The following is a 288,358-nucleotide window of genomic DNA, read 5'->3' on the forward strand; positions in this document are numbered from 1 at the left end:
GGCGCGCTGAGGGAAAGCGGGTGCTTTCCCTGGCCTTAGTTCGCGCGCCGTCCGGGGGCGTGTCGGGGGGCGGGCCAGTGATGTCACAGAGCTGGTTCGCCCTCATTGGGCTCTCGTGACTGGTCCTGCGCTCCAGTGAGCGCCAAAACTAAAAAAAAATAAAGTGCTACGCCTCAGCACACCTGCGGAAGCGTCCGCGAGCCCCTGCTAAAGCCGCTCTCATTGCAGCTGCAGGGGCTCACTGACGAGAGTCAGCGCGCCTCAGCACGGGTCAGCGCCTAAGCGCGATGACCATGGACTCAGCCTAAGGAACCAACCTAATGACTGGAATGGTGTCAGACTCAACAGGACTATAACCCACAACCACTGCTTTTCTAGGCAGCTGGTCTAGCAGAGTGAGTTAATTCACTGATGTCTAGCAGTGCACCACTGTCTACTATGAAAATACGCAGGGATATCTATCTTCAAGCACAAAGTAATATGTTCTGACGGCTACGAAGTACCGAGGCCAGGTGAGATTAAATAAAACACAGGGTTTCTGACACACACAAGTAAAAATAAGGGGAAGCACAGCAAATAAAGCAGATGCAGAGATCGTAACATAATAAAGTGAGTTGAGTTAATAGTACATCTAATCTCATCTAGTCTCATAGCAGACGACTGCTTATTAGATATACTTCTCTATCCCAGAAGAAGGTAAAAGTGCTTTGTACAGGTATGAATACTCAATGAGAAGTGGAGCTCAAAACTAAGTATGCTGTGACAGTGGTGCTAGCCAGCAGATGGTTTAGCTCACACTGTTGTCATGTTGTCCTGAATAACAGAGATTGTGTGGGTTCAACTTCTGATCCTGTTGGGATGAAGATTAGTGTACAGGTGTTGGTTATACTAATGTATTAATTAAAGTGCATAATTATGTACATAAACGCAAAATGAAATAGCAATATAAATTGACCAATGACTTCAGTCCATATGCTGCCTAAAAAGTCTTGCTGGTTTTCTTGGCGCTTGGACAGTTAATATATAATTCAAATACTCCGTGAAATCAAACCGTCCTGTTGGATATCCTGTGGTGATCAGCTCTGCGGTTAGAAGCTCCTTGGTGTTTACTGCGGTGCCATCATACATATAGGAGGTTAGAGATAAGAAAATGGTTGAAGGTGCCATTTTTTTACACACTGACAGAAGAAAAACATTGAGCCAATGAGTTTTGATTTGGTTTTATCAATTGCATGGTCACATGTACCTGTTTTATACAGATGTTTATTCGACGATTCAATTAAATATTTTTGTGATCACACATTTGGTCCTTTATGAGGGCATTTTCCCTCTAAATCTGCAATGATAATCATTGATGAATAAGGGTAATGCACTATTGTGGCACCTTCTCCATGTTCTTGTCTCTAACCTCCTATATGTATGATGGCACCACAGTAAACACCAAGGAGTTCTAACTGCAGAGTTGATCTCCACAGGATATCCAACAGGACGGCTTGATTTCACGGAGTATTTGACTTATACTGTAGTGCCGACGAGTATTCTTAAACAAATCTGGGGCAATAACCAACAAGATCCAGGTACATGCTGGGTACAAGCTGCAACATTTCAGTGACATTTCTGCAGACAGACTAATGGCCCATCGGACTAACAGCGGGGGTCCCTGGCAGTCTCATTCAAACTGAATGGGACTGCCAGGGACCCCTGCTGTGTTAATCCGATGGGCCATTAGTCTCTGCAGAAATGTCACTGAAATGTTGCAGCTTGTACCCAGCATGTACCTGGATCTTGTTGGTGATAGCCCCAAATTTTCCAAGGCAAGTTTAAGGCAAGTTTTAGAATACTCGTCGGCGCACCTGTATATTAACTTTCCAAGCGCCATATAAGTTTTTTGTTCCCAAAACTTTCTATATCTGGTTTCCCAAGAAAACCAGCAAAACTTTTTAGGCAGCATATGGACTGAAGTCATTTGGTTAATTTATATTGCTGTTTAATTTTGCATATATGTGCACATAATAATCACAAGCACTTTAATTGATACATCAGTATAACTAACACTTGTACACTAATCTTCATCCCAACAGGATCAGAAGTTGAACCCACACAATCTCTGTTATTTAGGACAACATGACAACAGTGTGAGCTAAACCATCTGCTGGCTAGCACCACTGTCACAGCATACTTAGTTTTGAGCTCCACTTCTCATTGAGTGCTCATACCTGTACAAAGCACTTTTACCCTCTTCTGGGATAGAGAAGTATATCTTAAAAAACAGTCTTCTGCCATGAGAGTAGATGAGATTAGAAATACTATTAACTCAACTCACTTTATTATATTACGTTCTCTCTGCATCTGCTTTATTTGCTGTGCTTCACGTTATTTTTACTTGTGTGTGTCAGAAACCCTGTGTTTTATTTAATCTCACCTGCTCTCAATACCTCATAGCCCTCAGTACATATTACTTTGTGCTTGAAGTCCTTTCAAGGTTACAATTAACAAAATAGATATCCCTTAGTATTTTCGTAGTAGACAGTGGTGCACTGCTAGCCATCAGTGAGTTTAGCTCACTCTGCTGGACCTGCTGCCCAAAAGAAGTGGTTGTGGGTTATAGTCCTGTTGAGTCTGACACCATTCCAGTCATGAGGTTGGTGCCTTAGCCTTATCAACTCTATATAGTTGGTGTGGAAATCCTTTAAGGAATTATGAGATGGGATTCATTTACTGTAATTATACTTTGTACATCCATTAGTATATCTTGCAGCCAGGTACCTCAGGTGTGCTCCTTTTTCAGCACACGTATGTCTCCCTAATTTATTTGGAGGGATACATACACACACACACACCTAAACATAGACCTAAATTTAAGTCACTGTCTCAACGGATTTCGGATTGCAGGTTTTGACCAAATAAATAAATAAATAATAGTATGGTTGATTGGGCTTTTTGAGACTGATCCGTGGACCAAAGAAACCAGTCAAGGCGGATCCAAATCCCCATCTCAAGGTGATAGCAGTAAGTGCATTATACAGCACTGTGACAGCAATACATGTATTCAATACAGGACATTTGTACTGTATATATTTGTTCTTGTATCTTAGAGCAGGGGTGTGCAAACGTTTGCAGCTGCGCCCCTCTTGCCAAAGTTCCCGGCGTCAAATGATGCCGCGGGGTCATGTGACGTCATGTCACATGACCCCGCGGCATCATTTGACGCTGCATTGCCATGGCGATGGGTGTCAAATTACGCCTCGGGTCATGTCACGTCACATGACCCCGCGGCATCATTTGGTGCCGCATTGCCATGGCGATGCGTCAACAGCCGTCTGAATCTCGGTAAGTAATAGGTTTCAGAGGCCTCACGCGATCCCCCAGCATTTAATTTAAATGCCGTGGGGAAGAGCTCGGGGCCTCTGCAACCACCGAGCCCCCCTACAAAAATCTCCCGCGCCACCTGGGGGGCACGCCCCGCAGTGTGTGCACCTCTGTCTTAGAGCCTCACAACCTAATTATTGTTTAACTGAATCCACAAAAATGTGATTCCACCCCTACATTATCAAGCAGTGTTAAGTCAATAAGCTTATTAATAACCCATAAGCACTGCGAATGCCCTTTCCACATACAGCATGTGCCGGCAGCAAAGAGGTCAACAATCGGAGGCAAAACTGCTATACAGGCAGTCCTCGTTTTACAACGCTTCGCTTTACAACGAATGGCTTATCCAACGCTATGCAATGCATACCTATGTTCATTTTTACAACGCCAAAATGGCTTATCCAACGCTCTTACGACGCTTTGCAATGTTGTGTATGTGTGTATATATATATACATTCACATAAACAATGTTGCAAAGCGTCGTAAGAGCGTATATATATAATATTATACTATATAATATTATATTATACTATATAATATATTATTTATTATTTTATATATATAATACAATATATACACTATATAATTTATGTGTGTGCTGCATATCTTATTGCCTGCATAAAATATTTGGTGTATTTTAGTGTTAAAAATGCCTTCAGGAAGCTCTTCTTGATGTATTAGTTACTTACGAAGCTGTAAAGAACTGGAAAAGTGTGGAAAAGCTTGCACACAATTGCTTTTATTGTCTTTCAATAAATATTTAAACCGATAAAAAAAAAAAAAAAAAAAAAAAAAATGCCTTCAGGAACAGAACCTTTCATTTAAACAGTGTTCCTATGGGAAAACGTGTTTCGATTTACAACGCCATTTTGAGTAACGCATTGTGTCGGATAACTGAGGACTGCCTGTATATAGTATAAACTGGTAACATTATACAGTGAGCATTTCCATACAATGTGAAATAGCCGTAATACAAAAATTTACACTACTTGCTGATGATGCAACTTCCTAGTGTACAGAATTCTCTCTTCTTGTAGGCAAGGCCACGAGGAATTGGGCAGCACCAAGGTTACAGGCGCAGGTCTCTGGATGCAGAGTTTTCTAAAGAAACACTTCAACCAGGAAAATGTGTTATATTTTACATTAAAACTGAGCGGAAATATGCAAACCACGCAGGCCCTGCAGCTGAAAGGATTTAAGGAAATGTACAAGGGAGCTATGATATGCCAAGATGGTAATCTGCAGCCGCTCACACCGCCGCCTGCTTGGCAAGTCCTCAGCGAAAGTAAAATCTGGGAAATGAGGTTGAATTAGCAAATGACGACACACAGTTTAGGTGTATCTGCTGGTATTACCTCTGAAGTCTGTTTACAAAGAATGTTTAGCTCAAAGTAACCTCTTCTCTGGGTAGCGAAAGCTTTGCCTGTACATCTCGTATCCACAATAATTCTGGAAGCCTGTAGAAAAAGGCATTATCTGTCTAGTTAGCACATTCAGAGGGGTCTATGTATCAACATAATGTGTTTTAATGCACTGCGCCTTTTTTGGAGCAGAGCTGGGTCATATGTACAAACAGTTTCTTACATCTGCTGCAGAATTTTAGACTTTCGTCACTTCTGAAAGGTAGGATTTTCTGGGGCAGAATGGGATACATCTCATTATAATATGTGAACTATGCAACTTTACCCCCACTCAACTCCTCCTACTGAAACTCCCTAAATTGCAAGCTGGGGCTAAATACTTTGATACATATGTCCCAGTTTTGCCTCACAATAGCCTTACATTGAATGAGTCATTCTTCAGACAGAATGGATATAATCTTTGCCGATTGGTCCTTTTACCACTGCTCCTCCAGTGCCTGCTATAACTTTATTGTATGCAAATAATTATATATATATATTTATATGTTGCCCCTTTACCCCCACCCTAAGTGAGATTTGATCAGCTACTAGTGTCTTTGGTGTAGAATGGTGCATACCTGTGAGCTAACAGGAGGGCTGAGTTGCTCCGCGGTGGTGTGGGAGATCATCAGGTCATTTATTTATTTTATTTATAAAATATTTTACCAGGAAGTAATACATTGAGAGTTACCTCTCGTTTTCAAGTATGTCCTGGGCACAGAGTTAAGACAAATAATACATGGTTACAAATACAGTTCCATAAATGAACAGGGTATACATTATATACAAGACATTGTATGCACAGTTAAAGAAAATATATATTATGGGCGTATGAAACAGTTACAGACCAGATTAAAATGTGAGACAGCCATGATTTACAGGGTACCTTTGTTCATTGGTTGCAGCGCCTCCAGTCAGCGTGGATCATCTGGATAGTAGGATGGTCCAAACAGACACCTTTATTTAGCCCAAGACAGTGAATCACACTGGTATCTGCTTCCATGGTATGTATTGCAGTGTTCAAGATCTTACACAGCAGGTACATCTCTTGCTTCCCCTAAGAAGGTCACTTCAAGGCTTGAGGCCCATCCAAGTTTCCTCCTGCATGGTTGTGATGAGGACGCATTATCTTTGCCATCAATTAAAGGCAGGTTGCCCGGCAAAGTAACCCCTGAGTCATCAAATGTGTGTTTAAAGTGTCAGCTCTGCGGTCTAGGGCTGACTGCAGTTTTATAAAGGCTGCTAGCCTGTGTTTAAGGGGTTAACTGGAGAAGTACGCTTGGGATGGGGAAGATACCATTTAAAGCCCAGATCAAAAAGCGTATCCAATTAATGGTATAACTTTCGTTAGTAATGTCCTAATGTTCTAATTTTTTGTATGCAAACGATTAGGAGAGAGACATGTAGACTGTTATGATTTTATTAATAGTACCATGGGTGTAAATGATATAAACGGGCATGGCCATTGTGTAGGTATCTTTACAGTTATGTGAGGTGGGGGGATTTACATGACAGGCAGGGGACAGGATACATTAAAAGATTCACCCTGCTAGGTTATGACCCACCATACAAGGGGGTCAGGTATGCATAACCGAATGCCTGGCTTCTAAGGGACCCTGGGGAGATGCACTCCAGGATGTATACAAACAGTCAGAGCTTCAAAAAAATAAAAAAGAGGTTAACCAGCTGGCCAGCACCTGAGGGGATTCTCTGATAAGAGCCAGATATTCTGTCACTGAGAAAAGGGGGTTTGGCCAGGCATTATAAGCTGGTGCAGGCCATGGGGAAGGTGTTCTAGGCTGTAACATCAGGAAGAAGCGGGCGGGGGTGAAGATGAGTTTTATCACCATCACAGATTTGTACCCGCTCAAGATTTCGTTAGATCTAAGGACTTGGAAACTAATTATGCAAGGGCAGAATGAAATTATTTTATTTGGCCGAAATATAGGAGTGGCAAGGTGCGCCCCTAGCCAAAAGACTGTCCTGTTGCCTGAACTTTAAGTCCAGAAACCTGTTATTTCATTGGAATATGTGTTGATTTGTAATATTTTGGTAATTCAAGCTGTGTGTTTTTTATGTGAATAAACCCAATTTATTTTATTTCATGCTTTTATTCAATCATAGGATCCAGATGGTAAAAGGTGTTAAAAAGCTTGGTCTCCCGTGACAATGGTGCTCTCCTGAATCCCCTTGTATGACCAGGGAAGTTGTTGCTCACTCAACAGAGGGAGGAAAGAGACACACCCACTTTTGGGAGAGAAACAGTATTTATAACCTGGGCTTGTAACCCTGCCCCATAACAGAGCAGGTCATCACAATCCAGCATGACACCCAGCCAGTACCTCCACCAGGCTGACACTCTCTGGCTATTGCTAGGCCTGCCCTTAGATACAGCTACTGCATCTAAGGCTGCAATAGCAAACAAGGCCTTATGGAGGGAATAACCCATCCACTGCCTGTACCTAACAGGACTTACACTGGAAGGGCCCAGGGAAATGAGTAGAGGCCGGAGGCTAGGCTACATATATAAACACACTATATAAATATATGCATAGATAGATATACAAACCCACAGAATCAACATCAAGAACCTCAAAAATAATGGCAACACTTTTTAACTAGCGCTGAATAATTGCTTCAGCTTGGCCAAAATTAATGGGGACACATTAACAATTTGAACAGTTGAAAATGGAGAGAAAACTGAAAGAATCAACACCTTGATAAAGCGCCTAGTGACGCAAAACACATAGGTGGTTCTATTTTTGTACCCTTCCAATGACCAAATAAATATCTATTTTTATGGTAGTCACCTTTTCTTTGTCTGATTTATTGGTGGTGCGCCGCACCCTTTCTCAATTTTTATCGCTACTATCTATTGTGGATCCACACACTGGAGGATACACTTTCGGATGGACGAAATCTCCCACAAACCTCTCTACAGCAAGTGAGTGTTTAATTTTTCTTAATATATGCAAATTGGCTATGTGGATAACCAGATGGTTTGGAACAAATATTTGACACCACATTCTCCTGGATGCTGTGTCTTTCCAATATGAAGGAACCAGGTAGGCACTATCTTCTCTTTAAACTAGTCACCACTACACATTGATTAATGTATGATTATCCGATGGGAGACCTATTTTTGTCTTGATACTAAAAGAATATCTTCATGTTTTGTATACTCTGAGCACCATTTTCCTCTTTGGACTATCTTTACGTATAATTGAAGATGCAAGAAAATGGTATTGGATATGGTTATGGAGAAAAAAAGTTTAAGGAAGACAAAGCAGTGACATGATTGGGAAGAAGCAAATCCTCTCACTCAAACAAGACGATGGATCAACAATAAAACAATAAAAGTGCATGTATCATAAAGAGAGTTGAAGAGGCACCACTGTTCAGCTGATCCCAGTACTTGCGACCTACTTTCAATCTGGGAAACTTCCTGGTTCAGCCAGATGGGCCCCCTCAGCCACCAATACAGTTGCCCTGGCTCGCCCTCCCCCCGTTATGGCAGTCCTGATGACAGGGCATAATCCAGCAGAGTTAGAGCGAGAAGAAACCACCAATGATGTACAATGCGTCTTTCCAGAAGAAGTGGCAAAGACAGTAAAATTCAATTTTCAATGGGATTTCAATTTTAATCTTGACAGAAGATGGGGAAGAGGTAGAGAAAATCCTTCCAAAACATACTGCTTAAAGAACAGGAAAATTCCGGAACAAAGGAGAAATGCCATAGTTATCCTAGTTATAAAAAAAGCTCAAGAACTACAGACCATCATGTACAAGATTTTTATAAAGATACTAATCATTTGCAACAGACCTTGGACTTTGCCTGGAGAACAAGCGGGATTGGACCACATCCAAGTTGTGCAAGAAGTGATTTCCCAAACTAATGAATACCACTCATTTTAGGATTCATAGATTATGTCTAAAACTCTGCGATTTGAAATTCATCAAAAAGAAAGAGTTGAAGAAGCGTAAATGCATAGTACAAGGAAAATGTAAGAGAAGGCTACAACCATTGGATTACATGAAGTACAAGCAAGATAAGGATCAGCAAAGACGCGTGACAGGGATAAACCATGTCACCAAAGCATTATACAGTAACGTATGAAGAATGTTCATGCCACTGAATTGTGAAGAAAAAGTGATCAAATCAATGGTGAATACTTGAGTCACCTACGATTTGCAGATAACATTGTTATTTCTGCCACAAATTGAGAAGACCTCCAACAATAAATCAGGGAACTCGCCTAACAAAGTAAGACGGGCCTCCATATGAATCTCAAGACCAATGTGATGTTCCACAAATGTGTCAACTCTACAAAGATCAAAATAAATGGAATAGAACTAGAAGTTGAAGACTAAGTTTAACTTAGCTAGCAAGTATCAATCGATGGTAATCTTTCGATTTAAATTAATTTGAGACTGAAGATGGGACAGAGTGCATTTGGAAGAAACAAGGCAATCTTGCAAGGGAACCTTCCACTGAACCTCAATAAGAAAATGTTCAACCTGTGTATCCTGTCTGTGATCACATACCGTATGGATGTGAAACTTGGATGCTAAATGCGAAAAAAAAATCAAACACTTCAGACAACTCAAAGAAGTATGGAGAGATGTATGCTGGGTTTTACCAGAAGAGTGGAAGAAAAAAATTAAAACAGCGCTCTAAAGGAAGTGATTAAAGTGATAAGTGATGGTTACATAAAGTGATGATACAACGGAGTGAATTTACTGTATCTGAACACTCCACTCCGTGAACACTCAGTGACGTTGAAAGTGACAAAAATAGTACACAAAATATATATATGTAACACATATTCCCTCTCCTCCCCCCCCCCCCATCGCAGATAGGGACCATTTGTGGGAATCTACATGTATTACCAGGTGTGGTGAAATACCTGATAGGCTCACAGAAGACCTGAACCTCCGCCGCTGGGAGCCTGGGGTGTATCCCAGAACAATACTTACAGCGCCTCTACCTGTGCAGGATTCTAGAATGTAGAATAACCCCGGACACAGGAACCACATACAGTAACCACTTACACCAGGTTATGGATAAAACAGTTTACTATATGCAACAGAATAACATAGCACCATATATAACATCAACAGCGTGAGTGTCACCCTGTAACACTGGCTTGTAACCCCACACCATACACCCAAGTGTCCCGAATCCCACAACCCCACCCAAGTGTGAGACAGCGCTGCCCACTAGATGAGGTGTATAGTTGGTGCACTTGGTGTATACCTGCCCGGGGCTCCTGCACAACAGCCAGGGGATCCGTCTGCGTCCAGCGCTGAAACCTCAGCGATGGCATCATCCTCCTGGTGGGATAGTCTCCCTCTGATTGATCTCACCATACAGAGTCTTTATCTTTAGTGAGGTAGGTCTGGTCCCAGACCACACTTGTCAGGGTCTCGCTGCACTGCAGCTGTGTCCCTGAACTTACAAGAAATAAAAAGGGCAGGGTCCCAACCTAAGGGCCTGTCCCTGTAGCAACCACAATCTATGGTATGACTCACGGCCTATCTGGGGCCTAGGGGGGTGATCTGGCCTAGTGGTTGAGGAAGCCGAACTGGATAGTAGGCGAAATGCGTAGGGTTTTTGTCCCTCTGAAGACTCCGTAGCTGGCAAGGAAAAGCCCTGTCCCTTGTGAGCCACTGCACCTGCTGCGCACGCAGATGCGGAAGTGCTGACGGCCGCAACTTCACAACACTGATCAGAGGATCTAGGCGGATAGTGGGGACCCACATTGTCACCTTTCCTGTTCCAGAGCTGTTCGGAAGTCTCAGCGCAGCGAGTGTGCCCTTTAAAGCACTCATTGGGATTTACCTTTTGGGAGAATGTGAGTGTGCCTTTCCCCAATCTGAATCCATATGTTTATGCATTAAACTGTATTATGCTATGTACTCTCCATGTGTCTTTTAAGAGAGAGATTCATGTGATCAGACATCTTCCTGCAGATGTTTATGTGAGTGATTTGTTCACCTAATCACTAGCACATCACTTTCACTGGGTCATTCCTGGTTTTAGTGCAAGGCACTCTATTGTGCATTATGTATTTATTCTATTCACCACATACAGTACACTAGATACTGTTTATTCAATGCTGCACTGCGAAGCTTTATATTGTTGTTTTTGTATTTTGCGCTTCTTTTTCACCACATTGCTAGTGATTGGCTCCCTGGCGTCAGGTGTGCATGCCCCTATGCATCCTGGGGCTTGCAGTCCCTTGCGGAGCTCTTTAACATTGGAGCCGCGTGCGCAATTGCAACTGTGCATGTGCGAGTCTCTAATGGCTGCCGCTGCCTGCGCATGCGCGAACTGGGGGTGTCCCTGCGCTACGGAGCGCTATTCCTCTCTGTAATGGCCGCCGCAACTCTGCTGCGCATGCGTGAACATGGCCAAGATGGTGGCACCCTGCAAAGGGAGCCGCTGGCCAGCCCGTCGCCGCCCGCATCTCCTCGAAGCAGCGGAGGCAAGGGGGGGAGGGGGTCAAGCAGGAGACCGGGGCACCAGGGCTACATATATAAAATATGATGCTCAAAAACCCTTTAAGGAACGGTCCGCAGTGTTCCCTCTTGATGAAGCGTTTGTAGACTGAAGGGGAACGCAACTCGATCAGTGATATATAGAAAAGATAAAAATACAATATTGTGCAACAGCGTTTATAACTGTGGTGATATTTTTCTCTGTGTGGAGGTTTCTTTAGATTCAGAACTCACATTCTTTCAGATAATCAAAAGCATCTCCAAAACTGGGGCAACTAGATGAAGTAGGATGTCTTAAGGATCAGTCCCCTCTCCGTGATGAGATGTCACTCAGGGCAGTGTGTGGATAGTCGTGCGTTTGTCACGACTCGCGGTCCTTCGCGCGTCCACACTTACCTCCGCTCCGGCCCGATACCTACTGGCAACCTTCCACGCTGTCCTCCGTCACGCGCCTCTCCCCGCACACGCAGAGCGCTTCCCACTGACGCGCTGCGCAGACCCCGCGGGATTGGAGGGCAGACGCGAGACGCGTCACCGGCGTTTGACGCACGAGCGCGACGAACGCGCAACGCCCCCGAGCGACAAGTCAAGAGGAACTCATTAGTTCCAGTACTGCCAGCTGTCTCTTCCCTTCCGGCCTATCCCTGCTCCCCGCGAGGGTTACACCTCTGCTCCACCCCCTGGGGTGATTGGTCCTTGCCTGCTATTTATGCTCAGCTGTGCCACTGGCACTTTGGCTGAGCATAGACTCTCATTACCTGGTGTTTGCCTCTGCCTCCCTTACCTTGTCATAGTTCTGCTTACCCGTGTACCGACTCTGCCTGCCTTTGGAACCCTCGCTCTCTGGAACCCCGACCTTGGCTTCAACTTTGACCATCCGTATCTCTCCTGCCCTGACCCTTGGCTCTGGACTCCGACCATCCGCTCTTCTCCAGTTCTGACCTTGGCAATAGTACCTCACTCGCTCTGGACCTCCCCCGCATCGGACTCGGCAAGTATACGTTTACTCTCACTCCTCCTGTCCTAGACTCGGCCAGCAAGACTACTCTACATTCCGGACGGGGTCCCCGTGTCTGTGGCTGGTGGCTACTATCCCATCTCTGCACAGGGTTCTCGTCTAGTTTGTGGCGAGCACAGCGTAACAGCGTTAATGCAAAACGAGAAACCAAACATAGTGCAAAACTGATAATGGTGATAACTTTATCTAATAAAACATTGGGATGTACGTTTACATCATAAAAACATTTTCAAGGCACATAAACAAAGCGAATCCTGCTTTCCAGGCTCTCCCCCCTTCCTCATCTCAGATCTCTCGACCGTCGCGTCACTTCCGGTATCGTGGCGGTCTTCGCTATGGGAGGATCGTGGATGCGGGCAGGAAAGGTAGGTAATGTCAGCGGGATGCTTACGGTGACTACGCGTTTCGCAGAGATTGCTTCGGCAGGAGTCGTAGGTGTGGTTTCTTGTTCCCTAATCTAAATAACACGTACTCTGCCAATTGGTTCGTGCCCTGGTTTTATCAAAGTGCTGTGAAAGAAATCTGTTCTTGTGTACCAAGTCAGAGTGTACCTCAGTTGGGGATATCAGGAGAGATGTACCTCAGCAATAGGAAAGAAAGGTATCCAAAGCACAGATCAAAATAGCAAGATAGGTTTTATATTAAAGAGTAAAAATCGCACTTACAATTTAGCGAATATAAAAAGGCACAATACACAATGATAGGTGTTTGAGAACGTCGTTAGATACTGCCGCTCACCGCCTCTGCCTCCTTTGGAACTCCCAGTGGAGTGTGCAATTGATGCAATTGTAATATGTACCCCTTTGCATCAAGGTACAGTAAAGACAGAAAAACAATGCACATCCACACATCTCTGCAAACCTGACCCAGACTCATAAATGTCACACAGTGTGCAGATACCACAAATCAGACACACATACACAAAAGAGCACATTGATGACAGTTTTTGCGTTCTCTATTTCCGGGGATATCCATATAACTTCTGTGCACCCTGAATGTAAACAAAACTCTGCAATGATAGTTTTCCCTGCAGTACATTTAAATAATTCATGCTGTGCTGCTTTTAGGCACAGGACAAATGTGTAATGTGTTCTCAATTTCTTGCTGGGAAAAACATGTATTTTCCCCAAACTGTCTTACCCTGAAACTTTCTGACTGTATTGTGTGAACAATGAAACCTGCTGGTGTCTCTGTTCTCTGTAACGCAAATAGGGCACAAGCTGTCGAAGACAAAGCTTGTGGTGTTTAGGCTCCAGAAAAAAGATGTGCAGCCATCTGGACAAAATATTGTTGAGCCAAAACAAACAGAATTATACCTGCGTTGTTTGGGTTAACCCATGGCTGACAAACCTCTGAAGCTTCAGGGAGTTCCTGAAAACTCCCACTGTTGCAGGAAGGTGTAACACACAATATTAGCAGTGAATGTAATTGTAACACACAGGGCAATAGCAGTGAGTGTAAGTGCATTAGGTATAACACACCCAGGGTGATAGCAGGGTAACGCTTTTGGAATGTGTTGTAAAACACTTTGGCAGTGAAGAGGTTAGATCTTTTATTTTGTGGATTTGAATTCCCTTGGGATGGTTGAAACGTGTTTATTCAGTGTGCTGACAGGCGTATTAAACGTTTGTGAGGTGTGTTTGAGATGCGTGGAATGCATTTCATCTGACAAACTCTTTGCACTGCACTGTGATCAATGCTTTCAGGCCTCATTATTCCTGCTAACCTTCAGTTTGTACATAGAGCAGAAGCTGCTCTTCAAATCACACAGACTGCTAAGCTAGCTGCATGGCCATGCATATGTATACGAAGCTGGGCAGAATGGGTACAAAGCTCCCCTACACACAAAGCGTGCTATGTGGCTAGCAACAGGGCTTAACCCCTTTAGTGCCTAAGGGACAGATGCCCTGGATGAGTGCAGAGATGGTAGTTTAACCCCTTTACTGCTGGAGGGGGGGCAGGTGCACTGTATGGATGGAAGCTTATTCCCTGCTACAAAACAGACATGAAGGGTGTTTGGATGGATGAATAATTGAATGGATGCCAACACCTGAAAAAACAGACCAGATGGATATATAAATGGATCGATAAAATAAATAAATAATAATGTGTTAATGAATTACTGAAAAGATGGGTGGATGAATGGGGTAGATGGATGAGTAAGTAGGTGGGTGAAGGGATGGATGGACGCCAACCCATGGAATCACAGACAAGAGGGATAGATATATAAGTGGATAGATAAAATTAAAGAATGCATTTTAATAATGTGTGACTGATTGGATGATTGAAAGAACACATTAAAGAATGAGATAGGTGTATACCAACCCTTTCACTTCTGGAAAACAGATCAGAAAGACGGAGGGATGGACAGATACTGTACATTGATAAATTCAGAGACAGACACACTTATGGCAGACACACCAAATGCTGTTATTACTAGTAAAATAATCCCTTGCAGATAGTAGCTTCAGCAGCACAACAATCATAGTCTCCTGTGATACGACTCTACATTGATATACTGTAAAGTAACCATGCCAAATCACAATCAAGATATATTACATATATTACATAGCTGTAAATTTAGGCTCAAAAGTCTAATTTTGAACAGCAAGCCAACACATGTAATAGACTATACAACACTCACTGCTTTTCCTAGGGCCTGCTTGAACAAAACATACCAACCTGATGAAAGAATGCAGCAAGTGATTTCAAAGTTTCTGAGAAAATACACATCATTTTAAGAAAACAGACATTTGAAATCCATATTTATCTAACACCCAAAAAATGACTTGATGCTTTAAAAATGAAGTACAAGCTCATGGTGCAAAACACAACTACATAAAAGTTCATTATTCTTCTGCACTATCAAATTGACCGCAATGCCTTTTCGTACCGTTGTTGGGAAAAGTCAGTCACTTAACTTCATAACCAAGCAGCTGCTGTTAACCGCTTTGCTGCTGGAGGGGAGGGGAGGGGGAGGGGGGGGGGGGGAGGGAAGGGGAGGGGGAGGGGAGGGGGGGGAAGTGGAGGGGGAGGAGGAGGGGAGAGCCTGGACTTCCCAGCTGAAGAAAATGATTGCTCAGCAGAAGATCGCTCTGGCATTGCAAGGACATAGATAGAGTTATGATCCGAGTCGACCATCAATTCTAACAGCTCCACCTCCAACTCTCCCCTCTAAAGATTACATTACGTGCAGTGAATGTTGGAGGCTGTAGCTTTGCTGAGGGTTATGATGCCTTTTAGTGGCTCACCACTCGAGTTTTCACAGATGGAGTTTTAGTCCACAGAGCTTTTTAGAGCTCCAAAAGGTCTTTTCTCCCAGTGAACACTGAGAAGACACCTGGGAGGTATGGAGAGCTCTTTGCGCTATAATTACATCGATGGAAAACGCATGTAATTCCATCTACAGTATGAAGAACTAATGTCAATCTACTAAAAAGTATCACAACATGCAGAGATGCTACACTTTTCTGCGACAAATATATGTCCTAGTACTCTGGATTAGCAGCTGTAATAAACATATTTTTTTTCAAGTTGTCTGAAACATACTTATCCAGATACGTGGAATAGCCTCACAACAGAGGGGGGAGGGGCTAATACAGTAAGGGAATTCAAACATGCTTAGGATAGACTTAAAGCGATCCTAAATACGAAAGGAAGCCACAGATAAAATAGGGTCTGAGGTTTTACAGCAGATAGGAAGCTGGACAGACTAGGTGGGCCAAGCAGTCATCAAATGCCTTGTTTCTATGCTTCAGATGTAGCGAAGGTTATTGCTTCCCCTGGCGGGCTGTGGAGACCTATGTTGTGATATTCTGCGTTATCCCTGCCATTCCATCCTATGGAAACTCTGCGATATTCTGCGTTATCCCTGCCATTCCATCCTATGGAAACTCTGGGGATATTCTGCGTTATCCCTGCCATTCCATCCTATGGAAACTCTGGGGATATTCTGCGTTATCCCTGCCATTCCATCCTATGGAAACTCTGGGGATATTCTGCGTCATAACGCAATAGTCTGTGTTGTCAACAGGAGCAATGAAGTCTGCTATATCTTTAGATATTAGGTTATAGAAAATGACCCAGGACAGTTGTGATAACTTTCCATTTATGCTGCTCTGTAAATGTTGGAGATATTGGTGAATATTCAAGGTTTGGGTCTCCCACTGTTAAAAAAAACAGGACCAAAGTAAACTGGCAGTGATATGTTAATGGTTTAAATCTCGGCCTCCGACCCTTTTTCCCAAAACCAATAAATCAAACAAGTACAATATATATATATATTTTGAAAATTTTCATTTGTGTAGGAAGATGCAAGGTTAGTCATTTGCTTGTTTCTTTCACCCTAGAGAAAAATCAGGAGCGGGCATTTGACATGCAGTAAGACCAATGGAAAGGCTGAAATTGTGGGGAACTAAAACTCCCAAGTTTCAATTTCCAAGACAATATTCAAACACAATAGTCACACGCTTTTCTTATTAAACTCTTCCAGCAGACCACGGATATTCGTTACATTTCATAACGTCATTTTCTTTAATGTAGCAATCCCACCAGGGCACTTTTAAACATTTTCTTTTTTTAATGTCGCCGGAACCACGAGGTCCTTGGAACGGATCCCTGGCCTTCCGGACTCACCCTCAGCCCCCCCCTTAAAGAGATATTATTTGTAGTTTTTTTGTGCCGGTTTTGGCACAATAAAAACGTCAAATATGGTGACAGCTACAAACATGGCCGTTAGGGTCCCCAATAGGAAGCCACAACGTTATCTTTCGATGACATGTCTGCCCTGACACCGGCGGGCATATTGTTTCCACATTTTGCCCAGTGGACCCTGGATCAGGCAAGATTTAAAAAAAAAAATTGTAGGTGGGATTGCTATTTTAATAATCTGTGTTTAGCTTTCATATAGCTACAAATAAATAGCCGATTCTAAGAAAAAGTGACATCACACATGCTTTGTCTAAAAGTGGACTGTGTTTCTGTTAAAACCACGTCTCCCTTTGTTCTAAACATCCAGTCACATTCTTGGAGTAATCAGACCATGTAACCCTATTTTCAAGATATTTTCTTTTCTAAGGCTGTCTGCCTCGGTTTTTCTGCAATAACGTCACAGGCTCAGAGGTCTCCAGAAGAAATAAAGGTTAAAAAAAAAAATGATACCCCTGTTGATGTACAAAAAGTATATTTGGTTTCACGTTAAAGCTGCAGCATTGGCTAAACTGGAAAATACTAATCTGTTGGTGTGTTTTTGTTCCGCTCAGTATGCATCATTCATGTTGTAATCCTTCACTGAAAAGTTACTCCCTTTATGATAAGGCGATACTTTTGCCATCCCCTGACATTTTAAAAGGTCATGCAAGCTGTTCAGTTTCCCTGCACTTGAAAAGTTTAAGGCTAGTGTAAACAAATATTAAGAACAATTGTAAGTAGCTCGTGGACTGTAGCAGCAGAGGACCAGGCATAGCTTTTTAAAGTGTCTGTCCCAACACCAGTGATGTTTACTAGGTTAAATCTTGGTGATTTATGTTTTGAATTGTTATTATTTTTAGGCAAATAGGTATTCTTGAACTATTTCTGAAAGCCGAAAAAAATTTAATCTACAACTGGGACTCCACCCTAGAGACAAAGTAATCACTTGTTTCCTCGAACCAATTTGGAATGAGAATAGGATACGGAAGAGTAAAACCCACTGTAAACTTTCACAGTATAAACATTTCCAGGATAAACGTTCAAAAAAGGATTGAAAAATAAGATTGGGGGGGGGTTGGAGTTTAAACAAAAAAGAGAATTATGAAGATTTAACACATTAGCCATGTCACTGTCATTAGTGCACTTTACATTCTATGCACCTTTAACCCCTTCAACCCAGAGGTGCCAGCAACAAATTTGAAGTTTTCCAAAAGAACCAAATATTCTTTTCTTCGCCAAACACCTTTGATTCCCTGGTGGTATCATGCAGACATGTCCTGGCTGATATAGAACTTGTAGGCTCATAGAAGGTCATAGAAATAGTCCAAGCCTTGGCCCAGCTCCCAGATGGATATCCCAGTGCCCAGCTCCTCTGCAAGGTCCAGACGCACCTGCATGGACTGAATAAGGAAGGATGGAGATTTGTGGTTACATGGGATTCCAGATCTGTGTTTATGATGCAACTTAAAGCAGCAATATTATTTTGCTAGGTAAAATATATAGCTTTTGTATTTAAGGACATCACTTTAATCACCACACCACACACTCTTTCTATATTTTCATGTGATAGGGCTAAACTCTATATGTCAAAGGTCCCATCTGTGTGTACCCCAGTGATGGGAGGTCTAGACTTACTGTCTAGAAAACCTCTAAGCTATATTTGTTGAATGAAGTTTATAACTTCTTTAAAATGGAGAAGCAGCATCTTAGCTTATTAAATATAGGCCAATGGGTCAAATGTCAGTTCACTCTGCACAACCGTTTCAACTTGTAGTTGAATGAACCATAGTTTCCTTCTGTTAGGGATAAACTTATATGCATAAACTTTCTGTGTTACTGTGTCATCATACAGTGGGGTGGATATGCTGAACAGACTATTGGTCCCCTGTGTCTCCTTCACCCAGCATTATGACAGACTGCCATGAAGGCTGTGCTAGTCAGTATGACAGTGTGACAGTAAATAAGGAGAACAGGCATACGAGTCCTTCTATTCTGTCCACTACTCAATTTCTCACCTTCAGGGTTGGGTAGAAGACAGCATGCTTCCCTCCTTTATTCCTGTAAAACACAAGCACAGAGAAAACCTTTTAGAAGGGTGAACTGAACCCTGCACAGCCTGGGAGATCTGACACATATTCCAGCCAAGCCTTGTCCATCATTCATTTTTAGTCAAAATAAAAAAAGGTAGCACTCAATACTGAAAAACGCCTTTATTTTGCAACCAAGTCTGGTTAAACCTCACCAAAACAACTAGGCCTGAAGCACCTTTACATGCAAATATTTGCCCTCTCTAGGACTGTGGAAGCAGAAGGGCAGAATTGTTGGCCCATTGGTCTGTACTCTCTGCTTCTGTGTCATTCTGCAGATGGAGGGCAGGCTGGATGGGCCATAGACAACATTTACATGGGCACTCTGTAATAAAACTATCATTCTAATTCTGACATACAACAAGATGCTCTCTGCCTGCTGCATACCCAGGAGCTTCTACTCCCAATGTGGGACGGAGGGGAAGCACCATTGCAAGCCCGCACGCGTCAGCCCAGCTTCGCTCGCGTGCGCCAACCCAGCTTCCCGCGCGCCTCCTGCCCTGGGCAGCAGCCACGGAATTAGCTCACCAGTCTCGCCCCCCCCCAGCCACCTACCTCCGCCCCGCCCCCCCCAGGCTACCTTGCGTCTGGTGGGCAAGAAAGCAGCACCCACCTGGTCAAGGTCAGTCACCCACCCAGTCAGTCACCCACCCACCCATTCACTCACTCACCCAGTCACTCACTCACCTATCCACCCACTCAAGTGTCACTCAACCACCCACCCACTGAGTCACTCACCCACCCAGTCACTCAATCATCCAAGTGTCACTCACTCACTCACCCACCCAGTCACTCACTCACCCACCCAGGCAGGCAGTCACCCACCCACCCACCCAGGCAGGCAGTCAGTCACCCACTCAGGCAGTCAAGGCAGTCACCCACCCACCTAGTCACCCACCCAGTATTACAATAAGAAGAAAACAGTTAAGTAAAAGTTGCGCGCTAAAAAATATTTTTTTGTGGTAGGTGCGCTATCGGTTCGGAGGGCGGGGTTGTTCGGGGGGCTTCTTTCATTTGTCCTGGGCCCCATGATTTCTGTTGGCAGCCCGTCATACAGGTGTTTGGAAAGGCGCTCACTTTTTGTATTCCAAATAATGCTCTGCTATTTGCTGGTCCCACAAAAGCTTCGGCTTGTGCTCCTTCAGGATCTCGACGTACCTGCAGCATTAAGATGAGGTAAGGTTAGCTGGGGTAAAACTCAAGTGAATAACTGGCCCCTATTCAGTATGCTGTGAAGCGTTTTTTCTCTTGCTGGAGAAGAGTTCAGCTTCATTCAAATAAATAGGACTAAAATATTCACCAGCTCGGTGGAAAGCAGCTTCACAGCATATTAAATATGCAAGTAAAATAATGCTGCATCCGACAATGTCTAGTACAAAGCGTGTTTTGATAGCAACCAGGTGCTTAGATAAAGCGCCTATAAGTGCGAAACGTGTGGGAGGATCCTTTGTATCTCCGTTTTAATGATGGGCAAATACATTTTTCATTCTCTGGAGTCCACCTTCCTGTTCTTAGTGCACCGTTTTCTATCTTTTTCTTGTTCATGGGTCCAACAATGGCCTTGCAATGCAGTGCATCCCTATAAATACAGAGCAATGAATTTCAGAGCCGGTACTCTATATCTCAGGAGGGAAGTCACAATGAATGTACCATCTCACCGGGTTAAGAGACTATAAAGCTCCTCTGCCTGTATTGTAGTTTTGCATTCCACTAGCTCTCGTTTTCACAAACCTGATTATGACGGAGAGATTGCCTGCTTCAAGAGGCATTAAACCGATTCAAAGTGAAGGTCTTTTCACTCTTTTCTGTTCTACCCATTATCCCTGGGGTTAATTTCTGTCACCACAAGCTGACGTTACTTTGAAATGGAAGCAGTCAAGTAACCCTATCTCTACTACTTTTAGGAGAAGGTTATTTATTAAAGGTTTGTTTCGCAGGTCTGGAAATTTCGGCCCCAAATCTAAACAGTGAATTGCACAACAGCCATTTTATTAAGAGTTAAGTTTTCAATGCCAGCTCTGATAGCAAACCAGTTAAAGGGCGAAAATATACTTTTTTTTTAGTTCAACTTGTTACCCTAGAATGAAATTAACCCTTAAAGCTCACACCTGAGAAAAGAATGCAACAGTGATTACAAAGCTGGTGTGATCAGAGATTTTTAAATGACCTGTCCTGTCAGGTGCCAACTTTGAACACATACAAAAGAGCATCCAGTTGACAAGTACTAACACCACAATTTTGTCTGCAAAAAAATAAATGGTAAAAATTACAGACTTATAAGTCCGAGAGGGGGTCGGGCAGGGGCGTATCTATAGCCCGAGCAAAGCCCGGGGGCCCGCGCTCTTGTGGGGGCCCGCTCTCACATCCCGTGTCAGGGGCAAATTGCGGGAGATGCAGTAGGAAGAAAGGGAAATCCCTTCCTCTACAGGTGGGCGGGGCCTGGGTCAGGGGACGGGGCCCTGAGATGCAGTAGGAAGTACAGAGGGGAAATCCCTTCCTCTGCAGGTGGGCGGGGCCTGGGTCAGGGGGTGGGGCCCTGAGATGCAGTAGGAAGGACAGATAGGAAATCCCTTCCTCTGCAGAGCATCTGTAGGTGAGCGGGGCCTCAAGTAGAGCAGCGTGGGGCTGGAGCTGCAGCCTGAGAGACAGGCTGAGAAAGGAGAGAGGGAGGGGAAGGGTTAAATCATGGGGGTAAAAACAGACATGAAAAGGGAAGAAGACAGAAAAGAAGAGACACAAAGATAAAATGAAGTACTGTACAAAAGAGAAATACATAAGAGGGAAAAGAAAGACGAGAGAGAGAAAGCAGAGAGAGCAAAGAGAGAGACGAGAGAGCAGAGAGAGTGAGAGAGTGAGAGAGAGAGCAAAGAGAGAGAGAGAAGCAAAGAGAAAGAGACATGAGGAGAAGAGAGAGAAAGACACATAGTTACATAGTAGATGAGGTTGAAAAAAGACGTACGTCCATCAAGTTCAACCTATGCTAAATTTAGACAACAGATACTTTATTCTATATCTATACTTACTTATTGATCCAGAGGAAGGCAAACAAAAAACCCATTAAGGGGAAAAATTAATTCCTTCCTGACTCCAAGAATTGGCAATCGGATTAATCCCTGGATCAACATCTTTCCCATGTATACTTATTTGGTATATCCCTGTATACCTTTCCCATCTAAAAAGATGTCCAACCTTTTTTTGAACAAATCTATTGTATCTGCCATCACAGTCTCCATGGGTAATGAATTCCACATTTTAACTGCCCTTACTGTAAAGAACCCTTTCCTTTGTTGCTGGTGAAATTTCCTTTCCTCCAACCTTAAGGGATGGCCCGATTCCTTTGTACTGCCCGTGGGATGAATGGTTCTTTTGAAAGCTCCTTGTATTGTCCCTGAATATATTTGTATATAGTTATCATATCCCCTCTTGGACGCCTCTTTTCTAATGTAAATAAATCTTATTTAGCTAGCCTCTCCTCATATTGCTAAGCCTGCTGTCTACAAGCACTCCTAAATCCTTCTCCATCAAGGATTCCCCCAATATATCTCCATTTAATTTGTAAGTCGCCTTTTTATTCTTGCATCCCAAATGCATAACCTTACATTTATCTGTATTAAACCTCATTTGCTATTTACCTGCCCACGTTTCCAGTCTCTCCAAGTCCTTCTGAAGAGAAATTACATCCTGCTCTAATTCTATTACCTTACACAATTTAGTATCATCAGCAAAGATGGAGACTTTGCTCTCGATGCCAACTGCAAGGTCAATAATAAACAAGTTAAAAAGCAGGGGTCCCAGTACCGATCCTTGAGGTACTCCACTCACGACTTTAGCCCAACCTGAAAAAGTTCCATTTATGACAACCCTCTGTTGTCTGTCCTTTAACCAGTTTTCAATCCAGGTGCATATATTATTACTGAGTCCAATTTTCTTTATTTTGTACACCAACCTCTTGTGTGAAACCGTATCAAAAGCCTTTGCAAAATCTAAGTAGACCACATCAACTGCATTACCCTGGTCTAAATTCCTACTTACCTCCTCAAGGAAACAAATAAGGTTAGTTTGGCAAGATCTATCCTTCATAAATCCATGCTGACTATTACTAATAATTTTGTTTTCCATTAGGTATTCCTGAATATTATCCCGTATTAAACCTTCAAGTAGTTTCCCTACTATTGAAGTCAGGCTTACAGGTCTGTAATTCCCCAGGTGTGATCTAGCTCCCTTTTTAAATATAGGCACCACATCTGCTTTACGCCAATCTTGTGGTACTGAGCCTGTGGAAATGGAGTCCTTGAATATTAAATATAATGGTTTTGCTATTACTGAGCTTAACTCCTTGAGAACTCTTGGATGTATGCCATCGGGGCCAGGTGCCTTATTTACTTAAATTTTTTCAAGTCGCTTATGAACTTCTTCCTCAGTTAACCAATTGGTCATTAATATGGAGGTTGTGGCTTCCTCCTGTGGCGCTACTATTGAACTTGATTCTTCCCTGGTAAACACAGAGGCAAAGAATTTGTTTAATACCTCTGCTTTTTCCTTATCTCCAATAATCTGCCTACCCATCTCACACTGAAAGGGTCCTATATTTTCTTTTCTCATTTTTTTGTTATTAAGGTACTTAAAGAACTTTTTAGGGTTGACCTTACTTTCTATTGCAATCCTTTTTTCATTATCCATTTTTGCTCATTTAATTGCCCTTTTGCAATTTTTGTTACATTCCTTATAATTCTGATACGATGTCTCTGTCCCTTCTGACTTAAAGAATCTAAACGCCTTCCTCTTCTTGTCCATTTCCTCCCCTACCTGTTTATTTAGCCACATTGGTTTTGACTTATTTCTTTTATATTTATTACCCAAGGGTATACACTGATAAGTGTGCTTTTCTAACAATGTTTTAAAGACTGCCATTTATCTTCTACATTTTTCCCTGCAAAAACATCACCCCATTGTATTACTACTAGATTAGACCTCAGTTTATTAAAATCTGCCTTTCTAAAGTTTAAAGTCTTTGTTGAACCCATGTAATCTGTTTTTTGATCATTTATTTCAAATGAGACCATGTTATGATCACTGTTACCCAAATGTTCCAGGACTTGAATATTTGTTATTACTTCTACATTGTTTGATATGACCAAATCCAGAACTGCCCCTCTCCAGGTTGGTTCCTCAATAATTTGGGTCATATAATTATCTTTAAGCACCCCCAAAAACCTGTTTCCTTTTGTTGTAACGCTAATCTCATTGCCCCAGTCTATGTCTGGATAATTAAAATCCCCCATTATGCAAACCTGACCCAGTTTTGATGCCTTCTCCATTTGCAAATGTATTTTAGCTGCCTCAATCTCACAGATATTTGGTGGTTTATAGTATATTCCCACAAACATTTTCTTTATACTTTTACCTCCACTGCTAATTTCTATCCACAAAGTCTCTACATTTTCATCATTCCCTTCATAGACATCAACCCTTATAATAGGTTTTAGAACTGGTTTAACATATAGACATACTCCACCTCCCCTTCTATTTGTTCGATCCTTCCGAAAAAGAGAATACCCCTTTAAATTAACTGTCCAGTCATGAGTTTCATCCCACGAGGAGGAGAAGAGAGAGACACGAGGGGGAGAGAAGAGAGAGAGACGTGAGAGGAAAAGAGAAAAAGATGCTGGGAAAAGAAACCTCAGGTTGTTAGAGAGAGGATGACAGGGGAAAATATATGGGGGATTAAATAAAGAGAATGGCATGTGTGAGAGAAGAGGGAGGAAAAAAGACATGAGGGGGAAATAAGATAAACACACAAGGGGAGAGCAGTGAGAATGACATGAGCAGTGTAAGGAGGGAAAGGAATGAAACACAAAAGCGCACCAAGGGTCAAGATTTAATTGAGACAAGTTAATAGTAACAATAAAAACTTACATGTAGGGTAAGTACATCCAGTAGAATAGTGCAGAGGAAACAGTCCTCGTGGTGTTCTGGAAACAGTCTGGTGGCGAAAGCCCTACGGTGCAATTAGAAGTCAGCCCACTGGTGTACCAAGCCCCAGCTATCCCATCAACAACTAGAGACAAGTTTCTCTGGGGAACCGGCGTTTGAGGCGGGCTACTACCCACGGGTCCTGCGAGAAGCCGCAACCCGGAAAGGAAAAACAACGTGGTGCCGAGCCAGGCAGCCCCAGCGCGCGGGTCTACCTTCTAAGCCTCTGCACCATCTCTCTATGCCCAGGACACCACCAGGACTGTTTCCTCTGCACTATTCTACTGGATGTACTTACCCTACATGTAAGTTTTTATTGTTACTATTAACTTGTCTCAATTAAATCTTGACCCGTGGTGCGCTTTTGTGTTTCATTTCTTGCTGTTGCCCTGCGTTTGGAGCCATCCTGCGACGGGACCTGTGGAGGAGGGGTGCCTTCACATCGCATCAGCTGCAAGAGGGAAGAGTTGATCCACTACAAGATCCTGTTAGGAAGCAAGAGCGCGGTTTGACTTTATCATCCAGTGTAAGGAGGGAGTTGGTGGGGGGGGGGGGAGAGAGAATGTAATGCTGGGTGGTGGAGAGAGACATGCTCGAAGGGCAGGAGAGACATGCTGGGGGGAGAGGAGAGAGAAACATGATGTGGGGGGGGGGATAAAGACTGGGAAGGAGAGAGAAAGATGTGCTGGGAGGGAAAGGAGAGAGACATGCTGGGGGGGAGGAGAGAGAACGATGATGAGGGGGAGGGAGGATGATGAGGGGGAGGGATGATGAGAGAGATGATCAAGGGCTTCGTCAGCCGCTAACAGTGTCTACTGGGCGAAATGCGTTGAGTGGAGGAATTTTGGCCACACAGACGATCCGTATTCAAAACCGCCTGCAGTGTGACGTCAGCAGTGCATCCGAGTTGGCTGTGAGTGTGATGAGACGCCGAGACGGAAGGGACACGCTATACAGAGAACTCCTCAGCTGATTGAGAGCGCCGGTAGAGAGCACAAAGGATGGGGGATCCCCACAGCTGATGTTGGTGACCCCACACATTGCGGGAGGCGGTGAGAGACTGTGATCTGTTCTGTGGTTCACTAATAAGTGATACATGCCCATTTTTACTGGCACTATTGAGCATATACCTATCTCTGTGACATCGGAGGGGACGTGCTCATCATTAATTTGTGGGATTTAATCCCTCAACACCCTGTGAACACTTCTTTCCTGTGAGTAGGCTGGACATAGAGCCAAGACTACTATCTTTATATTCCTAGTGTGTTCCTACGGCTACACTTATATTGCCTGTGTCGCTGTTTTTCGTCTCTCCCATATGCTCCCCCTGGATTTTTTAAGAATCATTCTTCTGTTCTGGAACCCGTGAAGACAGGTCCCACCGGAGGGTTTGAGCAGGGATTTCAGATTATTATCACATTGATTTACTCACTATATCACTCAATATTATTGTAATAGTTATTATTGTTATTTTTAATATTCACTTTTTGGGTATTTGCGCCTATAATATCATTGTCACGTTAATACAATATATTCTTTCACATCCTAATTCTTTTACCCGCGGGGTAGCTTTCAGGTTGTTTGAGGCACCTCTAGGTGACAGGGCACCCTTGTTGAGAAAGACCGCTAGTAAGCATTCAGTCACCACTAAACATATCGCTGCCATTAGTTCACTCTGTAATGTCTCCGTGCCCTAATAATAAAAATAATAATAGTTTTTTTTCTTGGCTGTATTTAGAATTTTTGCAGGATCAAGTCCCTGCCCCATAGAGCTTACAATCTATTTTTTGTTGCTCGAGACACAGGGAGATAAAGTGACTTGCTCAAGTTCACAAGTAGCTGACATCTGGAAGTAAAGTTTCAGTGTGACCCCACAGGGCTAAGCAGGACGACCACTTTCAATACATTTAGAAACACCTACCTGCCTGCAAAGCCTTTTTTTCTGTACTTTTGCAGCAGCCTTTTGAATTTCTGATGAAATTGCAGGCAATAAAACGATATTAATAGTTACAGGGAAAGAGACCTGAGCCTTGTAATAAATGTGGATTTTGCAGACACAATGAAAACAAGCCTCTTTGGCAGGAGAGAGATTTCTCTCCCATATCAAATTGAGACGCACATATAAGCTTCGAATGAAAGTAAAATTGGCTCTGCTGGAAACAACGAGGGGGGGGGAAGGGAAATGTTCAATTTCAATTCTGCCTTTTACAAAATCTACAGCAAATAATATGTTCCTGTGCCAGGAAGATTGTAACCGCTGCTCTGCCACAGAGCTACTATATAAGCAGAGCTGGGGCTCTGGCAAATACAAAGAAAGCACCTTCATGGCCTCTCAATCAGCACACAGAGCGGGGTGGGGGGTGGGGTAAAGGTGGGGTGGGGGGAGCACCACTCTGAATTATTTTTCACTTAACCCCTTCAGTGCTGTTCCCTGCAGCGCCCTTTCCGGAAAGTCACACGATCGCAACATCACTGCAGTGACTTGATCGGTGGAGGTTCCTCCTTTTTGGCTCAAATCGCGCCCGTCGCTCGGGTAGAGTGCTGATTGCGTTCCCTCATACAGACGTAACCAGGCTTGCGATCTCCGGAGCAGCGGAAAGAAAAGCAGAACGCTGCGGTTCTGGAGACACCACGCCTGGTTAAATCTGCACAAAACAAGCACACCAAAAAATGGCGTGATGTATGCCAGGGCTCGTCAACCAGTTCTCCAAAGGGGCCAGGTGAGAAAACATTTAGGAGCAGAAGGGCTATAGGCTTATTATATTGCAATTTTACATATTTTAGCATGTATAAAATCTGTATCTTATATATTTACATTACCTTACAAGTGGGGCGGTGTTCGGCGCATCACTGGGGTTTGTGTGTGTGTCAGTCTGTGTATGTATCAGTCTGTGTATGTATCAGTCTGTGAATGTGTCAGTCTGTGTATGTGTCAGTCTATGTGTGTCAGTGTGTGTGTGTGTGTGTCAGTCAGTGTGTGTGTGTGTCAGTCAGTGTGTGTATGTGTGTCAGTGAGTGTGTGTGTGTGTCAGTGAGTGTGTGTGTGTGTCAGTGAGTGTGTGTGTGTGTGTCAGTCAGTGTGTCAGTCAGTGTGTGTATGTGTCAGTCTGTGTATGTGTCAGTCAGTGTGTGTGTGTGTCAGTCAGTGTGTGTGTGTGTGTGTCAGTCAGTGTGTGTATGTGTGTCAGTGAGTGTGTGTGTGTGTTAGTCAGTGTAGGTGTCAGTCAGTGTATGTATAATGCAGTGTGCACGTGTGTCAGTCAGTGTGTGTATGTGTGTCAGTCAGTGTGTGTCAGTCAGCGTATGTGTGTCAGTCATTGTGCATGTGTATGTCAGTCAGTGTGTATGTGTGTCAGTCAGTGTGTGTCAGTCAGTGTGTATGTGTGTCAGTCATTGTGCATGTGTATGTCAGTCATTGTGCATGTGTATATCAGTCATTGTGTGTGTGTGTGTGTGTGTGTCAGTCAGTGTGTGTGTGTCTCTATCTCTCTCTCTGTGTGGTGTGTATGTCTCTCTGTGTCCTGCCCCCCCCTCTCCTGACTCCCCCTACCCACAGTGGAGCTGCGGACATGGCTGTGTGTCCTGCTGCAGCCAGCCCCCCGGCGGAGGTACGGCGCCACGGTAACGCTTGCGGGTGCTCAGCACTTCCCCCCACTCTGGTCTTGCTGCGAGGGACGCGTGGGGGGGGGGGGGGGGGGTTACGGCACCGCTTCTGGGCATGCGTGGCGTCCGTCGGCGGCACCATCACTACTGCGCATGCGCGGCATGTCAGCGGGCGTGTGGGGGGAACGGCGGCTGTTAGGAGTGGCGCCGGCGGCAGGGGTGTGGGGGGAGTGGCAGCCATTACGCGACGTCATTTCCGTTTCACATTTTCGTCTCCATGTCTCCAGTTTTGTCCCACCAAAATTGACTAGGTGCCACTAAAGAAGTTTCACTTCAACAGTACATTTTACTTTGGCCCTACCTGTAATGGCTGTGACATGTCTAAGGGGCTACATCTGGGTGACTGGTGCCCCTTTTACCCAAATCCCCCAAATCGGACAACTAGAAGTATTTTTAAAATGGGAGAGCTCTGATTTCTTCTGCCTGATGTCACCGAACGTTCAACAAGAATTGTCACAGGCAAAGCCCCTCTCGTTATCTTTATTGGCATCCTAACAATTGCAGGGTAGATTTGGAGTGTTTGTACAATCTTTTCTTCATTTTTATTGTTTGATCTTTTGTTAAGATAAGTATGCTAGCACCATTAACCAAAAAGAGACATGAGATGAACAACAAGTACCAGAGATACGGATACAATTACTTTAACCCTAAAAAAAAAAATAGAAACAATTTTTTTTGCACAAAAAGTAAAACAAAATGCATTTAATGATCGTTAAGGACGCAAATTACATGTAAAGGTTGTTTAAAAAATAAATGGAAAAAAAAGCGTTTGGACCACTATGTGGCTGCTGCTTACCTAAACCTCTGGGTTATATTGAGGGGGCTGCTATCATGGAAAGAAAACGAGTAACCAATCCTGAAACACCATTTCCTATGCTAAGATTCAGGCTGTGTGTCTGGGATGGGGAAAAATAAAAAATAGGATTGTGGAAATAATAAGTGATAGGACAGATTGGTGAGCGACTCCCAGATAATTCCTGCTGTCAGACCACTAAAAGCTAGCACCATATCTGGCTGTGACAATACACGGGAAAATTTGCCAGCAATTTCCTACTTCTGTCCGGGCTTTGATCTTTTAGAAAAAGGAACAGACATTTTATGGAGACAGCAGGCACATGCAAAATGGTTATGCACCGGTTATTGGACTTGAGTGGCTATTCTCTGAGGGACAGAACAGAGGGACAGACTAGACTATGTTATAGGTCTCACATGTGAGTGCCACAGTATCACACTGCAGTGAGAGCGACAGACTAGAAAGGGCATGACTGTCTTGTGTCATAACGCACATAGGCCCGGCCTAATGGGCTGTAATTCCCTTTCTGTATTACACTGTGGTTGGAGATAAAGACTAGATAGGCCACCGGTGTCAATGTTATCATTTCTGTGTCACTGTGCTACTATACAGTGGAAGGGGCAAACCAAAAGGTTTAGGAGTCCCTGTCTGTAACCAGGTGTTATAGAAGGCACAGTCTTGTTGAGCAATAGCTCCCCTTCTGCGTAAACATGGCCCTATATCTTATTGGACATGTTACTTACTGCCTCCATCCAGTCACTGTGTACCCAAGCTGTACATGTCACATCTCTAACATGGAAAGCAAACAGAAATCCGCTGATATATTATTCTTCGGCTGACTGCGATGACAGCTCCCATTAGAGCAGGCAGAGACACAATAATTCCACCTCAGCACCTTCTGAACTCGGCTAATTGGCTGCTGAAGTTGTGCTGCCATCGAAAATGTATTTTACTGTAATTATACAATCAGCGGATGTAACAGGAACTAATAACTTCCATGACTTATGGATCCCAAGTTATTACAGAAGCTAATGAACCTTTAACGGCTGATTAATCGCTGTGGTGAGCAGAGTTAGACGCTCGAGGGGCTACTCGTCTCAGAGTGACGTAAGAGGAGCTGTAGGGAGCATTTACATGGTCACGTGCTTTTAAGGGTTCCCGTCTGTGTTTAACCCTTCTGATGTCAGAGGGAACACATTGCTCCGAAACTTCTTGCTGACCCCCTGGCAGAAAAAGGGAAACCTATTAGGTGCTAGAGGCACACGCTATGTGTTCCTCTGTCACTGCAGTTGATGGCTAGCAGGGGTAGATTCAGGTCTGAGGGGGATTTATTCTTCCATGACACTGAATATAAGCCAAAGGAGGCAGAAGAGGAAAATAGCCAAGCAGGTGAACTGGATGTAAAACTACTGTGCAGTACAAGCTGTGCTGTCTATGGGTCAATGAGACACTCCAGGAGCTGCTTATGAACCTGTGTCATGGTGGGCCAGCCTGATGTAAAGATCAGGTTAGATCTGCCAGAGAAAGATCATACAGTAGCAAGAGACTTACATGTTCATATATACGTTAGCGGCTTTCCCTTACACTCCATTTATTCCTCCATCTAACTGCTCCTTACAGCTGCTCCCTCACTCCTTCTATAACGCCTCGTATTGTCCCATATAACTAACCCAATTACCTGCTTGTAACTGCTCCCTATAACTCCCCCTATTGCTCCAATGTCAGGCGTTCCTAATTATGTTGTTCTTAGCTCTCTCCCCACAGGAGGCTCGAACACTGCTATTTAACCCCCAGAACTACCCATGAGCAGCGCAGAGCGCGCTCTGGGCTGTGGCCGAGGCTGATTCAATTTGAACAGCTGAGAACATTGATCTACACTTCATTAAGTCATCTCTTCAAACATTTCAGGCTGCAGTAATAAATCTGAGCTCAGATAAAATCAATGTTTATTGAAATTACCGCTCTAATCACTCCTGGAAGACGAGATGATTTCAGGACTCCTTCGCCGCCAGAAGGGACTGAAACTCATTGATTTGCAGTTCGCTTCTGCTCTCCGTCTATTTTTGGGTGCACGGCCCCTATCTTCATCTTGGCTCCAACACTCCTCTGCTCCCCCATTCCCGTTCCCTTCAGTTTTTCATTTGTACATTGATTTTCTCTGTACTCCTTTGTGCTCCCTCAGTTGTTATTTTATCATCCCTCTCACTTGCCAGCGAGACAGGCAATTCCACTAGGTCAGCTTGCAAGCATTCTAATGCTTTTAAAAGAATGTTTGAAAATAATTACAATTGTCTCAATTGGTTAAAAAAAAAAAAAAACACCATTCATGTAAGATTTAACCCATAAATTATGCATTACTTTCATGATGTCGCTTTGAACCTATATAGGATTGACCCTTTAAACTATGCTCCACCTCCTCCTTTAGTGCTAATGTTACTGTACCCTGTGTTCCTGTTCCATTCTGGCAACATTCTCACCAAGGTCACTGAATGACCACGATATGCCACTTTGGTCCTAAATGGTAATGTATCGTGTATATATATATATATATATATATATATATATATATATATATATATATATATATATATATATATACACACACATTTTTCTACATGCTGAGGCTAAACAGAAAAGTAGACCACATTTAAGGAGCATCCAAAATTCCACTTGAAGACATGCTACACAAATGATCTCTGCTATACTAATACTGGACAATGACAGAGCAATAGTCTGTATCTCTGGTGTTAACAAATTAATTCTGCCACAAGTGCCTCATGAGTCTTCCAGCACTTCTGCACTCGGCAATCACGTCTGTGACACGTCTGGAGTCAGCAAGACAAAGTACCCTCTGCTGCGATTCCCTTGACCCCCAACCACAATGAATTAGTCACGATCTAGCACTGGTTTCTCTGGGATTATTGCCTAATTAATCCACCCTTTATCTACCCAGCAAATTTTAATTACTTGCACCTTAAGTTGTTCTATGGGCCACCTTCTACTTTATACAGAGATGACTCATCTTCGTATTGGAATACAGCAAGTAATACAGTTTTTTTAAAAAGCATGAGATCACCATAGTATATTCATCGTATAAGTGTCAGACTAAATGGGTCTCCCTCTAGTTTTGAAACACAAATCTCCTAAACCTAGAGTTGTGCATTTTTTATGGCTATAACCTTTTTTCAGTGCATGCAACAGTACGTGTATGTTTTTTTCTTTAAACTTGAAGCTTATGTAGCATCCTTGCTAAAGTTAAAACCCCAGTAGTCAGTCCTTGTCCCTGCAGGCAGTGTAGAGGTTAATTCTCTACCAGCCCTATGTGTTGCATCGTTTGTGCATTTTGATGTTTCACTTTAAAGGTCAGTGATAGTCACGCCTTATTTCTAGAAGCTGCTAGCTAGGGTCACCTGACATGGTGTGACCATATTGCAACAGTTAATCTGCCCAGTTACTGGGGTGGGTTGCTGTCCACACCCCATGGGTATAAAAGCTTGGGATCAGCCATTTTGTTTCAGACCCCAAGTAATATCGGGAGGATCCCCTTACATCCAGGAGGACTTCGGGAGGTCTCCAGACTCTCCAGCCTGTAAAGAGGACACTTTTATTATGCTAGGGTAAGTTTCCCAGTGTTAGGAGTGTGTGTGTGTGTGTTTGTGTGTGGGGGGAGGGGGGGGGGCTTATGGACCAGTGATCCAGTATAACTACTCTAAAGTAGAGTGTAGTTCCCCATCCTAGGGTTTAAGGAAGAAGTCCTGGAGGGGTCTGCTACGAGTTTCAGAGGGTAATTCCCTGATCTGTCCTGGGCAGGGCAAGAGACTCTAAGGAAAAGTGAGTCACTACTAATCTTATAGAAAGAGGAAACTGGAGTCCAGTGTCCCAAAGTACTGAAAACCAGTCCTGTTTTGATCTACGTTGATGTTCCATAAAACCAGTTTAAAGTTTCTGGCACCCTATTTATTCATCAAGCCTCATATAAGCCAGCGCGGATCCATCTACCCTGAGATGCAACCATGAGCACCTACAGTACACACCTTGTTGCAGGTACAAACCCTGCTTAAAGAGGCAAGGACACTTGAGACTGTTTATAATTCCTCCCTCTCATGCTGGGGGGGGGGGGAGAAGGCAGGATAGGGTTGTTAAAATGATTGTATTTTTCAATACAGGTAAGGAGGAGGGAAAGGGTACATATTAGAGAAGGGACAGTTGGGTGGCAGGGGATAAGAGACGGGATCGTTGGTGGTGGGGAGGGAATAAGAGAAGGGATCGTTGGGGGTGGGGAGGGAATTAGAGAAGGGATCGTTGGGGAGAGGATAAGAGAAGAGATCATTGGGGTTGGGACAAGAGAGGGGTGGGGAGGGGACAAGAGAAGGGGTGGTGAGGGGGAGGGGATAAGAGAAGGGGCGGTGGGGGGGAGGGGATGAGAAGGGGCGGTGGGGGGCTGAGCGGATAAAAGACGGAATCATTGGGGGTGGGATAAGAGAAGGACTGGTTGGGGGGGGAAAGAGATGGTTGGAAGGGAGGGGAGAAGTGATGGTTTTGGGGGAGGGGTGGAACGGGACCAGGAAAGGGAAATTACAGTATCACACAAATTAGTATGCGAAACAGGCAAACATTTCGAACAAGTTAAGAATATCAGTTGGCATAGAAAACAATTACAGTCAGACAGCTCAGAGGAACATTATGGAACTTCTTAAAGTAGAATGACAGGAGGGAGAGGTAGATGTCATGGTCCACATAGGGGCTAATGATCTGGCAAGGAATAAAGTTGGGGTAGTACAGAAGGAATGTATGGAGTTAGGAACAGCTCTGGTAAGGCAGGTAACATCTTCAATGGCTTTCTCAGGATCTATCGCCAGCGGGGAACGGAGGACTATTCTACCAAGAGACTTTAATGCATAGTTGAGAAAGTGGTACGAAGAGTGATTTGTATATATTGGACGCAGCAGCTCCACCCAGCCTTCATTCATCTTGGAGAGCAGGGACCAGTATATTCCGTAAGCAGTTCAGGTGCTTCATTAGCAAGAATTTAAACTAATTGAAGGGAGCCCCGAGGAGTGCAGGGGGTGCAAGAGGTAGCGATTTAGCGGGACTTTATAGAAGGAAAGATATCATAGGGAAAAAAAGACAGATTAAAGCAGAAGGCCGTGTAAGAGGAAAGGATTGTGAAAAGTAGTTACAAAAGTATTTGGGCAATGTGTCCAAATGCTTGAAGATTAAGGAATAAAAACCCCAGAACTAATTGCAACAATGATAAGAGATGACTTGGATATTGTAGCTATTACAGTCACACTACATTGAAAATCAGGACTGGTGCTATACAGGTTGTCCTCACTATCCGACGTTTCACTTTACGATGGATGGCATATCCAACGCTTTACAATGCAACCCTATGGGCCATTTTCCGACACCTGAATGTGTTATCCGACGCTCATCGCCACTGATCAACATGGGACTCAGTTTACAATGGTTTCACTATCCAACGCTATTTCCAGAACGGATTTCGTTGGTTAACCGAGGACTGCCTGTACCAGGTTACACTATATTTAGAAAGGACAGGGTAGGAAGGAAGGGAGGAGGAGTTGGCCTTTATTTTAAGAACCACATAAAAGCTACTTTACTACAAAGGTACTGGAGAAAAGGATATGGTGTGAACAGAGAACATAACTAAGATGGCAATTAAATGAAAGGTAATCATTATGGGAGACTTCAATTTGCACATTTGAAATGGCACGTACTGTATCTGTAGCAGGTTCAGCCAGAAGCAGGGACATCCTGGATTCCAGGCTAGGGGCCTCTTCTTAAGTAATTGTAGTAGTATATAATTAATGTTCTCACGTTTGGGTCAGAGTACGTGAAGCAATTGTGGCTGAGAACTTAGGTTGCAGTGATCATCAATGTGGTTTAGTAGTAAGACAGAGGTGCAGGTATGACACACACAAACAAAGGTTTTCTATTGGAGGAGGGCTGACTTTTCAGAGATGGGAAATTATTTAAGATATTCTTTGGCAGCGTTGAGGTATTTGAGTGGAGCACAGGAGCAGTGGGAAAAACTAAAGGATGGAATACTAAAAGCAACGGACCTTTTGTGTCAGGTAGGTTATTAAAAGCACAACTTAAAGAAAGCTACAGTAAAACAGTTCTCAAAGGAGGTGGCAGGTATTGCACTGGCTGAAAAGACAGCTTTTAGGAAATATAGGCAGACTAAGGGGGGAAGATAGAGAACCATATCAGCCTAGGCAGAAGAAGGCTAAGAAAATAATCAGATATGCACAGTTCCAGCAAAATAGAAAATAGCTCAGTCAGTAAAGGAGGAAGACACAGTTTTTATGTATATAAGTAAAAGGAAAAAAGAAAAGGACAAATAGTAAGACTAAAGAAGAGAACAGCTATGTTGAGCGAGACAAATGTATAGCTTAGGCTGCGGCCCTGCTGGCACTGACCGCGCAAAGCGCGCGGTGCTTGGCGCTTTTAATTACATAAATGTATATGTACAAGTCCCTGCGCGGGCACGCACGCTCAATCAAGCTTGGCGCTTGAGTAAACAAAAAAATGGAACTTTGAAGCGCGCTCAGCTTGCCCGCAACGCCACCCTGCGCGCACTTGCGGAATATCCAGGACACTCGGTGCTCATGCTTGGAGAGCTGGGCCGCAGCCTTAGTTTTCCCCAGTCTTTACAGGTGAAGGGGAGGGACCACAGACGGAATACAACCAAGGATATTAAAAGAGCTTAAAAATAAAAAACACCTATCCTGGAATACGGCAGAAGGGGGGGCGATAAAGACACTGAAGAATACAAGTGTAGTGAAAATGAACAATTTAAATTACCTTCCAGATATCCTGGTTGGGATGCATTACAGATGCCGTTTTATGGTCAGTCGCGCTGCCCTCACGAAATCCGCTACGGCCGTGGTTTTTATTCCTCTGTGCTCGCGGAGTGCAAGTAAGGAGACTAATGGCCGATCAGGATTAACACAGCGGGCGTCACTGCTTCTGAATAGGACTCATGCTGTGTGAATCCTACCGGGTTGCAGCAGTGTGCAAGAGATGCGCAGTAAGAGTGAGACTAAATCAGTCACTCTCCCTGCGCGCCTCTAACAGGCGATCGCACGGCTTTTATTTTAATAACACATTATTGAGGCAGGGGGTCTCCGAAGCGGAACCGTATTAATTTCAGCCTGGGTGACCCCCTGCTTCCCGAGTTACAGCCATTATTTAAATTTACCAGTCACGTGACACAGGAGAATTTAAAACATGGCGGAGCTACCGGCACTCCATACCGGGGCCTGTAACTCGGGAAGCAGGGGATCCACAAGGCTGAAATCAATGCCTGTTAGAAGAGCGCAGGTAGAGTGACCGATTCAGTCTCACTCACTGCGTGACAGGTGCAGCCTGGGAGGATACACACAGCGGGTGTCCTATTCAGAAGCAGGGATGCCCGCTGTGTTAATCCCTATGGGCCATTACCCCGTTATGCACTGCTCCGCAGACCGTCAACTCTTTGCGCATGGTGCACCAGTACATGCTCTGTGGCCGCGCGACCGACCTTAGCGCTGCATCTGTAGGTCATTAAAAATGAATATCCTCCCCCGACTCCTATATCATTTTCAAACACTACCAATAATAGTGCCACAGGCAGTCCTGAAAGACATCCAAAACACATTTTTCATGTTCATACTGTATAGCCAAGCAAATCCCCTCCCAGGACACAAGTTATCAACAGAATAAATTAAGTCATATTGATAGAAAGACTTTCATCCTTCCTAAAACACACCACAAACAAATTCTATACGGTCTGGGACTTGTGGATTCACAGGAAGATACAGACTTTGCATGAGATGAGGACAGGTTGACATACAAGTATGTATGTATGTATGCATGTATGCAAGTAATATCACACATGTATAATTAAACCTCAATGCAAGGTGTTTGTGACGTGCTGGAACTGCGTTCCTATTTTCCCCCCTCCCCTTATTTCATTTTCTATGAACCCCTTCGCCTTATAAATATTCAAATAAACTATAAGTGGGGGGGGGGAAAAGAGCTTTGGGGTCTACCTGCTGCAAGAGGGAAAACACTAATGGAGGGATAAGGCGAGGTGCTTTTATCCTCACCCAGCCCCTGATTAGTAGGTTTAACAACATTAAAAAGAGCAAGAGGAGTTCAGGGAAAGGTCGCAGGCAATCTTTGAAACTTTCCAGCTGAAACACAGTTAACCCCTGGTCCCTGAACTGCTGCAACCAAGTAAAATACATACAAATATACATAACACATAATACAATACCAATGTATTATTGACAGGTAGGGGTAATGGCAGACGTAACCTTTATTAACAGCAGCCATATTTATCCCTACCGTCACAACTATTAACAGGTGTACTTCGAAATAACTGGAGAAGCGCAAGTGTCGTCCCGTAGTGGTTGAATAGATAAGGCATTGGTTAAAGAAGAAGCGACAGAGTTGTGGTAAATGGAGTACCCACATGGGATCTTAACAAGGACCGGGCGCTTTTTAATGTCTTTATTAGCGACATTATAAATGGTCGCAAGGTAAAAAATGACTATTTACACACGGCACAAAGACATGCAAACAGAGCTGACACTCCAGGGAGGGGAACACAGCATTGTTAATGATTTAAGTCGTTTTGAGGAATGGTTAAGAGTGTGGCAAAAAAAATTAATGTACTTATGTCACAAAAATACAAAAGGCAGAATACAGGATTAATGGCATTGTAGTGGAAAGGGCGCTGGGAGTCATTATTTCAGCTGACTTCTCAGTAGGAAAGGTATGTAACGAAAGAAAGGAAGGACTATAAGGGCCAGCTCAGACAGAACGCGATGCGACGCGCACGCGCGTACGCCAATCGCAATTTTGGGTTGTTTGGTGGGAGTTTTCAAGCTGAAAACTCCACCGGCGGCAAAGTGCAGCGTTGTCGCTGCAACATTTTGCCGTCACAACCCGTATTGAAATTTGGTGCTACTGTTGCGTGACGTGAGCTGGTTCAGCCAATAGAGGCGAACCAGCTCCGTGACGTGTCCGTTACACGCCCCCCGCCACGTCCCCAAACGCTGCGACCCAACGCCTGCAGTTTGAGCAGAGATCGCTGGGCTGCAGGAGCGCGCGGTGGAGGCGCGAACGCAAGCACGGTCCCGCAGCAGCCTGTCTGAGTGAGCCCTAATCCTCAACAACAAAAAACAGCTGCTCACTGATTATGATGCTGTCCATTTTACTCCAAAACAGAAACAGACAAACATTACAAGTACCAGAAATAGTACAACAATGGTCTTACTTAGCTTTTGGAAAGGGCTGACACACCTTAGTGAGAATCCTCACGATGACGTCATGCTTCGCTGAAGCAACGGCGGGACATTACACGTGGGCAGCTGCTTGAAACAAGATTGATGAGACGCCGAGCACTCAACAGGAATATAAAGCCTGTTTTTTTTTCATATATACTGTATGTTAGAATTCCTCTTCAAAATAGGTTTTTTTCCCGAAACGTTGAGGATTCCCACTAAGGTGTCAGCCCTTTGCAAAGCTAAGCAAGACTAGTTAGTATTATTTCTTGTACTTTTTTTTTTGTCTATTCCTTTTTCTTTAGAATTCAATCAACAGCTTCATAGTCAGTAGGCAGACTATTTTGACAAAAGTCATAATCTATCCTTTCTGTTGTACTTCTATTGTTTATTTTCATTTGGGAACAATGTGGGAGGTTGTACAGTAGTATCTGAGAAATGTATGCTTTTCTTTTGGAGTACACCAGAACCACAATTTGTTCAAGGTATGTGTAACAGGGAATTAACTATCTCAATGAGGCTTCACTAGAAAGCCTCGGTGGTCTGGGGAATCCAGCAGGGAGCTGGTTAATTGCAGCTAAAAACAATTAAACAGTCTCTACCTGGTTAATCAGACCAGTGTAAAAGCCTCCTGCTGTGAACTAACCAGGAGACTTGAGCACACAGGATGACTGTGTGCTGATTTCAAGACACCAAGTGAACAGACCTCTTCTAGGGTACAGCAAACACAGGAACCTACCAAAGGCTGGCCCCTCAACGAACACCCATCCAGACCCAGAACCAGACCTGAAGGGTCATCTGCTTTGAGGTACCTCTTGAGACTTTGGGGTGAAAGGCTGGAATGAGACTTTTCCTCCCAGTCTTGGAGAGAGGGATTGGGGAAGTGAGTTAGCTTTAAGAAGGGATAGGCTGTTTGTTTATTTGTTTATTTTTGTATGTTGTGCATTGTTTAAAGGGACAGGCTAAATAATGCCATGGTTTAATTTCCCCCAAACTGTCTCTTGGAGTATACCTCTGCATGTCTCTTACAGTATGTAACAAAGCAAATCGGTAAAGTCAACAGAATGTTCAGTTGTATAGGAAGATGTATGGTCATGTCAGGATCGCTGCTAGGCTCCATCCCTCTGACGCGTTGCGCAACAGTGCCTGCGGCGCACGCAAACCCCTGTCTGCGAGTCCACACCTACCTAATAGTGCACCCGTGGAGGAGCGCCTCTGGGTCGCCGCCGCCGCGTCGCCTACTCCCACTGGCAGCGCACTCGCCCCACTCCTATGCACGCACGCAGCGCGCCAGCTGATCCCAAGAAAGGCATCAGCTGTCTCACCTGCAGCCAATTTCCCTTCCTCCTATTGGCTCGTAGCCTATGTCTGAGGTCACTCAACTGCCGGCTCCTGATTGGTTCCCATCTCCTTACCCTACCTGTTCCTGTGCTAGTTGCTGAGCATAAACTGATGTTTATGTGCTGTGACGCAGCTTCCTGTGTTTTGCCTGTTCTTGTGCCTGGCCTGACCCGTGTTGTGACCCCTGCTCGTACCTGGACCTGTCTCTTCTGTACTCCTGGACTTCGGCTTGTTATTGGACCCCCACTCTCTCCTCGACCACGGCTTACGGATATCGACTACTCTTCTCTCCAACCCCGGACAATGGCAAGTACCACAACATACCCAAACTCTCCTACCCTGACCCGGCTACACGACTCCAAGTCAATGTGTCTGTAGAGGGAGAAAGGGGGTGGCCCGGTATTAAAGGGGTTGCACCCCATATGGCCATCCCCTGACCTCACCAGAGAGACAAGGGGTTAACTGGGCTGCGGTCCAGGGATGAGGTTTGCACCTTGTTGTACCTTGAAAATGTATGTTCCCCTGTTCCCATGTTTCATTATAAGCATGTATTTTAATGTTTTAAAGTGCATTTCTGTATCTCCAGTTCTGGAGGTCGCAGAGAGTTCATATTTGGCCAATATGTGGAGTCACTGTAGGCATTAAAAACTGGCAAAGGTCGACCCACTGAGCCCACCAGAATGGAACTTATTAGTATGTGTAGATATTAAAGTGTATATGTATTTTATTTTGGATCTGTTCTGAAAATGCAGACGCCATTTGCTAGGCTAATAGGTCATGAAGGGCAGACGGCAGCCTAAGCACGGTGATCAAAAAGTAACTGCCTTGATTGTTACCCAATGTCTAGGGATTAAGTATTAATCAATCAACAAACTCTGTTACCTGAGGGCATGGGTTAGTCTGTTAGTCTGTGTCTCCACAATAGAGTGGATACAGATAATTGTTCACCAATAGGCTGTGTTCAATGTTAAGAATAGGGTTGCACAGGTATATAAACTGTGTCAACCCTACAGTTTTTAGTTGTGCTGGAGTTGTGCTTCTGATACCATCTTGAATGTCACTGGATTGCTGGAGTTGTGCTTCTGATTCCATCTTGAATGTCACTGGACTGCTGGAGAATTGCTAGCGGATACTTCTCCATCCCCCCTAAGTAAGTGTTACCTTCTTGTCTGTTAATTGTACTATATTGATGTGTTCACCTTTTTCAAGGAATAAATTATATTTTATTATATCTAAGCCTCGTTCAGTTGAACCCAGATATTTGGTGTTCATTATATCTTGTCATAAGCTACCGTGACAGTGTCCAAGTGTGGTAATGCGTGAGGAGTGTCAGTATGTGTATCAGTGTGGTAAAACAGCATTCTGCATTGCTTGTTATTTTTTGTAAAGTCTTACTTGTAGCAGGGGGATGTCTAGGGATCCCCTAGTTCCTGTGGTCCAGCACAGGGCAGTATATGGCATGGGCTTGGCCCTGGCAGCCAATAGAAAAGGTTGATGTTGCAGGCTTCCATTGCTGATCCCTCAGCCATGTTTTTAGTCAAAAAGCAAGATTTATCGTTTTTGTGTCAAAACACACACAGATAAGATTTTGAAAAAATATCCATTTGGGTGGGGGGGAGGGGGGATTACCACTTTAATGTGTGTGCATGAGTGTTCAACGTGTGTGTATTAGTGTGTGCAAGGTGGTTGACAGGGGTGGTGTCCTGGGCCCGGTGGCCGATGCTACAAGTTCGGTTTCCCCAAAAGTTGGACCCAACTTCAGTGTTGAGGCCTATGTGTGCCACAGGGCCCCAAGCTCTCCTTAGCTACGGCAGGGGTGTGCGATATTTTTTTTTGGGGGGGCACGGCACATACAGAGGCCCCGCACTCTTCCCCAAGGCATTTAAATTAAATGCCGGGGACAGCGCAAGGCCTCTGTACTCTCTCCTACCATGGCTCAGAAGACGCGTTGCTGTGGCGACGCAGCGTCAAATGACGCAGCGGGGTCATGTGACTTGACATGACCCCGCAGCGCAATTTCACGCTTAGGAAGGCGAGGGGGGGGGGGAGCGATGGCAGAATCTTAGCGCACCCCTGAGCTACAGGACCCTCTCTCGTTAACGTGTATCTGTAAATACTTGCCCAATCTGACTTCCCTGGCAGGCACTGTGCGCCTGAACCCAAATCTACCCATTTGTGGAAGCAGGGGAGAGCTTCACTGCCCGTCTCTTGTTCCTATTGGTTGAAGCTCGGAACACTCAGCTAATTAAAATGGCGGAGGTAAAAATTCTGAACATAAAAAGGAGATCTGTAATGGTTTTTTATCAAATACATTAATACAAAAGGAACAGTGTAAATTGCCTTTTTAAGGTTTACTTGTACATTTCAAATATATCTTTGATGCACTGACCCCCCGGGCCTGAAAATTGTGGCTAGTACATTCTAGAATCTGGCCTGGAGATCTAAATACCAGTCTGCCTATTCTATACCTAGGATATTACAAATTGGGCAGACGATTGTAAAACTCCTCCTGCGCTTTTTACTAATTGGACTGGAAATTCATAATGCTGGCTAAACTTGGCCTGCAGATTACCAATGTTGGCCTGCACATTGTTAACGTTGGCCAGAGAACTCTAAGGGGGTTATTTATTAAATTACTGGAGCAGTTTAATGAATAACACCCTAAGACTTGAGCCGCACGTTACATAATTGTTATTCATCCCGAAGCTACTGATAAATTCCCTTCTGTTCGGGTAATAAACCTGCAGTGACGCACTTCTGGTTATTCCAATCTTAGAATTAATTCACAGGGGAAAGAGGAGAAAAAAAAATTACTAATGAGGTCCCCGAAATAATTAACTTGTTGGAGAAATCGCGGCTTGTTTAACAAAGTTATTTATTTCCCGGCAGGAAGAAGAAAACAGCTAGTCGATGAGATGGGAAAAATGTTTTCTTTCCAGCTTTTAATTAAAACAACAAAAAATGTACACACGTGTCCAAAAAGCTTCCTATATTGGTGTGAAATTCAGCTTCCCTCCCATGTGATGCTTTTATTAATTAGCAGACGTGCGAGGCATCATGAATAATTAGGAGAAGCAGAGAACTATATTCCTCCAGTGAGTTTTTACATCTGTTCTATTGGAGATAGAGCATATTCAAACACAGAAACTGAAGACATCGGTCGGATAGGGTGCAAACAAAAGGCTGCACTCAATTTATTAAATAATCTTTGCAAGACCATTATCGACGTTTCGTTGCATACTTTTGGACCAAAACTGCGATCATTTATTAAATAATCTTCTTTGCAATACCATGTAAGGGCTGCCCTTTTTATTGCACTGTACATACTAGCTGTCCAAGCGCTAGACTCATTTGCTGGCGGCCATGGATGTTTACATTTTTATAGCGTGAGTGTTCCACTTTCTTCGCAACATCAGATAAGGGCCTTGTGGATTACAAAATCATAGACTACAATACCTGAGATCCTTAGTCGGGACCTCCTATTCCTGAAGGGTTTTCCTCTCTCAAGCATTCTTTGACTTCTGCTGAGTGACTTCAAAGCACAGCTCCATATTCTGGTATTTATTTCTAAAAGAAGCCTCATCCTGTACTGTACCTTCACAACTTTATTTATTTTTAACTTGTTGCCCTGCCTAAAATGTTACCTAATCTACCGGTCAATAAAATGTATCCATCTAAAAACCCTCCATCCAACATCCTCTGATTTTTTGCTACAGTATGCTCCAGCACAGGGGAGCGCAATCTTTTCCCCCTGCTGTACTCCTCTCCGCGCGCCCCCCCTCCCTCCTCCTTACCTTGGTTCCCGGCGTCTGGGTGTCATGACCCTGCGGCATCATTTGACGTCGCGTTGCCATGGCGACGCGTCTCCAGATGCCGGCTGAACAAGGTAAGTGAGGTTCACAGAGGCCTTCGCCGCTTCCCTGGCACTTAATTTAAGTGCCTTTGGGAAGAGCGCGGGACCTCTGTAAACCACGCTCCCCCGCAGATAATTTAGATTACATTAAATTAGGATCAGCAAAGGTGTGCGACGGGGACACCATGTCACAAATATTTGTACAGCAACACTTGTTCAAAACATTGATTTTGGAGGAAAAAGTAATCAAAATAATATATATATATATATATTCACACACACACATTATAGATTTACACACATTTACTGTATATACACACAAAGACTTAGAGATACTGTACTTCAATAAAAAGCTATATATACTGCACCACAGATAACTGTGGACTCCTAGTCTGCTCTAAATTAAATGCTGGATATGCAGAGCAATGCCCAGATGCGACCCAGGAGAAATTCATTACACAGTAAATACCAGAACTCATTCTGGTCTTTTAGGAGATGCTAAATACATCAGAATAAGGGCAGACGGCTGACGTTAATGTGTGCACCTGTCTCCAAGCTCGTACAGGAGGGGGCGGGGGGAATAAATAATGGGAGCATTGTCAGCACAGAACAAAAGCAGGTTCAGCAGCAAATGGATAAAAGGGCCAGCCCCACATAGAACGAGAGTGGCATAATGACAGTGACATGTTCAACCCTTTGGGTGCAACTCAGGACAGTCACTGCATCCTGGGGACTGGCACTCTGGAGGCCCCATAACATGGTGACTACGTCATGTCCAACAGAGGTCTTCTTTGCCGCTCAGATCACGTTCTGCGTTCCCATGGAGCGCCGGACGCAATCTGCCCAGTGATGAAACGGAGGACTTCACTTTCCTGCAAAATAGCCCCTGCTGTCACATGCCTGAATGGCCGTGGCACTCAGGTGCAGTGACCCATCTGGCACTCAAAGGGGTAAGGATCAGTACCTGGTAGCACCAGGGTTACACAATAACAGTGACGTGTTAAATGGGATCAAGGGTCAATCTCATGTAGAAGAAAAGTGACCTAATGAAAGTGGCATGTTTAATGACTATAAGGGTCCTATGTAGGATCCCAGTGACCTATAACCAATTTCTTTTTCGGTTATTCGTATCCGGGGAATCTGGCATCTATACAAAAAGTATCCCCTCCACTTCCTACCTTTGTTCTTTTGGAGAGTTATTATGATTTGTTCTTTTGGAGAGTTATTATGATTTGTTCTTTTGGAGAGTTATTATGATTTGTTCTTTTGGAGAGTTATTATGATTTGTTCTTTTGGAGAATTATTATGATGTCCTCTCTAACCTAACAGCTAAATGTGGTGGGCAATGTGCATTTGGAAAGATACGATTTTCTGCATAGAAATTTAATTTTTTCAGTGTTCAGAGGTTGCAGAATCTTTCTAAGGAAGTCAATTTGTAAAATTGTAAAAATATATAATTTAATCTGCTACATGGACAGACTCATAGCAGGAAAGTAGAAAATTGTAGCTACCGATATTTTCTTCTAGTCCTCTACTAGTGGGGTTGACTTCTCAGCTCGGGGTAGGACAAAAATCTTTTGGGCAGGTACCAAGCTGCAAAGAGAGCACACAGACAAAAAAAAGCACCAAGAACATAAAAGGGAAGGGAGAAAGACTGGAGGCTGACAGAGGATTAAAAATAAATAAATACAAATAACAGTAGGTAAAATGTCCTACTTTCTTTTATGCCCCTAATGCAACCTTGTGACGTTAGGGGCAGCGGGACCCAGGATAATAAAAGTTAAACCCGCTCATTGCAACTACCAGTCAAGATGGTGACCTACAGTAGAGTACCAGGGTAAAAATAGCCATCTTAGAGCTACAAAATGGCTGTCAGCCTTATTACTATATGTCCCTAGTTAGCCATCTGTGTTAAGATGTTTATTGTAAATTGTATGGTTTCTGTATAACTTTGTGTGACTCATTGTATCCTTCGGCCACGATCACAGGTGAGTGGCTAGCATACAATGAGTCAAAGACTAGCCTTTGATATGCAGTCTGGAGACAATGTGAAGGATGGGCCCTCCTGCTGGAGCGGTATACAATCCAATATCGGAGCATCATCCTCTCCTCGACAGCACAGCGTTTACCCCTGCAGGAGGTATGAGCTGTAATTGTGAACCGAGGTCTGGGTCCTAACCCCGTCGGCTTGATTCCCATCAGAAATTTCCAATATCCTACACTTCCGAAGCACCGCCCCTTCGGGGGACTGTCCTTAGGCACCGTCACCACCCACAGCTCTGATTGGTTCATCTGGTCGAGCCATGCCTCCTAAGCAGAGGAAAGGTCTCCGCTGATTGGTCAGCAGGCACCCAGTCTTCCATTATTTCATATGGAGGCCGAAGTCTAAAAAAGCTGATGCCGATCAGAGCTCCAGTTATTTATAAAATGTTTTACCAGGAAGTAATACATGGAGTTCTCTCTTTTCAAGTATGTCTTTGATTTATGTTTATGTATTAAGTTTATGGTTGGTCTCGGTGTCTAGAGGCCAACTGAAAAGTGAACTCTGGACCGGAGGCGGGCATCCCTTATTACTGGGATTTATGGACGGATCAAGGCGGCATCTAGGGTAAGATAGCTTTGGCAGCACCCTACAGCTAGTGAGCTAGGAGTCACCTGTAGACCAATTTTGTGGTGAGTTTTGCCGTGTTTTATACCGTGTTGCTCCCTGTTGGCTCCGGCCAGAATAAACCTTAGTTTATTTAACCATCTCGTTCTGCCTAGTATTTGCGATCCCTGTGTAAAGACGGGTCTACCATGAGAAACCATTTCTAGTGGAATGTCTGAAAGCAGACTCAACATTTAGGGTGTACAAAAAACAAACTACAGTAGTGTCTTGGTTATCCGACCTAAATGGGACTAATATCGTGTCGGATAGCCGAAAATCACGGAAATTATTATCCAACATTTGCGCCCCCCCTCCCTTCTCACTTACCAGGCTTACCAGTGGTAGAAGAGGAGGACTGAAGACCACAGGAGTGGAACAGGAGGAAGACATGTAATCGGAGCAGGAGAAGAGCAGCACAGGAGACCGGCAGGGGAGGAACGCGCTGTAACACCGGCAGTTGACCGGCGTCTGACTTCTGGTGTCTGCTGGTGTTACAGCGCGTTCCTCCCCTGCCGTTCTCCTGTGCTGCTCTACTCCTGCTCCGATTACATGTCTTTCCTGCCGCCGCCCGCTGTCTCAACTTCTTCCCTCTGCTGACATGGTCCTCTTCTCCCGCCGCCTGCGGGAGGGGGGGGAGCGATGTTGCTTGCAACATTTTTCTTCCAAAGACATCTAATCTGTAATGCTTTGAAAAGGTGTGGATAGGGGACCATGTTGCTGCTATATACATTTCTTCCAAGCCAGCTCTTTCTTTGCTGTTGCAAATGTAGAATGTTGTCTAATAGATAAAGGAGGAGCCTTGCAAATAATTCTACACGAGTATTATGTACACTACCGACACACTTTATTAAAGTGTGGCCGGTTCCGCAAGCCGGGAGATTTCCCGGCTTGCTAGTGGCCGCCCCTCGGTCACGCGTTATCGGGAGCCTGCGCCCCCTGCACGCGCGTCCAGGGCTCCCCGAGGGAGCCCTGGTGTCCCGCGATGTGGGGGACGGCGGCAGGGGGTTCCCGGGGACCCGGCGGACCCGGCAGCGGGAGGGAGAGCGCCCCGATCGGAGGGCGCTCTTCCGCTGCTTGGGCGCGCGCCCGGCACCCTCCGGCGCGCGCCAGTTTACTGCTGCGGCCGAGAACGGGCAAATGCTCGAATAAACTCGGCCGCAGCAGTAATATTAAAAAGGAGGTAATTTATCAATATTTGTTGCGTATGAGAACTTAGCTTTATATATATATATATATATATATATATGCAAATATAACTGTATGCTCATCTGCATGTCTTAGGCAGGTCTGCAACCCCGCCTTTCCCCATTATCACCCAGCATACAGCACTTCCACTGCAGCAAGGGATTCTGGGAAATGACATGCAAATGAGCACATAGTGTCACTTTTTGCCTCAATAACCATTTTTAACATGGTTCCCTATAGGCTTAAGCTTGCTGCATGGTCACAGCTTTGAGCACAGCCAGGGTTAAGGTGCATACCCAGAAAACCACCCACAGACAGCTGTATAGAGATAAGTTATGGTGAGTAAAAAAAGTGACAAAAACCCTCCACAGCAAAGCATATAGCAAATGGAAATATAACTGTATTCTCATTTGCATGTCTTAGGCAGGTCTGCAACCCCGCCTTTCACCATTATCACCCAGCACTTCCACTGCCGCAAGGTGTTCTGGGAAATGACATGCAAATGAGCACACAGTGCCACTTTTTGCGTCAAAACCATTTTAAACATGGTTCCCTATAGGCTTAAGCTTGCTGCATGGCTGCATGTGACCAAGGGTTGTGGTCGGTTGATTTACATCTCTATCTCAGCCCAGCGGGTCCGCTTCCTGATTTGCGACGAGCACCGTCACAACCTCCTGCACAAATGCTCTTCACACTTCTGAATTCCTCTGTGGCTTTCATGTCTGATGTCTGCGTAGACACAGTGGCACCAACTTGGTAGCCCAGTGACTCACTTAGGACATAGGATCTGAAAGTCCCAGCTCAATAACTGTGCACAAAGCATATTTGTATTTTGAACACGCTGCTTAATAAAAAAATACATTTATACTTTCCTAAGTCTTATGGTTATGGGGAATAGAATATGAAATTGCACTTTATTCCTAACAGCCATATTCCCCACACACTAATCTAGACTTAACCTTTAAAAATCCTCACAACTTTATGTATGATTGGAGCACCCCCAGAACCCCTATACTGGGTTCTGGGTGACCTGGGCTTTAACTGGGCATCCCCTCTTAAACTAGGGACCCCTTTACCGTTCCAGGGATCTCTCACATCCCTATGTCCCATTTACCTTTCTGGTCTGTGCTGAAGCAGGGAATCCTAGCGGTGAGTCACGCAAGCGTTTTCAAGGGGAGATTTTGCCGGAGCAATGTGTTGCAATGTATCCGGGAATCCGACCTGATACCACATACTGAAACACAGAAGCATCAGTGTTGGTAGTCTCCCCTTCCCATCCCTCACGGAATAAGTCAAGAGGTCCCCGGACCCTGCAACTATATAGGAGCTTGAAGGGAGAGAACCCGATAGATTCTTGCGGTACCTCTCGGTATGCAAACAGCAAGTGCTGAAAATGAATCTCCCAATCTTTTCCTTCAACCTCTACAAACGCTCAGAGCATCTGCTTCAGGGTCCCATTGAACCTCTCGCATAGACCGTTTGTCTGGGGGTGGTAAGGGCTTGTGCGCTGGTGCTTCACCCCGCACGAATCCCAGAGACACTGTAGCCATTCCCTCATGAATTGCGATCCTTGATCAGTCAGAATCTCACTAGGGAAACCTACTCTAGTGAATATGATTATCAATGCTTTGGCTATTGCCCTCGTGTCAAAGGTGGCTAGTGCTAGTGGCTAGAGTGTGTGGTACGTGAAAGATTGGTATGTGGATAGGACCGGGATTAGGGGATATGTCACAACAGAGAAACAGTAGTAATAAGGAGAGGGAGTGGGATTAGGAGTGGGAGTTGCGGGATTTTGGGTAATGTGGATGTGATTTGAGAAGCAGATGGAGTTGCTGGTTGCAAAATGAGGGAGATGTCAATAGTGGGAAATTGGGAAAAAAGGCTTAGACAAGAAAGTGTGGGAGATAGGGATGGAGGCAAAAATACAAGCTGGGGTCAATAAGGAAACAAAATAACTGTAGTCCAAGGTTGAGAGGGGGCTGAAGTCATTACTTAACATAAAGCTCAAGCGTTTCTAGCTCGGGGTGTTAGCCGGTGCAGTACACAAACAGCAGCAAATGGCGACAGCCTTTTGGCCACGATCTTAGGGGCCACGAATATGTAGGCTGAAGAGGTTCTGAATGAATGAAGTTGTGTCATACAAATCCTACAGTCCAGAGCAATAAAATTGCAGAGGGTGGGGGTGACACAACACAGCCAGCAATCCCACATATTAACCCTTAGCACGCTGTTTCAGTGCAGAGGGCAGCAGCTCTTGGGAAACCTTAAGGCATCCGCCTTTGGGGCGAAGCATATGTGGGCTGAACAGAATTCTTATTGAATTCAGCTGTGCTATGACTCTGCCCTCTCCTTCATTCCTCACATTCAAGACCTTACTAATTCCTGCTGCCTCCACCTATAAAATATTACTAGGATACGCCATTTTCTTACTCATGATGCAACTACAATTCAAATTCACTCAGTTATCCTGTCTCACCTTAACTACTGCAACCCTCTCCTAGTTGGCATTCCTCATGTCTGTCTGTTCCAGCTTCAATCCATCGAAAATGTTGCTGCCAGACTCCATTCCTCGCTAACCACTCCACTATGCAAATCTCTACACTGGATTCCTATATCTTCTAGAATTACATTTAAAACACTAGCTTTGACATGAAAAGCTCTCAACAATGCTGCTTCTCCTTACATCTCAGCCCGTGTCACAAAATATACCCCTAAACACCCCATGTGTTCTGCCCACATCATCTGCCTCTCCTTCTGCCTTACTTCCTCTCACTCCCGCCTACAAGACGTCTCCCGTGCTGCCCCCTCTCTTATGAATTCCCTACCATGTACAATCACTCTCCCTCAGTGTTCACACATTTAAAAACTCCCTGAAAACTCACATTTTCAAGGCAGCCTATCTGGCATAAACCTAAAATCCACCGCCCTTCCCCCACTCACCAACCCTATTCGTGCCAGCTGTGCAACTGGACCAAACTCCACACTAACACCCCCTAACATCCACACCCCATAACCTTAATGGGAACAGCTGTGTGGCGGGACCATACTGCATCCCACAATGAGCAGCCACTTAAACTTTTGTTTCAACATTGACTCTCAATCCCACTAGGATTGTAAACTCTCATGAGCAGAGCCCTCATACCAGAGCAAGATACTGTCTGCACTTGTTTGTCCTTATTTGTATATCATTCTGTTTATTCAACTGACGTCACTATGTTGGCGCCTTACAAATAAAAGATAATAATAAAAATATAGTAAATGTAACAGAATCCCTAGGGGATGAAGATTATAAATAAAACACCCATCATATTTATAATGCCAAGTTGGTAAAAGAATGGAACAGGATCTTGGATCATTACTCCCCGCAACTTGTTCACTTATTAATACACAAAAGAAAACATGTTATGAAACATAATGGTATTTTACCATTGAAAAAGCACATATTACAAATACCACAACTACTGTATATGAATTACCCAACCTTGTGTTGGATTTGAATTCTAAATTGAAGACATATATATAAAAAAAAAAATATTATGGCTATGAAAAATAACACATTTAAATAATCTATTTTCATAAAATGGATTAGAACCAAAATAAAAGTATGTGATTGGAACTCTCACTCACAACCCTTTAGAAATCTCCAAGAAAATCCTTCAAACTTTTAAAATTCCTTTAAAAAAAAAAAAAACTTTAAAAAAGGTTGACAAGCTCACCCTCCAGTGAAACCCCATTTTTAACAAATTCAAAAAACCTCATACAGAAAATAAAACTTTTAGCAATTGGAGATCTTTTCAGTCCAAGAAAAAGGATTGTGTACAAGAGTTTACAATTGTACCATCTAGGAATTCCTCTAGAAAGACAGTACAGGCATACCCCGCACTAACATACACAATGGGACCGGAGCATGTATGTAAAGTGAAAATGTACTTAAAGTGAAGCACTACCTTTTCCCACTTATTGATGCATGTAGTATACTGCAATCGTCATATACGTGCATAACTGATGTAAGTAACATATTTGTAACAGGCTCTATAGTCTCCCCGCTTGCGCACAGCGTCGGTACAGGTATGGAGCCGGTATTGCTGTTCAGGACGTGTTGACAGGCGCATGCGTGAGATGCCGTTTGCCTATTGGGCGATATGTCCTTACTCGCGAGTGTACTTAAAGTGAGTGTCCTTAAACCGGGGTATGCCTGTACCAAATTACTTCAGATCTGATAGGGGTAGTAGGATCTCCCCCCAGAGACGTCCCTTGGACAAACGACTTACAACTGCACTAAATCAGTCAGCATTTTTCTCTCCATATGAGAAACCGTGAAATAGTGGGAGGAAAAAGAATATTAACAGAAGAGGAAAAAGAGGTAGACGGAGATCTACTAACGAAAAGAAAGACCCAAGCCCTAGTAAACTAAAAACAAATGGTATATGTAATCTTTCAGATTTAACAATGAATAATTATCTATTTGACGTTTTAGGGAAGGGTCTTTCATTTTCGCCTTCATCACTTCCCAATGATTTTGATATGTACAGCACATTGACTTGCAAACACAATCATCAGAAATGTAACTCTTCAGAGACATTTTTTGAGAGAACAATGGAAAAGTCTAGATTTTAGTAAAGCAAATGTTCATAGTTCTGATATTTTTTTTATACTTATTCTGAATCGAAGGCGGTTTAAGATTTGATTAGCTTATTGGACGATAAAGAGATTTGCGATAGTCAAATTGCGCATTCTCGTTTTCAGCAAAAAATCTGTATTTTCACCCATATTATTCCAAATGTCATTATATTACATCTCCCTTTGTGTTCCTGGGAGAGATCCAGGGAGTTTTGGGGTATCCACAGGCTGTGGATAGTGGTCTCCACCATACCAGGTAAGTAGCAAGGTGGCTACCAATTACCTTGGGCTGGGTAGCCAGGAGATTACCAGCTCTATTCCTTGACAGTTCCCGGCAACTGCTAGGACTGGGGGTGGGCTATGTGGACTGTTTAGGCTCAATTTGAACTACAGTACTCACAATGACTAAGAGACCCAAGGATCACTTGGCTCAGGCCTCATCCTGGAAGATTATGATTAAGCTCTTTTTGGGAGTATTTCCCCCCCTTTTTGTATCTGCCCTGAGTGTTGGAATGTGTTGCTGTACCCGCTTTAATAAACCCAATGTTTATTAGCTGTCAAGTCTGGTCTAGACAGACCGGTGTCTCAGTGAAGTAGTCGGGGCTATACAATGGTTGAGCCACCTCACAAGTACTGGTGGCATCGGAAACCTAAAAAGTTCTGGGCACAGATCGGGGACCTCTGGTAGTGAGGTATCCACTGTGACAGTATCCCTTACATTTTACAACATACCATTTTTTTCTTTGATTCTTCTTAATATCTCCAGATCAGGGCACAGCCATGGGCACACGCTTTGCTTCCTCCTTTGCCAACCTGTATATGGGTTGGTGGTAGCATGTTGCCATTTGGTCAATTGATGTATGTACTCCATCTATCATTTTATGAAGAAGACACATTGAGAATGTACTCCTTATCTGGGATGAGGATGAAAATTATTCGATAACGTATGTTAGGGACCTTAATACTGTACTAATGATCTTCATTTAAAATGAACTGGTGAGCAAAGTGCCTCAGCTATCAATGTTGTAGATCTTAAGAACTTCATTGATCAAGAAAAGGTCTGTACGAGTATTAATTTTAAAGTTACTAATGTGAATTCATATCTAGTAATCCCAATCAAAAATGGACTAACAATCTTCCTTATAGCCAATGTTGGAGAATAAAATTCACTTGTACTGAAGCCAGTACATTTCAAGAACAAGCCAGAGATAGATTTAAACAGAAAGGCTATAAATTGATAGTAGTCCAGACTGCTCTTGCTAGAGCTAACAAAAAAGCAGTACTCAACTATTGAAAAACAACTGTGAAGAAAATGCCCTATAAATCATTCAACAATAAAAAATGTAAAAGTTATTTTATTACAAAATATAATTTATCTAGTAATACTATATATTACATAATAGATGAAGAAAAGATGAAAGGAGGCGATGCACTGCAAAAATTGAAGGGCTGGAGGCAAGTGAATAAAATTGACTATTTAATGGGCATAACGCAAATAAAAAAAAGATATAAAAGCAACAACCCTTTTCAATCAGGTGAGAATAAAGGTTTTCGTTTCCAAGTACGACTACAGGTCAGTGGTGGTTAATAGTGATTTATAGATGTCCTTAGTATATGACACTTGTTTTATAAGTGTCATTTATAGTCTTTAATACAGCTAGCAGCACATTTTGTGGATACACATTTATACGGTATTTATAGATTCCTCAGAACATATTGGTATGTATTTTGTATTCGTTTTATATTTAGTATATTGTATAGTTTTTTTGTTTTTTTTAATCCTGCCCTGCCTTACCAGATTCACTTGATATTTACTTATCATTTATGCTTGTAAGTGGGGTATATGTTCAATTGTATTATCACTGTTTCAAGAACTTGTATACAACGTGACACATTGTATATGTATGTATGTGTTGAAGGTGGTATACAATAGGAATTCAGTTAGTATAAATGTAGCACCGCAAATGGCTAAAACAAGGGGTGTGTGCTGTGCACGCGCATTTTAAGTGAAACCTCTTTGTCTTTTGTCACAGAAATTGTATTTGTGATGGTGATGTTTTTAATTAAAAATCACAACACAATTTCAGTGACAAAATGCAAAGAAGTTTGACTAAGAACGTACGTGCTCAGCACACACCCCTTGTTTTAAATATTTGTGGTGCTAAATTTATACTAACCTAATTCCTAGTGTGATTCCGTGTGTGTGTGTGAGTGACTCCGTGTGTGTGATTCTGTCTGTGAGTCTTTGTATGTTTCTGTGTGTGTCTGTATATTTCAGCATGTGCGCGTCTGTGGCTGTCTCCCAAGTGTTGCTGTGGGTGGGGGGGGTGCGCTCAGTGTTTTCCAAGTGTGGGGGTGGGGGGGTTGCAGACTCCCCAAGAGTGGTTGGGCTGGGGGGGGGGGGGGGGGTGCGCTCAGTATTTGCGAAGTGTGGTTGTGTGAGCGAGGAGGGGGGGGGGTGCGCTCAGCGTCTCCCAAGTGTGGCTGGGGGAGTGCAGGCTCTCCAAGTGTGGCTGGCTTATTTGTTCATTATTAACATGAACTGCTGATAACTTTATTCCCTAAAACCTGCTATACTGAGCAAGGACACAGCAGGTTACATGTAATGTTCATAGCACTGTAGAGGGACAACCATGGCCTGTGCTTCCCAGGACTACATCTTCCGGCGTGCAGCTCGGCCGTGACCTGCCTCAGCTGAGCGTCCTGGCATCCATGGTAACCACTTTACGGACGAAACGCGTAGGTGCGTTCCTACCATTGTTTTTCTTTTCAACTGACCAATAAATTACTATTTTATAACTTATCCCTATCTGGAGTTACCCTCATTTTTTGGCGCTACACTAGCTGGAAGCTGCTGGGAATCGCTGCTGTGCTCCTCTTCATCCTTTGCTGCTTGTAACCACTGCATAGTAGGATCCAGGAACCGTGAGAGGCGACCGGGCACGGTAACTATATGCTAGTAGGTCTATATGATATATCATAGTGCGCTTGAGCTGTGACCACACGCAGCTACTCATGTTATATGACACTATTTTCAGTATTCACTATTGGCCATTCTTGGTTATTACTTGTGTGCTATTTGACTATTTTCCTTTAGATTTAGCACTGGCAGATATTATTTCATTATGCTGCCAGTTTTTTAGTTAAAAAGTGCCGCCCCATTGCAGGAGGGCACCTTTTTCTATTGGAATCAATATCTTAGCATATATATCCACTGGCCATGTGTAGTGTTACTCTAGGTTTCCTTTCCTATTTTAAGAGGGAACTTTTTTTGGTTTGTCACTAGGGGGTGGTCCTGGACCTTTTCACCACACCCCTCTATACAAATTTAATTTTATTGTATATCTATTAATAAATGTATTTTAACTATATTTCACTCATCTCACTACATCCATCAGAGTGCGTTCCTAAGGGAATCTTTCTGTTTGTTTCTGTTCATGACTCCCTATCCCTTTTTGCACCAGATGAGAGCTAAGACTATACCTAGTATTATACCATTACTTTAAGCTGATGCGGGGGCTTCTTCCCTTCTCTCCCCTTTCCTTTGTTTTTTTTGTGGTAGGGAGGTTCTATACATCAGACATTGGGCCAGTATGGGTAAAGTCTGTCGCTTAGCTTTTGTGGTGGGGGATCTTGGACTGGGAGCAAACCAGGGACGCTTTGGGTTGCGGTGCTTCTGGTCTGGTGTTGCCCTTCTCCTCCCTCCCCGGCGCAGAGTATACTTACTCTACATGTGAATTGGCTTATTTCATGTACCACAGACAATTTATATCTCCATTATGATAGTTACACATTGTTCCACCGAAGTTTAAAGGATATAAGCAGTGCACAAATATACAATGTTTCACTACTGCCTATGATTTTGGAGGCACTAATCAGGGATTCTCTTTCCCTACACTTTGCTACAGTAAATTACATTATAAACAAACACTGGAAGATCTTGAAACTGGATCCCGTTTTGGGTCCTTCCTTACCAAATAGACCCAAACATATTTTCCAAAAAGCGAAAAAAATAAAACTTTTAAATGTTTTGGCTCCCAGTATTGTTTAAAAGGAAATCTAATTGTATGCCTAATACAGCTAAGCCTTTGGATAAGGAGTCACAAACATTACATTTCTTTCCACCTATATGCCGTTTTAAATGTTGAGGTGTTTGTCAATATATGATAACATCAAAGACATGTTCTGGGTATAATTAGAATCACAGCTTGCAGTGAATACTTCTATCAACTGCCAAACAGAGTTTGTTGTCTACCTGATGCAATGTACCTGTGTAAAACACTACATTGTGAAACCCAAAAGAAAATTACAATTAAGAATTTTATTAAAAACAATGTTCATAACCACTAAAAAGAACAAACCTTTAGAAGTCATTTACAAAAACACTTCCTGTAGCTTCATCAATGTAACCTACAACATTTATCTGGCATTCAGCATATATGCCATTCAGTGAGACTGAGCTCTAGAGATTGACAGCTGCTTAAAAGAGAGCAGTTTTGACTATAGATTCCAAATTAATTTGACGAAGCATTCAATGAACAGGTGGACGTTACACCATTTTGGTAACACCTTATATGTCTATGGGGGATTTGAATCCACGCGATTTGGTGTGTGTTTGTTTGTATATGTAGCGCATTTTCCCCCACCCCCTGGGAGATGTGTGGCTACGGTATATGTGTGGTACTATATCTGTGGCATACAGGAGAGCTGAATCTCCACTACTGGGAACCAGGTGTATACCGGAGTGATGCTCGGTAGCGCCTCCACCTGTACGGGATTCTAGCGTGTGGAATTCCCCCGTTATAGGACACAAAGAATACACAGTTGGTAAAGCAGAACAGTTTTACTATATGCAGCTAATATAGTTACAGCCTACCCACCAGGCCTCGCACGGCCGTACCTCCCAATACTCCGCCCCCTCTCAATGAAGTCACCGTCCCCCAAAGTACATAGGGGCCCTGGGGCACCAAACCAACCCGGTGTCCACAAGGTCAATCCCCCCACCCAATGTGTGGTACAGCGCTGCCCACTAATGTGTAAAGGTAAGTTGGTACACTTGGTTGGGTATATGCCGGGTGTGTCCACACCCAGGCGCGCACATGCTGTAGCTGATGATGGGATCCACGGATCTGTTGCCTTAACCCGCGAAGCCTCCGTCTCTATGTTGGGTGGTATCCCGCCTGGACTGTGCCACCTTTGAGGAGAGTCTCTATGTGAAGGGTGGTGATCTAGTTCCATACCACTGGATGCCAGGATGCAACGTGTCCTAGCTGTGTCCCTCACTATTATGCTACAGGGACAGTTTCCCTATCTATGGTCCTGTCCCTGCAGCAACCACAAGCTGAGGGGAGTCGGGCCTAGATGGGGCCTAATAGGGGGTATCTGGCCTTGTGCAGGTGCCACAGACACCAGCACACATAACGTACCCCTGCCTTGTCCCAGCTCCGACTGGCGTGCTCCCCAGCGCGCAAAATGTAGCAACTCTTGGTGCAGGGGAATCCGGCCACATGATTGGCTAAGCTTAGCCATCTGACTAGCAACCCCTGGTGCTCCTGGGGATTGTAGTTCCCCCTGCGGAGCCTATCGATAATGACTGTTGCTCGCACTTGCTCCTGCGCAACGTGTCCCTCGCTCCAGCACCAACCCCAACATGGCAGCGCTCCGTAGCGGCGCTCCCCGCGAGCATCTCACGACCTGCTCCCCGGCAACAACCTCCTTGCAGCCACCGGAGGCGCGCGCACCCTGCACCAGCACCCGCGCGCCCCCACAATGCTCCCAGCACCCACCGCCACAGCGGAGGTAAGGGGTTTACAGGGGACCAGAGTTACATATATATTTTATTATCTATACTGATTATTATGTAATATTACTAAGGCGCTATTTGAGCAACAATCATGAATTTGTTGCACAATTAGATCACTTGGGTATAATTATTCTATAGCTTATGTATTTTTCACATATGTTTTGAAGCACAATTAGGATTACTTTGATTATATAGGTAGAAATATTTTTACACAGATAGATATTACTGGATGTACTTTTGGGTAATGTCCCTTTAAAACAACAACTAAACTGTGTGTATCTGATCCCTTACATATTTTTGTGTATATATAAGCAGGGGAAGTATGTAAAGGGGGCCCGATTATGACGCTGTCATTGAAGCTGACTAAGCGGTGTGCTCCGATGGATTTGTTGGTGATACCAAGAACGAGGCTTTAGGTCGAGTGGGACATATTTGACCTGCTTTTGTGCCTCGGGACTATATGGTGCCGGAGACACGAAGAGAAGGGCTTTTGAGCAGAATATTCAGAAGTGCTTGTTCGCAAATAGCATAACCAAGGCCTTGACTATCCCTACTCCTACGAAGTGTGGAACCTATCCCGGGGTAAACCTTTGAAGTGACGCCTTGCACCTAGTCAGCTATGATTCCTCCCGTAATCCCTTGTTTGCAGAGTGTAAGATCTGTTAATTAATGTGTGCTGTCTGCTGGCTCCGGCTGGAATAAAAATACTTTGACTCCTGTATCTTGCCTTGAGCCTTGATCCCGGTGAACAAGTTCTGGTCTTTCGTGACAGACTCACACTTCCGGGATAAAAATAGAGACGCCTCATGATGTCATCCGTCCAGCACCAAATCAGAGACGAGGAGGGCGTTATAAAAGAGGCTGTACGCAGGTGAATAGACCACCAAGGCAGCGTAAAAGAAGCTTGCACACAAAAAGAAGCACCAAAGGTAACCTACAGGCCCTAAGCGCAGAAGCGTCCTATGGCAGTGTGCAAGAGCTCCAGTAGAAGTTGTGCCAATAATAGAAACTTCTCCCCTTATGCACTCTGTTGTGTGGATTATGTTTGTAAACTCTTGATAACTGCCGATGATGAAGGGTCAGTCTAATATAAGACTAAAGTGACCTAAAGACAGTAACATGTTTAATAGGGTTAAAGGTTGAGTCACATGTAGGAGAAACACTTTAACCCATTCACCATATCACTGTCATTAGGTCATGTTGGTGTTCGGTTATACTGCTCTTTTAAGAGAGAACTGCTGATAAATAACCAAAAACAGGTTGGAAAACAGGTCTATTTCAAACTGTAAACTACACACCTCTAAGTTTTAGTGGAGTGTAAATATTAGATTACTCTGCTCCAGTTCTGGCATCTGTCTCCTAATTGCCTCTGAAGTGCACTTCATCTTGCATTAAACATATTAATGCCTCGCATAAAGCTAAGCAGACACTTAGCATTTATCTTATCAGAGTCCGGGAGCAGCACCACATCATATTCACTCTGCAACGGCATCCCCTAACCATTGAAACCAACATACGGCAGAATATAGTGATACAGAGCGGGGTTAAACCTTTCCAATTCACTACACCGCTTCTACTATTAAAGCGCCGAAGGGGTTAGAAAATAGACATCAACAGAAAAGGCAGGACTGCAATTCAACCATATAATATTATGCAATATAGAACAGATTTAACCATGATAAATTGGCGGTGCACCTCGGAAGATATAATCAATAACATAAACAAACAAATTCCCTCCAGGACTATGGAGAATAAATCTTCCAATGAGGGCACTCGCTGATGTGTAAAAACATAAAATCATATTTTATTATACAATAACAGTGCACAATACCAATAAAATAATTTAACAAACACCAGTGTACAGAGCAAGACGACTAAGTATAGTAGTAAAGTATCAATATAAATATAATAAGCAGCGTCAAAGCGAAGAGTAAACATTAACGAGGGAAAACCAATCTGGGTTCACTTATGGGTAAGGGGAGAGATAGTGTACATAGACAGCAAATATGAAAGCATATACCGAAAGCATAAGTTCCCTCAGTACATAGTAGACAAGTCCCTAAAATAAAAGAAATAAAAATATAAAAAAATATAGATACATATACACAGTGAAAACAAAGTCGCATATACCAGTATTCAACTCCTTCCACAAAAAATGTCCCACCTTTATATACATCCTAAGTATATATTATAATGGCACCACAGCTTCAATCGCATGCCAAACTGTTTGGGGCAACAAAACACACATCCATGCCGACACGCGTTTCACACTCGACTTTGTTAGGGGTGTGGCCTCACTCATGATTGCCATCATACAATACATATTTATAAACTCGTGTTGTTTACAATATATATATATATATTTTAATTATATAGCGTGTCGTTATTTATGATTGTCTGATAACAAATGTTTGTTATCCGAGAGTTCCCTTAATGGAAGATATATACAAGGATACCACAACTCGCTCTTCTCTTTCCTTAGCACTCCGAGCAGATGAGACCTCATTAGTTCCAGATTTGTGCAGCTCGTTAGGATAAGGAAACGAGAGCTGGATTCTTCCCTGATTTTAGAGCCGTCTTTATGGCTGTTAATTAGCTGACGGTAATGTGAAAGCTGTTACAACGTTCTTTTTTTAATCATCTCGCGGCTGCAAGATCCCGTAGCTAATAAAATCAACGCAAAAAAGGTAAGGGGTAAAAAGAGGGGGGAAAAAACCAGGGGACTTTATTATGCATGGGTGGGACATTTCGGACATAGTTTTACACTCTTTGGGTACCTGCCACTTTTTGTTTTATATACAGTGCCAGTAATCATGATCATTAAGTGCAGAGTAATTGACTGTGGAAATCACTTGCCGGGCTTAAGATCTATTGCAGATGAATAAGGAGTAAATGGACTGATCAGCTGCTCTGGCAGTGAATGGGTTAAATCACAAAGGAACCAGAGAGAGTATGATGAAGTTTTAAATTACATCACTCCTTATTTAGCGTTATTTCTTCTTACTCACAAACTCTTTAGTTTGCTTATGCTGCATATGTCCTAGTTCTTCAGTTCGGGAATACAACATGGATAATGTTATATACAGTGTGTGTATATATGTATAGATACAGATAGCTTTTTTTCAAGGGGGAATGCGGGAGAGCGTAGTTCCGGTACCTTCTTTCATAGACCACATGGTACATCTGATAGCATTACTGTGATAATATAAAACAAAAATGTTTTATATGTTTTGTAAAACAATTAGAATGTTACTTATTTACAAAAGTAATAACACACACCATTGGCTTTTGCAAATGTATTAGGTGATTAGGTGTATGTGATTGCGTACCATACTGATGGGGGTCGCCACTTCCACTCCGGCGAATGTAACAAGCAAGTGATCACGTGATCAGGAAGTGGCCACAGAGGTGGCAGGACCCTCTTGCACTGAAGGGGTTTACAGATGCTTAATCAATGAGCCCAGTCTTAATTACCACCAAGATAACTTGCTTAGGTATGAAATGCCTGTAAAATCTGGCCTTTTGGTAGCACTTAAGGACCAAACTTGAGCACCACTGATTTAACCTTCACAGTTCCCTTATTACGTATACCTTATTCCCTTATAACCTCATGGGCCCTGGCACCTTAAAAGCCCTTATGACACACTTTGTACATCATAGACTTGCTTCCAACGGACCTCTCTAATGCAGATGGTCCCCCGGCAATGTAAAGGGTACATTATAGGCTTTCCAATGTAAGTGTGCAGTGTGCCTCACTAACTGTACCACCAATGTGAAAAGTGTATATTAATATAAAAGGATATAAGCTTTTCTTCTCGAGCATTGAACTCCTTCAGCCGGAGCAATATTTGCCAGTTAATGGCCTGTTCTGAGGCGATGATGACTTAAAGAATCAATGAGCTCTGTGTCTCAATTTTCTGTTCATTTGTAGTTTCTTTTATTAGGTAAGAGCAAGAGCCATGTGCATTTTGCATGTGTAGCCGAACCCCTTACCTCCGTGCCGGGAAGGGGCGGAACGGCTGCGGCTCCTGCATGCGCAGAAGCACTTAAGCATGCGCAGAGAGTGTGGAGGCCATTTGGGGAGAGGTGCACATGCACATTGGGCTGATATAGTGGCGCCATCTTTAAATAATGCTTCGCAGGGAACTACATATCCCAAGATCCCCTGGTGCAGCCAGACCACTTTGGCAGTATTACCCAATAGGGTCCTCAGATCCCCTGAAGACAGTTGGATACATTTGGCGCGTTTAGACCACGTGCTGGCAGTTGGAACAGGGACACAGAAGGGTAAGGTACTGTCTCAAATGCCAGTGGCTCTGAGACTAGGCCTAGAATACCCCCAGGTCCCAGCTAGGCCCTGACTCACCAAAGATTATGGTTGCTTTAGGGAAGGACCCTAGATAGGGGCGCTTCCCCATTACTGTATAAGTGTCAGGGATACAGTGAAGACGCCGCGCGGTGCCTTGCGGCCTGTGGTCTGGGACCAGACCACCTACGTTAATAGACTCTCAAAAGCGAGACCCTCAAGCAGGAGTTCACCCCACGCAGAGGCGGGCACCTTTGCGGACGACGACGTTTGTTATTCGGCAATACCTGGGTGCCGGAGCACCTGGGCAGGTAGCACACCAATTAGCTGCAGCACATGTCAAGTAGTACATTGTAAGTAGTAAGAAAAATGAAGTTTAAAAGGAAGTTCAAAAGGAGTGAACAAGTGGACAACACCTACTGGCCCTGATTCCTGGATTTGATCTACTCTGGAAAGGAGGTGTAAAGACGCTGCGTCTCCTACCCCCTGCGGCGCCCTACTCCTCCGCTCCAGCACTCACCTCCTCCGCCGCCGGGGCGCGCGGCATCCGGCCCCACGTTTCCTCCTCCCTTCCTCCGTCTCCTCTTGGACATGCTCTCCGCCGGGGCAGACCCCCGCGTGCGCCGACGTCTTCTGCCTACCTTCGCGGCGTGCTCTCGCTTCCCCTTCCGCCGCGGGTGTCGCGTGCGCGATCGCAAGTATGTCCACTTCCACTGCCGCCAATGTTCTTGTTTCTTCCACACCTGCCCTGCATCCAGCCTCAGCCCTCTACCTACGTCTGACCTCACTGCTGGTAGTTCCCATTGGCTCCTCTGGGTATTTCGTGCTACCAGCCCAGAGATGATTGCTGAGCATAGTCAGTCTCTGGTTGTGCTTGCTACAAGCTACTACGCAGTCTGCTCTTGTCGTTCTGTTACAGACCCTTGCTTTGAATCCGGACTCCTGACCTCTGGCACCCTTGAACCTCAGCTCGCTCTACGGACTTCTACCTTCTCCTCTCCTCGAACCTGGCTTTGGACTTCGACTACTCTTGATCTCTCCGACCCTGACTCCGGCAAGTACCTCTACGATCCTACACTCTCCTGCCCTGACACAGGCTATCCACAACTACTTTGCTTACCGGACCCGCCCACGCAGCTGTAGGGTGGTGGTTTATCTGTATCCCCACCTCGGCCTCGGTCCAGTCCGGTTTGTGGTGAGCACTTTTATACTCTCGTGACAGGAGGATATCATCTATCACAGACTGTGCATCTCAGCACTTTACTATTGCTGTGATGCCACCTCTGCTATTTATATTTGCTATGACCTCACTTATTTTCAAATTATGCACTATTATGAAATATTTCAAATCAGCTTCAGTATGTCTCTAACTCTATTCATATATCTCCATCTCTCCTTTCTTCGCCACTTCTCATTTCACATGAACTCCTTTCTTACCTGCGCCCTCTGACACTACACAGCTATACCCCCTGCACTAAATCACACCCATACAAAATCATCCTCACACATTCTCTTTCTATGCATGCTTTTCCTCCTTGCTTCTTGGGATCTCTCCCAATCCTGGTCCCTGCCTTATTCCTACATGGTCTCGTCCTCGCCTGCCAAATGCAACTTCTACTACTTCTGGTGTTAACCCCTCCAACCTCATACCCATCCCCTGCCACACTCCCTCCTCTCTTCCTTTCACCGGTGCCCTTTGGAATGCTCACTCCCTTTTTAACAAGTAGAAGTAGTTAATTCTACGAAACTAGTTGGATGTAACATTCTATTGCCTTATATCTGCTTACATTGGCCTTTGTCTATGTATTGGCCTGTCCTGTTTTTATTTCATCCTGTGTGCTGTTTTGGACACTTGTGAGAGACTTTGAAAGACTGTTCAAACTTCCCTATTGAATCCACCACTGCTGCATCGTGGCACGCTGAGGGCACCCCAGCAAGCTGCGTTTTAACCTCTGTGCAGAGGATACACCTGCCGAGGTACAGGAGCAGCTTCATATCGGCCAGGAAGCAGGAGCGATTTCACCGAGCCCCAGTACCAGCTGCTGAACCTGGCTGCATGAAGGGAAATCCCCTTGGGAGTGAAAAGACTGACGTCCTGCCCCAGAATCAACTGAGCTGCAGCAGCAGAGGGAAGCAAGCACCTGAATCTACAGCTAACAGCTGCCGAGTGGTAAACAGTGTGATACACACTACATGCCTTTTACCAACTTTTTTCATGTACGCAGATATATTACCCCCTTTTTAATTCTATAATATATTGTTGAATTTGCTTCACTATTTGGCGTTGTGCGCTGTTTTCTTTTGTTTCCCTTCACTACAAACGTATGCTATCCTGTTTCAACTCTGCCCACTCTCAAGCTAAACAAACCTACTTTTCTTCATTAATCAACACGTACAAGTCTAACCCATGCCGACTCTTCTACGTCTTTGACTCTACTAAAACCACCCTCAGCTCATGCCTCTTCTTCTTCCTCCATCTAACCACAGGACTTTGCTGACTATTTTAAGAAAAAGGTGGAAAGTAAGGAACCTGTCTTGGGGAAGGTAAGGAACTTCTCCTTGCAGTTTATTTTAGTTGCTGGGAATTTTGTCTCTTGTTTTCTTGCCCTTCAATGCTCGCAGCGAGCATTAGCTTATATGGTCTCTAGCAACAATGTTTTTTCAGACAAAAGGTGACACATTGTGTGCTCATTTGCATATCATTTCCTAGAATCCCTTGCTGCAGTGGAAGCACTGTATGCTGGGGATAATGGAGAAAGGCAGGGTTGCAGACCTGCCTAAGACATGTGAATGTGCTCACAAGTGATATATATATATATATATATATATATATATATATATATATATAGATGTAGCCAGGTCCCCCCTGTCATGGCTGACCCCCTCCTCCCTTTTTGCCAGACGCTGTGTGCAAGGGAGTGAGGGGGTGGGCGGCGCGCGAGGAGAGAGAATCCCTGGTAGCTAGGGACACGAGCGGCGAGCGGGCCGGTTGCCGGGGACGCGATCGGGCCGTCGCTAAGGCCGCGATCGCGTTGCCACCGGCCCGGCGGCTGAAGGAGCAGGGCGCCGCCATGCTTAGGTCTGTTGCGCATGCGCAGTGATACAGACAGCGCGGGAAGGCCCCAGATAGCTCGCGCATGCGCGAGACGAGTCTGCCAGCCCCCAGGGTGCATAGGGGCAGAGACACATGACTCCAGGGAGCCAATAGGACTGAAGTATGGCCCTGCAGGAAGATAGATACATTTTGCGGGGTTTTGCAGCCACGCAGTCAGTCAGGATCCGGACCAGCTAGGGGTAAGAGGTGGATGCAGGGGTCAGTGACCCTCTGTATTAGGCCAGCAGCCCCCAAGGTCCCAGTTAGGTCCTGAGCCACCTAGTAGTTTGTGGAGCTTAGGGACAGGCCCTAGATAGGGACACTGCCCCATTAATTGGTTGCTTAGTCAGGGACACAGTGCTGAAGCCGTGCGGCCCTGCGAGGTGGGTTCTGGGCTCAGAACACCACCAACGACCCTGGGACTAAGGTGATATTATCCGCGCTGGAATTCACCCAACGCGGTGTGGAGGACAACGTCGGATCGGGCGGATCTCCAGTGATATCGCGGTACCCGTGGCTGGAGCCCCGGGCAGGTAACCTACCATTCACGTGCACCAACAAGGCCTAATCATCAGACATAGTGGCTGCGCAGTCACACATATATACAGACATTGGTATTTGACTTTGGGAGTGCGAGACATTTGGGTGGGGGTTACTGGACATAGGGTGGGGTCACTCTGTGGGAGGTTAGCGTCCGCCGTGACGCCTAGAGGTGGTAGCGTCCGCCGTGACGCCTAGAGGTGGTAGCGTCCGCCGTGACGCCTAGAGTGGTTAGCGTCCGCCGTGGCGCATGGAGGTTGTGTTGAGAGGTGATGAAATACGTTGTTGCATGTAGTAAAGTCAATAGTTATATAGAGCTGTCTGTGTGGTCATTGTGTATTGTCCTGCGAGGAACTACTCCCCCTCTGGTGGGAGCCGTCGCAGGTGGAGGCGCTGCATCATTGTAAATTAGTATTCGTAGTATATTGCCCCAGGTTCCCTATAGCGGAAGCTCGGCCTTCTGTGAGCCAACAGGTATTGCATCACGCACACCCTTGGTAACATTGCATGTTCCCTGCACTCACGCGGTATATACGATTGGGTGGGATGATATGACCGTTACATATATATAACAAAAGAAAAAACAGGCGCACTCCTAGTGTAATAAAGTATAAAAAGGTATTTATAGAGTTGTAAAATATAAAAAACGCACTCACAAGCATAGTAAAAAATTATGCATGTATGAGATATACTCAATCGCGCCTTTGGAATAAGACTTATTCCAAAGGGATTAATTACACTATTTCAGTGATACACCTTTTTAAGTGTTGTTTTAATAAATGTTTTTATACATTGCTTGCAGTTCACCTGTTGCCTATTTTAGCTTCCATTAGATAGCATTGTTTGTTCTGTTTTTTTGTTTTTGGTCTTTAGCTACAATACAGTATATCATCCCAGTTTTGCAGTATTACACTATGTATTTTGTTTGTTTTTATATTCCATGTATATGAAATCATCACCACTTGGATCACATCCTGGATTCCTATCCATCTGCAAGTCCTGGTTGTATATTTGATATTTATTATTTCTTTTATTTTGCTATGCCACATATATTGTATATGTTATAGGCGCCAGAGATTATTTATTTTTCCCCATGAAGAGAAGAAACACTTCATTTGAATCACAGACATATTGACTATAGTATATATGTTTTGTCTTTTTCATGCACCTGCGCTCCCCGAAATATCTGGACATCTACAACATTCATGGATTGAGAAAGCAATCTGAAATTAGGGTTTGAGCTGCAAATTTATATCTACTGCTAGGGTGTATTAACCACCTAATCACTTCACTTATTATTGGTAATATATGCACTTTTTGGTATATTATATACTTTTAAATCACTGTATTCTTAATTAAGTAATACCACTGTTATCTGTAGGTAAAGATACAGAAATATAGTGCGCAGCTAATAGACCATTTAACTACAACCCACTTCAAGTGATATGGTGTGATAGGTGAATAAATAATTACAGCCCTTACTTCTTAGGGTGTAAAAACATACAAACTCTGTAAATACAGTGGCAGCTGCAGCTGTTAAAAGGTCAGGGTGGCTCAGCACTCTGACAGCACTACAGACAAAAAAACACAAAAAAACAGCGCAAACCGCATAGTGAAATATATCAAATTACTGTATATTGTTCCATAAAAAAGGTAAGTATTAGGCGTACATTAAGTAAACAGAACAAACGCATTGAGTGCTAAAAGCACAACGAGTTACCACTCAGCAACAGGCGTCAGGCAACACTGGACATCGCAGCAACGGAGATTTATGAGGTCATCGTCACGTCCTCGGTAAAGGATCCTGCTGAAATCGAGTCGATCCGGTGGAGCTGTCTCTTTTGGAGGAAGATTCCTCCCAGTAGTATCGGCAAGCGTGCTCTCGTCGGACTTCCGGGTCGCGTCCAAATGACGTCACAGCGACGCACGTTAGGGTCCTTGTGATACACGTTGAACAATTTGATATTAGGCCCCCATCTTGTGAAATCACCCAAATTTGTTTATAGAAGGGCTAAAAATCTGAAAAATGTTTTAGTCCCTAGTGATATTGGCAGGAGTGTTACAAATAAAAACCCCACTAATTGGTTAAGTGGTAAACCTAGTGGCAATCATATTTGTGGGAAGTGTTCCATTTGCAAATATATGCATCCAGATAGGAAACAGATAATTTCTAAAAGCAACAACGAAATATTTTCAGTGGATGATTTTATACTTTGTACATCAATGTTTGTGGTTTATATAATTGAATGTGGATGTGGTTTACAGTATGTAGGCAGAACTAAGCGCTGCCTAAAAATCCGCATTCAGGAGCACATCAGAAACGGATATGAGAAACACTTTTTATTACATCATAGGAAGGATCCTTCAGGTCTGAGATTTAGGGGTATCCAACATATACCTTGTGAAAGGAGAAAAGGAGACAGAGTTAAAAAACTCTCCACTCAAGAAACGACTCAAGAAACGTTCTGGATATTTAAGCTAAATACAATGTCCCCTAAGGGGTTAAATGAGGATATAGATGTCTGGGCTGTGTATTGATTTTGTAGGGGTTTTCTTTCTCTCTCTAATTTGATCATGTGTATTTTTATTATTCTTTTTTCAATTTTTAATTTGTTTGCCGTTTTTTAGATTAAGATTTAGATTAAGATTGTGTTATTAAAATTGTTCTCTTTTCGTTTTAGGCTTGTACCTTTTATGTCAATAAAATGATGTGTTTAATGTGTCTGATTGTCAGTGAGCTGTTGGTCTGCTTGTGTAACTCCTCCTCCCTTCCACCCATTTCCTAGTACCAGCCCGATTGGTAGTTATCATATAATTATTGTCCAATACGGAAGGAGGAGGGTGTACTTAATGCAGACAGCATTCATTGTCAAACTATTCCCTGATGAAGTAGCGTGAGCTATGAAACGCGTAGGATTAGTTGTTTTTACTGTCCAATTTTAGCCCTTGTTATTTGTGCTGTACTGCATGGTGGCATATTGAATTTTTGGTGCTGCGACTCTCTATCCCCATTTTTTGGGTGCACCGGGACTCTGATACCTACTGGACTCATTGCACGTTCAACGTGTATCACAAGGACCCTAACGTGCGTCGCTGTGACGTCATTTGGACGCGACCCAGAAGTCCGACGAGAGCACACTTGCCGATACTACTGGGAGGAATCTTCCTCCAAAAGAGACAGCTCCACCGGATCGACTCGATTTCAGCAGGATCCTTTACCGAGGACGTGACGATGACCTCATGAATCTCCGTTGCTGCGATGTCCAGTGTTCCTGACGCCTGTTGCTGAGTGGTAACTCGTTGTGCTTTTAGCACTCAATGCGTTTGTTCTGTTTACTTAATGTACGCCTAATACTTACCTTTTTTATGGAACAATATAATTTGATATCTGTCGTAGGTGCCTCTTACCCATGCAGTGTGTGGTATGATTTGATTCGTCTTACTGTAAAGATGCCAAATATGTACCCGTTAGTATTCAGAATAGTTCTCCTACTAGGTGGTGACCTGTTTGTCACCTCTCTGTGATGCACATGTGATCATTTAAGAATGTTATAGTTTTCTTTGAGGCTGACAGCCCAGGATGTGGCTATCCTCTATAGCTAGGGTTGCACAACTTATAAAGTGAGACGGGCCAAACTGCTCCAAGGAAAACAGATTTGGGTGCTCTTTAATTCAAATAATCTAATTTCCGGGGTTATTAAAAAAAAAAAAAACTCCCTCAGCCAGCAATGCATGGTCTGTGTAATAATTACCCAGACCATGCATTGCTGGTTGTTGCTATGATCAGAGTACTGTATGATGAGCGTCGTATCTGTATTCTAACAGAAATATTAACATTTACTATTCGCATTTTAAATCCAAATATGTACCATTTTAGTTCCTATGTTTTCATGGTTCGGAAATGAGTTCTTGTTACGGGGGAAGCGATTGGGACAGAGACTAGTCATTGTAGATCTAATACCAATATAAATTGTCTGCGTTTTTCTATGTAAGACCGCTAATGTATATGGATAAAATTACATAGAAGAGGAAATTAGTTTTATGGATACTGAAAGTGGACTGTGGAAATAAGCAGGGTTCTGTTTGAGTTTTCATTGAGACAAAATTCAGCATTTTAATGGGCCTTACTGCGCTTTAAGGTTTAGCCCTGCTTAGTGTATTCTGGCCCATGGGCCTCATTCATCAAGTCGTGTTCCTACCAATCGCAGCAAGAATGCGGATGATTTTACCTGCGGCGTCGTTCGGCTATCTCCGTCTTCTCCCCTGCAAATTCTACTCTTTCCCCTGCAGGTCCTGAAAAAATGGCTGCGTGGCGTCGTTGCCATGGCAACGCGGCGTCATTTGCCGCTGCGTGGGCATTTTTTAAGAACCTGCAGGGGAAAGCGTAGAATTTGCAGGAGAGAAGATGGAGATCGCCACCCCTCGCAGGCAGCACAGTGAGTCCAGGCGGGCTGCATGCGGCCCGTGGGCCATATGTTGTGCAGGCCTGCTCTATAGCCTTCTAAACAACACACATTTCCCTTTTAGTGGGCCATCAGTGATAGCTCCCTCCCCTCCATTAAGCCCTCTTTGTAGATCAGCACCGATCCAGGAAGCGTCTTGACCTGTCATAACCACAATATATCTTGAATTTTGAAGACACATGGTAACCGTATTAACCCTTGAAGCACCAGATTAATTAAAATACTTAATATTCCCCGCAATTTTTATTGCACTCTATAAAACTTTCCTCGTGAATGGAAGACTAAGTGCTCTCCACAACTCCGTGGGAAGTTGTCATATATTGGACAATACACTATGGTACATAACCACTCACTATCACTAGGGCTATCATGGGCAGTAGAGGATGACTTATAACTGGATAACACATGGCATGCTCTGGAAACGTGCCTACTGATAGAATTGACCTGTAGTGGAAATAACCAGCAATGGAAATACATCGTACTGTAAGTGAACTAGCTATTTGCCAGTTGAGATTGAAGATAGCAGGAATAGGGGGTTTAAGAACTAATATGTTAAAATCCAGGTAGGCTGGAAAGAGGGTGCAGGTGGATACTTTCAACATGGGGATGCTAAGCTCCTCTCCCCTGCTCTCTGCTCTTCCATATGGCGAGTGGCCTGTTGACTTGCAATATCTTTCCACTGAAGTACCGCTACATTGCCATGCTGGGTTTATTCACCCAGGATCGACGTTTCGGTCCTCACACAGACGTTGGTCAAGATATTGACAAAGATCCGTGTGAGGATCAAAACTTCGATCCTTTGAATAAGTTACACCCTAGTTTTTCAAAAGCTCACTGGAGTGCCTGTATTACTTTTGTTTCTTCTTAAACCTGTAACTTGGATATGCTAGTCTACATCTGGCAGATTGAAGTCTCCCATAACGATTACATCTCCATTCATTGCCACCTTAGTTTTGATAGTGATGTTCTCTATGTCCAATTTCTGTTCCTGTCCTGGAGGTCTTTAATTCATCCCAGTACAAATGACCACCTTTTCACCAAGTGAATATTTTCTCTCTCTCCAGTACTAAAGTAGCTTTTATGTGGTTCTTCACATAAAGGGTAACTCCTCCTTTTTTTTGACCCTATACTTTCTTTAATTGAATGCAAACCAATATGTCCCAGTCCTAATTTTCATTGTACCATGACTCAGTAACAGCCACAATCTATATGTCAGCCCTGGTCATAAGTGCACTGTGTATAAGTCCTCCTATTGCCCGCTATAACCATTTCCTAAAACTTCTATTGCCCTCTATAACTGGTCCCTACAACTCCTATAGCTTTCCTAAAATTAATACCTATAACGCCTCCTATTGTCCCATATAACCGCTCCCTATAGCTCCATAAAGGCTCCTTAGAACTCCTCATATTGTTTTATATAACCGCTCTCTATAACTCCCCCTATTGCTGCATATAACCGCTCCCTATAATTCCTCCTATTACTCCATATAACCGCTCCCAATAACTCCTCCTATTGCTCCATATAACCGCTCCCAATAATTCCTCCTATTGCTCCATATAACCCCTCCCAATAACTCCTCCTATTGCTCCATATAACCCCTCCCAATAACTCCTCCTATTGCCCCATATAACCGCTCCCTATAACTCCTCCTATTGCTCCATATAACCGCTCCCTATAACTCCTCCTATTGCCCCATATAACCTCTCCCTATAACTCCTCCTATTGCCCCATATAACCGCTCCCTATAACTCCTCCTATTGCCCCATATAACCGCTCCCTATAACTCCTCCTATTGTTTTATATAACCTCTCCCAATAACTCCTCCTATTGCCCCATATAACCTCTCCCTATATCTCCTCCTATTGCCCCATATAACCTCTCCCAATAACTCCTCCTATTGCTCCATATAACCCATCCCAATAACTCCTCCTATTGCTCCATATAACCGCTCCCTATAACTCCTCCTATTGCTCCATATAACCCCTCCCAATAACTCCTCCTATTGCTCCATATAACCCCTCCCTATAACTCCTCCTATTGCTCCATATTACTGCTCCCTGTAACTCCTATTGCTCCATATAACCGCTCCCTATAACTCCTCCTATTGTTTTATATAACCTCTCCCTATAACTCCTCCTATTGTTTTATATAACCTCTCCCTATAACTCCTCCTATTGCTCCATATAACCTCTCCCTATAACTCCTCCTATTGCTCCATATAACCGCTCCCTATAACTCCTCCTATTGCTCCATATAACCTCTCCCTATAACTCCTCCTATTGCCCCATATAACCTCTCCCTATAACTCCTCCTATTGCTCCATATAACCGCTCCCTATAACTCCTCCTATTGCTCCATATAACCTCTCCCTATAACTCCTCCTCTTGCTCCATATAACCTCTCCCTATAACTCCTAAATATCAAATAACACAAGATAAGAGGTAGAGATCTATATACTAGACCTGGAGATAAATTAGAATCGACTTAGACAGACAACAGAGGGAAACTCGCCCCCATACGGGCAGGCCCACGGTAGGGAAGGGGTGAGGTAGGTAGGGTAAAGAAGAGGGGTGGAAATGAATGCTCCGCGATATCCCAAGCCAACCAACCACTCAAATAATCAACCATTTAATTCACCTGGAGGTCAACCAAACAAAGACCAGATCACGAAAAAGCCTGAATAGAAGAGACGTTTTAGGTTTTCAGTTAACGAAGATTACTTATTAATTATCTAAAATGGGGGATGGCAGATGGCACACCCAGTACAACATCTAACATATACTGTACCTAGAATATACCGTATTTCCTCGATTGTAAGACGCCATCGATTGTAAGACGCACCATCGATTTTGCCCTTACAAATCGAGGAAAATTACTTTTTCACTTACCATGTGTCAGGAATCGGCGTTCTCCTCGCTCCCCACACAGAGCACTCCCTCCCCGCAGGGAGCCCCTGGACACACAAAACAATCCTGCCTTACCGGCCTCCACGGCTCCTCGCCCCTGCCGCGGGATCACTCCCGTCTGCGATTCCTCTGCTCAGCGCCAGGCGCGCCCACGCCCTCCTGCACGCACACCTGCACCATCCACTGGCTCGGTTCACACGCGTACACGAGTTACGGAGCACGCTCAGTCTGCACACTCTTATTCCCGTCCCCCGGACCTCAGGCTCCGCCCCCGCACACTGCACGGGCATACTCAGGTTACTAACAAGACTCACCTGGCCTGTTATGCCTGCACCAATCTGCAGTGTCTCCCTGTAGCTCTTCCTGTCCCGCCTCCGTTCCTAATTGGACCTTCCTGCTTTATCTAGCTCCTCTCTGCTCTCAGTCTTTGCTCGACATAGTCTCTGTATGGAAGTACTTCTGGATTCTCTCAGTGTTTTCACAGGTTCTGACGCGGCTTGTACGACTACCCCCTCTGGCTCTCGATCTCGGCACTCCTTGGACAACGCACACTCTGGTAACCCCTTGAACACGGCTTGGACAACGACCTATCTCCACTCTCCACTCCCTGACTTCGGCGAGGCATCCTTCACTCTCTCTCTACAACCGGTACCGGCAAGTATTGTCTACCTTACTACACCTGGCCTGGCAACGCTTCATACCACACTCCGGACACGCTCCCTTTGCTGCGGGTGCGTGTATTACCACTTCCCCCTTCAGCTCAGGGGACGGGTCTGGTCTGCGGGCAGCACCGGCGTAACACCATGTTTCAGGAGAGGTCCCATGTCAGCGGAGGATGAAGCTTTGTTGAAGATGGACAGTGGGCAGGTGTGCGGCGGGAGAAAAGGGCCCAAGTCTGCAGGTGAATGAAGATAAGAAGACAGCGGGCATGCGGTGGCGGCGGCGGCAGGAGATCATAATAGCAGGAGCAGAACGGCATAGGCGAACAGCTGGGAAGGAGCACACTGTAACACGAGAAGTTGACCGGTGTCTGACTTCCGGTTACAGTGCGCTCATCCCCAGCCGTTCCCCTATGAAGCTCTGGTCCTGCTCAGTTTTCCTGCTTTTATGATCTCCTGCTGCCACCTCCACCACACGCCCGCTGTCTTCTTGTCTTCATTCAACTGCAGACTTGGGACCTGTCCTGCCGCCGTAGTCCCGCCCGCTGTCCATATTCAACTATCAGCAGACATGGGACCTCTCCTGCTGTGCCCCCTTTGTCCTCTGCTGACATGGGACTTCTCCTGGAAAATGGTAAGTGAAAAGAGGGGGTTAGTACTGTGGACACTTTATTTTGTATTTTTTTTAATACATCGATTCTAAGATGCACCCCGATTTCAGACATGTGAAAATCGGAAAAAAGGTGCGTCTTAGAATCGAGGAAATAGGGTAATAGAAAACAGGACTAAATAATGGTGTAGAAACTACAGAACTAAAAGAAGCCCTAACCTTGGACTGAACCTATGTAGTAAATAAGAATCTTGCCCAAAAGGGAATACTGAATTGTCGATATGTTCATAATGTACTGTCTTTCAAGTATATCTGTATCCACCCAAATAAAAAAATATATATTTTCAAAAACAGACTAGTTTTCTGCATTTTCTCCTAAATATGAACACACACATTAAGTCAGACGCTGGCTGTTGCTTTTGGAGTAAGCCTATTGACCTGACAGGGGAAAACCTCATTGCTGAGGCTTCTGCTTTCCAGGCTTCGCTCTGCAGCTTTGAGACGTCCCAATACCCAGCTTCATTTCGGAAGACGACTGCACGGAATACCAATGCTCCTGTGCGGAGGTTGAAGGCCCCTACCTGCCTGTTTTATTTTGTATGCTCTCGAACCTGCTGTACATCGAGCCATGAGGAGGGTCCCTTTAAACAAACAGCTCCACTTAAAACACCACCATTACTTTTAAAAATGTTATTCTAGACACATACTGTACAACAATGAAAGCGAGTCTTGCTCACTGGTAGGCAGCCTCACTCAATAAGATCATTAGAAGGGAGTCTCACTTACTCTACGGCAGTTTTACTAAATGGGAGGCATGACGTGTTAGGAATGAATCTCGTTCATGATTAGACAATTTCACTTATAAGAAGGTGGTCTTAGTAATTGTTAAGATCATGATTTAAAGTCAGAATAAAGTTATTTCCCTTCATTCAAGCCCCAAAGACACTCTCTCACTGCATGCCTTATACTTTGACAGTTTTATTCTAACCACGTCTATGTTTCTGTACCGTACCCCAGGACATGTATAAAGATGAGTCGTACAGCACATCTCGGTATATCTCCCATGGCAAAACGTGTTACTAAATAGATGTGTGTCTGGCAAACACAGCGGGATATAATTTGGGCATATCCCAAAGAAGTCAAACTACAGGAAAAGTTTTTCCAAACTTGCAGTCAGTTACTTGTGACCCATGGCCTGCAAAACGGCAGTGAATCTGTTGACTGTTTTTTAATTGGCTTCTGGCTGGAGACAACTACTATTCAGTCTTGCTGTAAATACCTTCTTGATCACAGTCCTGGTTGCAGTTACTTGACCTGGTAAGTGCTGGACTAAACTGGTGTTATTACAGGGACAAAATGCTTCAGAAGACATGGATATCCCTTAACTAAGTGAAGCACAAAATGGTTGCTGGTAACGTCAATGTCAGAGAGGCAACATATACACCAAGTCGAATATTGCTATAACATGCAGTGTTCCCTTTTTTCATTGAAATGAGTGAAACTACCTCCCAACGGCAGGGAACATCCTTCAAAGCAGTGGCTCAATCCAAATGCGTGTGACTGCCACGGGACGGCCTTCTAATTAGTTAAACTTACTAATAAGTAAGACTGCCTTCTAATAAGTCTCATTCCAACTGTGGCACTGCCTTCCAAAAGGTGAGACATTACTAATCTGCAGGACTAGCTTCTGAGTGAGACTTATTAACGAGTGACACTGTATTAGAATAAGTGAGACCCGTGAAACTGCCATACAATGAACGAGACCTATTCGTAGTCCGTGAGACTGTTCTCCAATGAGGAAGACTCATTCTTTATCAGCGAGACTGCCTTGTACCGAATAAGACTTGTTTGTAATAAGAGTAACTGCCATCTAGTGAAACAGATTCACCGACTGGAACAGTCGTCCAAGTGAGACTCTGTGCTGAGTGAGACTGTCTGCCAAATGATGAGCCTCACTAATAAGACATTGCCTTTCAACGAGTAAGGTTTATCAATGGAGTGAACTTGCCTCCCGATGAGTGAGAATCCTTCGTAATGAGCCAGACCTGGAAGTCCCATGTAGAATATGCTGGTCATTAGCCTGAGATGTTTCGGTGACCAGGTAAAATATCTGCTCTAACCCAGGTGACACTGCACACAAGTTATACATGAATGCGACTTGACAGGAAAACCAACAGCATTTACATACAAGAGATTTTCCTACCAGTCCGAGCAGCAGCCACTTCATTTTTGGGACAGGAGGGGGAAGGGGTACCGCGTCTCCATGTATAATTTATGAGTTGGAGCTGCAGAATAAAGGGACAGAGGGTGTTTGCCTGCAGCTAGCGCTTAATGACTACCCTAGAGAAATTTCACCTGCATTAACGGTTCCTTAAAACGTCCCTGCTTGAGACGCAACATCGCTATGCAATGACACATTGGGCGTAGGATCACGACTAATCCCTTCCCTGCACGGGGGGCCTGTAATGCAGGAAATAACACATAGCACAATAATTAACCTCTTATCAACGTCCTTTAGATATATAATTAATATGGTCCCAGACAGTGTGAAACAAATAGGTATTGCGCTCATTAGTGGTAAATAGGGATTAGATAATATTGTGATCAAGATAAATACAACCTTGGTATAGGGAGGTTTTGTGCTGCTGCTCTTGGGGGATGGCTCAGCTATCCAGCTAGTACAGAAAAAAGAAAAAGAAAACAGCGCAAAAAAACCTCATGGTGTAGTATTACAATTAAATTTTATAAAGTGAAATGGTGATTATTGCACGTACATCAATAAAAGCATAATTCAGCATGACATGTTAGGGACATGTTACCACTCGCAGGAAACAGCTATGTGCAGGCTGATGTGCATCTGGATCGTCCACTGGTCTTCTGTAGACAGCTCAGCAAGGGGTTGCACGTCTCCTGGAAAATCCTCCTTGTAAGGTGGTCACCAGTCTCCGTCAGACCGCTTGGTGAGGGGTATGTGTCTCTTTCAGGGATCTCCCTGCAGCAACCGTCAGCTCCAGCACGATATTCTCACAGGCAGTTCCGGATTGATCGCGGTGGCGTCTGACGTCATCAGACGGCGCCCGTCTATGTTCGCGTCTCTCTGCTCACAATGTCAATGGAGTGGAAGTCCCACAGGTCGTAGACTCGAATTAGGCAGTGAAATAAAGCCGCAATGGGGTTCAGATTAGGAAGGTATTGGAACGCGCCCTATCCTACGCGTTTCATTACGAAACGCGTAGGATAGGGCGCGCTCCAATACCTTCCTAATCTGAACCCCATTGCGGCTTTATTTCACTGCCTAATTCGAGTCTACGACCTGTGGGACTTCCACTCCATTGACATTGTGAGCAGAGAGACGCGAACATAGACGGGCGCCGTCTGATGACGTCAGACGCCACCACGATCAATCCGGAACTGCCTGTGAGAATATCGTGCTGGAGCTGACGGTTGCTGCAGGGAGATCCCTGAAAGAGACACATACCCCTCACCAAGCGGTCTGACGGAGACTGGTGACCACCTTACAAGGAGGATTTTCCAGGAGACGTGCAACCCCTTGCTGAGCTGTCTACAGAAGACCAGTGGACGATCCAGATGCACATCAGCCTGCACATAGCTGTTTCCTGCGAGTGGTAACATGTCCCTAACATGTCATGCTGAATTATGCTTTTATTGATGTACGTGCAATAATCACCATTTCACTTTATAAAATTTAATTGTAATACTACACCATGAGGTTTTTTTGCGCTGTTTTCTTTTTCTTTTTTCGGTCCCAGACAGTATCTGATCATCTGAAGTCAGGAGGTCACCCTACATTACATCTACAACCAGGACAGTGTGAGCTTGATATTGTTGGTATTAGTTATTTTCTGAGTGAGACAGGGGTCAGACAAGGGCATCACAGATACAGATTACACACTCAGCAATACACAAGTGCTTTATAAAAGAGTCTGGTTTTTTTTAAAGCAGTATCTGTCAGGCTTGTTAGACGAATAACTTTATGCTGGATTAGCCCTCCGATGCATAACATGCATCTGCTGAGGGAAGTGCCCCTGCATACATTAGTACTGCAGTTTTGCAAAAAACCCACAATGTGATATGTACTGTAACTTGTCATCGGCTTGTCCAATCTTCCCAGGGACAGTTTATGACCGGAATGCATAGACATAATGTCTTCTGCCTGAGAGATTACATTTAAAGCTGAGATCCCTGATGGTCTACACACACTACTCACAGTATTTGTAAATGTAATCTTTTAACAAACTTTTAATAAATCAGTGTCTTTCTAATGAAGATATATATATAAAAACACACACACACACACACACACACACACACACACACACACACACACACACACACACACACACACACACACACACACACACACACACACACACACACACACACACACACGGTAGCAGAAGTATTCACCCCCTACCAATAATATAACATGTTGAATTACAAATAGTGTATGTGTGTGTGATGTGCAGGGAGAGGGGGATGTGTGTGTGTGTGTGTGAGTGCAGGGAGAGGAGGGATGTGTGTGATGTGCAGGGAGAGGGGTGTGTGTGTGTGATGTGCAAGGAGAGGGGGGATGTGTGTGTGATGTGCAGGGAGATGAGGGATGTGTGTGTGATGTGCAGGGAGATGGGGGATGTGTGATGTGCAGGGAGATGGGGGATGTGTGTGTGATGTGCAGGGAGAGGGGGATGTGTGTGTGATGTGCAGGGAGATGGGGGATGTGTGATGTGCAGGGAGATGGGGGATGTGTGTGTGATGTGCAGGGAGAGGGGTGTGTGTGTGTGTGATGTGCAGGGAGAGGGGGGATGTGTGTGTGTGTGTGTGTGTGATGTGCAGGGAGAGGGGGGATGTGTGTGTGATGTGGAGAGGGGGGATGTGTGTGTGATGTGCAGGGAGATGGGGGATGTGTGTGTGATGTGCAGGGAGATGGGGGATTTGTGTGTGTGATGTGCAGGGAGAGGGGGGATGTGTGTGTGATGTGCAGGGAGAGGGGGGATGTGTGTGTGATATGTAGGGAGATGAGGGATGTGTGTGTAATGTGCAGGGAGATGGGGGATGTGTGTGTGATGTGCAAGGAGAGGGGGGATGTGTGTGTGATGTGCAAGGAGAGGGGGGGATGTGTGTGTGATGTGCAAGGAGAGGGGGGATGTGTGTGTGATGTGCAAGGAGATGGGGGATGTTTGTGTGCGTGATCAGGCCCGCCACCAGGGCTCAGCCGGGGTTGGCATCCCGGGTGCTGGCGTGCCCGTTTTATTAAAAAAGGCAGCGATTCTCAAGCATATGCGCAGAGCCGAGGTCCCGGCGCGCATGCGCAGGGAAAACAGGGTGTCTGGCCTGCTCCCTGTGGACCCGCCCCCCCCCCCCCTGCTCCCACCAACCCAGCTTGCCCTTCTCCTGCCCATGGCAGCAGCCGCAGAATTAGCCCACAAGTCTCGCCCCCCCTACCTCCGGTGCCGCCCCCCCCCAGCGCCCCCGAGCCTACCTCCCGCCCCGGGCAGCAGCTGCAGGGATATCAGGGGCAGGGGGGGATATCAGGGGCAAGGGAGGATATCAGGGGCAGGGGGGAAGCGTCTGGCAGGCAAGGAAGCATCACTCTCCCGGTCAAGGTCAGCCACCCACCCACCCAGGCAGGCAGTCACCTGTCTTTTGTTTAAAATATAAAAATAAACAGATTGCATTGCAATGTTTTTTTCCGTATTACAATAAGAAGAAAGCATTTTGTAAAAGTTGCGCGTAAAAAAAATATTTTCGTGCTAGGTGCGCTATGGGTTCGGGGGGGGTCCCTGCTCCTTTCATTTGTCCTGGGCCCCATGATTTCTGTTGGCGGCCCTGTGTGTGATTGTGTGTCTGTCAAGTGAAACACACTATATTAACAACTTTAAAATAGTAAATTTTCCCGTAATTTAAAGTAAAAGTAAAGTAAATTCAGCATACAAACAGAAATTACAACTCCTCTCCGTTTCAGCCTACCCCCTTGCTCTTGTCTCCGCTCCTCTGCCTTCCCCCTTGCCTGACGTCACTCCCCTTGTAGCCAGAGACGTCTCCAAAACTCAAATGACAACTTTCACAACAGTTACGGAGACGGGTGACGTCATCCGTAGCCGGCACTATTAGCGCAACCAAGAAGGGACAGAGGAGAGAGGAGGCTGGGTCCCGTGCTATAAGAAGCGCGTGTGTGTGTGTGTGTGTGTGTGTGTGTGTGTGTGTGTGTGTGTGTGTATGTGTGCGAGTGTGTGTGAGGGGATATATGATAGAAACGTTCAAATACATAAAGGGATTCAATATTTTTCGCATTCCCTGTACATGTGGTTGTTTTTTTCTCCTTGTATTGGAGCAGTTGTGACTGTTGTAGCAATAGTCTTTGGCTTGTATACCTTCTGTCTGAATGATTCAGTTGTGAGATGCCTGTTTCTGTCTTTAGTGTCAGAGCATACACGGTAATATCTTATAGCCTGACTTTGTATAATGGCTCGTTTTGTTGGATGGAAGCTGGAGTTATGGAGGTAACTACATCTGCCTGTGGGTTTCTTGTATACAGATGTGTGTAGTTCCAATACAAGGGGGAAAAAAAAAAAAACAACTAGTGGCTACATACAACCCTGCCCTAGAGGGAATGCAAAAAATAATTAAAGATTTGCAACCCATGCTGACAGGAGGAAACATTAAAAGACATCTTCCACAAACCTCCCATCCTTGCCTTCCGGCACCCGTCAAAGCTCAGACAGAAGTTGGTTAATAGAAAACGTCATAACGAACTGAAGGACGCTGTTAATGGCACAAGACCATGCAACAACACACGCTGCAAACTCTGCAAACGTATATGCCAAGATCCCAGAGCCAGTCACAAACATAGAACACTCAATGTTAAAGGAACATTCTGCTGCACAACCAGGAATGTGGTATATGTGATTCAATGCAGCAAATGTGACCAAGGATGCTACTTTGGTAAAACCTGCCAAGAACTTCAATCCAGAATGAACCTACACAGACTCACAATAGCACACCATGAAGGAGGAAGATACTGCTCACCAGTGGGACAACACTTCTCACAGCCAGATCATTCCATAAATGATTTAAAAATCAAAATCCTCTTCTAGAAATCACTATCCCACATGACCCAGTATATATATTGCTAGGAAAACCAATGGCCAATCACTCAAAAAAAACAAAAAAAACCTTAAGTAATATCTCAAATTTTAAACGCTACAAGGTGTACAATTGCCAAAAATTGGAAACAACCTGCCCCCCCCCCCCCCCAATGCCTAAACCAAATAAATAATAAAATTTGGAAAAACTCAGCCTATCTGAACGGTTCTACCTCGCAATTCTCTGAGATTTGGGCTCCTTGGTTCCGTCATGCAGGTATATCCCCATAGATAGACTAGAATGCTTGGAACAGTGATACATGTGGTATTTAAATTGTTGTTTACAGTGTTATATTGTTACAAATGCTGTCCCTTCCCCCCCCCTTCCCTGATCTCCCTCCCCTTTATTGTTTCATAACCAGTTTATTTGTATTATTGTATTCCCCTTTTTGTTTTCTGTTCTGTATACCCTACTTTATTTTTATGTATATAAAATGATCAATAAAAAATTTAAGTAACAAAAAAAAAAATCAAAATCCTCAACAGAATGTTTAAAAGCACTCAAGAACAGAAAACATTCAAGCTCAAAACGATAATATACTTAGACACTAAAACAAGAGGACTTGTATAGTTACATAGTAGATGAGGTTAAAAAAAAGACCAATATCCATCAAGTACAACCTATGCTAAATTTAGACAGATACTCCATCCTATATCTCTACTTCTAGTATATTGATCTAGAGGAAGGCAAACAAAAATCTCCAGTGGAATATCATCTAATGATATCTCATAAGGGGAAAAATAAATTCCTTCCTGACTCCAAGTATTGACAATCAGATTACTCCCTGGATCAATATCCTTCCCGTGTTTATTTACTTGGTATATCCCTGTATACCTTTCCAAAAAGATATCCAAACTTTTTTTGAACATAATATCTATTGTATCTCTGTCTCCATGGGTAATGAATAACTGCCCTTACTGTAAAGTATCCTTTCATTTGTTGCTGGTGAAATCTCCTTTCCTCCAACCTTAAGGGATGACCCCGAGTTCTTTGTATTGCCCTTGGGATGAATAGCTCTTTTGAAAGCTCCTTGTATTGTGCCTGAATATATTTGTATATAGTTATCATATCCCCTCTTAGATACCTCTTTTCTAATGTAAACACATCTAATTAAGATAGCCTCTCATAAATCAGATTATTCATCCCTTTAATTAATTTGATGGCTCTTCTCTGCACTCTCTCTAGTTCCATAATGTATTTTCTAAAGAGTGGTGGCCAAAATTGTACTCCATATTCAAGGTGTGGTCTTACTAGTGCTTTATAAAGGAGCATAATGATGTTTACTTCCCTTCCATCCATTCCTGGTTAATGCAAGATAAGATCTTATTTGCCTTTACAGCTACTGCATGATTTTACCTGCTGTCTACAAGCAAATCCTGCTCCATCAAGGACTCTCCTAATTTGTCCCCATTTAATTTGGAAATTGCCTGTTTATTTTTGTTTCCCAAATGGATAACCTTATATATATAAATATCTGTATTAAACCTCATCTGCCATTTACCTGCCCAAGTTTCCATTCTATCCAAGTCCTTGTGGAGTTAATGCTGAAATGGGGGTTTTAACCCACTACCATCATTTTCTTCTAATGTCTCACTGTTAATTCTAAAATGAATCCCTCTCCCCCCATTGTACACTGCTGATGGATGTAGGGTCCTGTGTCTCACTGTCCATTTCATACATTTATTGTTCTGTCTGTTTATTCCTTCTCTGCATAATCTTTTTAAGATTGCTATCTGGCTTCTTTTTTTTTTTTTTGCATCTGTGTTAAGCTCATGGAATCTTTGGAAATCAGTATTGCTGACCCGAGGAAGAGAGGAGAACTCTCGAAAGCTTGTCTTATAATATCTATTGTTAGTGCAAATACAAAAAGTAATCCCCCGATGCTGAAGTACTCACTCTGCACTATCGCAATTAGACGAACATGGCTATTTCTACTTAATTGACGTAGGAAATAAACACTTTTTTCAGATTGCGAAATGCGGTCTTTCTGTGCTGGTATTTGTGTACATACGTCCATGCTTTATGCACACACATGAATAGTGAAAAAAGATGATAATGTGTTTATTTACTCCATAAAACACAATATATTGGAATGTTTTAGTCCCCGTGAGGGATGGAAACGTCAGACACTGATCAATATCTATACAAAAAATAATTAAATATACAGTATATATCAACCTATATTATAATTTTGAATGTCACGGCGGCGTCACACTCGATGAGTCATTAAACGTTAACGCTGCTTGGCCATACTACCAACCATATAACGAGGAGCAAAGAGAAATAATTAAGCCCTTCCTTGCCAGAGACCAGCAGAGAAATACCTGCAAAGCACTAATTAACTCATTCTTCTTGGAACACATTAGAAGAGAGAGGAGACTTCAAAACAAGGTCTGGAAGACTCAGCACTGCAGCACTGATGATCAAAGAGATTGTATTACATTACACAACCAACATTTCGGTCCGCTATGGGACCTTCCCCAGGGCAGTGTTACAGCTCTGAGGAAGGTCCTATTGCAGACCAAAACGGTTATTGTGTCATTTAATATAATCTTTTAGATCATCAATATTGCAGTGCTGAGTCTTCATCAGACCTGGTTGGGGGGGGGAGAACTTATGTTTATTAATTTTTATGACCCATGCATTTGTAAAACTATTTTATTTCTGAGCTGTGCCTTCTATACTATATATATATTAAAATATATATATTTATATAGACACACGCACACATCTCACATATTCATGCATATGATAATTTAAATAGTTCTAGACTACTGTAAGGGCAGTGTGTAAACATCTGCTGCGATAGTGTGATATTCCTGTTCTGCATTGTGTTCCAGGCCCCTCCCGCAGAGCCGGAGTTTATTAAAGGATATAAAGTCAGTGCTGTGTGATGTATCGGTGGCTTCGGCAAAGCACCATCTGATAGGGAGCCTGTGATATTAACATTCCCCTCATGCTCCCCAGCAATAACTTCCATCACAGTAAAGGGCTGTGTAATCCTTGTAGAATATATTAGATGTTCGCAGCTAAACTCGGGTTTTCTTTATGATCGTTAGTTTTCTGAGGGTAGAAGCATCACGCTCATTTGATGTGTTTATAACTATTGATTAACAGCAGGCCCTGTCACATACATAATACAGGAATAAATGTATTTCTGGCCACATTCTCGCAGTGTAGGTACCAGACAACCATCTGTCATGAAGAGATCAGCGACACATATCTCTGTACTTATAGGAGAAGGTGGGAGTTATCTGGGACACATATCGTTCACCCATTCCTAATACAAAGATATCAGGGACACATACCTTTCACCTCCTCCCAATACATAGATATCAAAGGGGGACACCTCTCACACACTCCTAATACACAGATATCAGGGACACATACCTCTAACCACCTCCTAGTACAGAGACAACAGGGACACATACAGATGTAGCAGGCATTATTTTACCAGTTAATGCAAAGTGTTGCGCCAACGCTGGTGCATTATTTAACAGTAGTGCTATTAAAAACAATGGTTAGAAGAGAACACATTTTGTAACACTATTTTTTGCGTCATCGCCTAACAATTGTTGAAGTGAAACTTCTTTGCTGACACCTACAGAGTTTTGATGGGAAAAATTCCTTGTGTTGTCACAAAACTCCATAACGGAAGTGACGTCACTGCTGGCAGAAGAGGCCATCAGTGACGTCAGGGGAGGGAGAGGAAAGACACTGACACACACACACACACACACACACACACACACACACACACGTAATTCACAGTTACTATAAATATAGAAGTGCAAATAGCTCAAACACCTGTTCCAAGTCAAACTTCTTTGCGTTTTGACACTGAAATTGTGTTTGATTTTTAATTAAAAACATCACCATCACAAATACAATTTCTGTGACAAAATAGTGACAAAAGACAAAGAAGTTTCACTTAAAATGCGCGTGCTCGGCACACACACTTAAAAAAAAAATAGCACTACTGTTAAATAATGCACCAGCGTTAGCGCAACACATCTACAAATCTGTATGTGTCCCTGTTGTCTCTGTAGTAGTAGGAAGAGGTGAGAGGCATGTGTACCTGATATCTGTTTAGTAGGAGAAGGTGAGAGGTAGCGATGTAGCAGACCTTCCCCATTAACATGTTTTTTTAACATACTATTTTGTGCGTGAACAGGAGCACGTCTGCTTCGTCTGTACTGCTCACCTTCTCCTAGTAAACAGTTATCAGGAACACATACCTCTCACCTACGCCTAATACAGACATCGGGAACACATACCTCTCACCTATGCCTAATACAGACATCAGGAACACATACCTCTCGCCTATGCCTAATACAGACATTAGGGACACATAACTCTTGCCAATACATGGAAAGCGAGGGCACATGCCTCTCACCCCCTCCTGATAGCCAGGCATCAGGGACACATACATGTTATATTCTGCTACTACAGATATATCAGGGACATATACCTCACACCTTCTAATACAGAGCCACCAGCAACATATACAGTACCTCTCACCCAATCCTAAAACAAGGACATGTCCCAAATCCGCTCAATACAGACATTAGGGTCACATACCTCTCACCCCTCCCAGTATAGAGACATTAGTGATATCCCTCCTCTTAATAGATACATAAGGGACACATACCTCTCACCCCCTCCTAATATATAGACATCAGGGACAAGATCCCTCTGACCTCAAGAACCAGTGAAACAGTTAAGATTTCTAAAAGGTTGCATAACAGATTAAGGTTCCAAAACCACATAAAACTGTCCCTAAATAACAGCGTGACAAGAGAATAGACTATTACAGTGCAATAAACTCATCGAGCTGATAGATTAAGTTGTAGATGGCAGGGCAGACATTATATTACCGTGTTCAATATTCACTTCTTGGGGTACCGAGAATCCTGCTGAACACCTCTGAAAATCAATACATGCTCATTACAAACCTCCAAGCCTGGGTTAACAACACAACAGCCTCAATGCAAACACGCTGTGAAGCCGATGCTTCACTTCACACAATGTCTGAGCTCCCCTCATGACAAGAAGCAGCTTCACAGTATATTGAACAGGGGTCAATAACAGACCCTTAAAAATGCAGTCCCACATAGGACCAAAGATCTAATGACAATATGTCTAATGTGCTTAAGGATCAAAGCCTAACCCTAACAGTAAGACAGATGTAGCCATCGTTATTCCTTAAGCTGAAACGTGCCACACGGGAGAAGCCGCCATTGTTTTGAATAAGCCATGTGATACTAAAGGAGCATGGTTAGCGAGCTATTTCCCCCACATCAAATAATGATAATATCTATTTTTAATAGTTTAAATGGTCAGCCACACACAGGAACAAAATGAGCTAATGACAATGATTTGGTTAAGAGGATTAACCCAAACCATGATAGTTCATAGATCAATTTAATGAGTTAAATGGTAAGTTAACCTGGGTTTACATTCTTAAACTTATTGAGTTAAATATAGTTGATTTACCCGTTAACAAAACATTTACTCAGCAGTGCTATTTCACTACACACCTTCCAGTGCAGAATGAGCTGTATGGATTCTTCTAGCACCGGAAGGTGTGTTGTGGAATAGTACAGTGTAGTAAAGACATTAGCACTGAAACACAGAGCATAGCCTCCCGGCCGCTACTTATTTTCCTGGGCCCTACCAGTGTAAGTCCTGTTAGGTGCAGGCAGTGGATGGGTTAATTCCTTCTGAAATGCTTTGTGTGCTTTGCAGCCTTAGATACATTTGATGTATCCAAGGGCGGGCCTAGCAACAGCCACAAAGTGTCAGCCTGAGGGGTGGATACTGATTGGGTCACATGCTGGATGTGATGGCCTGTTCGTATCCGGACCTGCTCTGTTATAGGGCAGGGTTACAAGCAAAACTCCAGGGTATAAATACTGACACTTTCCTAAAAGTGGGTGTGTCTCTTTCATTCTCTGTAGAATGAGTAACAGCTACCCTGGGTCTCACTAGGAGGCCTAAGGAGGAGCACCATGCAGAAGGCCTGGTGTGGGACTCCAGCCCTACCAGTAATACCTTCACTAGAGGAAACAAGGAAATATATGTACCTGCTGTAATATCCTAAGCATGCAATAAAAACCCTTGTACCATCTATCCGAGTGATTCACTGTCTAAGGACAAAGAAAGGTGTCAGTATGGACCATCCTTCCATCCAGAGGATCCATGCTGACTGGAGGCGCTGCAACCACGAATAAGGTACCCTGTCCTGTTCTCCCCACAACACAGCGGAGCACTCAGCCTTTTTGTTATACCTCATAGGTATGCACCACACAGTAATATGGAGTAGCAGACCAAATCTTACTTAGGGTGGGGGTCCAAGGGCTACATAAGTAAGATGATTCCCCTGGGATTTGGGAAGTTATTTAAATGTTGTTTTAAGACCAACAAACCTTAGCCATTATGGCATTCCTCTTATAGGAGCATGGAATAAATAATAAGGAAATGATACTACATAAACTATTGTCCTCTATTTTCCGATGACTCTGTCTTTTTCGCTTTCTTTCCAAGCAACAGAGTAGCTTTTATCCTTCTTACACTCGTCACCCCTTTAAAAATGCTATTTTGACTGCACTGCGTGTAGTTTGTTACATTATAATTCCCACAACAAACGGATTTAATCAATCAGCTGGTGTTTTATTCAATAACACACACAAGGGGGATGAAGCAGCAAGCAAAGAGCCCAAGACTAGCCCTACATAGTGCTTACAAGAGCGTACAACACACACACACACACACACACACACACACACACACACACACACACACACACACACACACACACACACACACACACACACACATATTTGTATAATGAGCTAAAAAAACAGTCCAACATACAGTATGGCATACTGTATCACTGCCATTAGATCCCATTGGTCCTATGTTAGACGGAACCTTTACTCCATCATACATGTCACTGTCATCAGTTCAATGTAAAACACAGATCACCAACAATTAAACCCATTAAAAATGTCACTGTCATTAGGTCACCTTATTCCTCCGTAGGACTGCCCTTTTAATATGCCACTTTCATTAAGTCACTTTAGTACTACATAGGACTTATTTAACCCATTAAACATGTCCCAGGTCATTAAACAGGTGTCTTGAGTTACTGTATGTTTGGCATGGGACTGACCTTATAACCCTTAAAATATATCACTACCTTGAATTCAGTTTGGTTGAATGTAGAATTGCATTTTGAAGGAGGAATGGACATGTTTAGGGAAGTCCATTACACTGGCACATCGTTTACAAACACATTTTTTTGTGAAACAAGTGAGCTTCGCTCTTTAATGTGGGGTTGCATGAATGGAATGATCTATCCCACCAATGTCCACATATCATTCTTCTGGCAAGCAACCAGCGGTATGAAACCTTAAACAGACAAGTGATACTAGCATCGGCCTTCATTTCCCCGACTGCGGTTTGAGATCGAAATCCATATCTGCTTTTAACATAAGCACCATACAATTTGATTGAGAGATTTGTTCTCTCTGCCCCGTAACCACACTCATGTCATGCCGCCAGCTCAGATTACCTGCTAGCTTGGTATGGAGGCCTTGCTAGGTCACATGCCATCTTATTACCAACATTATATTATTAGTTTAGAACTGATTCATTTCTATAGTGACACCGATACAGTGGAAGGGGTGACAGTAACACAGAGAGAAGGGGGCCGGAGTCTTGCGGAGTGTGTCACCATGATATGGGAGGAGGCGACACAGACAGGGGGGGGGGGGGCAAGGGGGGTGTCATAAGGACACAGTGACAATTTATCATCAGGCATGTCCAGAAGGGACAAGTAATTCTTGAAACTTCAGGGTTATAATTAGCTGAAAATCTTCCATATACATCACACCTTGTGCATCAGCTATATTTAAACAGCACCAACCATTTAAAATGTAATTGTGTTAGCACAATCTTTCTAAAAAAAAAAAAAAAAAAGGACTTTACTTTCACAGAAAGCAATTTAAATGTTAATCCTTTGGAATGAGAGGTTCAAAACCTGTGTTCATTAAACAGCTTAAGACTGCAGAGGATCCAGAACATTATTACATCTTAACTCCTTTCCTGCCATGACAGCAGCACTGATGTTCCCCTGGCAGCAAGGGGTCTAAAAGCACAAAACTGGAAATTATTTAAAGAGAAATTACACAGTCTTAAGTGTAGAGAGAAATTGCTCTTAGCAATCAGCCAAAACCGTTTCCTACTTGTTTGAAAATACCTGACCTAAACTTTTTTGTTGTTGTTTTTTTTACTGTATGGGGTTAAATATTTACTTAAACTTTTTGCTGCCTGAAGATTGACAGCATCAAAGTGCCATTGAACTGCGAGTGGCGACCGTCCCCTCCACTCCTCACCCGCCCCCCTAATACTAAAACGGAAGTATCATGCCCTTCACTTCTGTTTAGGTCGGGGGTCATCGCTATCCCCTAGAAAACCTGGTACGGCACAAGGACCTCTGGTATCCCCGGGTCATGTGATGTACAAGTTACTTCACAAGGGAGTAAAAAGGGTAAAATGCCTCTCATGTGAAATTTTGGAGAAATAGCAAATTGAAGCTTCATGGTAAGGACACTGCCTTTGAAGTGGGTGAACCAAGATCAAATCCTAGGGTCAGTTCTCCTTATGACCTTGAGCATAAAACTTGATCTCTATGTGCCCCGGCCATCAAAAATAAGTGTAAGCGCTTTGAAAATTTTATTTTGCAGTTACAGGTGGAGCAATATTATTAAAGCTTGCACCTCTGATGGGTGCTGTATTTCTGTGTCGATTGAAGCTGCAGTCACTACAGTAGGGCCCCGCTTCTCGGCGATCCGCCAATACGGGCGGCTGCCTTATTCGCGGATGCGCAGAAGGGGGAGCAGTTGAGTTTGCGCATGCGCAGAAGGGGGATGGCCGAGCCTGCGCATGAGCAGAAGGGATAGGAGAGAAGGAAAATCGGCGGTGGACATAGAAAATGCTATGTTCCGCTTTTCGGCGATTTTTCGCTTTCCGGCGGCGGCCTGGAACGGAACCCGCCGTATGTGTGGGGCCCTACCGTACAAGGATTAAAATAAATCAATGGTTTGACATTATTTAGAGGGGATCCAGATTATTTATTTATACAATGATCAGAAGCCTACAAGTATTTCTAAATACTTTTTACATTAGTTATAAACATGGGAAGCGGTTGTGTGTGGTTTCCCCTGGCTGCTCCTTTTTTATAAGGACTTGGGTGAGCTAGAAGAGCAGTAAACGCTAACACCACCCCCCTCCCTCTCCCTACTCAAAGGCTCAGATGAAATTAAGTGTCTTTTGAAATTGCAAAGAAACCAAATAAAAATACTACTTGTGAGCACATTCACATGTCTCAGACAGGTCTGCAAACCTGCCTTTCCCAACCATTTCAAAGCATACAGCCCTTCCAATGCAGCTAGGGATTCTGGGTAATGACATGCAAATAAGCACACATTAGGGTTGCCAAGTGTCCAGTATTGAACCGGACTGTCCAGTATTGAACCGGACTGTCCAGTATTTGGACACTTTGTCCAGTAAATAAAAATGAGAGGTAATACTGGACATGCATGTGTCCGGTATTACCTCTCTGGACATAATGACCTGACCGACTTGGGGGGCCGTGGGATTTTTCCAATAGGGAGAGATCAGGGCTGTTGCTAGGGAGCTGGTCAACTTCTTCCAGCCTTATTGGCTGCATTGCCCAGCAGCAGCCAATCAGGACGTTGTGTCAGGAGCTGGGGTCAAGGAGAGGAGGAAACAGCATGGAGAGAGGTGAACATCGTATTATATTTGTTTAAAGGAAAACCATGACATTGTTTCAACATACTGTTTAAACATGGTGCAGGAGGAAAGCATATTTCAGGGAAAATACCAGATTTTCTCGATTCTAAGATGCCATCGAATTGAAGACACAGTGAAACAGAGAAGCGCAGAACATAAAACAACAATACAGTATAAGGCTTCTCAGTGCAGCATTGTATAAACAGTATCTAGTGTACCGTGTACAGTGGATGGATATAAAAATAAATAATGCGCAATAGAGTGCTTAACAATAAACCAGGATTAAACCAGTGCAGGTGATGTGCTAGTGATTAAGTGAACAAATCACTCACAAACATCTGCAGGAGGATGGTCTGATCACGTGAATATCTCTCTTAAAAGACACACGGAGAGTACATAGCATAATACAATTTAATGCACAAAACAAATGGATTTAAATTGGGGAAAGGCACACTCACATTCTTCCAAAGATAAAATCGCAATGAGTGCTTTAAAGGGCACACTCTCGCCACTCTGAGATTTCCGAACAGCTCTGGAACAGGAAAGGTGATGATGTTAGTCCCTGCTATCCGCCTCGATCCTCCGATCAAAGTTGTGAAGTTGCGGCCGTCGGCACTTCCGCATCTGCGCACGCAGCAGGTGCGGTGGTTCACGGGGGACAATGCTCCTTGCCAGCTACAGAATCAGCTACGGAGTCTCCAGAGGGACAAAAACCCTATTGACTTAAAATGGGTTTTGCAATGTACCTTCCTACTCTCAACATAAAGGTGCAGATCTAAAAATTGGATATTGTCTTTACTTACAGTGTGTGTAAACTGAAGATTCCAATCATTATTATTCAAATTATCAATGAATCCCAGGGCGTCTAATTGTGTCCCACGCCAAACAAAAATCACATAATCTAAGTAGCGGTGCCACTGGACCAGACCCGCTCCCAGCTCGCCACCCCTCCAGACATGGTCCTCCTCCCAGGCCCCCATGAATAGATTGGCGTAACTGGGAGCGAATCTGGGCCCCATGGCAGTGTAACATAGCTGCAAGTAAAAACAATCATTGAACCAGAAGTAGTTGTTATTTAGGATATAATCTATTCCTAAGATTAAAAATTCTAATTGGTCTTTATGGAGGGAAATGTCTCTCATAAGTATCCTTCTAATAGCCTCTAAACCTTTATTATGTTTTATACTTGTATAAAGTGACGTGACGTCAACTGTTACAAATAGAAAATCATCTTCCCAATCTAATTGGTCAAAGATGTTTATGACCTGCGTACTGGCTCTTAAATAAGAAGGAAGTTGGACCACATATTTTTGGAGAAAATGATCAATATATGCCGACAGGTTCTGGGTGGTGGAATTTATACCAAGATCAGTATGCCTATAAGTACTAGCTTAGGGCACAGTAGTTTATTCAGAACCCCTGAAAAAGCCGAACGTGTCAATAGGCGAAACTAGTAGGGGTTTTGTCCCTCTGGAGACTCCGTAGCTGATTCTGTAGCTGACAAGGAAGCACTGTCCCCCGTGAACCACCGCACCTGCTGCGCGCGCAGATGCGGAAGTGCCGACGGCCGCAACTTCACAACTTTGATCGGAGGATCGAGGCGGATAGCAGGGACTAACATCATCACCTTTCCTGTTCCAGAGCTGTTCGGAAATCTCAGAGTGGCGAGAGTGTGCCCTTTAAAGCACTCATTGCGATTTTATCTTTGGGAGAATGTGAGTGTGCCTTTCCCCAATTTAAATCCATTTGTTTTGTGCAATAAACTGTATTATGCTATGTACTTCTCCATGTGTCTTTTAAGAGAGATATTCACGTGATCAGACCATCCTCCTGCAGATGTTTGTGTGAGTGAATGGAAGATACACCCTTGATTTAATTTAAAAAAAATTGGGGGGAAAAAACCACTACATTAAATGTGCAGAAAAAAATGTTTTTACCAGCAGACAATAGCATAAATTTATCCATACAATTACTACACTACACTATAGTACAACTTTATGCTCAGCACTACAACAAGGATCCCGCTCAGCATTATGGAGCTGCGATTGGGTTGTCAGCAATATCATTCCGTCATTCATTCATTGGATTATGTGATACTTACATTGTCTTCCGCGATCTTGTTGCACTCCCTCTGCACCTCCTGCAGTTCCGGTCCCGTTAACACTTGCCCGCCAGACCGAGAGTCAGCGAGAGTCGCGGGGGGTGAGGGGGTGGAGGCATGGTCAGGGCCGCCAACAGAAATCATGGGGCCCAGGACAAATGAAAGGAGTAGGGCCCTCCCCCCCAAACCCATAGCACACTCCCCCCCCCGAACCCATAGCACACTCCCCCCCCACCCCCCCCAACACCTTACACGAAAAAAATATTTTTTAGCGCGCAACTTTTACTTAACTGTTTTCTTATTGTGATACAGAAAAAAACATTACAATGCCACCTGTTTATTTTTATATCTTCAATAAAAGACAGGTGACTGCCTGCCTGGGTCGGTGGGTGGGTGAGTGGGTGGGTGAATGACAGTGACTGGGTGGGTTAGTAACTGACTGGGTTTTAGTGACTGGGTGGGTTAGTGACTTTAGTGACTGAGTGAGTTAGTGACTTTAGTGACTGGGTGGGTTAGTGACTGGGTGGGTGGGTTAGTGGGTAGGTGGGAGGGTTAGTGACTGGGTGGGTGGGAGACAGTGACTGGGTGACAGTGGATGGGTGGGTGGGTGGCTGACATGACTGGGTGGGTGACAGTGACTGGGTGGGTTGACTTACCGTGACCGGGGTGGGTGCAGCTTGCCGCCAGACTCTCCCCCCCCCTTGCGGCCGATATCCCTGTGGCAGCTGCCCGGGGCGGGAGGTGGGCTCGGGGGAGGGCGCGCGGGAGGTGGTCTCCGGGGGCGCGCGGGAAGTTGGCTGCTGGGGGGCGGGGGGCCTGGAGCAGGAGGCGCACGCGGAGGAAGATGGGTTTGTGCTTCCCCCTCCGTCCCACGTTGGGAGCGGAGGGGGGGGCTGGAGCAGGGGGGGCTGGTCTGGAGCTTCTCCCTCCGTCCCACGTTGGGAGCGGGGGGCTGGAGCAGGGGGGGCTGGAGCTTCTCCCTCCGTCCCACGTTGGGAGCGGGGGGCTGGAGCTTCTCCCTCCGTCCCATGTTGGGAGCGGGGGGCTGGAGCAGGGGGGACTGGAGCTTCTCCCTCCGTCCCACGTTGGGAGCGGGGGGCTGGAGCTTCTCCCTCCGTCCCACGTTGGGAGCGGGGGGGCTGGAGCAGGGGGGGCTAAAGCAGGAGGCGCTGGTGCTTCCCCCTCCGTCCCACGTTGGGAGCGTGGGGGCTGGAGCAGGAGGCTTACCCTGCTTACTCTGCGCACGGGAAATCGCAGCCATTTTTTAAAACTTTTTTTATTTGTTTAATTAACTGGCGCCCGGCCGCACAGGGGGCCCGTGGCAGCCGGGACGCCAGTGCCCTTTGTCCCCCCCTGTTGGCGGCCCTGGGCATGGTCGGAGCCGAGTAAGACTGCCGAGCTGCTGTTGGGTGCTGGAAACATCCCGCTGCTTTTTTTTTTTTAAACATCGATTCTAAGACGCAGCCCAATCTCAAACATGTGAAAATGTGAAAAAAGGTGCGCTTTAGAATCGAGGAAATACAGTAGTGCTAATACAAGAGGTCATGCTTTGAAGCTGCAGCGTGGCAGGCTCAGGGGAGATGTGGGATAATACTTCGTCATGGAAAGGGTGGTGGGTTTGTAGAGTAGCCTCCCAGCAGAGGTGGTAGAGGTTAATATAGTAAGGGAATTTAATCAAGCGTTGGAAATTCATAAGGCCATCCTAAATGTGAATGTAAACCACGGGTCAAACAGGGTCTGAAGTCTTGCAAGGATAGGGAGATGGGCAGCCTAGGTGGGACAAGTGGTTATTTTAGGCCAGGCGTTGTCAAACCACGGCTCCCGAGCCACTTGCGGCTCTTGGGGCACGTCCGTGCGGCTCTCCTCAGTATTTAAAATTGCGGGGCAGGCGCGATGCGGAAGGAAGCGCGTGGCGAAAAATGGCGGCGATTCCCAAGCGGTCCTGGCGTGCAGGTCCCGGCGCGCATGTGCAGGTCCCCCCCCGCGCGCCCCAACGTGGGACGGAGGAGGGAAGTACCAGCTCTTCCTGCGGCGGACCCCCCCCCACTCCCAACGTGGGACGGAGGGGGAAGTACCATCTCTTCCTGCGGCGGACCCCCCCCCCGCTCCCAACTTCGGACGGAGGGGGAAGTACTAGCTTTCCTGCGGCGGACCCCCCCCCCCCCCCCACGCTCCCAACGTGGGACGGAGGGGGAAGTACTAGCTCTTCCTGCGGCGGCCCCTCCCTCTCCCCGCTGCCAGATTCCCGCGCTCTCCCCGCGGTCAGATTCCCGAGCCCACCTCCCGTGGCCCCCCCCCGGGCCCACCTCCCGTGGCCCCCCCGAGCCCACCTCCCATGCCCCTCCCCCCTCCCCGAGCCCACCTCCCACACCCCCAAGCCCACCTCCCCTCCCGGCAGCTGCCGCAGGGATATCGGGGGCAGGAGGGGAAAGAGTACGGCGGCAAGCTGCACCCAACCGGTCAAGGTAAGTCACCCCACCCACTGTCACCCACCCAGTCACTGTCACCCACCTAGTCAGTCTCACTGTCACCCAGTCACTGTCACCCACTCAGTCACTGTCACCCACCTAGTCAGTCTCACTGTCACCCACTCAGTCACTGTCACCCACCCAGTCACTGTCACCCACCGTCACCCAGTCAGTGTCTCCCACCCACCCAGTCAGTGTCTCCCACCCACCCAGTCAGTGTCTCCCACCCACCCAGTCACTGTCTCCCACCCACCCACCTAGTCACTGTCATTCACCCACCCACCCACCCACTGTCATTCACCCACCCACTGTCACCCAGTCAGTGTCTCCCACCCACCCACCTAGTCACTGTCATTCACCCACCCACCCACTGTCATTCACCCACCCACCCATCGTCATTCAACCAAAAAACCACCGTCATTCACCGACCCACCCACCGTCATTCAACTGTCATTCACCCTCACACCCACCCAGTCATTCACCCACCCACCCACTGTCATTCACACACCCACCCACTGTCATTCACCCACCCACCGTCAAACAACCATCATTCACGCACCTTCTGTACCATCATTCACCCACCCACCCACCATCATTCTACTGTCACCCACTCAGTCACTGTCACCCACCTAGTCAGTCTCACTGTCACCCACTCAGTCACTGTCACCCACCCAGTCACTGTCACCCACCGTCACCCAGTCAGTGTCTCCCACCCACCCAGTCAGTGTCTCCCACCCACCCAGTCAGTGTCTCCCACCCACCCAGTCACTGTCTCCCACCCACCCACCTAGTCACTGTCATTCACCCACCCACCCACCCACTGTCATTCACCCACCCACTGTCACCCAGTCAGTGTCTCCCACCCACCCACCTAGTCACTGTCATTCACCCACCCACCGTCATTCAACCAAAAAACCACCGTCATTCACCGACCCACCCACCGTCATTCACCCACCCACCGTCATTCAACTGTCATTCACCCTCACACCCACCCAGTCATTCACCCACCCACCCACTGTCATTCACACACCCACCCACTGTCATTCACCCACCCACCGTCAAACAACCATCATTCACGCACCTTCTGTACCATCATTCACCCACCCACCATCATTCAACTGTCATTCACCCTCACACCCACCCAGTCATTCACCCACCCACCCACTGTCATTCACACACCCACCCACTGTCATTCACCCACCCACCGTCAAACAACCATCATTCACGCACCTTCTGTACCATCATTCACCCACCCACCATCATTCTACTGTCATTCACCCACGCACTCAGCTACCCAGGCAGGCAGTCACATGTCTTTTGTTGAAAATATAAAAATAAATAGGTTGCATTGTAATGTTTTTTTCTGTATCACAATAAGAAAACAGTTAAGTAAAAGTTGTGCGTTAAAAGATATTTTTTCGTGGTAGGTGTGTTATGGGTTCGGGGGGGGGGGTACGCTATGGGTTCGGGGGCCCTGCTCCTTTCATTTGTCCCAGGCCCCATGATTTCTGTTGGCGGCCCTGGGGGGGGGGGGGGGGGCCTGGGGGGCAGCCCGATGTGGGATCAGCCTGATGTGATGGGGGACAGCCTGATGTGATGGGGGGGAATAATGATGGGGGGGAATAATGATGGGGGGACAGCCTGATGTGATGGGGGGCAGCCTGATGTGATGGGGGGGAATAATGATGGGGTAACAGCCTGATGTGATGGGGGGCAGCATGAAGTGATGGGGGGGGGGGGAATAATGATGGGGGGACAGCCTGATGTGATGACGGTTAAATCAACGTACTTGTAAAAATATATTTATGGCTCTGAAAAATTCTAAATCGTTGTGCTACTCATATTTGGCTCTTTTGGACTAAGAGTTTGATGACCCCTGTTTTAAGCCATCAAATCATGTTTCTATGTTGTTTTCAATATGGTTTCCCCCCCACACCCTACCATTAGAGATTGCCCCTTTAAATCACCAGATCTGAGTTGTTACAATCCTCGGTGCCTAAGAAATCAACATCAAACGGTTGAAACTGAAACACCAAGTTTCATGCAGTTGCAGCTGTGCAAATTGAAAACTCTTGCACTGCCTGTAGACATAAATATTGTCAGCTTGACACAGTAAAGGGGTTGAGCCGCCAAAGAAAAAAATATTGATTTCTTTTTCCTCCACTTAAACCGCTCACATAGACAACAGACGCATCAAAGCCCCCACAGACCAACACCAGACAAATTAAGAGTGATTACTGATTTCTGCTTATCTTCCCTCACTCTATTCATATTTAAATCGGCTTTCCAACAGATAAGAAGCCAGCCTTATACAATACAAGACAAGCAGCATGTCCCAAATCAAATTGTTATCGGAAGATAAATCCCTGCGCTGCCAGACAGGCCAGCGACGCATTTACAGAGCAAGGGAAAGGTGCAGAGGAATTTAAAGGTGCAGCTAGGTCTTTGATTACTAGGATGCTTCCCTCTGCTGCTCTGAATGCTGCTCTGAGTTCTTTCGATCAACTGTGGACGGGGCTATGTGAGCAAGACAAGCCCTTCTGGGAACAGCACATGATGGAAATGAGAAAATGTATTCAGCTTACCGTAATTTTATTTTACTTAGATTGTAAGCTCTTCGGGACCGGGACGTCTTTTCATAATGTTACTTTTCTGTCTGAAGCGCTTATTCCCATTATGTGTAATATTATTATACCACGCGTATTACTGCTGTGAAAGTGCTTTGTACATAGATGGCGTTATATAAAGATGTACATGCATACATTTTCTTGGGCTCCCCTCATGCAGTGAGAACCCCACACCCCCCCCATAGCTTTGTAGGTCAGGAAACTTTTTTGCAGGTACTGGTATATAAGGTCCTTTACTTGCAGAACAGTCTTCGGTTTCTCCCATAGCTATAAAATACAACCACGACAATAAGACAGGGAAAGTACGATGCCATAAGTAGAGTCCAGGAAAAAGACATTTACGGTAACTGGAATACATATTCTGTTTCCTGTACCCCACATTGCAGTGGGTACCGAATGGGATATAACCAAGCCAAAAAAGTGCGAGAGAATAAACAAATTTAGTACAAAGGGCAATAAAAAAGTCCAAAATCAGTGCTTCAGAGATGTCAGAGCAGGGGAGTGCAAATTGTTCTGGGGGGCCATAGCGCTTACAGAGGCCCCGCTCTCTTTCCCAAAGCATTTAAATTAAATGTTGGGGACCGCGCAAGGCCTCTGTAAGTTCCCTTACCTTGTCTCCGGTGGCTTCTGGTGATGCGTCGCCATGGCAACGCCGCGTCAAATAATGCCACGGGGTCATGATGTCGTGACGTCAGAAATGCCGGACACAATGTAAGGGGGGGGGGGGGGAAGAGCACCCCTGTCAAAGGGTATTGAGAATTCTACCCAAAGGTCAGCGTTAAATACATTTTAGAGATGCGGAATTCCTTCATAGCTTGCGGTATAATGTCCATCAGCAGTAATCTAGACCAATATTGTGTGGCTAGACGTGCTCAGATGTTGAATGCTAGTAGTGAACAGTAGGGGATGAGTCTGTGGTCACCATATGATCAGCAACCCTAGACAACCCATGTACAACCCCTGAACACACCGCTTTAGAGCAAAATAGGGACCCTCCAACATAAGGGAAATATGTAAATGTATTTACCCTGTTTCCCCAAAGTATTACAGAAAAAAGTCTAGAACTCACGAGACCCTGCTGTTCGAATCTCCGCTGGCGTGCTTCCTGCCGTATGCTGAGCAAACAACAATGGAAGGAAAATGGCGGTGTACAGCTCTGAAAATGAAGAAAAGGCTAGAGTGCAAAAGGTCAAATTATTTTTATTGGGCACATGGCAAATAAAAATAAGCTAGAAGGTAAAGAGAACCTCTAACGTGTTTAGCAACAATGGGCGCTTTGTCAAAGTACCAAACCTATTACGGGTCATTAAGTACCTGTCCGTACAGAAAGGTGTACTGCGAACCCTGGAAAATATCCCCATTATAAAGTGAACAGCTACATAAGTGATGGAAAACCAAGCACAGTGAAACAGTGACATCTCTGGTGGAGGACTATCCTACATATAAAATCACTAATATAACACACAAACCTACAGATAAGATGAATTGCCTTCTATGCTTTGCAAACAATGGGCTTCTTTAAATCATTCTGATTTTCTGATTTGTTTTAAATGCTATGTCTATTTATATGCAAATATGCAAAGGGATGTACACAGGATTGAGATATGTATAAACAAATATGTCCAACTTATATGTTCCACAATAGTTACAGTCATATTCAAACACACTATTTGAAGGTTGTACAATAAGTAGTAATGTCATGTAACTACAGTACAATTTTCCGGTTCAAATGGGTGATCCACCAGAGACTGTAGGACTAATAAGAGATCCCATGTCAGAACTGTGCTTATTTGGTGTGTTAAATGTTTAACGGCTTATAGGAGTCTTATAACCAGCCTGTCCATTGCTAAATACCTTTCCAATAATGCAGATAAAGCATACACTTAAACTTTAAAAGAGCTTAAACTGAGATCCTTATCATCTTGTAAAAAATCTATCAATGCACACAGGAAAGATCGGAAAAAATCTTGGTTAATTTTTTGGCAAGTGTCTTGGAAACATAGCCATATACGTCAGTATACAAAGGAAGTTGATGTCTTCCTGGCTGACAATGTTGTATTTGCCTTATTGGAACAAATTCCCCCTTTCATCGCCTGTCGCTCAAATCTCCATGCCGCTAATGACAATTTACCGGCTCAGGGTGTTGGATTGGGCCGTGCCTCAGCATGTCTTCAAAGACATGAAGATGCTTTGATGGATCTATGGCCACATTAACCAGATAGGCGAACCAAACTCTTCTTGGCCAGTACGGTATTATGGCCATCACCTCAGCTTTGTCTATCCTCATCTTCTGCAAGAGCTTGGCAATGAGCCCTAATGGCTAATATACCTACTGCAGTGCCCTTGTGGCTTGCAGTATGTAGGCAGAACAGGGAGAACTCTCCAGAGACGCGTCTATGAGCACATCTACAACATTAAAAAGGGTCTGGTGACACATAGCGTCTCGCACCATTTTCTGTTGTGCCATGACAAAAATCCTAAGGGTCTCCGCTGTCAGGCTATTGAGTCAATTGATATTAATCCAAGAGGAGGGAGTAGATTACAGCAAGCCAGTATGCGTGAAGCATACTGGATATATGAATTGAAAACCCTCTCCCCCAAAGGGTTAAATATAGATTTTGAATTGAAAGCTTTTCTCTGATCTCATTATAAAACTGCCTCTTAATATTTATTCTTTTACTAGTTCATGTGTTTTTATGTATTACTGTTGTTTTATGTATCTGTTTTTCGGCTGTCTTTATTGTTTAGCATTGGTTCATCTATATGCCGCCCTTATTATGTCCAACATGGGGTTAAATTAATTATAATCATCTATCAACCAATTGGAGCACAGGACTGTTGGTATTTATATCATCCAGTCCTAAGGGGTGGCATATCCCTTGAAGAAGTGCGCGCATGCGCACGAAACGCGTCGGGAAGATTAGAGTGTATTGGAGCTTTGGACTGGTTGTGGAAGCATTTGGCAGTGCAGAGAGTGGAGCCGTGTTGTAGCTGTGGGAGCCAGGTGAAGGAGAAAGTCAGCGCTGGGGACTATCGAGTAGCGTGACGTCATATCCGCCCGGTAATCCCGCGATTCGTGAGACTCACCTTCCACCCCTGTCACGTGGGGACGCCGGAGAGGACACTCCGGCCGCCATCTTGGATATCCTCCAGCACGATTGCTATCGTTTTTGCCTGCTAATTCAAGCTTTCTGTGAGTAGGGTTTTAATTTTACCCCTCCGGAGGCGTGATTTTATCCACTTTATTAGCCAGTAATAAATTAGCTTTGACTTTTTACTGAGCCTTGCTAAAGTGTCTTTGTTTGTTTGTCTTGTTTGTTTTGTGTAGTTTGTTTGTCTGTTTTTAGCTGTCATTGTTGGCATACTGCACCATAATTTGTTTTTCTTTTTTCTTTTCATGTATTGCACTCCATGGACATGAGATCCTGCATTTACCAGCCCTATTAGGATTCTTTTGGACTTTACACCACATGGTTTGGACTTTTTATATATTGGTTTGTGGCGCCGGTATTTCTCTTTTTTTCTTGTGGTCACTTACTGACTGTACTGTCAGTTTTTACCTGGCTGCCAGTGATTATTTTATTAATAATTATTTATTGTTAGCGCTGTTTACACCGTCTTTTTTTGTTATTGGCTTATAGAAGTCTTATAACCAGCCTGTCCATTGCTAAATACCTTTCCAATAATGCAGATAAAGCATACACTTAAACTTTAAAAGAGCTTAAACTGAGATCCTTATCATCTTGTAAAAAATCTATCAATGCACACAGGAAAGATCGGAAAAAATCTTGGTTAATTTTTTGGCAAGTGTCTTGGAAACATAGCCATATACGTCAGTATACAAAGGAAGTTGATGTCTTCCTGGCTGACAATGTTGTATTTGCCTTATTGGAACAAATTCCCCTTTTCATCGCCTGTCGCTCAAATCTCCATGCCGCTAATGACAATTTACCGGCTCAGGGTGTTGGATTGGGCCGTGCCTCAGCATGTCTTCAAAGACATGAAGATGCTTTGATGGATCTATGGCCACATTAACCAGATAGGCGAACCAAACTCTTCTTGGCCAGTACGGTATTATGGCCATCACCTCAGCTTTGTCTATCCTCATCTTCTGCAAGAGCTTGGCAATGAGCCCTAATGGCGAAAATATGTAGGCCAGCTAGAATTTCCTGGGGAAGCTGAATGCATCTATTTGACTGGGGCTGAACCCAGCGATACACCAGTTGATGAAATATCTTAACATCGAATCGCCACTCGCTTGGATGGACTAAATGTTCGACTCAAGAAGTCGGCAGTCATGATTTGTTATTCGGGTATATAAACAAATAATTAATGTTTAGAATGCAAGAAGCCTCCCGCTTCTAGTCCCTCCTCGTTTTGCAACATACTTCACTGTGGTGAGGTTGCCTGATTTTTCTTCTTCAATTCTTGCCCAGAATAGAAAATTGAACATTTTTTTAGTGCCTTCTTTTCTTCATCCAATTCTAGCACGTTTGTTGAAGATTGTTGTGAGATGTCCTTGCGTCAAACAACTTCCCATCTCTGCCCCCCATCCTGAACTGCTGGCATCGGTGGCGGTTATTATCCAGTCATCCTCCTGGAAAGAACATGTATTTCGTAGATTTTTGGGACTTTCACACCACCTCAGGTCTATCTTTGTTCTGGAATATAGGACTATGCCGATTTGTCTAACCTTATATTAACACGGTTTTAGCGTCTGCCCGGTCAACACATTCTCTCTTTTCTGCCCTATTATTCACTTCTAGCTCCTCCCTGGTTCGAACAGCGGCAGCAAGGAAGACCATATAAGGTCGGTGATGGCCACCGAGCTCCTTTATCTCCTCCCCTCTGCCAGATTCACCCAGCGGCCCCAGTCCAATTATTTCCAGTTCCTCCCTGTGTTCCTGGATGCTGCTACAGGTGGCTGCAACCCATCCTCAAGGCTTCTTGAATTTCCTCTGGAGGGGACTGTGGGCCCCACTGCTCTACTTCATCCCAGGTGCATCATTGCAGACTGATGGGGTGATACTTAGTGTTTTGTGCAGCACTGTGCATGTCAGTGGGGAGTGTGCACAAGTACAATAGTAGGTGCAGTCAGTAGCTCTCCCTTGCTGCCTGAGATAGTTAAGCAAGAGTCATGAGGAGAGCTGTGACAATGACTTGATGCTGCATTCGCCTCCGTCCCTGCACAAGGGGCTCTCTTGACCGATTGTCGCATGCTGCTTCTGTAGGCGGCTCTACTCCTGTGCAAAAGCTTAATTGCTATGGTGTCCTTTTTCCACCGACCCATTGTCCACATGGTTTAATTTTAACAGACTTGTTCTAATGTGGAACCCAGCACCAGATAGAACAGGTAAAATTTCACACAGGCTGAAGTGCAGCCGGCGATAGTGGTGCTGAGGGAGAAGGAGACTCCGTTTTAACATCCCTGGGGCAGTGCATGCTGTGTGAGTCTCTGCGCAACATGGGAGAGGAGTAGAGAGAGGTTGTGAGCACTCCTGCATGTGAGAATATTGTGATCTATGATCTGTCATGCTCCATGAGTGTGGGTCATATTATAGTCACTCTGCTCCTGGGCCCAGCTTGATAACCTTCCTCTGAGTGGGGGGGGGGGGGGGGGGGCGGGGAGGGGGGAAGGGCGGAGAGGTTTTGGTCCCCCCTCCCACGCAGGCTTTTGCAGGAGTGGTGCATTTATACTATGTGAGAGGTTGCTAAGGCAGGATACAAAACGAGGGGGGGGGCAAAGATGGATCAGCCTCTGACAGTGAGAGTTTAATATATACAACAGGAGTAGATAATGGGGCCCACACTCAGGCTCACTCCCTCTGAAGTGGAGTCTCCTCTTGTCTGCACTCTGTTGTACTTGTTAAGCTTCCTCTGGAGAGCTCCCCTTCTGACCCCCCCCCCCCCCCCATCCAGCTTCAGGAAGTACTGCATCTTCAATTATTGCAAGTAAGAGTTCAATGACATTCATACTTCATATACCTGCTCACATTAGGTGAGTTAAGGTCCCCAGATACTTTAGTTTGTACAGTGACAAGATGCAGAGAATAGGACTTTTAGCACAAGTGCTGTGCAAGTACCTCAATGTAATCTTTACCCATCTTATTAAACCTGGTGACTTCACATAGTCTTACCACTGCATTAAACCGTTCTGAACTGTTTAGCATATCAGAACAAAAAAACATGACTAACTTTCAATACCCATGAAGTCCTCAGATCATGCCTCTTAACTGCCTCCTTCCCTAAAGACTCTTAAATCTCCCCCCCCCCCCTCCCCACCACGTCCCTTAAATGTGTGCAGGAGAGGGGGACTGATGGTATCTCTGCACAGCATCCTATCTTGCAAAGGTTTAAAAAAACTAACAAAAAAAAAAACACAGTTCTCCCTCCTGCGGAAGGAACACACTTCTTCCTCCTGACACCTCGAATATTATTGCGTCGTTTTCCTCTGACTAGATATTTGCAGATTGGCAGAGAACAAATTGTTCTTTGAAGTGGAATCTGCCATCCAGTTCCTCAGTCACAATGCTCTTCTTGCTGCCATCGAGAGTGCAATACTTCTTGCTAATAAGTGTACAGAGTCTAATTTATTTATTTATAAAATATTTTACCCGGAAGTAATACATTGAGAGTTACCTCTCGTTTTCAAGTATATCCTGGGCATAGAGTTAAGATGACAAATAATACATGGTTACATAAGTGAAGTGGGTATACATTATATACAGTACAAGACATTGCATGCACAGTTAGAGATAATATATATTATGGGCGTATGTAACAGTTACAGACCAGATTAAAATGTGAGACAGCTTTAGATTTGAAAGAACTTAAACTGGTGGTGGATATGAGTCTCCGGTAGGTTGTTCCAGTTGTGAGGTGCACGGTAAGAGAAGGAGGAGCGGCCGGATACTTTGTTGAGCTTTGGGACCATGAACAGTCTTTTGGAGTCAGATCTCAGATGATGAGTGCTGCATGTGGTAGGGGTGAGGAGCTTGTTCAGATAGACGGGTAGCTTGCCCAGAAAGTATTTGAAGGCAAGACAGGAAAGATGAACTTTGCGCCTAGACTCAAGTGATGACCAATCTAGTTCTTTGAGAATGATGCCAAGGCGATATATTTTGTCACCAATTTGAACCCCACAAATGCACTCAGTACCGATCCTCGCTTAACACCCGTATCCATTGCTTCCTCCACGTTGGTCACCCAGGTACACATGGCTCTGGATAGTGATGCTGTGGGTAGTGCCGGCTTGAATGCTGACCCTGCCGCTACAAAAGGATTGCCTTAGAACACTCTCCATCCTTTGATCCTTGTGTTCTCTAAATTACACTGCATCATCCACGGGTAAAGTTGTCTTCCTCACAATCCTTGTAACTGCAGCATCAAGATTGGGGCAGCGACCCTTTGCTTGATATAGCTTCCATATTCATGTTGCAACTATGCAGCAGCTCCGTGAGATTCTGCATGCTTTAGCACATAACAAGCACCATAGAAGGCATTGCCCCTTTAAAACCATGCTGCAGGGTCCTTCCGGCGCTATCGTACCTGTGACATCAGTGCAACTGGCCAACTTACTTCCAATTCTCTGCGTTAACTTGGGATGACAAACAGGGCCTGCGTGGCCTACCTTAGCATGCGTTCCACAGCTGCATACCAAGACGCTTCTGCGGTCTAGCGAGCTCGCAGTGTGCAGGAGCTTCAAGCGGAGAGAGGCCGCCAACCCTCACATTTATCTGCACTTGCTGCCGTCCCGGTAAGTCCCAATTATAAAAAAATAACAAACCTACAGCTACGCTGAAAGACAGGAACAAGACTGTCTTCCAACGCCAGAAGAGGGAGTGGAGGAGCTATTCCCATTCAGTACCCCCTGCCATAGTGGTAACAGGAACAGGGGGATATTACAACTTACTTTTACTTTATAGTGCATACTTCATTATGTTTTCTAGGTTGGAGGAATATCGATACCGTACTCGTGTTCCTTTTGAGGTTTCATTTGTTTGTAGATTGCCTTTATTATTATAAAGCTGCTCAGCATGTCTTTTTTAAGGGGTCTGAAGCATAGAGATCATCAGTGGGTATAAGTGCATAGATACTCATCACCATTATACAGTGCAGCGTGTTGATTATAAGTGTCTAGAAATGTATAGAGATACATACTTCTAAAGTGCAGCATGTTTATCACCTTTGTTATATTTATACAGTGTAGCATGTTCAGTATCAAGGAATGGACGTATAAAGGGATGGAAGTATAAAGGGATACTCAATATCATTACACAGTTCTGCATGTTTATCATCAGCTCTGCACTGTATTATTATTGTCAAGGACCTGAAGCAGGGAGAGAGAGAGAGATACTCCACATCATTATACAGCTGGTCAGATTCCATTTCAAAGGGCCTGAAGCAGATACTCTGCATCATTACACGATGCAGAAAGTACATTTTTAGAGGGGCTTCATATTATTGTGGGAGATACTCGTATAGTCAATGTGTCAATTTCCTGCACTCGAACATAAACTGCATTACACCCTCACCTGCTGTCTGTGCTGGTCTCCCAACATACCACTTAGATTGTAAGCTCTCCAGGGCAGGGATTTCCTTTCCTAATGTCTGATATTGTTTGTTGCACTTATTGTATTCCTCGACTGTATTGTCTTTTTTGTAAAGCGCTGAGTACACTGCGGGCACTAAATAAAAATATACATACATTTAAAATCCTATTTATTCTCTTTCATCTGATTTTCAACCCCATCGCTCCTAATGGTAAACAATCCCTTCAACTACTAATTCTTAACGCCTTCGTTCCCTTCCAGCAGCTCATGAGCTTGAGAACCAATTCGGATGTCCTGTGCTGAAACATATCAATCCATCTGTAATGAGGGCGACTTGGAAGGTCACAGCATTAATATAGAACAGGAACGCAGGCATGCAGGGAAAAGGTCACCTGTCAGCAAAAACAATATCTTTCCCGGGCTCGCTTATTATCAGAGATGAGGGGAAGAGGGGAGGGGTGACGAAGAAAGGAGAGGGAAAGAGCCCATCTGCATTCCACTGCAGCCTCTGTATAATTTAGGATTGTTTGACCAGGAGACAAGTGGGTGCTGGGTAGCAGTGCGCATGATAATTACTAGCAGAAGGTCAGATACGCCACGAGCTTCTTTGATTCATCAACTAACATATATAGCAGGAAAAGCCTGTGATAATCTGCAATGCTGTGCTCTCATTTCTCTACAGAAATGTATTCAAAACCAGGACCATCATTTTGAACTCCACTGGAAAAAAATTCAATATACCAAGACAAAAGAGGGAGAATTTCTTATTACAACAAAGAGCCGTTCAGATGAAAGGTGCAGTACCTCTCACAACGTGTGATCTTGACCCATGTTCATTCTGCAAAAGCGTTAAGAAATTTGCACAGCTTTGGAAGGTTGTTGAGAATTTGTTAACATTTGCTAAGTGGCCAAAGATTTTTGTTTTTTGTCCTGGTCAATGGAAACAAATAGTCTTGTATAACAATTCATTAAGAGCATTCAGGGAAACGCATACCCCCCAAAAAACGGCAAGTTTGTCGCAAGTTATCCAAAATATCAGCAAACATTAAAAAGGACATGTAATGGGTCAAATCATTGAAAGTTAATGGTATGTTTAATGGGTCAGATATTGGTGATTTTTTAAAAATTACCCCCCCCCCCAAAATAAAAAGTGATTTTTTTCTAAACTTAGAAAACTCTTTTCAACTTTTCTTCAATTTAATATAGGTTGAACGTGTGTGTGCGTGTGTATGTATGTATGTATGTAAATATATATATATATCCCATGAAATATATCCCTGTTATAAGGTCGCCTTGGTCCTACATAGAACTGACCCATTAACCCATTAAACAGGTCACCTGTGATTGGCACTCAACCTTTAAGCCATTATATATCTCGCGGTCATTAGATCACTTTGGTCTAACAGAAGAGTGCACCTCTAGGACTGTTAATAGCTGTATGAATGTGCTAGGAGAATCTCAGTAGCATCCTCTCTGCTGGCGTAGCGGGTGTAAAGTCACACTTCAAAAAGATAATAAGGCAGCGGAGGTAATTTCTGAGACTGTCTTCCAAACCTCCTGTCTATTTCCCTGGAGTGTCACTTACAATAAAATCATTTTAATCAGCCGAGCGAACCGAGAGAGAGCATCTTTAGAAAAGGATTGTACAAGCTAGAGGAGTGTGTTAGTTCAATGAATGTTGAGGAGAGGAGATTCAAAGATGCTTTGAGTTGACGCCCGTTTGACCCACTCCCTATGTATTGGCACAGGGACACACAATAAGGTAGAGTTTCTCAGCCAGGATCCGGTGTCATCTAAGTGCCTCATAACTGTAGGATCTCCAAACAATGTATGTCGTCACTGTTTGATGATCGATTCTGAATTACATTTATAACAGAAGCAACTTGTGGGGGCACAGCTCCACAACCTGCTTCCTCCTATTAGCAGATGAGGATTCTGGGTAATGGGCCTGCATATAAGAACACAGAGTGTTTCATGTTCAGCTTCCGACCCTTTTTAAACACCATTATTTCCGGAGATTCTTTTTTTTTGCTGCTGCATTGCTTGTACATCAAAGCCTGGGAAAAAGGAAGCGCAGAACTCAAAGAATGAGAGATAGCTGTGTATATCTGAGACACCTGAGCAGAATGAGAGATAGCTGTGTGTTTAACAATAAGAGATGAGAGGAAGAGATTTGCAGCTTGTTATGCTAAACAGAAGAGCGAGATGTGAGAGCGAGAGATAGCGGTGATCAATAGGAAGGCAGCAAAGCAATAGGCCAGAGATAACTGAACTGCCTAAATACCTGCTTGATAAGATTATGGAAACAAAGGTGAAATAGAAAAATGACTTCAAAACTCACTGCCAGACAACTAGCAAAGGGGTTACAGTGCAGAATTTCTGCCTGGATTTCACAAGACATATACTTTTAAGCAACTAAATATTTCTGCTTCCATAGCATGGGGCATCCTCAAATATGATACAACTAATGGGGTTTGTGATAGGTTATATGGAACAATAGGAAGAGTTATAGGGAGAGGTTATATGGAGCAATAGGAGTTATAGGGAGCGGTTATATGGAGCAATAGGAAGAGTTATAGGGAGAGGTTATATGGAGCAATAGGAGGAGTTATAGGGAGCGGTTATATGGAGCAATAGGAGGAGTTATAGGGAGGGGTGATGTAACCCCCTGAAGGATGATCTCACACACAATGACACTGCCCCCTGGCAGGCTCCTCTCCAAGGTGCTCTGAACATGTGACTGTGATGGACATGAGAGCAGCCAATAGTAATGGCTGTGGAAGAGGAGCGAGATGAGACTTTATAAAGGGAAAGGAGCCATGTTGTTACAGATCTGTGCGGACATGAGTGCTACTAGGTCCGTTTGAGGTCTGAAGAGGGTGCACGTGGCAGCAGGAGTTGAGAGCTACAGTTCCAGACATGGCCAAGTGACCAAGCACCGCTGGAGGGGACCCTCAACAGCTATACAAACACTGTGTTACCGAAGCACCCTTTTAGAAGAACAGGCCTGCAACAGGTTCAGTACACAACGAGCTCCCGTTTTGTGCCAGCACAATCACAAACTAATATACCCAGGATTGGGTGCCTACTACACCACTGAAACGGACTCGCACCAGCACAGCGTTATTTGGGGATTGTATTTTAACCTGTGTTTTGTATGTAGTGAACCTCCTCTGAGAATCACAAGTTATCAGTCATTTAGAATAGTAAACTAATTATATCACCCATACTGTGTCTGTGTTCTTCCTGCCGTCTGACCATAGGCCACGTGTGGCCCAGTAAGTTATAGACAGGGACCCAGGCCACAGCTGTAAATCGTAAGTCTGAGAGCTAAACGTAGAGGGTTTACAGTTATATGGAGCAATAGGAGGAGTTATAAAGCTGTTATATGGAGCAATAGGAGGAAGAGTTATAGGGTGTGTCTATATGGAGCAACAGGAAGCAATACTATCGAGAAATAGGAGTTGTGAGTAGTTATATGGGGTAATGGGAGAAGTTATGGAAGAGTTATTAGGCAAGGTTATATAGAGCATTAGGAAGGATTAGGAAGGATATATATGGAGAAGTTATAGAGAGCAATAGGATGAGTTACAGGGAGCAGCTACAGTATATGGAGAAATAGGAGGAATTAGGGAGCAGTCATAAGGAAATCATTTATGGAGCAATGAGGAGTGTTAGAAAGCCGCTACTAAATATGGTTACAGTACGTAAGGCAATAAGAGGAGTTACAAAGAAGATACATGAAACAATAGGAGGTAACTCACACTCATTCACTGACACTCCCAATTATAAATATTTATTTCCCAGACTCCTGAAAAAAAAACATCTACCTGACTTCTCTAAATAAGTGGAGTACTAAGCCTTGAAATAGCAGGATTAAGACAGGAAAATGTCTTTGGTTCTCAGAGTGTAAACTGGCAGCTTTGTTTAGAAAATCGCCTTAATAACTTTGCTTCTTTATCCACTGCCTGGCCTCTGTTTAATGAATAAATGATCAGCTATTTTTTCGTATCCCACTGTAGATTATACAAACAATCACATCTAACCTTTATTTAAAGATCAGAGATTCCTTTCACTGAAATAGAAGGCGTCCAGCAGGAATGGGGGATTGCAAGAATATCTGTGTACCTTTCTGCTATTAAATTATTCAACAGGTTATGATGAAAGGAGACTGTAAAAGGATAAAACTGCATTGTTTTCTGTCAACAGAAACACACAGAAAAAGCACAGAAACACTATGGCGGTGAAGGGGTTAAATCGCAAAGGCCGCAAGGCTGGCGTGTGAACGGATATTTATAAACCTGCTGCATACGAGATTGTGCTGGTTATTAGTCTGATCTGACATGTTTAACACTCCGAGCCAGAGTGTGTCAGGAACAAGCTGTGCACTCTCTGTCTCTGACATATGGGATGCTCGCCGGAGAGAGAGGCTGGGCTACAAGGACATTTGGGCTCAGCGTGACCTTGTGAAATGTTACTTTGTCTTCCTGCGCATGAATGTGACCAGAATTTGAGGGCAAGGTAATTCGGCATGCAATTCAAGGTCTACGACTGGGACCGAAACGTCGGCCACGGTTAAATAATTTCTGTTCCCCAAGTCCACGTGAGTGCAATTTCCTTAACACACAAATATAAGCCCGGATACCTCTGGCATTATTAGCACCTGTGGCAGTATATCCTCCAGAGAAGCATGAGAGAAGTAATTCAATCATACATCATTCTAGAGATTGTAAGCTCTCCGGGGCAAAGATTCTTTTTCCTGTCTTGTGCCTTTATGCCTGAAGGACTATTATTTTATTATAACTCTCTGAATTCTAACATCTATTTTGTAAAGCACTGCTTAGATTGGTGCAACTGAGAATAATAATAATATTATACATATATGCTGAACTACCTATCAATACGTTTATGCTTAAAACGAATAATACTGTGTCTCTCTACTGTATATAAGCGGTTACGGTATTAATGAGGTCTCTGGGATACTATTAAATACAGGAGTGAGGGGGAGGTTTGTGACATTGCACCACCTTGCATGAAGGAGGGATCTAGCTCAATGGGTCACTTCTGTCTGTGTCACAATGTCATCATACTATAGCAAGGACAGACTCCATGAGCAATAGTGTAGGTCCCTTCTGTGTGTTCCATTTAATGCATTGACAGATTAACTGGGTTATAGGGCCTCATGTGTCCACTAAAGTGGCAGTGATACAATCATTGAGTATATAGAGTTGTGAGGAAAAAAGTTTGTGAACCCCAATGATAATTACGGAAATTCCATAGATTTTCCATGAAAAACTTCTTGAATCAAAACCAGTCTTTTCTTAAATATCCAATAGTGGTTATATTAACCAATGCCATGTATTTTGAAACAAAATGATGTACTGTATTAATTAGACAAACAATGAGTCAGGGTATGTGCAAATGTAAATGAAACCGTGGTTTTATCAGCTAAGTTAAAGGGGATAATTAGAATCAGGTGTTCAGATAATTAGGCAGATCTTCAGGTGTGAGTTTGGGAGGCCACATCCTATATAAAGAACAGAAACCTTGTGAGTTTGGTCTTCATTATACAGGTGTGTGGAAACACGTCATGCCACAATCAAAAGATATCTCTGAGGACCTCAAAAAAGCAGTTATTGATGCTCATCAGTTTAGAAAGGGTTACAAAACCATTTCTAAGGAGTTGGGGCTCCACCAATCCACTGTCAGACAAATTGATCAAGTTCAAGACCACCGTCACTCTACCCAGGAGTGGTTGTCCTACCAAAATATCTTCAAGAACAAACCAGCAAATCGTCTAGGAAGTCACCAAGAACCCAAGTGTAACATCCAAGGATCTGCAGACCATGCTCACCTTGGCTAATTTGAGTGCTCATGACTCAACTATTCAGAAATACGGAACAAGAATGGTGTTCATGGAATTATAGCCAGGAGGAAACCATTGCTCTCTAAAAACAACATTGCTGCCATCTGAAGTTCGACAAAGAGCACAAAGATGATACACAAGACCTCTGGAACAATGTTCTCTGGATAGACGAGTCAAAGTTAGAACGTTTTGGCCTCAATGAGAAACGTTATGTCTGGCAAAAACCAAACACTGCGTTCGAACAGAAGAACCCCATCCCAACCGTCAAGCATGGTGGTGGAAGTGTGGTGGTTTGGGGCTGCTTTGCTGCCTCAGGACCTGGACGGTTTGCCATCATTGACACAACTATGAATTTTGCATTGTATCAGAAGATTCTGGAGGAGAATTCCAGGCCATCTGTCCGTGAACTGTAGCATGTCCTAGTCAAAATCTGGACCTAATCCCCATATAAATGTTGTAGTAGGACCGGAAGCGAGCCGTCAATGCAAGTAAGCCCTCAAATGTCAAAGAGTTGAAGCAGTTCTGTATAGAATGGGACGAAATTCCTCAAAAATCGATATGAGAGACTTACCAGCAGTTACAGGAAACACTTAGTTGAAGTTATTGCTGCCCAAGGGGGTGCCACCAGGTACTGTATCTAAAGGTTCACATACTTTTCCACATAGTGATATTGAATGTTTAATCATTTGTGGATAAATAAATGTTGAAAAAGTACAGCGTTATGTTTTTGTGTTATTTGTTTGATCAGGTTATCTTGATCTATTATTAGGACTTTGATTAAGATCTAATAACATTTTAGGTTTGAAATAAGTGAAAATCCTAAGCGGCTCACAAACTTTTTCTCGCTATTGTAGGTCCCTTCTGTTGTTGTTACTGTGTCACCCTGCACGGTTAGTATAGACTCCACAACCCCCTTTTTCTGTTAACAAAATATATTACTATAACTTCTCCAGTTAAGTTGAGCTGGGAATATTCAAACAATACTTAAGAATTACAGGGTTATTGTATTGTAAATGACGTATGTAGTACAGTATGGGCCCTGGCTCGCCAGAGGCCTTTATGACATTCCAGGTCATTGTGGGTATGTGTTTTTTTATTTATATGGGCTGATTGCTCTGATGGAGCGGTCAGCTCAATTGAAACAGAAGTGTCGTGCACCCCGTGCATCAGCGACCTGGAGGGATCACATTACGCCAAAATGCCAGAGATTTGGTGTCACTCTGGCACCGTCAGACGCCTGGCATTGTAAAAGTTGAGGAAACTGAGCCAAGGAGAGTGATATGACTCTATAAGTCAATATTATAACATTTTTTTGCCCGCACCTTAGTGAATTATAGCTTATTGCTGACATCATGAAGTACATAGCCTGGTGGCAGATATGTAGTCAGATTGAAAGAAAGTTTAGATAGAAAGCAGACGAAGAAAGAAAAACAGTTGATATGTGAGGAGAAAGCAAGAAAGCTGGAGGATAGGCAAAATAATTGATGACATCAGAAAGTATTAAATGAAAGATGTGGTGGTGAGGGAGAGGAGAGTGGGGGAAGATAAGAGGGATAAAGTGGGGGAGAGAGAAAGTGGCAGAGAGAGAGAGATGGTGGGGGAGAGAGAAGTTTAACCTGTCATTTTGTGGGTGTGGTTGGCGCACTAGATTCAAGCAGAAGTGATACAAGCAAGAGTTACTTCAAGGAGGAATAAATCTTTCTATGGAAGCCGATAGCTCGGATATATACATTATTTTTTTTTACCTGTTCCATTAAAGCAATAGAGCCGCTCATTGAAAAAAAACCTATCCATACAACACTTTACTGGTCTCCTTTTCCCATATTAAGGTATATCTATTTTCTTCCAAAATTCATGACCCGAGACGATTATACTCCAACCAGCACAATTGGAAACACCAAAGTACAAATAATCCAGCCGCCATATCACCGTGTTTGATCACTTCAGTACGGAAGGGCCTTTGCAATGCATTGCCAGGCCCTCTGGCTCTAAAGGAGCCAGTTTACAGTGTGCGCAGCAATCCTGTCCTCACCTGCTCCCCAGGATGGGTTCGCCAGACGCCCCCAGCGCCGAGTAATCCATGCCGTAGAAATGCAACCCGAGTAGGATCTTCCTTCTCCACTTGGACTCAGGATCCAGCAACTGGACGCAAGCTTGTACCCATGAGATGGGGGAGTTAGGACCGGGCCTGTGATGGGAAGGAATTGTATTATTATGCCCATGGTGGTTTTAAGGCGTTCTCGCTTAGCCCTCAACTACTGGGCCAACTAGGAAACAATATGGCTTCTGGGGGTCAGGGTTCGCTCCGGTGGCCAACAGAGAAGCTTTTTCTAGCTCTCTATATAGATATGGGGGACCGAAACATTTGGACATTGGACACATTTAGTCTGGTTTAATAAAGACAACCCGCAGAGTATCCAGTGCTGCTTCTGAGACGTTCCTCCAACTGGGTTCACGTAATCTCCTTGAGCCTCTTAATGCTGTCCATACTTTATTCTTGTTTGACTCTGATTCTGTGGTATCATTGGCTAGTTTAGCATTTAGCAGTCTGCACATTTATTTTTGTATCATTGGCTCTTTTAGTCCTTAGGAGTTTTGAACACTTACTGTGTGGTAACACTAATTAGCACTGTTGCTTTATACTATCACTGTCATCCTTTTGATATATTTTACAGTTGGCTGGTCTAATAGCCACTAGCCCCATTGGCATACATTTGTCAGTAACCACTTTTGGATTACTATATTATTTGACAGGTTGCCACACTGTATTTTGTGTTTGATTGTTCAGTGTATTGGGAGATACTGTCCATGTAGGACATAAGGGAATTACCCTAGATCGCTGTGATCTTGGGGAATGGGCCAGAAGGGGCATTCCGCCCCGAAACGTTGCCCCCCTTATTTGTCTTGTTTCCACCCCCCTTTTCCCTTGTCTTTTCCTCATCCTTCCTTCACTTCCCTTACCTTGTGTTCTCCCACTCCATTTGCTATTTCTCATATCCCTATATGTTTGAGTTATTCTTATAGCCGACTTTTGCGAGCTTCAACGTAAATTGTGTGGTCATATTCCAGTAACATTTCGTTATTCTTCATTATTTCTTTCATGTGAGTTCTGGGTACCCTACCTTTGTGTCCTGTATTGTCATTTGGGAGGGTATCAGGTCCCTCCAGGTTCCCGTGCACCATAGTCACACTTTATTTCTAATATACTCTTAGAGTGCTTTTTAATCCATATACTTTTTGGTTTAATAAACCTTTTTCCGTTTGCAAATGTCCTGTGGACGGGTGGGGACGGGACGGGACAGTGGATGGGTGGGGGCCGACGGGACAGTGGACGGGTGGGGGGGGGGATGGGGACAGTGGACGGGTGGGGGGGGGACAGTGGACGGGTGGGGGGGGGACAGTGGACGGGTGGGGACGGGGACAGTGGACGGGTAGGGGGGGACAGTGGACGGGTAGGGGGGGGACAGTGGACGGGTGGGGGGGGACAGTGGACGGGTGGTGGGGGGCAGTGGACGGGTGTGGGGGACAGTGGACGGGTGGGGCGGGTGACAGTGCACAGGTGGGGGGGACAGTGCACAGGTGGGGGGGACAGTGGACGGGTGGGGGGACAGTGGACGGGTGGGGGGGGGACAGTGGACGGGAGGGGGGGGACAGTGGATGGGTGATGGGGCAGTGGATGGGTGGGGGGGGGCAGTGGATGGGTGGGGGGGGACAGTGGATGGGTGCGGGGACAGTGGAAAGGAGGGGGGGACAGTGGACAGGAGGGGGGGACAGTGGACAGTAGAGGGGGACAGTGGACAGGAGGGGGGGCAGTGGACAGGAGGGGGGGACAGTGGACAGGAGGGGGGGGACAGTGGACAGGAGAGGGGGACAGTGGACAGGAGGGGGGGCAGTGGACAGTGGACAGGAGGGGGGGGACAGTGGACAGGAGGGGGGGGACAGTGGACAGGAGGGGGGACAGTGGACAGGAGGGGGGACAGTGGACAGGAGGTGGGGGACAGTGGACAGGAGGGGGGGGCAGTGGACAGGAAGTGGGGGACAGTGGACAGGAGGGGGGGGGCAGTGGACAGGAGGGGGGGATAGTGGACAGGAGGGGGGGGCGAGAGTGGACAGGAGGGGGGGGAGAGTGGACAGGAGGGGGGGGAGAGTGGACAGGAGGGGGGGGTTGATTAAAATTTCCGGGTCCCTCCTCTCCACTCCCCATGTATGTTTCTCCGCTCCCCCCTCTCTCTCCGCTCCTCCCCCCCCCCCCCCCCATGCGCTGCTCCGGTCCCCACCCTACAGTGTCTGACACACACACAGTGTCACACACACACACAGTGACACACACACAGTGACACACACACAGTGTCACACACAGTGTCACACACAGTGTCACACACACACACACACACACACACACACACACACACACACACACACACACACACACTGACCCCCCCACACACACACACACACACTGACCCCCCCACACACACACAGTGACACACACACACACACACACACACAGTGTCACACACACGTCACCTCTCCTTCCGGGCGCCGCCATCTTAGGCACTCGGCGCCGCGAAGAAGGAAGGGGGTCCTTCCAGGCGCCGCCATCTTAGGCACTCGGCGCCTGCAGCTGCCTGCCCACTGGCTGTCCCCCAGCCGGGGAGGGAAGTGAGCGCCGGGGAGCGGGGGTCCTTCCGGAGGCTGCCTACCCACTGCCTGTCCCCCCGCCGGGGAGGGAGGGAAGTGAGTGCCGGGGAGGGAGGGAAGTGAGCGCCGGGGAGGGAGGGAAGTGAGCGCCGGGGATGGAGGGAAGTGAGCGCCGGGGAGGGAGGTGAGTGAGCGCCGGGGAGGGAGGTGAGTGAGCGCCGGGGAGGGGGGAGAGGACAGACTGTGTGTGTGTGGCGCCGAGGGGGAAGAGAGTGGCAGTTGGGTGACGTCAGACCCACCAATCTGATTGGCCAGAGGCTGAGGACCAATCAGATTCACCGCAGCTAGTACCAACCTTTCGATTTTATATATTAAGATAAGATGTGTTTTAACACTAGAATGAGTATGAAGGTTATTTTTGTAGATCTCCAAGATTCATTACACGTGAAGTCTATTCTAATAGGAATTGACAAAAAAGGTCATACTATGGTCTCAAGTTGCTTAAACTGCTCTGATGACCCAGAGTAATTATTAACAACTGTAGGTCCTAACTGGAATACATGCTGTGATAGACAAGTTGCCATTTAACCAATGAAGATATGCTGAAGTAACTATTTCAGTACAAGAAGCTTTAACTTCCTTATATGTTCAGAAGAAGTTCACATGACATCAATGTTGTATGTAAAAACCATGTTAGGCTATAACATTTAAAGTTAAGATGGCGGACTGGGTGGTTCTATTTGGATAAACAGTCAGCAGTGAGGGCCCCGCTCCCTCAGTCAGCGCGCCCGCACTGCAGACAGGCGGGGCGCTGACAGACACAGACCGCGATATGCGGTCTGTAGGGAGCAGGAGCCGGGGCTGGAGTGGGAGGGGGGGGCGTGGTTTAAGCGGAGGGACCCGCTACCCCCCCCCCCCTCCTCGGGCTCGGAAGATGCTGCGGGCTCACACGGTGACACTCATGCACACATACACACACTCATGCACACACACACACAGGCAGGCACTCATACACATACACACACACACACACACACACACAGAGGCAAGCACTCACACGCACTCAGGCACACACATACACAAACACAGATAGGCAATCAGACACACACACAGACAGGCACTCAGACACACACATACACACACACAGACAGGCACTCACGCTGCTTTCCCTCCACACTCCTCCCCGCTCCCCGAAGCCTCCCCTCCTCCCGAAGCCTCCCCTCCTCATTGGCTCACAGCCACACCACGTGATGCGTCGACGCTAGGGATTACAATTCTCTTGTATCCCCTAGCGGCTGACGCGTCACAGCGTGTAGTGAGCTGTGCAGCCAGGGGTACCGGGACCGGCTCGGGAGGATTCCCCTGCTGGTGGGGAACTCGCGTGTGGCTGCCAGCGCCGCCGGGCGCAGCGGGTCCCAGGCCTTAGAGAACAGGAGGCCGGGAGACTAGGAGACCAGGAGGGAGACAATGATAACAACATGAAGAGAAAGATGTGTTAATATCTGGAAAAGATAACTACAGAAAGCTGCTATGTGCAACGATTCTTAAGAATATCATAATCTATTTGAAACATTATCATTGCCATTCTTACTATTTTTGTATGTAAGTAATTATTTTCAAAATAAACGTTTTGTTTTTGTGTGCAACAATAAGAATGTTGGATTCTATTATGCTGGAGTAAATCTATAGAAAAAGACGTAACAGGGGCCATAGTGGGATTGCACCATTAAAGCTGCACACGTTTTGTTGCAATGCATCGTTTCCCAGTAAAACATTTCTGACCATTTGCTCAGATAACCAAGGATCAGATGTACTCAAACTGGCAGCACACATATGGCACTGACTGAATATCTAGCAGTACCTGCTGGACAGCATGAAGGCAAAATGGACATCTGAGAGACTCTTTCATGCATGACTTCAAATGGCTGGTTTTAAAGGAAAGGGGCAATCGTAAGTGAGAAGGTGAATGAGCTCGGCCATCTGTGCTGTGCCAAGTCCGTTCACAGGAGTCTCTCTTTCCTGTCCATCACACACTGAATGGTCATGACCTGTCCATGTTTCCTGCTGGGTCTCGGAAAAATGCAAACCATATGGCATGATCAGAGGCTGCAGCCATGTGTACAGTATGAGTGAGACATGCTGCCAACACAGCTTTACCCATTGCTCCAAGTGTTATAAAAGATGACAGTGTTTTAAATATGCTCCGAAATGTTGCATATTCAACAACTTAAACTTGCGGCTTTGGATTTAGTTTAGTTAAACCGCTCCCTTTTTCAAGAACCTGTATTATATATAACTTCGGTGAATTATTATTAATATTCATAATGTTCGTTACTTTTGAGGGATTATTCATTAAGGTTATAGTAAAAAAGAAATATATATATATATATATCCTCAGCAGTCGAATGTAGAGTAAATGTAAATGAGACTGCAATAGTACCCAGATAATCATGAAAATATATCAGCTAAAAGATAGGATTATAATTATACAAGCATAGGAAATCATAGTGGATGGTATAAAAAAAAAAAAACTAACAATAATCTAAGATGAAAACTGAAAACTGAATAGCACACTATGTAGAGTTCATTAAAAAAAAAGGAAATTATACATATCTAACACTGTAGAAATGGCCAAGAGGCCCCCTCAATGGACCCTAAAACAGCAATCTCCTCTAACAGACACCCCTTTCTTTTTTTACAGGATTGGAGACTGTGCTGCAGACACCCGGTTCCTGAGATAAGTACAGGTAAAGTTAACCGTACGACATCTTGTTTTAAATTTTTTTTTTTTAAGGGGATGCAATGAGAGGTACACCTGTCAGGGTGTGGCGTGAATCCTGCATAACGTCTAAGGGGGCGTAGATGTAAAGTATGTAAAAGCCCAAACTATTAAATTCGGGTGGTGCTAGCAGGGAATGTATATTATATTGACTGGAGCAGCGTTTCCCAAATGGTGGGTCGCGACCCGGCACCGGGCCACGGCACCAAAATTGCCGGGTCGCAGCGAGGCTGGCCGCGCGGTGTCTCCCGTCCCCCCCGCTCAAGTTAAAAAATAATGGCTGCGATTCCCCCCGCGGTCCCGCGCGCTTGCAGGGCAAGCAGGGCCCGCTCCCTTCCACCTCCCCGCTCCCAACGTGGGACGGAGGAGGAAGTACCAGCTCCTCTGCGGCCCGCAAGTTACATGGGGGAGGGTGGAAGTACAAGCTCCTACTGCGGCCCGCTTCCCCCCGCGGCCAGCTTCCCGAGCTCACCTCCCGTGGCACCCCCTCCCGAGCCCACCTCCCGTGCCCCCAAGCCCACCTCCTGTGCCCCCAAGCCCACCTCCCATCCCGGGCAGCAGGGGATATCGGGGGCAGCAGGGGAAAGCGTCCGGCGGCAAGTTGTCACCCCACCCAGTCACTGCCTCCCACCCAAGTGTCCCTGGCCCCCTCCCTCCCACCCACCCACGTGTCCCTGCCCCCCAAAGTGTCCCTGGCCCCCTCCCTCCCACCCACCCAAGTGTCCCTGGCCCCCATGAAGTGTCCCTGGCCTCCCCCCTCCCACCCACCCAAGTGTCCCTGCCCCCCCCTCCCACCCACCCAAGTGTCCCTGGCCCCCCCTCCAGTCACTCACATCCGTCGTTGCCTGTAATTCACTGTTTGTGTCTGTGTGCGTATAGGGGAGAGCGAGTGTGTGTGTGTGTGTGTATCTGTGTGTATCTGTATCAGTGTGTCTGTGTGTATCAGTATCAGTGTAAGTGTGTGTGTGTATCAGTGTCTGTGTGTGTATCAGTGTTTGTGTATATGTGTGTGTAGCAGTGTCTCTGTGTGTGTATCAGTTTGTGTGTGCATCAGTTTGTGTGTGTATCAGTGTGTGTGTGTGTAGCAGTGTCTGTGTGGCTGGGTGTGTGTCAGTGGCTGGGTGTGTGTCAGTGGCTGCGTGTGTGTGTGTATCAGTGGCTCAGTGTGTGTGTCAGTGGCTGCGTGTGTCAGTGGCTGTGTGTGTGTGTGTGGGTATAAGTGGCTGTGTGTGTATCAGCAGCTGTGTGTGTGTTTGTGTGTGTATCAGTGGCTGTGTGTGTGTGTGTGTGTGTGTGTGTGTGTGTGTGTATATCAGTGGCTGTGTGTGTCTGTGCAGGCCCTATAGGCGATAACATTTTTAGTGGGTCACGAAAAAAAAGTTAAAAAATAACCGGGTCACGGAAAAAAAAAGTTTGGGAAACCCTGGACTAGAGAAAGGATGTGCTGCACTGAGAAACACCATCAACAGTGTAAAATCAAACTGTATTCATTGTAGGTATAAAACATAGGTGGTAGGGGCTTTACACTGTAACGACGCAAAACAGAACTGATGAAAAAATAATTAAAATTGGAGATGGGCGTCTGTGTACATACACATTGTTCACCATAGAAACCGTATATTAATATATACTATAAGTTTGATGCAGATAGATCTGCACTTAGTGAACCCAGCGTCCCAAATAAGAGATCTGTGTGTTAGCACAGTAGATAAGATAACTATAATAATATCCCCTCGCCCATATAGTTGCAGGGGTCACCAATCATCTATCTAGGTTCGAAGGAGGCAGCATTTATTCAAACTAATGTAAGTGTTAGGACCAGTAGGTCAGGCCAGAATCTGCACTTGTGTTAAGCCATCCATTTTGTCTGTTCATAACCAGTTAAGATTCTGTAGTCAGCCTTTTGCTGACATATACAGTTCTAATGTATTCAGCTTCTGCCAAGTTACATTTCCTTTCTCCCTTCTCAGGATATTGCTTTTAATAATACTTTTTGATAATACTTTTTGTATTGTCAGTTTCCTGCTCTTTTAGTCAGTAAACAATAAGACTGGTTCTTTTAGAGAGGCAGAATCGTATAACTTAGTTGCTAGAGATTCAAGGTCTCTTTTGATAACAGACAATGAATAAGCTATGTATTCAGACAGTGCCTGTATTGGGAGAATCACGTCCCAAAATCATGCCACTAATATGTCCTGCCCCTAAATCACACCTCTAATCAAAGCCACGACCAAGCCACACCCAGGTTACACCTATGTTACGCCTCTAACCAAACGCCTCTGTTTTCCTATTTAAAAAACATAACCCTATTCTTAATAAATAAGACAAAGGAATTTGAAATCTGGCTTGCGTTACGTTTCATTTCCTTCGTTTTCCGGGCCCGTGAAATCATCAAAATCGGAGACAACAAGTGTCAGTGTGTGAAAAGCTTCCCGGGGGAGTCTGCTGCACGGTGCAGATGTGTATATACAGTCACAAGGCCTTCAGCTCCTTTCAGTTCTGAAGCCTAGGCAAGGAAAAAGTTTCCTTCTGTAAGTATATAGAGTACTTAGTGTACTGTCTACTCTAGTACACAGCTTCCAGATTTGAACCATCCACCGCTGAGTGGGTGCGTTATTTTTTCAGCTTGGTTTGGCTCAATGAAAACCACTCTAATCTATGTAGAACCCTGTTAGAGCAGCCCACTGGGTGAGACACTAAACAGATGAAGCAGAAAGGTACTTCTATAGTGAATGGCAAGTACTCAATGTTGACTTGTGAATCCCATATATATAAGTTCTGCCTGCTGCTCAACCCAAGTTGCTATTGTATTGTCTATATACACACAGACTGTCGGAGCGCTCTGCTGCCCACGGACACAGTCTCCCCAAGCGCTCTGACTTCTCGCAACACAACTATAGAAGTACCTTTCTGCTTCATCTGTTTAGCGTTTTGCCCAATGGTTCAAATCTGGAAGCTAGACAGTACACTAAGTACTCTATATAATGACATTAGTTTGAATAAATGCTGCCTCCTGCTAACCTAGATAGATGATTGGTGACCCCTGCAACCATATGGGCGAGGGTCATATTATTATAGTTATCTTATCTAGTAACACACAGACCTCTCATTAGGGACGCTGGGTTCAACAAGTGTAAACAAACTTATAGTATATATCAATATACGGTTTCAATCGTGAACAGTGTATGTATGTACACGCACGCCCGCCTATCTCCAATTTTAATTATTTCTTAATCAGTTCTTTTTTGCGTCTTTACAGTTTAACATACTGTACCTACAATTAATAACGTTTTACACTGTTGAGGGTGTTCCTTAGTGCAGCACAAAGGGACTCTTCCTTTCTTTAGTAGATGCAAAAGGAAGCAATGGCCGATAGGTTATGGCTTCCTATTGGCTTGAGATTTGGCCGTCAATTATTTTGTCCCTTGGGATGGGAGGTTGAAACCAGGTAACTTTACCGGTAAGTATCTAAGGACCCGGGGAGTCCTGGGAGATGAAAATTGTGCCTTTCAGTTCTGGGGGACCCCTCTGTTCCTATCTCGTAAAAGAAAAATGGGGGGGGGGGGAGTCAAGGAGTATTATTCATGTTACATTAAATAGATATTAAGTGCATTTTAATATTGTGTTGATTGTAGACTTCTAAGGTCAATTACATTAAATGATAAAATAAAAGTTTCAGTGCAGCAATCCTGCCAAGTGTTTATTTATTATTTTTTTAACAGAATTCAAAACAGAGGGCTTTCCTGAGCTGGGGACACGCAGCTTCCACAGATACCTACCAGTTTAGTTGACAGTGTTTTCCACCCCTTTATGAAAATCAAACTGGCCAGGGTACTGCAGGTTAATAGGTAAGTGCAATGCCATTTGGGTGATGATGTGGCAACTTCCTACAGGATGGCAGTTTAAATAACCGTGAGGGTAATTAAAAATCGATAAAGAACCAGTAGTCCCTAGCATTACAAATAGTGACCCCCCGGTCCAAATTCTGTTAAAAAATAAATTAAAAATCCCATGCTAATTGAAGCGGGATTGCTGCTTTAACTTGTTACAACACATGGTTGTCATTTTGTCTCATGTGAAATTGCTCATTCAAAACTATTGTCAAGAAGGCCCATATCTACTAAGCAGTCTTCTGCCAGAAGGCACATTTCAGGGCTGTATGATACCCTGCAGTCTATTCAAGTCAACGTGCTGTAAAGTGTCTTTCAATACTGGAAGATGTCATATGGCATTAGACTGCTCAGTAAATATGGGCCTAAGTCTGTGCGCTTTAAACTGAACTAGCGTAGAAGTCACAGGCATCATCACAGCAGGAAAGACAGTGAAGCTTTTTAGCAACACAGGATCTATTCCTAGATCCCGATACCTCTGCTGCTTGTTTGTTTATTGCTGCCTCTGTCCCTTACATTCAGGAGTACAAACTCAGCTTGATTTTATAGATGCCACTCTGCTTAGCAACGTACAGGAGAGCTGCAATTAAGAGATATCGCTCAGCCCATGTAATACCTTTCATCCCATGTTTACTATGATATCTATGGGACTGCCTATCTGTATTTGGGCTGCGGTGTGGGCACACAAAGAAACTGTAGTAAAGGTCTCTCTGTTCTTGCCCTCAACTTCCCTCTCTCTGTTTTGCACTGATCACTAGTCCCCCTCTATTTCGCTTATTATACCACCTTCCTCTGCGCTCACCTCTTTGTGCAACCTCCATTTCTTCTTTTTAGACAGTGTTTCCACTGTTGACCTCTCCTGCCTCATCAACAAAATGGGACAGAGCACTCACAGAAACCATATAAATCTGCCACGAGTGCTAGCGGTGGCACAGATCAAACTGAAGCTGTGCTGGATATATGAAAATAAACAACATGTGGACTTGTGCAAAATAAGTTATTTCATAAACACCGGTCGATGTTTCGTTTTTTACCCTGGATCTTTCACAAGACAATGCGAGACTGTAAAAAACACTTGGTAATATACGCTCCCATTACCCAGAATGCAAAGCAACACACCTGTGGCCCTGTGGGTCCTGAAAGAGAACACCATTCCTAGCACCAAAACACGTTGTTAGGCAACAGCATGTAAACAACCGATGGAAGAGTGCAGAGGGGCTGTGAAATCGAACAGACTATAAATAATGCACTAACTAAGTGAATAAATGTGTAAACCACTGAATACAAAACACATAGATAGAACCAATAATACTCAAATTTCCATTTTTTAAATAACCCTTATTTTGCACAAGTCCACATGATGCAGTGTTCTTTATTGTCATTCTCTGGCTCATCAACAGACCTGCACTAGAAACTCAGCACTTACCTTTGTGGGTTTGAGTAATCATAGGTCATGAGGCTAAAGCTGTCCACCACTGGAGCCAACAGGTCAAACTCCTTCCTCCCAAACATGCCCAGCTGGTCGGTGCTGGAAGAGAAGTAATGAAAATGCAATAATATGGAATTTCTCCCGGGTACTTTCAGGCTTGGGTCTGAACCTACATTACAACTGAGGCCTTGTGGCGCCTTTTGTCTTATGCGAGAAGAAGTTGCCTCCTTTTACCGGACTCATTGAAGGGAGTGTAGTAAAGCAAGACAGAGTTTTTCTGACCCCCAGATAGCCAATAACTGAGACACAGTACAGAAGATGGAGGTGATAACCATTTTCAAAAAAGGTTCAGCGTCAAATATATTGTCATTACAATCAAGTGAAAGATCTCAGCCATGTGACACCGTCTCTAGAACTCCTAATGTTGGTTTCATCTTCTAAGATGTGTTTGATATATTTGACTTGCCATGGAATATGATGCCTTGTAATGCACCAACAAGAGAATTTATAGAAGTAATAGAGCATATAGAGCTTTTGATAGGAGTGTGAGTTTTCAGATCGTAGGGGTACACATGAAGAAGAGACCTAAAAGCTTTATACACACTATTGTATTAATGAAGAAGTCTTCTGTTGAGCCCATTAAAAAGGACTGCAGCCTACAACTAACCTGGCCTATGTCAGAACAAATACACCTGCTAGGATAGGGGAGAGCAAACTTTTTTTTCCTGCGCCCCCCTGTCGGCAGTTCCCCTCTCTCCACGCCCCCCTCCCCCCCCTCTAACCTCGGCTCCGGTGTCATGACGGTACATTGCCATGGCAACGTGACGTCACATGATCGTGCAGCGTCTTTTGACGCCGCTTTGCCATGGCGACGTGTCTAAAAAGTCGCCGGAGCCAAGGTAAGTGAGGTTTACAAAGAGGCCTTCGCCACTTCCCCGGCACTTAATTTAAGTGCCTTCGGGAAGTGCGCGGGGACTCTGTAAACCCTGCGCCCCCCGCACACAAGGGGGCGCGCCCCCCAGTTCGCGCACTGCTGTGCTAGAACACTACTCTTGTTATGCGATTTCAGACAAAACAGGAACATTACAGAATGCTGCTTTTTTTTAGGACATAACTCAGAGCAAAACAATGCTACAGGGATTCCAATGGCAAAGTGATCAGGGCCAAATCAAAAAAAGTCATGACCCATTTTTAAGAGTCTCTGCAAATATTGTTTTTTTCCAATGAATACAGATGTAGTAAGACTTCTCGTCTCTGGCACCAGGGTTAGGCCTCGGTCCCGCTGCGCTCGTTGGCGCGGGCGGCCATGTCGCGAGTTCCCCACCAGCAGGAGAATCCTTGCGAGCCGGTCCCGGTCCCCCCTGGCGGCACAGAGCACTACACGCTGTGGCGCGTCAGCCGCTATGGGACACAAGAAAATGGTGTTCCCTAGCGTTGACGTGTCACGTGGTGTGGCTGTGAGCCAATGGGGAGGGGAGGCTTCGGGAGGAGGAGAGGCTTCGGGGAGCGGGGAGAGGCTTCAGGGAGCGGGGAGAGGCTTCGGGAAGCGGGGAGGAGTGTGGAGTGAAAGCAGGTGAGTGCCTGTCTGTGTGCGTGTCTGAGTGCGTGTCTGAGTGCGTGCGTGCCTGTCTGTGTGTGTGTATGTGTGTGCCTGAGTGCGAGTGCCTGCCTCTGTCTGTGTGTGTGTGTGTATGAGTTCGTGAGTGCCTGCCTCTGTGTGTGTGTGTGTATGCCTGTGTGTGTGTATGAGTGTGCGTGTGTGTTTGTTTACTTACCCTCAGCAGCTCCAGGCCGAGTCCGTGGAGGGAGGGGGGGGGAGAGTAGCAGGTCCCTCCGCTCAAGCCACGCCCCCCCCTCCCACTCAAACCTCCCACTCCCGCCCACCTCCCGCTTCGGCTCCCGCTCCCTACAGACCGCATATCGCGGTCTGTGTATGTCAGCGCATCGCCTGTCTGCAGTGCGGGAGCGCTGACTCTGGGAGCGGGGCCTTAGCCTAAGCTTCGTGACCGTGATCGCCCCGGGGGACTGTTGCTGTGGGTGGTCCGATATGGAAGCATGGACCCACAGCAACGCGACCGCTGCAATCCCTGTCACTGTAGCGGCAGATTTTTGCTTTCTCAGGAACTGGAGACATCGAGTCATGCTACACATCTGTATGTCAGGTGAGACAGACAGGGCAAATATGTTGTAAACACACATTTATACCTCCCCTTTCCTGCCAGAGAGAACATCAAGGTATTAGCAAGGGTGTTCATTTTTGTGCTTATACATATATACAGTCACATAAAATTGCAGAAAAGGGTTAATGATGACGGGCCAATATACGGGCTATACGTTAATTTAGAGAAGTTTCTCCTACTCTTTTCCTTTTTTAAAGGTGGGAACTCTTTTCACCTGCTATTATCAGCTCCAGGGACCCTTTGGTTCCCGAGATACTTACCGGGTTTAAATCTACCCAGGAGAAACAAAATGGCGGCCAAATATTGGGCCAACTTGAAACTGCAAATCAGTTGCGGATTTCCTATTTGATGGTTCTGCAAAGAACTTTAAAAAATGTCACCAGTATCTCGGAAACCAGGGGGGTCCCCAGAGCTACAAATAAAATGTGGTTCACCCCTAGAGGACATCCTGGTTTCAATCCTGTAAAATAAAATGTAGATTAGGTATGGTGGATTGCTCCTTGAATGCCAGCACCTGGATCTCCTTTCACACACTAATACACATGCAGGTGCACGGATGCAGACTGTATGCATATATCAACACCCTGATGCCAATACATTACACCAGCAATCCTGGCTACTTTTTACAGAGTGCATGACCCGCTGTATTTTCAGCTCCAGGGATCTCCTGGTCCACAAAATACTTGCACTTTTCGGTGCCGGAGTCTCCTCTCCATCCCGGGGAGACAAAATGGCAACAAAATCATGGGCCAATAGGAAACTGCGGCTCCCTATTGGATGACCACTGGTGCCATAGAGTATTTTAAAAAACAGAAAGTGAAAGGCCACCGATAACCAAGTATCTGCGGTCCCCAGAGCTGAAAATAGCAAGATTTAAGCTCAGGAGGCCCCCAGATTTAAACACTGTAAAAGAATACATTTAACACTTGGGCAGGATTGCTTTTTTTTTTTTTAAAGCAGCCATTTCTTTCCATGTTCATTAATGATTTCTTTTCCACACAAAGAGCCAGGAGCCTTCTGGAGCTGAACGGCTCGATTTATTTATTTTTAGCTTTGTGTACCTTCAGGTTCCAGAGATACTTCCAGTTTTAGTTGCCGGTACACTTCCTTGAAAATTCAACAATGGCCACCAGTCTCAGCCAACAAGAACCCGCAACGTTATACCCCAATGATGTTGCAGCTTCTAATTGGCCAGTGGGAAAGAAGCCGATTTGTAGCTCATTTTAATTTCTTGAAAGGGAGCATAAACACCGGTAACCAAGAAGGGTTAAGTACCTTTGGAACCAGAGGTTCCCCAGCACCGGCAAAAAATCCTGCCCCGGGTTGGAAAAACATAATGGGGGGGAGGGGGAAGGTTATTTTAATTAACACCATGATGCACATACATTAACAAGCTGATACAAGTTACGCACATACTAACACAATGATATAAGACAAAGGCACTAATACATACAGTATAATAACACAGACGTACTGAAAAATATGGTACACTGTTTTGCACGTCAAAGATACTCACAGCCCACACGTGTATATAGTTATATACTTATGCTGCTGACATTTAATGACCACATGGGTCTTAAGAACCTTTATGTCTCCAAAACAGAAAATTACCGAATGCCAGGACACTGTGTGAAAGAACAGCTCTCCAGAAGCACATATTTTCCTAGAAATTGATTTGAATTACTCTCAAGGGCAGTCAAAGGATAATTAAAGTGAGCATTAGGTTTTATAGCAGGTTGTATTATTTTGTAGATGAAGGAAATTCACTAATGTGACAGACGCGGAGAGGCACTTTCGTTTAGATAGCAGTTATGTGGGAAATGTGCAGTTCTGATTAAAACGAAAGACTAGTAGATGCGTGGACCAGCCTCCCAGCAGAGATCGTGGTGGCTCATAATGTACAGGACGGCAACGTGTAAGTAGAAGAATAAAGACAAATGCAGGTTAAAAGATAAAAGTAAAATTGGTTACATAGTAGATAATTGAAAAAAAGAAATGTGCCCATCTAGTTCAACCTATGCTAATTTTAGATGACAGATACTTTATCCTATATCCCTACTTACACTATATTGATCCAGAGGAAGGTAAACCAAAAACCCCAGTGAAATATCATCTAATGATATCTCATAACGGGAAAAATAAATTCCTTCTTGACTCCAAATATTGGCAATCAGATTAATCCCTGGATCAACATCCTTCCCATGTTTACTTATTTGATATATCCTTGTATACCTTTCCTTTCTAAAACTATGTCCAACCTTTTTTTGAACAAATCTATTGTATCTGCCATCACAGTCTCCATGTGTAATGAATTTCACATTGTAACTGCCCTTACTGTAAAGAACCCTTTCCTTTGTTGCTGGTGGAATCTCCTTTCCTCCAACCTTAAGGGATGTCCCCTAGTTCTTTGTACGGCCCTTGGGATGAATAGTTCTTTTGAAAGCTCCTTGTACTGCCCCCGAATATATTTGTATATAGTTATCTTAAACTTTCACAAACGTTTGAAACTTTGGCATAAATCGCCAAAGGGCAATGGCCCATATATTTATGAACTGCTGCTCTGCTATAAGACACCTTCTGGCACTGGAATGCTTAAAGCTTAATGAAGTGAATAGGCCAGAAGGGGTCTTACATTGCTGGAAGCTACCTTGGGGCATAGCACCACTTAGTAAATGTGGCCAATTTTACTTCTTATGGATTACATTCTAGCCATAAATCTGCATACATTGTTGAGATTTAGCGGCTTTTGTAAGGCGAAAATATACAGCATACACACACACACACACACACACACACACACACACACACACACACACACACACACACACACACACACACACACACACGGTTTTGGCTGTTAGATTGTACTGTCATGGCTTATCTTTTGATATGGTGTAGATCAGGGAACATTGAATCATGTTACAGTACATCTTTATACTGGATGGGTGTGTTTATAGAATGCTATAAATAATTACGCTGTACATAGTCTTAGCAAGCTCAAAATTCATTTATACTTCATTTACCATAGATACAGTAGCAGCCACGAGGTCACAGAAGTGTGCAGACACTACTCCGAGAATGCTGTGTTGTACATATATACAAAGGCATTCTCAAAAAGGATGTAGCTTGCATTAGAAGTGTCCACACAGTAAAGATGTATAAAAACAAAGTTATATAATTGCTATAAAATTACTTTGCTAATTTAATCTCTAGATGGCTGTGCAGCTGTGAAGGTCCTCGGGGCAGTACTCCGTCACCGATTAAGTCAGTAATGTCCTTTGTGATTCTGAAGGCAACACAAATCCGCAAAGCTGACCAGACAGAGAGCCTGCCAGCCTCTCTAAGGAAAACAGAGAGAAGTTCTGCGCTAATAGGGCATCCTAGTCAATATCCTATAAAGTAAGCTCTCTCTCGAATGAAAACTGCAGAGGTTTAATGAACACCACGGTTCTTCCCTGTCAGGCCTGCTCGCAGGGTTATACTTTAGTGGAAAATCCACTTAGATGAAGAAAGGAATATACAAAATCGATGGCTTGCTGTAATTAAAACAGAATAACCCTGTGCAAATGTTTTGCCGGCTGGAGAGAAATGGGAAGAAGTCTGTGAATCGGAATCTAAGATCTTAATCTAGTCTCCGCCACAGGGTCTGTAACAAATTGCTGAAGTAACTCCTAACTTTTAGGCTGCCAGGAAGCCAGCAATGAAAAAGGCCAAGCCAAGGTACCCACTGATTTTGTAGGTCTTGTCGAGACATTGACAGAAAGGGCCCGTTGACAATATTTGTCCCTCTCATCACAGGATGGCACAGTGACACAGACCGAAGGGACCTATAACACATGTTGTGTCTCTTTTTAATAAAAGCCACACAGAGAGAGAAACAAACAAGTTGGACTTTGGCCCACCCAGCCTGTCCTTTCCACCACGCAGTGACACAGACTGAAGGGACCTTGAGCCCAACAAGGCTGACCCTGCCACCGCAGGACGATACGGTTATAAAGTCTGTTCCTTCAGCAAAGCAGTGGAAAAAGTGAAACTCGAACGCTAGTTTGTCTCCTACCTCCGTGATATAATTAGAGCTCCAGTCAGGCCGTTCTGACATGGAACATAATTGAAATGACCAGAGCCTTTACACCGAGGGTGTTCAGTAATTAGAAAGACCAACTGACACGTTCAATAACACTCAAACACTACCGGAAAGATCTGCAATGCAATGTGTAGAACCTGCAAACAATACGTTGCTAAGAGACAAGCCAAACAATGACAGGCTCGGCATTAAGCTGGCTACATAAAAGAGAGGAACTAATTCATTCAAGTGCAGCTTTTTATTCACAGCTAAAACGTATTGTTGGCGCTGACACGATAACGTTATGCTGGGTTGAAGGGCAATCCCATGCAGCTGGACAAAAAAAAAGCAATCTTATTGATTTCCTCAAACAAATCTAGCTAAAAGCAAAGATTTGTCTGTTTTTGGTCCTTTGGAAATGCATTACAAATTACATTTGCTAGAGGTCTCTGAATTGGGAAGTATTTGTCAATCACGTGTTTACTCTGCCCTTATCCCACCCTTCCCTTATGAAAGAGCCACTAAAGATGAGAACATCATACAGTAACATCAGACAAAAGGGAGCAGCAGAGGAAATCCAGCCCCTCCTAAGGGCTGGGACCCGCTGCGCCCGGCGGCGCGGGCGGCTGCACGGGCTTTCCCCACCAGCAGGGGAATCCTCCCGAGCCGGTCCCGGTCCCCCCTCACGGCACAGCTCACTACACGCTGTGACGCGTCAGCGGCTAGGGGATACAAGAGAATTGTGATCCCTAGCTTCGACGCGTCACGTGGTGTGGCTGTGAGCCAATGAGGAGGGGAGGCTTCGGGAGGAGGAGAGGAGAGGCGGGGTGGGGCGAAGGGCGGGGGGTGAAGGGCGGGGAGGGGGTGGGGGGGCGAAGGGCGGGGAGGGGGTGGGGGGGCGAAGGGCGGGGTGGGTGGGCGAAGGGCGGGGTGGCGAAGGGTGGGGTTGGGGGGCGAAGGGCGGGGTGGGGGGCGAAGGGCGGGGGGCAAAGGGTAGGGTAGGGGGGCGAAGGGCGGGGAGGGGGCCAAAAGGGCGGGGAGGGGGGCGAAGGGCGGGGAGGGGGGCGAATGGCGGGGAGGGGTGCGAAGGGCGGGGAGGGGGTGTGGGGCGAAGGGCGGGGAGGGGGGCGAAGGGCAGGGGTGGGGGGCGAAGGGCAGGTGGCGAAGGGCAGGGGGCGAAGTGCAGGGGTAGGGGGTGAAGGGCGACGGCCAGGGGGTGGAGGGCAGGAGTAGGGGGTGGGGGTGAAGGGCAGGGGTATGGGGTGAAGGGCAGGGATAGGGGGTGGGGGGTGAAGGGCAGGGGTAGGGGCTGAAGGACAGGGTTAGGGGGGGTGAAGGGCAGGGGTAGGGGGGGTGAAGGGCAGGGGTATGGGGGGGTGAAGGGCAGGGGTAGGGGTGAAGGGCAGGGGTAGTGGGGGTGAAGGGCAGGGGTAGGGTGAAGGGCAGGGGTGGGGGGGTGAAGGGCTGGGGTAAGGGGGGGTGAAGGGCAGGGGTAGGGGTGAAAGTGAGGCACAAATTGTTGGCAGGAGTAAAATGTCCCTCTCCACACACACACACACGACGGGAGTGAGAGGTGGTGGAGAGTGGGACTGGCGCAGATCCGAGGAGGCTGCTTGGCCCCCCAGCGGCCATGTCCTGGGCCGCGCGCCTACCGGAGGGAAGGGATCGCCGGGGAGGGAAGGAAGCGCCGGGGAGGGAAGGAAGCGCCGGGGAGGGAAGGGAGCGCCGGGGAGGTAGCGCCGGGGAGGTAAGGGAGCGCCGGGGAGGTAAGGGAGTGCCAGGGAGGTAAGGGAGCGTTGGCGGCAGGGGCAGGAGGGTCGTGCCGCGCTACCCCTCTGTCCGGGAGCCGGTTGAGAGAGAGGGGGGAGGAGCCTGAAGTTGGCGGCAGGGGCAGGAGGGCCGCGCTTCCCCTCCGTCCGGGAGCCGGTGCAGGGCGGCGCACGTGATGGGGGGTGGGGGGGGGAAAGTGAGGGAGTGTGTGTGTGTGTCACCTTTGGCCCGTCACTCCGCCTCAGGCCAATGAGAGGTGTGCGGGGGCGGGCGGGCCAAAGGAGCCATCTCATTGGCCTGAGGCGGAGTGACGGGCCAAAGGTCCAATGTGATTGCCCCTAGGGACAGGACAGACAGACAGGAATACGACGGTTTGAGAAATATATAGATAGATTTACCACCTATAGAATAAGGTGGTCTTCATCGAAGCTAAAAGTTCAGAAATATAGACATGGAACTTAACTAATTGAATTAGGAGAATGGTGTCCCATAAATCTAGACGTGCAAGCTGAGCCACAAACAGAGGGAAAACAGCTCATATTGAGCTGCACGGTGCCTCACACAGAGGGCAATGAAAACCCCCCAAAATACTGTAAATGGAGCTTCAGAGGGCTCATAGCCAGTTCACTGACAGCATGGAGTCCTAATTTGTTACTCTGTGAGAACTCTCCATAGATCATTGAAGATATATTATGCCTAAGGAAGACTAGGCAGCTACAGTGCAGCCCATGGCCCTCCCACCTCAGACAATGGCAGATAGCAGAAAGATCCTTCTAAAATCAGAGGGAAGGCATAGCTTACTGTTAAATACCACAAACGCAGGGGGCATCATGTTTTTTTGGGACAATGGCCAGGTCCACAGGTAAGCCCACACCTGCTGCTTGCCAAACGAATGTATTGTGGCATTAGTGGCCTTCAGGCAAAGCATCTCCTTTGCCTTGTAATAGGGAATACAGAGGGTGCCCTATACCAAGATGTACTTGAAAAATAACAAACCCTGTGAGGAGTGCGACAGTAGGGGCAATGCGGCTCATATTAATGAAAGTTAAGCCCAGCCATTTCCGCTACCAAATCTGATGGATGTACAGGATGACCTTGCACCTCCCTCTGCCTGTGGCTCATTTGGTCAAAAGTCTATGTATTTGGAGTGTGTTAATCTAGAGGGAAGCCTTTATTTCATGTGTAAGGCCTGTATTATACTAAGCGCATGCGCGCTAGTGCGGCAATGAAAAATATCGGTCTCCCTATGACAGTTTATCCAGTGCCAATGCGCGCGCACGGCAGACAGCGTTGGCGCGGTAGCTGCGTGGAAATACAAAGAAATGTGTATTTTCGTGCAGCTGCCGTGCCACTGTGAGCTAATCACAGTGAGGCCTACCCTTGTGACGTCATGGCCAGGCCTCCTAGTTGCGCGTGTCATCATTTGGACTACAGACAACACGCTTGCGCCACGTGCAATGTCATGCACGCGCGCGCAGCAAGTGCTTTCTATTATACATACCTAATGTGCACTATTAAACTGTATTATGTATTTCTTGTTCCCTTGGGAGTGTTAAGCTGGTAATACACTTACCCAGCCTGCACACCAAGGGATCTGGGGTCTTATGGTTCCACGCAGGGGTTGACGACAAGAGTGGGGATGGGCGGTCCTCCTATCTGAGAGACGTTGGTCCAGTAAAGTGGAACCATTGTCTGCCCCAGACAGCAAGGCACCTATCTAATCAGGAGATAGCAAACCGACATTGAGAACATGGGCAGGTACTGTAGGCACCATTCTCATTGGTCGGTTTGTAATTGCCACTCGCCTTGCTTCTGCCCCTCCGTCACACCCCTAGCCCGGATTGGCCAACACAGACGAGCCCATGCCCTGTGATTGGTCTCACACACAGCATTCTTGCTGTGATTAATTACGACCCTGTGCTCCGTGCTTTTTTATGAAGACGGGGAACCAAGAAAAGAAGCAGTCAATCTGAGATCCACAGCTCATTCTTGGACTGGCGTGCAAGCCGACTAAATGGTGTGCTCTGAGGTTTTCCAAACACACCCCAAACCGAGGCTGCGTGTTACTTTGAGCAGGTGATTTTAAGTTGCTCTGCTGCAACTTGCATCCACCGAAGCCTGGACGCTCGGGATCCCTACAGGAGTGGAAGCAGTTTCTGGGAATGCCATTTCGGTGGCGCTGGACATCTAGGATGACTAGGATTTCCTCTGCAATCCCTTTGTTCGGAGTATAGCTTTGTAGTGTGACATTATTTTGGGTCTGCTGGCTCCGGCCAGAACAAATACCGTTTATGTCTGTGTCCTGTCTGGTGCGTGATCCAGTGAAAGAATTCTGGTTTCCCGTGACAGAGAGAACCTACCCCCTTGAACAGTAGGACAAAAATACCTGATTCAGGGAGGAGAGCTGGGAACCTTATAATGGGCCGATGGAACCAGATTCGTTGAAGGTTGAAAACCCCCAAGTGGGCAGAGCTTAATCCCCATTCATTTTTGCTGCCATTTAAAAATACGTAGTGACCTGTTTAAAGGGTTACAAATCAGATGCTGTAATTTGTACACTTTGAAATGCTACCCTAGATTTAAATTTTGCAAAGCAATGCGTTGCCATCTGCTCGAATAGTGAAGGGGATAAAATCCCGTCCCCCACCTTACTAAAATATGTATATATGTATAGCCCCGGTCCCCGTGGGCTCCCAGTATCCCCTTACCTCTGAGCTTGTTTCGCGCGGGGGAGGGGGCGGTTGCCGACGCGGGGGCCACGCGCCTTCAGGGGGGGGGGGTGTAGGGCAGGTTGCTAGGGGTGCAGGGAGTACTCCGGTGCTCCGCGGTGGCTCGAACACTGAGGGCACCGCCATCTTGTGGGCCATCGCGTATGCGCGGCGGCCATTACAGGGAAGGCTCTGTGCAGGGACTGCAAGTCCCATGAGCCTCTAGGGCAGTAGTGATGTGGCGTAGCTTAGCCAATAGGGCGGCTGCAATTAGATAGGGATATGTAGTTTGTAGCGCAAGGGAGCTCGTGCCGACATTTAAAAGGGACAGTTATGACAGTTAATATAGAGGCAGTTGTAGGAGATAGATAGTCCCCTTACTTTTCTATAGGAGTATGTCACAGCTTCAGAGTCTGCAGTTTACATGTTGCTAGGCAACCTGTGTGGCTGTGAGATGTATGACAGTTGAGGTGAGGGATAGTTTGGCAGTTGAGAGGGCAGCTTAGGCAGTTGTCAGTTGAGGGGAGGACAGGCAAGGAGTGAGATATAAGTTAGTGAGCTAGTGAGTTAGGAATAAGTTAGTAACTTATGAGTTATTAATAAGTAAGTTAATAAGTTAGGAATTAGTAAGTTAGTAACAGTTGTAACAGTGATGACCACGGACTGCTAAATGAAGACTGCCTGAGAACCCAGCTCCTTGGAGGCACAGACAAGACCAAGAGAACAGAAGTAAGCCCTTCCTGAATGATATTGAGGCCGAAGCAGTATTTTGGGATACAGTGTGCTAGAAGCTAGGAAGCCCAAAAGATTTGTGGTGGACTAGAGGCCAAGACTGATGCAGAAGTACTTACCTGAATGGGAAGGGGCACTGAGGGAACTTGCCCTGAAGAAGCATTATACAGGGAACCTGTCTAATGAGGTATTGTGCTCTAAATGATAATAATTGATCTTGTGCAAGCCTGGAACTGGTGTGTGCCTGTCTATAAAATACCTGTGAGTTGCAAAAGTTCCTGGCGCCCTATTTCTTATCTTGTCCTCCAACCCACCAACTACCCTCCATTACAGCCAAGGCCTGAACCTGCCAACGGGAACTCTGAGATCACAGGTAACTGACCAAGGAGCTGACACTCTAATCTCATCGGGAGCAGAGCAGGACTTTGTTCACACATGTACACCCTACCCCTGCTGCTAGGGGGTTAGGGGGGTTACACATGTTTGCAGCTCCCATTGCTCAGCATATTCCCAGCTGCATCTCCTGCTTTAACCGTTCCTTTCTTACAACTCATTAAGTCTTTCATCTGATCTCGCCAAGACTCTCCGACACCGAGAATCCAATGAACAGAAAAAAATGCGTGACATTTACAAAGCGAAGAAAGCATTTGTCAGCGGAGCCAGTGATTTTTATACCACACAGCGGCTTCTGCCTGTCGTACCCATATCTTATTTTGCTAATGAGTTTCCTTAATACACATAGCCGGCTCCTTCCATGTGTACACAGATTTTATCCCTGTGAAGAACAAGTGTTTACTAGTGCCAAACACAGGTTATTATACATACTTCAGGAAATCTATTCCCCCGAGCATTAAAGATGCAACATTTTAGATTAGTATAGCGAAAACAGGAAAAGGGAAAACAACTGGTCATGGAACACCTTTTGTACTACAATTACTGGTGAGGAGAAAAGGCTAGATTGATATTATTTGATGTATAGAGAAGGAACGGACCAGAGATAATGTCATACTCTAAGTAAACTGCTTACATCCCTGTGCCACCTTATCATTTACTGAATGGGAGTTAAGGTATGCTAAAGTTTAGTTCCCTTTAGTAAATCTGACCATAAGTTCTACAGGGAAAAGATTTATGCCAGTAAAATTCTATGTGGACTGCAACGCGTCGCAATAAAAAAATATTAGCATCAAATGTTGTTAAATTGATAACAATAAAGGGCCACTGGTAGCAGCACTCAACCACCTCAGCGTACATCTGCGTTGCCCCAAAGGTAGACATCCTGATGGGGCTCCCGAAGAGCGTCTCCCCTCTGCACAGAACCAGCGTGCTAAGGGTTAACATTTGCTTGTACTTTGTGGAACGTCAACCCCATCCACTGGAATGTTAATGAGCCAAAAGGACACAAAGAACTTTGTATTCACAGCTGCATTGAATCTCAACCACCCCAGTGTACATCTGCGTTGCCCTAAAGGCGCACAGCCTTTGGTGCAGCAGAAGGGCAGCCAAAGGGTGTGAGCCGTTTGCTGCTGTTCGGTGATGTTAAAGCTCCTATATTTCAATCTGAAACTCACAAGCCCTTTATCCCCTGTACCCAATTTTCCAACTCTTATCTGTCCATGAAATTCCTGTGAATTGACTGTATAACCTCTGTTCTTTTAATGTAACCGTGTATTGTTATAACTCTGTGCCCAGGACATACTTGAAAATGAGAGGTAACTCTCAATGTATTACTTCCTGGTAAAACATTTTTATAAATAAAATAAAACTCAAATCCTGTGTATACAGTAGGTGAATTTACTAAAAATGTAACCTTTAATAGGGAATGCGAATAAAATAATGTTGGACAGACACACAGAAACAAATAAAATCGACGCAAATAGGCTGATATCCATAGTGACTTAAGTCCCTTAATAAGGAGTGTGGGCCAATGGAGGCTGATGGTAACAAATGACATATAATAGACCCTAAGTGCCCTGATAACAAATAGTACGAGTAGTCAGGACAAGGGACTATTCGTGCTCTATGAAGAAGTGTAGGTGGGTAATAGGTGTTTGAGGAGCAGTGATGCAGATGAAAAGCTGGCAAAATCTTGCTTGTCTTGTTATGCACTTGACCCAATCGAGTGGAGTCAAAGTCTGCTCTTATCCCAATCCTGGAAGAGCACTAAGTGCTAAATAGCAAATAGGCACAAATCCCTAAGTAGGTATCAGCTGGGTATATAAAAACTGTTGCTTGTAATAAAGCCGCAGTGGGAGCATATATTAATTGTATGCATACGTATCCTTACGGAATGTGTCAGCGTTCCAATGCCCACCACGTGGTATACATACAAGCACACATATACTTAGAAACTTGACAATCTCACTGGTCGATTGTATATGTAGTGCTTGTTGTTAAAGCAGAAGAAACAAGCTATGTGTGATTAGCTAGAATGACAGTGGCGCTTACTGGTATAAGTATGTTCAGTTGTATATACTTTGTACAACTTGCTACTTCTTGCGCATGTCATAGCCATAAACATAGTACATGAATGCCTTCCACATTGATTAAGGCTGTGATAATGCTATAAACATATCAAGTTGAACTAAATACATGGCAGTACTCAGTCTCTCATACCTGGTTAGGGTGCAGGATGGGTGTGGATGCTTGACTGTAACAAGGATGGGCACCAGAAACTTTTATAAAACATGTAGTGCTTTATTGGACACCCGTCAACAATGCTTCACAGACATTGACATACTTCACTGAAAACTTGCGCCAAATAATAATATGCAGGACTTCATCCCCTTTCTAGCTCTCACTCCTACTCTAAGGAGGTACTTGGCTTGTTAGTCTCTTGCAGAGTGTTGGGGATTTCCCATGTTAAATGGACCTCTCTGGAATACATTTCAGGTTGCTGAATTAGGAACCCGCTACTGTGTACCGCATACTTCTTCCATACCTATCTGATCAGGATTGCACTAGAAACCAACATGCTCTGAAGTTACTAGCACGGAGAACTCCTTACCATAAGCATGCTTTCTCCTGTTCAGTAGTGAGAACTATCTCAGACCTATGCTACTGGTGCTTACTTAAAGGTCATGTTTCAACTGAAAACAACAAACAAAAGAGTGACATGACAAATCTTAATACGCATCTATACACTTAAACCTAGATACAAGACTCAAGGTGAGGCACTCTGTAGAACTGACTACTGTAGAGGACAAGGACCCCAATTTGATAGCAACTCCTGACTAACCTGCTTGTAGAACAATGGGAGGATCTATATATACCCTTCGATCTCCCTATAGTGACTACTGTGAAGCGCTTTGTACACTAATGGCGCTATATAAATAAAGACATACATACAGTACATACATCGCTGGTCACAAGACATACTGTACTGGGGAGTGGCTACCCCTTCTGCATAGTCACCCTACATCACATGGTGGTGAGGGGGGGCAGGGGGGAGTAATCAGTGATCCCAAGCAGTTAAACCATTAAGGCTGTTGACCCCTTACATCAATTAGTAGTCCCCAGAGCGGGCTACCCTATGATTGAGAATGTCAATATTATACAATTAAAGTTGATGGTACATATTAGCCACGGTCACACAAGTGAAAGTGGCTGCAAAGTTTGTGTATTCAAACCAGCACCGTGGTTCCTCTGCCTGGCTCCTGTCATTGATGCAGATGGGGTCCAACATTCACTCAAAAATTCCTACATTTCAGACATATCCGACTTGAAAAAAAATTGAAAAAATGGCAAACACTGCAACATTTACAAAATGAATGGGTATTGTGATATATCATACAACATTTGTTCGAAACTCACTAATGCACAAATGTCTGAACCACCCCCCCTCCCTATTGTCCGGATTTGTAAAAACATTTGCTAAGCAAACTGGGATAACACTGCACATCTCTAACAAAAACTTCAACAAGGTCAGATCAAATGGTCAGTGAAGTTTATTAATTAGCAGCAGTACTGGAAGGTTGTGGGTAGACTAGATAACAGGCCATCTATTGGGAATTCCACCACATCACCCAGTCCCTGCCTCTGGCATTAGGCACTGTACTGCACTTAGGACACTAAGCTGCATTATTGTCCATCTTGCTAATACCTATTGATGGTCTTACCCATCCATGAAGATGCCTAATCCTCTTTTAAACCCGTTAATACTATTTGCAGCCACAACACAACTACTGTTAATGAAGTGAATAAGTGCTTCCCGGTCTTAATCTGACATACTGTATCTGATGCTTTTAGTGGATGGCTCAGAATCATTTTATCTTGTATATTAGTGAATATACAGTTACCCGTTAACCCGCTTGTTGCCTGATAGGAATGCAACGCAAGTATTTTTGTATATTTATATTTCACAATTTTAATGTTTCCCTTGTAACTGGATGCTTCCGGGTTCTGTACGCTTTTGCCATGTGCTTGACTATGGAACGCTTGTTCCCTTAACTTTTACAGGGTCAGAGGGTCCGGCAGCATCAAAGTGGTACCAGTCCTCAGGTCACGTGATCGCTCCAGCGATTACATGACCACCACTGGCACCCGGTTAACTGAAAAAGGGGAGAGGGCTCCACTACTATTTCCAAATCGGGCCGTTCAGCCCGAAACCACCATGTATTTATTACGTAACTGGTACATCATAAGGGCCAATGGCGTGCCAGGTTCCATGCTGTGCCAGGTACATTATATGGGCACAGTCAAAGATAAGTTGGGTGGACAATACAGTGAGAGAAGAGAATTACAGACGGGGAAAATTTTTTATCTTTCACAGGGTACACTGATTACATTATTTTAACCTCTCCCCTGCCCATTGCCAGAGGGTGTAATATACGTATTTTTCCTATCTGCCTCCTTTTGAACAAAACAAGTGACATATACATACATACAAAAAAACAAGTGCAAAAAGCCTGGTTAAACGGAAACAATAAAATGTCCAAGCAATAACATCTCAGAAGCAGACTGTCGCTCCATTTCGTCAAGATGATTGCAAATGTAAATTGATTTCGAAAAACAGAAACGCGATGATATTATGCAAAGCTGGGCAATATATAAGAAACATTTAGTGTCATTTTGCATCAGCTCTGCGCTATTCAGGGTTGGAGAGTACAGCATGGAAATGGAAATCTTCCTTAGAGTAAATGACAGCATTAGCACAGTAACCTAGTAACACAATAGTTTCGGTCGGGAGAAAAAAGGCGATGAGCCATATTTACTAAGAGGCGCTGAGCAGTAAGGCAAGTTTATTAAGAATGTTGCATCGTTTGTTTATTTTTCATTTTTCTGCTCTCTGGGCCTTGATGATCTTTTGGAGCATTTTTTTAACTTGATCACTGGCAAACAATATGAGCAAATTGAAATTGCTGAGTATGACAGCGGCATGTAGGGATTTTTTATGTAAATGTTACCAATTTCGGGATGTTTTCTCTGTCTGCATATATTTTTTTTAAAATTTAAATAATAATCATTTGTGACCACTTTGCATAATCACAACCAGGGCTCGATAACCATCACAAAACTCCATCTGACAATGGAAAAAGAGCACTTCTACAGCTGGGGGCCAGAAATATTACGGGTGAAGAAAAACTGTGTTGCGGTCGAATCGGTCAATCGCCGTTCTGCATCCCATGCATTGTGCAACCTGACTTCAGGAAGCAGGGTGGGGTCTGACAGCCTTGCCAGCAAAACACTGCTCTTAGGGCTGTTCTATACTGTGTGCGCGCGCGGCAGTTTTAGTTGGCTGAGGTTAGTCAGCCTTTCTATAATGGTGCCGCGCGTGCGCACAGCAGTGTGCGTGGAACCGGCCGACAAGGGAGAGGATGGAGAAAATAAAGAATTTGCGCCGCTACCGCCGCTGAAATGTATGCATTTGTGTGTATGTGTGTGTATGTGTGTGTATGTACAATGTTAATAAACAATTTATTAAAGTATTTATTTCAAAACTTATTTAAACACACACACACACAGTACCTCACTCGCGCACAGCATACACACAAAAAGCGTGCGGCACGTGCGTTCGCACAGGCACGCACGGCCGCACACAGTATACAACGGCCCTTATGCAGCCGCTGTATTTCCAGCACTCCTCTCCCCTCACTTTTCCCTTGTTCCGGACTAGTGGAGCAGCAGACATTTTGAGCCCTCGTCGTTACGACCCTGGAATTACTGCAGCAATCTGGGAGACTTGTCACTGAGATTTTTAAGGCCACATTAACTACCTCTCGGACTAAGCAAAGGGTATTAAAAAGGTTAGATAAGGTTTCACACAGTGAAGTGCTTTCAGTTTATTACAAATGCATTTTATGCGGCTGTGCAGGTCTCTGGCTTTAATGTAATCACGTGTAGACAACTGAAAATCAACGGCACTTCAGTTAACTATTTTAAGAGGTGATCGGGAACACGGATCAACGCTTTGATCCTTTTGTGGACCTTTGTCAAGACAAAGGGTGCATGGTAATACCGAAACGTCAATCCACTGGAGTGCCGTTGCTTTTCTCAATTGTCTGCATGTTATACCCTACACTGTCAGGGTTTTCTGAGCATCCGTGGCAAGTTACAGCCGAGTATGCGAATGTGTCTCCTCCCTTCTACTTTATTGTAATCACGACTAGAGTGGTCTGTAACGCATTGTACAGCGAGGTTAAAAAAACAAAAAACATTTTAATTCATACCATTGTTGGCAGTTTCATGTCCTGTTCCTGAAATCTCAGTTAATCATTCCTGGCTTTTCTCCTCAGGCTGCGCTTATACGGCGACAGTGCGCCATCGCAAGTGCTTGAAGTCCGTCGCAGGTGCCCATAGTGGGCGCGACCGCGATGGCGCTACGCAGCGACCAAAATCGCTGTAGTCTAAGAATTTAGACTTTGGCCAGCGACGGCAGTGTGACATCAGACTCACGTGAGCGGTTCAGCCAATGTGGGCTAACCGCTTGTGTGATGTCACAGGCCACGCCCCCTTATGCCCTCCAAAGGTCTCCTGCAGCTAGTACAACAATCGCTGTGGCGACGTCACGCGACGCGTCACTGTTGCTATAAGTGCAGCGTTGGTGTGTTGCAGGCCCCTCTGACAGTGACAGGGTTAAATTCACAGTCCCTTTTAGCAACACATTCAGGTCCAAAAACCTTAAGGGCAAACTCCAGTGAAATATACAACTTATGCTGCTTTCCTTAGTCATTATAGAAGATTAAACTGGAAAAATAAATACATTTTTTTCACAATGTTGGCCGAATTTAAAATAGAAATCCCCCTTCTAATTTTCTGTTTTTGCAGGATGGAAACCAGAGGTTCCCCTGGAGCTGAACCAAACTATTTTCCCAAGGGTTAAATCATCCGCCAGGGGAAACAAAATGGCTGCCAACAGGAATCCACATCATCATCGGTTGCAGCTTCCTATTTGATGCCCCTTTAAAAACCAGAAAGTAATATTAGTATCTTGACCATTAATTTTCCCGGGAAACCGCAGCTGAAAATAGCATGGTTTAGCTTTGGGGGGGGGGGGGGGCCCAAATCCAATCTGGTCAAATATTTTTTATTTATCCTCTCCATTCCCAGCAACACATTTGTTAACTCCTTCACTGCCAGAGGGGAAGAGTAGGCCCTGCTTTACAATGCGTTGCAGCACTCCCCGCTAACAGCAAAGGGGTTCAGAGGCCTTTAGGAAAACAGACATAGATATTCACGAGGATTGACAAGTGCTGTGAAATGTGACAGGGTGGAAGTAAAGGGGATCAGAAATAGGAAAAATAAATAAATGGTGTGAGCCGTCAAAGCAGGACTGGGGCTTTAAAGGATGGTTTAGGAGGCCTCAGCGGGGCATCAGCCTGTGGCTTTTAGCCGCCGTCAGGAGCTCAATACATTTTAAAAGGTTTCACAGGGAGGGAGGGATACCCAGTGTTTGTAGTTAAATGGTTTTTAAAAGGACGTCTGCCATTAGAATGATCAGAGGTGGTGTCACTGGGTCTCTGTGTGACCTTCAGGCCGCCCTGTGCAGAGACCAGGCTCTCTATAGAGAAATACCAAGAGATTATATAGTCCTAAAACACACTTCCACAATGTGGTAGTCTGAAGTACCCTCTCTACAGGAGAAGGTGGCGAGTGTCTGTGATGACCGACATAAATAAGAGAAGTGTGTATGTATATACACACATACACATATTTGATATATAAATAAATATGAACATACAGTACACACACAAATTAACTAAAACTATAAAACAACAAAATATAATAACCTACAAAACATAAAGCTCTATTCTTTGGACAATTTCTATCAGAAGAATAGTAATCATAAAACGTATGAAATGTAAATGGTGCCATGATATAAAAAAAATTAGAGATCCAAGACTACAGTGAATTAATGAAAGAAATCTATCAATGTTTAAAGTTGGATGATAAATGGCTGAAAAAGAATTTGGTCCAACATTGAGGCCGTGGAATCCAATGTGCTTGTATAAATATGTAAAATGCTAAATATTATAAAAACATAAAAATTGTATCAGAATATGTCCACATGCCCCGTGAAGGACAAAAGTACTAACTACTGTAAGTAATAACTAAGGTAATCTTCCACAAGGCTAAAAAAAAAATCTTAAATATTTTGGCACCTAGTCTCCTCCAATGTTATTGTAGGAAATCGATCACATACAGTAGAGATGGGAAATGTCTATTGTGGAACATCTACAGTAAGTGTCTCACTTGTAAAAAAAAATTCACTGTTTGTTCTTTTGAGAATTGTAGAACCCATGAAAAGTTTCTGGTTTATTAGATGCTTCATGGACACAGTTGGTCGTTATGAGGCATCAATTTTAAAGGATAATTCCTCATATTGGTCCATTTTTGAGCATTGACAGGAAATATTCCCTGTTCACAGAATTCAGACTGGTAATGTTAATATCTGTTATTCACTTAACTCATTTATTATTGAGGATTTTTATCTTGTCTGTTTTTATTACTATACTTAAATATATTGTGCTATGGAGCATGCACTTCTTTTTTCTGTTATCTAAATTTGTGGTACCCCTTGGTTCCACTTGAAGCTGCCACTTTATATTTTCCTGCAAGTCAATTGACATATGCTTTATATTGACTAAATGGATGCTACACACTTTTTGATTTAATATGTAAGCACTTTTATTTATTTTGTTAACACATTGTCATTTAACACATCATATTGGCACTTTATTATAATACACTTCATACACATTTATCATACTGAAGTGAAAATTATACATTTATATTAGTCAACACTAATTGACAGTTTATAATAATTGGAGTGGAGTGCTGATGTTTTTCTTATGTACACTGTACAGTATATGCATACTGTATGTGCATATGTGTGTTTGGAGAGAGGGAGGGAGGGAGAGAGGGAGGGAGAGAGGAAGGGAGAGAGGGAGGGAGAGAGGGAGGGGGAGGGAGGGAGAGAGGGAGGGACGGAGAGAGGGAGGGAGGGACAGAGAGAGGGAGGGAGGGAGGGACAGAGAGAGGGAGGGAGGGAGAGAGGGAGAGAGGGAGGGAGGGGAGAGACTTTTTTTTCAATTGGAAAAACTTTGTTGAGGTGTAGTTAAGGTTTATAAGCAAACCCTTAAAAGTCTGGAAATTTCAAAGTTAAGGTGACACAAAGTAAGGAAAACAATCTATACAGAAAAACAGTACAAACAGAAAAACTATTCGAGAGCAGCAGGGTCACTAGACAACATGTACGAAGAGAAAAGAGAGCCCTGGAGCTATAAGGGGAAGGGCGGCATGACTTAAGGCCAAGGGGCCCCTCCCCTAAGGAGCTGTGGTCAGGTTAGGGGTCGGAGGCTTTAGAGGGTTATTTAAGAAGGGGGAAATGGATCTTACCTCCCTCTTTCTGCCGGATCTAGTAAAGAGAAGTTCTCTGTCTGGAGTGTACTGGTTCCTGTTCGTGATGGCAGCACAGCGAGGATTAAGAGAGGTCCGGCAGTCGGAGATGTCGGGGGGGGGAATTTGTGGATGTGGGAGCTGCAGGAAGAGGCGAGGCGGCACGATCTGGAGTGGCTGCTGTTCAGTGTCTTTGGCGGTTAGTCAGGTGTCCCAGCTGGAGGAGCGGGAAGGGGGGGGGGCAACTGGTGATGAGCAAAAGGAGTCGGATGCCGGGCATGGCGAGCTTGGGCGACAGCACAGGCCAGGAGGTACCAGGGCCCTTGGAAAAGAGCGGGACAGGGCAAGGCCACAGCACGCAGAGAGGGAGTGTGGCTCCGGGTGGCCTAACGCATTATGTTATGAGGGGCGAAGCAGGGGGCAGGTTGAGTGACGCGGCCGCCCTAGAGAGTACAAGCAGCAAGGAACAGTTGGGGCAGCGGCACTCCCAGCCTCCACTGAGGCTTAGCTAGTCAGGACAGGAGGCAGTGGGAGCAGCAAGAGCCTTCAGGGCCGCTCTGAAGAGGTACGGTAAGCCCCAAAAGGGCAGGTTCAGGAGGGGAAAGAACAAATCGAGGGAGGTGAGGGATCGGATGAGGGGGCGAATGGGTGCAGTAGGGGGTAGGCCATGAGAAGGGGTGCGGGGGAGGGGTGTCACCTTTCCACCCGAGCAGGGATTGACAGTTGGACAGGGTGTGGGTGGATTAGTAGGGTTATTGGGGGTGCTAGAGAGTGGGAGGCGTGCAGATGGTGAGTTCTGGCTCATGGGAGAGATGTCTAGGGTTTTTTCTGCAGTGGGGACAGAAGGGTAAGGGCGGTTTGGGTATTGGAGAGGGGGGGCAGATTGTGGCTTGGGTATGGGGGCCAGGGCCGAGGCGATGCAGGGGTTGTTACCAGCAAAGCGTCAGGGGAAGTGTTCACGTTGCTGAAGCACTCTCAGGGGTGACGTATTGGAAGGAGGGAGTAGTACGGGGATTGGGGAGGGAAGGGGGGGTCTGTGGCCCGGTGGTCTGAGGAGGTGCAACAGTGGTGGTGGCAGTGGGGAGTTCTGCTGACGTGGTAGCACCAGAAGAAGAAAAAAGGATGAAAGTTTTAAGGGGCACTTACCTTCGTTTAGCAAGCCCACTGGGTATGCATCAGGACCCCTGACCGAGTTTTCGCCCCCTCCCTCCCTGTTACACTAATCACGCCACAAGGAGGGGTGGGGGAGGGGAGAAACTCGGTCAGTATTAGCTCCTCATGGGGAGGTGTCAGACCTCGCAATTGGAAGTTTGGGGAAGACAGTGCCAATTCCGGAAGGTGTGGCCGGCTGTATGGTGTGTTTTGTGCCATGCAGCCTGGGCAGCGAGTGGTGATGTGGGCACGAGCTGAAGGTTTCCCTTAAGCTCTTGGTTAATGGTAACCGAGCAATCTGTCTGGATCCCTAGTATGGGTAATTGTCATGTTTATCATGTTGTGTTCAAAAAGTTGTACAATAACAACGCTGTGACAGGTCATGGAATTAATTTGCAAGGCCCACACATTTTCTGACTCAACAAGCTGGGAAATAGCTTCCAATACGTTGAGATGAGAAGGTGAAAAAACGTCCACGCTGGAGTTTCATCTCTGGATCTAAGGGTAGGGGAGGACGGCGTTATGAGAAAGGACATTTGCAAAGGCTGCAGACGGCTTATTGGACTTCCTTCTGAGCAGTGCAGATAAGAAGTGAGAGAGGTGGGTGTGGTTGATGCTGCTGGTGCTCCACTTTGCCAGACAAAGGCGGTCACTGGCAACATTAAACCTTTCGCTGCCAGAGGCGTCAATCTCATTAACAATAGGTCCATGACATTGGGTAATTTTGGTTCTGAGAGCAGTTGATCCCTTAGGCTGCTCTTATAGTGCTGGCGACGCCGCGACAAAACATATGCATTGCCGCCGTCACGTGCGCTTATAGTAAGTGCGACGGAGCAACGGATTGGTCGCGATCGCTGGAAGTCATCTCTATTTGATTTTCCAGCGACTGTCGCCGGCACTATAAGCGTAGCCTTAGATGCCACTAGACTTAACCCGATCACTATCCAAGGTGCCTGCAACCTTGGCCCCTCTGGTAGTAAAGGGGTTAAAAGTGTCCTCTCACTTACCATATACTGGGGTAAAGTGAAAGCACTCTAACACTGTGGATTTTCCACCCTGTTTTCACATATTAAAGAATGATTCATACGGACCCCTTTATTCAGGATTGTGTCCATGCAGTGACTGGGAAACTACTGCAACACCAAAAGTCGGAAAATATCCCATAAGAGCATCTATAACAACTAACGTGTTCTCATACTGCTCAATATCATGGACCACGTTAGTGTTAATAATCATTTGAAGAAGCACACGTAGCGCTGTACATCAATATATCTATATACACACACCAGGAGAAATCTTCTGACTCTTGATCAAAATGTCTATATGCCATTGCAGGACTTGAGAAACACAAGGTATTGTGAGTGCCGGTCATTCTCTATCCTGTACAACCCAACTATTCGTTGTGCACCTGTGCTTCATTACCCAGTGTTTGTAGGCGTACCATACCTACATATATATACATTCAAAGTGGCAATCCATCTGCCACACTATCTTCTACAACCTTTTTGCCACCTGATCATGTTCTACAACAATAGAAACTTCCATGCAATACTACACAAGAGAAATTGCTAAAATGTTTACCACAAAAATTTACCCAAACCGTTTTAGTTTCCACTTTCCCACCACAGGGCTGTTAATTGCCCCTCCGGAAGTCTTCTAAATTACTTCAAAGTGTACAATTTAAATCAAATACCTAGTCACTACTGAATTCTACGAAAGCCACAGGCCATTCATCTGAAATTTATATGACCTGCGATTCACTTGCATTACATGCTGGGCATGTAACCGGCAGTGCTAGTGATATATTTCAGAATGACTTGGAAGGGGTCTAGAAATCAGCAGAGTAGTGATTGAAAATGCAGAGACTGTAGGAGAGAGCTTCATGAAGTGAATTTTGAAAGGCATCAGGAACCACTAGTGAGGCAGGGACAAGAAATTGGCAAAATCTTCCCGCAAATGTAAAGGTTGGCAAATTGTGGGCATTAACCGCTGGCGAAATTTATTTTGCGATAATATGAAATGTTTCCAGAAATCACCAACTGAGATTACCTTGGTTAGAGAGCACAGTCAGTGATACTTCATGATCATATTTAGCAAACAGTGGCGAAAATATTTTTCATTTATATGTCATTTGCTTCAGTGCCGTGTAGGCAGACATTTTCTTTTAAATTCCATTTATTTACCTGCTTTTACCTCATTGTAAAATCATGTATTAGTTTTCCATTTGGAGTAATACTGATGGAATCCTTAAGCTCTACTAAAGAATGCTATTTTCTACATACTGCTTAATAACTCTGCTCTGATTACGACGACGTTGGAATGTTCAATGTGTTCTTTCCTCTGTTATGTCCAAGCTAAATTTGCAAAACTAATAGCGTTATAAATTATGCATTACAAATTGTAAATAATGTGTTACACTGAAATTATAATACATTAAATTCCATTAGCATTTTAACTTTCTACATGGCTACCATATGTTTAATAGCTTATCAAATTTCAGCACATTAAAAGGCACAATGACAAATTCTACAAAACATAACATAAGCTGTTATCTTTAGGGCCCTATTAATGGTGCGTATGACACGGCCTATGGCGTCTTTACGAAATATAAGGTACGGCACGGACAAACGCTAATTTTTGTTTAGTGGCATATCCGGCTGACTGCTCCAATGGGAAGTGTTGGGGGTCCGGTAGCAGACCAGTCGAAAAGGGTAAAGCAGCAATTTATTTTGAATCCTACCTAAACAGGTGAGAGCCCAGGATCGGTGGTACCCTAACATTCGGGGACCCCCCTCATTCTGCAGCGGCAAGCACGGGATGGACCAGCGGTCAAACAGTATGGCCTTCCGGGTCAGGGCTTACTCAGGCGGCCAACAGAAAAGATGCAATGTTATCATGAGAAAACATTGCGGTTTCTTACTGGTGACCTCAGCGGCCATGTGTCAAAAGAGGCACAAACACAGACAAGTTTGTAATGAAAAGGGGAAACGAACAGAGATTTTTAAACGGAAAATGTTTGTTGAATGAAACCTCTAAATGGAGCTGGAGCTTGAACCCCTTCCTCGCCAGAGTGGTGTTCAGCCATGCACTGCTAAAACAGAGGTGCGCAAACTTTTCCCTCTGTGTCCCCCTGCCTGCTCTCCCCCCTTGCTCACAACGCCCAATCAGACCTTGTCTCCGGCGTCAAATGGCACAGCGGGGTCATGTGACGTTGAGTTGCCTGAAGCTTGCGGAGGCAAAATAAGGGAACTTACAGAGGCCTTGTGTGGTCCCCAGCATTTCATTTAAATACTTTGGGGAAGAGTGTGGGGCCTCTAAAAGTCCTGCGCCGTCCCCCGCAGAAAATCTCGCGCCCCCCAGTTTGAGCACCCCCTGTGCTAGAAGATCATTACGAAAGGGTTACCAAAAGAAAATGTGTTTTTCTTAAATTGGGCATCACTGTTTGCATCATTAGGTGATAAAAACAGATGTATGTGCCGCTCACACTGCACTGTATTAACAGCCATAGAGTGCGAAGGGTCACAAGCATAGTGACAATGTTAGTCATAAAGAACTAGTCAGCTTGACTTTAGCGTGAAAAAAAATTCCGGTCCAACACTTTGAGCATCCATATGCACACTGCAAATAAACAGTAATGAGCATTATGTGACGATCTGGTGGCAGTGACAGTAATTTGTGAAGAACAGCCAACAACATGACTATTTACAGCTGTGGTGCAGTAAATAGGATTGCGTTATTAAGGCACAGTCCTAATTAACCGCTTCAATTCTTCTTCTTGTTCCTTCACAAACTCCCTCTATTTTCCCATTTTGGGGGCTCATTTGCATGACATTACCCAGAATCCCTGGCTGCAATGGAAACATTGTACGCTAAGAGATAATGGGTAAAGGCAGGGTTGCAGACCTGTCTGAGACATGCCAATGTGCTCACAAGAGTTATTTTTATTTTATTTTTCTTCCAAATCACATTTTTTCTCTGTGAAATCACCCAGTGCTCTTTCTAATTTGGATACCTTTAGATGCAAAAATACTTATTTCGGGTACTCTTAAAAATGGCTGACATCGCTATTACAGAGAAGCAGTTACATGACAAAGTGCTTTGACTTCACTGGAACTCCGCTTTGACTTCACTGGAACTCACTGTGTTGCCCCTTTTAAAGTTGCAGTTCCGCTTAAAAATATATGGTGGAATTGATTCCTTGCCCATTTGAACCCCTCTGCCTTCTGGCAGTGAAAGGGTTAACAGTCTCTTAACTATTTAAAAGAGCAATCTCACCCGAATGTTAATTTCGTTTCCTACATAATAAGAACGGAGGAGGAGCGAGTACTCCGGGGCTGAACCACTCTCCATTCAGCTCAGGAGACCTCCTTTCAGCTCAGGAGACCTCCCGGTTTCAGAGATACTTCGTTTTAGGTGCGGTGCTCACTCATGAAGAAATCATGGCCACCTGTTTCGATGCTGCAACTTGCTATTGGGCAGCAGATTCTACACGATGTGGCGACAATAATGTTTCCCCAGGAGGGAAGACCGGTACTTTTGATCTATGAGAGGACCGCTGGTTCCAATGATGTAAAAAAAACTAACTAAAAATGTTAACAAAATTAATCTCACAGGGATTTTATCTCACAGATCTATCTAATGCTTTTGAATATTGAACCCTCAAGAACATTTGCATATATGCAGAGGTGGAAGAAAGAATTGGGAGATACTCTAGACCAGGGGGGCGCAAACTTTTTTCCCTGCGCCCCCCTGACGGCTGTCCCCTCGCTCCCGCGCCCCCCCCAACCCCAACTTACCCGCGCTCCGGCGTAATGACGTCACGTTGCCATAGCAACGTGACGTCACATGACCTCGCAGCGTCATTTTGACGCCGCGTTGCCATGGCGACGCCGGGAGGAAGCCGCCGGAGCCACGGGTAAGTATGGTTTACAGAGGCCCTGCAGCTCCCCCGGCACTTAATTTAAGTGCCTTCGGGAAGCGCGCGGGGCCTCTGTAAACCCCACGCCCCCCGTCGGCAGTCTCGCGCCCCCCCTGGGGGTCGCGCCCCACAGATTGCGCACCGCTGCTCTAGACCAAACTTTTCCCAGTGCGCACCCCTGCCTGCTCTCCTGGGTGCCTCGCACCTTCCCCTGACCCCGGCGTCAAATGACGTGCGGGGTCATGTGATGTCATGTCGCATGGTAACGTGACCCCGCAGCGTCATTTGATGCCGGATTACCAGGACGACGCGTTGATGGAAGGGAAGTGTATAATAGAGGCCTCGTGCGGTCCCCCGGCATTTAATTTAAATGCCTGGGGGGAGAGCGCGGGACCTCTATAAATGTCATGCTCAGAAAATCTAGCGCCCCCCCCAGTTTGCGCACCGCTGCCCTAGACTAGAGCTAGAGAAGTGGGAAGGAATCTGGGAGGCTGCTGCCAAGAGTTCACTTTTCACAATCATAGCGGAAAATTAAAACGAGATGTTGTTCGGATGGTTCCCGACTCCTGTCAGATTACACGCCACTAATAATGCAATGTCCCCCATACGTTTTCGAGGCTGTGGACAAAATGGTTCCCCATCACACACATGGTGTTCTGCCTGCTGATTTCACCAATATGGAGGCAAATCTTCACCCTGATCAGCACATTGTTAGGCACGACTCTCGCTCCTGACCCATGGTTTGCCTTGTAAAGAAGATCTCCACCAAACTTCCATAAAAACACGGATAAGGCTGCGTCCACGCTGCCGCTGAGCGCGCTTGGCACTTTTCGCGTTTACTTCAATGAAGGTAAATCTGCACGGCCTCACGCACGTTCGTGCACGGCCACATACTCTCTCCCAAGCTCGGCGCTTGGGGAGACAGATGAAATTGATTTTGTAACGCGCTCAGCAGCAGTCAATGCACACAGCACACAGTCACACACACACAAAAACACACTACACACAGAAATAGCCCTGATCCACCCAATGACATGCCCCCACCCGCTCACAAAATGATGCAGGACAGCCGATCGCTCATGCTTGGACAGTTAGTAACATCACCGCTCTCAAGCATGAGTGTTCTCAGCGGCAGCGTGGCCGCAGCCTAAACTAGCAACACAGATCGTCCTGGCAACCAGGTACTGCATTGTGGCCCTTTGGAACAAACAGTCAGTACCTGACATTATTATAATTAAACGGAGGTTATGGTATGTGCTCTCTAATGGAAAAAATCACAGCTTTCTTGAGAGAAAAAAGTGTCTCACAAATTCTCTGCGATACGGGGGCCGTGGATGGTAACAAAGGCAGGGTGGGACCCGGCGCCAATAACCTTATTGTAATGAATAGCACAAGGACTCTGTTATAGTGTGCGCTTGAGTCAGTCTGACACTCCTGCGGGGGATCTTCGCAGAGCCGCATGTGTGGAGTTAAGCACCTCCTTTCTTACTCACTATATATAATTGGTTTACTTTCTTCCCTCATCTTCTCCCTTTTCATTGCATAATACAACAATGAATGATATGCTACATATTTTAATGTGTGTTATCACATCTGCTTCCCACTGTTTCTTTTCCTGTATCTCATAAAATACAGCTCAACCCCGTTATAGCGCGATCCGTTACAACGCGAATCTGCTTATAACGCGATGCAAGGGTGGCTCCCAATTTTCGTATTTATGAATACTTTACAACACGATTATTGATATCTTAAATACTTTATTGTACAATGCATACAATTGTACATTATTTCTAACGCGATCTGCTTATAACGCGATGTGATTCTTTGGACCCCAAGCACAGCGTTATAAGGGGGTTGAGCTGTATACTGCAAAATAAGTTAGTTGGAAAAAAAGAAGAAAAGAAAATCGCCTAGGTGGAATTGCTGCTTTAAGATATGTTTAGCAGCTTGGAAATGCCCTGAAAAGGTAGAATAGAAAAGTCTCGTACTGTACCTACCTAAGGAAAGATTTGAAAGAACATGAAGCAAATAAAAATACCACGTGTTTATTCACATGTCTGTCTGACAGGCCAGCAACTCTGCTTTTCACCATTGTCTCCTAGCATAAAGTGCTTCCAATGCAACCTGGGATTCTGGGAAATTACAAATGCAAATACGCACCAACCAATGCAACCAGGGATTCTGGGAAATGACAAATGCAAATACACACCAAATGTCACCTTTTGCTTCAGATTCATTTTAACACGGACCCCTATAAGCATAAAGAACATCAAAAAAACTCTGTGTATCCCAAAAATATTCACTGCTAAAACACGCTGTTTCTAAACTTCAGACAGCCCTTTCAAGAACGGTATGCTAAAGTAATTCCCTTTTGGGATCATTAAAGATGCAACTTTTCTCGCCTCCCCCCATCACTGAATATCAGCATACTGCCAAATTTAGTAATAGTAAGCATCCACTTCCAACTGCTGCGACACAGCAACATATAAAACGTTACTGAAGCCACCTAAAAATGAGGACTCGTGACCTCAGCCCCCCCCCAACAAAATGCTACGAGAAACACCAAAATGGGTAACTATTTGATAGTAACCCATCTCTTGAAGAACAAAGAAAACAGGGCAGCCTGCAACATATTGCTTTGCAAGGGGGGGGTTAAAATAGCAGGGAAGCAATTGCAGTATATACATACTTTGCAGGCCTCTCTGCCATGTAAGGGCTTTAAGGGTAAACCAAAAAGGCCAGGGGAAAATATGGTGTGCTGCTATTTAATGGGAAAAAGCAGAGTAATGGAATTTCAGACTGTTACCAACTGCCTGGAGGGGAAATGTAAGGGTAGCATAATTAAGAGGCACCAGGAGAGCAGGGTAAGCAGTTCTGGGTCAGAAGCTTTTATAGGCTTTTTACTGATAAATTCAGCTGATGCGTGGGTTGGTTATCAGGGGGAGAGGTTGGTTATGTACATCACACATATTTCTTTGTCACCCGCTAAACAATAACAGCTTTCGGAGCAATGTCATATTATATTGTGAGTTAAAAGTGCAGTCCCGCTCAGTTACATACATAATGGAAAAAGTGCTCACAGCCACGTAACACAACGTAGTAACTTTGCAAACAGGCACTGCCACGAATAGCTCAAGGCCTTGACTAGTAAAAATGAAATGTAATTTTGGCGTACAGAAGAACTCTGCTGTCCATTGGTACTAGATACATTGCAGCACATGCTCACTGTGCCACACTACGTTACACAGGACACATACAAACAGATACATCACTCGGATTGTAAGCTCTTCTGCGCAAGCCCTCTCCATCTGTAACATCTGATGCACATTTGTAGGAAAAAGGTCTAGTTTGGTGGTCTACAGTAAGTAAAAAAACCTGCACTAAAAATACAAGATATCTTATCATGCCCCCTTGCTGCTAGAGAGAGCGGTAAATAATTGCTAAGCCTCTCCCTAGTGAAGTGGGTAGCCCGTTTCTCACATTTGATTTAGACAAATGTGAAAAATAGCGCACATTTAGCAGAAATTACTCTTTTTGCTTCCAGAACCGCAATATTCATCGATGAGCGGACGCCGCAGGGTGTCCAACGACTTCAGGGATTTATGGTTTTACTTACCCGGGTGCTACTGCAGGAGGAATGACGAGGATGAACCGGAGCTTGGCGTGATGCAGTGCCTCTCCGAGGTGTATCAGCAAGTGAACCAACTCCCTGCGGGCAGGAAAGGCATGAAACATCCATTAAACCAGAGGAAAAAGCCAGGCAGCAGAAACTGTATCCTCTATTCCAGGAACCAAAAGAACATCCTTTCTTATGCTTTACCTCCCTTTGTAATATGGTAAGAGGACAAGAACATGAATGAATGATGCCTGTCGCCTTCTATTCACTTTGTTAATTATGTATCAAAAGCTTCTCACCACATATAGTCTTATAGCAGGACTCGTCAACTACTTTGCCAAAGGGGTCAAATTAGAAAACATGTAGAAGTAGAAAGGCCACTTTATTGCAATGTCATTTTAGATACATGTAAAGACTAATATTTTTCAACTTTTTGAAAGCATTTATAACATCTATACAATAGATATGTACATTGTCAAAACGTACAAGTGGAAAATACAGCACTTAGCTGCCAAAGCAACTACAAAGAAATTAGCAAGAGCAGAGTCCAAGGGTTACATCAAGGCAAAAATATACTGCTCCAATATTTAGCAGGTTTCCTTCTGGAAATCTAGTAAGTATACATGTATGTATGACGTCAAGCAGAGATTTTCTATCAAATGCGAGTTACCATGTTTCCCTTGGGAGTGCAAGTCTTGGTGACTTTCTCCATTTATTTTATTAAATCTTTTTTTTACTGTTGTAGCGCAGTTTCCCCCACCCTATGGGAGATATGGCGGCTACTGGGTATGTGTGTTGCATTACCGGTGGCTCACAGGAGGCCTGAACCTCCGCTGCTGGGAGCCTGGGGTGTACCTGATCCGTCTGGTGACAGCGCCTCCACCCATGTGGGATCCTAACTATGTTGGATAACCCCGTCACAGGACCCAATGCAAGAATACACACACTGGTATAGATAGCAGTTTACTGCATGCAGAAAATAATAGGAATAACAATGTAACACCCACACCAAATACGCCACACACGACCGTAACCCCACAGTGCCCTCCAATACAATGCCCACACCCTGATGGGATAACCCCCCAAAGTACTGAGGTGCCCATGGGCACCCAACCAACCTGGTGTCCACAAGAGCCAACCACCCCAATGTGTGCGACAGCGCTGCCTACAACTAAAGTGTTATTGTTGGTGCACTTGGTGATGTGATGATACCTGCCGGGTGCACCAACACCCGGTAGCGCCGACTGAAGACAAGGGGCCACCCTGTCCCAAGCTATCGTCGACAGCGATGAGTTCTGCCTCCACGTGGGGTGGAATCCAGCTGGAGGGTCCCACTTTCAGTCTGTAGCCGTTGGTGGTATGGTCCCAGACCACAGGTCACAAACACTGCGTGGCGTCCTTCTGTGTCCCTGATACTATGAATGCTAAATGGGGCAGTGTCCCTGTCTAAGGGCCTGTCCCTGTAGCAGCCACAAACTTTACAGGGGAATCGGGGCCTAGCTGGGGCCTATGGGGTCTCTGGACTAGTGCAGGGGCCACAGACACCCTGCAGACACACCCTACCCTCTTCTTGTCCTAGCTCCGACTGGCGTGGTCTCCTCTGCATGCCAAATGTATCTCTCTGCTTGCAGGGGAATCCGGACGCGCGATTGGCTGTTGTGTAGCACCTGATCTAAAAGCCCATGGGGCTGCTGGGGACTGTAGTTCTCCTGTGGGGCTTTGCCTAACATGGCTGCCGCTCCTATACCCCTACTGCGCATGCGTGCGTCTCTGTGCAATGGCCGCTGCAGCGGGGACCTATCCGCGCAAGCGCAATGTTGACTGCGCATGCACGATGGTGACGCCCTGGGCATTTGCTCCACCGCAGAGCTCCGGCTCACACACCACTGCAGCCCTCCCCGCAATCTCCCAAGCCTCCGCTGCCAGTCGCAGCCGCATCGGGAGGTAAGGGCCGAAAGTGGACCCTGGCCACATTGTGTTACGCTATGGAGCTTGCGCTTCTCTTTTTATTTTATTTTTTAGATATTCCTGTGTTTGGCAAAAAAACACTTCAGAAGCAGCAATTGGCTCTTTTCCATCACTTCACTTTCTCCCAAAGAACTAGTTTGAACTTTTGATTGTTTTATATTTCAGTGTGATTGGTTATACACACATTCTGTTAGTTAAATTAATATCTCTTTCTACACCCTATATTGAATACACACTAGAAAATATAAGTTATAGCACTTGCTAAATAGTTCACTGTATTTCCACGCTGGCACACTGTTTACGGCTGCTGTTTTTTTTCTCTTTTTCTCTTGATGTATGTATGTTTAAAGTATGTTGACAACTGTTTAAAATAAAATCGAATAAAAGTTATACAAACACATTGAAGAGCTTATTTAATAAGCTCCCATGTGGCCGAATACTCCTACGGCCTTATATTGTATGTATGTCTTTATTTATATAGCACCATTAAGATACATAGCGCTTCACAGTAGTAATACACGTGACAATCACATAAATAACAAATACTACAAATAACAGAACATGGGAATAAGTGCTTCAGACATAAAAATGCCCTGCTCCGAAGAGCTTACAATCTATTGATATAAGCTGCATAGCCCAAGGGCCACCAGTTGAAGAGCTATGTCCTAGGCACTTATTCATTAAGCTAGGAAAAGGCTGATCTCAATTCAGGTCAATGAGAATTTTTGGCCATATGGAAAAAGCCCTTTAGGGTAAAATAACTTGTCATTTTTGGTTTGAAATATAACATAAAAAAATAAATAAACCATACAGATTCTCTGAAGTTGAACCAGTTAAACATTGGAGCAACACACTTTTCAACAAAGCGTTTATACATTAAAAGTAGTGGTACTAGGCTTCCAAATAAAATAAATAGTGGGGCTCCATGCAGCCCATTTGTGTGTGTTGTTGTATGAAGATTTTTTTATGTCACTGCTGGAGATGGGAGGATTTCAAACTTGAACCACAGGGACGCAATATTGTCTCTATTCATACAGCACCATAGCTAGAACCTAAATAGTCATAATAATACAAAGGGGCTATAGAAAATAATGAGATGGTAAGAGAATGTAGGGGATGACAGGATCGGAGATAGCAGGTTTGAACGAACATACTGATAAGAGCATAGCTGGAGAAAGACTGTTGAAATTGAGGCAAGCCTACATTTGGGGAGGTCCAGCTGTCCGTGGATGAGGTATAAACGTTTTGTCTGTATGTATTGAAATGATAACTACTGATAACTATGCCTGAAATGATACCAACGGAAATTGCAATTCTCCACCCATAACTGAGAATGCCTGTAAAGATATATATGATGCAGATTGCTTTCTATTATCTCTGAATAAGTATTGGAACAAGAACCGATCCGTGGAATTATTGACGGAGGTAGAAAAACCCATCTTCAACTGCCTTTAATAAAGGTGCAGTCCACTCCTCCACCCCGCCCCCACAATTTGATGGTAAAATGCACTTGTATGGAAACAACTAGTCATATTATGATCTCTACATTGTTTATCTGTACTTTTTAAGCTGCATTGCTCCTTACTTCAGGGATCCGACCTAAATTAAGTACGGATGCCGCAACGATTCTAAACTGCAGTTATTTGAATTTAGTTATGAGGTGTCTCATAGGAACCACACACCTAAATAATGATACAGTCTTCACGAGACCGCTTTCCAATAAGTTAGAGCCCCCCCCCCCCACCTTGTTACACAAGAGGCAGACGCAGCTATTCCCATTAACCTTTATAAAACTGAAGATAAACGGTGTATTTGAAATGAAAATGCAGGTTGGACTCCCCTGAGATTTGTGGACGAATGGAGTATTTCAAGCAGCTGGTTGGATAAGTGAGTGGGTGACAGGCTCAGCTATTTGCTGACAGCTCTCCCAGTGCTTGATATATGAGAGGCGTACAAGAGGCACCTGCTCTGGCAAAACAAGAGTATGTAACAAACGGGCCAAGCCTCATCTGTAATCCTTGCTGTCCTGCATTTCAAAGGACGTAGAATGTTATTGTAGTCCAGACAACTGGGCTACAATAGACTGGTTAAAGGGCCATTCTATTGTAACCACTTCGATCCTACATCATACTTAGGACCAAAGTGACAATGTTAATGACATGTTTAATGGCTTAAAGGGTCCCTCCCAAGTAGAAGCAAAATGACCTAGACTGTGACCTGTTTTATGGGTTAAAGGGTCAATCCCACATAGTAACAACTTGACCTAATAACGCTGACATGTTTAATGGTGCACAAGATACAGATGTAGCCCAGTTTCTATTGACCATGGTTTGACACACTCCAACTTCCCCAACAAACTGTGGTCCGAGAAGGCTGGGCAACTTGAAGGCCGGAGCAAATTTATTTGCTACGGCACAGAGGTAGTTAAATCCGGCTACCTCTGTATGACAGCAGTGCTTGTGTCACTGATATAACCTCTTCGCTGCCAGAATGCCTGAGACGTTTGAGCAAGCCAGTATTATGATATTGGTTTAGGAAAATGAGATTAGATAAAATAATTTTTCTTGATCTTCTGTACAAGAGCTGGATATCTTCTTGCCACACTAGTCTAATAAAGTATAACACCAGACATTATACAGTAGCATGATGAACTGTTTTATTTGCAGGTTGCAAACGCACAACGTTTCGGGGATCCCTCGTCCTCAGGTGCAATATTCTTCTGTACAAGAGGGAAGCCATATTGCAGCTGCTGATGTCACTTCTTGACATAAGCAGCAGCTATTATGCGTTAGAACAATGCACTAGTGTTAACTTTTACTTGTACAATGTGCATGAAGCCCTTGAGTCTTACAGTAAAATATATAAAATCTGTAATATTTATCATCTGTAAATTACTTTTTCTGCTTCCGCATTCTCTATCCCGGAGTGGATAACACCCTTGATCTAGATTTATATGATGCTTTTAATGGATTCAGCGTTTGATGAAGCAACCGTAAATACCAATGGGGGAACTGATCAACTGGAGTAAATAATGGGGGGAAAGTGAGGTTTCCACAGCGTTGCTTTTACACTGCACCGAGAAGGAAATCCAGGAGGTAATTCAGTTACTGAAATATACAACTCTATCTTTTTATTGCCGGTTTTTGCATTTGCAGCAGATGGGAAATTGCAAACGATCAGCAAATTTGTGCAGCGAGGAAGCAAAATGTGGGAAGCTTTTAACAGTACTTAACCTCACGAGAGCAAGAGCCAAGATGCGGGAAACAACATCAAAGTCCCAAAGATCTTTTTATTCTTCACAAGAATTTATCACAATTAAAATAACAGTAAATAAGTGTTTATTTTGTATCCCAGTCACACTGTCAAATCTAGAAAAATACTGGTATAAAATAGCTTTCACAGGGACTGTAAAATATAGCAACCACTGTGAATTTTGCTTTAGGAAGGTTTCATTGTGGACCTTAACTTTACCTGTATTGTACACGTGTGAACTGGTCAGGGTCTGAAAACAACAACAGACGATCTATGCATTGTTTTGAAGTACAACTACATCTTCACCCTTCAGCGGTAATAGGCAAGGAACACTACACCGGCACTTTTCCGGGCAAGGTGTCCCTTTGCCTTGTGTTATATTTACTTGCTGCTCATATCCCCATTGTTTATACTTTGGTTTCCCTGTATTGTTATTTTGTAAAACACTGTGCCTGCTATATAAATAAAATTATACATACAGTACTGTATATTACAGTTTTACTGTAATGTTTAGGAAATTACTTTTTTCCTGAGTAAAGGCACAAACCAGAGTACAAACTACCTTGGCCGGGATTGACTAACAACTGAATGGTTTATTGAACCACGATCGCATGTTAACGGCCATTAACTGTGATGCAGGATTGTGATGGGATAGCACACATCGGAACTGAGTAATCTCACCCCCCCCCATTGATTCATTCCACTGTTTTTTTTCTTCTTAAAGACGTCTCGCTACGAAAATGTGTTACTGACCCCTCTCTGTCTTTACTTTTCCACACTGGAGACCAGCTCAGCATATAATGTAAAGGTTAACAACAAGAATCTAGGGACCTCGGTTACTAGGGGCATGCGTGGGAAGAACAGGCCTTGTATCTCGGAAGCCCAGAGATCACACAATTTCAGAAATCAAAGCCAAACGCACACTGTACCCATTCAGACTGAGCTAAGAGAGAGGGGTTTTCTTAACGGATGTTGCTATCCCAACCTCACGCTTCAGGAAACTTGTTTAATGCGAGTGAGAGGTATAGCAACACTGACACTTAGTGACATAACTGGGAATCACATGGGAACTTGCAAACCGCTTGTCTCGATTATGTACTGCCAAGCAGCAGTAGCAGGGGACAAGTGCAGATTGTAATATCTTTTAATAAACAAATAGGAGGTCTTCATAAATGGTAATAGTGTGTGCACAGATTACCAAACCACAAAGGGTCTCTATTTCATGCATTTTACACGTAAATGAAGGGTGCTGTGAGATTTCAAGAGCTCCCCTATATTTACGGGTTAGTTCATTAAATGAAACACAAGTCAAAGCATCGATCTGAAAATGAGAAGCACAAAAACATTTAACTCTGGAAGACCACTTGGCTCACCCAGTCTCTCCATTGTCCTATCTGCCATGATCCCTGGCTTTTCTCATCTATGAATCATTTGTGTATGTCCAAAGTCATTGCAAAATTCTGCATCAACTTCCACAACCTCTTCTTGGAGGCGGTTCCGTGCATCCACAACACTTGCAGTGAAATATTTCTTTGCATGCCCCTTGATTAATCAGGTCTGAAAAATTCTTCTCTCCTGAACCCTCGATATCTGTGATGTGATAGTCTGCATCTTATCCTCTTCTGCCCCATATCCCATTGCGGTATCTCTTATCTCCACAGAGGAAAAGCTTTAACCCATTCCCGGCATTGATATGGATGGCTGGCTGCTCTGGAAGGGAAGGAGCTAAATAGCCAATTAATAAACTCTGCTCCACTGATCTATCCCAGGGGACAAAACAGCTGCCTTTGCTTATATACCTACAAACAGATAAAACTAGATTCCACGCAGTGAGACAAATGTAACCTAGGATGTTACCCAAGATGCCTGGGAAATATTAATTTGCATATGTAAAAATGTATCTACATATTTCCCAGGTATCATTTGTTTCACCACAGGAGTATAGGTAACGAACTTTATACAAAGCATGCAAACAGTTCATTCAGAGCCCAAAGCATTACTTATTAAAGATTTGTTTTACATAGTTACATAGTTACATAGTAGATGAGGTTGAAAAAAGACTTCCATCCATCAAGTTCAACCTATGCTAAATTTAGACAACAGATACTTTATCCTATATCTATCTATACTTATTGATCCAGAGGAAGGCAAACAAAAAACCCCATTAAGGGGAAAAATTAATTCCTTCCTGACTCCAAGAATTGGCAATCGGATTAATCCCTGGATCAACATCCTTCCCATGTATACTTATTTGGTATATCCCTGTATGCCTTTTCCATCTAAAAAGATGTCCAACCTTTTTTTTGAACAAATCTATTGTATCTGCCATCACAGTCTCCATGGGTAATGAATTCCACATTTTAACTGCCCTAACTGTAAAGAACCCTTTCCTTTGTTGCTGGTGAAATTTCCTTTCCTCCAACCTTAAGGGATGGCCCAGAGTCCTTTGTACTGCTCGTGGGATGAATAGTTCTTTTGAAAGCTCCTTGTATTGTCCCTGAATATATTTGTATATAGTTATCATATCCCCTCTTAGACGCCTCTTTTCTAATGTAAATAAATCTAATTTAGCTAGCTTCTCCTCATAAGTTAGAATGTCCATCCCCTTTATTAATTTGGTGGCTCTTCTCTGCACTCTCTCTAGTTCCATAATGTCTTTTCTTAGGATTGGTGCCCAAAATTGTACTCCATATTCAAGGTGTGGTCTTACTAATGCTTTGTAAAGGGGCATAATTATGTTTACTTCCTTTCCATCCATTGCCCGTTTGATGCAAGATAAGATCTTGTTTGCCTTTGCAGCTACACTACCGACACACTTTATTAAAGTGTGGCCGGTACCGCAAGCCGGGATATTTCCCGGCTTGCTTGTGGCTGCCCATCGGCGTGCCGCGCGTCATAGACGCGCGGTCACGCGTCTTCGGGAGCCTGCGCCCCCTGCACGCGCGTCCAGGGCTCCCCGAGGGAGCCCTGGTGTCCCGCGATCTGCGGGACGGCGGCAGGGGGTTCCGGGGGACCCGGCGGACCCGGTAGCGAGAGCGCCCCGATCGGAGGGCGCTCTTCTGCTGCTTCGGCGCGCGCCCGTCACACTCGGGCGCGCGCCAGGCTACTGCTGCGGCCAAGAACGGGCAAATGCTCGAATAAACTTGGCCGCAGCAGTACTGCATGACATTGGGCACTATTGCTAAGCCTGCTGTCTAAGAGCACTCCTAAATCCTTCTCCATCAAGGATTCCCCCAATATATCTCTATAATTTGTAAGTCGCCTTTTTATTCTTGTATCCCAAATGCATAACCTTACATTTATCTGTATTAAACCTCATCTGCCATTTACCTGCCCACGTTTCCAGTCTCTCTAAGTCCATCTGAAGAGAAATTACATCCTGCTCTGATTCTATTACCTTACACAATTTAGTATCATCAGCAAAGATGGAGACTTTGCTCTCAATCCAACCTCAAGGTCATTAATAAACAAGTTAAAACGCAGGGGTCCCAGTACCGATCCCTGAGGTACTCCACTCACGACTTTAGCCCAACCTGAAAAAGTTCCATTTATGACAACCCTCTGTTGTCTGTCCTTTAACCAGTTTTCAATCCAGGTGCATATATTATTACTGAGTCCAACGTTCTTTATTTTGTACACCAACCTCTTGTGTGAAACCGTATCAAAAGCCTTTGCAAAATCGAAGTAGACCACATCAACAGCATTACCCTGGTCTACAGTAGATTCCTACTTACCTCCTCAAAGAAACAAATAAGGTTAGTTTGGCAAGATCTATCCTTCATAAATCCATGCTGACTATTACTAATAATTTTATTTTCCATTAGGTATTCCTGAATATTATCCCGTATTAAACCTTCAAGTAATTTCCCTACTATTGAAGTCAGGCTTACAGGTCTGTAATTTCCCGGTTGTGATCTAGCTCCCTTTTTAAATATAGGCACCACATCTGCTTTACGCCAATCTTGTGGTACTGAGCCTGTGGAAATGGAGTCCTTGAATATTAAATATAATGGTTTTGCTATTACTAAGCTTAACTCCTTGAGAACTCTTGGATGTATGCCATCGGGGCCAGGTGCCTTATTAACTTTAATTTTTTCAAGTCGCTTATGAACTTCTTCCTCAGTTAACCAATTGTTCATTAATATGGAGGTTGTGGCTTCCTCCTGCGGCACTACTATTGAACGTGATTCTTCCCTGGTAAACACAGAGGCAAATAATTTGTTTAATACCTCAGCTTTTTCCTTATCTCCAATAATCTTCCTACCCATCTCACACTGAAAGGGTCCTATATTTTCTTTTCTCATTTTTTTGTTATTACGGTACTTAAAGAACTTTTTAGGGTTGACCTTACTTTCTATTGCAATCCTTTTTTCATTCTCCATTTTTGCTAATTTGATTGCCCTTATGCAATTTTTGTTACATTCCTTATAATTCTGATACGATGTCAATGTCCCTTCTGACTTCAAGAATCTAAACGCCTTCCTCTTCTTGTCCATTTCCTCCCCTACCTGTTTATTTAGCCACATTGGTTTTGACTTATTTATTTTATACTTTTTACCCAAGGGTATACACTGATAAGTGTGCTTTTCTAACAATGTTTTAAAGACTGCCCATTTATCTTCTACATTTTTCCCTGCAAAAACATCATCCCATTGTATTACTATCATCCCATTGTATTACTTTTAATATATAAAAATACCGTGCTTAGGTTACAGAAAGAGATTACAGGAACATACACAGTTATAATAAATGCAGACTAGTTTCTTAAATTAAAAAGGATAAAACATGAACAGAAATCTCTATACAGTTCGTTACCATGTCATAGGTTCTTCCCAAAGGTGTCCCTGGAGGAGAATTCACGTGTTTTGATCCAAAAACACACCTCTGTTCAAGTCTAATTTTCTACTCAAACATGCCAACATTTCTGCCAGACCTTCTTGCATTGAAACACACAAGACCCCACCCAAGTCGTAAATCAGTACTAGCTGCATTTACGACTTGGGGGAGAAATAAAAAAAAGAAACGGTCTTGGAACATTTAAACGTCTATCTCATAATTTTATTACTTTAATTCTTGGAATATCATGCATCAAATAGGTTCAGGCGAGTTTGCCGACTCTAACGATACTATTTTTTGATTGGCTTGCGCCTAAATTTGAGCTACAAAGAAATGGATATCTGTCCTTTGCCACATCATAAACGTGAAGGGTTTGGCCTTACTGCGTCCGTCTAATTACAACTGTTTTGAAAATCTATATGTTATTCTTCAGAAGAGATCTCATGCCATGATAACCTATATTTAATACTAGCTGATATACTCGGCGTTGCCCGGGATTTAATTTTTCTGCTCCCCCTCTCTCTCCGCTCCCACCCTTCACAGCTGGGTTCACCCCCCCCACCCCACGTTCAGATGTCTGAACCACCCCCCTTTCACAGCTCCATTCCCCCCCCCCCCCTTCACAGCTCCAATGTTCCCCCCTTGGTCAGGGGCCGGTGCGCCCCACCCCGTCACATGTCCACCTCCCCCCTTCAGGGCTCAGCGGCGGTGGCTCAGTGGGGGGGCTGGCGGTAGGGTAGTGATTCCCCCCCCTTCAGAGTGGGAGGCAGTGACTGTGTGGCAGTGACTTGTTGCGTGGGTGGGTGGGAGTGATTTGTTACGTGGGTGGTAGTGATTTTGTGCGTGGGTGGGAGTGATTTTGTGCGTGGGTGGGAGGGAGTGACTTGGTGCGTGGGAGTGACTGGGTGGGAGAGACTTAGAGACTGGGTGGGTCGAGACTGGGTGGGTGGGAGAGACTGGGTGTGGGTCTGCAGGCAGTGACTGGGAGGGGTGGGTGGGCAGGCAGTGACTGGGAGGGGTGGGTGGGCAGGCAGTGACTGGGTTGGTGGGTGAGAGACTGGGTGGGTGGGAGACCCTGGAGTTAGACGGGACTGGGGTTAGACGGGAGAGACTGGGTGGGTGGGAGAGACTGGGTATGGGTGTGAAGGAGCGGTGGGTCGGTTGCCAGTGACTGGGTGGGGTGGGTGGCCAGTGACTGGGTGGGGTGGGTGGGCTGCCAGTGACTGGGTGGGGTGGGTTGGGTGTGTTGCCAGGGACTGGGTGGGCTGCCAGTGACTGGGTGGGGTGGGTGGGCTGCCAGTGACTTTGGGCTGCCAGTGACTGGGTGGGGTGGGTTGCCAGTGACTGGTGGGTGTGTTGCCAGTGAGTGGGTGGGTAGGTTGCCAGTGACTGGGTGCCCCCCCCGGTCCCTTAAATGTTCCCGGCGGCGGCGCGTGGCCATTCAGCCACCTAACCCCGGTCGGCGGTCGGCCCCCCCTTCCCTCCCCCCGGACCCGCGGGGTGTGGAGAACAGTGGACCCGCGCAGCCGCCTCCTGTGCCGCTACCTCCCCCCAGCTCCTAACCGTGCACACTTTCCCTCCGGCGCCATGCCGCCATGTAGGGGCGGTCCTCATGCCCCGCTCCTCCCGTGTACACTCTCCCCCTGGAGCCCTACCCCCGTCGCTTGCTCTGCCAGTGGTGCCATGCGGTAGTGAGCGCGGGAAGAGTGGGCTAAGTGCGGAGGACGGCGGCAAGGGCGGAGGCAAGTGTTCGTAGTGGTGACAGGAGTGTGTGGTCAGCACCGTCGTTTATGAGGTCCCACGGCGGCAAGGGCAGCGTGGGGTAAGGGCGGAGGGGTGAGAGAAGGGGGAACGGGGCAAGGGCGATGCGGTGGCAAGTGCGGAGGGGTGATAGGGGGGGGGGGTGCAAGGCCGGAGGGGTGAGAGGGGGGAGTGTTGTACTTACTTTGTTCTGTGCCGTGGTCAGCGTCTCCAGGGGTGAGCATTTCAGGCTGTGTCAGTGTGGTGTGTTATGAATGGAATACGCAGGGTTGGCTCACACAGTATGAGGAAGCTCAGGGGGGTGAGAGTCTGAAGCGGTATGAGTGTGGTGTGTGAGTGGAACAGTGGGTTAGAGCACACCGGCCAATGAGAGACGTGGGGGGGGGGGAGGGCGAGACGTGGGGGGGGGGGGGAGGGCGAGACGTGGGGGGTGCGCGGGACACACAGGGGGAGGGACACATCAGCCAATGAGAGCCGTGGGAGGGCGGGCGGACCGACGGACCAATGAAATTGTCTACAGGGACTCACAAACAACAGTTTCAGTTTTATATATATATATAGATGTCAGGAATCGGCGTTCTCCTCGCTTCCCACACAGAGCACTCCCTCTCCGCAGGGAGCCCCTGGACACACAAGACAATCCTGCCTTACCGGCCTCCACGGCTCCTCGCCCCTGCCGCCGTCGCGGGATCACTCCCCTTGGCGATTCCTCTGCTCAGCGCCGGGCGCGCCCACGCCCTCCTGCACGCACACCTACACGCACGCCAGCCCCAGACGTTATGTGCATGCATTCCCAGCTTACAGAGCACACGCCTAACAGAGCACTTTTAACCACTGCTCCTGCAGTGAGGCGTCGCCCCCAAGCATCACACAGTTCCATGCAAATCAATGATTACACTCAGCTGGGCTGTAACACCTCCCTCCTATCAGGGAGGACTCCTTGCAGTCCTCCAGGCCTGCCCCCTTTTCCCATTGGCCTGCCCAGCTTTATTATGCCTGTGCTTCCCATCACTCGTCGCTCGACATAGTCTCTGTATGGAAGCATTTGACTACTCTCTCAGTGACTCCTCAGGTATTGACGCGAATTGGACGACTACCCCCTCTGGCTCTCGACTTTGGCTCTACTTGGACTTCGGACTTCTGGCATCCCTGTAACACGGCTTATACCTTCGATCATCCGCAACTCTCCTATCCCTGATCTTGGCAACGGCAATAACTACTCCTCCTCTACTACCGGTACCGGCAAGTATTGTCTTCATTACTATACCTGGCCTGGCAACACAACACCACACTCCGGATGCGCTCCCTTTGCTGCGGGTACGTGTATCCCTACGTCCCACCTCAGCACAGGGGACGGGTCTGGTCTGCGGGCAGCACCGGCGTAACAATAGATAACCCTCAGACGAAGTGGTGACCTGTTTTTCACCTCTCTCTGTGATGCAGAGAGGATATTTCAAGAATCTAAGGATTTCCTTGAGGATGACAGCTCATGATCTGGTTGTCATCTATAGCCTTTCAAACTATACATTTTTCACTTTTAGTGGGCCATCAGTGTTAGCCCCCCAATTACGCCCTCTTTCAAGGTCAACACAGACACAGGACCCTTCAAAACAATTCTTGTATTTAAACACAATTTCTAACTTACACTCGCTAACCCCTTAAGTACCAGATTGATTAAAATACATAATAACTCATGATATCATCAAACTGGCCCTTAATGATATTTTAATTGCGGGTTGGTTAAAAAGATAAGAATTCCCGAGAAATGCCTCTTAGGCCAGGTCCCCGCTGCCTACTGCAGCGCCCGCTGTGGCGAACGCTGCAGGGATAAGAGCCGCCCCACAATGGCACACATGAAAATTGAGATGGGAACTAGCGACGGAGCGCTAGGCCACGCCCCATGCGGTTCAACCAATGAGGGTGAACCTGCCGGGTGACGTCATGGGCACGTCCCCGTCACTCCCAAGTCACGCCCACCCCCGTCTTTCCCCCTGCAGACCGGGGAATTCGGCTGCACGCGCCGCCTGCCTCCCACGTGCACGGCGCTTCACCGCAATCTGTAGAAACTTATTTTGGCGGGGGGGGGGGGGGAGGGGGGTGGCCAAAACGGGTCGGGTGGGCGCGGCCATGACCAGGAGGGGGGGCAGGGCCATGACACGGACAAAGCAAAAGAGTTTCCTACACATGCACCCTTATAACATATTGTAGCATAGAAAATAACATGATCTGTTCTTAGTGCAGCCTATTATAAAAATAGGGCCCTCAGTATGTTAATAGACTGCAGCGGGGACCAGAGGATACACTTGTCCAGCTCACCCCTCCCTCCCCATAGTCCACCCCCCCTGTCTATCTCCTCCTGCAGCTTCCTGGTGACCTGATGATTGCCCTCCCCGTGATGCGCGTCATCGCACGAAACGATCGTCGGGCTATAGTGACGTCATCACATTGACGGTCACGTGGGCGGCGACGTAGCGTGTATGCAGCTAGGAACGCTGGACACACAGCTATACACACTGGGCACCAACCATATTGCCGTTTTTGCAGCAATAGCCATCAGGTTGTATTTTTCCTGCTTCTACTTGCAGGTCATTTATCTCTATACACTTGCCCTTAGATTTGTACTTCGTCACCAATGACATCTGATGTACTTTGAACTTACCTTGGATTTTATTCACAGTACTAACCATGGTTATAGCATCAAGTATTTTAGTTGTGACATAGCAATGTCCTTCATTGGTGTGTTTAGACTTCCTTAATGTGGGATTTCCCAATGTACTATAGCTACTATTTTGCATATTGGTATGGTGAGGCTATTTAGCCGTGTTAATATATTTTGTACCTCCTCTCCATATACATACTCCATGGGGATATAGTATAGGTCATATTAACCCCTACTATCACCTTACTGTTCCTATCTCACCCACAAGGGGATCTTTTTAGTTTTTGTAAATTTGTAATTTTATGCATTTCATCTTATTTTATTATGTATTAAAATTGTTATAACTGTTTGTCTAGCTATAGTTTAGATTTTGTGGTTATTTTCCCAGTTGGTCTACATATTTACTCTCATATTATTGGTACTAGTTAATTAACTGGTACTTTTGGATATACATTAGACTATGGAATGAGTGCAATCTATAGGGACTTTTAGTGACCTTTCTTGGCCACTTATTTCTGTTTTTGCGATCTGATGATTGCTCCCTGGCGCACCATGTGATGCGTCGCAGCTCGGGAACACAATCCTATTGTAGCTCCTGCTGGCTGACGCATCACAGTGAGCAGAGAAGCGAGGCGACACCGGGAACAGCTAGGGAGGAGGTAAGGAGCTGGTGGGAGGCGCGCGGCAGAGGGGACCTAGCCTTAGAAAATGTACAATGGAGGACATAAGAAGGCATCACATTTTGGGGAAGAGGGGGGGGGGGGATTTTGTATCCAAACCTGCCACAGTACCAGTACATTAACATCCAAACCTGTGCAACATCCTACTCCTTTCCGAGCGTTGGTTGGACAATAACGAACAAGTGACTATTCCTAACTTCGATTGTGTGGTTCACTTTAAGCATCAAAATGTTAAGAGCCGGTGTAGTTGCATTGTACCGTAACAAGCAAAACGGTGCACACGTTATTACGCCTCATTTAGACATCATCCACACACAGACGACTGGATTACCAGTCAGTGTTAGACCGGTTGGAGAAATATGCGTGGCAGAGTAGTGCATGTTACCCAATGGCCAACTTGTCCTTATCCCCGGCATATACTTTTCTCCAAACAAAACAGTGGAGAGTATCATTGACTTCGTCCATTTCATTCTGCTATCGTACTCTATTCAAGGTGCAGCCTTATTGAAGAAAGATCATAAAATACCCATCATTTTAAGCGGCGACTTTAACATAAACTTTGACTCTGATGAAGCACTGCCGCTCATTACATTCATGCGAGAAACATTCAATTTAACTCTCAACACCAACTCAGCCATTCCAACTACAAGATCAGGTTTGAACATTGATGCAGTCTTTCAACGACATTTAGATACTTTACAAGCCAAAACATACTGTATGTAACTAACTTTAGTCATCATAAATCAAATGTATCATGTATTCCAACGGATACTATGGAAACTTCTGCAGAAAAATAAATTATACTCTCAGAAGTTTTTAATTCAATCAAAAACATCAAAATCAAAATACAATTTCAGTGACAAAACACAAAAAAGTTTCACATCACTTTAAAGGGCGGTGGGAAGGATGGGAAACCCCTCAAATGTAACCTGGCATGTCATCAGCTGGGAACATTGGGCATAAAGTGGTCTTGGAGGAGAGGTAGTAGTAATTGACAGATAACATTACTCTTATATACACACAGATCAGAGACCACTACTTTATAAAAGTCCTGCAACCACAGAACACATGCACTTATAAAGAGCATTGATGCTGCTACAAAAAATGAAGACTACAGATAACAGACCATTATCAAGCAGACAAGAGAGCAAGAAAGCACTGATACTGATTTACTATACGTCCTTCCAGAATAAGTGCCAAAGGCAATAAAATCCATGAAGAATGGGTAGCCCCAGAGAAAGATGGAATTACTAACTAAAATCTTGAAAGAAATAGGGGAAGTAGAGAAAACCCTTGCAAAACGTTTTACATTCTGGAACAGATGGGAGAGCACACAACACACTTCTCTTGGTGTAACTTTATTCACATACAGTAATGCATAACAAATAGGTAAACCAAATGCACTCGCAAACACTGCTTGCGTTCAAGCATAGCTTACGCTGTCTCTCTTCCCCCACACAGTACATGTTTCTGTCGAAGTGAGGAATCTGTTGAACAAGCAGCAAGCAGCTCTGTCTCCTGACACAGAAGGACCACCCGAGATGAAGGAAGGGATGAGTGAGCGCATCAGATGTGCTTGAACGCACCTGTCACAAAACCGTTTGGACCTTGGAGAAATAATTCTTTATAGGACTTGATGAACATTTACCGTTTCAAAATTATTTAATGGTTTAGTGCACTTGGCTTGAAATATTTTTTTATAACACTTTACGTGTTGCTCGTTTGGGAATAACATTTCAGAACAGTGAAGCAATGCCATAGTAACCCCCATCCAAAAGAAGAGAGACATAGAAATACAGACCAATCAGTCTACTTCAAGATACTCACTAATGGGCTGCAAAACAATGAGCATACAAAACAACGGACAATATCCGAGTGCCGCAAGAAGTGATTTCCCAAACTAGTGAATAGGATCTACCACTTAATCTTAGGGTTCGTAGATTACGAAAAAACATTTGATTCTACACCTCTGCCGTTTTAAATGCATTAGCACAAAGTGTTGAAGCAGCATACATAGATACTATAAGGAACATCAACAAGAATGCCACATTCAACCATTAGATTAAAATGATATGGGCGAGAAAAATATATCACAATCAATGGTGAATACTTACTGTACGTCACCTACGATTTACAGACATTTGTTCCCACAGGTTCAGAAGACCCCAAGCAACAAATCAGAAAACTCGCCGAAGCAAGAGTAACCCCCAATGGTATTACTATGTTGGCCAAGAACCTTAAGGAGTTAACTGTGTGGGCTCACACAGAGTAACGTCCCTCTTCCATCAATCATATGGTATAGAGTGACTTAGCAGGAAAGAAACCACTTCCACTGTGGGCATGGTGACCAGTGACATCACCATCAGGGTATTGTGAGACTGAGGGTTCAAGAACTTAGGTTCCTGGGTTTGACAGTTGGTGGAGCCTCACAGTTGGTAATGTAAATTTTTCCTGTGTATAGTTAATGTATAGTGATAATGCCCCGTCCATTCTTGTGTAGTTAGGGAAAGTGTCCTGTCCACTTAGCATCCATAGCCATGGAAGTACAGAAGCTTACAGGTTCCTACAGAGGAAACCTATATCTTATTGGGGTTATCCAAGGAATGGCCCTGGGATCTAATCGGAGCAGCCCTGCTGAGAGGTCTCCTGTTGTCTCCGAAACAGTGTGCTTAAGATAGGCACGAAGTACCGTGCACCGGGATAGTGATCCCACAGTTCATGATGGTAAGGGTAACATAAAATGGGGACCTATTGAGATAATGAGTTACAGATGCTACTTAGAAGATGGCCACTTAAGATGACAGTAACAAGCCTAAGCACCTCCCTAGCATGAGAGAGTAAGGATTACCTAGGGAAGAAGTAACGAGTACAACCATGTTTGTTCACCAGTTAAAGTGTATATAGTAACGAAAGCCTTTATGTGAAGAGCACTATCAATGGCTGTTAATAAAGCTCCTGTTTGTACTATTAAAGTTCCTGGTGCCTTTCATTATTCCCTCAGTATATCTATGCCCAGCCTGCGCGGATCCAGCACCCTGTTACATTATGAGAGACAGAGAAAAGCCATGTACACAGTCAACTGACGTAAACTCCTTAAGGGCGTCCTTATAATGGCGGGGTGCGCGCCGCAGGAACAAACATAAGCAGATCAATGAAGGCACGCAAACAACGTCCAGGCGTGCGATGTTGGAAAAGATTTCCAAAATAGTTTTCCCTGCGCGACGCCTGCGTCACATGAGCGGTTCAGCCAATGGGGGCAAACAAGTGATGTCACGGCCACGCCTCTGCCACCCTTCCCTGTCGCCTCCAGCCGGCAGTGCAGGTTTCGCACGCACACTGCTGGCTCTACAATAAATGAGGCCTAAGAGTAAGCAAAGAGGATTACACAAGTAAGAAGAGGGGCCTCCATATGAATCAAAACCAAGGTGATGCTCAACAAATGTGTAAACTCTACTACATACTGTATATATCTAAATAAATAAAAAATAACTAGACGAAGCTGAAACTTTTGTCTACCGTGGACGGAAAGTAGCAATGGATAGGACCTTTTGAATGCAATCAATAGGAGAATTAAGATGGGATGGAGCAAATTTGGAAGAGACAAACAATCTGTCAAGAGAACCTTCCACTGTGCCTCGAGGAAAGTTTAACCAATGTATTCTGGATGTGAAACTTGGACCCTAAATGTGAAGATAATTCAGAAGCTTTAGGCAACTCAAAGCAGTACACAGAGATGTATGCTAAGTAAAGAACGAATGGTTTTGAAACTAAAGTTTGTGACATCACAAGGTTGAAGGTTTTACAAAGGGGATACCCAACTTAATTCCAAGGGGAATTAAAAGACCAAGACGTGAACCAAAAGAAAGATGTGAGGATGAAATCAGAAAATGTGTTGGAAAGGCTCGACACCGATGTACCTGGAGGACTATTGGGAAGGGCTTCATCCTGCAGTGGATTGACAAGGCCTGATGATGATGAAAAGCTGCACAAAGCAAAAAAGTAGTGGTACTATGCCTGAATTCAAGACAGTGCAACCAATGGAGCTATAGCTTATTTAAGCTCATTTATGAAAAGTTATTGTAATATTAATGATTTTAACACAGAAACACAGGGACCTTTTTAAGATGAATCTTTTCTTGGAAAAGAAAGTGTAACTGGAACTTGGTATAGACATGCAAATGAATATACAAGAATATTTACAGTTGCTTTATGCTTTACCGTGGAGGGTTTTTGTCACTTTTTTTACCCATCATAACCTTAAGTGTGGTGAGTACCGACTCTTATCTCATTTGAGCAAATGCCAGCAACCAACCTCACACTGATGATACCCATCAAGGTTGAAACATGTCTGTGAGTGGGTTTGCTGGCTTTGCATCTCCCAAGCCCTTGCTTAAAAGCTGTGTCTAAAGCAGCATGCATTGGCTAAGGGTTGCTCATGTAATGTGAGCTTGAGATAAAAGGTGGCACTGTGTGTTCATTTGCATGTCATTTCCCAGAATCCCTTGCTGCAGTAGAAGTGCTGTGTGCTGGGTGATAATGGTGAAAGACAGGGTTGCAGACCTGTCTAAGACATGCAAATGAATATACAGGAATATTTACAGTTGATATATATATATATATATATACACACACACACACACACACACACACACACACACACACACACACACACACACACACACACACACATATATACAAACAAACACACACACATATACATATATATATATACAAACACACACACACACATATACAGTTAGGTCCGGAAATAATTGGACACTGACACAATTTTCATAATTTTGGCACTGTACGCCACAACAATGGATTTGAAATGAAACAACCGAGATGCAATAGAAGTGCAGACTTTCAGCTTAAATTCAAGGGGTTGAACAAAAATATCGTATGAAACGTTTAGGAATTGCAACCATTTTCATACACTTACATACTTATTTCAGTGTCTCAAATGTAATTGGACAAATTAACACAATCATAAATAAAATGTTCATTTTTAATACTTTGTCGAGAATCCTTTGCAGGCAAGGACTGCATGAAGTCTGGAGCGCATGGACATCACCAAACGCTGGGTTTCCTCCTTTGTGATGCTTTGCCAGGCCTTTATTGCAGCTGTCTTCAGTTGTTGTTTGTTCATTGGTCTTTCTGCCTTAAGTTTTATCTTCAGCAAGCAAAATGCATGCTGGATCGGGTTGAGATCAGGTGATTGACTCGGCCATTGCAGAATATTCCACTTAAAAAACTCCTGGGTTGCTTTCGCAGTATGTTTTGGGTCATTGTCCATCTGTAAAGTGAAGCACTGTACAATCAACTTCTCTGAATTTGGCTGAATCTGAGCAGACAATATATCCCTATACACTTCAGAATTCATCCGGCTGCTTCTGTCTTCTGTCACATCATCAATAAACACTAGTGACCCAGTGCCATTGTAAGCCATGCATGCCCATGCCATCACTGCCTCCACGTGTTTTACAGATGATGTGGTATGCTTCGGATCATGAGCCGTTCCAAGCCTTCCCAATACTTTATTTTTCCCATCATTTTGGTACAGGTTGATCTTAGTTTCATATGTCCAAAGAATGCTGTTTCAGAACTGGGCTGGCTGTTTTAGATATTGTTTGGCAAAGTCTAATCTGGCCTTTCTATTCTTGAGGCTTATGAATGGTTTGCACCTTGTGGTGAACCCTCTGTATTTGCTTTCGTGAAGCCTTCTCTTTATGGTAGACTTGGATAATGATATGCCTACATCCTGGAGAGTGTTTTTCACTTGGCTGGATGTTGTGAAGGGGTTTTTCTTTACCATGGAAAGGATCCTACGATCATCCACCACTGTTGTGTTTCGTGGACGTCCAGGCCTTTTTGCGTTGCAGAGCTCAACAGCGCGTTCTTTTTTTCTCAGAATGTACCAAACTGTTGATTTGGCCACTCCTAATGTTCCTGCTATCTCTCTGATTCATTTTTTTTTTTGCAGCCTAAGGATGCCCTGTTTCACTTGCATTGAGAGCTCCTTTGACCGCATGTTGTGGGTTCACAGCAACAGCTTCCAAACGCAAATGCCATACCTGGAATCAACTCCAGACCTTTTACCTGCTTAATTGATGATGAAATAACGAAGGAGTAGCCCACACCTGTCCATGAAACAGCTTTTGAGTCAATTGTCCAATTACTTTTGGTCCCTTGAAAAAGAGGGGACTACATATTAAAGAGATGTAATTCCTAAACCCTTCCTCCAATTGGATGTGAATAACTTCAAATTGAAGCTGATAGACTGCACTTTCAGCCCATATTCATTATTTAATTGTAACTTGAATTTATTTTGGTACACAGCCGAAATAACAAAACTTGTATCAGTGTCCAATTATTTCCGGACCTAACTGTACACATACATATATATATATATATATATATAGATATATATATATATATATATATATAGATATAGATAGATATAGAGAGAGAGAGAGAATGTGCAACTCCATAGCGCAATATGACATTTATTGGTGAAAGGAAAGGGATAAACAGGGGAATCAAGTGCACGTACACAACAAAAAAGTAAAAACTAGCGTTTGTGCATATATATCACCACCAACGGAGATGATGAACAGTCTCAGGACTGCATACACAGCTCTCGGACTGTAGATTATCTGTCGCAAGGTAGGGATGCCACATTTAGTAATACGGTGCTAGAAGCAGGAGTTTCCTCTGGAATTTTGCTAGGAGCCAGGGTGCCATTTAGGCTCCTTGCTTTCCTAAACAGGACAGGAACCTTTTTTGCCAATATTTGTCCTAGTTGTGGGTCACAGAGTAATATATTCCAGTGTTTGTTCAGAATTGACTGAATTGCTCTATGGGATTGATTAAATGTAGTAATGAACCTTGGAGCTGAATGTTCATCGATTCCAAATCTATCTTTAGCAATTGTATTGGACCTTTCTAATCTTTTTTCTTTAGATTAATAAGGTCACACGATCCATTGCCAACGCTTTGTTAACGGCCTCATCAATGAGTTGTTTACTATAACCTTTATCCAAAAATCTTCTTCCAAGAATTTCAGATTGTGACACAAAGTCACCCTCACGTGTACAATTCGGCTTTAAATCGGAGGAAGCGACTTGTGGGCACATTATTCAAGCATTGGCTATGGTGGTTACTGGAGGCATGTATATAGTTATTAACCAAAACCGGTTTGAAATGGGTCTGTGTAATAATGTTGTCATCTTAATCTTTAGTAAAAGATCAAGAAAGACCACCAACTCTGCTCTAATACTATACGTAAACTTGAGTCCCAACTGATTATCATCTAATGACTCCAAGATAGTTCTAAATGCCTCCTCTTCACCTTCCCAAATAATCATGTCATCGATGAAACGGCCATAGCATATGAGGCCTGCCCGGAGCTCCAAATGTTGCCAAATGGAAAACTTCTCCCAAAACCCCATGAAGAGGTTTGCATAACTCGGAGCGAACCTTGCACCCATGGCCGTTCCACAGATCTGAAGGAAAAAAGTGTCTTCATAAAATAATTGTGTTTCAAAATAAAGTTCATACTGTATCAAAAACTCTTTCGGTCTTTGTGGGATAGTTTCATCCAGACCCAGCCATTATTTAATTACTTCCACCACCCCTGGAGTGATCAATACATGAATAAAAGTGATGAAACATCACACATAGCCCATAAATATGTTGGTTGCCACGTTATCTTAGAAATGGAGTCAATGACGTGTAGTGTCACTAATATGGGACCTCAACTTGGTGACAAAAGGTAGGAGATAAAAATCCACATATTGAGACAGGTTAGATGTCATTGACCGCACTCTCGAGATTATGGGCCTTCCAGAGGGGTTAAGCATAGATTTATGAATCTTAGGAAGATGATAGTAAATCGGAGTCATTGGATATTCCTGATATAAAAAATGTAATTCCAATTTAGAGATGACTCCGATTGTCAACGCCTGTTCAAGAAATTGTTTCAGTTCTATCTGATATACAGTAGTTGGATCTTCCGTACGAATGGAGTAGGAGGCAGTGTCCCCAAGAGTCTGCACGTCTCTAACAGATAGGCTGCTCTATCCTGAAGGACAATGTCCCCCCCCCCCCCGTCAGCGTGTCTGACTATAATCCCTTTATTATTTTTGAGATTTTCGACAGCTTCTAACTCTGACTTGGATAGGTTCATTGCAACATGAGTTGTCTTTAAACAAAGTTGTTCAAAATCCTTTAAAACTATACTGTAGAAGGAATTTATAAAACCTCCCTTCGACTGATAACGAAAAAAATATAGATTTTGGTCTAAAGGGGAATGTACTACATTTAACTCAGAGACTTCATCCAAAATCACTGAACATGTAGGATGAAGAGTCAAATCTGATTCATTCAAAATCCCATCCACTGATTGTGTCTGTTCACCCAATTCTACTAGTAATATAGACAGTGCGTCAACGCAAAGATTATCTTGTGTATTGAACAAGGCTACTGTATTATTTAAATTTTTATTATGAAGTATATTAAAATGCCTTTTTAGTTTTGACTTTCCTAATAAGACTATTTAAATCTACAAAAACATTAAAAGTATTTGGTGAAAAGGAAAGTCCATGTTCTAATAAAGATACTTCATGAACGGATAACTTTGTTAATGAAACGTTAAATATAGAACTTACTTCAGGTGTTTTGATCAGAAGTCGGTTCGCCTTTTTCCTTGCCTGGATCCTGCCTGCTCTAGTTTCTCTGCACCTCTTTTGCTTCGAACAACCAGCTTGCTGTTGGTTTCTTTGTCCCAGAGAGGGTATTGTTTCTCCTTCGCTCTCTCCCTGTTTCTGTCTTGCCAGGGAGCCCTGTCTAAAAAAAGCTGCTGCTGTTTGGGTATTTTAGACATAGGGTCCTTAGGTCTCGTATCACCCTTATGTTAGGTAACCTGAACTTCTCTTCTTATAATCACCAGGACTATCTGTTCTCAAAACGCTGAATCTACTGCCCGTTTGTGGGGTATCCGTACCTCCACTCGGGAGGTTTAACACCGGACATGAATCCACTCCCATGGCTGCACCTTCAGCTGGCCTAGCAACCTCACGTGATTCCTGTATTTTGTTCACACCTCCCCACACACGGCTCCTACAGGTGTTCCTATTTTGTCTTTTATAAATAAATGGATGCTTCTACATCCTCACTTTATCTGAGTCATAGTCATCCTTATCACGATCAAGTTTGTTATGCTTTATTGTGATAATTTCTTTTTCCAATGTCTCAACTCATTTGTTTGTAGTCTCGTCAAAATCAATAAATTCCTTGTTCCCTGCATATGTACTGCATCTATCTCTTTCTCCAATAATTTTAATTTATCCTCACAAAACTGCACCACATGTCTCATCAAAGAGAATAAGCACTGCTCCAAAGTGCCATTCCATTTTTGGATCCGTCTCAAAGGTAGGAACTTTCATTAAGTTATAATCCCTGAAGAACAGGGCATTACTGGCCAATAATGCCCTGGTTGGAAGAGTTGAAGGCCTGAGGCAAAGCCGAGGGCCTTTAACCCAGCCAGGACATTATTGGCCAGTAATGTCCTCTTCTGAGGGAATTATTACTATTATAGGCTAAATGTAGGCTTTTTTTCATAAAATAATTGACACTTTTGTATAGATATATAAAATCGGAACTACGCTGATACCCCTTTGTAGGAAAAATAAGTAAAAGTAGCAAATGAGGGGGGGGGGGAGAATAAAGAGAGAGAGGTGAGTGGGGGAAGAAGAGAGTGAGGTGTGGGAAGAAGAGGGTGTGGTGTGGGAAGAAGAGAGTGAGGTGTGGGAAGAAGAGGGTGAGGTGTGGGAAGAAGAGGGTGAGGTGTGGGAAGAAGAGGGTGAGGTGTGGGAAGAAGAGGGTGAGGGGAGGGGAAGAAGTGGGGGAGGGGAAGAAGAGGGTGAGGGGAGGGGAAGAAGAGGGTGAGGGGAGGGGAAGAAGAGAGTGAGGGGGGGAGAAGAGAGGCGAGGAGGTTGGAGGAGAGAGAGGCGAGGGGGTTGGAGAGAGAGGTTAGGGGGTTGGAGGAGAGAGGTGATGGGGGGAGGAGAGAGGTGGATGGAGGGGGGAAGTGGGGAGACAGTGATATTAACTACAACCAAATAAAAAGCAATTACAAAAATGACCTTAGCACAAGCTATAGAAGTGGTGAGAAATATTACTTTGTTGCAAGTAAAAGAGCAAAGAGCTGCGAATGGTCTATCTTTTTCAAGTATCTTTGTTGTAAGTAAGGCTGGGTCCCCGCTAGCGCTGAGCGCGCATCTCTTGCCGCGGTTACTTACATTATATATATTAGTGTCAAAGCACACGCATGCGCGAAACGCGTCAGAGGTTCCTCTCACAGTCTGTGTGATACTATGCTGCGGGGGATTCAATAAAGATTTTGTCCATCCGTTGAAGCAATCCAGCCTCTGTCATTTTTCTTCAGGTTGACACGCAGTGCACTGCATAATATTTCCCTCATGGGATCTTACTTCTACGATTTTGATTGAGCAGTGAGCACACAGACTTCAGGCTACCACTCACCAAGTCATGAGTACTTTATTGCAAAAGACTATTGCTTGGTTCATTACCATTTTTGCTTTAGCCTAGCACCAGTGGAGAGATGCATTAGGCTAGGGTGGGGGCCTGGGTGTTTCTTTGTTACAGGGGACGCGGACATCCCCTCATATTGCCATTAATTTTGTTATCTTTCCTCAAAATTGGAGCATTATATGACCTGTTATCCAGCAACATTTTATCATAAAGTCTGATATCAATGTCTACAAACCTTTAAAAACAATATTCTTCTATGAACCTACACCGTTCAAATTGTTATACATTATATGTTATGAAGTTCAGGTATGCACACTCGAGCATTGACACAGCAGCCCAGGTGCTCTGATTTTTTCTGCTAACCTTTAGACTGCACTGGGCTCTGGGGAGAACTCCATTTTAACCTCCCAGACACTTAATATTTTAAATGCTTACTTCTTCTAAATGGGGGCATCAGGTTTAAATATACAATAAAAACAGCGATGGAAAAGGGCCAGTAAAAAAGGAACATGCCAAAAAATTGACTATTAGCCCGAGCTGTTGCTTTGAATAGGTAAAGCTATCAAACAAATTCTAAATTCTGCAGAGATCCTATTCATATACTGTATGTGGGGAACAATAAGAGTTGCAGAGACGGTTATACTCACTGCCGTTTCTGCCCGCCCAGCTGACTCCAAACTTCCACCACAAAGCCGTCAAACCGCTCCTCCTAAAGATATTACAAGCTGTTTAGTATCGATCAGAGGGTCGTTCTCTCAGGAGCATGTATCAGATTAGGACAGGATTGGATTGAATAGTTAGTCAGCTACCAAGCAGAGGGTCAATTTTTAGGTTATTAGTGAAAGTATAGACAAGAGAAGACATGCATGCATTAACGTACGTACATATACATACATATATACACACACACAAAATAATGGAGTAGAAAAACAGACAGGTAGAGACAAATGTTACTCTTTAAGTGGCGGAAGGGCCAGTCATCCCCTTCCATCGCCAACATTGCATTGCAAAATAGTGTAACTATTTTGGAGCCAGGGGATCCTGTCTCTCCTTTTATCCTATTTTTTGCTCATGGAATAATAAAAGCATTTTTGTTTAGCACAGTCCAGCCTTTATCATTTTTTGCCTGCAGTACTCGCTGATTCTCTTTCCCTGCAGAGAGGTTTCTTGTGGAGCCATTTATTGTGGAGAAATCTCGAATAAATCATACTAAACTGTGCAACTGCATTTAATCTAACTCTGCTAAACCTCTCTATATACAAACGTTTGTGTTAACATGGAGAGAAAAATGAATTGAAACAGGTAAGTATGGTGGTCATCTACACACTTCATAATCGTGTCAGACAACCAGTACATCATACAGAGAGGATCTCACAAAAACAGTTGCATCCTGCCATACTGTATGTGCACATCAGCCCAACATCCTTGGGGTAGAAAGTGGTAAAGTAAAGACGATTGAACTGCACTCCACTGGAGTTGTGACAAATCAATAGTACATTTATTGTGCAAACATATTCAATCAATGTTTCGGTCCTTTTGACAATGTTCCAAAAATAGGACTGAAACGTTGATCGAATGTTTTGCACAAGAGCAGTGATGTGCTGTCCCGTCTTCTTTACATGACAAATCAAACACATTCCAAACCTTTGCTGTCTGCACCATGACGCTGGAAAGTTCCTCAATCTCATCTTCACTGTTGAACACGCTCTCGAAGTCCTGATAAGACCAGCTGTCAAACAGGATGCGTGGCACTGCAAGTACAGGGATGGGAGACGCACTTACACATGCAGTCTCCCTCACTCAACCCAAAGTATTTCACAAATTAATAATAAGATGTTTTTATTCTATAGCGATGAGTGTATGGTGTTGTACATAGAATTGTTGCAGGCTCAAGGAATCCCTGCCCCGTAGAATTCACAATATAATTTTAAAGCATGAGGCAGAAGGAGATTAACTGAAAAGGAGAGATGGCACTGGACACTGAGCTACTCATTTAGTATTCTTTCCTTTAATTTTCCTCCGTGCTCCTTGTCGAACATCAAGAAAGCCCTGGACTGCAGGGGAGGTGGTCACGTGGCAGGGCAGGCCTCGGTGGAGGCCTAGATGTGTCTGAACCTAGGGTGCTGAGCAGGGAGAGGCAACAGCACAAGGAGAGGGAGCGAGGCTTGGCTTTGGGCGGCAACACTGCTCGAGTGCGTGACATCATGAGGCACAGAGCGAGAGGCATGGTGGATGACGCGGCCGCCCAAGGCAGTGGGGATTGGAGGAGCAGGACCCACTGAGGCTGAGCCCATCAGGGCAGGAGAGGAGGGTAGAGGGCACAGAAATGGACTAGGCCAGCTTCGGAGCAACTGGCAAGTCAACTCAGGGAAGGTGGGCGGTGGCGAGGGGGTCCAGGAGCATTTAGGTGGGGCAGAGAGGGATGGAGCAGGGGAGTGGGGATCAGATGAGAGGGAGGGGTTTGTGGGGGGGGGGAACATGTTAAGAAGTACGGGGAGTGGTCACCTCTCAGCCTAGACGCAGACGGGCATTGGAGTTTGAGGAGAGTGGATCGGATACAGGGTTCATGCAGTGCGGGCTTGAAAAGGGGCAGATTTTTCACACATGGCTTCTCCATTTTGGCTTTATTTTCTATATCTATAAAACTGAAATAATGTTTGTGTGTGTATTTCTTCCCCCTGTGTGATTGGCCTTGTGTTCCCCCTGTGTCATTGGCCATGGACGCACGCCCCCCCACCCCTCACATTGCACCTCTTGCCCTCACTTGGATTTGCAACTTCACTTAGCAGGACCATCTCACTTGCAGTTGGAACCTTACTTGCTACGAGAACTTGGCGAACCCACACTCCTCACCTCTCCCCCCACACCCACACCTCCGCCGCTCCTCGTCGCCGGCCTCATCCTTCCCCCACCACCAACCCCCCTCCGGTCACACCACTACCACCCGCTGCTCCTCGGCGCCGGCCTCGTCTCCCCCACCACCAACCCCCATCCCCCCGGTCACACCACACTGTGTCTCTGTCTCCCGCTGAGTCCTCCTGCCCCCAGGTATCACCTCCACCTGCCCCCCTCCGGGTAGCGCACCCCCATGCCCCCTGGGTGTCACCCCCCCCCCCCACTGCCTTGTGTCGGTCCACCCCGGACCCTGCCCCCCACCCCTTTTCCCCCGTCACGTGCGCGTTGCACGTGTGCTCCGTCGTCCAGCAGCCTGGCGGTGCGCGCACGCTGCGGCTCCAGCCTGTGGCTGCTCCCGCTCATCGGGCACTTCAGCCTCCTCCCGACACCGGCTCGCGCCCGCTCCGGGTGGCCGTGCGCCCGCTTCAGGCCGCCATGCGCCCAGCAGCGTTCTCCCGACACCGACTCGCGCCCGTTCCGGGTTGCAATGCGCTCGGCGGCCTGCGCTGCATGCTCCGCCCCCACACCCGGGACCAACTGGTCAGAGCGCCCGGACAGGAGAGAGGCGCCTTCTGGACCGGTGGGAGCTCGGAGACTGGACGGAGGTGGCTGGTGTCCGCTGGTGGGGGGAAGGGGCGGGTCCTCACTGCAGTTGTTGTTAGTGCCCGAGGACATTTGTGTGTGTGTGTATGTGTGTGACACTGTGTGTGTGTGTGACACTGTGTGTATGTGAGTGTATGTGTCTGACACTGTGTGTGTCTCTCACTGGGTTTGTGTGTGTGGCACTGTGTCTCATGGTGTGTGTGGCACTGTGTCCTGCGCGGTGAAGGGGGGGGGGTGTGACCGGAGCAGCGCAGAGGGGGGGGGGAAAGGACCACCGCTGCGCATGGGTGGGGGGAGGCGGAGAGAGACGAGGGGAACGGGGGTGGTGGGGGGTGGCGAGAGGAAGGAGCGGGAGGTGTTGGTCCCGAGCAGCGCCAGGTCTCTCAGCTAGTTGTTAAATAAATCATGACACAGTGTAATATGTCATGTGTTTTTGTTCAACTGACGTTGTATTTACCTAATTTTAAGACCTGCTAAGGAACAGTTGATTGTTATTATGTCCTGATATGTAAAACCATAGAATTCAAAGAGGGTGTACTTTCTTTTTCACACCACTGTATATACATGGATACAATTTGGAAGGCCTACAAGTATTAGGTGGGTTCGGGGTGGTCGAAGAATGACAGGGACTTCAGAGAAAAAAATTACAGTTTGGAAGCAGTTGAGATGGGACGTTTACAGACATGGATCTGTGGATGTCCAAAATGATGCCACATAAGACACCTTCCTTTAGGGCCGGGGCCCGGAGGCTAGCAACACGCTGGGCAGTCGGCCGGGAAAAAGAAATGGCACGCTGGCAGTTTAATGAGGGACAGTGTAAGTGGTGGTGGTGGGGGAGGGTCGCTTTAGGCTACGGCTGTGGGGGTAAACACACCGCGTCGAAGAGCTTAAAAAGAGCAGGGGTGGGTTCAGAAAATGAGCAAGTACAGGGGCTGGGGTGAAGAGCAAGGACATCAGAGAACATCGAGGAGATGGCACTGTGGCTTCAGAAATGGTTTCTGGATCCCCTTCAGGGAGGTGGAAGCTTCGCTCAGTAGAAAGAACTTGAACATGGAAGCTAGGCTTGAAAGCATCCTAAATATTAATGATGCTATATTCTCTATATTCAGCATGTAACTAGTTAATTTAGTATTAAAGTTAGAAATTATATTGGAAAATGATTAAGCTGACTCTGCAATAAGAAGTTAAAGACAGCCAGGTGTATACATGTTTTAAACCTTGTATGTTTAATGTCTGCTGAGTTGAATAGTAGATTGTATTTAGTTTGAATTAGAAGGTTAATTAAATAGATGGTTAAGAAAGACAATACAATGGAGAGGTGTTAAAAGGATTAAGAACATAGGATTAACTATAGTTACTTAATGACAGAACAAAGAGGGTCTTCTAAATCAAAGTCTAAATGAAGAAACAACATTCTGATGACATTAACAAGAATATTTTGAGCCGACTGAGAAACACATGTATTGTTGAAATGTATAAAGAGTGCATTTGGATTTATAGAATTCAGAATCCTTTACCACCAAGCAAAGAACACGCTAAGATTCTCCACTCTATAACTATATGCCTGAATGATGAAACCTGATGACTGAAATTATGCTGTAAAAGATGTGTTCTATTTGTCCCTGACTACATTTTAAAACAGAACTGTGCCGTGGACTATTTGATATATATTGAATTTAATTAAGAAAATTTTCATTTGGCGAACCAGCGAGTCCAGAACAACGAATCCTCTTTAAAAATCACTGGAGATGCACATGCAGGTGGTGTGGGCGAAGATAGAGAAGGAGGTGGGGCCAGGCAGAATGGCAGCTCAACTATATATATATATATATATATATGTACTTTACTGTGTATCTGTGTCATTGGAAGTAGCATTGGGCTCTGTCTGTGTTCTATGTTCTGTCCTTGATTTTAACTATATATTGCCATGCATGATAAAATCAAACCGCGCTCTTGCATCCTACGTGGGCAGAACTAAACGGAATTTGAAGCTGCGCATCATGGAGCACCTACGCAATATCACTAACATTCCCAAATTAGAAGCCACCTCCAAACCCCTCACCCACCTCTTGGCCCACTTCAAAGATGTGCATAATTGTAGTACGGTGGGTGTACAATATATGGGAATTGAGAGGATTATGGGTGATGCAAGAGCAGGAGATAGAGATCTACAAATTGCCAAACGAGAGCAATTTTGGATCTTTACCCTGCAGTCAAAACACCCGGGAGGTCTTAATGACTATATTGAACTTACACCTTTTTTGAGATAGATGGGGACTAGTGTTTGTATTGTGACCATTAGGTTTTCTCCCTTCCTTTTCTTCCCTTATTTATGTGGTTTTATATATATACTATATATATATATATATATATAATATATATATATATTTAATATATATATATATATATTCCCCCCTATTATTGAATTTTTTTTTTTAAATTTATATTCATTTTTCTTGTTTCCCACCCCCCCTCCCCCCTTTTCATTGCCTCCCCTTTCCCCTGCCCCCCCGCCCCTCCCCCTTGTTTTTCCACCCCCCCTTTTCCCCTTTCCCCCCCCCCCTCTTCCCTTCCTTTCCCATCTTTATGTATTTTTATGTATAGTATTGTATGCATTACTGTGATCAATTGTGGTCTTGTGATATTATTGTATTATTGCCTGACCATTTATGTTTTTTTCCATCTACATGGTGGCCTTCAGCAGTGTATTAACTCAACACTCCCCTAAAAAGCTTATTTATTGAATACTTCATATATACACTTTATTATATATTTATATAATGACACACATATTTATGTTATACTAGCTGAGAGACCCGGCGTTGCCCAGAATGTTAATAGGTAAATGTTTGGAATAAAAAGTATATGAATCAAAAGTAATGAAAGTGTAACATATGTAGCACCATATATTGAACATAAAAAGTTTGAGTCATAGATAATAATTGTTTGAAAATTTTATTGGGTTGGGGGTAAAGAGGAAGGCTGGTTGTTGTTGTAAAAATTTTGGACTGTATAATGTTGAACAGTTGTAGACGTCAGAAAGGCAAAAATGTTGATGTGTGTAAAATTATACAATTAATGTAATAAAAAAATGAATGGTGGGTGTGTGTGGGGTGAAAAAGGAATGGTGGGTGTGTGGGGGTAAGAGGTAGGTGGGTGGTGGGGGTGAAGAGGTAGGGTGGGTGTGGGGGGGGTGAAGAGGTAGGGTGGGTGTGTGGGGGGGGGAACAGTAATGGTTGGTGGGGGGGGTGGGTGAAGAGTAAGGTTGTGTGGGGGGGTGGTTGAATAGGAAGGGTGCGTGAAGAGGAAGGGTGGTTGAAGAGGACGTGTTGGTGGGGGGGGGGAAGAGGTACAGTGTGTGGGGGTGGAAGAGGTAGGTTGTGTGTGTGAAGAGGAAGGGTGGGTGGGGGGTAAGAGGAAGGGTGGGGTGGGTGAAGAGAAGGGTGGGTGTGTGAAGAGGAAGGGTGGGTGGGGGGTGGGGAAGAGGAAGTGTGGTTGGTGGGGTGGAATAGGAAGTGTGGGTGGTCGGTGGAAGATAAACGGTGTGTGGGTGGGGGGGGGTGTGAAGACAAAGGGTGTGTGGGTGGTGGTGGTGGGGAAATAAATGTTGTGGGGGGTAAGGATATGTGGTTTAGGGGGGGGAAGAGGAAGGGTGGGTGGGTGGGTGGGTGGGGGGGGAAGAGGAAGGGTGGGTGGGTGGGGGGAAGAGGAAGGTTGTTTGGGGGGGGGGGAGAGTAAGTGTGGGTGGGGGTGGTAAGAGTAAGGGTGGTGTGGGTGGGGAGAAAGGGTGTGTGGGTGGGTGTGGAACAGAAAGGCTGGATGTGTGTTGGTGTGAAGATAAAGGGTGGGTGTAAATTAATGTTGTGGGGGAGGAAGGGTGGTTGGGGGGGAAAGAGGAAGGTGGTGGGTGGGTGGGGGTGGTAAGAGTAAGGGTGGTAAGAGTAAGGGTGGGTGGGGGTGGTAAGAGTAAGGGTGGTGGGTGGGGGTGGTAAGAGTAAGGGTGGGTGGGTGGGGGTGTAAGAGTAAGGGTGGGTGGGTGGGGGTGGTAAGGGTGGGTGGGGGTGGTAAGAGTAAGGGTGGGTGGGGGTGGTAAGAGTAAGGGTGGGTGGGGGTGGTAAGAGTAAGGGTGGGTGGGTGGGGGTGGTAAGAGTAAGGGTGGGTGGGTGGGGGTGGTAAGAGTAAGGGTGGGTGGGTGGGGGTGGTAAGAGTAAGGGTGGTGGGTGGGGTGGTAAGATTAAGGGTGGGTGGGGGTGGTAAGAGTAAGGGTGGGTGGGTGGGGGTGGTATAAGTAAGGGTGGGTGGGGGTGGTAAGAGTAAGGGTGGGTGGGGGTGGTAAGAGTAAGGGTGGGTGGGGGTGGTAAGAGTAAGGGTGGGTGGGTGGGGGTGGTAAGAGTAAGGGTGGGTGGGTGGGGGTGGTAAGAGTAAGGGTGGGTGGGTGGGGGTGGTAAGAGTAAGGGTGGGTGGGTGGGGGTGGTAAGAGTAAGGGTGGGTGGGTGGGGGTGGTAAGAGTAAGGGTGGGTGTGGTAAGAGTAATTGTGGTAAGAGTAAGGGTGGGTGGGTGGGTGTGGTAAGAGTAAGGGTGGGTGGGTGGGTGTGTTAAGAGTAAGGGTGGGTGGGTGGTTGTGTTAAGAGTAAGGGTGGGTGGGTGTGTGTGGTAAGAGTAAGGGTGGGTGGGTGTGGTGTGTGGTAAGAGTAAGGGTGGGTGGGTGGGTGTGTTAAGAGTAAGGGTGGGTGGGTGGTTGTGTTAAGAGTAAGGGTGGGGTGGGTGTGTGTGGTAAGAGTAAGGGTGGGTGGGTGTGTGGTAAGAGTAAGGGTGGGTGGGTGTGTAAGAGTTAAGGGTGGGTGGGGTAAGAGTAAGGGTGGGTGGGTGTGGTAAGAGTGGGTGGGTGTGGTAAGAGTAAGGGTGGGTGTGTGGTGTGGTAAGAGGAAGGGTGGGTGTGTGGGTGTGTTAAGAGTAAGGGTGGGTGTGGTGTGTTAAGAGGAAGGGTGGTGTGTTAAGAGGAAGGGTGGGTGGGTGGTGTGTTAAGAGGAAGGGTGGGTGGGTGGGTGTGTTAAGAGGAAGGGTGGGTGGGTGTGGTAAGAGTAAGGGTGGGTGGTGGTAAGAGTAAGGTGGGTGGGTGGGTGTGGTAAGAGTAAGGGTGGGTGGGTGGGTGTGGTAAGAGTAAGGGTGGGTGGGTGTGGTAAGAGTAAGGGTGGGTGGGTGGGTGTGGTAAGAGTAGGGTGGGTGGGTGTGGTAAGAGTAAGGGTGGGTGGGTGTGGTAAGAGTAAGGGTGGGTGGGTGGGTGGTAAGAGTAAGGGTGGGTGGGTGTGGTAAGAGTAAGGGTGGGTGGGTGTGGTAAGAGTAAGGTGGGTGGGTGTGGTAAGAGTAAGGGTGGGTGGGTGTGGTAAGAGTAAGGGTGGGTGGGTGTTGGTAAGAGTAAGGGTGGGTGGGTGTGGTAGAGTAAGGGTGGGTGTGGTAAGAGTAAGGGTGGGTGGGTGGTGTGGTAAGAGTAAGGGTGGGTGGGGTGTGGTAAGAGTAAGGGTGGGTGGGTGTGGTAAGAGTAAGGGTGGGGGTGGGAGGTAAGAGGTAAGGGTAGGGTGGGTGGTGGTGTGGTAAGAGTAAGGGTGGGTGGGTGTGGTAAGAGTAAGAGGGTGGGTGTGGTAAGAGTAAGGGTGGGGTGGGTGTGGTAAGAGTAAGGGTGGGTGGTGTGGTAAGAGTAAGGGTGGGAGGTAGGGTGTGGTAAGAGTAAGGGTGGGTGGGTGTGGTAAGAGTAAGGGTGGGTGGGTGGGTGGTAAGAGTAAGGGTGGGTGGGTGTGGTAAGAGTAAGGGTGGGTGGGTGTGGTAGAGTAAGGAGGGGGGTGAGAGTAAGGGTGGGTGGGTGGGGGTGGTAAGAGTAAGGGTGGGTGGGTGGGGGTGGTAAGAGTAAGGGTGGGTGGGTGGGGGTGGTAAGAGTAAGGGTGGTAAGAGTAAGGGTGGGTGGGGGTGGTAAGAGTAAGGGTGGGTGGGTGGGGGTGGTAAGAGTAAGGGTGGGTGGGTGGGGTGGTAAGAGTAAGGGTGGGTGGGTGGGGGTGGTAAGAGTAAGGGTGGGTGGGGGGTGGTCAGAGTAAGGGTGGGTGGGGGGTGGTAAGAGTAAGGGTGGGTGGGTGGGGTGGTAAGAGTAAGGGTGGGTGGGTGGGGGTGGTAAGAGTAAGGGTGGGTGGGTGGGGGTGGTAAGAGTAAGGGTGGGTGGGTGGGGGTGGTAAGAGTAAGGGTGGGTGGGTGGGGGTGGTAAGAGTAAGGGTGGGTGGGTGGGGTGGTAAGAGTAAGGGTGGGTGGGTGGGGTGGTAAGAGTAAGGGTGGGTGGGGTGGTAAGAGTAAGGGTGGGTGGGTGGGGTGGTAAGAGTAAGGGTGGGTGGGTGGGGGTGGTAAGAGTAAGGGTGGGTGGGTGGGGGTGGTAAGAGTAAGGGTGGGTGGGTGGGGGTGTTAAGAGTAAGGGTGGGTGGGTGGGGGTGTTAAGAGTAAGGGTGGGTGGGTGGGGGTGTTAAGAGTAAGGGTGGGTGGGTGGGGGTGTTAAGAGTAAGGGTGGGTGGGTGGGGGTGTTAAGAGTAAGGGTGGGTGGGTGGGGGTGTTAAGAGTAAGGGTGGGTGGGTGGGGGTGTTAAGAGTAAGGGTGGGTGGGTGGGGGTGTTAAGAGTAAGGGTGGGTGGGTGGGGGGTGGTAAGAGTAAGGGTGGGTGGGGGTGGTAAGAGTAAGGGTGGGTGGGTGGGGGTGGTAAGAGTAAGGGTGGGTGGGTGGGGGTGTAAGAGTAAGGGTGGGTGGGTGGGGGTGTAAGAGTAAGGGTGGGTGGGGGTGGTAAGAGTAAGGGTGGGTGGGGGTGGTAAGAGTAAGGGTGGGTGGGTGGGGCTGGTAAGAGTAAGGGTGGTGGGGCTGGTAAGAGTAAGGGTGGGTGGGTGGGGCTGGTAAGAGTAAGGATGGGTGGGTGGGCTGGTAAGAGTAAGGGTGGGTGGGTGGGTGGGGCTGGTAAGAGTAAGGGTGGGTGGGTGGGGTTGGTAAGAGTAAGGGTGGGTGGGTGGGGCTGGTAAGAGTAAGGGTGGGTGGGTGGGGCTGGTAAGAGTAAGGGTGGGTGGGTGGTGGTGGTAAGAGTAAGGGTGGGTGGGTGGGGGTGGTAAGAGTAAGGGTGGGTGGGTGGGGCTGGTAAGAGTAAGGGTGGGTGGGTGGGGCTGGTAAGAGTAAGGGTGGGTGGGTGGGGCTGGTAAGAGTAAGGGTGGGTGGGGCTGGTAAGAGTAAGGGTGGGTGGGTGGGGCTGGTAAGAGTAAGGGTGGGTGGGTGGGGCTGGTAAGAGTAAGGGTGGGTGGGTGGGGCTGGTAAGAGTAAGGGTGGGTGGGTGGGGCTGGTAAGAGTAAGGGTGGGTGGGTGGGGCTGGTAAGAGTAAGGGTGGGTGGGGCTGGTAAGAGTAAGGGTGGGTGGGTGGGGCTGGTAAGAGTAAGGGTGGGTGGGTGGGGCTGGTAAGAGTAAGGGTGGGTGTGTGTGTGTAGGAACAGTAAGTGTGGGTGGGGGTGGGAAGATAAAGGGTGTGTGGGTGGATGTGGAACAGAAAGGCTGGATGTGTGTTGGGGGGGGAAGATAAAGGGTGGGTGGAAATGAATGTTGGTGGGGGAGGAAGGGTGTTTGGGGGGGAAAGAGGAAGGGTGGTGTGGGGGGGGGGAAGAGGAAGGGTGGGTGTGGGGGGGGAAAGAGAAAGGGTGGGTGTGGGGGGGGGGAAAGAGGAAGGGTGGGTGTGGGGGGGGGGGGAAAGAGGAAGGGTGGGTGTGGGGGGGAAAGAGGAAGGGTGGGTGTGGGGGGGGGGAAAGAGGAAGGGTGGGTGTGGGGGGGGGGAAAGAGGATGGGTGGGTGTGGGGGGGGGGAAAGAGGAAGGGTGGGTGTGGGGGGGGGAAAGAGGAAGGGTGGGTGTGGGGGGGGAAAGAGGAAGGGTGGGTGTGGGGGGGGGGAAAGAGGAAGGGTGGGTGTGGGGGGGGGGAAAGAGGAAGGGTGGGTGTGGGGGGGGGGGGGGAAGAGGAAGGGTGGGTGTGGGTGTGGGGAAAGAGGAAGGGTGGGTGTGGGGGGGGGGAAAGAGGAAGGGTGGGTGTGGGGGGGGGGGGAAAGAGGAAGGGTGGGTGTGGGGGGGGGGAAAGAGGAAGGGTGTGTGTGGGGGGGGGGGAAGAGGAAGTGTGGGTGTGGGGGGGAGGAAGAGTTTGTGTGAACAGGAAGGGTGTGTGATGTTGGTGGGGGGGAGGAAGGGTGTGTTGGTGGGGGAAGAGGAAGGTTGTTTGGGTGGGGGGGGGAAGAGAAAGGGTGTTTGGGTGGGGGGGGGAGAGGAAGGGTGGTTGGGTGGGGGGGTGAAGACTAAGGGCGGGGGGGTAAAGAGTAAGGGTGGTTGGGGGTGTGTGTGAAGAGTAAGGGTGGGTGGGGGGGTGGGTGAAGATTAAGGGTGGGTGGGGGGGGGTGGGTGAAGATTAAGGGTGGGTGGGGGGGTGGGTGAAGATTAAGGGTGGGTGGGGGGGGTGGTTGAAGATTAAGGGTGGGTGAAGAGTAAGGGTGTTTGTGGGGGGGGGGGTGAATAGGAAGGAAGAAGGGTGGGTGGTGTGGGGTGAGAGGAAGGGTGGTTGGTGGGGGTGTGTAAGAGGAAGGGTGCTGCGGGGTATCTGATATGTGACTTGTTGTTGCGGCCAGTGTAGTGAAATAAAGGTGCGTCCATGTACAGCGTGCATTTACAGTTGAGTGGAGTGGAGCGGAGCGCACATGTGAAATTTTGTGTTAATAAAGTTTTAATTGAGCACACGTCTTGTGCCTGAGCCTATAGACAAAGGTATCGTGTTAAGCGGAGCGCATAGCGACATGGTGGTGCGGGATAACGGAGATGTCAGTTGTTGTTTATTATTTGACCGGAGCACATGTCAGTTGGTGTTGCGGCCAGCGGCCATTTGACCGGAGCACATGTAGCTAATGTGCGGAGCGCACATGTGAGTAGGGTGTTGCGGGCATTTTAGGTAAAGGTATCGGTGATAATTGAATGCGGCAAGTAGTGAATATTTTGTTAGTTGACCGTAGCACATGTGAGTTGGTGTTGCGGCATGTAGGTAATGTAGTGAATATTTTATTACTTGACCGGAGCACATGTGAGTTGGTGTTGCGGCATGAAGTGGTACTGTGTTCCAGTGTGAGTAGGGTGTTGCGGGCATTTGAGTTAAAGGTAGCGTTGATTATTGAATGCGGCAAGTACTGAATATTGTATTAGTTGACCGGAGCACATGTGATTTGGTGTTGCGGCCAGCGGCCATTTTATAAAAGTATTGGTAAGTGCGTAGGTAATGTGCGGAGCGCACATGTCACTTGCTGTTGCGGCCATTTTATCAACCAATATAATAATTAAGTGCGTAGGTAAAGGTGGCGGTTATGATAGAAAGTGAAGTGGTAGAGTGTTCCAGTGTTGCTGTGCGGGCATTTGAAAGGCATTTTAACGGTAGCGGTGATGATTTAATGCGGGAAGTACAGAATAATGTAGTAGTTGAGCGGATCACATGTCAGTTGCTGTTGTGCGTAGGTAATGTGCGGAGCGCACATGTGAGTTGCTGGTGCGGCCATTTTATAAAAAAATTATTAAGTGCGTAGGTTAAGCTGGCGGTTATGATTTGGCGGTTATGATTTAAAGTGTTTACACAGGATGGAGAAAGTGATAAAGTGATGGAGAAAGTGAGAAAGTGGGCATATTAATATGTAAAGTCTGTGCTGTGTGTATCATATACAAAAAGGGCAATGTTAAAGTGGCCATGTGGGCATATAGAAATATGTAAAGTGTGTGTGTTGTGTGTGTATGATGGGATGACAGTAAGTGCGTAGGTAAAGCTGGCGGTTATGATTTGAAGTGTTTACACAGGATGGAGAAAGTGAGAAAGTGGGCATTGTAGGAAGGGGAATTAGAAAGTGCTGCATTTTAAAGTGGCCATTGGAAAGTGGGCATATGTAAAGTGTTCATATACAAAAAGGGGAATGTTAAAGTGGACATATGAATATGTAGGAAGGGGAATTTGAAAGTGGTGCATTTCAAAGTGGCCATTGGAAAGTGGGAATGTTAAAGTGGGCATGTGGGCATATATAAAAATGTCAAGTGTGTGTTGTGTGTGTATGATGGGATGACAGTGGCCATTGGAAAGTGGGCAAATGTAAAGTGTGTGTGTGTGTGTGTGTGTGCAGGGGAATTTGAAAGTGGTGCATTTCAAAGTGGCCATTGGAAAGTGGGCATATGTAAAGTGTTTATATACAAAAAGGGGAATGTTAAAGTGGGCATGTGGGCATATATAAAAATGTCAAGTGTGTGTTGTGTGTGTATGATGGGATGACAGTGGCCATTGGAAAGTGGGCATATGTAAAGTGTGTGTGTGTGTGTGTGTGTGCGTGCACACACAGGGGTGAGAGTGTCAGATGAACTTACCAAGGACTCTGCAGGGCATGTGTGTGTGTGTGTGTGTGTGTGTGTGTGTGTGTGTCTACACACAGGGGTGAGAGTGAGATGAACTTACCAATGACTCTGCAATGCTTCTTTGGGGGTATGCTGTCAGTGCAAGTGTGTGACAGTGAAGTAGGTGTGTGTCAGTGATGTCAGTGTAAGTTTTGGCCAATGACAGTCGTGTGGGCGGTGTGTGTCACAGTGGGGCGTACCTCTTGGGCAATGACAGTCGTGCTGGCCACGGACCAATCACATTCACCGCAGCTAGTACCAACCTTTGATTTTATATATTAAGATTATACACTATGTACTGCTAGATGAGTGTTATACACTCTCTCATTCTTGTTGTTGCACTGCACTCACAGTGCCTGCTATACACATTGATTAATTATTTATTTAATTTGCATCTTGGAGTGACTGTATAAAAAGCCCCCCTGTAGGTGTCCTAAACACCGCCTGATGAAGCACTGTATCGTGTGAAACGCGTTGCGGAGTTCACACAGTGTATACTGGTATTCAGACACTTGGCAGAACAAGCTCCAGCTCTCCCACAAGCAGTTAGAGACTTCTTCTCTTCGCTCAAGTGAGATTTATGGTGGAGGACCGGCGATTGTGGTGGGCTACTAAACACGGGTCCTGCGAGAAGCCGCAACCCGGAAGTAACAACAGAGTGGTGCCGAGCAAGCCAGCCCCAGCGCGCGGGACTGATCTGTGAGCCTCAGCACCTACCCCCTGCGCCTAGGAACCCATCTGAACTGATACCTGAGCACTGATCTACTGGACTTATATATTCCTATATGTAAGTTTTTACTTGTTATTTTATTCTATTGTTTTACATAAATCTTGACCCTTGGTGCGCTTCTGTGTTTATTATTTTTTATATATTGCCATGCCCAGTAGCACTCCGTTTTGACACTCATATGCAAATATATATATTGTGGTTACTTGGGGGTATATAAATTAGGAGCTTACTGGTTTTCTCTGTTTTGCAATCTTGTCCAGCTGGTCACAGCTGATTAAGGGAGGGTGGCTCCTCCTTCCCAGGTTCCAAGCTCAACCCCATCCCACTATGCTTCCAAATGGTTAAAGATCATTCATTTTCCACACATGCAGGTCCATGCATGCAGTTTAGTTGTGACAAATCTAAATCAGAGTGCTTTTCTTGGTATTATACAGGTAAATAAGAGCTTCAATCAACCTAAGAACTATGCAGCTAATCACAACAGCTTTATTATAAAGTTTTCTTCCTGGTATTATACAGGTTATTAAGAATTTGATTAGTGTTAGGACCTGCACAGATTTGGTCTACCTTGGCATTTGGTGTGCAGGCGTAAGATACTTTGGCCAAATAATCAAACTAAATGACCATATGTTTTTAGTTTAGATATACATATATATATATATATATATATATATATATATATATATATATATATATATATATATATATAAATTCATAACCTTACATTCTGTATTAAACCTCATCTGCCATTTACATGCCCAAGTTTCCAGTCTATCCAAGCCCTTCTGGAAAGAAATGACATCCTGCTGTGATTCTACTACCTTACACAATTTAGTGCCACAGCAAGGATGGAGACTTAGCTCTCTATGCCAACCTCAATGTCGTTAAAAAGCAAGTCCAAAAGCAGGGGTCCCTGTACCAATCCTTGAGGTACTCCACTCACAACGTTAACCCAATCTGAAAAAGTTCAATTTATTACAACTCTATGGTGTCTATCCTTCAACCAGTTTTCAATCCAGGTCACAGTTTGCACCCACTTTATAATTATCGATTCATTCAGTTTGTTAATTAGTATGGTTTATATAGTTGATCACTCCCTATCTTCACCTTTTCTCTCCAGTTTTCAATCCAGGTGCAAATATTTTTACCGAGTCCAATTTGCTTTATTTTGTACACTAACCTTGTGTGGAACCGTATCAAAAGCCTTTGCAAAATCTAAGTAGACCACATCAGGTTGTTCGATCCTGTTTTAATTTTGAGACTTTGAGCTCATTTTTGGACTGGGCATTGGGGACGTGGCCAAAGTTGGAGGCATTCTTCACTACCTGGATGACTTTTTATTCCCAAGAAGGGATGGATCCGATGTGTGCGAGAGGTTACTAGGAGAATTTCAGGATCTCATAGCATAGTTTGGGGTCCCGTTGGCTAGAGACAAAATGGAGAGGCATGCGGTGTGCATCAGCTTTCTGGGAATTTAAATTGATACGGTGAAGATGGAGTATCGCTCCTGGCCAGGAAGCTGGTGGAGTGGAGGGCGTTGGTGAGTGAATTTATCGGGATTAAATATGCCACATTGAGGCAGTTCCAGTCCTTGCTGGACCACCTAAATTTAGTGACCAGGATCCTCCCCATGGGAAGGGTCTTTGGGAGGTGACTTGCCTTTGCAATGGCACGGGTGAAGTCACAACACCACTTCATCAGGGTTTAAAGCAAGTCAAAGGGAATCTCCGGGTCTTACGCTGCCTTTGCAGGGTGGTGGAAAGCGGGCAGATAGAGCACTTCATGGATGCATCAGGATCCGTATGTTTTTGGGTATTTTTTCACGGTCAATGGTGGGCAGAGCAACGGCCGAAGGAGTGGGGTCAGCAAAGGTTTATGGGGAATTTTAAGTTTTTGGAGCTCTTTCCTCTGGTGGTTGCGGTAGAGCGAAGGGGGATGGAGCATGCCAACAGGGAAGTCATCTTCAGGACAGACAACATAGGTGTGATTGCAGCCATGAACATCTGTCGGCTTCATTCCCTGGGAGGTTCCGGTTGCTGATCCTAAGATGCTTGGATCATAACATATGGTACAAGGCAAGGCACGTCCTGGGGTCAGCATTAGAGATGGATGAAACTGTCAAAACCCATTTCGCAGACTTTCCGAGCTTTCCAGTAAAAATCTGATCCACGGTGTAAAATCCGTCTGCGAATTGTTCCAGTTTCAATCCGTGTGGATCAAAATCCGAAATTGAATACAATACACTGGTGAATTTTACCAATTCAATCTGCGGATTGAATTCTTAAAGTCCACAAGCGCCCTTTTTCAGCCCAAAGGAACTGGCTGATCCGTGGCAGATTCAAATCTACCCCAAAACATTCGCCCATCTCTAGTCAGCATATATCAGGTCTTGGGAAGAATGTCGGGCCTAGTCGAGGATTTGAAAGAAATGGGTTGGATGTCGCAAGGATAAGGCCGCGCTTATAGTGCCGGCGATGCAACGTCGCCCGAAAACAAAAAGCATTGTCGCCGGTGCAAGCGCTTATAGTAAGCGCGACGGCGACAAAGCGACGGGGCGACACGATTTTTGGTAGCCGTAAATATTTGATCTTTATGGGGCTGTCACCTCATGTGACAGACCCTGAACCAATCAGTATCCTCGTCGCCTGCGACGCCACCGCAAAGCGAAATACAACTTTCTCTTGCGTCGCCGGCACTATAAGCGCGGCCTTAAGGTGGTCAGGGAAAAGCATCTGAGATTTCTGTTAAGAAAACGCGAGTTGAGAGGCTCAGCTTCAAAGGTGGCGACTTTTTTGTCGGGAGTCTCCTTTTTCTTAAAAGTTGAAGGGAGAAAGGGGTTATATGTAGGATTTTGTGATATGCAGGGTAGTAGCAGGTTGGAAGAGGGAGGCTAGATCCAAGGATGATTAGCAGCAATATTGGAAAAAAATAGTTGGGGCAACACGCAAGGCGTGATTTTTTAGGTTACAAGGCAAGGCCGTTTAGTGTGAAAATGTGAAAAAATAAAGTGCGCTACTACAATCAATAAAAGTGAGGTGATATAGTGATGTACAAAAAAGGGTGACCTTTAAACACGTAGAGTATATGGAGCGTCTGCAGCTGTGGCACCAGGGATGGCTCAAATACCCCCTAATAGCAAACAGAAATACAAAAAACACAGCGCACAACGCTCATGGTGCATTAAAAAGTTTAGTTTTTTAGCTGATATAAATTAGTCAGTTTTATTTTACCTTGAGCTGTTTTTTAAATTGAATTATATTTTGTAAGTTATCTATTTATTATAGATTTTTTATTTATTTTCTAATGCGATATTTTAAAATCATGCTTCTTTTTCAATATAATAATCCAATTCTATGGTTTTAATTTCATATATTTTTTTGTAAATGTGCCTGTACTCTATATTTGTGTACTAATATTATTTTCCTTTATTTTAGGGTCACCACACACTGATATACGTTTTTGTGCGTCAATTCATGTTTAATAAAGTTTATTGTATTGTAATAGGTTACCCAGGGCAACGTGTATATACTTGTGTAGGCTTGGAGTAACTTGACTCCTCCCCGCTACCTCATGATTGGTTGCCACTCCCATTTGAAGGCCCAATCGGGGACAAGCGAGGGGTATTTAAGTGATATCATTTTTATGAGTCCTTATTCCCTGATGAAGAGACCCCTGTGGTCTCGAAACGCGTTGGACTAAAGACTACTTGTGAACCCTCACTACCAACCACCCCGTGAGAACCAGCCCGGTGCTTTTGCTGACTTGCGACGCCCAGTCGCGATCGTGTGACGTCACGAACCCGGAAGCGCCGAATCCAGACGCCCCACAGCGTGTGCTCCGCTGTTACAGAGACTGGAACAGTGAGAGACATTGTTGCTTGGCACGGCGAATTGGCTGTACTGCTGTTCAGCTGAACTGGAGACCTCCTAAGTACTACCTTGAAGCTGAGGGCTGTACTAACAGCTAACCGATCGGAAGACCACCCAGGCCCTACCCCGAGGCTGAGGGATTGAGAAGGAGAGAACCACGACATCTCATTTGGCGTCTGTTGGTGCTTGGGTAACATTAACCCTGAAATGATTGTTTTTTCTATCTAAATGTACGCTTAATACTCACCTTTATTTTGTGGTTACTAATATAATTTTTAATGCACTAAGGCCGTTTAGTGTAGCATTTTGAACGTCCATTTTTGAGCCATGCACATTAGTGAAATAGTGAGCGCCTCAAAGAAGGGTTGGGTGGAGGGCGGGGGCACTGGCTTGCAGAGAAGATGTAGCATGGGAAGCCGGGTTCGTGCAGTTTAGAATAAGTAGGTCAAAGACAAATCAGACGGGAGTAAGGAAATGGGTTCCCCGGGGCCGGATGGAGGGCAACATGATCTGTCCGGTAAGGCAAGTGGGGGAGTACTGGCAGTGTTGGCCCCAGGGGGGTGCCTATTCCTTTTGATACTTGAAGACAGGGCTGCGGTGTCCCGTTGTGTTTGTTAGGGTTTTGAAGAAAGGTGCAGAACTAGCGTGTTTTAAGGGCTTGACAATAAAGTCCCACTCTTTATGGATTGGGACGGCATCTGAAACCGCTAGAGTGGGCTTAGGGGAGCATCTATTAAAGAATTAGGCAGGTGATCATCTGGACATTTTAAGGGTTGTTAGACCCTGTACAAATGGTTGAAATAGTGGTTGATGTTTGTTGTTATTTGCTTTGTTTAAGTCAAGCCCCGCTGGAAGATTGGCTGTGCCGTGATTCAAATGTGCACTGGGCAGGGAAGCGGAAAGCGCTTAGGCCAAGAGGAAGGCAGCTGGGGGCAAGGGCGGACTTGCCCAGGATGCTGTGGGTTGGCAGTAGGTGAATGATTTGGGACCAAAAGCTTCCAGAGTTGTTGCGCATGGAAGGGCCCCTCCTGATATAATTTTGCTGCATATGGGGAGGGGGAACAATTTGGCATCAATCCAGTCATTGGATTTAATGTGGAACATGCAACGAGACATAGCACAGTTAGTGGTGAGATTTAGGCCCCTGTTGCTGGTCTGATCAGAGGTGTCACCTAGGATGCGGTGGGGAGGGGCAAGGAGTGGTGCAGCGGTAGACAGGTCAAGGAAGAGCGTTAATAAGGTGATGGCGGAATTCGTGCTTGGTGGATTGCAGTAAGGTATGTGGACCTGGAAAGAGAGGCTAAAAGGCCTGTTCAGAGAGGATAGGGTTCACCTATCTGACATTGGGAATTACATCCTGATCTTAGCACGACAGTGTGCGCTGGAGAAGGCGGTGAGTCTTGTGGCGGCTCGCAAGGCAAGCTTAAGGCTTGTTAAATTAAGTTGATGGTGGCAGGGGGACTGTAATTTTTATCTCCTGGTGGGAGGTCGCAGACCTCGTAAATGGATATTTGGGTAAGGTGGCACCACTCCAGTCTTAGGCGGCCAGAATAGTGGTGACCTTCCGTTAAGTGGTCTCTGTGCCATTCGGCTTAAAATGCTTAATGAGCAGGAGCGGAGGGTAACCCTTGAGCTCTTGGTGGATGTTAGCGGAGCAATCTGCTGGGTCTCTAGTTTGGATAAATTGTTATATTTATCAAGATTGTTGCTAAGAATATAGCGGTGACCGTTTTTCTCCCAAGAAGTTGTCTGGTATGGTAATTGGGAATGGGAGGGGTCCAGCTCGAAGCATGGGTAAGTCATATACACACTCACCAATCTGTATGTTTTTCGAATTCTTCCTGATGTCCTTTATCCATCCTGCAACCAAAAAAATAAAAGCGTTAACCACTTTCCTCCTACAGCTATCCCGTGAGATCATATTCTTTTTCATTTGGCTGCTCCAGTGGTTTCCAATCTGTGCTCCACGTACTACTTCTGATGTACAATGCCTGACACTGTGCTGCAGTGGCTGGAAAATCTCAGAGAGAAGAGGATGGAGGTAAATATTCTCACTAAATGTATGGTTGCAGTTAAATTACAACACTAAGGGGAACATTGAAAATAACCAGCCGAGTGTCCAATTAGTCGCATAAGAACATTGTAAAGATTAATTAATTTTACACTGTACCAATAACATTGGGCGAAGGCGAGTTCATCTGCAGATATTCTATATACCAGACACAAACAATACCAGTGTCTACATTTTATTGATCACCGTTTCAGTGCGTTTGTGCAGCTTCATCAGGACCTCCGCAAAACGTGCATTACCAAACCGTTGATCAACAACATTATTACATTGGTAATGCCAAGATTTCTTGATGTATGTTGCCTACAAATCTTCACTCATCTTCAGATCCTAATCACTTCCACAAGTCTGATTGTGTGTGCTATGAATGGAGTGTATTCCCGTACTACATATGGCACAACACAAGAGAGGAGCACATGGATATGATATATATTCAGATACTTTGGAATACTGTATGAAGTTGGTGGTAAAGTTCTGCTATTTTATTGTGGTGATGCAGAACAATTTACAGTTCGTATCCACTGGGATACCACAAATAAATCTTTCCATTTCTTTAGTGGCAGACGGGTCTGCTATGGGTATCTTAAAACTCAGAATTCAATGCATACAATAGCAATCGAGTTGCAATTTACACAGCTTCTGATCGTGTAATAGAGGAAGAACTCTGCAGAGGCTTCTGTGATGTTGTGCAATAAAGTCACAAACAATGGATTGATGGGCGCTCTGTAAGAGTAGTTGGGCAGACAGTCACGTATCTACAAAACACCACAGCCACTGAATAACATGGAAGATTCAACACATTTTTCTCCAGTCCTCAAAGCAACTTCTGCAGGAACTTTGAAAACTTTCCTGCACTAAAACCCTGGTTATAGTAATGGATTCAAGTATATTTCCTGTAATATTCAGTGATTGTTTATATTCTATTATGAGCAAACTAGAGGCAGAAACAGCTTTGAAAACTAACAAGTGGCCATTTTTATAGGTCATATCTTTTCTACACAAAAGACAGCGATTATTTATTATTTGTTTGTAAACAGGAGCACCGCTTTTGTTTTCTTTCATCTGGCTTATAGTTTTTCTTTTTTTCAAGTGTGTACTATACTTTCTCAAAGATAATCAATGCAAAAAAAAAGATAAGAAGATGATACTGTGTTAGACTGTAGAGTAGACAGGAAAAAAGGCTATGAAATAATAATAAAAAAATAAAAAACAAAGTAAAAGCAACAGTTTAAATGGTAATGTAGTTGATGTGCATAGATTTTGCAACGGCAAGGGAAGGATGTTGATCTAGGGAGAAATCTGATTGCCATGATTGGACTCACAAATTGATTTATTTTTTTCTCTTATGAGAAATGATTGGATAATCTTTCACTCTGGTCTTTTGTTTGCCTTTCTGTGGATCAAAATACAGTAAATACAAATATATGATAAGTGGTCTTCTAAACTTAACATACAGTAGATTGAACTGTATGAACATGTCATTTTTCAACCTCATCTACTATGTAACTAATGTTTAAAAAGAGTGCAAACTTTCAGGAACACTCCATTCCAACATGAAGCATAGAGGAGGAAAATGCGGAGCAACTGCAGGTAAAAATAGCACGGAAACCTGGATCTTTAGAAAACTATATGAATCTATATGAAATATATTGGATCGTACACAAATAAAAAAGTCGAAAGGGACTAAAAAGATAACCCACGCGTTTAGCACCAGTACAAGAAAGCACCATACTGGTGCAAAATGTGCGGGTGGTCTTTTAAGTCCCTTTGGATTTTTTTATTCCTTGTTGATGATCAAATAAAATTATTCATATATTTTTCTAAAGAACCAGGTTCCTGTGCTTACTGTTCTGTACCGGAAGCGCGCTACTGGGATTGATTCGAGAGACTCACAGCTGCGAACGCTGACTGCAACAAACGGCTGCCAACGCTGAAAGAAGCAGCCAATGACTGCAAGGAAAGACAAAACACCAGCGATCCCGGGTTTCTCACAGGAGGCATGTGAATTTACTTCCTTATAGGGAACTGGTAGGTGTGTGGATATTGCGTAATATACATATATCCCATTTAAAAATATATATGTATTTTATGGTCCGTGCTGGACACGATGATAGCATTTTTTCTTTTACCAGCCTGACGACCTTAGTGATCCTGAAAGCTTTCGGGCTTTTAAAATCATTAGTTAGCCATCTAAGGTATCACGTCTACCTTACTTTTGTTCTCTGCAATAAAAAAGGGCATTTTAACTATAAAAGTAGGAACAAAATGAGAAGGGAAAAATGAGCCCATTGAGTGCACTCTAGACAGGTCATGAAACGTGGTACCCTGGGGGCCCTCATGACATACTCTGTACATAATCATAGTTTGCTCATTTTGTAGCGTTATAGCCGGAGGCCACGGAGATAGCAGGGCCCTCAGGCACTAAAGGGGTTAAAAACAATGGCAAAATAAAAAGGTGTCTAGTGTAAAAGGAGTAGGTAATCTGCATTCGGATGCATAGATTAGGAGATACAAACCTTGGTCTACGTCATGAAGTCCAGTAACCTGATAAGACTCGCTTCCTTTTCTTTTAATCTGCAGCCAGACCGGGGAGACGAGTGTGAATTTAGGTGCAAACGTTTTGGCAATGTCGTAACCGTGGCCGTTCCACTGTAGCAAAAAAGCAAGAGCACTGGTAAGTGTCTGAACTAGTGGATGTTCCCCCGAAACGTTGGATCTCCATGGTACATGCCTATACGTTTCACCACCTGCTTTCTGTTTAGAAACAAGACTGTGGACCATATTTACTCAGTACGACACCTTCCGTGCTGGAAGATACCCAACAACCCAATGGAAGTTAATAGGCCTTGTTTGCCAAGCAGTGTTACTACAAAAGACAGAAGACACCTAAAGCGTCCTACTTACTAAGCTGTGCTGGAAGGCGTCTTAAGGAATAACTATGCTTAGCAAATATGGCCGTGTGTATTTCACAGAGGATTTCAGGATGCTCCTTTTATTATTCTGGGAATCTTTGAAAACCCCAAATCTGGAGAAGTATACTCCGGTTAGAAAAGTAGTACTTCCTGGTGGATAGAATAGGAATGGATTGCTTGATCTTTAGGGAAACCTCATTAACAAATGGGGTCGGCAAAGCATTTCTTACATGTTGAGATCTGTGGCAGAGTATTGCTCTCGGACAGTATACATTTATGCACACGTATCGATCTTAAATGGAGTAAGGCTGACATCCTGTGGACATGATGCACAATGCACCAGTTTATAGCACTTGGCACAATCAACCCGATAACAGCGAAGGCACCTACAGGACTCTGTAGTACAGAAAAGGGTTAAACACAATCATGCCAGCAACTAATTTGCAACCAAGGGGTAATATTTCAAAGTATAACAAGCTAGAGAAATTAGAAGGCTATTATAGCTCACCTAACCCATTTACTGACAGAAGAGCCTGTGTTGCAGCTCAAAAATATTCAAGCTCTAATTTTCCACTATGCTCCTGTTGCCTCTTCTGCTCTGTCTTCTTTTGTCCCACTTGTTTCTGCTGCTCTCATGATAGCGAAGGACCAGAGACATTCCACGACTTGCAAAACAATGTGAATAAAAAAAAAAATATATATAACCTACTTGTCAGGTTCTACCACCTTCAGCAATGGGAAAAAAAACTTGCTTATAACCTTTTTTGTCTGTGGCTCTTACCCATCATGTATTGTACATAGGTACAGTATCTCCCAGTATCTTAACCCTTTGTGCGTAGGAGGGACGTCAGCACCAGAGGGCCACAGCTCCTCCGGTACTTCGCAATCACGCCATTGCTGCGTCACTGGTGACGCAAAATGGAACAGGAGGGAGTCCTCGTCCGTTCTCCTGCTTGCTAGATCTCCCCTTCAAAAACGAGCAAATAGAATATGACATAGCTATGAACATCATGGGGCTCCTGAAGTGCAAGAACCTCATGATGTAACTACTACGTCAAGGGGCACCAGAAAAGGTTAAATTGATCAGCTTGCTTTTGCTCTCAAATGGCACTATATTAATGCAGCAGTCCTGTCTGCTCCTTTTTTCTTGAGGTTTGCAGACACACAAAATGACCGCCGGGGTCGGGCTGGCTCCAGAAGACAGTGGGGAAGTTGCTATGTCATCGGAAGATGACATTACAGGTTTCTATTGGTGATCCTGCAGTCATATTTGTAGGTTTTTAATTCTTTTTTCTGCTGCATTGGTCCAGAAGGTCGGGGAACCACATACGAGTCCCGATGGCCCCCCAAGATTTAGGTAAAGTCAAATGAACACATTCCTTTTGGTAGGGATTGCCGCTTTGAAATGCAGTATATAGGTGCATTTGATTAATAGAGCTTTAACTATATACACAGCACTTAACCAGATGGGCATTATTATACTGGGAATTATTTTGAATACAATACAGGGATACAAATATATAGCTAAAGAGTATAAGTATAAACAGAATAATGACAATTATATAATTACAGGGATAAGTGCACAATCATAAGAAGCAGAGTAATCCTTGAGCTAAAAAGCTTACAATATAAAAATAGGAAAGGAAGACAAAAAATAGAAATTGGATACATTGCATTTTTTTTTTTTAGAAGAACAGAAGGAAAAAAAAAAAGAATGAAGGAAGAAGCAGAAGAAAATATACAGTGTAACTAGAATAACAGCCAATAATGACTTACAGGGGTGACGTATCCCAGCACATCCGCAGAGACGTGCCGCTCTTTCACCTTCTTGGCACAGTAACTTCTGTGCTCCAGCACTATGTCTTTGGCTTTGACGTCAATGGAAACAAGTCCTCGGGACTGGACTGGGTTATCAGAGAAATGCGTCTGCCGCACAGAGACAGGGAGCATATTAGGACTGACCGGGTGATGCGGAAACTTTCAAACACACAAAGTCACGTCTACAAAAGCTCTATTAATTCACTTGACTGGACGTTAACCTAACTGGACGTCCCGTTAAGACCGACTGAATCTTCAAAAGGACAATAACATAACGTTAAGTCAGGTCCTCCCGCAAAGAGCACCGCTATAACTGCAATGACTGTAAGTCCTGACATGCAAATGAGGCGCGAGTATAACATTGCATAGTGACCAGTCACTAAAGTCTGTTGAGGTTAACGCAGGAATTTAACACTACCTTAGTTAGGTCATATCTGAACTTGGCTTTAGGCTGAGTCCCCAGTGGTCACGGCGGCGCCCGCTACGGCTCTATGGAGCAGGCCCTAGTGGCTGTGTGTGTGGGCGCGCAAAGCGCTCTGACGTGTACGCTGGCAGGGAGGACAAGAATTTTGTCTTCCCGTGCCGCGACATGGTCACATGGGCAGATATGTCCCGTCATGCCCCCCCCATAGAGCTTCCTACAGACCGCTAATCGCGGCTGTAGTCGCTGCACCCCATCCCATCAGGCGCGTGTGCAGCCCGGAGGACCAGGGCCGCAGCCTAACTCACATACAGACCCTGAAATAGGGCTTTTGCAGAGTCTGGAGAGGTGTAAAATCACAGTTACGTATGATTCACACAACGTTATTTCCCGACACTATCATCCTCTCCTCTTTGTCGACTTCAGCTGAAGATCTATTTTAGTGGCTGAATCGGATTATCGCAAGACGTAGTTAAAGTGGCGTTGCTGGAAGATAACGCAGCGTTATGCTAAAATAATGTGATGTTAAGCCTATGCCCGTTGTTTTGCATATAATTAGCTTTGAGGATACGTGCTAACCTCGGTTAATATGACCTCCGTTCCTGTTTTAGGTAAAGTCACGTTATGAGCCCTGATTTGATGGAGCTTTGTGGATCCAGCCTGTAGAATTAGTCACTAAACTGTGACCGCTGTTTTTTTTAATTATTACAACAAGTCAGTTCAATGGACTGATGCTGATTTTTTGCTTTAGTGAACAACCCATATAAAAAATAAAATGATATATTAGAACGTCTAAAAATACATAATATAATATATTGCTACTGTATGTTCAGGCAACGTTATGGGTCTACCTAAAATGTGGCAAAAAATACAAAATGTTGAGTTCTAGCTGTACAACTAACAGCTGTCTTGTTAGGTTACTTACTGTAGTTCAAAATTGAAGTAGCTTTATTGTCCCCAGAGAAGTGTAGATTAATTGTAGACAGGGATACCTTTTACAGCAGGGCTTTTTAACTAGCAGTGTGTGGGGCAAACACGGCCTGTATATGCCCCTTAATGTGGCCATTAGACACTCTGCTCTGGCTAATTTAACAATAGTTGCTTAGGCAGTTATGTGCCTTTGAGTTTGTCACACTGAAATCCACGTGTAAAATATGTATACTGTATGTACACACATGCAACATTTTTATATAGTAATTTTTAAGTCCTTACATGATCTCAAAATAAGCTTCAGGCCCTAAATGTTGTTCTCTAAACTGGCCGATTTGCAGAAATAATTGAAGAGCCCTGTTTTAGAGGATCAAGATTTAGTTAATAGATTAAATTACAGTATATAGAGCTTTTGAAACCTGGAAAGGTTTCTTTTTCGAGTGTACTGAGTACTTCAAGTGCACTCTATCCACAGTACACAGTGCACTTAAGAGAGGAAACCTATATGGTTTAGAAAGCTCTGTGTGCTATAATTTCAACTATGAATAACTCTAATGCGGGTCCCCAAGAAGGTATCACAAACTACAACAAATGTGGGTCAGTGACAGGAAGGACACAGACAATGACAGATACGTAATGGGAGGCCAATGAATAACAAATAGAGAGAGGGTGTTAAAAATAGTGACCTATCGAAAGAACACAATTACTATTATGAACTAAGTGGTATTATTCTATTAAACTGGATTTTTATGTGGAATACAAAATGGAGAGGTGCTTGGTGCCCAAAGGAAAAAAAAATTATTTTGGAGGACAAGGGCAGGAAAAAAAACCCCAAACAATGCATTCTCCACAAACCTCTGATGGAGATAATATCATTATGTTTCAGTCCTATGATCTTTGGGAGGGCACACTGCCAGCTTGTAACAGAATTGCATTTCGAACAGAGCTATTAGCAGATTAAAATAATGGACACGCAGGGCCTTATTCAATAACCACCAGAGCGGCAGATTGGCAATTTTGTCTAAAAATGGCCCAATTTACTTCAATTGGGAGTTTCGGCACGGTTAGAATAAGCCCCTTATTCTACATCTGCTGAAGCAGCTGAACAGGCCGTTTATGGGCGTTAATTTCTCTTGAAGTCTATGCGGATTCGCAGCTGAAAATGGATATATAGAATGTAGCCCTTAAACTGCTACAGCTCTGTATGCCATTGAAAACCATCAAAAACCCTAATAGCCAAACAAGGTGATGAACCTTACTGAAGTCATGCTGCTGGGCTGAATCTTCATTTTTGCCCTCTGTTGGCCAAATTAGATTGCCCTTATAAGGCTGCGTCCCCGATAGCGCTGAGCGGGCGGCGCTTGCCGCGGTTACTTACATATATAGATATATGTAAGTCTCCGCTCGCGCGCGGGAACACATGCTCACCGTCACTCATGTAAAAAAAAAAAAAATCTTACTTTCCAGCGCGCTCAATGCCTATCTTCCCGCGCGTAAATGACAGGACAGCCGGCGCTCAAGCTTGGAGCGCTCTACAAGCATGAGCGCGCTCAGCGCCAGCGGGGACTCAGCCTAAAGTTGCATTCTCTCTCTTTATAATAGTATTTTAGGCTGGATCATTAAATAAAAAGCTCAGAGCTGCAACACGTGGTCCTGACCACCCGACAAATGTTATGAGAAATGACAGAATGAGAGGAAATAATAATTATGAGTAAGATGTCCACAATGAAGCAAAAAAAATTAAAACGAGTTTTAAGCAGCAAAGAATCTCAAGACGCACAAAAATGCTAATTAAAAAACTTCGGACAAAGTACTTCGGTGAAAACGGTGAAATCTTTATGCAAAAGTATATTGAGAATTGCCAAGGCTTCCACTCTATCATTTCCTAATAATAACTCAATTTGTGTTTGAACACACTGTGCTGCTTTAAAAAAAGGTGCAACCCCACTTAGTTGGCTGAAAATATAAATGTTATAAATAATTAAATCAATCAATTAAGCTTCTTTAAAACTAACCTAGCCATGCTAACAGATTTGAATTCTTTTGTTTTTCACTGAAAATGAATTACAAAATGCATGGGCTTCTGAATGGGGGGAGTGTGTCAATTCAGTGTTTTCTTTAGCTTTAGCCCAACCTGTCCTTATCAGAGAACCAATAAAAGGGGGGTTAGGGAAAGGGGGGCTTTACCTCTGCAAACTCTTGTTGAACACGGTGACATCAGACAAAAGAGTGTAGCCAGAGGAAATCAAACCCCTTGACTCTTAGCTCACCATGTTCACAAAGTAACTTTACAACAGGATTTAAACATAAAATACTTGGATATAAATCACATTTGGGTAAAATAAATGCATCAATTACGCCGTTGTGACCCCCGAAACATGTCACTGCCAAGAAGGATTGGCCCTTTGAATGTGTGATTCCACCTAACACCATTTACTGGAGTCAAACTCAATCGAAAGCACTCAGCCCTGTAATTTTTAATAGTATTTCTCATTTTAGCCTAGTCTTGTAAAAGACCGGATCTACTCTAGTGTTACTCAGTTTGTGTTACGCCCATCACGTACAGCACTTAGATACTGCATCTATCCCCTTACCTTTGACTCTGGGGTCTTTGAAGCGATTTTCTTTGAGTCTGTCTTTGACAGTGTGGCATCAGCCAAGTGGCACGCAGCGGCCACCGAGAGCAGAGCACTCAGCAGTCTCATGGCTCCTCTAAAGGGCTCACTCACTGCAAAAGGAGAATATCGACAGTGACACAGCAGATACAAACCAGAGCCCTGATTCCTCTTGCTGGAGTGTGGGAGGGAGAACTGGCACAGAGCTGGAGGCACTGTCTGCCTTTCTAACCCCTTCACTGCTACAGGCACTGGCTGCTCATCTACAACATGCTAGCCTGGAGAACAGGGACACCCCCTCTTTACTGAACTAAAACAAGAAGGCATGTTGCCTGATTTATCACTGCTTCAAGTTCCATCCTGTCCCCGTCCCCCCCCACCAATGCCAACTGAAGATTAAAGTAGTGATTCCCTATGATGGGAAAGTTCATACACATTTCTACAAAGGGCACTCACCAGCTGTATGGGCATCAGCACGGCTGTACTGTATTATTTCCCTGCAGTTCTGGAAAAAAAGAAATGAGAACGTAAAACAAAGAATAAAGAGTCATAGTATTCATAGTTTCAAAACGTGGCCTGGGACAAAATAATCCCTGAAATCGAAGTACTGTCTTAACCCTTTGGATGCGCCATGATATAGTTACCCCATCCTGAGGTCTGGCACACCAGGGGCCCCGTGACCATTGGATTTTTGCTCATTTGTCAAGGAAGTTGAGATCTAAATGGAAAAAGGAGACGCCTCCTCTTCCGTTCTCATCACCATCGTGTGTTTGCTCCGGAGGAGTGAGATGTTGCCCCTCTGGTACTCAAAGGATAAAAATTATTCAGCGCTAGAAACTCCTCCACATTGGGGAAAGGGGGGGGGGGGGAGGGTGAGATTGCGTCATAGTGAAATTTGCTCCAAAATATGAAGCAAACATTTTAATTTGCATCAATTTGCACCAGAGCCACGTGTGATCTTGCTTCTTCCTGAATCGAGGCCCAAATCGCTCATGAAATATATTACCCCCATCCTGGAAATGGCAGATTTATCTGATGCACACAGAAAGGAAAACCAATAAAAACTAATAGGCGTACATTTTGATCACCCTCACTATTACTAGCCTGGGCCAACTCGGCCTACAGTATACGGGAAGCTAGGTCCAAACGGTAATCGGGCGTAACTTAAAGCCCTCTCTCGCCTTAAACCTTTTTCACTGACTGCCCCACACCTCTGGAATGCCCTTCCCCTCAGTACCCGACTAGCACCCTCTCTATCCACCTTTAAGACCCACCTTAAGACACACTTGCTTAAAGAAGCATATGAATAGCACTGTGGATATTCTGAACACAGGATACATAAAGCTTGGCCCCCTGCAGATGCACTTACCAGAACTCCCTCCTACTGTCTCTGTACGTTCTACCTACCTACCAATTAGACTGTAAGCTCCTCGGGGCAGGGACTCCTCTTCCTTAATGTTACTTTTATGTCTGAAGCACTTATTCCCATGATCTGTTATTTATATTATCTGTTATTTATTTTATTACCACATGTATTACTACTGTGAAGCGCTATGTAAATAAAGACATACAATACAATACATGATCATACACTTGGCCAGGTCCTCTCCACTGCCACCCAGGAGGGTTCGCTCTTCCACCTGGTCCGCTAATCCTCCCCCACTTGCGCAACAAACTTTCAGCAACCCCGCTACCCCCCAAACAAACCAGAGATGACCTGGGCACCGTAAAAACTGTTGGCGGCCCTGCCTCACTATAATATTTCACTGACTCTCTCCTCCCCTAACTCCTCTTATAACCATTCTCTACAATGTTCACTGGTGAAAAGGAAGACAAAAATTAGAGCAGAACTCCTTGACACACTGACTCAATTTGGACATGTTTTTGGAGCAATCCACTGCTTATTTATCTTTATAAACACGGACTATAAAATAATTAGGGAAGGGAGATTCATTACTTCCCATAGGGGAGAGACGGCTGCCATCCTACAAATCCAAATCAAGAATCTCTGGCATGCAAGATCATATGAAAAAAAACCATTTATTCCACAAAAAGCCTTACTGAAAAGTAATGTTTATATTAAAGGTGTAGATGGGGAGAGGGCGACTCGTAGGTCACAAACGTGCGACAGGGTCTCTATAAGGCTGCGTCCACACTGCTGGTGACCCTGCAATCAATTTTAATCTGTCCAGCCACGCTGTCCAGCACTTGCCGAGACAGATAAAATTGAGTTTGAGGCGCGCTGATGGGTCACATGACCTCCTCAGCCAATCAGCGCCAGTCAGTTAGGCCACGCCCCCGCTTACCTAAATATTGCTGAACAGCTGAACGCTCATGCTTGGAGACATCACCACTCAAGCATGAGCGTGGTAAGCGGCACGGGGGACGTAGCCTAAGGCCGTGCTTATAGTGCTGGCGACGTGACCGATGATGTCACCCGTCGCCGTCAGCAAAAGTTATAATTTGATTTTCAGCGACTGTCGCCAGCGACGTCATGAAAGTGGGCGGGCCATGGTCACGGTCTCTGATTGGTTTAGAGACAGTCACATGTGGCGACGGTCTCTAAAAAAATCAAATAGACCCGGTGTCACGGGAGACCAGGCTAAATACTCCTTTATACCGGGATCATGTCATTGAGCAAAGCCAATAAGTAAAATAAATTGTAATTTATTCCATAGAAACAGGCAAACACATTGAATTACAATAGACAGAAAAAGATACACTTTCTGGGGTCTGGGGTTGACAAACTGACTTTCCTAGTTCAAATAAAGTCTTTAAAACAGTCCAGTGCTGAAGTGGGGACTTAGAAATCATTCCGGTTTAAAAGTCCTGCAGCCTTCCTCCTTGCAATTGCAGCATGGCGTCTCTGGGCCCGGTCAGACCCGTTCTTGCCCTTATGGCAAATTGAACTTCTTGGATCACTTGGGAACACATGGAACAGCCAAGAAAGAACAGCAGAGAGTTGGGAGGGAGAGCGATGAGCTGTCTTATAAATCTCGGGACAGGCCATCCCACCGCTTGCCCTCCAACCAGTGGCGTGGGAATTTAAACTCCAACCACTCACACACTTTGCCAGGTTTGTGAAAGCTGGCACCTATGGCTTCAGAACAATGAGAGAGCATGTGCACAAACCACCATCTTGCCCACTCACTATTCAAACTCCCCCACCAGCTCAATGCCCCTAAGCCAGGGCTAGATTACAGGGACCCTTTGAACTGAGGAAATCAGTGTTCCAGTTAGCCCTCCTTGCCAACAAAGGGTTCACACCTCCTGGCATCTCTTAAGCTTTCAAGTCCTGGCTTCCTCGCAGACGCATAAGCACCGAGCCTGGTAGCCATGACTTCGAAATCCCACAGTTCATTTACAGGTTATCAATATATTTACAGATTAAACTATACCCATTTAATGAGATATATTGTGTCCTGTCTTCTGTGTGCTAAAAGTTATAAGTTCCTATTCTGGTGTCATGAATGGAGTGAGGGTATAATACACCTACCCTCACGAGCCTCATTCTTGGCACACATTAGAAAAATACTTTTAAACTTTTTAAAAACTGCAAACAGGATCAGCTTTATAACCTTAGCTCGAGCACCTTCCTGAACCCCCTATTCTAGGCTCTGGATACCTGGGCATGTATGTGGGTACCTCTGCTATACTGGGGAATCCCTGCTATACTAAGGACTCCTATACCTGCAGATATATTTTAACTCCTTCATACCCGTTTACCTTGTCTGGAAGATGCTGCAGCAGGGACTCTGGCGGTGAGTCGTAAGAACGTTTCTAGGGTCCGAGGTTACATAGTTACATAGTAGATGAGGTTGAAAAAAGACGTAGGTCCATCAAGTTCAACCTATGCTAAATTTAGACAACAGATACTTTATCCTATATCTATACTTACTTATTGATCCAGAGGAAGGCAAACAAAAAACCCCATTAAGGGGAAAAATAAATTCCTTCCTGACTCCAAGAATTGGCAAATCGGATTAATCCCTGGATCAACATCGTTCCCATGTATACTTATTTGCAGTGTTCGACAAACCTATACATTTGCTTGCCCCGGGCGAGTGGATTTAACCCCCGGGCGAGTAAATATTGGCCCAAGCAGCACACGTTTGGTACTAGGTGGCGAGTAGATTTTTTTGTGTGGCGAGTAGATTTTTTGCTGATTTGTCAACCACTGCTTATTTGGTATATCCCTGTATACCTTTCCCATCTAAAAAGATGTCCAACTTTTTTTTAAACAAATCTTTTGTATCTGCCATCACAGTCTCCATGGGTAATGAATTCCACATTTTAACTGCCTTACTGTAAAGAACCCTTTCCTTTGTTGCTGGTGAAATCTCCTTTCCTCCAACCTTAAGGGATGGCCCTGAGTCCTTTGTACTGCCCGTGGGATGAATAGTTCTTTTGAAAGCTCTTGTATTGTCCCTGAATATATTTGTATATAGTTATCATATCCCCTCCTAGACGCCTCTTTTCTAATGTAAATAAATCTAATTTAGCTAGCTTCTCCTCATAAGTTAGATTGTCCATCCCCTTTATTAATTTGGTGGGTCTTCTCTGCACTCTCTCTAGTTCCATAATGTCTTTTCTTGGGATTGGTGCCCAAAAGTGTACTCCATATTCAAGGTGTGGTCTTACTAATGCTTTGTAAAGGGGCATAATTATGTTTACGTCCCTTCCATCCATCCATTGCCCGTTTGATGCAAGATAAGATCTTGTTTGCCTTTGCAGCTACTGCATGACATTGGGCACTATTGCTAAGCCTGCTGTCTACAAGCACTCCTAAATCCTTCTCCATCAAGGATTCCCTCAATATATCTCCATTTAATTTGTAAGTCGCCTTTTTATTCTTCCATCCCAAATGCATAACCTTACATTTATCTGAATTAAACCTCATCTGCCATTTACCTGCCCACGTTTCCAGTCTCTCCAAGTCCTTCTGAAGAGAAATTACATCCTGCTTTGATTCTATTACCTTACACAATTTAGTATCATCAGCAAAGATGGAGACTTTGCTCTCGATCCCAACCTCAAGGTCATTAATAAACAAGTAAAAAAGCAGGGGTCCCAGTACCGATCCCTGAGGTACTCCACTCACGACTTTAGCCCAACCTGAAAAAGTTCCATTTATGACAACCCTCTGTTGTCTGTCCTTTAACCAGTTTTCAATCCAGGTGCAAATATTATTACTGAGTCCAACTTTCTTTATTTTGTACACCAACCTCTTGTGTGAAACTGTATCAAAAGCCTTTGCAAAATCTAAGTAGACCACATCAACTGCATTACCCTGGTCTAAATTCCTACTTACTGTGACGGGAGCTTTGTGACAGGCTATTAATAATACACACCAAATACATATAACGGGGTCGAACTGGTACGAGACTTAGATATGATAAAATATAATTTATTCCTTGATAAAGGTGAACACACAAGATATTCAAATAACAGGCAAAATATGGACACTTACTTAAAATGGAATGATGAAACAGTCCCATCTGGACTGGCAGTTCATACAGCAATCTTCATAATCATCAAGACACGAAAGACATGAAAAGCCTCTGGCATGAAGACAATAGCCATAGGCTGAGCCTGGTTCTTATACAATTATTTCCCATTGAACACAACCTAAACCCAGCTCCTCTCATAAATCAGCGGTGAAGTTGACAGTTATCCTCAGCGTAAAAATCCTCCCACCCAAGGACGTTTACAAACTGCTTTTCCTATCTAAATAACTTCATAACTTCAGTTCAGTAATACCTACCGGCACGCGAGACATATTAATACATTCCGGCACGCATGACGCTCCCAACGAGACTAAATATTACAGTGTAATATTACAATTAAGAGAGATATTAATATCTGTCTCTTCGAACCGGCTAAACATCAGGTGTTTGTATTCCTTATCTGCAAATCAGTCCCACGAATACACATATGTAACTCTTAGCATGTTCAGCCGAGGACATCTCATAATATTCTTATATTTAATACGGTCACTCATTCTGATATCTCCTTGCGTAACCGCACCCCTGGCCCCCATCAATACATCCTTTGAAGCAGGGACCCCTGGGTAGTGGACATTTGTCACCTGGTGTTAGATTTCACACCCAATGCCCCAGACCTCCTGTCCTAGCTGTCTCCCAGCAATATATGTTAACATACACCAAACCCCCTCTGTACCTTTTCACACCCAAACTTCAATCAAGCCTTTTGAAGCCCAGATTTTTCTGAAAAGACACACCACATTTGTATTTTCTTAAACTGCAGCTCATTAACCCCTTAAGCCCCAGTGTGTGTGTGGTGCAGACAAAACACATTACTGGACCTCAGTCCAGTTAACCCCTTGCTTCCCAGGTGAGAGTAGAGGGTGGCCAATTGGGGTGTAACCCCTTGAATCCCGGGCCAAATCCTCCCCATCGTCACACTTACCTCCTCAAAGAAACAAATAAGGTTAGTTTGGCAAGATCTATCCTTCATAAATCCATGCTGACTATTACTAATAATTTTGTTTTCCATTAGGTATTCCTGAATATTATCCCATATTAAACCTTCAAGTAGCTTCCCTACTATTGAAGTCAGGCTTACAGGTCTGTAATTTCCCGGTTGTGATCTAGCTCCCTTTTTAAATATAGGCACCACATCTGCTTTACGCCAATCTTGTGGTACTGAGCCTGTGGAAATGGAGTCCTTGAATATTAAATATAATGGTTTTGCTATTACTGAGCTTAACTCCTTGAGAACTCTTGGATGTATGCCATCGGGGTCAGGTGCCTTATTTACTTTAATTTTTTCAAGTCGCTTATGAACTTCTTCCTCAGTTAACCAATTGTCCAGTAATATGGAGGTTGTGGCTTCCTCCTGCGGCACTACTATTGAACTTGATTCTTCCCTGGTAAACACAGAGGCAAATAATTTGTTTAATACCTCAGCTTTTTCCTTATCTCCAATAATCTGCCTACCCATCTCACACTGAAAGGGTCCTAGATTTTCTTCTCTCATTTTTTTGTTATTAAAGTACTTAAAGAACTTTTTAGGGTTGACCTTACTTTCTATTGCAATCCTTTTTTCATTATCCATTTTTGCTAATTTGATTGCCCTTTTGCAATTTTTGTTACAATCCTTATAATTCTGATACGATGTCTCTGTCCCTTCTGACTTAAAGAATCTAAACGCCTTCCTCTTCTTGTCCATTTCCTCCCCTACCTGTTTATTTAGCCACATTGGTTTTGACTTATTTCTTTTATACTTATTACCCAAGGGTATACACTGATTAGTGTGCTTTTCTAACAATGTTTTAAAGACTGCCCATTTATCTTCTACATTGTACCCTGCAAAAATATCATCCCATTGTATTACTACTAGATTAGACCTCAGTTTATTAAAATCTGCCTTTCTAAAGTTTAAAGTCTTTGTTGAACCCAAGAAATCTATTTTTTTGATAATTTATTTCAAATGAGACCATGCTATGATCACTGTTACCCAAATGTTCCAGGACTTGAATATTTGTTATTACTTCTACATTGTTTGATATGACCAAATCCAGAACTGCCCCTCTCCTGGTTGGTTCCTCAATAATTTGGGTCATATAATTCTCTTTAAGCACCCCCAAAAACCTGTTTCCTTTTGTTGTAACGCTAATCTCATTGCCCCAATCTATGTCTGGATAATTAAAATCCCCCATTATGCAAACATGACCCAGTTTTGATGCCTTCTCCATTTGCAAAAGTATTTTAGCTTCCTCAATCTCACAGATATTTGGTTTATAGCATATTCCCACAAACATTTTCTTTATACTTTTACCTCCACTGCTAATTTCTATCCACAAAGTCTCTACATTTTCATCATTCCCTTCATAGACATCATCCCTTATAATAGGTTTTAGATCCAGTTTAAAATATAAACATACTCCACCTCCCCTTCTATTTGTTCGATCCATCCGAAAAAGAGAATAACCCTCTAAATTAACTGTCCAGTCATTAGTTTCATCCCACCATGTTTCAGTAAGACTATGATATCATACTGCTCCCTTGTAGCTATTAATTCAAGCTCCCCCATTTTATGTCAGGCTTCTTGCATTAGCAAGCATGCATTTAAGTTTTTTTTCAGCCTGTACTATTATCTTATCTGCTCCTTCCTTTCTGCTCCCACTTTGTTTAGTCTTTAGAAGTTTTCTAGTATTATCTGTATTTACTATGGGTGTCTCACTGCTTGTCAAACTTGCACTTGCCCCCATTCTACCTCCATACCACCTTGTATCCTCATCTATTCCATTTAGTCCATTATCTGTTTCATTCCCCTCCCCCCTCCATCCTAGTTTAAAATCTCCAACCTTTTTAGCATTCTCCTCCCTAGCACAGAAGATCCCTCTTCATTGAGGTGCAATCCGTCCCTAGAATATAGATGGCACCTCTTAGAAAAGGAGTCCCAGTGCTCTAAAAACCCAAACCCCTCCTTCCTGCACCACTTTCTTAGCCATGCATTAACCTCCCTGATCTCTGACTGTCTCCCTGCGGTAGCGCATGGCAATGGTAGTATTTCAGAAAATAATACCTTGGAGGTCTTTGCCTTAAGCTTTTGGCCTAAATCACTGTAATCATTTTTTAGGACCCTCCAGCTTTCTCTAACTTTGTCATTGGTGCCAACGTGTACCAAGACCGCTGGGTCAATCCCAGCCGCCCCCCCCCAACAGTCTACCCGATCCTCAATGTGCCGAACCAGAGCACCCGGGAGAGAACAAACTGTTCGTTTCATGTGGTCCCAGCACCAGATTGCCCTATCTACCTTCCTAATAATGGAGTCCCCTACCACAACAATCTTTCTTTGTATCTGAGCATCCCGAGTCCCCACTGTGCTGGAGATACTATTACCCTGGCTGCTAGAGGAATTAGTCTCCCCCAGCCTTTCCATTTCTGCCCCAACATTCCCAATATCTTCACTCAACACGGCAAATCTATTGGGATGTGTCAGCTCAGAAACGACCTGCCTCTCCCTATTGCCCCTGCTTCCCCTTCTAACTGTCACCCAGCTACCTACCTGCTCCTCACTAACAACAACCAAGCTACCTACCTGCTCCTCACTAACAGCACCTCCATCTGTAGCACTAGTCGAAGCAAGGGCCTGCTCAGTGAGCTCTAATTCCCTTTCAAGATTGCCAATGTCCCTCAATATTGCAAGTTGCCTCTTCAGATCAGCAATCTCTGATTCTAAAGAGACCACACGCTCACACCTCTCACAGCGGTATGCTCCTTGGAACAGCTGCTCCAAGTGCACATACATGTGGCAAGATGTGCATTGAGTGGCATTTTCAATCCTGCTCATTCTAGCAACTATGAAGTTTAGAAGTATTAACAGTAAACTGTACTTCAATAAACTATACCTTGTTTAACCGCTTCCTTGTTGAAACTGCTTTTGGTTCTAACTGCACACACTTTAAACAACCAGCACTTCAAATCAGAAACACAGATCAGTCAGGTTGGCGGAGTAATGCGCTTAGCTGTATCCGAAGATATCACTCAATCTCCGGATACAACTTTTGGGGTATCCCCGAACTCCGGAACCCCGCTACATAGACACATTCTGCAAATACTTTCTCCACCAAACACACCCTGAAATTTACAGCCTAGAAATCTCCCGATCTCAGTAAAGGCAAAAATCACATAATTCTTTAATGTCGCAAAATCAGTCTACAGTTGCAGTAATACAGTTTTTACATCTGGGTCCCAGAGCTGACACTCTAAGACCCTAACACACAGGTCAGGGTTAACCAAGTGGACTTGACCTTTATTATAAGCCTGGTTAACCCCTTCACCTTCACAGCGTGGGGGGGCGGGGGGGCACAGCGCTTACAGAGGCCCAGTGCTCTTCCCCAAAGCATTTAAATTAAATGCCAGGGGAGCACAAGGCCTCTGTAAGTTCCCTTACCGGTATCAGGCTGCTTCTAACAACGCGTCGCCATGGGGGTGACGTCGCTGGGTCACATGACATCACGTTGCCGGGTCACATGAAGTTGTGACGTAAGAAACGCCCAAGACAAAAAGGGGAAGAATAGGCAGGGTGCCTTAGCCCTCTATTTGTATTCCTGTGATTTTGTCACCATAACAGCTACAATATCTAGCGGAGTATTGTAATATTAGTACCAGATCTAACTTGTATGCCTTTTTTTTATTATCACTGTAATATTGATATAGACCAGGGGTGGCCAACTCCATTCCTCAAGGACCACCAACAGGTCAGGTTTGAAAGGATATGCTTGCTTAAGCACGGGTGTCTCACTTATAGGTGTGCACCAATTATAGGAATACTTTACTTTGTGCTTTAAAAAAAAATGTTCTGCTTTGATAGCAGGTATTTCAACTTTAAAGATTTCAAAGGGTAAGAATAGCTTTGGCTTACATAGAAGTAGCTGGATCTTCAAATGTCTTGATTTATTTTCTTCGTAAGCAGGTATACAGGTGGTGCTCGCTATCCGACAGTCTGTTATCCTTTGCCAGATAATGCATTCCGCTGAACGCATTATCCGCCGCGGATTAATATCCGACAGCGGTTTGCGGGGTGGATTCCGGTGGATAACTGAGGACTGCCTGTACTATCTATTAAGCAAAGTATATGGTTGTATTCGGAACATACTCAATTACACCTATCACTGCTTAACAATGCGCTGCAGGTGAAAGTCTGCATCTGGCAGCAAAAGTATTAAACACAAGACTACAAAAAGGTACTCTATTGTAAGAAAGTTTCTGCTTCAGACCATAACAACCTGGTCAGGATCTACAACTCTGCCTTAGGCTGAGTCCATACAGACTTCAGCCGTGCGGAGGCGCGTGGAGGATGAGGGAAAGCGGGTGCTTTCCCTGGCCTTAGACGGCGCGCCATCCGGGGGCGTGTCGGGGGGGGGGGGGGGGGGGGGGGGGGGGGGGGGGGGGGGGGGGTGGGGGGGGGGGGGGGGGGGGGGGGGGGGGGGTGGGAGGGGGGGGGGGGTGGGGGGGGGGTTGGGATGGCGTGGGCCTGCGCTCACGGAGCTGGTTCGCTCTCATTGGGCCCTGCGCTCCGGCGAGCTCAGAAACTTAACACTTGTTAAGACACACGCTTCCGCAAACGTGCGGAAGCGTGCGCGAGCCCCTGCTAAAGCCGATCTCATTGCGGCTGCAGGGGCTCACTGCCGAGCAGGAGCGCGCATCAGTGCCTAAGCGCTGACCATTCCCGAGGCCTTATCCTCCTCTCTGATCTACATGCCCGCTTTCTCTCTGCCATCCTCGCCCTTCTAACCCCAGACCCTGGCTAAATTCGCACACACATGCTGCGTTCCTCCACTCGCTCCTCTGAACGCCTCTGGAGGAAATCTCATACGCTCGCAGACTTCCTTCACTACAAATTTATGCTGTCCTGTTTCAACCCTGCCCTCTCAGGCTAAACAAACCTACTTTTCATCACTAATCAACACACACAAGTCTAACCCACGCTGACTCTTTTCTGTCTTTGACGCTCTACTCAGACCACCCTCGGCTGCCTCCTCTTCTTCCTCCATTTCACCTCAGGACTTTGCTGACTTTTTTAAGGAAAAGGTGGAATCCATATGTCAGAACATCCCATCTGTTGCCTCCTCCCATCCCACACCGCTTCCTAACTCTCCTCCTGCCTTTCTTGACTCTTTTTCTGCTATCTCGGAGGAAGATGTGTCACTGATGATCTCTTTCCCCTCTACCACCTGCCCTCTTGATCCCATTCCTTCCCATCTCCTAAAACCTCTTGGTCCTTCTATAATCCCTATGCTCACACATATTTTTTAACTCTTCCCTCTACTCTGGTACCTTTCCATCCTCCTTCAAGCATGCAACCGTTATACCATTACTCAAAAACAGCAAGCTTGACCCTACCTGTTCTAACTATCGACTTGTCTCCCTCCTGCCTTTTGCCTCCAAATTCCTTGAACGTCTTGTATTCTCTCGATTGCTACACTTTCTCAACACCTATTCTCTTCTAGACCCTCTACAATCTGGCTTCCGCACTGCTCCCTCTACTGAAACAGCCCTCACTAAAATAACCGACGACCTCCATGCTGCCAAAGACAGAGGTCATTACACTCTGCTCATATTACTCGACCTCTCTGCAGCATTTGACACCGTGGACCATCCTCTTCTCCTCCACATTCTCCATACTCTTGGTATTCGGAACAAAGCTCTATCCTGGATCTCCTCTTGCCTCTCCCATCGTACTTTCAGTGTCTCTTTTGCTAACACCTCCTCCTCTATCAATCTCTCTTTGGGGGTACCCCAGGGCTCTGTCCTGGGACCCCTTCTCTTTTCTCTTTACACACTCTCTAGGTGACCTAATCACATCTTTTGGGTTTAAATATCACCTCTATGCTGACGACACACAAATTTACCTTTCAACCCCTGACCTTACACCTGCTGTACAGACCAAAGTTTCTGAATGTCTCTCTGGAATATCATACTTGATGGCCATCCGCCGACTGAAACTTAACATGGCAAAAACAGAGCTCCTTTTACTTCCTCCCAAACCTGACCCTACTACCTCCTTCCACATTAATGTTGGAAATATGATCATTCACCAAGTAGCCCAAGCACGCTGTCTAGGGGTCACACTCGATTCCTCTCTCACATTCGCCTCTCACATTCAAAACGTTTCTAAAACTTGTCGCTTTTTCCTCCGCAATATCACAAAGATACGCCCTTTCCTGTTACTCGACTGCTAAAACTCTGACTCAGGCCCTCATTCTCTCCCGTCTCAACTACTGCAACCTCCTGCTGTCCGGCCTTCCTACCTCTCACCTGTCTCCCCTAAAATCTATCCTAAACACTGCTGCTAGAATTACTCTACTCTTTCCTAAATCTGTCTCCGCGTCTCCCCTCCTGGCTTCCGATTAAATCCCGCATCTCACACTCAATTCTCCTCCTCACTTTTAAAGCTTTACACTCTTCTGCCCCTCCTTACATCTCAGCCCTAATTTCTCGCTATACGCCATCCCGACTCTTGCGTTCTTCTCAAGAATGTCTTCTACCCCCTTTGTATCTAAAGCCCTCTCCCGCCTTAAACCTTTCCCTCTGACTGCTCCGCACCTCTGGAATGCCCTTCCCCTCAATACCCGACTAGCACCCTCTCTATCCACCTTAAGACACATTTGCTTAAAGAAGCATATGAATAGCACTTGTGATAATCCTGGACACATGATACATAAAACTTGGCTCCCTGCAGACGCACTTACTAGAATTCCCTCCTACGATCTCTATACGTTTCGCTACCTACCAATTAGATTGTAAGCTCCTCGGAGCAGGGACTCCTCTTCCTTAATGTTACTTTTATGTCTAAAGCACTTATTCCCATGATCTGTTATTTATATTATCTGTTATTTATTTGATTACCATGTGTATTACTACTGTGAAGCGCTATGTACATTTATGGCGCTATATAAATAAAGACATACAATACAATTTTATCTTCATTGTGACTATTTACTTTACTGTCACAGGGCTACAGAAATATCCATTTGTATTTCCTCAGAAACCATCAGTTTATCAAGAATTTACTTCTCACACAGAGCTGGGTTGCCAAATTAATAAACAAATGATGGAAAGAAAAACATTTGAAGTGTGTAAAACAAACATCTTTTAAACAACAACAACTTTTAAAACCTCTGCCATTTCTTCCTTATGCGGTTATTCTTTTTTTCTCAACCATAACAGGTTGGGTGCACTGCATAATTATTCCAAGTATCTCTACACCTTTCGACCATGAACTTGCTGCACTGTATAATGATGCTTGGTATCTCTTGTCACTGCCACCTCCTGATAATGAACACAGTGCACTGTATAATGATACTTTGTATCTCTATACACATCTATACCCGATATTGAATACGCTGTACAATGATGCAGAGTATCTCTACAAACCCACCCACTGATAATGAACATGCTGCACTGTATAACAATACTTGGTATCTCTATACCAGATATTGATCATGCTGTACAATTATGCAGAGTATCTCTATACACTTCCACCACGATAATGAACACGCTGCGCTGTATAATGACGATGACCTGTTTTATACACTTCCAACCCCTGATAAAAAACACACTGCACTGTATAATGACGCCAAGTATCCTTTAAATTATTAAACCCTACTTCCCTACAAAATTTAATTAAAACCCAATGTAATCCCAACCCTCTCTCATCACACTCTTTACAGCCCAAACTATCTACATACCCCAAATTAGCGCCCAAACTAAACTCTGTATTTTGATGCTGTTCGCGGGGTCCAACATATCCTTAATACTTGTTCCATTCATTTTAAAGATGGATTTTTTTTACCTTTGTACCCAATAAAAGTGATACATTATGATAACACAGTGCTTTAGTGTGTTTCATAAACTCCATAATACTCCTCAATCTTCACTATACCACAAAAGGACCAAAATAAACCACATAGTATACATTACTTTTCCCAATATTACACTGTCCCCAAAAGTAGTTGTTGTTGTTTTAAGCACTGAAATCCCAGATTCTCACATTATACACCAATGTCTTGTTCCAGATCTCAATATCCCAAGTACATAAAATCCCAATTATACATGAATTAAGCCCATTTAAGTAGCATTGATCAGGTAGCAAGGGGGGGGGTGATAAACAACAAAACCCCACTTGTGACCCGCCCCAATTTACATCCGTGACTAGGGTTCCCCCCGCGGGAACTTTTCCATATGTCACCTGTCAGGGGGCTCTTTTCCGTGACAGTGACTTGAGGCAAGACACGGCGTAGACGTCACTGTCCGCAGTCAATAAAGTTTCGTCTTAAAAAAAAAAAACCTCCAACAAAAGTCCATCTGCGTGCGCATCTTAAGGCGGGAACATCGGAGTAGACGATGATTGGAGGAGGCAGGGAGGAAGGCAGGGCGCAATGTCGGAGCTCGCTAGTGGCTGCAGCCGGGCCTCTGTTGAGTCACGTGTCCCTCTCGTGAGCCTGTTGGTGGCTATAAAAGGAGAAGGGGAGGCGCGCGCACGTGTTTGCATATGTGAATAGAACGCAGTCATTTTGCTGTAGCTTTGGGAAGGGAGAGCACGTGCCGTCTGTGTATCCGGGAGCGGGGTGGAGGGCAGATAGTTTCATTTTAAATATATGCCATATTTTAACCTGCACTTCTAATGGCATTTAGGAGTCACAGATATAATTGAAGTGTCCAGTCACTAATTAATTTTTTAGTTTCATTATCCTGGCACACTTGAAACCAGCAAAATAAAGGTCTTTATGTAACAGTGTGAGAGGGCTGTAGTTGGAAGAACTTTGTATGTTACTTCTGTGCAGCAACATCTTTAATATATCAGTACTGTATACTAGTGTTGGGATTTTACTTTCCCATTATTCTGTAATCAAACAGCAGTGCTACTGGGTCTCATTTAAGCTCTGGGGCAAAGCTCTATATCTCCCAACTATACAGGTTTAGCAGGCGCTGCACCTATTTTTAGGTTCCTGTCCATAACGAACTTAACTTGTTCCTTCCAGTTAAAGCCTTGTATCCTGAGCTAATTACTTTCAGATGGGGGATTTGTACATACTAAAAAAAATCGGCTTTATATTTTAACTAAACCTCATGTCCCTATTGTACCTATTACTGGCTGTGTGAATCGGGTGAAACACTTTAATGCCGCCTTCCATTGATTGAAACTCAACCTTCATCTTATTACAGCAGCTTGAAGGTTCATGTCTGATCTTATAAATGATCGGCATGATCTATATTATATTAGACTATGATAGATGTCATTTTTTGTGTCACCAATCATATTACGTATTGGACTAGATTATTTTAGCAGGGTTGGTCCCATTAATGTAGCCTGCAAAAATACGTATTACCTGGTTGCACCACAACAATTAAGCGCTAAATAAAATTAATTTGTATTGCTAACTTCTACACAGTGATAGTGATTACCTTCTCTCTGACAGGTAACACTAGTGACTAGTCAAGCGAAAAAAGCAAGATGGAATCAGAGGTTATGGGAAAAAATATAATTTAATTATAAAAATGTTTTGCCAGGAAGTAATACATGGAGTTATCTCTTGTTTTCACGTATGTCCTGGGCATAGTTATGATGACAAATACATGGTTTCAAATAAGTAACATTGAGTCAACAGGGTTATTTACTGCTATGAAGAGCTATGTACATTAATAATAATAGTTTGTTCTTGTATAGCACTGCTAGTTTTACGTAGCGCTTTAGAGACATTTGGCAGGCAAGGTCCCTGCCCTGTGGAGCTTACAATCTGTTTTTGGTGCCTGAGACACAGGGAGATAAAGTTACTTGCCCAAAGTCACAAGGAGCCGACACTGGGAATTGAACCAGGTTCCCCTGCAACAATCTGTGTCAGTGTCTTTACTCACTGAGCAGCCACTCCGCTATATAAATAGACATACATTGTATACAAGGCATTGCATGCACAGTCAAAGATAATGTTATAGGCATATGTAACAGTTAGACCAGATTAAAATGAGAGCCTGATAACATGGTAACTAATTGAGAATCAAGACGAGCAGTACATATCCATGCTATTTCTGAAATCGGATATAGATGGGGGGAAAAGAAGGGAAATTAATGCTCTCGCTACAGTCTTGTCGGGAAAGGTGCTAGGAGCAGTATTAAGGCAGTAGAACAAATAATTGCCCTAGCAAGAAAGGCAGCACTCCTGCAGCACATTGTAACGGGTTGTGCTTAACAGCACCGTGTCTGATATATTGATACTATGTTCCTGGCTACATAATATACCAATATATTCTGGCTTAGTCCTTGAAGTTTACATTACCATATCTCATGCTTTCAATATCGATACGACTTCTCATTAATTTACCATTCCAGCCCGCTACTCGTATTATCACAGCTCAGCTGTTTGCATTTATCAAACACACATGCCAGCTGATACTTTGTATAAACTTTCATGACCTGCAAGAAGCATAAAGGTTAGTTAACTGACCATATTCGCTGTTTCAACACCATTAGCGTACTGCAGTTGTGAGTATTTCAAGAGCCTTCTTTGATTAGTCTCATTGCTGTGACCATTATCTCCAGGGTGGAACATATTTCAATAGATTAGTGTGTCCATGACATAATGATGATTAAACTATAAATACCATTAAGTAATAGATTTAATCAACATATATATTTGTATTCGCTGTTTACCATGTTCATATTTTTGACCCAGCTGGGTAGGATTATTTTGGTCACATAAACCTCATAGGATTGATCAACTTGATTGCATGGGATGATAGCTACGGTAGATAACGCTGGGGCACTGAATATTTATCCTCTCACCAACTGGTATTATGTAGGTAATACTGCAGGTATCCCTGTTCAGGGGACCCTGAGCATTTATTCTTACTGACTTGTATCTGTGTCCTGCCTACCTAGAACACATACCACTGCATTATAACCCACTACCTCATAATTTCACATCATTTTCTGGCCCTATTCCTATTCAACTTTACCTAATTAACTGCACATATTTAACCTATTTACAGTGAGTCCTCAGCTCCTCCAGAGGTCTAAGGTAACTATCCACATAGCATTGAGTTAACAAGGGGCTGTGCTAACACTCAACACCCATTGGGCCAATCTAACCCTCAGCTCTGCCTAGTAACCCACCAAGTCAGAAAGGGGGTTACAATTATATTCCCAGATTAGATCTTTGTCATCTGAACTGCCCACACCTCCATACATAGAATAACCAAATATGACACATGTACTGGAAGATTCTTAGAGCGTCTGTCATATACTTTTCCCTCAGTTAAAACCACAGTTGTCAATCACTCGTGTGAACCTAAAAAGTTTCTCTATAGACCTCGGGACAGCTGCACCCTCAACTCTCCAATTTAACTAAATATATAATTAAAATATATACCAAATGAATCAAGAACCTTTGTGAATCAGATATATGTATGAAAGAGAACCATGAGACAATTTACTGTATACCTTGATATTCTTGATAACTGTTTCACACATTACAATATAATTATTAGACCTGACTTGGATTTCTTATAGAACAGAATAGACCCAAGAGGGTCCAAATATTTTCTGTATAGTTGCACTTCGTGCTTGGACTTATAGGATCAGACAGCGGTCTATCAGATCAATATCTTTTTCATATAGGTCGGAATATTAGATCAAAAAAATAAAATTTTATTACATCAAAAATACAACAAAAAATTAAAAATGTTAAAAATTCCCTGTAGTGGAGTGGACAGAGTGCCAAAATCAAATGTCTTGTATGCACTTATTACGTATACAACCTTTGCACTCTATATTGACACCCAAAATATATCTTGAATGATACCTGCTCATACAGTATATCATAAGTATCGGCAAAGGCTCTGTTTGAGTTAGGTGTTGCTACGTCTTAATAGTCAGACAATTGTAGCATATCAGAGAGACCTATCAATTAATTTCTAATTAAATTGTCATTAGGTTATAAGGTCCATTTATCCCTGATGTAAAAGCATACATATCTTGGTAACACTTGCCTACAGTGCCAGCAGAAATTACCCATCTTATATATTGTAAATATCTATATCCAAGGCATCCTCAAATCACATAATACGACATGTTTCACTAGTGTGAGCGTTGTGTATTATCATGCCATTCTAGTGTTGCTGTAGTAGTCTTATTGTAACAATAAAGACAAACACTATAGGGATATAGGAGATAGCTGCTAAATGGCATGTCAGAACCCTGAGGTAACTACTAAGTAGCAAATGTGTCAACAGACTGCAGTCTAGATAGAGGTCGGCGGACCACGATGATACAAAAAAACACCAAAATACAAGCTGTAGTGCTGATGGTGCAGGGGGATGTTGCTGCTCCAATGACGTCACATCAGTGCCGCCCCACTCGTCGACACACGTTTTCGCGCGTGAGCCACGCTTCTTCAGGGGTGAGGATTTCTTACAAAGACTAAACCAATAAACATAAACTTACATTGTCATGTTAGGTTATGAGGGCTCTGTCCCAAGGAGCTTACACTATATAAGGAAGTATAAATGGAAACAAAGTACAGGGAGATTCTTTCTAATACTCCCTAATGATTCCTTGGTTCAGGATAAAGTATGGATAAATGTGATTAAAATAACATTTCACTTGTACATAAGAATACGAAAAGAGCGCAAATTGCTCTGGGTCCTAGTGCTTCTCAGAAGACAAGTCTCCCAACTTTTCTAATAGCAAAAAAAAAAAATAACAGTGCAAATTGGGCCCAAAGCGGTATAGTGCTAGTGATTTGTGTAAATATACACAATAAAAAAAGTGATCCAAAGTTAAAAAAAGAATATAAGACCTAATAACAAAGGAGGTAAAACTCAACAAATTCTTAATTTCATGAATCACAATGGAGAATCTGGATAGTGTCTGGCAGATCTCATTCACAGACGATGCATGTAAAATAAAAAGCAAGGAGAAAACAGGTGTGAAACTTCATTGTATAAGACACCACACGCTATACAAATGTATCCATCCCTGACAGTCTCCATAAGGAGTTTACATTGGATAGTCTATGTACTTGGCTTCCTCAGTTTATTGCCTTTTCAGGGTGCTGGGTCCATTCAACTGGGTGGTTATGGAGAGGATGGGTGCCCTCAATGTATTACGTCCTGGTAAAATATTTTATAAATAAAATAAATTATAGCTATGAACATTATTGTATTGTTTAGCAGGTTTTTGGAAACACAACTTCCCCATGTGCATTGCTGCCATCCTGGAGAGGCATATTTCACTTGAAATAGTTGCTTGAACGTAGAACCTATTCCACATGGTGCTCACTTTATCTTCTGGGTCCCTGCTTCGGCTATCCCTTTATCTTTGCTCAGTGAGACCTTAGATTATGTCACTTCATCCTCGTTTTGGGTAGTACTTCAGTGCTGTGATGGCAGAGAGGGTCCCTCTCTGAACCCTACCTTACACTTCCCTGGGATGCTCACAGGAGAAGGGGGTAATCTTATACTTTCCTGGTTTGCTCACAGCTGTATGTCTTTCCTAAGATATGAGTTGGTATTCTTCTAAAAGTCCCACAGTTAACATTTGGGATAACAACAAAGGGACACAAGGCCTCCCTGCTGTGAGCCCGTAGGTTTTTCTCATCTTCTCCATGGAGCCTATTTACACGGACACTTAACCTCTGAGAAAATAAAACCCCTAGTTCAATATCCAAATTAAAACTGGGTACTAAAGTTTTCATTCTACGTATCCAAATGGTTTCTCTTTGGGTAAGTTCCATATTTCTGTTCCCTCGGGGATGTAACATGCTCTATTACCGTAAACAGAAGGCCTTTTAGATCAGCTTGGTGGTGTAAAAAGAAATACTTGGAAGCATTGTGAGTCATCACTATTCTTTTAATTGTAACCCATGTTTCCCCCCCCCCCCCTCCCCTTCGGTCGCAGATTGTACTGCTAGGGTGTAGTGAGGGCTGGCTACATGTATATTGGTGGTGCATACCTTCGAGGAACAGGAGGGCCTGAGTCTCCCGTGTTGGTATTGGGGACAACAGGGACAGGCTTCTGGGGTATATGCCTTCATCTTTAGTGGTGGTGGTGCAGCGCCTCCATCTCTGGTGAAAACCTAGGGAATAGGCTGGAATCCTCCCAGAGAAGCCCTGGTCCCAGGGTGAGAGATTCCAATCTCACACACACAGTCTTTTGTATAAAACAGCAATGTCTCTTTATTGCCCTTAAAACAGCACACAGCAGCAGTTCATGCACAGCAGCAGTCCATATGCAGTGTACAGGATGTTGACCTCCTCTCCTTTTCCTCCTGTCTGTACCCCTGCAGGTTGGGCTGTCTGGAGCTTCAATACTCCACACCTTTCACCCCGAGGCATAGGCCCTCAGGGTGAGGCTAGAGTCTCCCCCCCACCCCCCTCACCCCTTGAGTAGGGTGAGGGGCATTGGTCCACAGCACTACAGTGCTATCACCTGTACTCAATGTGCTGAGCGTCTCCTCTCCTGTCTCCTTCAAACTCCCAGACCATATTCTCTCTCTGCTTCAGCACAGAACTACTTGTCACTTACAGGAACAGGCAGAACTAACATTAGACAGCCCCACCCCTCATGATAACAGCAGGACCTCCCATCTGTCTCAGGCCTGCATACAGTCAGGGGCCTGCCTCTATCACTCAAGGCAGGGCTTGAAGCGGGGAAAAACCCATGATAACTACTGGCGGCCTGGCCTTAACAGGACTTACACCAGTAGGAGAAAGATATATAGCCCCCATTTCTTACCGGGGCTACATAATGTTACTTAAATGTGCCAGGGTTTGTTTTTTTACTGACCTGGTAGTTTTTTAGGCTCCAAGGGCACTCCAATACGTAGATTACATGGTTAGTGTAACAACCCAACAGTATACCAGTCTCTTGAAACATTTGATTTAAACTTATGTAACACCCTTACCCCCCTCACCCCCCCTTAAGGGAGATTTGTAGATCACCTGTGGTTTTTCAGGATGCCCGAGTCTCAGCCGATGGTAGTGTGAGTAGCCACAGGACAGGTTTTTGGTTCTCCGGTGCAGTGCCTCCATCCTGCAGAGGTCTGCCAGAAGCAGGGAGTAGTCCCTTCGAGAACCCCTTCCAATAATGCACACTTCAAGCAAGAACAGTACCATTTATTGGCAGGCCAGACATAATCCTTCTTTCTCATGCAAGGGAGGTACTTGACATTTGCATCTCTGAAACTGTTCCCTCCCATCTTGCATGGACTCCATTCCCTGACTAGGCCCCCACAGCTTGAGGCCCCTGAGGCTAGTGTTAACCTCCTTACCCCCTGATGGGGCAAGGTAGAAGTCACCTGCTCCCTAAGGAGCAGGCTAGACTGGAACAACCTCCACGCAAGGTAGAAGTCACCTGCTCCCTAAGGAGCAGGCTAGACTGGAACAACCTCCACAATTTGGGTAGAGTGTCATTTATACCTGTGAAGTGGTTAGTAACCCTGCCCCAAGTCTGGGCAGGTTTAGAGGGACAGGCATCACCCCATACTACATGTGAACCAGTAACACCCTCCCCGCCCCCGGGCATGATACTCCCAACTGCCATTAGGGCCCGCAGTTGCATATGGCAACAAAGTAACCGGTGTGGTAACGGGCTCACATGATGGCCTATGTGAAAGGGATTTAACCCTAACACTGCACTTACCAGGACTTGCGTGCAAGGGACAGGAAACGCATAGCCAGGGGCACTAGGCTACATGCTCCCACCGGTAGAATCCCTCACTGCTGCGCATGAGGCACACCATTTATGTACCACCAATAAATGTGTGAAAATATTATATTAACATTTTTGGCATACCGGATACTTGTATACAGAAGAACCCCTAACCCGTGCAGCACATATCCTGCTCTGTAAAACACCTTATTAATTTGCAGTACCGCTCCTTCTCTAATAATATTTTCTTCCTTCCCATCGTAGTACTATTTAGAGAGCCTCATGGGCATCCTCCAATACAGCATCCCCCACTCCTGGAGAAAACTCTGGCCCCAACTCAAGTCCTTTGTTGTGGGTGTGCATAAACTCTGCTGCTTGCTCTAGGGTATATTTCCCTTCCTCCCATCAGTGTTCTACCCCTGGGCACGTACCCCTAAAACAGGATCCCACCAGTTTGATACCACACTCCCTACAGATGGTTTATGCATAGCAGTACACACAACAGTACATTTAGGGCCAACGGACATTCCTGAGAATGGTGGACGGAGTGACAAGGGTCCATGCTTCCCACTTAACTCTAGGGGCTCTTCCAGGGGCACTGGGGTATCAACAGAGGGTGTAGCACTGAATTTGGCCAGCACAATAGTGTCCTGCTCTGGCCTGGAAACAAGCACTCCATTAACCGGAGCAATTAAAGTGTTCTGGGCCCAAACCCTTACGGTTGCGGAAGAGGAAAGTTCCGGTCTCACAATCAGATTGAGGTCTCGGCCGAGGGCTGCAAGCAGGAGGAAAACATCCTCTTTACTTGACGGTGCATTCGGGACCTAGTCTCTGCATCCGCTTCCACCTCCACGAGCGCTGGGACCCTTTTCGAGCACCTAACACTGCAGCAGGGATGGGTCGAGCTTAGCACCACTCACCACCACAGACGAGTCTTTCTCAGGAGCAGGAACATTGGACGGATCATCGGAAGCATCGGAAGCAGGAACGTTGGAGATAACGGCTGGTACCTTAGGGACTGATGTACCCTCGTCGAACTGATGGGCTGATCAGCTGGGCTGAGGCACCCTCTGTTTCCTCGCAAAGATCCCCCTCATCCACAGATGTTCTCCGCTCTTGCGGTGCTACCCAGGACAACACTGATGGTTCTCGCAGAGGCATCTGCGCACCCCGGCTGGTGTTGCTGATAAAGAAAGGGAACCTCCAACTCGGGTATCCCCTCCAGATAAAGCTCCCCCGAGCGAAACATATCATTGTGACCTCACATTGTGGACATGACATCCAGCTTTCCTCGGGTCGATGGCACCGCATGCACAGGAGCTATAAAGTGTCTTGGCCACTAACCTGGGTGAGCACGAGCCCTTTGGGCAGCTCAAATAAGTGTCAGTGGCTCAGCCATAAGAAAATGAATTGACTTCCTATCAATTAATGTATTAAATCCAATCGTATCCCTTGAGGTATTTAGGTTTGTAGTGAAACTAAGAACTGTCCTCTACCAGAAAGATAGTGTCTTTGCCCTCACAAATGCACCCACATATATGCCCATGTAATCTGAACAAAGGATGGTCGAAATCAGTCTTTCTTGAACTTATTAATGAAGATATTGGTGTATGTGGGTGACACATTAGACTCCATGGCAGTACCCTGTCTTTTTACATAATAGGTGTCATCAAAGAGAAAACAAATTTCTCTTTGATAATACTCAAAATATCCAATGTGAACATCCTCTCTTTAGGTGTGAACAAGCCCCACAGCCCCTCTGAGTTTATATACTGTCATGGGGAATGGAAGTATAAAGGCTGTTCACATGAGTAACTAAGGATCTTCTCTTCCGGAAACCCATTAATGTTATGCTTAAAAAAAGTGTTGTACCCTGAATATAGGAAGGTGGGTTCGTGACCAGTGGGCAAAGACGTTTGTCTAGAAAGATTGCCAATGGTTGAAAAAGGGAGCCCCTTCATGCTACTTTCGGGTGGCCCCGAGGCCTAGTCTGGTTTTTATGAATTTTAGGGAGGATATAGAATACTGGAATAATAGAATTCTTTTGCAGTACGAAATCCCTCTGTTTACCCGATATGACCCCCCTCCCCCACTCCATCGCTGCTGTGATAATGTGTGTGATTTTCTGAGTGACTTCTGGAGTAGGGTTTTGTTGGGCCACCCTTTAGTTGGATACATCAGATAAGTGACGAAGGATCTCCTCTCAGGAATGTCTTATTCATTATAACAATAGCTCCCCTTTGTCCGCTTTTTTGATCACCGCATTTGAATCCATCTCAATTTTTCTGTGTATCCATCTCAAATTTGGAAAAATTTGTATATCTCAATGGGGAGGTTAGTTCTTTCTTGAAGATCCACTTCCCTTTTGAACTAGGGAGGTGAAAGTCTCAATCCTGTGATTGGAGGGAGGGGGGGCTGGGTGTTTACACCTACTCTTGTTCTTACAATCTGTTTGAATATGGAACAGTGTTGCCTCTTCTATATCACGATTAAGGGCCGTGGGTGAAATAGGATGTTTAGAGAGAAAGGCCTCAAGGGTAGAGTTCAATAGAATCTGACCAAATCTACGTCTAATTCCAGAGGGTCAGTTTGTGCAGTGGGAACAAATGAGACCTTTATTAAGGACTCTTAAGTTGTTGCATCAAATATTTATCAACCTTATATTGTCAATGAGATTTATTCATATCACAATTGCTTGCATCACACTCTTCATTGTTTCCTGTTAATCTGTATGGATGTGCTTGTGAGTACGCCAGCCTTTTCTGATGTTTGAGCGTAGATTCCTAGAAACATCCCACCTGCTTGAATGTGATATACCCGAATGAGACCAAATCTAATTTATATTGTCTCTTATCTATATTGGACACACTTTGATAAAGTTGAAGTTCCACATAGTCCAATAGTTTTGTCTTTCTTGGCAGTTCTTGCAATTGTTTATCCAAGTCCTATTTGTCTATCTTGGCATCCTTCAACATTCTATTGCATTATTCTAATTTGTCTTCATTAAGATGAAAATCAGATTCAAAAGCACATAACTCCTTTTCATCTTTGTTTCTAAGAATCACTTCAATCTTTTCTGCTAGCTTTTTTTTTTTTTTAGTGTTGCCAATTTATATTTTGCCTTTCCACATGCTTTATTGGTATTTTTTTTTTCTTGTTCCATTAATACATCTTCATTGGAGTACTCTCAGTAATTTTCCATTGCTGCCTAATTTATTTTTCTATATGTAGCCTCCTTTCCCCATGACTAAGGGAACTAAGCGTGCTGAATACCTGTTTGGCATACAGGAGGCCTAATCATCCGCCACTGGGAGCCTGGGGTGATCGCGTTTTTAGTATACTGCGTCTCCACCTGAGAGGGATACTAGCTCTGCAGGATAACCCCAATGCAGTAATGAATAAAGATACACACACACTGGTATGACTTCTTACGTTGCTATACATATGTAATAGTAAAGATAACAATACAAGCCCCAGATACAGTACCCGCGCCTCAGTGAGATCCCCCAAAGTACTGAGGTGCTCTGGGCACCTAACCACCCTGGGTCCCAGAGCCAAGCTCACCCAAAGTGTGGGGTAGCGCTACCCCTGTGTGTGGCTGTTGGTGCACGTGGGTACTTTCCTGGTCTCCGTGCAGACCATGGTACATGGAGATGATGGAACTGCAGAACCGCACTGTGATCCCACAACGTGGTCTACCAGATCGTTTCTCTCAGTCTGCGTCGTCAGCCTCTTGAGGAAGCTCTGGTAGGAGGGTGTCCCTTAGTGTTTATATTGTGCCTGTAGTCTGGTCCACGACCGCAGGCGCCACACACACCATGTGGCATCCGTCTGGTGATACTCAGTATCACTACCAGCATTAGCGTAGGGACTACAGGGAAGCGTCCCTATCTGGGGGCCTTACCTACAGCAACCACAACCTGGAAGGGACTTGGGCCTGGGGGAGGGTGGGGAGAAATCTGGCCTAATCCGGGAACCACTGGTACCCGGACACTATCTTCTCCCTTGGTGTCCCTTCTCCACCTGCCAGTAATTGTAACTGAAAGCATCATTCTTTTCTGCATCTGTGGCTTCTTGAGCCCTCAAGCAAACAAAAAGAAAAGTTCCCCCCTGAATGCACTCGAATCAACCTATATTAGTGTTATTTATAAATTAAAATTAATAATTTTATTAATATCCTTGTTGCAGGACGGCCTGTAGCCGAGGTCAGGGAACAGTCCACACGTGTAGTTTCAGGATAATGAAAAACGTTCAATGGCTTTATTTCTCCATTACAACATAACATGCGGGTACACTGTCCCTTTAAACAAATAAATCCTGCTCCATGTTGGGAGAAAAACTAACTAACACAGCAGACCTATCTAGCAGGCTGGCTGGCTAAACCATAACCAAACCTTCAGAGTCTTTTAAGCAGTCATGAAACAAATGAAACAAATCTTACTTTGGCTGCTGTAAGTAGTGTGCTGTATCCGTCTGTCTAGCAGCACATATATCCATGTGCTCTTGTCTGAGAGAGCCAGCTACTGCTAGTAACAACATCCTTTTCTACCTTGCTGGCTCTCAGGTGTCAGATTACATCCTGACTACCTAACTTCCACCTGAGTTAACCCTTATGAGTGCTGGATGAAGCACTCAGACATATGTCTCCCAGGCGTAACTGCTAGGAGTTGACTTCACTCTGTCACCATCCTATATTTAAAATGATAGTTGTACAGAGGGGAGTGGTAAACAAATCCATGGCCACCCCCAAAATGGCATACCAACACAAATATTAGCTTTATTAACCGTTTTATACACGTCTACGGAAAAAAGCAAGATTTAAGGAAATACACCTAAACTCATTGGTATATGGCCTCAGTCCAAACCAACCCCAACAGAATTGATCACAAACCTATTAATGGGATGCGCTTTTGTCTATAAAACCGGCAGTCTCAAATTTGAGTGTACTGTCGGTACTGAATCTGAGGGGTATGTTGCCGAGGACAGAAAATCATAAAATACCAATATGAACTGGCATCTATGCAGCCAGGCGATATGGTGTAGTTGTGTAAATTCACAAATCGGCGTGAGATCACAATATCAGCGCATTCAAATCACTCTGTGTTATGACCCTAGACAGTAAAATAGTCAACTAGCTTGATCACAATCCTGAGAGGGCTGGCACAAAGTGTGCTAATTAAGAGCCCTGAGGCACGGTTCAATGACCGTATCAAGTTATAGCCTCTATTAGCTAGGGTCAATTAACACATTGCAGTAATTATCCAGAAATATATAAAACCTCTCATGGGGACACTAAAAATATTCTCCTAGGATTTTACTCATAATTGATGTTTCTTTAGCCCTATTGGCTCTCCTGCCCACGTTGTATCGCAGCCCCTGAGGCTGCTTAGACTTGTAGTCCCTAGGTCTCCTCTGCAGAGCCTGCTCTAAGATGGCTGCCGCTCACAGCCGTAGTGCGCATGCGCGAGGCAAAATAAAATGGCGACCCCTGCTGTCTGGTGCGTCGAGGTGCTCTGGCGATTTGGACGCCACACAGCCCTCACCCTGACAGCCCGCAGCCTTACCGGAGCACTCCCTGCACCTATGTTAGGCACCCGAGCAGATCTGCAGCCATCCCCCCCACACCACAGACCCGAAGGTAGGGGACCTGGCTACATATATATCTTCAAATGATGATATTCTGTTCTTTCCAAGTTTGTAATCATGCAGTATGCCAGGATTTTCTCCCAGAGAGGTCACTGGTGGAGAAAAGAGACTTCACGTGTTTCGTCCAAACACACCTCTGTTGGTGCCATTTTAGAGCCCATGGCTGTGCCTGGGATCTGGAGATAAAATTCATATCAGACTTAACAAATTCTTATGTAGAATGATAGGAATCAACTGTGGAACCACTGTACTGTGGAGTGTAACTAGCTCATGGACAGTTTACATAGCCTTGTCGTGTGGAATACAAGTATACAAACTTGACACGTCCATGGTGATTAGCCAGTCATGGGGAAATGGGTCCCATAGATTTTAGTCTTCAGGAATATAGTATTATATCTAAAGTAACTGGGTAAGTTAGAAATGGTTGGAGGGGTGTGTAATTCCCATCCTTTGGAGAGACATGTTATTTCCTCTTCGATATTGATAGATGTTTTCAAAGGAGAGGGGGAGAATTGGATCACTGGAGGTATTAACGCGACATATTTTTAAGTAACATTTTTGAGGAGCGAGCAATGATATTAGTGCATCCTAGCCCGCCATCTTTAGTTCCAGGAAGATTGAACCCATAGCGCTGGGAGAGAAGTCAGAGAAACCGATCATAGTGAAAGCTGTTGGAACTTGGGATAACCCCCTCCTTTGAAGGAACTCACTGGAAGAATGTTCTTTTGCGCAGAGGGCTGGAGTGGAACTGCCATCTGCAGCCAGAGATGGAGAGGATGGAAATCCTTGTGATGTTATTAGACTGCCATGATGGGAACCTCCATATGGGGGAAATGTTTACAGAGAACAGAACATAGTGCAATGCCACATTTATTAAACAGAAAATTAAAAATGCACATTGCACTCAAAAACTTGAAAATGGAAAAGCGCGGTTAGAGCAAAACCCAAAGGCTGACGCCACGTCTCGCTTAATTCCAGTGCTTCTCCATGCGCGACTAGCAACAGGAATGAAGTCCTTCCGCGTCACGTAATGGATTTCTCCTCTTGTGATATTAGACTAAGTCCACCGGATAGACGGCAGGGCGATATTAAAAGCTAAATATATTAAAAGCTAAATTGGTATTAAGAAACAGGTTATACATAAAAAATGAAAATCATGCAAGATGTAAAAATGTACAAAAATATAAAACATGAAAAACAAGAATTGTATACATTTTACATAGTTATATTTTGTTCTAACACAAGAGGAATGATATAGACAATTGGAATTGTTAAACCATAAAACAGATCCTAATTTTTAATGGATATATAATGGAACTCAAACTGAAAAATATCTATCAGGGATGGGAACCAAATGTAATGGTCTTCTCTGCTACAATAAGCAATACCTAATAGGTGGCAAATGAATCCCAAATGGGAACCGTTAGAGGAGAAAGCAGCTATAGGGCTGCTACAATAATATAATGTGATCAAGCAACTTAAGATCTTAAGAATGAGACATTTTAACCTACAGGGTATTAGGAATATTTCTAATTACACCATTTAGAATTTTAAGGAGAACTTTTTGGTTAGAATAATTAACAGTGTAAGATTGAGACACATACGGTATCTTGATCAAAAATTGATTGTATGAAGTTGTATGTCCTAAATGATTTACTGTACATGTACTGTGCATACTGTGTAGATTAAAAGCTTGAATGTTCCCTCATACCAAGAACATCTTATTGAAGGAAGAACACCCTTTCATTAGCTGTTGATCTTTGATCTGTAACAAACCAAAGTTAAACATTAAGTAGAAGCACTTAGAGGATGTGACAACATGTCTCTGCTATAGGAAAGGTTAAACCTCTTTGCCCCATCAAATGTTTGAAATTGTATGTCCATTTTTTGGTAGATTGTATGTAATACCCCTATAACAAGCTCTTCCTTTGGTGCGGTCGCTGCGTCCGCGACTGCACACATGACAGCAATTATTTCACTGGCTCCTCCCCTTAGTGAAACCAAGAGCCCAATACAGTCCAGGAAAGGCGTGGCCATAGCTTTTGCGCCAAAAGATAGTAGCTCTGCAAAACTTCGGTGCATTTCTAGCATGTTGCAACCCTGATTTTGGGGTACAGACCTTTCAAATGTTGCAAAATATTTGCTTCGTGTTCTAAAAGTTTCAAACACGAACCCCAGGCACAAAATCTTTACTCCTTAAGCCAGGCACCAAAAAGTTAACACTTTCGAGACCCACGTTGGGAGCCAAAATGTTACACCTCTATCCCCCCACCCTCCCTCCTTCCTAAGGGAATGAGAATGGATTCAGGCGGTTCACAGCTTGCCGTAGGGGTACAATCAAAGGTATCCAGATGCAATCAGGAAAAAAGGTTGTTTATTCAGTGCATTACAAAAATCCTTCTGCCACAAGGTAACTGACGCGTTTTTTCCACCAATAGGACTTTGTCAAAGAGTGACTGGTCTAGCCAACAGTGAAACCTATATAGTGATCCTCAAACTCTGATTGGAGGTACTAAATGAATATGCAAAGTAAAGTACACCTGCTGAATAATTAACTGATCCCCTCCATAGAGGTACACCAGAATTTAACCCAATGTAGGTAATCACACAACAGGGATCACTGAAGACTATATACAAAATAGTGCAAAACACATTAAAAATAAACAAACAAAACATGAAATGATTAAAAACAAATATAAGCATGTTATAAATAATCAACAACTTATATATAGAACCAGTATCCAAGTGGCAAAAGGGGAAGATAAACGAAAAACAACAAAAATAAAAAACATCTATTACAACATCAAAATATTTAAATAATTATATTCTATTAATTAGAGAAAAAGCAATCAAACCCAAAAGTATACAAAAACATAAATAATAAAAGATGTATAAATAAAAACCATAATATCTAAATTTAAGTAAATTATTATTAAACTCATTAAATAATATATATATGCATATAATATAGAAACAAAAAAATCAAAACAAAATATAAATAAATGCAATATTATTTTTTTTTGTTTCAATTTTTTTATTGTTTTTTGAAAGAATGACATCTTATTTAACAAATAACTGAAACACCTTCAACCTTTACAGCAAGAATCCTTAATAAACATTCCATTACAACATCTATTGTTTTTTGTTGTCTTCATTTCTTACTTTTTTTAATTTTTGAGCGTTGTATCTTACAGAACTTTTTTTTTTTTTTTTTTCCTTTATTGCCTATTAGGGAAGCAGCCGCTTCCAGTCATTTCTCTCTTAACGAGATCCAAGGATAGTAGAGAGAAAAGTAGGAAAGAAGAGGGTGGGGGGGGGGTAGGTTCTTATTATTTCCGAATTTTTATATGACCCATTTGTGCCTTTGCTAATTGTCTGGCCATACTGACCAAACCTTGTGGAACTTATCTAGCTTTTGGTTTAACTGCGCTGAGAGGAGTTCCATTACTCTTACCCCTCTGATGCGTCTCAGCACTGTCTGGACGGGGCGTTTATTTTTTTCCATGCTGCTGCAATCGAGCATCTGGCCGCTGTTAGGACGTGGCTTATCATTTTCTTCTCGTGGGATTGTAGGCCCTCTATTGGTTTAGACAGCACCAGGGTCAGTGGTTCAACCTCTATCTCCACCCCCAGGAGTTCTCGTATCATTGTTTGTATCATGATCCAGAACCCCTGAATTTTTGGGCTTTCCCACCAGATGTGAGCCATATCTCCTCTTGAGTCCACATCCTCTCCAGCACAAATATGAGGATCCGGGGAAAATCTGACTCAGCCTATTCGGGGTTAGGTACCAATGGAAAATAATTTTATATATGTTTTCTTTTGTTGTGGTGCAAATTGACATTTGAGAAGCTGCTTCCCAAATATGCTCCCAGTCATCCCTATCTATATCCAGGTTTAAATCTGCTGCCCATTTTAGCATATAGTTATGGTTAGAGTGTGTAGCTTTAATCGCCAGTCCCAGATAGATCTCCGAAATCAGGCCTTTTCAATAATAGCCTCTTCTGCATATTTTCTCAAATCTTGTTAGTGACGAGAAAGCTGAGTTTTTTGTAATTGTTTGTACAGTAAGTAATGGCGAATTTGCAAGAAGCCGAAGATTGGAAGGTTAGTGATTTGATATTTCTGCTGAATCTCATTGAATGGTAAAATCTTACCTTCAGCTACAAAATCATCGGCTATTACCATATTTAGCTCTTTGTATCTCTCAAGTCCCCTTGGAGTACAGCCTGGGGGGGACTCCGGGTTATTGATTAAAGGGGTCAGAGGGAAGAGGAGATAACTCATGCTTCCCCTTGTTTCTAGACCATATCCTCCATGTACATCTCATTGCTCCCAGTTTTAATTTTCCCTCTAGGGTCTCTCCCCCCGTCTCGATCCATAACGCGGCCGGGATAGAGAGAGGACTCGCATAGGTAGACTCAATCCCAAAACAGCAACACATGGCTGGATTATTGTTCCACATTATGACCTGCTTTAGTTGGGCCGCCAGATAGTATTTAATGATATCCGGGGCTCCCAGTCCTCCGCATCCTTTTGGTGCTAGCAAGATTGATCTAGCCACCCATGGTCTTTTATTTCTCCAAATACATTGGAAGATCCTGTTTTGATATTTTTAAGTTCATTTAGTGGAATGTCTATTGGTAGAGTTTGGAAGTAATATAGAAGTCTTGGTAGAATATTCATTTTAACTGTGGCTATTCTTCCTAGCCAAGAAATCTGATATTCGTTCCAGCTCTGGAGGTCTTTTTTAATCTTCTTAAATAATGGGGGGTAATTATACTGGTATAGGGTTTTGTAGGAGCTAGATATCTGTATTCCCAGATACTTAATTCTTTTTGAGCTCCATTTGTAGTTAAAAATTATTTGTAATTAAAATATGTTTTCGGCGCAGAGTTGTATAAGAGTTATGTTACACAAAAATGTGAAGTGAAATATTTGAAATGTTTTAATTGCACCTAGACCCTCCTCCCCCTCCCCACCCCTCTCCCCTCCCCCCCTTTCCCCTCCCCTCCCCCCCTTTCCCCTCCCCTCCCCCCCTTTCCCCTCCCCTCCCCCCCTTCCCCCCCTCCCCCCTCCAAACCCTTCCCCTCCCCCCTCTCCCCCCCCTTCCCCCCCCTCCCTCCCCCCCTCCCCCCCCCCTCCCCCCTCCCCCCCTTCCCCCCTTCCCCCCCTCCCTCCCCCCCACCCCCCTTCCCCCCCTCCCTCCCCCCCTCCCCCCATTCCCCCCCCCTCCCCCCATTCCCCCCCCCCTCCCCTCTTTCCCTCCCCTCTCTCCCTCCCCCCCCCTCCCCTCCCCTCTCTCCCTCCCCCCCCCTCCCCTCCCTATACTCCCTGTGTAGAGTTACATAATAGTTGTGCTATACAGAAATGTGAAATGCTTGGGCCGCACCTAGACCCCCCCCCTCTTACCCCTGCTAACAAGCCTACCTAGTACCTCACATAAACGCAAAGATAAATAAGAGGGAAAAACACTAAGGGGAAAACAAACATACGAAAGAAAGCCGAACTTATCTTGTATGGTCACAGAATTGTATAAAATATGTTTTCTGCGCAGAGTTGTATAAGAGTTATGTTACACAAAAATGTGAAGTGAAATATTTGAAATGTTTTAATTGCACCTAGACCCTCCTCCCCCTCCCCACCCCTCTCCCCTCCCCCCCCTCCCCACCCCCCACCCCACCCCTCTCCCCTCCCCCCCCTCTCCCCTCCCCCCCCTTCCCCTCCCACCCCCCCTTCCCCCCCCTCTCCCCTCCCCCCCCTCTCCCCTCCCCCCCTTCCCCTCCCTCCCCCCCTTCCCCCCCCTCTCCCCTCCCCCCCTCTCCCCTCCCCCCCCTTCCCCTCCCTCCCCCCCTTCCCCCCCCTCCCCTCTCCCCTCCCCCCCCTTCCCCTCCCTCCCCCCCCTTCCCCTCCTCCCCCCTCCCCCCTTCCCCCCCCTTCCCCCCCCTTCCCCCCCTCCCTCCCTTCCCCCCCCCTCCCTCCCTTCCCCCCCCCTCCCTCCCTCCCTCCCTTCCCCCCCCCTCCCTCCCCCCTTCCCCCCCCTCCCCCCCCCTCCCTCCCCCCTTCCCCCCCCTTCCCCCCCCTCCCTCCCTCCCCCCTTCCCCCCCCTCCCTCCCCCCCTTCCCCCCTCCCTCCCTCTTCCCCCCCTCCCCCCCTTCCCCCCCCTCCCCCCCTTCCCCCCCCTCCCTCCCCTTCCCCCCCCTCCCTCCCCCCCTTCCCCCCTCCCTCCCCCCCCTTCCCCCCCTCCCCCCCCTCCCCTCTTCCCCCCCCCCTTCCCCCCCCTCCCCCCTTCCCCTCCCCCCCTCCCCTCCCTCCCCCCCCCCTTCCCCCCCCTCCCCCCTTCCCCTCCCCCCCTCCCCTCCCTCCCCCCCCTCCCCCCCCCCTCCCCCCCTTCCCCCTCCCTCCCCCCCTCCCTCCCCCCCTCCCCCCTCCCCCCCCCTCCCCCTCCTCCTCCCCTCCCCCCCCCTCTCCTCCCCCCCCTCCTCCTCCTCCCCCCCTCCCTTCCTCCTTACCCCCTCCTCCCCTCCTCCCCCCCCTCCCCTCCTCCCCCTATCCCTCCCACCCAAGGGAAGCGAGCATACAAAAGAAAACGGAAATTGTTTAAGTTAGATATTTAAGAGGTTACTCCACTCTCACAACGCATAGTTACAATATGGTTGTCTTTTTGAGATGTGAAATGTTTGAATTACTTGAAATGTTCCTATGCCTTCTTTGCTTCCCCACACACATGGACTGGGGGTCTATACTAAATGGGTTAAGTAAATTCTATAGAGGGTCTGGACTCCTCTGACCTCCAGCGGTTGACGAACCCGGAATCACCCCCAAAGGACCCACCTGGTCCAAATGCCAGCCGTTCTTAAGGCTGGTGAAAATATGTTAAGGCCTTTTGTGGGCCTTGTTACAACCTATCTCTATCTGTTGACCCTGTCCCAGCAGATCTCCGCCCCACCCCCACCTACCCCTTCCCACGCCCCCCTTCCTCAGCTTAAGATATCTATTCTAACCGGAAAAAAAACACACAACCTCTATACCTTCAGAAATTTAAACCAGACTCAGAGTTACTGGATCATGGCCTCTCAAGTGGGAAAGAGAAGGCCTTATGGTATTATCCAAAAAAAAAAAAAAGAACCCAAATGGCTAGCCAAGCCACAATTAAATTAACCTCACTCAACGTAAAAGGGCTCCAAAATAACCGAAAAAGGAGAGTAGCACTTCAAGATATGAAAAGATCAGGGGGAGACATCATATTCCTACAGGAGACCCATTTCACATCACAAGACCCCCCAAATTTATTCAAAAAAGTGTTCCCAATGTGTTTTTGCGCATCGTTTACTAGTAAAAAGAGGGGTGTAGCTGTCCTGATCAGACAGGGCACCCCATTTAATCATATCAAAACAACGGCGGACCCAGAGGGTAGATTTCTAGTGGTATATGGCTCCTTAGCGGGCTCAGCAATCGCTCTGGTCAATGTATATGCCCCGAACGAGAATCAAACAGAATTCCTAAAGAAAGTTCTCGAGGGCATAGACCCGGGATATCTGTCATCGATGATAGTGGGAGGAGACCTAAACATGGTCCTTAACCCTACCGAGGACAGATCAACCACAATGGGTCCCCCCCGCACAACCCCCTCCCAGATCATAGGGAAAAGGTTTAGGGGAATCTTAAGCGAGTTCTCACTAGTGGACATATGGAGGGCCCAACATCAGGGCCAGAGAGACTATACTTTTTACTCAGCACCTCACCAGACCTACTCTCGAATAGATCACTTTTTGGCCACAAAAAATGTGGTGGCGGCGACATCCGACTCCAACATAGGACCAATCACATGGTCTGATCATGCCCCGATTACCTTAACCTTGACGACCCCCTTTGAAAAAACAATAAATTACTCATGGAGACTAAATGATTCATTACTCAATCATCCTGAGATAGAAAGAGAGATCAGAGCCGCTATTCGGGACTATTTTTTTTTTAACTCAGGATCCGTCTCCTCACCAGCAATCCTGTGGGAGGCCCATAAGGCAACCATTAGAGGGAAATTCATTTCTATCGCATCCCACAGGAAAAAAGCCCGCCAAAAATTAATAAAGGAGCTTACGGATAATATCAAAATAATAGAACAATCTCATAAAACCAACCCCTCAAAAAAAATATATAAAACATTGACAACAGCCAGAGTAAAACTTAGACAAATCCAGCTGGAGGATGTTGAGAAGGCCCTCAAATGGACTAATCAACAATATTATGACAAGGGGAACAAGGCAGACAGACTTTTGGCGACTAAATTAAGAGGGGTACATAAACGGTCCCAAATCACGGCAATCAAGAGTAGGTCTGGTGAAATACAACATAGTGATAGCAAAATAGCAGCTGAATTTACAAAATTTTACACCGAACTGTATAATCTAAGATCAAAAAATGGCCGGCCTGAATCAATAGCATCCGAATTAATAGCGCAATATTTAGATAAATGTAAGCTCCCCACACTAACGGAGGAGGAAAACACAGTCCTCAACGCTGAGATCTCAAAAGAGGAACTGGAAGAGGCGGTCAAATCACTAAAAATTACTAAGTCTCCTGGCCCCGACGGGTTCACTAATGTCTACTATAAGAGATTCTTGCCAGTACTATCCACGCATCTTCTAAAGATATTTAACGATTTCATGGAAGGAAATCAAATCCCCACGTCAATGTCCCTGGCCACCCTGGCCATTATACATAAAGAAGGCAGGGACCCGATGCAATGTGGAAGCTATCGTCCAATCTCCCTGCTCAATTGTGATCTCAAGCTATATAGCAAAATACTCGCAAATAGATTAAACCCCATCTTACCGAGATTAATAGATAGTGATCAAGTAGGATTCGTAGCAGGCAGACAGGCCTCGGACAATACTCGGAAGATAATAGACATTATCGAACATGTCCATCTCACAGAGACCAAAGCACTACTCCTAAGCCTAGATGCAGAGAAGGCGTTCGATAGAATAGACTGGCTATTCATGGACCAAGTTATGTGTAAATTCGGATTCAAAGACGCATACCTAGAAGGAGTCCGTAGATTATATCAAAACCCGTCTGCAACAGTAAAACTACCAGGGGGCAGTAACCAGAGATTTGAGATCACTAATGGAACTCGACAGGGATGCCCCCTATCTCCTCTCCTCTTTGCATTAACCATAGAACCCCTAGCATCTGCAATTAGAGCCAATAGAGACATCAAAGGAATAGAAATTGGACACAGGCAGCACAAAATATCGCTATTCGCAGATGATGTCATCCTAACCCTTACACAACCCCAAACATCCCTACCTAACCTCCAAAAAGAGCTCCGGGACTTTGGAGATATTTCAGGTTATAAAATCAATAATGACAAATCGGAAGCACTAAATTTAAGCCTGTCAGAGCCAGAGGTGAAACTCCTCAAACTAAACTTTAACTATCATTGGAGCTCCTCGAGTATCAAATATTTGGGAGTAAAGATAACGAGGAACTACCAATCCCTATATCAACAAAATTATCCGACTCTGTTCCGGAAAATCAAACAAGATCTAGAGAAATGGGGAGGATATCAGATATCATGGATCGGGAGGATGATATCAGTTAAAATGAACATACTCCCTAGATTATTATATTATTTTCAGACTCTCCCGGTCCACATCCCTGGCTCAGAATTAAAGAACATTCAAAAACTAATCTTCCACTTTATTTGGCAGGGTAAGAAACCCAGAATCACCAGGACAGTTCTTTTGGCATCAAGGGGGAGAGGAGGACTTGGTGTTCCAGACATCACAAAATACTACCAAGCCGCCCAATTGCGACAGGTAGTAGTTTGGAATGCCAACCCAAACCAATACTGTTGGCTAGATATAGAATCATACTATGCCGGGACGCCTTCACTGCCGGCTTGCCTTTGGTCCCTGAGCAGGGAAGACATGCAGAACAGTAAATTTAAGTTAGGCCCAATGAGACACACATGGGAGATTTGGACAAAATGCAAATTTAAATTTAAGCTCACCACACCTCAATCCCAACTCATACCAATTTATAAAAATCCGAAATTCCCCCCTGGCTGTGAGCCCAGACAATGGGACCAATTTAAAACAAAAAATATTAGAGCGGTTGCTGACTTCCTGAGCTTTGAGGAGTTCCTGAGTTATCAACACCTAAAAACCAAATATGAAATAGCAAGATTGGATGTCTTCAAGTATCTACAAATTCGGCATTTTATTCAAACTTTATCCCCAACGTTGAAATTTCCCCCTCTCACCAGTTTCGAGCGGCTCTGTAGAGAAACAGGCCACCAGAAAGGTCTTATAACACAAATCTACGGTGAATTGGAAAGGGCCATAGAAGCCCCTACACATGACTATATGCTGCATTGGGCAGCAGAATTGGAAATAGTTATAGACCGAGAGGATTGGGAAAGAATTTGGGAAAATGCCTCAGGAACTTCCATATGTACCACAATCAAAGAAAACATATATAAAATACTGTTTCGCTGGTATCTTACCCCAGTTAGAATAAATCAAATTTACCCCCAGGCGTCCGATTTATGCTGGAGAGGTTGCGGTCAGAAGGGGGACATGGCCCATATTTGGTGGACATGTCCGGAAATTCAAAAATATTGGGGAACAATACAAAAATTAATAGAGGAGGTCACAGACCTCAAAATCCCTATTGACCCGTTGACCTACCTGTTGGCCAGGCCCTTAGAAAATTTGGACCGACCAACAAGTAAATTAATCTCCTTCATACTTACAGCGGCTAGATGTGCGGTGGCAGCCGCCTGGAAGAAGGTGTCTCCCCCCTCAAAACAAACGGTAAAAAATAGGGTGCAAGAGGTGATGAATATGGAGAAACTATCTGCCTTCTTGAAAAGATCCACTGACTCCTTTAACAAAATATGGGATCCGTGGCTATCCCATATGGCACCTCTACGCCACTAATCCACATATGGGAGAAAAAAAAAAAAAAAAAGAGAGAGAGAGAAAGGAAAATCAGGTCAGGGGCACCAATGAAAATAGACTGAGGATACGGGAAGCAATGGGTATCTCCCCCCCCCCCACCCACCCTCCCCTTCCTATTCCCACTCTTACTCTCTGTTTCCATACTCGCGCTCCCCACATAGCCCCTGGAGGGTCAGGGGAGCGGTGAGCTTTCCTCTTTTATTTCCGGTTTCTCTAACCAACAAAAGGAGAAAATCTGTATTAGGCTGTATTATCGTTTGTTTCATGCATACTGTGAATTATCTAAATGCCTAATAAAAAATTTTGAAAAAAAAAAAAAAAATTATTTGTAATAATTTTACTTCGGGTCTTGTCAATGTAAGATTTAATGCCTCCGACTTATCCGTATTGATTTTGTAACCCGATATTTTGCTAAATTGATCCAATTGATGTTGTAAATTTGGGAGGGAGGTCAAGGGGTTGGCCAGGGTTAGAATAATATCATCTGCAAAGAGTGATATTTTGTAATTTGTCTCTCCTATTCTTATTCCTTTAATGTTTTCTTCATCTCTAATTGTAGCCGCCAAGGGTTCTATGGAGAGGGTGAACAGGAGCGGAGATAAGGGGCACCCCTGACGAGTACCATTTTTAATTTGTATAGGGGTTGTCTCCTCCTGGGAGTTTCACGACTGCCGTGGGAGTTTTATAGATGGCTCTTACTCCCTCCAAAAACTGGCCCTTAAATCCAAATTTAGTCAATGTTTGGTCTAAAAAATCCCACCTTATTCTGTCAAATGCTTTTTCAGCATCCAGACCCAATAAGATAGCTTTCGTGCTTGAGAGATGTACATGTTCGATAATATCAATGATCTTTCTAGTGTTATCAGAGGCCTGTCTTCCCGAGACAAACCCTACCTGATCTATGTGTATTAGGCTGGGGAGAATTGGAGTGAGTCTATTTGCTAGTATTTTGCTAAAAAGTTTTAGGTCCGAATTAAGAAGGGCTATAGGGCGATAGCTACCACATTGTAATGGGTCTCTCCCGTCCTTGTGGATGACGGCTAGGTTTGCCTTGGACAAAGATGACGGAATGGCCTCCCCATCTAGGAACGAGTTAAATACATCCAGCAAATATGGTGATAATATCTTAAATTTCTTATAATACTGATTTGAGAAACCGTCTGGGCCTGGCGTTTTACTCGCTTTCAATTGGGCATAGCATCTAATAGTTCCTGATGAGTTATCTTTATTCAATTCCGAAACATTTCCTTCTGACAGTGCAAGGAGCGTACATTTTTATAGATATTTAGAAATAGCTTCCAAACCTGATGCTTGGTTCTCCGGGAAATTCAATGTAAGAAATCCAATTTAGCAATAATTATATTGTAATGAATGAATCTGTTATCAAAGGCAGAATGTTAAAGTATACAGTATAATAGTCTGAACTTTCCTTCATATCTACATATGTGTCTGATATATATATTATCTGATTGTAAGTTATTGTTACATGTGAAGTATTTTAAGTAAAAGGTCAGATCTATTCTGACAGAATTGACCCAAAAGGTCAATTCGTGGCCTCAAGTTGTTGAACAGCTGCAAGTCCTAACTGGGAAAAATGCTGCATAAGACTTTTCAATTCAGTAAATTTGAAACTACTTATATGTTCAGAAGTAGTTCATATGACATCAGTAATGTAGGTGAATACCATGTTGGGATATAACATTTTAAAGGCTGACTGGGTGGGTCTTTATGGATAAATACAGCAGTGAGTTTAGGAAGGAAGGAAGGATGGGGAGAAGATAGGCCAGAGGAAGAAAGACCAGGCCAGAGTGATGATATCATGAAGAGGAGAAAGAAATGTTAATACCTGGAGAGATTAACAGAAAGAAGGTTACTATGTGCAACTATTCTTAAGAATATCAATCTATTTGAAACATCATCGTCATTCTTACTATTTTTGTATGTAAGTAATTATTTTCAAAATAAACGTTTTGTTTTTATGTGCAAAACGACAAGAATGCTGAATTCTGTTATACTGATGTAAATCTATACAAAAAGCGAATTTAAGGACATTTAACATTCAAGTTATATAATTTATAGTAAAAATCTGAGAACTCTTTTGCTATTTGCTTCTCGTCAAATGTTTTTTCTCCGGTCTAAGTCCGGATGGCTGGAATCTGAGATTTGGTTCTGAGACCTCTTAATTTAGATGCTAATAGGCGATCTGCTTTGTTTCGCTTATCATAGTATTTCTGCTTTGTCCACCTTAACGCTCTCTCCACCTCGTCCAGTTGGACCTGTTTAAGTTCAGATCTTGTTTTATCCAATAGCTTGAATACTTTTTTAGAGGGATTATTTTTATGCTTTTGTTCCAGGAGCTGTACTTTCTCCGTCAATTCGTTATATAATTTTTGTTTAACTTTTTTCTTATATGATGCTATGGAGATAATCGTTCCTCTTATTGTCGCCTTATGGGCTTCTCATAACATAGCTGGTGACTCTACTGTGCTCTTATTCAGCCTGAAATAATCTTAGTTTTTGTTTAACATCCTTCACTATGTCTGCTTGATTTAATAGTGAGTCGTTTAATTTCCAATTGTACTGAGTAGTTTTAGAAAAGGGGAGAGAGAGTATCAGTGAGACAGGAGCATGATCTGACCATGATATTGTCCCTATATCCGACTGGGAGGATGCTTGTAGAATTTCTTTGGTACCTAATAAATAGTCAATCCTCGAGTAGGTCTGGTGCGGGGGCGAGTAAAATGTGTAATCCCTCTGTCCCTGGTGCTGTGCCCTCCAAATGTCAGTCAGTGAAAATTCCTTTAGTGTGTTTTTAAATTCCTTGGCGTTTTTCACCGTGGCGTGCGGGTGCGGGGTTCCTGTTACACTTGCTCTATCCTGCTCTGGAGATACTACCATGAAATAATAGAATACAAGGTCACATCCAATGTGACCCACCTGTATTCCCGCTTCCATTTTAAATCTTGCACAGAGGTGATAAGATCTGATGTATCCTTAATAAAAGAAGGCAATTGACATACCAATGGTTGTAAAAAAACTGTTCACATACCGCGATAAACCATCTCCCAAAGATCCAATACTCGCCACTATGGGTCGGCCAGGAGGGTCAACCAGCGATTTATGGATCTTAGGGAGATGGTGAAATATGGGTACCACGGGATGTGGACAGCTCAAGAACTCAAACTCCTTGTGATTAATGACCAAGTATTTTACCCATATCAAGAAGTTCCATAAGTTGACCTGTGAAAGCCTTGGTAGGATCGGCCTTAAGACATTGATAGAGAGAGATCATTCAACTGTCTGTATGCTTCATTGTTATACTGATCAGTTGACGACCACCAGGGCCCTCCTTTGTCAGCATTCTTAAAGACAAATCTATCATCCTTTTTGAGGATCTCTAATTGTTGAACCTCTGAAACAGTGAGATTATTAGAAGTAACATTAGTAAATGAAAAACCATTCCCCAATAAACGTATGTCCCGCTTAACCAATTTCTCAAAAGTAGTGATATATGGGCCCCTACTAGAAATGGGGCAAAAAAAAATCGATTTTTTTTCTTAGACCGGAATCTTGATTTCCAAAAAAAGGTTGAGACAACATATTCAGAGGTTCCCCCTGTTGTTCAAGAATGTCATCCATGTCTGAAAGAAGACCCTGTATTGTCCTAAGGGATAGGGTGTACAGTTAAAATGAGGTAGTTGAACAGTCTGTGCATTGACAGGGTTTATCTGCTCAAAAAGGGTATTATCTCAGGGTTCACTGGGTGGACTCGTGCTGGCTTGTAGTAAGGCGTTAATAAAAAAGGATGCCAGGAACTTTATAACTTAGTCTTTATAAATACAAAAATAGGAAGATCAACAGAACAGGTTTTTCATCAGACTTTGATTCCTGACGAAGCTAGTTCTCTAGCGAAACGTGTCGAATCGAGGCAGATACCAAGACACATGGAGGAGAGACGCTGATCTGTTCGTTGCTTCTTGCTGCCGCAATTAGGAGCACCTGTGGAGGAGCGTCTCCGTTCCAAACCTAATCGCGATTCCTGGAGAGGAAGGGGCGGTGAGATCATCATATGCCTGTACCTCTGATTCCTTATTGCTTGATATTCTTTTATACTTTGTAAGTGAGCACTTGTGAAGTGTTTTTTAATTCATTAAATTGTTGCACAGTTCGCACTATGGTGTGTTCTTGTCCTCTGCTGTAGTGCACCCTATCCATTCCATCCTGGTCCCCAGACGCCCCTCTACGTGGGACTACTGTTCGTGTACACTTTGTGTGAAATGCCTTTACTCACTGTCTGCTTGTGAGTATGCTTGTGAGTATAATCTTTGCAGAATTTCATAGGAATATCATTTTTGTGCTTTACAGTAATATACTTGTAACGGATTTTCTGGCCTAGCCTGACCCACCCAATCTCACATTGGCCCCTGTTGGCAACAGGACTCCTGAGTCTCCCGCATGATGTTGTGTGGGGATTGCCAACCCAGACAGGAAGCTGAGGTAGTGTGCTTGAGTCCTACCTAGATCCAGTGCAGTGGATCCTACTCATCAGGATCCCAGCGTCCGCTTGTGGATGGTCCTGGTGAGGAACTCCTCTGTGGTGCACTCCTCTGTAATTACTCCACACTTACACACGAGGGAATGATTTAACAAGATCATCTTTATTGACTTGCGGCGGGCCAGCTGCCCCTCACAGTGGTTGTACTCAGCCGCTCATGTTCACCGCACTTCCCTTTGAAAGGTGTCCTTTCCCAAATTGGTGGATTCCCTATCTCCCCTTAGGGAGATAGTCCCTGTGCCAGGTCCCTGGTCACAGTCTTATGAGCTGTCTCCTCCCAAGTCTGTACTCAGACTTGCTCCGTGTTTCATCATCTACAACCAACTCCTCCAACACTCAGCAACAACCTCCAACCACCTACTTTTTAGCAGTGCTGTGCCTTATGTATCCTCTGGGGGCTGGCACAACTCTGACATCACTAATCATGGATTCAGAGCATGTGACCACTCCCATCCATACATAGGGCACCTCACCAGGGTGTGAGGGCAAGCCTCCATAATTACTGCTGGCATGCCCATAACTTACCAGGCCTTACTGTCAGCAGGAGAGATGACTGTAATCCATTTTACAGCATGGTTACATACTATTTTTGTGTTCTCTTTTCTCTTACATGTGCATGGTGTCCCGCTCCCTTGTCACCTCTACCCATTATGTACCAGGACCTATATTAAATACAAAAACAATGCATTTATAGCAAGACATGACATTTTTAGCAATAGAAAGAATGGTATAAACATTTAACATAATAAATAATGTATTATTGTAGGTTGAAACTATTTTTTTTTTTTTTTTTTTTTTTACAGGATCATATAACTTCCAAAGCAACTATTAATTGATTGCCTTTTTCTGAGAATCATCAGCGGCTTGTTTTAGACTTGGCGGTCTACTGCTGACTTGTTCCTTATTTTTTACTACAAGCAAAACATTCTCACCCCCCCACCCCCAAGTGCTGTACAGTGCTGTATAGTTTCTATTGAAATTTTACCTTTTTAGATGTACGTCAAAATAAAAGTTAACAAATGCCGTCCAACTAATATCCCATTTATCATTTGGGCATTTTTTTTGTGGCATGTATGTGTAACGGGTTTTCTGCACTGGCCTGACCCACCCAATCTCATATTGGCCCCTGTGGTCTAACCAGTCCCCATTACAGTGTGATGTCTGGTGGTGCACCTGTTGGCAACAGGACTCCCGAGTCTCCCGCATGATGGTGTGTGGGGATTTGCCAACCCAGACAGGCAGCTGAGGTAGTGTGCTGAGTCCTACCTATATCCAGTGCAGCGCCTCCACCTCATCAGGATCTCTTCTGTCGCTTGGGGATGGTCCTGGTGAGGAACTCCTCCGTGGTGCCCCTCTCGGTGTAATGACTCCACACTTACACACGAGAGTATCTTTAATCAGGAACATCTTTATTGACGGTTGTGGGCTAACTGCCCCTCACAGTGATCTTCTAGCCACACATAATTATTCAGCTGCTTCCCTATGAAAGGTATATCTCTGTCTTTGATTTGGGGATTCCCTATCCCCGCAAGGATGTCTTTCCTGTGCCAGGTCCCTGGTCACAGTCTCATCACTTTGCAGTGTCTAACTACACCAACAACTTTTACTCCTTGCATAACATTGCAGAACCGAACCTAACTTTTGAGCAGTGCTGTGCCTTATATCGTCAGGGGGCGGGCACATCTCTGATGTCACTAATAGTGGACTCAGAGTATGTAGCCACTCCCATCCTCACATAGGGCACCTCACCAGGGTGTGAGGGCAAACGTCCATGATTACTACTGGCATGCCCACAACTTACCAGGCCTTACTGTCAGTAGGAGAGATGACTGTTAGCCATTTTACAGCATGGCTACATATGATTGAAGAAAATCTTTTTTTATTTTGATTTGATGGACTCTCCATCTCTGATCCACTTTTCTATTTCTTTTCTTCCTGTGAAGTTATTTCTTTCTCACTGGAGATTTCCGGAGAAATATTTATCAAACTGATATTGTCAATATGAGATTTGTTCATATCACAATTGCTTGCATCACTCTTCATTGTCTCCTTTTTTCATCTGTATGGGTGTGCTTGTGAGTACACCAGCCATTTGATGTGGTGCGTAGAGTCTCCCAGAAATATCCCAGCTGCTTGAATGTGATATACCCAAATGACACCAAATCTAATTTAGATTGTCTCAACTACATGGAGTACAGTACTTGCTGTAAATTATGACTACAATATCACTTTACATTACACTGAATACATTACGCAATTCTGAGTTTTGGGGGGCTATGGTGGAGAAAGCATGGCATGGAGTACAGTTCATTACCTTGTAATATTGCAGGATTTCTGTCCAGCGCCAATGTGTGTGTTTCCTGTGCGTTGTCTTCGCCCGGCTCCAGACATGCAAAACATAAAAGAAACATTAACATTAATCAATGAAAACTTTATACACTACCGACACACTTTATTGCTCATCGGCCAGATCCGCAAGCCGGGAGATTTCCCGGCTTGCTAGTGGCCGCCCCTCGGCGTGACGCGCGGTCACGCGTCATCGGGAGCCTGCGCCCCCTGCACGCGCGTCCAGGGCTCCCCGAGGGAGCCCTGGTGTCCCGCGATGTGGGGGACGGCGGCAGGGGGTTCCGGGGGACCCGGCAGCGGGAGGGAGAGCGCCCCGATCGGAGGGCGCTCTTCCGCTGCTTCGGCGCGCGCCCGTCACCCTCCGGCGCGCGCCAGGCTACTGCTGCGGCCGAGAACGGGCAAATGCTCGAATAAACTCGGCCGCAGCAGTATAACACAACTTTTTTTTATTATACTCTTTGTAAAACATTCCCAGCGCATTGGTATTCCAGGCAAGCACACTTTTTTGCCTCAAAGGCATGTGTTGTCTTTTACGGCTTGGAAAATAAGCGGGGTTATATTGAAATGACGTTGGATTTCTTCCATAAGTTATTCGTAAATTACTTTCTTGCCATCATAATTAACTTGTTTGTACCAGTCAAGGTACAGCTCATAACTGACGTTGTTTCAAAATGAGAAGGGCTAGTCTGGCCACATCTACTCTGCTTCTCCTGTATGCTCTGCGAGGAGTCATTTTGCGTCATGTCTGGGATCGCAATCGGGATGCATTTGCAGCTATACTCCTGGGTGCCGCGGGTGGTATGGCAGGTGTTCTTCTGTCAGTGGGCGAGGGTAGATGGTCTGAGAGGATTCGCATCGCCGATGGCACTTGCAGCTGTACACCCCATTTATATTTTGCCTTTTCACATGCTTCATTGAGTATATTATTTTTTTTCTTGTTCCATTAATACATCTTCATCGTAGTACCCCCTGTAATTTTCCATTGCAGCACAATTTATTTTTATACATATCTTCAAATGATGATCTGTTCTTTCAAAGGTTCTAACCATGCAGTATGTCAGGATTTTCTTCCAGAGGTCACTGGCACAGAAAAGAGACTTAACGTTTTTGGTCCAAAAACCCCAGTTGGTGCCAAGTTAGAGCCCATGGCGGTGAAGATTTTCTTCATTAGATGGGTACAGATAAATGTCCCACTTTCCAATATATATCAAATAGTCCACAGTTTGGTTCTTTTCTCAATTTACTCGGAGACTATAGAAAACATCTTTTGTCAGTCTAATTTCGGTTCCCGTAGGGCTGGCTATTAACTCCATATACAGGTAATTTTCCTGTAGGATCACTGCTATCCAGTTCACCGGTTTCCGGCACTGAGTGCTATACAAAATTGGGACTCTTTCTGATCCTCTCCGGATCACACTGTTAAGAATATATTATTCTGTCCCTTATAAGCACCTGCCTATTTTTTGATATTCATTCTGATGTATATTAACGGATGAGCGGTCTCATCCCCTTTAAAGTTTAATATAGAATTGAGTGCAGAATCCTTAGCCTGGCTATTTTTACCTTGGTGTTTAATAGTTCGGAATCTACACATTCAAATACACTCTAGATTTTCTTCCAACAGTCTTAACATACTGTAGTAATCACCTGTTTTTCTCAGTGACAGCCCAAAATGCTCTTGGTTAATCAACAACATTAGAACACAGTGTCTTCCTTTAGCAATTTTTACTGTGATTTTAGAAAACACTGTTCTGTCACTAAGTAACTATTGTTAATCCTATGTTCCTTATCTTTTAAGACCCATCTCTATGGTCTTACTACCGGGGTTTTCTGTAAAACGGAAAAACCTGGGTTTTTGGTCTTCATTCTTGGACCGAATAAAAGCCCAAGGCTGTAATACTGTAGTCAGTTATCACTTTGTAGGATGCAGAGAGCCCCTCCCAATGTTTTTGAAGTGCTAAGCCATAAGTAAAAAGAGTATACTCTATTTTCTTGTAGTAAGTAAATGATTTATTAGCTCATGTAGATTTTTTTTTTTTAAATGTCAAAGTAATGGTAGTTTAATCAAACTGACATTTCAAAATGTTTAATATAACCAGGTGAGGGTACATACCATAGCCCAAATACTGTCTGGTAAAATGTTCATGTAACTGATATCAGAACTTTTTTTAAATGACGGTAACATCAAATAAGTAAACTGAGATTTCAAAATTTTTAATACCAAGTAACCAATGTATATACGGTAACATAGTCCATATGGTACATTGTCTGATAAAATCTTCATGAGCTTTCAAAACCTTTGAATTCCAATTCGTCACTTTTGAACAATGCATGCATATTTTCATCTCTACTGGTACCGGTAGAAATTTCACTTTCTACATCATCATCATCATCTTCGTCTGCTCTTTCATTTGTTTTAGAGCCAGACAAAACCTCAACTCAGCGTGTGTTCAACAGTTTGTCTTTCACTGTCTGCCCATGGGGTGCTATTCCACAGCATTCAAAAGCACGACTTATGCTTTCTTTGTTGAGACTGACTACACACAGCCGCAGCATTAACACACAACACAGTGGTAAAGCGAGCTTTAGTAGCACCACAGTGGCTAGCATCCACATTTTTGTTGCCAACAATGTCTACGGTTGAAGAGATTAACATGTCAATATATACAGTTGTGTCATCCATATTGTAAATGTGGTCAGCGTCTAAATCTGCTGTTACTGTAGGGACGCTGTCCAAATAGTCATGTGCGATTTGTGCCTTTTCCTTCTAGCGTTTCATTGTCTGCTTGACCCATGTGTGCAACTTTTCTCACAGATAGCTTGTTACGGTTCATAAAGTTTGATATCCAATTATCAGAGCACTGGAATTCTGCTGTTTCGATAGATGCCATGTTCTTATGCAACTACAAAAGCCTGTTCGCGTAAACGGCGATAATTAACAATCAGTTTATTTGCACGTTGTTCCCTAACCCACTGTAATAGTGCAGTTTCCAAATGTGGGTGTTGTGGTCCTCGACCACCCCCAACAAATCTACAGATTGTCCCACACACATCAGGGGGGCGTTCCAACCAATATCCACCCCTCAGATTGACATCCTCAGAGTTGCTAGGCACGACCTTTAATACGGATACATTATTCAAGGCTGGAATACACACACAGGCCTAATAAAGTGTAACGGGTTTTGTGAACCGGTCTGACCCACCCAATCTCACATTGGCCCCTGTGGTCTAACCAGTGCCCATTACAGTGTAGTAGTGTCTGGTGGTGCACCTGTTGGCAACAGGACTCCTGAGTCTCCCGCATGATGGTGTATGGGGAGGACCCGTCCAGACAGGCCGCTGAGGTAGTGGCTTGAGTCCTACCTAGGTCCAGTGCAGCGCCTCCACCTCATCAGGGTCCCTTCGGTCACTTGGGGATGGTCCTGGCGAGGAACTCCTCTGTGGTGCTCCTCTCTGTACAATCACTCCACACATGTACACGAGAGAGTTTGTATTTAAGAGCATCTTTATTGGACTGTGGGCCATGCTGCCCTCCACAATAGCCCTCCATTGTTACAGCACTTCCCTTTACAAAAAGAAAAACAATACAGACCAGCGCCTTAAAGTCCCAATGTGAGATAAAAGTTCAATGGATGATTTGAAATGTCCAATGGGTATTTATCTGATCCAGTGGACAGCAGGTGCCTCAACAGCAGGATGATTTATACATGCAGGGGAGACAAGAGAAAGATCATAGTGTAATACTGTGAGGTTAATACAAAAAACACATAGACATAGACAAACATACACAGATAACACTGAACAATAGGCTGACTAATAGAAGGAGGAATATTTAATGAACAATAAAAATGCAGGTTACTGGTGATGAGCAGGATTAAATGATTCTGGCCCCCCTAGCAGTATCACTTGGCAGAGGAGCAGACCTTTTCAGCAGCCCCTGGAGCCGCAGCATACAAGCTGCATTATCGGCAGAAGTACCGGGTGTGTAGTCCCGCCTGCTGTGACGCACTTCCGGACGCCAGTGAAGGAGAGTCACGTGGAGTGAAGGGAAGCATCGCCATCATCGGCCGCGGCTGAGAGAGCTCCCCCAGGCACCTACACGCGGCGCGTGTCTACCAACACTACCCGCCGGACACCTATACCCTCTTATCTGCTCGTGTTCTAGGGACTTGCTGTAAGTAGGACTCCGGTTTTAAAACACCGGATCCTAATCCTGCTCATCACCAGTAACCTGCATTTTTATTGTTCATTAAATATTCCTCCTTCTATTAGTCAGCCTATTGTTCAGTGTTATCTGTGTATGTTTGTCTATGTCTATGTGTTTTTTGTATTAACCTCACAGTATTACACTATGATCTTTCTCTTGTCTCCCCTGCATGTATAAATCATCCTGCTGTTGAGGCACCTGCTGTCCACTGGATCAGATAAATACCCATTGGACATTTCAAATCATCCATTGAACTTTTATCTCACATTGGGACTTTAAGGCGCTGGTCTGTATTGTTTTTCTTTTTGTTCATCACTAACTGTGTTCGGGTTAGTAGTTCCTGGCAGCCTTATTTATTGTTATCTTCACCACGATTTTGTCTTATTTATATTGTAATTCTACACATTGCATTTATTGTTTAGCGCTAATCACACCACTCTTTCTTCTAGTACTTCCCTTTACAAGGTGTAATTCTCCTTAAATAGGGATTCCCTATCCCAGCCGGGATGTCTTTACTCTGTGCCAGGTCCCTGGACACAGTCTTCTTATTCAGCTACTATAACATAACTCTCACTCCTCCTCCAGCAACACACACACAACTCCTCTCAGAACTAACTCTTAGACACAGTGCTGTGCCTTATGTACACTCTGGAAGCTGCCACACCTCTGACATCACTAACCATGGAGTCAGAGCCTGTGACCACTCCCATCCATACATAGGGCACCTCACCAGGGTGTGAGGGCAAACCTCCATAATTACTGCTGGCATGCCCATAACTTACCAGGCCTTACTGTCAGCAGGAGAGATGACTGTAATCCATTTTACAGCATGGTTACATACTATTTTTGTGTTCTCTTTTCTCTTACATGTGCATGGTGTCCCGCTCCCTTGTCACCTCTACCCTTTATGTACCAGGACCTATATTAAATACAAAAACAATGCATTTATAGCAAGACATGACATTTTTAGCAATAGAAAGAATGGTATAAACATTTAACATAATAAATAATGTATTATTGTAGGTTGAAACAATTTTTTTTTTTTTTTTTTTTACAGGATCATATAACTTCCAAAGCAACTATTAATTGATTGCCTTTTTCTGAGAATCATCAGCGGCTTGTTTTAGACTTGGCGGTCTACTGCTGACTTGTTCCTTATTTTTTACTACAAGCAAAACATTCTCACCCCCCCACCCCCAAGTGCTGTACAGTGCTGTATAGTTTCTATTGAAATTTTACCTTTTTAGATGTACGTCAAAATAAAAGTTAACAAATGCCGTCCAACTAATATCCCATTTATCATTTGGGCATTTTTTTTGTGGCATGTATGTGTAACGGGTTTTCTGCACTGGCCTGACCCACCCAATCTCATATTGGCCCCTGTGGTCTAACCAGTCCCCATTACAGTGTGATGTCTGGTGGTGCACCTGTTGGCAACAGGACTCCCGAGTCTCCCGCATGATGGTGTGTGGGGATTTGCCAACCCAGACAGGCAGCTGAGGTAGTGTGCTGAGTCCTACCTATATCCAGTGCAGCGCCTCCACCTCATCAGGATCTCTTCTGTCGCTTGGGGATGGTCCTGGTGAGGAACTCCTCCGTGGTGCCCCTCTCGGTGTAATGACTCCACACTTACACACGAGAGTATCTTTAATCAGGAACATCTTTATTGACGGTTGTGGGCTAACTGCCCCTCACAGTGATCTTCTAGCCACACATAATTATTCAGCTGCTTCCCTATGAAAGGTATATCTCTGTCTTTGATTTGGGGATTCCCTATCCCCGCAAGGATGTCTTTCCTGTGCCAGGTCCCTGGTCACAGTCTCATCACTTTGCAGTGTCTAACTACACCAACAACTTTTACTCCTTGCATAACATTGCAGAACCGAACCTAACTTTTGAGCAGTGCTGTGCCTTATATCGTCAGGGGGCGGGCACATCTCTGATGTCACTAATAGTGGACTCAGAGTATGTAGCCACTCCCATCCTCACATAGGGCACCTCACCAGGGTGTGAGGGCAAACGTCCATGATTACTACTGGCATGCCCACAACTTACCAGGCCTTACTGTCAGTAGGAGAGATGACTGTTAGCCATTTTACAGCATGGCTACATATGATTGAAGAAAATCTTTTTTTATTTTGATTTGATGGACTCTCCATTTCTGATCCACTTTTCTATTTCTTTTCTTCCTGTGAAGTTATTTCTTTCTCACTGGAGATTTCCGGAGAAATATTTATCAAACTGATATTGTCAATATGAGATTTGTTCATATCACAATTGCTTGCATCACTCTTCATTGTCTCCTTTTTTCATCTGTATGGGTGTGCTTGTGAGTACACCAGCCATTTGATGTGGTGCGTAGAGTCTCCCAGAAATATCCCAGCTGCTTGAATGTGATATACCCAAATGACACCAAATCTAATTTAGATTGTCTCAACTACATGGAGTACAGTACTTGCTGTACATTATGACTACAATATCACTTTACATTACACTGAATACATTACGCAATTCTGAGTTTTGGGGGGCTATGGTGGAGAAAGCATGGCATGGAGTACAGTTCATTACCTTGTAATATTGCAGGATTTCTGTCCAGCGCCAATGTGTGTGTTTCCTGTGCGTTGTCTTCGCCCGGCTCCAGACATGCAAAACATAAAAGAAACATTAACATTAATCAATGAAAACTTTATACACTACCGACACACTTTATTGCTCATCGGCCAGATCCGCAAGCCGGGAGATTTCCCGGCTTGCTAGTGGCCGCCCCTCGGCGTGACGCGCGGTCACGCGTCATCGGGAGCCTGCGCCCCCTGCACGCGCGTCCAGGGCTCCCCGAGGGAGCCCTGGTGTCCCGCGATGTGGGGGACGGCGGCAGGGGGTTCCGGGGGACCCGGCAGCGGGAGGGAGAGCGCCCCGATCGGAGGGCGCTCTTCCGCTGCTTCGGCGCGCGCCCGTCACCCTCCGGCGCGCGCCAGGCTACTGCTGCGGCCGAGAACGGGCAAATGCTCGAATAAACTCGGCCGCAGCAGTATAACACAACTTTTTTTTATTATACTCTTTGTAAAACATTCCCAGCGCATTGGTATTCCAGGCAAGCACACTTTTTTGCCTCAAAGGCATGTGTTGTCTTTTACGGCTTGGAAAATAAGCGGGGTTATATTGAAATGACGTTGGATTTCTTCCATAAGTTATTCGTAAATTACTTTCTTGCCATCATAATTAACTTGTTTGTACCAGTCAAGGTACAGCTCATAACTGACGTTGTTTCAAAATGAGAAGGGCTAGTCTGGCCACATCTACTCTGCTTCTCCTGTATGCTCTGCGAGGAGTCATTTTGCGTCATGTCTGGGATCGCAATCGGGATGCATCTCCGGTTGCATTTGCAGCTATACTCCTGGGTGCCGCGGGTGGTATGGCAGGTGTTCTTCTGTCAGTGGGCGAGGGTAGATGGTCTGAGAGGATTCGCATCGCCGATGGCACTTGCAGCTGTACACCCCATTTATATTTTGCCTTTTCACATGCTTCATTGAGTATATTATTTTTTTTCTTGTTCCATTAATACATCTTCATCGTAGTACCCCCTGTAATTTTCCATTGCAGCACAATTTATTTTTATACATATCTTCAAATGATGATCTGTTCTTTCAAAGGTTCTAACCATGCAGTATGTCAGGATTTTCTTCCAGAGGTCACTGGCACAGAAAAGAGACTTAACGTTTTTGGTCCAAAAACCCCAGTTGGTGCCAAGTTAGAGCCCATGGCGGTGAAGATTTTCTTCATTAGATGGGTACAGATAAATGTCCCACTTTCCAATATATATCAAATAGTCCACAGTTTGGTTCTTTTCTCAATTTACTCGGAGACTATAGAAAACATCTTTTGTCAGTCTAATTTCGGTTCCCGTAGGGCTGGCTATTAACTCCATATACAGGTAATTTTCCTGTAGGATCACTGCTATCCAGTTCACCGGTTTCCGGCACTGAGTGCTATACAAAATTGGGACTCTTTCTGATCCTCTCCGGATCACACTGTTAAGAATATATTATTCTGTCCCTTATAAGCACCTGCCTATTTTTTGATATTCATTCTGATGTATATTAACGGATGAGCGGTCTCATCCCCTTTAAAGTTTAATATAGAATTGAGTGCAGAATCCTTAGCCTGGCTATTTTTACCTTGGTGTTTAATAGTTCGGAATCTACACATTCAAATACACTCTAGATTTTCTTCCAACAGTCTTAACATACTGTAGTAATCACCTGTTTTTCTCAGTGACAGCCCAAAATGCTCTTGGTTAATCAACAACATTAGAACACAGTGTCTTCCTTTAGCAATTTTTACTGTGATTTTAGAAAACACTGTTCTGTCACTAAGTAACTATTGTTAATCCTATGTTCCTTATCTTTTAAGACCCATCTCTATGGTCTTACTACCGGGGTTTTCTGTAAAACGGAAAAACCTGGGTTTTTGGTCTTCATTCTTGGACCGAATAAAAGCCCAAGGCTGTAATACTGTAGTCAGTTATCACTTTGTAGGATGCAGAGAGCCCCTCCCAATGTTTTTGAAGTGCTAAGCCATAAGTAAAAAGAGTATACTCTATTTTCTTGTAGTAAGTAAATGATTTATTAGCTCATGTAGATTTTTTTTTTTTAAATGTCAAAGTAATGGTAGTTTAATCAAACTGACATTTCAAAATGTTTAATATAACCAGGTGAGGGTACATACCATAGCCCAAATACTGTCTGGTAAAATGTTCATGTAACTGATATCAGAACTTTTTTTAAATGACGGTAACATCAAATAAGTAAACTGAGATTTCAAATTTTTTAATACCAAGTAACCAATGTATATACGGTAACATAGTCCATATGGTACATTGTCTGATAAAATCTTCATGAGCTTTCAAAACCTTTGAATTCCAATTCGTCACTTTTGAACAATGCATGCATATTTTCATCTCTACTGGTACCGGTAGAAATTTCACTTTCTACATCATCATCATCATCTTCGTCTGCTCTTTCATTTGTTTTAGAGCCAGACAAAACCTCAACTCAGCGTGTGTTCAACAGTTTGTCTTTCACTGTCTGCCCATGGGGTGCTATTCCACAGCATTCAAAAGCACGACTTATGCTTTCTTTGTTGAGACTGACTACACACAGCCGCAGCATTAACACACAACACAGTGGTAAAGCGAGCTTTAGTAGCACCACAGTGGCTAGCATCCACATTTTTGTTGCCAACAATGTCTACGGTTGAAGAGATTAACATGTCAATATATACAGTTGTGTCATCCATATTGTAAATGTGGTCAGCGTCTAAATCTGCTGTTACTGTAGGGACGCTGTCCAAATAGTCATGTGCGATTTGTGCCTTTTCCTTCTAGCGTTTCATTGTCTGCTTGACCCATGTGTGCAACTTTTCTCACAGATAGCTTGTTACGGTTCATAAAGTTTGATATCCAATTATCAGAGCACTGGAATTCTGCTGTTTCGATAGATGCCATGTTCTTATGCAACTACAAAAGCCTGTTCGCGTAAACGGCGATAATTAACAATCAGTTTATTTGCACGTTGTTCCCTAACCCACTGTAATAGTGCAGTTTCCAAATGTGGGTGTTGTGGTCCTCGACCACCCCCAACAAATCTACAGATTGTCCCACACACATCAGGGGGGCGTTCCAACCAATATCCACCCCTCAGATTGACATCCTCAGAGTTGCTAGGCACGACCTTTAATACGGATACATTATTCAAGGCTGGAATACACACACAGGCCTAATAAAGTGTAACGGGTTTTGTGAACCGGTCTGACCCACCCAATCTCACATTGGCCCCTGTGGTCTAACCAGTGCCCATTACAGTGTAGTAGAGTCTGGTGGTGCACCTGTTGGCAACAGGACTCCTGAGTCTCCCGCATGATGGTGTATGGGGAGGACCCGTCCAGACAGGCCGCTGAGGTAGTGGCTTGAGTCCTACCTAGGTCCAGTGCAGCGCCTCCACCTCATCAGGGTCCCTTCGGTCACTTGGGGATGGTCCTGGCGAGGAACTCCTCTGTGGTGCTCCTCTCTGTACAATCACTCCACACATGTACACGAGAGAGTTTGTATTTAAGAGCATCTTTATTGGACTGTGGGCCATGCTGCCCTCCACAATAGCCCTCCATTGTTACAGCACTTCCCTTTACAAGGTGTAATTCTCCTTAAATAGGGATTCCCTATCCCAGCCGGGATGTCTTTACTCTGTGCCAGGTCCCTGGACACAGTCTTCTTATTCAGCTACTATAACATAACTCTCACTCCTCCTCCAGCAACACACACACAACTCCTCTCAGAACTAACTCTTAGACACAGTGCTGTGCCTTATGTACACTCTGGAAGCTGCCACACCTCTGACATCACTAACCATGGAGTCAGAGCCTGTGACCACTCCCATCCATACATAGGGTAATGAGGTCGTGAATCTCACTATAACAGGGTCTCTCTCTCTCGTCAGTCACTTGCTCCGAATTCATCATGCATGCGCTAGCTCACTAAGAAAGACTCTGACACCAGGTTCAGCTTCAATCTCAGTACATGCGTTATCGTGGGGTTAACACAGGAACTGCTGCTTTATTGTTCAGCTCACACAGTTTATATAGCACATTATGGGGCGAGGCGGGGGGGGGGGGTTGGGCTTAAGCATTATATGTCTTGTTCCGGGACACGCTGTCTTCTCTCATTGGTACACATTGTTCTCGGAGGCGCATACACTCCCTCGTGCATAGGTGCGTGACCAGCTCGTGAGATCCTCGTGCTGACACGTCAGTTGATTGCACTCATATTCCATACCAGGATGTTCTCAGGGTGTGGTCCCGGATACAGGCGCCATCTTTACTTGGTTATATATCTGAATACATACTGAGTTACATAACACTTGAAATAATGGATAAACATATATTCACATAATCTTTCTACCTTCACAATCCCCCCTAGAATCTATGTTTATCATTTTTCCTCCCTAGGGGAGACAAGCTGTCCTACGATATGGGGAAAGGGAAAAGGAGTTTTCACTTGACTACTGGCACAATACATCCCTAACAGATGTTCATACCTTCCATCAAGACTGTTAACATCGTAGGAGTCTCTTTCCCCAGAAAATCTAACAAGCTGTCCCTATAACAAGGAATTGCGTATAATCTGTTTCTGTCTTGGGGGGCCTCGGGTAGGCATATCTGGCTTATCTTTAGCTTTTAAAAATAATTCCAGCTCACTTTCTGTATTTACCATCATTTCCACTCCAACTACTTTATACATTAATTTTCGATAGAGGGGAATAACACAGCAGAGCACAATTAAACCAAAAACAAATATACATAGTAAAATTAATCCGATAGTTGTGAGAATTGACTTCCAGCCTCCTGCCCAGTCTGCCAGCCAATTGGCCCAGCTAGTATCTACCCCTGAATTCCTCTTTACTTCCGCTGCTAGATCCCTGATTTGGTTGAGAGCTTTAACCGTTTTTCCATCTATAACAGAATTTTCTGGGATAAACGTGCAACATTCTTCTCCGAACATTGAACATACCCCCCCCCCTCTCGGCTAAAAGCATATCCAGAGCCATACGGTTCTGAAGAGTCATTCGGGTATTTGGTCCTAATTCTTCAATTATACCTTGGAACGCATCTCTACTATAATTTACAAACCTTTGTTGGTTATAGTATAGATAATTTATCCAATCTACATTTTTATTGATTTGTACCTGGGGAACCATTGATGCGAATCCAGCGAAAATTTGGTCTTGGGCCTTAAATTCATCAGGGACCCCCCTTGGAACCCCTATCGCATCTCTATATATCAAATTATCACTTTGTAGAGCTGTTTCAATACTCCTTTCCGACCGTGGTAGTGAGAGAGGCTTCCTAGATAAATACTGTTCTTCCGGTTCCCATGGGAGCACTCTAAAAGGCATAACCACTTTAACTAATGTACACTGTCCCTGCCACGCTGGGGGGAGAATATTTCGGAGTTTACCATTTCCGCATAACCAATATATATCAAACATATGTGCAGTATGATTCTGGAGTTCAGCGGAAGATATAGATGAGTTAGAAATACAGAACCCCGGGTTAAATCTCCCTAGCTTTATTCCCGCAGCGTTATTTGCTATAAAACAGGTATAATTCCCATTATGTACCACAACTTCCCTAGGGGGCTTGACACTGGTTTCCAGTGATACCAGGGGCCTTAAATCCGGGCAATCAGTAGTGTTTTTACCTTTCAGTAGACCAATCAGACAGTCGGTCTCATTATCAGAGAGTAACAGAGGAACCGTAGTTAGATGAGCGTTAGCGGCTGCACAGGCTATACAGCTGACATTCTGCCCAGAACTCCTGACAGTATATTTTACCCATTCTAGCCACATATTTTTCCTAATATCTGTTTGTGTCTCTATTTGGAATACGTCTTCCCATGTTAGCCCTGGGATGGGTAAAACCTCTTGAATTCGGGCATCCAGTTTTTCTTTATTATTAGGTTGGGAGGTTGGTGACACGGGTCTATTGTTAATATTTTTTAACTCTAGTTGTCCCATCTTTCTAGTGAGAGCACCCCCGTACATACCGAGCACATATGTTCCCATGTCTCCCTCCGAAGGATTTTCCAATTGTAAATAAAAGGGCAGACAACTTTGACGTGCCTTATTTTTGCACGTCATGGGATTCCTCCAAATTCCCTTAGTGAGAGTCAAACGGGTAAGGAGAGATTTCCCATCCTTATCTTTCCTATCTAGTCCCCCCTTTGGCCTATACGCCCAATCATCTCCTGTGTTCCATCCTACATTTGACCAGGAGGAGCACCATTCGTTTCTTGTATCGGTGACACACAGATATATCTGGGCCTGCTTTTTTACAGGGGATTTTGAATCATATTAAGGATCGTAATGATAATTAATATTGTTAAGGGACCAGACGGAGTAATCGGTACTACCGCAATCTGCGATTTTACAGAAATCAGTTGTGAATGTTTGTAGGGGCAGGGAGGTGTTTACCCAGAAAGTGATTGGGGCAGCTTCAGCAGCAATCAATAGCGTAGTAGCAAAAAGGATATACATTATGGAGCTTCGACGGAAGACTTCTTGCAGTGAGAGGCGTGTATCCACGGTCCCTTCCCTTCAAGCTTCACTGCCGTAGGTGTTATCAGCAGAACTCGATATGGACCTTCAAATCTGGGCTCCAAACAATCAGATCTCACGTGTTTCTTTAGATATACACTGTCACCCGGTTGAAACGGATGCACCGTATCTCCTGTGGACTCTGGAAGAGAAGCAGATACTAGGGAACGAGAGTTAGACAATTCTTGACCAAGTGAAATCACAAATTGTACTACTTTATCATGACCTTTTTGTAATTCTTGACTATCTATCTCTGGTATTCTGGGAGGGGACCCGAACAGAATTTCATACGGGGTAAGCCCATGTTTGGCCTGGGGTGTGTGTCTGACATGGTATAACGCTATAGGCAATAAATCCGGCCAGGGGAGGGGGTGGTCCTGGCTCATTTTAAGTAATTTGGTCTTCAGTGTGCCATTCATCCTTTCCACCTTACCCGAACTTTGCGGGTGATATGGAGTGTGGAGTCCTTGATGAGATCCCAACATAAACCATAACTCCGAAAAAATGGATGCCGTGAACGCCGGTCCTTGATCGCTTTCGATCACCTCGGGTATACCAAACCTGCACGCTATTTCAATAAGCATTTTCTTGGCTGTAACTTTTGCCGTCATGTTTTTGACTGGGTAGGCTTCGGGCCATCCTGAAAACATATCTACTACTACCAATGCGTACTCGTATCCCCCGGCCGGGGGCATATGAATATGGTCCACCTGGATCCTCTGCCATGGGTAGTCTGGTTTGGCTAAATGCTGGGTGGGTACAGTCTGCGTGCTGCTGGGATTACAGGTCTGACAAACCTGACAGGCTTGATTGTATGCGGCCAATGTGGTACTGATTCCAGGAGCATGGTAGAATTTTCTTACATATGCTAGGGCTTGATTCCTCCCTCGGTGTGTGGCTCCATGTGCCCATGTTGCTACGGCTGGATACATCCTCCTTGGGAGACGGTATACGTTATCCTTTTTCCATAGACCAGTTTCCTTTTCTACTGCCGCCCCATCTTTCTTCCATTGCTTCTTTTCTTCTGGTAATGCCTTTGACTGTTCCTGTTGTAACTTAAAAACTGGAGGTCGTGCTGTATTAATTTCGGGGAATTCTTCAGTCTCGATTTGTGCATCCCTCTCCTCTTGCCGTTTCTTCTCTTGTGCCCTTGTACTTATCATTGTTATTTCCGTGGATTCCGACAATAGCCATCTCTCTGACACAGATCCCAAGGCCGCTTGTTTGGCTGCTTGGTCGGCCAATTGATTTCCTCTTGCTTCTTTGCTGTCCACCTTTCCATGTGCTTTAACTTTGAGAACCGCAACCTGAACGGGTAGTTCCATAGCTTTCATAAGTCCTTGGATAAGGGCAGCATGCTTCACCGGTGTCCCTGATGAAGTTATAAATCCTCTATTTTGCCAGATTATACCAAAATCGTGGGCAATGCCAAAAGCATATCGAGAGTCTGTTCTTATATTCACCCTTTTTCCTTCTGCCATTTCTAATGCTGTTTGTAATGCGATTAGTTCCGCTTCCTGGGCAGACCTGCCTGGTGGCAGTGCTTCAGCATATAGAATCTCCTTTTCCGTGGTGATGGCAAAGCCGGTATGAAATCTGCCGCTATCATCGGCGTACCTTGAGCCATCTGTCCAGAGTTCCAGGTCAGCACCTAAAATTGCAGTGGTAGACATATTCTGGGGTTCCGACGTGTCTTGTTGTAGGGTGAGTAAACAGTCATGAGGGGACACCGGTGAACCTGGGGTGATTGATTCTTCTTCTTCTCCCCCCTTTGGGATATGTGGCAGAAGAGTTGCCGGGTTGATATTGGTACATCGTTGAAAGGACACATATGATGGAAGAAGCAATGAGCATTGAAGTCTCAGATGTCTTTGATGCGTGAGGTGTCTCGGTAATGTCAAAGAGAGAACAGCAGCCAAGTCATGCGGTGCTTGAATAATAACATTGTGCCCTAGCGTGATATCCGCTACTTTATCCAGCAACACCTGAGCAGAATGGGCGGCTTTGAGACAGCTTGGAGAAGTGCGTGCAACCGGATCCAGCCTGCATGAGTAGTATCCGACAGGGCGCTGTCGCTCCCGATGGGACTGTGTAAGAACTCCAGAAGCATGCCCTTCTTGCTCGGACACATATAGATTGAACGGCTTGGTGTAGTCCGGGAGGCCCAGTGCTGGTGCACTTGAAATGGCTTCCTTCAGTAGATTGAAACATTGTTGATATAACAGATAGGTAACTGGGTCGGCCACGTCTTCTTCCTTGGGGCCTGTTTTCAGTGCATCATACAATGGTTGCATGAGCCTGGAAGCATCAGGTATCCACTGTCTGCAGTATGTGATAAGTCCAAGAAATGACTGTAGTTGGCTGATAGTGGACGGATAAGAGACAGAGATAATAGCTTGTTTCCTTTCGTCGGTTAGGTGTCTTATTCCTTGTGATATACAGTGTCCTAGAAAAATAACCTTAGGGAGACACCACTGGAGTTTCGACTTAGAAACTTTACATTGGATGGAAGACAGATGTTGTAGCAGGGAGATAGAGAGCGATTCCAGCTGTTGGCTGTCGTTTGGGCCACATAATAGTAGATCATCTACATACTGGAGTAGAGTAGCTTCAGGGTGGGCTAACACCCATGGTGAAAGAGAGAGCTTCAAGGCTTGGGAAAACTGGTTAGGGCTGTTTTGGGCCCCTTGGGGTATCCTTGTCCATGTCAGTTGAGCTCCTTGGAAAGTAAAAGAAAATAAAAATTGGGAGTCTTCATGAAGGGGAACACTGAAAAAAGCATTGGCCAGGTCTATTACCGTGAAAAGACTGGCCTCGGGAGGGACCCCGCTGAGGAGAGTATTTGGATTGGGGACGACAGGGGTTTCCAATATAGTTGCTGCATTTACGGCTCGCAGATCTTGTACCAATCGATATTTATCAGGTTGACCCTTGATACTTTTCTTCTTGACGGGGAACAGAGGAGTATTACAGGGTGATGTGCAATACCTAAGCACCCCTTTTTCCAGAAATACTTGAATTTGTATTCTTAGACTGGCTTCCTGTGCACCTTTGAGAGGATATTGCGGAATTCTTGGGTAAGGGACTCCAGGTTTCATTTGTACAATCACTGGGGGAACAGGAAGAAGCCCCACATCCTCAGGTCCCACAGACCATAAGCTAGAGGGAACTTGATGTTCAATATAGCTGGGAAAACCAATATCTGGGTTTGATTGTTCTTGTAAGAGCATCAACGGTAAAGCTTTGAGGATACAGATATCCGCCGGTGTGTCCTCACCATCAGGACGATGAAGAGTAAGTTGCATGCCGCATTCATCGTAGGAGATATTGGCCCTCAATCGTTGTAAAATATCTGATCCCAATAAATTTAGGGGACAGGTATTCGAAACCAAAAATCGAGCAGCAACTTCTGAGAAAGGTCCGAGAGGTACCGGGACAGTGAGACGGCTTGTTTGCTGCTTTCCCTCGACTCCAACCGATGACATCCAGTCCTGGGAGAGTTCTACAGTAGGGGGAAGAAATTTCTTGGAAATAACAGATGTGGACGCCCCCGAGTCCACCAGGAAATCCATAGGGACCTTTGCTACCGTGAGAGTGACTTTCCCACAGGCAACAGTTGGCCCTACTGCTGCCATGGCGGTCCCAGGTTGTCCCCCCCATCAGGACCGGGGTGGAGGTCCTTCTGGTTGTTGGTCGGATCTGGGCTTCCTGCATTCTCTCCTGACATGTCCGACTATTCCACAGTTCCAGCACGTGGGTCCGGCCTGACCGCGGCTTCCATTTTGTCTCCGGTCTTGTCGAGGCCCATTGTACGGGTAGGATCCTGGTTGAGGGGTAGGCTGTGGATAGTAGGGGGCGTATGCAGGGGCAGGATAGGGATAGGGCGGTTGGTAAGAAGGAAAGGGAGGGGGCGGGTAGGGATTGTTACTGGGAGGTTGGAAAGAGACGGGAGGGGGAAGTGACTGTGGTTGGATGGGAGCAGTTGGGGGGGAAGGCATAGTAGGTAGATTTGGACATAAAATTGCGTCAGCGCATTCATTCTCTTGCATCATTAGAGCGATCGCCTTCTTTTTTCCTTTGTCTTTCTGTTCCTTGGCTTGTGACCGGGCAAATCCTTTAGCCACTAGTACAGTATCTTGTAATGTTCCTCCAATACAGTCTGGGCGGATTGACATAATCTTTTCTTTTAGTGGTTCATTGAGCCCGTCTACAAAGGCCTTGGTCAGAATCAAACGGTGAGCTTTAGCCTGCGGGGTAAATCCAAGATCGTCAAATTGCATTTTGATTCTAGATGCATATTGTTCCACTGATTCATCAGTTTGTTGCGTGACATCCTGAAGTGAGCCCTGTAGATCCGTGAGTGCCTCCTGTGCCCAGAGTTTGAGTTGCTGACAATAAGTGAGTCCCGAGGAGTATGTATCAATAGGTTGTGACTGACTCTGGTCAAATGCCGGGCCATCAGTGGCAGGAAACTGTCTGTACATTTGATCTCCGTGAGGGACTGTAGATCCTGCCAGGTGCATCCGTAGGTTTTCTGGATCTGGCACATTCTTCTGTAGAAGGGCATGGGTTGTTTCTCCGGGTCAGGTAAACCCGATACCAGAGTGGAAATTTGTGTGGGGGTGAACGTAACATACTGAAGACCAAGTTTGGGTGTGCTATGGGTCGCATTATTGTGTTGGCCTTCTACAGTGGGTTCCGTTTTTATAGCTGATATCCCTTGGGTATGATAAATCTGGGAACCGGAAGGCGGGGGCACGGCCGAAGGCACTATATCTGAGAGTGGGCCCTTGGATTGCAAAGCTGACATAAGGACTGGTAATCTGTCAGAATCATCAGTGACTATTCTGATTTCTGTGAGTGTGGTAGGCTGTGTAGCCACAAATTCTAATATAGTGGATGTGATAATATTTACAGCAGGTTTGAGTGGGTATTGGAATAACCCAGTGGATACCAAAGGGAAAGCAACGGAGGAGATTCCGCGCTCAACACATGCCTGTCCTGACAAATGAATGAGGGTATTCCAGATGATTGACCTCAATTGGGATTCGCACAGTTCGGCAAAATCCGGGTCATACCGAGGGCCTACAGCGTGTACTATAAGGGCTATAGGCAGATTGCCTGGACCAGTTACAGCAATTTCTCCCGGAGGCACTGGGCCTGTGCGAGAAATTATTAGATTGCAATCGCGCTGCATAGAGGGGCCTGCGGCAAGGGAGATACTCCGGGCCAGTCCACCCGCGTTGTGGAGTTTAGAGTTAGCAGGGTTAACTATTACATCTACCGCCGCTGTGGTGATATCCCCAGTTCCTACAGTGACATTAACTTGCTTGCCCTGTCGTGTGACAAACGGTTTGGATAATGCCGGGACCCATTGTTCCGGCGTCCGGGGGAGCGTGTCAGGCAGAGGTGGTCTGGTAGGAACTACTGGCGTGGGGTTAATTACGAGGGGCGGGGCCTTGGGCGTAGAGGTGGGTGGTGGATTAGGACCTGGATCGAAAAGGTCGAATTCTGCTAGATTTGATGTTTCAGACTCTGATTTCTCATCAGGTTGTATTGCCTGTCGCTTCTTTTTTAGCATAGCGAGGGCTTCTGGGGAAGTGAGGATTTCTTGAAGCGAGGGAAAAAGTACTTGCAACGCGGACATAGCGTCATGCGTTTCACTGGCCGCCGGGCCTTGCGTTCCAGCAGGCTTAAGGCCTTGCGTGTCACTAGGTCCTTTTCCTGTATCCGGGCCTTGGTAGAAGGAACCGGAAGGGGTGAGGATAGGATATAGAGGGGCGGATGGGGGCGTCTGGGCGGGAGCGGGGGAGGCGGTCTTTCCCGTGAAGTTGGGCGGTACTTTATCCTCGGGGCCGGGGCGGGGCACACCACAATTATAGCAGAAATCCCGCCAATCAGGATTTTGCATACCACAATGGTGACAGACCCACCCCCTTGGGCTAGGGCGGGCGCCATCTTGGTATGGCGGTGGCATCGGGGGCCGGGGTTTCTTCATTTCTAACAGGTTTCATATATCCATATATCTTTTCACAATTTTCTGATCCACCCTCCCCCTCCACTTCTTCGTAACCCTCATCATATAATTTTCCCGCTACTCGAAGATGTGCCTGTGCCGTCTCCAGGAAACCCTTATCTTCCAATATCCCTCGTGACTCAGATATTGTTTTAGACCATAAACTGGGTTGTAACCTTCCCGTAGAGGGGACTCCCAACATTTTATATACATTAGTAGCATTTTTGACATATTTCTTTCCTTCCCGAGCGCGGACTAATTCCAGTGCCGTCTGTGCCCCTACTGGCAATGTGTGTTTCTTTTTAAATAATTGCAACATTTCTGAATCCTCTGTTCGTTCCACCTACTTCCCGTGGCCGGCCCTGTGTCACCGTCCTGAGAGAACCACTGTTTGGTTACCGCCCTCAGACGTTGGGTCCCTGACCCCAGACACCCGGTACCGGAGACAGAGTATTCACCGTCCCGAGGGAACCACTATCAGGTTACCGCCCTCAGATTATCAGTGCCTGTCCTGTTCCCTTTCTTCGGGCTGACAGCCTGCACTCTATTCAGGAGTATTGCAATTACTGGTTCAAGAAAGACAGTCAGACAACCCGCACTCTATCTTTTCAGTTACTTCATACAAATAACCACAAGTGACTGAAGAGTATGATATTCTTAACAGTTCTAAAAGAACGTGACTCTAAAGATCACACCGTTGTATCACATCAACGTGAGTGAAAAACCTAAACAGATTATACTACCTAGACAGCAACCCACCGACTTGCCATAGGTAAGATAGACACACAAATTGTATGCAAGAGCTTACCTTGACTTTGAGGGTGGCCAGTCCTCGGGTCGGTGTGTCACGGTCCGGCAGCAGAATCAGCGACAGGTCAATCTCTCGTGGCGAACCGGAGTCACGCTCCCCCCTTCCACGTTGGGCGCCAAATAATGAGGTCGTGAATCTCACTATAACAGGGTCTCTCTCTCTCGTCAGTCACTTGCTCCGAATTCATCATGCATGCGCTAGCACACTAAGAAAGACTCTGACACCAGGTTCAGCTTCAATCTCAGTACATGCGTTATCGTGGGGGTAACACAGGAACTGCTGCTTTATTGTTCAGCTCACACAGTTTATATAGCACATTATGGGGCGAGGCGGGGGGGGGGGGGTTGGGCTTAAGCATTATATGTCTTGTTCCGGGACACGCTGTCTTCTCTCATTGGTACACATTGTTCTCGGAGGCGCATACACTCCCTCGTGCATAGGTGCGTGACCAGCTCGTGAGATCCTCGTGCTGACACGTCAGTTGATTGCACTCATATTCCATACCAGGATGTTCTCAGGGTGTGGTCCCGGATACAGGCGCCATCTTTACTTGGTTATATATCTGAATACATACTGAGTTACATAACACTTGAAATAATGGATAAACATATATTCACATAATCTTTCTACCTTCACAAGGGCACCTCACCAGGGTGTGAGGGCAAACCTCCATAATTACTGCTGGCATGCCCATAACTTACCAGGCCTTACTGTCAGCAGGAGAGATGACTGTAATCCATTTTACAGCATGGTTACATACTATTTTTGTGTTCTCTTTTCTCTTACATGTGCATGGTGTCCCGCTCCCTTGTCACCTCTACCCTTTATGTACCAGGACCTATATTAAATACAAAAACAATGCATTTATAGCAAGACATGACATTTTTAGCAATAGAAAGAATGGTATAAACATTTAACATAATAAATAATGTATTATTGTAGGTTGAAACAATTTTTTTTTTTTTTTTTTACAGGATCATATAACTTCCAAAGCAACTATTAATTGATTGCCTTTTTCTGAGAATCATCAGCGGCTTGTTTTAGACTTGGCGGTCTACTGCTGACTTGTTCCTTATTTTTTACTACAAGCAAAACATTCTCACCCCCCCACCCCCAAGTGCTGTACAGTGCTGTATAGTTTCTATTGAAATTTTACCTTTTTAGATGTACGTCAAAATAAAAGTTAACAAATGCCGTCCAATTAATATCCCATTTATCATTTGGGCATTTTTTTTGTGGCATGTATGTGTAACGGGTTTTCTGCACTGGCCTGACCCACCCAATCTCATATTGGTCCCTGTGGTCTAACCAGTCCCCATTACAGTGTGATGTCTGGTGGTGCACCTGTTGGCAACAGGACTCCCGAGTCTCCCGCATGATGGTGTGTGGGGATTTGCCAACCCAGACAGGCAGCTGAGGTAGTGTGCTGAGTCCTACCTATATCCAGTGCAGCGCCTCCACCTCATCAGGATCTCTTCTGTCGCTTGGGGATGGTCCTGGTGAGGAACTCCTCCGTGGTGCCCCTCTCGGTGTAATGACTCCACACTTACACACGAGAGTATCTTTAATCAGGAACATCTTTATTGACGGTTGTGGGCTAACTGCCCCTCACAGTGATCTTCTAGCCACACATAATTATTCAGCTGCTTCCCTATGAAAGGTATATCTCTGTCTTTGATTTGGGGATTCCCTATCCCCGCAAGGATGTCTTTCCTGTGCCAGGTCCCTGGTCACAGTCTCATCACTTTGCAGTGTCTAACTACACCAACAACTTTTACTCCTTGCATAACATTGCAGAACCGAACCTAACTTTTGAGCAGTGCTGTGCCTTATATCGTCAGGGGGCGGGCACATCTCTGATGTCACTAATAGTGGACTCAGAGTATGTAGCCACTCCCATCCTCACATAGGGCACCTCACCAGGGTGTGAGGGCAAACGTCCATGATTACTACTGGCATGCCCACAACTTACCAGGCCTTACTGTCAGTAGGAGAGATGACTGTTAGCCATTTTACAGCATGGCTACATATGATTGAAGAAAATCTTTTTTTATTTTGATTTGATGGACTCTCCATTTCTGATCCACTTTTCTATTTCTTTTCTTCCTGTGAAGTTATTTCTTTCTCACTGGAGATTTCCGGAGAAATATTTAACAAACTGATATTGTCAATATGAGATTTGTTCATATCACAATTGCTTGCATCACTCTTCATTGTCTCCTTTTTTCATCTGTATGGGTGTGCTTGTGAGTACACCAGCCATTTGATGTGGTGCGTAGAGTCTCCCAGAAATATCCCAGCTGCTTGAATGTGATATACCCAAATGACACCAAATCTAATTTAGATTGTCTCAACTACATGGAGTACAGTACTTGCTGTACATTATGACTACAATATCACTTTACATTACACTGAATACATTACGCAATTCTGAGTTTTGGGGGGCTATGGTGGAGAAAGCATGGCATGGAGTACAGTTCATTACCTTGTAATATTGCAGGATTTCTGTCCAGCGCCAATGTGTGTGTTTCCTGTGCGTTGTCTTCGCCCGGCTCCAGACATGCAAAACATAAAAGAAACATTAACATTAATCAATGAAAACTTTATACACTACCGACACACTTTATTGCTCATCGGCCAGATCCGCAAGCCGGGAGATTTCCCGGCTTGCTAGTGGCCGCCCCTCGGCGTGACGCGCGGTCACGCGTCATCGGGAGCCTGCGCCCCCTGCACGCGCGTCCAGGGCTCCCCGAGGGAGCCCTGGTGTCCCGCGATGTGGGGGACGGCGGCAGGGGGTTCCGGCGGACCCGGCAGCGGGAGGGAGAGCGCCCCGATCGGAGGGCGCTCTTCCGCTGCTTCGGCGCGCGCCCGTCACCCTCCGGCGCGCGCCCGTCACCCTCCGGCGCGCGCCAGGCTACTGCTGCGGCCGAGAACGGGCAAATGCTCGAATAAACTCGGCCGCAGCAGTATAACACAACTTTTTTTTATTATACTCTTTGTAAAACATTCCCAGCGCATTGGTATTCCAGGCAAGCACACTTTTTTGCCTCAAAGGCATGTGTTGTCTTTTACGGCTTGGAAAATAAGCGGGGTTATATTGAAATGACGTTGGATTTCTTCCATAAGTTATTCGTAAATTACTTTCTTGCCATCATAATTAACTTGTTTGTACCAGTCAAGGTACAGCTCATAACTGACGTTGTTTCAAAATGAGAAGGGCTAGTCTGGCCACATCTACTCTGCTTCTCCTGTATGCTCTGCGAGGAGTCATTTTGCGTCATGTCTGGGATCGCAATCGGGATGCATCTCCGGTTGCATTTGCAGCTATACTCCTGGGTGCCGCGGGTGGTATGGCAGGTGTTCTTCTGTCAGTGGGCGAGGGTAGATGGTCTGAGAGGATTCGCATCGCCGATGGCACTTGCAGCTGTACACCCCATTTATATTTTGCCTTTTCACATGCTTCATTGAGTATATTATTTTTTTTCTTGTTCCACTAATACATCTTCATCGTAGTACCCCCTGTAATTTTCCATTGCAGCACAATTTATTTTTATACATATCTTCAAATGATGATCTGTTCTTTCAAAGGTTCTAACCATGCAGTATGTCAGGATTTTCTTCCAGAGGTCACTGGCACAGAAAAGAGACTTAACGTTTTTGGTCCAAAAACCCCAGTTGGTGCCAAGTTAGAGCCCATGGCGGTGAAGATTTTCTTCATTAGATGGGTACAGATAAATGTCCCACTTTCCAATATATATCAAATAGTCCACAGTTTGGTTCTTTTCTCAATTTACTCAGAGACTATAGAAAACATCTTTTGTCAGTCTAATTTCGGTTCCCGTAGGGCTGGCTATTAACTCCATATACAGGTAATTTTCCTGTAGGATCACTGCTATCCAGTTCACCGGTTTCCGGCACTGAGTGCTATACAAAATTGGGACTCTTTCTGATCCTCTCCGGATCACACTGTTAAGAATATATTATTCTGTCCCTTATAAGCACCTGCCTATTTTTTGATATTCATTCTGATGTATATTATCGGATGAGCGGTCTCATCCCCTTTAAAGTTTAATATAGAATTGAGTGCAGAATCCTTAGCCTGGCTATTTTTACCTTGGTGTTTAATAGTTCGGAATCTACACATTCAAATACACTCTAGATTTTCTTCCAACAGTCTTAACATACTGTAGTAATCACCTGTTTTTCTCAGTGACAGCCCAAAATGCTCTTGGTTAATCAACAACATTAGAACACAGTGTCTTCCTTTAGCAATTTTTACTGTGATTTTAGAAAACACTGTTCTGTCACTAAGTAACTATTGTTAATCCTATGTTCCTTATCTTTTAAGACCCATCTCTATGGTCTTACTACCGGGGTTTTCTGTAAAACGGAAAAACCTGGGTTTTTGGTCTTCATTCTTGGACCGAATAAAAGCCCAAGGCTGTAATACTGTAGTCAGTTATCACTTTGTAGGATGCAGAGAGCCCCTCCCAATGTTTTTGAAGTGCTAAGCCATAAGTAAAAAGAGTATACTCTATTTTCTTGTAGTAAGTAAATGATTTATTAGCTCATGTAGATTTTTTTTTTTTAAATGTCAAAGTAATGGTAGTTTAATCAAACTGACATTTCAAAATGTTTAATATAACCAGGTGAGGGTATATACCATAGCCCAAATACTGTCTGGTAAAATGTTCATGTAACTGATATCAGAACTTTTTTTAAATGACGGTAACATCAAATAAGTAAACTGAGATTTCAAATTTTTTAATACCAAGTAACCAATGTATATACGGTAACATAGTCCATATGGTACATTGTCTGATAAAATCTTCATGAGCTTTCAAAACCTTTGAATTCCAATTCGTCACTTTTGAACAATGCATGCATATTTTCATCTCTACTGGTACCGGTAGAAATTTCACTTTCTACATCATCATCATCATCTTCGTCTGCTCTTTCATTTGTTTTAGAGCCAGACAAAACCTCAACTCAGCGTGTGTTCAACAGTTTGTCTTTCACTGTCTGCCCATGGGGTGCTATTCCACAGCATTCAAAAGCACGACTTATGCTTTCTTTGTTGAGACTGACTACACACAGCCGCAGCATTAACACACAACACAGTGGTAAAGCGAGCTTTAGTAGCACCACAGTGGCTAGCATCCACATTTTTGTTGCCAACAATGTCTACGGTTGAAGAGATTAACATGTCAATATATACAGTTGTGTCATCCATATTGTAAATGTGGTCAGCGTCTAAATCTGCTGTTACTGTAGGGACGCTGTCCAAATAGTCATGTGCGATTTGTGCCTTTTCCTTCTAGCGTTTCATTGTCTGCTTGACCCATGTGTGCAACTTTTCTCACAGATAGCTTGTTACGGTTCATAAAGTTTGATATCCAATTATCAGAGCACTGGAATTCTGCTGTTTCGATAGATGCCATGTTCTTATGCAACTACAAAAGCCTGTTCGCGTAAACGGCGATAATTAACAATCAGTTTATTTGCACGTTGTTCCCTAACCCACTGTAATAGTGCAGTTTCCAAATGTGGGTGTTGTGGTCCTCGACCACCCCCAACAAATCTACAGATTGTCCCACACACATCAGGGGGGCGTTCCAACCAATATCCACCCCTCAGATTGACATCCTCAGAGTTGCTAGGCACGACCTTTAATACGGATACATTATTCAAGGCTGGAATACACACACAGGCCTAATAAAGTGTAACGGGTTTTGTGAACCGGTCTGACCCACCCAATCTCACATTGGCCCCTGTGGTCTAACCAGTGCCCATTACAGTGTAGTAGTGTCTGGTGGTGCACCTGTTGGCAACAGGACTCCTGAGTCTCCCGCATGATGGTGTATGGGGAGGACCCGTCCAGACAGGCCGCTGAGGTAGTGGCTTGAGTCCTACCTAGGTCCAGTGCAGCGCCTCCACCTCATCAGGGTCCCTTCGGTCACTTGGGGATGGTCCTGGCGAGGAACTCCTCTGTGGTGCTCCTCTCTGTACAATCACTCCACACATGTACACGAGAGAGTTTGTATTTAAGAGCATCTTTATTGGACTGTGGGCCATGCTGCCCTCCACAATAGCCCTCCATTGTTACAGCACTTCCCTTTACAAGGTGTAATTCTCCTTAAATAGGGATTCCCTATCCCAGCCGGGATGTCTTTACTCTGTGCCAGGTCCCTGGACACAGTCTTCTTATTCAGCTACTATAACATAACTCTCACTCCTCCTCCAGCAACACACACACAACTCCTCTCAGAACTAACTCTTAGACACAGTGCTGTGCCTTATGTACACTCTGGAAGCTGCCACACCTCTGACATCACTAACCATGGAGTCAGAGCCTGTGACCACTCCCATCCATACATAGGGCACCTCACCAGGGTGTGAGGGCAAACCTCCATAATTACTGCTGGCATGCCCATAACTTACCAGGCCTTACTGTCAGCAGGAGAGATGACTGTAATCCATTTTACAGCATGGTTACATACTATTTTTGTGTTCTCTTTTCTCTTACATGTGCATGGTGTCCCGCTCCCTTGTCACCTCTACCCTTTATGTACCAGGACCTATATTAAATACAAAAACAATGCATTTATAGCAAGACATGACATTTTTAGCAATAGAAAGAATGGTATAAACATTTAACATAATAAATAATGTATTATTGTAGGTTGATGAAATTTTTTTTTTTTTTTTTTTTTACAGGATCATATAACTTCCAAAGCAACTATTAATTGATTGCCTTTTTCTGAGAATCATCAGCGGCTTGTTTTAGACTTGGCGGTCTACTGCTGACTTGTTCCTTATTTTTTACTACAAGCAAAACATTCTCACCCCCCCACCCCCAAGTGCTGTACAGTGCTGTATAGTTTCTATTGAAATTTTACCTTTTTAGATGTACGTCAAAATAAAAGTTAACAAATGCCGTCCAACTAATATCCCATTTATCATTTGGGCATTTTTTTTGTGGCATGTATGTGTAACGGGTTTTCTGCACTGGCCTGACCCACCCAATCTCATATTGGCCCCTGTGGTCTAACCAGTCCCCATTACAGTGTGATGTCTGGTGGTGCACCTGTTGGCAACAGGACTCCCGAGTCTCCCGCATGATGGTGTGTGGGGATTTGCCAACCCAGACAGGCAGCTGAGGTAGTGTGCTGAGTCCTACCTATATCCAGTGCAGCGCCTCCACCTCATCAGGATCTCTTCTGTCGCTTGGGGATGGTCCTGGTGAGGAACTCCTCCGTGGTGCCCCTCTCGGTGTAATGACTCCACACTTACACACGAGAGTATCTTTAATCAGGAACATCTTTATTGACGGTTGTGGGCTAACTGCCCCTCACAGTGATCTTCTAGCCACACATAATTATTCAGCTGCTTCCCTATGAAAGGTATATCTCTGTCTTTGATTTGGGGATTCCCTATCCCCGCAAGGATGTCTTTCCTGTGCCAGGTCCCTGGTCACAGTCTCATCACTTTGCAGTGTCTAACTACACCAACAACTTTTACTCCTTGCATAACATTGCAGAACCGAACCTAACTTTTGAGCAGTGCTGTGCCTTATATCGTCAGGGGGCGGGCACATCTCTGATGTCACTAATAGTGGACTCAGAGTATGTAGCCACTCCCATCCTCACATAGGGCACCTCACCAGGGTGTGAGGGCAAACGTCCATGATTACTACTGGCATGCCCACAACTTACCAGGCCTTACTGTCAGTAGGAGAGATGACTGTTAGCCATTTTACAGCATGGCTACATATGATTGAAGAAAATCTTTTTTTATTTTGATTTGATGGACTCTCCATTTCTGATCCACTTTTCTATTTCTTTTCTATTTCTTTTCTTCCTGTGAAGTTATTTCTTTCTCACTGGAGATTTCCGGAGAAATATTTATCAAACTGATATTGTCAATATGAGATTTGTTCATATCACAATTGCTTGCATCACTCTTCATTGTCTCCTTTTTTCATCTGTATGGGTGTGCTTGTGAGTACACCAGCCATTTGATGTGGTGCGTAGAGTCTCCCAGAAATATCCCAGCTGCTTGAATGTGATATACCCAAATGACACCAAATCTAATTTAGATTGTCTCAACTACATGGAGTACAGTACTTGCTGTACATTATGACTACAATATCACTTTACATTACACTGAATACATTACGCAATTCTGAGTTTTGGGGGGCTATGGTGGAGAAAGCATGGCATGGAGTACAGTTCATTACCTTGTAATATTGCAGGATTTCTGTCCAGCGCCAATGTGTGTGTTTCCTGTGCGTTGTCTTCGCCCGGCTCCAGACATGCAAAACATAAAAGAAACATTAACATTAATCAATGAAAACTTTATACACTACCGACACACTTTATTGCTCATCGGCCAGATCCGCAAGCCGGGAGATTTCCCGGCTTGCTAGTGGCCGCCCCTCGGCGTGACGCGCGGTCACGCGTCATCGGGAGCCTGCGCCCCCTGCACGCGCGTCGGGGAGCCCTGGTGTCCCGCGATGTGGGGGACGGCGGCAGGGGGTTCCGGGGGACCCGGCAGCGGGAGGGAGAGCGCCCCGATCGGAGGGCGCTCTTCCGCTGCTTCGGCGCGCGCCCGTCACCCTCCGGCGCGCGCCAGGCTACTGCTGCGGCCGAGAACGGGCAAATGCTCGAATAAACTCGGCCGCAGCAGTATAACACAACTTTTTTTTATTATACTCTTTGTAAAACATTCCCAGCGCATTGGTATTCCAGGCAAGCACACTTTTTTGCCTCAAAGGCATGTGTTGTCTTTTACGGCTTGGAAAATAAGCGGGGTTATATTGAAATGACGTTGGATTTCTTCCATAAGTTATTCGTAAATTACTTTCTTGCCATCATAATTAACTTGTTTGTACCAGTCAAGGTACAGCTCATAACTGACGTTGTTTCAAAATGAGAAGGGCTAGTCTGGCCACATCTACTCTGCTTCTCCTGTATGCTCTGCGAGGAGTCATTTTGCGTCATGTCTGGGATCGCAATCGGGATGCATCTCCGGTTGCATTTGCAGCTATACTCCTGGGTGCCGCGGGTGGTATGGCAGGTGTTCTTCTGTCAGTGGGCGAGGGTAGATGGTCTGAGAGGATTCGCATCGCCGATGGCACTTGCAGCTGTACACCCCATTTATATTTTGCCTTTTCACATGCTTCATTGAGTATATTATTTTTTTTCTTGTTCCATTAATACATCTTCATCGTAGTACCCCCTGTAATTTTCCATTGCAGCACAATTTATTTTTATACATATCTTCAAATGATGATCTGTTCTTTCAAAGGTTCTAACCATGCAGTATGTCAGGATTTTCTTCCAGAGGTCACTGGCACAGAAAAGAGACTTAACGTTTTTGGTCCAAAAACCCCAGTTGGTGCCAAGTTAGAGCCCATGGCGGTGAAGATTTTCTTCATTAGATGGGTACAGATAAATGTCCCACTTTCCAATATATATCAAATAGTCCACAGTTTGGTTCTTTTCTCAATTTACTCGGAGACTATAGAAAACATCTTTTGTCAGTCTAATTTCGGTTCCCGTAGGGCTGGCTATTAACTCCATATACAGGTAATTTTCCTGTAGGATCACTGCTATCCAGTTCACCGGTTTCCGGCACTGAGTGCTATACAAAATTGGGACTCTTTCTGATCCTCTCCGGATCACACTGTTAAGAATATATTATTCTGTCCCTTATAAGCACCTGCCTATTTTTTGATATTCATTCTGATGTATATTAACGGATGAGCGGTCTCATCCCCTTTAAAGTTTAATATAGAATTGAGTGCAGAATCCTTAGCCTGGCTATTTTTACCTTGGTGTTTAATAGTTCGGAATCTACACATTCAAATACACTCTAGATTTTCTTCCAACAGTCTTAACATACTGTAGTAATCACCTGTTTTTCTCAGTGACAGCCCAAAATGCTCTTGGTTAATCAACAACATTAGAACACAGTGTCTTCCTTTAGCAATTTTTACTGTGATTTTAGAAAACACTGTTCTGTCACTAAGTAACTATTGTTAATCCTATGTTCCTTATCTTTTAAGACCCATCTCTATGGTCTTACTACCGGGGTTTTCTGTAAAACGGAAAAACCTGGGTTTTTGGTCTTCATTCTTGGACCGAATAAAAGCCCAAGGCTGTAATACTGTAGTCAGTTATCACTTTGTAGGATGCAGAGAGCCCCTCCCAATGTTTTTGAAGTGCTAAGCCATAAGTAAAAAGAGTATACTCTATTTTCTTGTAGTAAGTAAATGATTTATTAGCTCATGTAGATTTTTTTTTTTTAAATGTCAAAGTAATGGTAGTT

The 288,358-nt window shown here is 44.7% G+C and overlaps 2 protein-coding genes across 5 annotated transcripts; both read right to left on the reverse strand.

Annotated features, from left to right (window-relative positions):
- Nucleotides 1-9,704: 9,704 nt before the first annotated feature.
- CHID1 (chitinase domain containing 1) lies at nt 9,705-226,953 on the reverse strand. Of its 4 annotated transcripts, none has more exons than XM_075566848.1 (14): nt 226,872-226,953; nt 212,607-212,655; nt 212,130-212,263; nt 208,143-208,292; nt 205,971-206,103; nt 203,202-203,246; nt 184,481-184,587; nt 183,484-183,545; nt 157,127-157,219; nt 126,151-126,252; nt 115,447-115,602; nt 20,142-20,222; nt 18,993-19,035; nt 11,410-18,377 (listed from the first exon to the last, which is right to left on the reverse strand). In XM_075566848.1, exons 3-14 carry the CDS (start codon nt 212,238-212,240, stop codon nt 18,279-18,281), a joined length of 1,182 nt encoding a protein of 393 aa, XP_075422963.1. In that variant the 5' UTR covers nt 212,241-212,263; nt 212,607-212,655; nt 226,872-226,953; the 3' UTR covers nt 11,410-18,278. The 4 variants fall into 4 exon arrangements, with proteins under 4 accessions (XP_075422966.1, XP_075422965.1, XP_075422963.1 ...); XM_075566849.1 differs by lacking the exon at nt 226,872-226,953 and adding an exon at nt 212,795-212,862; XM_075566851.1 differs by lacking the exon at nt 115,447-115,602 and having other exon boundaries at nt 9,705-18,377.
- Nucleotides 226,954-271,138: 44,185 nt separating this feature from the next.
- LOC142463844 (uncharacterized) lies at nt 271,139-273,493 on the reverse strand. The gene has a single exon (XM_075566656.1). It carries the CDS (start codon nt 273,491-273,493, stop codon nt 271,139-271,141), a length of 2,355 nt encoding a protein of 784 aa, XP_075422771.1.
- Nucleotides 273,494-288,358: the final 14,865 nt, after the last annotated feature.

Source organism: Ascaphus truei, chromosome 12 (assembly GCF_040206685.1).
Source record: "Ascaphus truei isolate aAscTru1 chromosome 12, aAscTru1.hap1, whole genome shotgun sequence".
Lineage (NCBI taxonomy): Eukaryota > Metazoa > Chordata > Amphibia > Anura > Ascaphidae > Ascaphus > Ascaphus truei.

Excerpts from the sequence above, each read along its gene's own strand:
- CHID1 (XM_075566848.1), bottom strand. The coding sequence starts at position 212,240 with ATGAGACTGCTGAGTGCTCTGCTCTCGGTGGCCGCTGCGTGCCACTTG. Across the intron at positions 206,104-208,142 it reads TGCTGGGATACGTCACCCCT|TGGAACGGCCACGGTTACGA; the intron begins GTAAGTCATTAT and ends TTTTTGCTACAG. Across the intron at positions 183,546-184,480 it reads TCATGGTGCAGACAGCAAAG|GAGGAGCGGTTTGACGGCTT; the intron begins GTTTGGAATGTG and ends TAATATCTTTAG.
- LOC142463844 (XM_075566656.1), bottom strand. The coding sequence starts at position 273,493 with ATGCAACCATTGTATGATGCACTGAAAACAGGCCCCAAGGAAGAAGAC.